Source organism: Simochromis diagramma, unplaced genomic scaffold (assembly GCF_900408965.1).
Source record: "Simochromis diagramma unplaced genomic scaffold, fSimDia1.1 OVJJ01000305.1, whole genome shotgun sequence".
NCBI classification, from domain to species: domain Eukaryota; kingdom Metazoa; phylum Chordata; class Actinopteri; order Cichliformes; family Cichlidae; genus Simochromis; species Simochromis diagramma.
The window spans coordinates 1,504,591-1,791,130 of NW_024387169.1; the positions used below are offsets into that span (position 1 = coordinate 1,504,591).

The 286,540-nt window shown below is 43.9% G+C and overlaps 9 protein-coding genes and 5 long non-coding RNA genes across 31 annotated transcripts; 5 read left to right on the plus strand and 9 right to left on the minus strand.

Annotated features, from left to right (window-relative positions):
- Positions 1 to 9,040: 9,040 nt before the first annotated feature.
- On the minus strand, positions 9,041 to 24,641 carry LOC120744539. The gene is made up of 2 exons (XR_005698385.1): positions 23,630 to 24,641; positions 9,041 to 10,567 (listed from the first exon to the last, which is right to left on the minus strand). It is a non-coding gene; the product is annotated as an uncharacterized LOC120744539 (long non-coding RNA).
- Positions 24,642 to 25,207: 566 nt separating this feature from the next.
- Positions 25,208 to 27,573, minus strand: foxa2 (forkhead box A2). The gene is made up of 2 exons (XM_040049062.1): positions 27,493 to 27,573; positions 25,208 to 26,827 (listed from the first exon to the last, which is right to left on the minus strand). Exons 1-2 carry the CDS (start codon positions 27,562 to 27,564, stop codon positions 25,658 to 25,660), a joined length of 1,242 nt encoding a protein of 413 aa, XP_039904996.1. The 5' UTR covers positions 27,565 to 27,573; the 3' UTR covers positions 25,208 to 25,657.
- Positions 27,574 to 37,344: 9,771 nt separating this feature from the next.
- Positions 37,345 to 73,641, minus strand: prkd3 (protein kinase D3). 3 transcript variants are annotated; one of them, XM_040049052.1, is made up of 19 exons: positions 72,940 to 73,641; positions 71,631 to 72,262; positions 54,637 to 54,775; positions 50,657 to 50,788; positions 49,970 to 50,127; positions 48,889 to 49,081; positions 48,727 to 48,804; positions 48,463 to 48,649; positions 47,496 to 47,619; positions 47,215 to 47,292; positions 44,386 to 44,662; positions 43,248 to 43,300; positions 42,787 to 42,859; positions 42,594 to 42,700; positions 42,323 to 42,484; positions 41,416 to 41,514; positions 41,068 to 41,335; positions 40,592 to 40,677; positions 37,345 to 40,146 (listed from the first exon to the last, which is right to left on the minus strand). In XM_040049052.1, the coding sequence occupies exons 2-19, from the start codon at positions 71,904 to 71,906 to the stop codon at positions 39,973 to 39,975; spliced, it is 2,664 nt and encodes an 887-aa protein (XP_039904986.1). In that variant the 5' UTR covers positions 71,907 to 72,262; positions 72,940 to 73,641; the 3' UTR covers positions 37,345 to 39,972. The 3 variants fall into 3 exon arrangements, with proteins under 3 accessions (XP_039904986.1, XP_039904985.1, XP_039904987.1); XM_040049051.1 differs by having other exon boundaries at positions 48,889 to 49,084; XM_040049053.1 differs by lacking the exons at positions 71,631 to 72,262; positions 72,940 to 73,641 and adding an exon at positions 71,100 to 71,586 and having other exon boundaries at positions 48,889 to 49,084.
- A 130-nt stretch (positions 73,642 to 73,771) lies between these two features.
- mocs3 (molybdenum cofactor synthesis 3) lies at positions 73,772 to 79,924 on the minus strand. The gene is made up of 13 exons (XM_040049054.1): positions 79,718 to 79,924; positions 78,486 to 78,618; positions 78,321 to 78,413; positions 77,878 to 77,998; positions 76,678 to 76,752; positions 76,384 to 76,501; positions 76,200 to 76,308; positions 76,054 to 76,116; positions 75,446 to 75,609; positions 75,220 to 75,267; positions 74,572 to 74,668; positions 74,361 to 74,468; positions 73,772 to 73,978 (listed from the first exon to the last, which is right to left on the minus strand). The coding sequence occupies exons 1-13, from the start codon at positions 79,808 to 79,810 to the stop codon at positions 73,821 to 73,823; spliced, it is 1,380 nt and encodes a 459-aa protein (XP_039904988.1). The 5' UTR covers positions 79,811 to 79,924; the 3' UTR covers positions 73,772 to 73,820.
- A 997-nt stretch (positions 79,925 to 80,921) lies between these two features.
- LOC120744562 (glutaminyl-peptide cyclotransferase) lies at positions 80,922 to 89,420 on the plus strand. Its single transcript, XM_040049056.1, has 7 exons — positions 80,922 to 81,098; positions 83,130 to 83,276; positions 83,612 to 83,893; positions 85,860 to 86,027; positions 86,621 to 86,720; positions 88,011 to 88,127; positions 88,220 to 89,420. The coding sequence occupies exons 1-7, from the start codon at positions 80,967 to 80,969 to the stop codon at positions 88,399 to 88,401; spliced, it is 1,128 nt and encodes a 375-aa protein (XP_039904990.1). The 5' UTR covers positions 80,922 to 80,966; the 3' UTR covers positions 88,402 to 89,420.
- LOC120744570 lies at positions 88,567 to 96,139 on the minus strand. The gene is made up of 3 exons (XR_005698394.1): positions 95,967 to 96,139; positions 93,032 to 93,037; positions 88,567 to 88,577 (listed from the first exon to the last, which is right to left on the minus strand). It is a non-coding gene; the product is annotated as an uncharacterized LOC120744570 (long non-coding RNA).
- On the plus strand, positions 91,348 to 134,912 carry LOC120744558 (connector enhancer of kinase suppressor of ras 3-like). The gene is made up of 25 exons (XM_040049050.1): positions 91,348 to 91,627; positions 105,660 to 105,823; positions 109,268 to 109,470; positions 110,364 to 110,451; positions 113,821 to 113,862; positions 114,679 to 114,798; positions 114,953 to 115,012; positions 115,561 to 115,629; positions 115,724 to 115,870; positions 117,172 to 117,296; positions 117,650 to 117,831; positions 117,934 to 118,020; positions 118,239 to 118,489; positions 120,601 to 120,638; positions 123,954 to 123,996; positions 128,072 to 128,125; positions 128,518 to 128,557; positions 129,009 to 129,178; positions 130,267 to 130,340; positions 130,478 to 130,549; positions 130,654 to 130,718; positions 131,977 to 132,101; positions 132,588 to 132,930; positions 133,196 to 133,386; positions 133,489 to 134,912. The coding sequence occupies exons 1-25, from the start codon at positions 91,576 to 91,578 to the stop codon at positions 133,687 to 133,689; spliced, it is 3,006 nt and encodes a 1,001-aa protein (XP_039904984.1). The 5' UTR covers positions 91,348 to 91,575; the 3' UTR covers positions 133,690 to 134,912.
- A 476-nt stretch (positions 134,913 to 135,388) lies between these two features.
- Positions 135,389 to 180,063, plus strand: scaf8 (SR-related CTD-associated factor 8). Of its 6 annotated transcripts, none has more exons than XM_040049046.1 (21): positions 135,389 to 135,607; positions 136,514 to 136,597; positions 151,044 to 151,088; positions 151,200 to 151,361; positions 151,593 to 151,749; positions 151,856 to 151,983; positions 152,085 to 152,261; positions 152,644 to 152,723; positions 152,827 to 152,938; positions 153,035 to 153,166; positions 153,326 to 153,435; positions 153,560 to 153,753; positions 153,869 to 153,969; positions 154,194 to 154,307; positions 154,468 to 154,624; positions 154,948 to 155,078; positions 155,260 to 155,422; positions 155,501 to 155,548; positions 155,663 to 155,884; positions 155,994 to 157,743; positions 178,185 to 180,063. In XM_040049046.1, the coding sequence occupies exons 1-20, from the start codon at positions 135,578 to 135,580 to the stop codon at positions 157,727 to 157,729; spliced, it is 4,083 nt and encodes a 1,360-aa protein (XP_039904980.1). In that variant the 5' UTR covers positions 135,389 to 135,577; the 3' UTR covers positions 157,730 to 157,743; positions 178,185 to 180,063. The 6 variants fall into 6 exon arrangements, with proteins under 6 accessions (XP_039904980.1, XP_039904979.1, XP_039904978.1 ...); XM_040049045.1 differs by lacking the exon at positions 178,185 to 180,063 and adding an exon at positions 158,381 to 159,135; XM_040049048.1 differs by lacking the exon at positions 178,185 to 180,063 and adding an exon at positions 140,391 to 140,484 and having other exon boundaries at positions 135,587 to 135,607; positions 155,994 to 159,135.
- A 117-nt stretch (positions 180,064 to 180,180) lies between these two features.
- tiam2a (TIAM Rac1 associated GEF 2a) lies at positions 180,181 to 241,332 on the plus strand. 7 transcript variants are annotated; one of them, XM_040049036.1, is made up of 27 exons: positions 180,185 to 180,399; positions 200,384 to 200,477; positions 201,192 to 202,373; positions 205,091 to 205,535; positions 205,803 to 205,975; positions 206,284 to 206,508; positions 209,029 to 209,214; positions 209,444 to 209,587; positions 212,257 to 212,313; positions 217,273 to 217,449; positions 217,938 to 218,042; positions 218,136 to 218,214; positions 218,300 to 218,389; positions 218,473 to 218,691; positions 220,585 to 220,679; positions 231,302 to 231,535; positions 232,046 to 232,114; positions 233,595 to 233,720; positions 234,487 to 234,595; positions 236,400 to 236,579; positions 236,768 to 236,886; positions 237,176 to 237,284; positions 237,569 to 237,627; positions 237,722 to 237,824; positions 238,053 to 238,146; positions 238,894 to 239,048; positions 239,304 to 241,332. In XM_040049036.1, the coding sequence occupies exons 3-27, from the start codon at positions 201,198 to 201,200 to the stop codon at positions 239,996 to 239,998; spliced, it is 5,223 nt and encodes a 1,740-aa protein (XP_039904970.1). In that variant the 5' UTR covers positions 180,185 to 180,399; positions 200,384 to 200,477; positions 201,192 to 201,197; the 3' UTR covers positions 239,999 to 241,332. The 7 variants fall into 7 exon arrangements, with proteins under 7 accessions (XP_039904974.1, XP_039904970.1, XP_039904971.1 ...); XM_040049037.1 differs by lacking the exon at positions 180,185 to 180,399 and adding an exon at positions 195,656 to 197,096; XM_040049038.1 differs by lacking the exon at positions 180,185 to 180,399 and adding an exon at positions 197,103 to 197,215.
- LOC120744567 lies at positions 234,469 to 242,861 on the minus strand. 2 transcript variants are annotated; one of them, XR_005698391.1, is made up of 3 exons: positions 242,812 to 242,861; positions 237,693 to 237,796; positions 234,469 to 234,585 (listed from the first exon to the last, which is right to left on the minus strand). It is a non-coding gene; the product is annotated as an uncharacterized LOC120744567 (long non-coding RNA). The 2 variants fall into 2 exon arrangements; XR_005698392.1 differs by lacking the exon at positions 242,812 to 242,861 and adding an exon at positions 238,011 to 238,128.
- Positions 242,862 to 246,319: 3,458 nt separating this feature from the next.
- Positions 246,320 to 253,051, minus strand: LOC120744566. Its single transcript, XR_005698390.1, has 4 exons — positions 252,828 to 253,051; positions 251,076 to 251,108; positions 246,867 to 247,026; positions 246,320 to 246,647 (listed from the first exon to the last, which is right to left on the minus strand). It is a non-coding gene; the product is annotated as an uncharacterized LOC120744566 (long non-coding RNA).
- A 210-nt stretch (positions 253,052 to 253,261) lies between these two features.
- On the minus strand, positions 253,262 to 257,785 carry LOC120744569. The gene is made up of 2 exons (XR_005698393.1): positions 257,204 to 257,785; positions 253,262 to 256,935 (listed from the first exon to the last, which is right to left on the minus strand). It is a non-coding gene; the product is annotated as an uncharacterized LOC120744569 (long non-coding RNA).
- A 3,919-nt stretch (positions 257,786 to 261,704) lies between these two features.
- Positions 261,705 to 285,686, minus strand: tfb1m (transcription factor B1, mitochondrial). 4 transcript variants are annotated; one of them, XM_040049060.1, is made up of 9 exons: positions 285,626 to 285,686; positions 283,551 to 283,697; positions 282,872 to 283,023; positions 282,580 to 282,688; positions 282,328 to 282,479; positions 281,892 to 282,011; positions 263,535 to 263,662; positions 262,421 to 262,668; positions 261,705 to 262,116 (listed from the first exon to the last, which is right to left on the minus strand). In XM_040049060.1, exons 2-9 carry the CDS (start codon positions 283,681 to 283,683, stop codon positions 262,109 to 262,111), a joined length of 1,050 nt encoding a protein of 349 aa, XP_039904994.1. In that variant the 5' UTR covers positions 283,684 to 283,697; positions 285,626 to 285,686; the 3' UTR covers positions 261,705 to 262,108. The 4 variants fall into 4 exon arrangements, with proteins under 4 accessions (XP_039904994.1, XP_039904991.1, XP_039904992.1 ...); XM_040049057.1 differs by having other exon boundaries at positions 261,705 to 262,668; XM_040049058.1 differs by having other exon boundaries at positions 261,705 to 262,668; positions 285,612 to 285,639.
- LOC120744564 (claudin-20) lies at positions 269,997 to 275,078 on the plus strand. Its single transcript, XM_040049061.1, is given in 4 exon segments — positions 269,997 to 270,298; positions 270,932 to 271,329; positions 271,331 to 271,705; positions 271,707 to 275,078. Coding segments are annotated over 3 exon segments (729 nt in total). The 5' UTR covers positions 269,997 to 270,298; positions 270,932 to 271,110; the 3' UTR covers positions 271,842 to 275,078.
- Positions 285,687 to 286,540: the final 854 nt, after the last annotated feature.

Genomic DNA, 286,540 nt, shown 5'->3' on the forward strand with positions numbered 1-286,540 from the left:
CCATCTGCATTCATCTGCACTGCTGATGGAAGGACAAAGACTGTATGGAAAAACTGAAATTGGATGTGAGATATTCTGGATTAACTTCAGGCAAAACAAACACACAAAATATGGTTTTAAATATTTTCCTAAACACAAGAGTTCCAGCTCTAAGAGTACAGACACAAGAAAAGTGAATGGCTGATATCAAGGTTCCCATCTGCTGTCAGATCAATATTTTGTGCAAGCCTTGTAGGCCTGTCTGTTTACCCTAGGCATCTGTGCCTAGCATACCAACCCAGCGCAATGTTTGAGCATGTGACTGTGTAATAATGGCTAGATAGAGGAACTAATAGCCACTGCAATATCTGTAGCTTGACCCAGTGTGCCTCTACCTAATTGATCTATAGATTAACATCAGACACATCAGTCAGGGGTTAACCTTTTCTGTTTCCTGCACTGTCTTTGCTGTGGATTATAAAGCATTTGGAAAGCTGACAGCGGCTTGCAGGAAGGAAGCGATCCCTCTTCTTTGTTTTAACGCATTTCAAGCAAGGGGTGAAGGGAAATGACACAAGCACTATCAGCATATTAAAAGAGATGTCAAAATACTTTTAAAAAAATTCACCCTACACTATATGTGCCACAGATGCTGTGCATACACTTTCCACATCATGCAAGTATTATATTTATAGTCAGCCACCCTTCCTTTTTGACCCACGTTTTTAAGCAATCTTCCTCTTCTGTGGCTTCGGCCACAAAGTGTCTTTTTCCCCAGTCCAGACTCACGGAGGTCAGCCTAGTTCAGTCCCAGTTGGCCCCACAGTTCCCCTGCCCTATATGTACACTTGGTCTGGCTATGTAAACTTTGACATGTGGGTGTCAATCTCTCCCATATTTACCGTGGGCTTTATCAGACCATGATTAGTTTTCCGAGCAAATTTGGAGGTAAAAAGAAAAACACCACTAGCAGTATGTAAGCCAACACTGCGTGTGCCACTGTTGGGCACTGCATATTTACAAGGGTCCAGCTTGTTTTGTTAAGGCTTTCTCTGTAGGTACATGTCAACCGAGGGCTTCTGGAAGAAGCAGGGGTTTATCAACAAGCAAGAAAGGGTGCTTTCACGCATGCCGTCCACCCCGACAGGTTCGTGTTTGTTAGCTGTGCCGTTCCCTTACTTCTACTACAAATACTTGGAGTGCCATGGATGTCAACAGCAGTATTTCTGTGAAACAATCACAATGTCATTGACGTGTTTTGCTATACCGGCTCAAACAAGTAGGCAAAAAGACTTCCCGAAGTTCATAACGCACTCAAAAAAAGGAGTTAGTTGAACATTAAAACAAGACAGATGGGATTATTTTCATTTATTGCATTAGGAAAACAATGGCACAGGACATCCTAAGATTGAACTTGATAGGATTATATTTGTGGACACTGGTCAATGACATACGAGGGCCCTAAGTGTTTGCCTCAAACAAATGGTCCCCACTAAACGTGTACTCAAGCCAGAGTAAATTTGATTGTGGCGACTGGAGAGAGGAGGGGTGATTTCGGCCATTCCTGTAAACACAGGAGAAAGAGAAACATTTGCTATGACACGGATAAAGCAAAGATGATAATAGCATGCAAATGTTGGCAGATGTAACAAAGCAGTTTGCTTTTACGGACCTTGAAGAGCCCTCATAGAATATTGACACTGACCTTAGCGCTCCTGGTAATCTGCAGTTGTGCAATTTTATTTTTTCAAATTTTCCAGACATCCAAGGCCTGGCAATGCAGAATTGTGTGAATAACCCTGACTTACAGTGCAGTAAGTTTGCAGCTTTACCTCTGATTGCACCCGTCTATGAACAGTCCTCTCTGCGCTAATCCAGAGTCGGCTCTCCATCGACACAAATCTTATCAAAAAGTATTCATGTTGAAGTTGTGCTTCCTCACTCCCAAGTTACCATCTAGTCTGGACAAATCCCACTCTGTGCTGCTCGGTGTCATGGCAACCGTGGGAACGCTTGGTCTCTGTTTAATAAACGTGGTCGGACGAGGAGTGAGGGTCCGATATTGACCACTCAAGAAAAGATTAAACGCTGGTGACATTTCCGAGGTGGAATTTGCAATTTCCACAAATATGAGGGCGTCCTCGAGCCCGGCATGACAGCACATAAAATCAATACAAATAACCTGAATCCCTAATACCTTGATCCCTGTTAGTGGAGGGATGCATTACAACTAAGACACTGGGAAGTGGGAGACACAGCTCTCCATAACCCCACCACCAGGCTCACTGCTGATTCCTATCGACTGTCTCCAGGCCAAACACAGACGCAATAACAATTAGGTGGGACACTGGGCCAATTCTCTCACTCACACACACAAACACACACTCGTACAGCACAAAAAAAGAAAAGAAATATAATAAAAATCATATCACTAATTCAAATGTTGTTTTCTGTGGGTCAGGTATATAAATATACACACGAGAGAAGGTGTTCATCCACCATTAGAAACTATTAAATGCCACACAACATGATTCACAAAGCCAACATAAACATTCCTATTGATATTCACACTGTGGAAAAGATATCTTTGGGAACACATTGGACACACCCGTTGTGAGTCATCACACCAAGAAGGATTAGCGGGCTTACCCCAGACTTAGCCGAGGGGAGATACTGAAAAGAAAACAGCTCTCCTTCTTTATATCTTCTTTTCTGTCTCCTGCAAGAGCCAAAATTGGGGGTGGGGGTTTGCTGCGCTGTACAGTAGCTACTAGGCAGGGTCTAGCTGTCACTGCAACTCTGGCGTTTTTTTATTCTCTAAGCTCTCACAGAAGGGCAGGTGAGCGGAGGCAGGTGGCTCTTTTACAGCACGGAGAGCAGTTGGCCTCTCTTCAAAGCAGGCACCCGTAAATGTCACACCACTTTGAGTGTAGGGAGAGCTCATAAACAAAAGGGATACTACAGCCAGGGAACAGGGGTAAGGAAAATTTCCCTTATCGAGAAAGTTAAGTGCCTAGCGTTGGCTTCAAACAGTTCGACGTGGGAGTCGTCTTGTGCGCTATCGATCGCCCCATCGTATGTAGAACCGTGTACATGACTAAAATATTGTTCGGCGCAGCAGAGTAGGCAATCAAGCTCAGCTGTGCCCTTCATTTCCTGCTGATTGTGGTGTGGTTTCATTACCTTTCTATGGAGGTGATAACAGTGCACCTGCTGTCTCTGCTTCCTGTGTCTGACCACAGCAAGGCAAGCCACTCCTAGTCAGCACAGTTGTCTGCCTACAGGTGGTGGTGGAGCTGCTGACCCTGCAGTGGTGCCGGATACACACAATTACCAACAGCTCTCATAATGGCCATGTTCTTTACTCAGGATTAACTGTTTCTATTCCCCTTCCAATCCAAGAATAAGGAACCGATTCCATTTACTGCCTTAAAGGGGAACTCGGCCTGTGAGAACAGTTAAGTAATGCCAGACTTCATGCTCTGGCAAATGACCCTGAAGAGTACGATGAACTCGTCTTGTTTTCTTAAGTGGTGCTCTAAATTAGTTGCCTTTTTTGCTCATTTTGCACAAAAAAATAAATATAAACTGTAAATCCTGAAATGCAATAAAGTAATTGCAGAAAAATCAAATGGATGTAAGAAGGAAAGCTAAACTCAACTGGATAGGTGGAATCTGTGAGAGTTTTAGTTTCCCAATCCGTCATGAAATTTTCCTCACATATTTAGGTGAGCTGTTTGGTGAAGGATCACCGATGGATGTGAGAATCTGAAGCCCGGCGCTAAAGCTCTCCTGTCAGGAGGCATTACTGCTCCGTGTTGTGCAGGAGGACAGTTGGAATCCTTCAACACTGATATCTTAATCTATGTCTTTCAGAAGTGCGACTCCTGATGAAGTGGTCACTAAAGTGGGAGGGAGGAGGTGCAGGGAATCCAGGTGGCCCGTGACGTTCACCGGCAGGTAAATCTGAAGGAAATGGCATGCCTTGACTCCTCGCTCCTTTTACTCCCTCCCCATTCCAGGCGAGTGTTTGCAAGAGAGGCGTTTTAAAAGCTGTGCCCCAGCTAAAGCTGCCATCATCATTACACTAAGAGGCTGAACTGTGGTGGCATAATGTGTGTGCCGAGTTACTCTGTCTGTTTGAAGGGCCCTCAGCAGAAGTGTGTCTGCTGTTGACTCTCCCCATTTAATATTGTTTGAATTTTTCATCAAGATCCCAAGCCCTGTTACAAGAGCCCTTTGTTTTCTGACTTGTTTGTACATTCTTTGTGCACGCTTGTGCGCGCACGTGAACGGTAGTGTAAGTGCATGTTTGCAGAGAGGTAACAGACAATCATTTAGCGTTAAATGTAACAAAGTTAGTGCTGCTTTGCATGCCTCTGTACGTAATCTTATGTCACCTATTTATTTTTACTGCAATATTTCCTTGATTTCAAAGTATTGTCCATCCCAGAGGTCTGTGAGGGTCTACTGAGGAATTCCAGACTCAGGACTGGACATCCAGCTGCAGACTCCCCTGTCTCCCAGTGCCTTTTGTTCTGGGGACCCCGACGTAGCCTTGAATGCAGGTCACTGCAGGTTACTGACAAAGCTTGGTGAAAGGGGCGTTTTGTGAGCATGTCTGAAAGAAGTGCATACAATTAAAAATAGCCTGCCCTCCTGTCAATGTATCGCCATTAAAAACAGCTGGGCTGGGCTTCTGCCTGCATTCAGCCACGTGAAAGTTGATTCTCTCATTGTGCGCCGATCTTGTCACAACTCCCCCTTTACTGCCACCCTTTGTTGGCTGCTTTGTGCAAGCACCATCACGGAGGCAAAGTCAGCCTCATAAAAAGAGTTCATTTTGGATTCACTGGCCTCCGATGAACAGTGGGAACTTTCTTTATTGTGCCTTCATCCATAAATCGCTGCTAACTCACTGGACCGTGTCAGTCTGTCTCAAAAGATTCTTTATGGGGCATTTCCTACTTCTTTCCCTGGATGCGTTTTGTAGGTGATCGTGAAGCTCAAGTTTCTAGGACGGTGCACGGCGGATGCTCCGTGCATTTCTTTTATTGCAATAACAGGGGAAAGAATAAAAATGCCTTTTTATTTTCGATGGCGGGAATATATTTTGATTAATCAAACTTAATTAACCTCACCTGGCTGCCAGATGATCGTGCAGACCCGTGAGAGTGTTTTCATTTTGCTGTCAGTTATGACACATTGGAGCTATCATTGGCTTTAGGATCAGTCCTCTGAGCCTACAGGTAAAAGTAAACACACAGGATCCCACCCATGGAGCAGCTGTCAGTGGCTTCAATGAATCAGCTCTACCTGTGCAACCAGGCACTCTATGGGTTAATGGAAGTGGAGGCGGACAGTCTTGTCTGTATGGCATAGCCGCCTGTGTTAGATGTGGTGCTTTCAGGAAGACCTCCTTTACCAGGCTTGTCATTTTCCACCAGCCCTTATTGTTCCACCCCCGTCTCCGTCTCCAACTCTCTCTCTCTTTTTCTTTCTCCCCTGGGCCCTCTCTTCACTCTGTCCAAGGCCTTTTCTGATGCCAAGAAAACACACACAAGCAAGCAGCAACATGCACCCTCACACTGACACACTCTCATAAAGACAGAGACAGAAGCAGTCCAAGACACAGAAGACTCACACAATCAGAAAGTCAATAAATGGCCTTCTTATCTTATCAGTACTGTCATCGCTCTATCATCCACAGCCGGTCCTTTTGTCTCATTGCCTAGTGATTCCCAAACAACGGATGCAATTTATACTTAGGTTTGAAATAAGCCAAACCTTTGAAATTTCACTAAATCAAAGATTAGTTTGCAGAAACGAAGAAAACATTTTTTTGTTTGTTTGGGTTTTTTTTTTCAAAAATGCAGAAGTCACCATTTGTAATCAAAGCAGGCGCACAAGAAGGCCTTTAAGTTGTTTATGAAAGAACAAATCTACAGGAGTGTTTACACTTATTCTAATGCGCGAGTTTTATTTTTGCTCTACGTTTAGCTGAGGGGTCACCGCAGCGGGTAGCTCTGCATATTTGATTTGGCACATCTTTACACCAGATGCCCTGTTTGATATATGTGTAGTTGTACCTTAAGCTTATAGACACAGACACCTAAATAAACCATAAAAAGGTTACTACTGTGTTTCTTTATTGATAAATTACTGAATTTTGGCCGTTCTTATTTTTAAATGTTTAATTGAAGAAGAAGAACTCCCCAAGTCCTTACAAATGATACAATATGTAAAAACATGAGTTTATTCTTTTGTGATATGCTGTGAGGCCTGTGGGTTCCCTCCACTACTAAGTCATCCCATGTGTGAGCAATATACTCATTGGTAATAATAAGACACATGTTCATTTTGCACAAATTTCTCTTATTGATATCCTCATATTTTTGCATTCATAGTTAAAGTAGATGCCATGGATTTAAAAATCCAAGCAAATTCCAGGTGTATCACCCGTATACAAACATACTGCTGTGATAACATGAGAGGCCACTGTTGGAAAAAAAACCTTAAATATTCACCCACCTCCCCATAATTAACTATTAGACATAACATTGTGTTGTTTTTGTTGATATTAAAGCAGCTCTTTTAATGGTTACATAGACGGCGTTTTAAAGATAGGCTTCACAGAAAATGTAAACTCCTCCTCTCACCCTGCTCATTTTCTCCCTCACGGCTCTCCGCCTCTCTGCTCTTTTGTTCTGTCTCTCTTTCTGCTTCGGCCTCTGCCGCCGCTGCACTGCTGATGGAAGGGATTGTCTAGTTTTATTAATATGACAGGTGAGCCTGCCCAGCTGCTACCTGAGTGCATCTGTTTGTGTGTGTGTGTGTGTGTGTGTGTGTGTGTGTGTGTGTGTGTGTGTGTGTGTGTGTGTGTGTGTGTGTGTGTGTGTGTGTGTGTGTGTGTGAGTGTGCCAAAAAGCAGCAGCTGTCTCATACACGCAATGCACTCTCATGTGAACCCTTTCACTCGGGCATTATTGTGGCATATAGATTTTTATTTTATTGCACTTTTGATTCACAACAGCCGTTTAGAGGATGGTGCAAAGAAACTCGACACAGCCGGTGAAAAGCAACGACTGGCCAGATGCTCTTCATTCTGGATCCATATTTGTGCATTATTACCCTCGTATATGAGTGCTTTGTTTACTTCCTGGGCTGCAAATCACCAGTGTAATTTCCACTTCCCCACTGAGATGGCCATAACATCCCTGTGCTTGTATATACACTTTATGATTTGACTCATATGTTGGGGTTCAATACTTTCGTATTGACTCAGGTAATTGAACACGAGGGACACGATCTGTATTCATAAAAGAAGCAGGGAGACTCGGTGAATCCGGGTTATCCGAACGGTCGTGAGAAGCTCCTGGCAGCGCGATCGACACGCTTTTTTGCTTTGAGAGAAGCGTCAGGTTGTATGTCTGCCATTGACTGCAGTTCAGGCATGACCACGGCAGGACAGAGGTCTTCCACCTGAGCAGCATTTTGTTCTGAGTCGCTCCATTACCTGAGCGAGCCTCCTTTGTCTTATAGCTCCATGTGGAAAATGAATACAAGCTGAAACGGTTCAGGTCACCAGGCATCGCGAGCATTGTTTGTATGTGTGCGTTTGGGGGGGGGGGCTAAAAGCTGAGAATGTTTTTAATTTTATCCTTTTAAATCCAACAAACACCTGCTCTGTGGTTTCTGATCCTATCAGAGATGTTTCATGAGGGTACTACCTGAAAATCATCAACCCACCAAAGATTTCTAAACTATGGTGTATTACAGTGTTTTAACAGACAGATGTCAATAGATTCCCACTCAGTAGAACAGAGCCATCACATTTATATATGTATATATTGTTTTTCTTTCTTTTTTTACTTTAAGGAGTCGGGCTGGCTGATGGGCAGCATTTGTGCCGTCGTGGCCCTGCATTGCCCTCACTGCTGTTAATTTTTAAGTACTGTGATGTCATTATTAAAGGCTGCCTTCATTTCTATGATGCTTTGTGGCCATCACATTTATTATCAGACCTAAGAAATATTTACAGAAAAGAGTTAAATATATAAAACTTAAAGAACAGACAGAAATGTTGCTATATTGCCAAAAAGTCTAATTTTTCTTCTTTTTCTGCCTATCACTAAGGCAGCAGGTAGAATTAGGAGGTCATTACTCATCAAGTACATCCTCCATAGAGTTGGATATTACGTCTTTCTAGGTGTGGGCCTGTCAAAAGGCAGGAGGTTAATGCAGTGCACTGCTGCTTAAAGCACACTTTGCTCTTTTCAAATTTAGTCATTGTGCCCGGTGAGATCAAAGCGGCCCTTTCAACATGTTGCTGTTGTCAGTGAGCTTTCATGTCTTACCTCATTACTGGAAAACTTTTCTTTGATTGAGCCGAGGTCTGAGCTGAGTTTGGCCAGACAATAGGCCTGGACGACTTTCACCATAATACAATGAGGAGGCAACAAAGATGTTGTCTCAAATCCCTCTTGAGATGCTGGGCCTCCACGCTTTACCGTGGCCAAAAAGCCGGTGAATTACAGTAAGATCCCTAAAAATAAGGATTTGTAACTCCTCTGATCAAACTCAGCTCACGACCAGTAGAGGCTAAATCCCCGCAGGGTACCAGTGTCGGAGAAGAAGATGAAACGAGCTTCTCCAAATGCATCCCCTGCCCATTTCATTTTAAACCCCTTTGTGATAATGTCTGGAAAAATGGCTTGAAGAGGTTAAATGTAACTTTTTAAATATGCAAGTTTTAGCAGGCTTAAATATCCAAAGCACTGTCGGAATAAAAATCCTTTAATAGACAATTATATTTGTAATGAAGCACGACACCTTTCCTTAAAAATATTTTATTCATGCGGTTTCTAAACAGCTCCAACATTTTTTTTTTTTACTTCTAACAAAAATGTCATAGCAGGGCACCAATATTTTTTCCAATCATTTTTTTGAGGAATAGAGCAAACAAAGCCTTGAGTGAATCCTTGAGTATACACGCCCCTCTCTGGCTCTGAGAATTGGGCTGCAAAAGTCAGAAAATACTGACAGAAGTGGCGTTTTATGGATCAGTAGAAAACTACTTTTGACCTTTTTTTTTTTTTTTTTTTTTTGCTTTACCCATTATTTCCCTCCTCACACAGACATTAGCACCACGCTTTCCTTTCTCCAATTTCTCTCGATTTCTTTCGCACCTCCTGTCTGACCTTTTTTTTTTCCTGTCTGAGCTTCTCACTTTTACAACTTAATTTCCTCTCCTGCTGATTTAAGTGTTTGTTTTAAAATATTTTTATCATCTTTCCAGTGATAACTGCTTTACGGGCTCAGGTAATTGCAGACTGTCAAACCAAAATGCCCATAAGAGACAATATAAATATTTGAGTGATTAAAAAAAAGCGTTTCCTGTGACCCGGCCTCTGCAGAAAATTGAAAATGAAATGAACTACGCCTGTTGCAAATTTTCCACTCTGATAATTTTTCCTTTCTTTGGAGGAGCCGGCCAATAAGAGCCAAGCTTTTGTTCCTGTTATCACACGCTGTTCATTTGTCTCCCGGCCGGAAAGCTGTGTTAAGATAACGCCATCCTATCATCTGATTGTCTTATCAAAGTTGAGCGACACAGCACCTCCAGACACTCTGAACAATCAGTCGAGCTGGATGAAAAGGTTAAGTTCTGTAGACACATCTTGTTAAAAAGGCCACAATACTTGGATAGAAAAGCATTTAAAAACACAACTTATTCAAGATGTTTTTTGTTGCTTTTCTCTCCCGCTTTCAGGTACCTCACCACATCAGGCTCGTGTAGGCCAATACTCAAAGCCTGTTTAATTTCTTACAGCCTCCTCTCAAGATTTCAAGTGCAAGAGTGTGCAACCCTTATGCAGCGTTTGACACCAGGGTCAGTGGAATTGCCCCACTTGAACTAAAAGACATTTAGTTTGGTTTGGAAAGTGAAAACTCGGACACCGTTAATTTGTTTGCTCTCCCACTAGTCATGACCGCAGCAAATGCCATCACCTCAAAGAAGTGGTCGGCCGTCCTCACTTTTATTTGTTTGTTTCTTTGGAGGGTGTCAGAAGTTGTGGAGCCCAGCTGTAGCAGACATTGGACTTGTGCAAGGGGGTGTGGTGACCGTCCAAAAGGAAGGCTTTGCAGGGAGAAAGCTATAGGGAGCTAGCAAACAAGCTAGCGACAGAACAGAGGGGGGTGGTGATGGTGCAGGGAGGAGTGGGGATTCATTTAGCCAGGCATAGCTGCTCTTGTTTGTGGTTGTCCCTGACAGCGTCGGCAACGCTGCTCCAAAGCACCTGTGTTTGCTCACTAGCTTTCCCCCAATCTGCTCGAAAAATGCTGTGAGCATGTCACATGGTGGCCAGATAGCCTGGGCACCATGGGAATACAAAAGCCAGGGCTTTTAGAACAGTTAATCATTAATGGAGGCCTCTCTTTTGTCCCCATTCAGTTCCACGCTGACAGAGGCTTTGATATTACATATAGCAGACAGGTCAGTCGTAGATATCGCCAAGTACATGGACAGGAAAGCGCTTTCAGGCCGCTTGATGACGGTAAGAGTTTCCTTACAAAGAAAAAGGATCTGTAAAGGACAAGGAGAACATATAAGTCAGTTTTATATAACACTGTAGGATTTTTTTTTTACTATTTAATTAACTGCACAGTAATTGTAAAGCAGCTTAGCAAATGCTATTGAGCTCAATTAGTGAGTACTGCCAACAAAAAATCAAGTAAGGGCCACAAGCTTCATGATTACGGCTCTGTCGGTGATCGTCAGGAATGCAATTAATAGAACAGGTCTTTTATAGAACTGAAGGCTGTTTTACCAACCCCACAATTAATTAACATGCCCTAATCTCAGTTTGCTCACCATCTCGAACTGTCAATGAAAAGTCCTGGGCTCATTTCATGCCTGTCAAAGTGGGCTTTAGAATAGAAGAAAAACGCAATGCGTGAACTTGCTTTCACAAAGCAAGGCCAAATTTATCTTGAGGAGAGATTAGGTCTGCACACCCACGTTCTTATAAAGCCCTAAAAGGGTCAGAGACAAACTCTTATCTTCCATTTACCTCAGCATGCCAACGGTCCTTTATTGAAAGTTAGAGCCTACCCCACCTTAACCCCCCCCCCCCCCCCCCGGTGCTAATAATACTGTATGGGACTTGGAGAGCATAGTGGGACCACAAACATTTACGGCTGAAACTGCAGCACAAGAGCAGGCAAAGTGGCCACTCAGTGCAGGATGCTTGGTGTGCCGAGAGTCAATCATTAACGTGGCACTTTTAGCGATATCTGCTCTCTCGCACAAAGTAGAAGTCAAAAGATAAATGGAGGTGGTGTTTCAGGGAATGATGTAAGGCTCCAGCGTACCAACTTGGGTTCTTTGGCAAACATAGCAGGTTTCTTTTGAGATGTTTGTGGATGGTTTTCATGCCTCTCTTAGATAATATGTTCCATAGCTGGCCACCAAAAGCGAAATGACTCAGGTTTATGTTTGTGTTAATATCACTAAAACACTTCCTGAAATCTCTAATGGAAACCTCTCAGCCTTTCCATTATCATGCAGTTTAAACTTCCCTGTTCTGTTATTAATGACCTGCCTGAAACCGTTCTCCGTCTACACAAAAACTATTTGAACTCAGGTATATGGAACTAGTATGACTGCAGCATGATGCAGAGACGCCAGCAGAAAGTAAAAACAATTCCTTTGGCATGTGTGAGCGTCACGCAGCCATAAATTGTTCCCTTCCTTGGGTGCAGCTTGACCTCACTACAGCGTGTTTATTTGCAAACCCTGGTCACCGGCGATAAGAGGTACTGATGTCCCCAAACTGTAGCTCGCAATCTCTGCTACAAACACAGTAACAACACACCCATGTTTTTAACTCATTTGCACGGCACAACACACAATAAGGAAAAACACAGAGGCGCTAATAAATCCTCTGTCTCAGCTATAAGGAAATAAATCAGGTTGACTACAGTCAAAGGATGGGCTTAACAAGTGCATGTTTCAAACAAAAGTTCCTGTTTTAGGAGGGAAGGTGCACGGCTGATAGATGGCTTGGCAAACATAGTTGACATACCTGGCCAATGCCATGGGCCGGTCAAAACCCAGGACTGAGAGGGACATTGTGCGAGTGTTTGAGTGTGTGAGCGCATCAGTGTAGCTCTTCTACAGCCTTCCCTCTGAGGCTTCCTCTCCCTCCTCTCCTCCTCTCAGGCCGTGGGGATCACTTCAGTCAGCAGAGCCCTGTTTGACAGAGACTCAGCCTCCATATAAATCCCATCCTCCTATTTATTTGATGTGCAGTTCTACTAGGACGCCTTCGATCCGTCCTCAGGGAGCCCGCATCTCAAAACACTCAAATAGTCTGGGTGCACAGATAAGCACGGGGCTGGAATTATACTCCCAAATTCCCAAATCCTTATAGAGCATTGTTTCATCGCATTTTAAAGCACTTACATAGAAAGAAAAACTGCCATATGGTATAGGATCGTGAATGACTGCAACTGCTGTTTTCTGTAATTTAGTGTGTTAGTGTGTGTGATGGGAAAATGTGAAAAAGGCCAAAAAAATAAGTAAATAAATAAAAGGAAAGGGGGGGGCAAATATTCCAAATCCTTTTTCCATGAGTGCAATTTGGAGCATTGGAAATGGGTCAGTGCAGTCTGGTGGATGAGTGGTGAACCTTTACGGGGAACACCCAGGAATGTTTAGTTAACTCACCCGTCGCATTCAAGCATGTGTGTCAAAGGTGTTTACAGGGTGCTGACATTCACACACTGGAAGAGAAGTGTTGTCAGTGAAACAGCCGTGTGTGGCTGAACTGAATCTTTAACAGAAGTAATAAAAGAGATCTGGAGGAAAAATGTTCCCAAAACAAACAGCTGCATATGAATTAAGAGAGAAAAACAATTATTTTTAATAAAATGAAATACAAATGCAAAGGAACTGCAATCGTTGGCACAGCAGCCTTTTCACCAAAAAGCCTTAAATACAAATTATTAATTTCATTAAAAAAATAATGAGATTAAATAATAAATTACATTTATATAATGTCATATTTTTATATTTATTTTTGCTCGAAATTCTATCCTGATATTTAATTCATTTATTCTTTCAGATATATTTGAATTAACGCTAAAATTCAGTAAATAAAAACTGACACAGCACTGACTCGATAAGGCAGAAGCACAAAAATGCGACCCCGTTCTCAAAGGTAAAAAATGGTCAGCGCAAAAGATTGTTTTGATCCAGCAGTCCAACATTAATCCAGCATGTAAATATCATCAGCGCGGTGTCACCGCAGCTGCTCGGTACTGGTTCACCCAGTATTGGATCGCACTGACCCCACGCTGGATACATTTTTAACTCAGTGATGCAGTGACACAACAACATATTTGAATATTTCTCGTGTCATTTTTTAATTTATAGGATAAATTAAATAATTAAATATATTTGTTTAAAATTAAAGATTTTTAGTGCAGCCAAAGATGATGAAACAATTCTCTTTTTTTTATTTATATTAATATTAGTTGTTCTATTCTACATAATCATAATTAAGCATCATCTTTTTATTCCAAAGTCATGGCATATTAATTTTAATTTTGTTTAATTTATGTTCTTATTATTTTACATTTGTCTTTTCAAAAGTGGGGGGGGGGGGGGGGGGGGTGTTTTCCATTTTCCATTTAAATTATGTTTTTGTTTGCTTTTTTTTTTTAAATATGTGTGTGGTTAAAATATGAACAAGGTATAATTACTCTAGTAGTAAATTTTATGATTAAGTAACATGTTGATCTGCTAATAAAACGAACTTGATAATATGTGGTTTAATTTCCCCTTATTTGATTCCCCGGCAATAAAACCCAATTATGCAGTCATATATGCAGCCGCTGTAACGCAAGGCAAACACAAGATATGTGAATCTAAATGTTTAGTGATTTAAAACTGTGTGATTATGAATCATATTTCCACAGTTTAAAAAAATGCTATTTATATTTTAACACCAGCTCTTTTAATTAACGTGTTGGTGAGATATGGGTTGTTAACACTTTTATTTATAACAGATAAATGGAGACTGAATGAAGAACAGAGTTTATTTTGAAAATAATAGAAAATTTACTTTTTTTTATTCTTTGTTTAATGTTTCGTATTTTTGTCTGACGTCTTTTTGAAAATACTAAATTTGGAAAAGATCTTTTACTCTGTGTTTCAAATACAAACGTCAGAGACGTGCCCATGAGCAAACACTCAGTAAGTCCTCTCTGTCTGTCCGTGTGACCACCCACCGAGTGCTTTGGGGCATGAAGCGAATGACTTTAACCGTGTCCTACCAGCTCGCCACACTGACCCACAGGTGACAAAACGGCTAACCTGTTAAAGTGCCTGTACACCCAATTACTTTAGGTCACATCGCGTCCACGTCTAGTGACTGAACCACACACGAGAAAGCTGCAGACTTCACTCAGACTGGCATTGTTTAAGGTAATTGGAGGAGTGTTGTAAGTTTCCTATGACTCACAAGGCTCTTTTCTCCACCCATGAATGCTGGAAGATTGTAGGTCGTAGTTAACTTAAAAACGAAGTCCTCTCAACTCATAAATTACACGGTAACGGACAACCTTAAGCAGTGTTGAAATGCCTCGAACAGAGCTTTATTTCAGCGTTGCTGGAGCGTGAAGCTGAGAGCACCACCCCACAAGGAGCCTGGCTCTCACAACCACAAATAAGACAGCTATTTATCTTGCCATACCTGAGGTCTGACATGCTGGCAGAACGCTGGTGGTGCACCAAAGGTGGATGTGAAAACAAGCACTTACTGTTTCTTAATGGTGTTGCTCTTTGAGGTATTGCTTCCGTAACAGGTGATACCCTTTTTATTGTTGTGAATAAAGTCAGGTCTTGAATTTAAAATTTCTGGCCTAAACAAAAGGGTTTTCCTTCCTGGGGCCTGTCTTGGCACAGCTACTGGCACTTTGAAATCTGATCTGATAGATTAAGAGCTTATCCATTAGAATAAACCATTGTGGAATCGTCGTGGGCTGGGTTTTCACTCGGCTGAAGAAAAGAACAGTTTTCATGCCATATCTTTGGGTGCAGACTGTATAGAAAGATGCACACACTTGTATAAAAGTGCCCTTACAAACACAGCCAGTGAAAAGCTTTCTTAAACGTTTCCTTCACAATGTCAAATTGTGTTGAAATTATCCTCCGTCTGACCACCCAGGGGGTCCCTGACATCACAACCTTTACAGAGGGGGAGGGGCTCAGTGTGTGTGTGTGTGTGTTTGTGTTTAGGCAAGTGTCTGCTCACATGCATGAATATGCTGCTTCATCTTATGTGTATTGATCCTCCGGTGACATCCCACTCCTGCTCTTTTCTGTTTGTTTGTTTGTTTGTGTGCGTTTCAGATTCATTTACCATTGTTACTTTATTCCCTGCAGATTCCGCGGGGAAGCACGCTACTTCCATTTCCTGCCACCCCGGCAGCATTACACGGGCCGAGTGTGTGTGAATACACATTCAGCAGAGAACTGGTCAATGTAAATGCAAACACCAACCGACACACCAAAACAAAGGAGCACAATATGCTTCTCTCTGCCAGAGCCCCTACACTTGCTCTATTTGCCCTCTTTTCTGGTTGGAGTCGCCATTAGGTCATATAATGGCAGCATCAAGTGCCCTCAGCAGCTTCCTGCCTTTGACTGGAAAATGACTTTTTGTTGGGCGCTACAAGCACGACTCCTGTCTTAGAGCTTTCCTTGCGCCATAAATCTAGATCCCCAAAAATTATTTAAACTAGGCCTCCTGCTAAAACCATCTAAGCGCCGTTATCACAGTCGGTGCTTGACTTGTGCTTCCTTCTCTAATACGAGAAGAGGGGTCACCCGTTATCCCCCTCCCACAGGCCTCAGCTGCCTTTTATGGTAAAGAGAGAGCAAATCGAGGCCAAAACGAGTACGCATGCTAAGGTGAACAGAGATACACGAGTGATACCTCATTCAATTAGACAACACCATTAAGGCAGGCAGAATGCGGACAGATAAATGACCATACAGTATGGCGTACAATGGGAATTAAAAGTATAGGGCAGCTGTGCTCTTATCTGGCTGTGGTAGAAGAAACCAGGCAACAAAGGGAGGCCTAAGACTAAGAGGCTTGATGCATGGGAAAGCCATGGGCCAGCCATTGTGGCTGCCCTTCTGCTGAGCAAATAGTCCAAACTGTTCATTCCCCATCTCCCATTCTCTCGCTGGTACATTGTTTGTGTCCTTGCATTTCATTCTGACTGGGGAAGATTGCTCTCAGGGCCAGTGAGCAAACAGTCCAGAAAAGAGCCAGCTATCTCCTGCCGTTCCCAGGAGAACTAGCATTTTTATTTCAGCTCCAAGCTGTCAAAGGATTGGAGAGTTTATGTCAGGATCCTGAATTAATTGCTTTAAGCCTTGGGGCCGACGCCGGCGTTTTTATCACCAAATGTTCGGTAAAATGTTTCCTAGCAAATTATGCGGCCCCCTCCCCACCGTTTCCTCGCTCAGTCGCCAAACATTTGGTATTGGATACATACAGGATGAGTTTCTGCAACACAAATGATGTGTTTAGTTGTTGTGACAGCACAATGGTGTGAATAGTGATGGGCTATAGCACGGCTGTCAAGGATTTGGTGGAATGAAGGCAAACAGCAAACTTTTGTGTGTGTGTGTGTGTGAGAGAGTGTGTTTTCTCCCTCTCCATGACGGTAGGTGCACGAGCCAAGCTTGGCAATAAAATTAGTAAGCTTACAGATGCCTCAATAAAACATAGCTGCTCAGACATTTGGTGGACCGAGCTTTAAAGGCTCCAAACTGTCCCATGAACTGCCAAACTGACTTCGGAACCGTCTGTCATCCTCATATCCATCCCATGATACTGCTAGCTAAATAACTGTACACTGTATATCATAGATTTGGAGGTGAAAAACTCCTATGAGTGACCACAAGCCGTATATCCAACCGAGCGGCATGTAGAAACTGCTCGTTTCAAAGAACCACTTTTTAAAATGAATTTTGCCTGCAATGAATGCATTCGTAGCTAACACTTGATACAGTTGATACATTTGGCTCCGTTCACTGTTTTAAATCTGGTGTATCTATCTCAATTATCCCAATTATTCTATGCATAATTTTTGGAATTAAAAAAAATGCTGTGGTATTTATGAACACACAATGTTGGCGTATCTGGATGTTGCATTTTCACTTTTTGGGGCCAAAAACAACACAGCAACAGGAAATCCGACACTTCCAGTCCTTGGAGTTACACACCAATAACTGAACCTGGATCCACTGTGTGCGTGTTGTTTTTCTTTTTACCGGTCGTCAGCCACTGTATTTGCGTCCAAAAAGGCATTAGTCCTTTTTCACTTTGCTGCATGATATTAAACTATTTGTATAAATAAGCCCTTTGACAAATTACCTGTCATCTATCCCTCACTGTCTACATCAAGGATTGCGTCGTCTGATCTACATGCTGAGAGGGAGCTGTTCCCAAAGAAACATTTGCATATGACGGGATCTCAGTGGGAAATTTGCATCAGCACATACATACAGCTGTCTCTGACTCAGTGACCTCAAACAGTGGTTGCTTGTAACAAGTCTGAACCCACAGCAAATTTAACTGTAACCATGGCCCTTCACAAATGCTTTACGACACCTCTTTCTGCTGAGACTCCAGCATAATAACCCGACTCTGACCAATAAATCTGCCAGTTGACTCCTTAATCTAAAAGGATATTAAGTGACAAACACCATGATGTTGCTGTCAGCATCAAGCAGGCGAGGGTTAAATAGTGTGTATCAGGGGACTACTCTGCAGTGGGGGAACATACAGGCCTCATCCTTCACAATAATCTGCTCAACAGCCCTATAGACACTTCCCAGCTTTCCTCAATCCTTCAACGGAGCATCCGTCTTTCCATTATAAATAACACAGCCATTTATATGGGATTAAATTGGGGATTAATTTGATTCAAGTCAGGGTATGGGAATTCATTAACGGGCTGACAGTGGCACTATACACGGGGAGAATTTAATTTGAATCCCCCAAGGGAAGCACTATGAGGCGCTGGAGCTGTGTTGAAATGGAGGTCTGAAAGACAAGGAGGGATATTGTTCTTTAGATTTGGACACTTGTAAGGTGGCACTTTATTGCTGTTGATGGTTTGTTATCAAATTGAGAGCAGCACTGCTGTTAGCTGAGATGGCACTGAAACAGAGAGCATGCTGGACAGCAAGAGACGGGTTTATCTGGAGGAAAGGGCTCAGATTTCACCTTGTCTGTCTGCGTGGATCAAGAGTAGTTTTTGACACTCGCTTGACCGTGAAGAAGAATATAGAGGTTTTCTCACACAGACTTGGCTCTCACTCACATGGTATTAAAATGAGCACATTATTTGAATGTCAGTGATTCTCATGAATGTTGAAATGGCATATCTATAACAGCCATTCCCGACAAGCTATGCAGTGTAAAGTAAAGGCATTAAATTCAACTCGGACGCCCATTACAGAATTCGCCCCTGCAGAACACCATCCTGGCATTCTCTAAATTGGACAAGTCCCATTGTAAGATAGCCTATCAATGTGCACATGTCTGCATAGGAGAACATATGCAGGACAAAATATTCCATAGTTTGTTATTCCGAGGACAGCGCTGGGGGCACACAGGCTTGTTTGCCTTTGCTGGGAGAGGAGATTGGATTGGGGGTTTAAATGAATCGCTGGCGCACCACGTTTATAGGTTTCATTAACTTTTAATGAGTTAGGTGTCCTTCGTTGCGATTGGCTGGCAAAGCTCTGCCTTCACTTCCTGGAACTGGAGCTCAGGGGGAAGTGAGGAGATATTGCAGCATCCTGGCTTCCATGTTATGGCCGTGCGATGGCTAAATATGCCACAGTGTGTGGAAGTGGTTCAGAAAAGGGGATGTAACATGGCACTATATGCGATACCTCCCATCAACACTGCAAGAGCTGGGTCTAAAATGGTGCATGGTCTTAAGAGGAATAAAGACTCCACACCAGATCAATCACAGCCAAGCAAGCATCCCTTTACCAATGCTGACCGACACATCGCCCATGGCGGCTTTGCCAACAAGGTTTGAGCTAAAAGATCTGCTGGGAAATGTCTGAGGAATTACCAACAAGGGCTAAAAGCACGACTGTGTGCATGTACACAAATACATCAGCAGTCAGCCTGACTGATATCTAACTTCACATTGTAAGCATCTCTAATCTTCAACCAATATGATTTTTTTCTGCCTGGATGATCACACTTCTATTATCTTATGTGGAGGGTTGCTGTTTCTTTTTTCTGTTTCTCTTTGAAAACCTAATCTTCCCCTCCGCTGCTGGGCTGAGCCTCACGTCAGCGCTCAAGAGAAACAAAAGCTTTGATGGTCATCTCAATTTTATCTCGATTCCACCGACATAAGACGGAAAGCTCCTCTTCAGAAATTTACATCATCTTCCACACTCTTGATATTTAGCGGTTCCCATACGAGAACTTGATTGGTTTGGTGAGGTGCGGACTGCTTCTCTTCCATTTTCATGATGACAGACCTGTGCTGCGATACTATTTAAGGATAAACACTGACCATCCATCCACTTCCAGCCTTATAAAAGCAGGAGGGTAGTGAGAGGCACCCCGTTCTGGACTGAATAGATTGCCTTTAGGTCACTGCATGTCCCACCAGCTGCTGCCTCACAGTGCTCAATGGGCATTGTTGACGGACCCCTCTCTCTCTCTCTCCCCTTCTCTCTGAGAACATGATGGAGTCCTGCGCTGGAATGTCACACAGTCTTGTCAAGAAAGTGCGGACACATCACAGTTAGCGTCCGCATTCTCAGCCTCCATCCCTCCCTCTCTCTTTCTGCCTCTCGCTCGCTCTCACACACCCAGCTCTTCATCATCTTCGTAACAAATCTGCGTTCATCTAGAGTCACCAAATAATATCTGCGTCTGTAACTCTGAGACTTTGCAAAAAATTAAGATGAAACATGTCAGCATTACAAATGACAATAAAGTGATTTGTAAATATAGAATAAATCTGCTTTGTCTTATCAAATAATCTGTATACGTAAAGATTTTTTAAAAAGGGGACAGAGGAAAATTAAAGCCAAATTTTAGTCAGAAATGATAAAAGTCGAGGTTTCACTTACATGCACATCTTGTAAATTTCTCATGATATTATTATATTCCAGGTCAGGAGGAGAAAAACAGGCTTTTCTATAAAATAGTTTCTGCCTGCTGTCTCATGCAGTTTGTATGAATTATCCACAACCCCCCAAATTAAATAAAGAAACATTTTTAAAAAAGCCAATTTTTTTTTTTTGCTGATATATATTTTTTAAAAATAAGGAACATTTGCAATTATTGAAACTCCATTTACTTTAACTGCACTGTTTTAATAGGAAAATTATTTATAAAAGCCAAATAGTTAATTCCTTGCTTGAAGGTCTGCCTGAGATTCATTTTATGATTTTACTTTTTAATATTTCAAGTTTGTCTTATTAAAAACAAATATGCCACAAGAAAGAACGAAGCTCAAAAGTCATTTTAGAAAGCCAAACACACAATAAAACAATGTTTTCAACAGCTGCAACGCAAACTTATGTGGAATTAAAATGTAATTTATTAATAAATCATTTGTCCCTGCAGTAATCCTGTTTTCATTTCAACCTTTTTGTGCTAGAAATCCGTAATATGTTTGCAGAAGTGCGTATTTATGTGCAAATATCCTTTTAAATACAAACGTGTGGGACAGCCTATGAAACGGCAACAGAAGGAATCCATTTTCAATTGCAAATTAGCTGGTTAACTGATAGATGTGATTTCGATACATTTTAATATTTCAAATTTCGGACACTCTAAATGTATATTTTGGTTATGAGCTCATTTTAAATTCCTGTTAAATCAAATGTTTAACAACGATAGAAAATAGCAGACGTTCAGAAATGACAATAACGCAAACCGAACCGCAGTGCCGCCTCTGGAAAAAATAAGCCGTAAAATGTTTATTCATTTATCAACATAACAGAATTTATTTTCTACAATTTATTTATTTATTCTTTTATTTAAAGTTGAATTAATATTTAAATCTTCTGGATTTATTTGCGCAAATTTGTCGAAATCACATAATAAAAAGTTATGATTACAAGTATTAATTTTCTGTAAATAGGCGCTGAGAAAACTGGAGACACGTACAGTGGCTGGCCGGACGGGACGGGGCAGCGACGCTCACACCGGGATGGGCCGCCTGCTGGGAAACCATGGGTGGCTTTAAGTTTTGACTTTGTGGTCTCTTTAATATACTGAGGGACGGCAGTTTGCCTTGCTAAGATATGGGATTAGGAGTATTTCTGGTGAAAGAGGAGTTAAGTCGGGCTAGTGTGGACGGTCCCTCCCCTGCAAAAGGCTGAGACAGAATTACAGCTTGTTGGACCGGTGTCCCGCCGTCGTCATGGAGACGGATCTACTTGGGTGTTCCAGTCCGCGGGCTGCAGCGCATGGAGAGCCTATAGGTGCGCCAGACACCTTTCTGTGTATATAACACATCTGACTATTGAAAGAACACTGCTCCAGATTTAATATAGCCTACAGACACAGGCTGATGAACTGGGCAAGAATCGAAGAGGCTGTATTAGAAGGCCGATTGGAGGATTGATTACAAAACTACCCACTCTCATACACACGCGCACACACTTCTTATTGTTCTTCCCTTCCGAGGACAGTGTTCATACGATAATTCCAATAATTTGTTGATATTATTTCCATTCTTTTATGCGTAAACCGATGGTGTAAATGGAGTCCCATCAGGCTGATATAGCCTATTCAGTTGACGCCCATGGGTGGATGCGCATATGGCTTATAGGGTACTGAGTCATTCATCGAAGACAGAGGCCCAAACTCGCCTAGGCATTAAAATACGTCGCTGTAGGGAAAATGTCTCACTTTGGAGGTCTGGTATTAGACGCTATTTAAAGTGATAAAAAGAAAAGGAGGTAAATCGTCTATTGTTGCAGTAAATATATCCTCCTCCTCCCCCCCCCCCCCCCCCCCCCCCCCCCCCCCCCCCCCCAAAAAAAGACTGAACTAAACAGCAGATGATTTTATAGTACAATGATATTTGGTCTATTGTTTCCAGCTACGCTGATTTTTTTTAAACATATATATATATATATATGATTTCCCATCGGCGACCTGCAGTGAGAGTCAGAATGCCTGCCAGAGATGAGTGCCTCTGAGAAAAAAGGGGGTCCTGTTTTCAGGCCCTAATCAAGAAATATGCAAATACGCTCACAAAAAAAGCAGAGAAATCAGGTTAGCGGGCTAAGAAGAAAAAAAAGGATCAACAGGCCGGGCCATCCTTTATTCAGTTGCTATAACAACAGATGTACTCGTCTATGATGGCGCGGCCAGGAGCTCCAGAGGTATCCTCCCCGATGGAAAAACCTGAATAAAGTTAGGAGATGCATGAGCCCCGGCACACTTTTGTCTGCCGGTACAGATTGAGGTTGGTTACCTTTGAACCGGCAAAGCTCCACAAGGCCATTCCCGGCTCAGTGCGCGCGAGAGGGGGCTTGACTGGGGTTACCGCGCCTTCTGAGGGTCGGAGGAGAGCAGCGTTGGAATATAACAGTTATATATTGGCCGAGGAACAATTTGAAGGGCTCTCCGTCTACTTCAGATTTTAAAGAACCAGTATTTTGGATGCAGTGTCTTGAACATCATCATCATTATTATTATTATTATTACATGTTTGTGTTTAATAAAACGGTAAAGATTCTAGCTTTAAAATTAAGACTTCCGGTTTTTGAATCCAGGAAAAAAGAAAAAAAAGGGGGGAAATAAGATAAAGTACGTATTATCCTAATTTTCTTAAAATATTTTATTAAACGCGTTTTATTTTCATATATTACTTTACTTTTGATTAAAACTGGTGCTGGAAAATAAAAATCGATTCAGTGTATTTATATACCGGTACCAAATAAAAGCAGTAGAGTCAGTGTTGCAGGAAAGCTCGCTTTCAGGACGTAAGAGCAGCCACACTGATACCAATCAGCCGCACACTGCAAAAAATATCTGCACTCAGTCTCACATGTCTCTGAACAAGGAAAGAGTTCCGCTGGTTTCGTGTGTTTCCTCCAGTTTAAACAGTCGCTTTTCTCTAATGTGCTACAAGTTACAATTGTGGACAGAGTTCATCTATTTGGATGATTTACTTTTGCGAAATAACCACCAATTGAGGCGAGAGAAATTATCTAATCAACTGAAAACTTTTAATTAAAAACCAAAATTACGCAGTTGAAAGAGTAAAGCCAACCTAGTGTCGTGTCCGTGGCAGTTTTTTGCAGTGCGCTAAGGTCTCTCCAACATGCAACTCAGAGACAGGGAAACTTGCAGCAATCACACAACCTGCAGATCCTCTCAGCTTTGCACCACCCTGTCGTGAAATCAAATACGTCTCGTTTCGACTGAATTTAGGAAATCAGCCTCTGCCCCCTCCACCCCATGCACCCCCGGGAACGGCTGTCAAACCGTCTATCCCTCCAAGTAAAAGGAAAAAAACGATGTAAGAAGACAGATTTATAAAAATAAAAGCTTCATACCTGCGCAAAATAGCCGCTGCTTGTTGTTGGCAGGCCACACAGGAGCCCATTGTAGAAGCTCGCCTTCTGCCTTCTGCAAAGGGCTCCAGACATCACGGCATTTATTTGAGCTCAAACTCTGTCACTGTTGACTTTAGCACAAAGCAAAGATTTCACTGCCCCGCTAGTTAAAAAAAAATGATTATTTTACAGAGATATCGATCAGTGTGCTATAAAAAATCAGCTTAGCATTATATGTCTAAAATGAATAGAACGAAATTTAATGTCTGTGTAAATTTACAGAGCTGCGGCGTCCTATTCAAAGTTTACACTTGTGCAATTTGGTTTGTGTGTGTACTCTTCCTATATGTGAGCATAGCCTACACTCTATTGTTTACTGGCTTTGTTTATTCGCAGATCACGCTGTTTAAAGTACGATCTGTAAAGAGGGCCTGGAGAATAAACGCACACTTTAGGCCCTACGTGTTCAGAAGTCGAAGGGGTGTCATTTGGTTATAAGAGGAGCAGAAATGCTCCCAAACTCCCTGGCCTTGGATTTGAGCTCAGGAGGGGACTTGGAGTCATTTGGATGACAACTAGCCTATCTTATCTAACAAGTGGGGAGGGTCCCACTACTTTAAAAATAGGCAGAAGACAATGGTCCCCCAGATTGTGGGGAGAAAAGTTAGAGCATCGCATTGAGCCGGCTCTGTTCCCAAATCAGGCCCCTTTTGCAACTATTCTGCTGCGCCACGGGAGGCTGTTTTATGTGACAATGACACTAATCTTATTCAGTGATCCAAACTTTGCACTGTGCGCGTGCGTGCGCGCGCGCCAGTGTATGTGTGTGAGAGAGAGTATGTGTATGTGTGGGAATTTAATAGCTGGCATAATGCATGCATGTAGGCTGCATATAATCTCATCAACTGCAGCTGAAGATTGCGAGATTAAATGGGAACGTGTGCATTTCTGCCTTTGGATCGACTGTGTGGGGTCAATTTTGCTAAAAAAAAAAAATTAATTAATTAATTTAAAAAAACAATTTTAATATATATATATATTTAAATTATCCTGCCGCTTTTTTTCTTTCAAACCTCCTTTTACCTCACTTTAGTTTAAAAATATTATATTATAGAATGTGGCGCACTGGCTACATCTCCTTTTTTCATATAAATATTTGAATTTGTGGTTGGGATTAATGAGCATATATGTGTGTTGTTTACATTTCCTGAATGACAAATTGGGAGCATTGTTCCCGGTTTTATCCAGCAAAGCTATTAATCCAAGCTGACTGTGCGCCTTACGTGGGTAAGAATAAATTCCAGAAATTGAATTAAATAAATAAATACATCGTGAGAAACGTATTTTATGATCCCAAAGATGGATGAATGGATTCGTTTTTGTTATGATAATATAAACCAAAATTGGACTAAATTAATGCCGCCTCAAATTGTATCTTTCTCCTGCAAATTCTCCGTTTGAAGTTCGTTTTTTGGATAAAATCTAATTTTTCCTATAATAATAATAATAATAATAACAGTAAGAATAATAATAATAATAGTAAGAATAATAATAATAATAGTAAGAATAATAGTAATAATAAATGGCCCAACACCGTGACATTCAGAAAACAAAACCAATAACACTTTAATATAGATTCTGTTCTTGTCACTACAAGAATACACATATACAAGCCATAAATAGGAATTACACAAATGATTGAACAAATCCAGCGAGGCATTTCGAGTCATTTACGAGTCCAGTTATGCGGACGCAGGCTATTTTACAGCAAGTTGTTGTTGGTTGTCTTTGGGTCCAGTCCTGAAACCAACTTCTGAGCAGATTTCCGTCACATTATCAGTGTTTTTAATCATTAATATCAGCATCCTCTCAAAATAATTAGGCTACTAACAAACTCGACAACTAAAACTGTGGGAAACGTCAAAAATATCTGAAATACATATTGTACACAAAGTCTATACTTTTTCTTTTACAAATGTACAAAGTGAATGGGAAGAAAGTCCACATTACATGAGGGAATAAAAGAGTTTATGAGGAGTTCATAATTGGTCTGGAATAGACACCTTGGTAGTAAGTTGTGTCAGGTATGGATGAAGAATCCAGACCGGCTTTCCCCGCCATGGAGCCCATGGAAAGAGGTCCCGCCATGGGGGAGCCATAGCCGGAGTAATGCATCACCTGCTCGTAAGTCTTTAAGTCCATTTTGTGATGCTGCTGCTCCGAGGACATGAGGTTATTTATGGAGAAAGGGTGGTTGAAGGAGTAGTGGTGCTCCGGCTTCAGGTGGGCTTCGTGCGCAAGAACCGAGTGATGCTGAGACATGAGGTGCTGCCCCTGCGTCACCGGGCTAGCAGCGGTGTGCTCCGGGCTCAGGGCCTGGCTCGTCTTCATGTCCGACAGGGACCTTTTGTGGTCGCTGGAGGAGGAGTTGGAGAGCGGGGACTCGTTGCCGTTGCAGCTCTCCGAGCTGCTGTTGGAGGAGCCGCCGTCCCCTGACTTGCGGCCCGGTTCCTTCATCTTCTTGTCGCACTTAAAGCGTTTCTGCCTCCTCAGGTAGCAGCCGTTTTCGAACATGTTCCCGGAGTCCGGGTGCAGAGTCCAAAACGAGCCTTTCCCCGGTTTATCCGGCGACCTGGGCACTTTGACGAAACAGTCATTGAAAGACAAAGAGTGGCGAATGGAGTTCTGCCAGCGCTGCTGGTTCTGTCGGTAAAACGGGAAGAGGTCCATTATCCACTGGTAGATCTCGGCTAGTGTCAGCATCTTGCTCGGGGACTGCTGGATGGCCATGGTGATAAGAGAAATGTAGGAGTACGGGGGTTTGGCGTGCGTGTAGCTCCTGCGGTAGGTCTTAGGGTCTCTGGACCTGTTGATGTTAGACTGTCCGTATATCGGGCTCATGGCGTTCATGTTTGAGTACGACGTGAGGGCGTTCATAGACGCGGGCTGTGCGGTCATGGGACTCATGCTGGGGCTCAGGGCTGCGCTCATTGCCGTCATCCCTGCGCCCATGCCGTTCATGGCGCCGGTTCCCGGTGACATGCCGGTCATGGAGGGGCTCATGCCCGTGTTGACGTATGACATATTCATGGAGTTGGCCGTCATGTTGGCAGTGGTGCTCATGCCGGACATGCTCATGTAGGTATTCATAGAGTTCATTCCCAGGCCCGCGTTCATGTTGCCAACCGAGGTGTAACACTGTCAGTGAGGGAAAGAGGCATTCGTGAGTTTCATCTGGCATTGCAGCGAGGAATAAAGCGGCACAGTGATTTCTAAACACGGCGAATCGTTATTATTTGAGCCTGATAAAAATCGCCTTATTCATCTCCATAAATAATACTTTATATTTTAAAGCTTCCCGGTTTCGTAAGTGTGAAGTGGCATTGTAGGCGTTTGCTCTCGCGCGAAGTATTTCCTAAAAATGAAAAACAGGGGTGCGTATATTTAACAATATATTTAACGCCAGTATTACAACAAAACATAAATAAATAAAATTGAGGTGACTATTCCTCTTAAAATGTGCAGCCTAGATGAAAATACTACTCGGTGTGCGTGTGTCCACTGAAAAATCTCCCCGAAATCAAACAGCACACGTGTTTATTGGGTGGAAACCTGACCAACAATAACCCGATATAGTAGAAACACGTAGAGACTTATGAAATTATAATCCGAGCGAAAAGTTTCTTCCCCTACATGTCAAGCAACTTTGTTAGGATAGTGCGCTGCGTGGAGATGGGGGAGGATTTGGAGGCGCCTCAAGTCAATATTTGATCACAAAGTTAATATTATCTCAGGGCTAATATTGAGTTGTATAAAATGGGATCGGCTTTAGACAGAAAAAAATATATATTTAAGGTACCCACCTCGGGCTCTCCGTAGTAGGTGCTCCAGTCGGTGTGTTCGTGTCCTTCCATTTTAACTGCTCCAAGCATCATGGAGGACTTTTACAAAGCGTCTCCCAGCAGAGGGAAAGCCGAAAGTCTCTCTAATAGCAGGTAACTGGGGACCACTGAGTGTATTTAGGTCGTCGGTCTGTCCCTTCGTCGAAGACTGGAGCATGTGTGTCTTATGGAGCCAGCCGTGAAATGCGTCTGTCAGTGACTGGAGTTCAAATGACGCTCCGTGCTGCTTGTTAACGCTGTGATATAGCTCTGTGCTCTAGGCAAGCCTCCAATCCCTACTTCTACGCCTTGGGCCCTATTTGAATAATCTCCTCGCACCTAGGCGTGAGACTCCTCGAGCATCCCCCCACCCCAATTGTACACCTGCGCTAACTGAAAAGAACAGTTTCATATGAAAAGCTTCATTATAAACTAATCTTATTGTATTTTGGTTGGGGCAGAAAAAGGGGGGGAGAACTATAAAAGGAATGTTTGGCGCTCTTCCTTGGTGCGCTTTTCATTACGCACATCCTCCAAAGTGCTTATTCCACTTCAGCTGAGCTCAAATCATAATCCATTTTATTGCGTTGCATTCAAGGAATTTATTGCCTAAGCCTACATATAAATTTTAACTATTTTACACCGAGAACACCAAAGAACACGAAAACGTTTAGAAATGAAGTAAAATCTCGTTTCAGCAAAAATCTCTACAGAGATTTAAGGCAGATTAAACCATTAACTGATACAGGATTAAATATTATTCTGCCATAGCTCTGTTGCTATATAAATCCAAGAACACATGTTTATGGCTTACATAAATGATAAGACACAGTTTTAAACCTTTCTGATGTTCACCTGAAGAGGATTTCTCTTTCAGCTTTGCTTAGTCCACAGAAAAAGCAGCGAGATCCGTGTAAATGACCGCAGCATGTTTGATATAATTGGTCATTTTAAACAATATCAAAACTTCCTACAAGCTAAAGTTTACATTTTGTCAGTACTAAAGTCCTTACCTCTTTCCCAACTAATGTAGGTGATATTTGCACAAAGGCACAGTTTAACCTGATTTCTTAACCTGGGAGAGTGAATTACTGTTTCTAAATGTTTTAATTAGTGTCGAATACGCCAGGCACAGCTTCAGAGCGCCCTCTCTCGGATGCCACCTCCGACTGGCTCTACTGTCTGTGGCACGTAAAGTCATCCTTTGAACTCAAACGCCTGTTAAAAAAGAAAGCTGGGTGTTTTTTCTTTAGGTTGACTCAAAAGAAGAGATGAAAAATAACCGAAATCAAGAAAAACACGGAAGTGATGACGTTACAGCCCACATTCTTTTATTTAAATAGGTCGTTTGAGAGTGCGCGTGGGTGTATAGGCAGACAGCTTTTTTGATTTTGCTTGTTGGGGGACCTTTAAAGCACGAAACTCCTGTTTTTCATCAGACGTGCAGGCCTGTGTGTTGAGGGCCTCTCATTTTCGCAACCCGTACAGTATTTGTATGACACAAACATCAAGGTGAGGCTGCAGAGCGATGCCAGCCACGTGTCAGTAGTTGTACATCTATTTGACTGCATATTTACGCAAGAGCATAACTATCAGTATAGAGCCCCATTAGTAAAGGCGAGTAAACCTGTCGTGTTGACGAGGGACTAACACAGTCTGCTTAACTTGGAAATGAGATCATGAGAAAAAGCTCTGTGTGTTTGAGGATTTGGGATTGCACCGGCGGAGAGGTGGAAATGGAGAAAGCTGGAGATGGTCAAATCTGCGCTCTCCCGGCTCGACTGAGTTAACAACAATAAGTTTTGTGAAATGTTATTTTTGAAAGGGACAGTCGCTGCAAAATCACAAAACGCTTCAAACAAACAGCCATGTAATATTTGTATATAATAGAGCCTTTATAAAGTGTTGAGGGCGGAAGATTAGGCGCGTTGAATATTTTCGGTGTGAGCTCATTATGGAGTAACTGGATTTCAGAGAAGACATTTTTCATAGATGTTAAAATATAATTTTTAAAGAGTTTTACAAATATTCTGACGCATTTCTGTTGCATAAATGTGCTAAAAAATCTGATCGTGAATGCTTGCATGGCCAGCAGGTATGTTTGTGTGTGTTACGCAACGATGTGGTGACGCTGAATGTGAAAAATGTTGCATATTTTCTTTTTAAAAAAGTATGAAAACGGATTCAAAAAGGACCTGGATTGGTTCTGGTACCGCTAAATCCATTATATATGAGTCAAAAATATTATTTCATGAAGTGCTTATTTTAAAATTACAGAAACAAAAAACCGTGAGCGTTTTAAAAGGGTCCTTGACCTGTGTAACATTATGTTCCTGAATGAGACATGAAGCTAAATCCATGGTTAATCATCAACTTTCCAGAGTCCTCTGACATGAGTGAAGGTCACATTTTGGAAAAACAAAAAACTCGTGCAGGGCTTTAAGCAGATGTATTTTCTATTCAGTGTATTTTGTTTTTCTTCATTATTCTTTGGTGTAGTATTTGCATCCTCACCCCAGAACAATAACTGGCCTTTTCACAAAAAAAAATGTTACCTCCTCTCCACAGCAGACACTACATATCACTCTGACTCTATCTCACACGCTGTACAACTGTAACATTTTTATTTATGACCCACTCTGACTGTGTCAGTGGAATGAGGTAGCCAAAGAAATCACACGGTAAATTTAATATATGGTGGCTGACTTCAGTTTTTAGAAACGGAACACACAAAAAAAACAAGTAAAGAAAAAGTGTCAGCAAAGTAGTGACAAAATGTGGAGAATTTCAGAAATGTGAGCTCCGAAACAAAGTTTAAATGTTCCACAGAATCAGAACAAGTTCCTCCCGTGGTAGCTTTAATTTGAATTTTAAAAGCCAGAGTAGTTAATCACTGCCTCTTTATGGTTGGTACAGAAAAGATGATTGAATCACCAAAGACTGAAAATCTTGCGTTGCGTTACACTCGGCTTAAATTCAGAAGGTTAATTACACGTGCATGTATATACTTGTAAGCTGGTCTGTTAGTGAATAAAAAATATGCCAAGTATCCATTCTTCTAGTGTAATTATGTAAAACGGGACTAAAAAAAAGGAGCAATATAAAATGAAAATCTTTATCCAAAGATTTCAGAGTCTTTGTGTTGTTTCACACTCAAATTAAAGTAATACTGTAATGCATTTTGCTTATGATTGAGGTTCAGACCATGTAAACCTTTGGGTCAAATACAGGCAGTGTGTTCCCTTCTATTTAACCTCTGGTTTATTCCATTGACACCAGCTTTAAATATGCATTTTAATAGTTCACTTCAACACACTGAGCAGGGAATCTAATGGCCTGACGGTCATTGCTGCAATATGTACAAACCACTGCCGCGTTTCTTGGCAGTTTTTCTGTTCCCAGCTGAAGCTTTCACAATCCGGCGTGCACTGAAAATGAGGCCAGGACTGCATTGACTTGTACTCATGAGATTGAGTCAGAACACAGCTCAGTGTGTTGTTATAAAATTTATATATTTCCAGTGAAAATTTACTTGAGGCACCTGAAGCAGCAGTGTAGCCCTCTTTCTCCTCCAGTTAGATTTGCCACACTCTTGATTAATTAGCCTTTAGAATGATGGGTGTTACGTTTCACACATTTAGGTGTTATTCATTTACTCGTTATGATAAGGGAATCCACTAAGTGGTGAAAATAGTAATGACTGAGTTAAAGAGGTGAAAGCAAAGCATACACGTGGCCCCAAAATGACACCAGGAAGTTTTCTTGGGTGCAGGGCAGGGGGATGGAAACGGATAGATCTCTGCTCGGTGAGAGGAAGGTGGAACATTCCTTCAAACACCCAGGAGCTGTTGGCAGTTATGTGCTAGCTTTAGGTTTCGGCTTTCAAAGTAAGGATTTCTTTCTCAACTGAAATTAAAAGCTCTGCTGAAGAATGCACCTTTTTGTGCCTTTCTACCCTCCTGAGTACACCGAGCCACACAAAACGGCACAGGGCAAGGGGTTAAGCATGTGATTCATCAAAATAAAATTAATAACAAGAGAGTCTTCCTCTTGGAAAGTGCTGGAAAAAAAATGTTTGCGGCCAACTTGCCTGTGGTGACAGTAAACATTCCAGAGCCGGGCTGGAGTTTGGACCTGCCATTATCTGCCACAGCTGTGACAACGCCTGTTGGCTGCAGGTTTGTGGCTGGCCACACTGTGTTTACCTGGAAATGAATCTGAAAAGCGGCCGGACTGGGAAGGCACACAACCTAGCTAAATAAAAACTGAGAGTGGTCATTGCAACGAGATGCAGTGGGAGGCAGTCCAAAGTTATTGCACTGGCCCCAGTGGGTCAGGGCGCAAACACAGGCGTAAACGCAGCAAGGCTATCCTCAAACACGCACCTTTTGATATTGAGAGGAATGCAGTGAGGAATGCCATTCGATATGTTTTATGTTGACTGTATCCAAGGCATTGTAGATGCAATACTTTCCTCTTGTCATGTTAAAAAAAGAACCTATGTTTACCGCCGGCCTTCATCTGTCAAACAAGGTGACAGTTTATCTATTGGACCACAGGAGTAGAATGAGGAAGATGAAATCCTGAGAGATGGAAGGATCCAATGCACTGAAATAGAATTTTGAGTGTTAATGTTGCTGCAGTTTATTCTTTTGACAGGTCTGGAAATTAATTTGACCGAGAAAAAAAGCTGCTTTATTTGTAATTAATACATGATTTGCAAAAACCTTCTAGATTATATTTGGTTTTCAGGTTGTGAGAGCAGCAAAATAATACAAACTTACTGCTGTATTAAGTGTTTTTAGTTCTTATAGCCGCACACTTAGTGGGTCATATAAGACTGAGACACACGTGGGCTTAAATTATGTTATTTAAATGAACCCAATTTAATCTCAACTGAAAGAAGTGCAGGCTGAACCCTGTAACACCAAGTATGTCTTTTCAGAGCTTTTCAGACTTCTACATCATCCGTGTGATATTTTTTTTTCCCCAACCAAAATAAATTGATCAAATTATTTTAAGTAATAAACTGACAAACAAAAAGTGCCAGATGAACAAAAATATAATATAAATTAACTCATATATGCAAATAGATATTGAATTTGTCAGAAGGTGCAATAAAAACTTAATTTTCAAAATAAATTTGAATTTTTTGGCAATTATTTAATTGCTCAGGCTTTACAGGGTTGCTGGATATAAAGCTGCAGGTTAAAGGCTAAAATACTTTTTTTGAGGGGGGGGGGGATATATACCCACACTCTGATCAGATGCCACGACTCCTTGTGCTTTCTGAACTTTCTACAAAACGTGGATGGGTTGTGTATTAGAGCCAGAAGATTTAATATCACCAAATCAGCACATTGTTATTCATTAGTGGACCAACTGCAGAGTCAATACACATTTAATCACAGACTGAAGGCAATTAGAACAGGAGGAGAGCCACTGGTGCTATGTTAATTAAAGTGCCAGGCTCCCATGGGAAGCACTGTGTCTAAATATCACTACAATCAAGCCCGTGCAAGAGCTTGCTGTTCACACGCGGCCGCCATGCTGTCAGATCCCTGTCAGTGTGGACAAGAGGGCAAACCTGGCCTCGTGATTAAAAAGTTGCGTATCAGTAATGGTCTTTTTAATCCTAAGTGCCCTCAGCGTCTCACAGGGGACAGACCTCTGGTATCGTCCTTTCCGTGACAGTTAAATGAATTCATCAACTATTTTAATCTCGCGTTGATTTGTGAATGATGTTCAAACCTGCAGCACGGCAGCTGTTGCTGGGAGACCTCTCGAGAAAACACATCTCTGAATCTGAGTGGTCCATTTCCTTTTTCCATCAATCACTCAGTCAGTCAGAGTGAGGTTCAGATCTGCTGCAGTCTTATCTGTATTCCAGGCTGATGGGGAAATTCAAGTTTGGGATTACCTCTGACTGCTGACCCGAACCCATCACAAGCAACCGGCCAGCCGAGCGCTTTCATTATCTTCACGCTCCAAGGCTCCGTACAACAAAATCTTTCTCTCGAGCAAGAAATCGTTACCAGCATATCTAAAACACTGACTGTGCACGCTTTGTTTTGCATACATGAGAAATTAAAAGCTGGCGTTAGGGGGCCGGGGGGTTATTTGTTAGAGGAGAGTCGATATCTTCAGCCTTCTTGCAGGCAGTTGTCTGCTTCCTGTATGGACTAAGGGCCCATCCATATGCAGATGGCTAATTTGTAGTGTTTACAGAGGAGCATAGAGGGGGCTGACAACTCATGAAGAGGGCTGAAAGAGCTGCCTTCGTGTCACCCCAGGAGCCTGGTGTTAAAGCCAGCTCTACCAGAGCAACAGCATAAGTGTCCAATCTGTGTTTGCTTACCCGTGGACACCGATGGCTGAGCCCTGGCCTGGGGCCAATAAATTTTGCCTTTTTTACAGGCTCTGACAGCTAACAGGCCATTGGGAACAGGGCCCCAATGACACAGCCACTCAACAGATTAGCACCTCATCAGCCTCCTGCAGCTTCGAACAAATATGGTGCCTGCCTCCTTAAGGACACAATAAGGCGGCCACATCTGAACAACCCCCCAACAAGAAAGCCCCTTCCCCTCTCCAGCCACAAAACTTCCCGGTCTGGCCACAGCTGCTTCGAGGAGGCCCTGCCCAGCCCCTGAGCCCACCCCTACCCCAATTGCTATGATGTGAGTATTTCAGGTGAGCAAATATTGCCACTTGCCTGAGAGTTCAATGACCGTTCCTTTCAGGGGGGTTGCGTATTGCGCCTGCCTGCTTTGCAACAGGGGCAGCCTACATTTTGCCTCACACAACAACCAGATCTTAGGATGGGTCAAGGGAATTCTCCAGGCACAGCTGGAGTCAGCAAATCAAACATACCTACATAGCTCATCTGCATTTTCCCAGACGAGGAAACCATTCCCGGCTTTCATTTCCTCTCCACAGCTTTTACAACAAAAGGATGACTGGATGTCCTTACAAGCCACCACACACACGGCTTTCACCTCCTTTTTTTCTCCAATATACAGTCTAAAGTGATGCCAAAGCATTTAATTAACGTATTATACAACCTTTCGGTAAATTTCAATTATTAGTCAAACGTTAAACATGCAGTTGATCTTGTGAAGCACTCCCCACCCGTGTCTCCAATACACACCGGCCTCAAGGTAAAAAGCTCTCTGCGGAGGCATTCATTTACCACCTGGGTCTTAATGTGAAAAGAAGAGGGAAGAGTGCTTTTTGGGAGTGATGCCCTTTACAGAGGACACGGGAAGAAAACCGGAGCAGCGTGGCTAACGTGTGGGTTACAGCCTCTTCCAGGCAGAGTGCACTTGACTGATAATACGACAAAGAACATAATGCAGAAACAGGAAAAGATTTCACTTTAATCAGTTTAATATTAAACACCTATCTGGATCATTTCTTTGGCATTTGTGTTTTAGATTATTTATCACAGTCAACATTTACTTAAAGTTCATTATTTGCTGGCCATGGCTGAAAAACAGCTGTGTGAGGACGAAAGGCCACCAGCTGAATGCCACACCAACAAGTCCCTCAGATAAAGGCCAAGACCACAGCTAACGAGTACAGGACCAGCCTAGGTAAAGGCTACAGGCCTGTGGCTGCAGCCAGCTGTGTATTGGATCAGAAGATGATGTGTCAATGCAGAGTGAAGACCACCTTGATCCCCGTTGGAAGTCAAACACAAGTGTGGGTAGTAGTGTCCTGGGAGGCCTTTTCTGCCATCACAGTGAAATAGAACTGGCCCAGAGAGCAAACAAGAGCCATCCCCATCTCTCCCCCCAAGCCCAGCCCGACCTCGTCCGGGTGATGGGTTTTTCTGTTGTTCTGTTTGTTTGCTTGTTTGGTCTGAAGCTCATGGATACCCAGCATGGAGCGGAGAGGAGAAGCGGAGGAACGGATGACACGGAGCAGAAGCGAGAAGAAGCGGCCGTGGATGGGGGTTGCGAGGGTGTGTGACACGCGGACCTCCCCTCGAGGTGACGAGAGACCTGCCGAGAAGCTACCAGGCAAAGCTGCTCAACAAATACACACAGACGCCAGGATCAAGGCAACAAAGACAGATCGCTGTCTCTGATCCTTCAGCAGATGTTATTTCTGTGAGGGATCTTGTAGCTCGGTCTTCATGTGTAAATTTTATATCAGCCTTTCAGATGTGTGTCATAGTCTCCAAAAGAAGCTTCTATTCAGCTGTGATGTGTGACTGATAACACTGTAGTTTTCAGTATATGCAAAGGCAAATTCTTAATGTTATAGACTGTAATACATTGATTATATATTTCTCTCATTTATAAAGAAATAATAATCTGCTGGTTCCAGGATCATCTGTTTTCAGTAATAGCCACAACCAGCCTTCCTTTCAAATTTCAGTGGATAAACCAACAGAGAGTGACACCTCCTGGCAGCAAAGAGAACAGTTTTCTCTTTGGATACAGACAAAGTAAAAATACTGACACTGCTTAAGACTATCTAACAGTCTTGTTCTTCCATTCTGATAACGTCTCATAACACCGCCCTGTATGATTAGCACTCTATACTCAGTAACGTCATCCACGTAACTTCTGTGTCCTGGAGAAAACCCATCAGAACTGTGCAACTGATGCTAAACTCATCTTACAGTTTCACAATAAATATGACAGCAAGTGTTTAAAGACACTTTATAGGCACGTCGCTCTTGAGTAAATGATTTGTTTCTGGTTTGATTTTTCCAACAAAAATTCAAAAGCACAGTGTAAAACTTTCAAAAAAATCCAGCTTCTGTAAAAAGTTTAATGTACTTTCCTTATTACACCTCTGTAAGCTACACACAGGGCCATGAATGGCTTCTACAAAATAATGAAGTTGAGCTCAGAAAAAGGAGTAACACGGTTAAATGTTAGGGTTGAAAAAGTAAAATGTGTTTAGATAAGAGCAAAGGTTTGCTGGTGCTGCATGGGGCCATGACAGGTTAAAGGAACGCATGAATGACTGAAACCTTTACACCTCTGGGCAACCAGACGAGGGAGACATTGCCTGTTTTTTGCCTGATTCTTCTTACGCTGTATCCTCTAATTTAACGAAGACGAGCTACACTTTATTATGAGGTACGGTATGCGGTCTGAAAGAGAATATATTTAAACAGTCCTGTTGTATTCGGGCCTGTTCAGCGTATCAGAGCCTCCGTGCCCCCCCCCTCAGAGGTTAACGGGGTCATAAGGACTGCAAAGGAAGTGCACATCTTGAAAGCATTCATGCTAATAGATAGAGGTGAGCAGTATCATGTATCCTTAGAGAGAGAGGAAAAAAGAGCTGCAGCAGGGATAGTTGTGATTACTTCACAGTCTATATCCAGTGAAGGAAACTTCAAACACTTTTCTAAATTATTGACAGCTGTCTGTTCCCTGTAGCAGTTTATTGTGGGCCTACCTTACAATAGGCCCATCCATTACACTGGAGCTGATACTCGAAGGGATCTGTGATAGCTTTCATCCCGAGTGTTTTCAGAGTTTTCCACAACCCCCTTCCTCACTACCGCCCTCTTTAACTATGTCATTACTCTCTTGTGGCGAGTGGCTGGCTCAGTAAACTGCTCGGTGTGGTGCAACGATCACATCCAGCTGCTGTGAACGGGATCCGACATGTGAAAGCACGACGCACGCGCACATCTTGATGAATCACACAGAAAACTACGAGCCACTGCTGCCTCTGCGCACACATCCAAAGCCCGTCTTTATCTTTTATTGCACCTGGAGCCGTGATGTCCAGACAGCAGGTATATAACATAATACACCGCTAAAGAAAGCAGTGTGAACAGAGAGGATTTCAGAAATTTACCAAATGTTTCATTTAGGTTTTTTTTATTTCATTGGTATGTACTGAAATATACAAAACACTGACACCTGCCAATCCAGCGGCAACAAAGACAGAGAAAGGAAACTGGAACATACTCCCAAACACACCGACGGAGCAAATATAAACTCGCTCCCGTGTGAAATGATCGGACAACATAATGAACGCGGAACTCCTGATATTTTGTTCTGTTTAAAAGCCAGTTTCGCCCACGTTGGTGATGAAACATTTCAGATAGCTGGGTTGAGGTCGAATAGTCGTTTTTTCAAGGAGGGTGTGATAAGTGTTGGTTGAATTCTCTGCTGAGGAAAGGTGACGTTTAGGACACACGCTGACCTTCATTTAAGAAATGTGGGGACACGGCGGCTTCCCATAATTCAAAGCGTTGCATCATTAGATCAAAAATCATCTTATGCCATAACATCCTAATATGTTTATATGTTTTGAATCTTTAAGAATATATTAAAGCTAAAGCTGAGAGGTAAAGCACTTTTTAACGTGAGTTTGAAGCGTTTGTTGAAAATAAAGAATAGACTAAAATTATTAACTGTGTATCATCAGACTGAGCTTTACTGCTTCCACAGCTGAAGACAGCTCAGGTAAACTGGAACATCTGTTTAGTTTGAAGAACAAATAAAAAGGAGAACAGGACGAGTAACCGTTCTCAACGTGACAAACGTGTTTTTCACTGCGATGTTTAACTGCGATTTTTTTAAAATATTATTCATCAAATGTGATTTCAGGAGCTGTGTTGTCAGGGGCATTTGGCCCTGGTAGGGTCTCCCAAGGCAAATAGGTTCTTGGTAAGAGCACAGATTTACATTTACCCCTATGAAACTAACATCATGGCTCAGGCCTGAGCCCATGGGGTCTGGCCGTGTACTCGCCGCCCTGTGAGCCTACCGCCCGAAGGAGGCGCCACAGGGTCGATCTCTGGTTGCTGAAACGGCAGACTGACGTGGTAGCAGCAATGATGAGGACGCTGTACCAATCTGCTGTAACGAAGAGAAATCTGAGTGTAAAAGTGAAGCTGTGATTACGTTTCCTACGCTCACCCATGGCCACGAGCTGGGTAAGAATGAGATCGCAGATGGCAGAAATGAGCGTCCTCCAAAGGGAGGCTGTACTCTCCCTGAGATGGGTGAGGAGTTTGGTCATTCAGGAGCTAGTTGGGGTGGTTTGTGCTTCTAACTAAGATGTTTTCTTAGTGCCTACTAAAAGAGGTGTTTTATGCACACTGGGGGAAATGTATCTCTCCGCTGGCTTTGGCATGTCTCAGCCCTTACAGGAGCTTGCTGGTGACAGAGAGGTCTGGGCTCTCCTTAGACTGCCCCCCACAACCCAAACTCAGAACAGGAGCAGCCAGTGGGCGGATGGATGGAAAGATTTTCTATGTTTATACAGCCAGCATGAAAGCAAAGGGTGAACTTGATCTTAATCAACATTATTCATCATCGAGTGCTAAGCAGCCTAGTGTGGACGCACCAGGTTCTCTGTGAATTCTCGTGCACACCTTTCCTTCACCTTGTGATGTTTTCTTAGAGAAACAAGAACATAGGACATGACGTTTTTGACTATTCGACCGCAACCCCGGAGAACATCAAAGAACACGTCCCAGCACTGGAGCGCTTCAACGGTCACATTCAAGAAAACAGTGAAAGTACAAAAATGTGATGCCGAACAAAAGAGTCCGTTCCTTGTTGTATTGCATTCAACTACACTTCAGGGTTACGGCCTTCACAAAAGATTCACAAAGTCAAAAAAGGAAAACAGTTGAAAGGAAACAGCGAAATGAAATGTAACATATTTGGTCAGGGTTTGTTGGTTTCTCTCTCCGAGAGCAAGCCGATAAAACTTGCACACTACTAGCTGCCATGAACAGATCACACTCTGAACACACGTAGGTTAAAAACACCTGCTGGGATCTGAGACAAAGGAGCTAATACTGCGTGACACCGTTTCTAACTTTGAATATTGACGGGAAATGTAAAAACAGTTTGCGTTCTGTAGCAGTGAATAGTGTTTTCTATTCAGTTGCTATGGAAATTGGTAATATAGTGCAAAAACCTACCACAATTACTAAAATACATTAAAAAACCCAGACAAATCTGCGTGATAGTTCCAGTTTCATGCCACAGGACAGTCTCACAAACAGTTTTAGAAATGAGAACAAACTCGTGTGTTTAATTCTCAGGCTGTAAATCCCTTGCAAAAAGTGCCCTTTAATCCCGGCGTTAGCGCTTCACGCGACTCCTCTCTTACATCACGAGCACGGCCTTCATCCAGAACTGTGCGTGTTCATAAACATTGTTCTGCTAGTCCTTAAAAAATGAACCAAGATTGAACAAATTCATGGAATGTTTTCGTATTATTATACACAAAGGAAGAGGGAGCACTCGCCTCCTGTGACAGTGTCTTAATGCGTTTCTGTGACACGCATCTCCGCCTGCTTGTAGCGGTGCTTCACACTACAACCTCTGCTGGGTTTTCCCACTTTTCCAGCCTCTCCACCCGACTGGCTTATCTCTGTTTCGAGAGTTCTGGAGGGAAAACCTGCCACTTTCAAAGCTTCATGAAAACTCTGTGAGATACATGTGGTGTAGCAAGTCTCCCGCTCCACTAGGGGTCCTCTTCCATGTCGTCCAGGTTGGGAGCCATGATAAAATGTTTAGGGTAAACAAGACTGTGCTCGTCCGCGTACTCCTCCCAGCGCGCGTCGTCGCTCTCGTGGGTGATATAGCGCTCGCCTCGCCGCGTCTCAAACTCCCTCAGGTCCAACCACGTCTGGTAGTCCTGACCAAAACAGACATGAAACTGTCAGTAAATCTGGCTCATTGTGGAAAAGCGGCCCTCACATAAACTGATTCAGAGGTAAATCTGCATTCAGCTCACAGCATTTATACACAGTTTTCACTCCCTTTACTTTTCGGGCTTCCCGGTCCAGGTCTTGGCCACGTAAGCCAAACGCTGTTATTGACACAGAGTACTGATGTGCAGGGACAGCACTGTTGTGGTTGTTTGACTTCTAGTTCACCACCAGGAAGTTTAATGGTGACATAACCACAAGTGGGCGGAACCTTTAACTCTATTCATGTTTTCCATGTTCTGACTATTAATGTTCACACAACTCATCTGTAGATTATTTTCAATGAAGGGAATTGATGACTTGACAGAATTATGACTCCGAGAATTAGCTCGAATTGCAATTTAAAGAGAGGAAAAAGCAAATGAGTCATACCTGTAACCAGGGATGGCTGAGACACTTGTCCACGCTGTACCTCTTTCTCATTTTGACTTGGAGGAGATTGTTGATCAGATCTGTGGCTGCGGAGGAATTAAGAGTACAAGAAGTGTAAGTGAACAAGATAAGTCAGATGTGGTTTTGAGTTAAAGGGAACAAGACCTGCAAAAAGATATATCTATCAATATATATATAGTCAGTGTTTTTACCGCGTAATATACTATATACAGTGAGTGGGAGGAGGTGCAACTTGGGCAGTTGGGGAGATTTGAAAGTGATTCATTTCAACCACAAACATAAAAAAGCTGATATAAAGTTCAGATGACCCAGACGTGTGGGTGGGGAGGAGCTACATGTGTGAATATCATTTAAGTTACAGGTGCAGCAGGCCGCCAACGTCTCACAGACGAGAAGGTCAGATCAGATCAAACATTTCTGAAAGCAAACAAACAAGTAGCTCTTTGTCTTCATACCCTCTGCAGAGATGTCCTTCCAGGGCGTAGGAGGGTACATGAAGGCCGCATTCTGGATCTGATCATTAATGTCCTCGTCCTCGTTAAACGGGAACGTGCCGCTCAAGCTGACGTACACGATCACTCCCACTGACCACATGTCTAAGGAGCGGTTGTAGCCTTTGCTGCGCAGCACTTCTGGAGCGAGGTAAGCCGGAGTTCCTACCACCGACCGCCGGAAGGACTTCTCCCCAATGATACGGGCAAAGCCAAAATCACACAGCTTCACCTGGAGAAGAAAAGCGGCGTGGTTAACGTACACACGCATGCGGACACACAGCTCCACACATGCAAAATATATGCTCTCACCTGAGGGAAAGGCTCTGCAGAGGCCAGGAGTACATTCTCAGGCTTCAAGTCACAGTGAACAATGTTTTTGAAGTGCAGATGTCTCAAGGCCACAAGGATCTGTTGCAAACACACAAGTCCCATAAGCACAGATTCAGCTAAAAAGATCAAAACACTGTAAAGTCTGTAAACCGTACGCTACGAACAGAGTGCTGTTTGTGTAATGTATGGAGGAGACTCTATGGTGCTGCCATGTGGAAAAATAGTAGCAATATAAACATACTAATGCCCTTAAATACTTGCATCTTTACCAGCACTGCCATATAAGGGACACATGATCTCATCTCATCATCTCATCTATATTCACAAGGCCTATTGTAAGTGAGCGCTGCACGCATGTCTGCCCGTGGCCCTGCCCCAAGACCACAGAGGGCCTGGCTCGCCAATCCTGACCCTGGCTTTAGCAGAGGCCCTCCTGGCCACATCTGAGCCAAGCCTGCCGCAGCTAATGGGGTTGTTGTTAATGGCCCCGCTCCCGTTTGGTACCCGAGATCCACGGAGCCTGCTGCTCCTCTAATCAGGCCACAGAGCCACCAGTATACTGAAGGCTGTAATCCACAGCCAGGGAGGAGGCCGTGATGCCATACAGACCAAATCCCGTAAACAATTCCCTCCAATCAGCTCACCACAAGAATAAACAGGCCCCAGAGCTGGAGCACAGACCCATTACACCCCCAAAATAGGGCACAGAGAGAGAAGGGAAGGAAGACACAGCACTAAGAGGATGAAACATGCAGCAAAGCTGCTCGATTCTCAGTGACTATCATTATCTGACTATTTCAGTGTTAGGACAGAATCTTGATTTGAGAACTGAGGGGTGAAGAAGGCCGCGTGAAAGGGCAGAGAGCCGTGTTTCAGCGGTGCAGACCTGCGTCACAAGGAACTTGGTGATTCGTTCAGGCAGTTTGCTCTTCTCGCTCGACAGGATCATCTCCAGCATGTCGCCGTGCAGCTTCTCCATGACGACAAACACCCGCTCAGGCGTCTCAAACATGCACTCCAAGTTAACGATACCCGGGTGATGCAGATTCTACAGGAAAACAGATCAAAAGCTTCAAACGAGGAATACGCTAAGAGTAAATGTAAACCAGTGACAAATGTAATGAGCGGATTTTCTCTTAACTGTTATCAGTGATTACCTGTAATATGGCGACCTCATTCCGCAGCTGACTCTCCTGCTTGGTAGGAAATTTCATCTTGTCAATAACCTTGATGGCCACATCTCTGCCGCTCTTTCTGTGTTTGCCTGTGTTTGCCAAACAGAAAAAAACATCAATTCACAGCAGAGACACTGAATATAAACTGTTCCTTTTAATTAAAGCACAAACATACCTCCATACACAATGCCAAACTGGCCCGATCCCAGCACTTCATCGGAGAATATTTGGTACACCGAGGCAATATCCTACACGGGCGTAATTTACACCGTTAATTTTCCTCTGCTTGTGGAAACATTCAAGTGAACTTTCCATGCTGCAACAGTTACATCATCTTTGGTTTTGGCAGAACTGCTGCCCTTCCAAAATGTTTTTCAGGTATTGCCAAATATGCAACTTTCACTAAATGCAGAAGTGGAACTGAGACGAAAACTCCATGACCAAAAAATGAGTCTGCAGCTTCCCCATTTCTGCAGCGTAAAAGCTTCCACTGGATGTTTCGGCGACAGGCGCACTAGGATACCGTTTCTGATCTAACCACAGCAACTATTTTAATAGCATATGAATGCATAAATTTGCGAGCTGTGCTGGGAAATTGTGCAACAGCATCTAAGAGAAAAAAGAAGCTCCACTTACCACATTCTCCTGGACCTGGCAGTTGGACACAGATATGCTAATAGACAGCTCTTCTGCAGAGGGAAACACATGATATTTCCACATTCAACAAGTAACACAACATCACTCTGCCAATGCACAAAGCAGACACTAAATTCTTAAGCAACTGTAATAAAGCTTGCTCAGATACCAGTATTTCTACTTTTCTAAAACCTGCAATCTTATCACAGCTGCACGCAATAACTCACAGCCCCACATAATGAAGCATTTTATTACACAATGAATTGGCTATAAAATTGATCTGGAAAGCTATCTGTGACTGAATGCTGAAAGTATGCAATGCATTTCAAAACTGGGGATTCAGACAGCCGCAGAAACTAATTCTGCATACTAGGCATTGGACAGAAAGCCGGAGATAAAAGCCAGCAGAAAACTTTCTGTGAGGTAATGCTCGACACAAAGATGGAATTTCACTCTTAGACAATGCTTTGATTTTTCAATTAACAGAGACAAACACATACATCACGCTGTCATCTGCAGATTAAACGTTTCATCTACTGATAGTAAAGTGCGGCTTAGTTCATTAGTAAATGAATTCACATCTATGTAGTGAGTTTGAGTTATCTTATCAGGTTGGCTTCTAGCGTCTTTTCTCAGGTTTTCTCATGTCACACTCGTTATCAGTTAACCTCAAACTGTGCACATTTCTCATTTCTCTCTTTTTTCGACGACTGGGAGATATTATCGCTGCCCTGACCATCAAAAGCTCAGTTTCCATACAGTTATGTCACTTCACTACTTACACTACTGTCATCCCCAAACAGTGACTTCACAGCCCCACTTCCTTTGGCCTACAGACCCTGAGTCAGGGCTTTCCCAGGCTAGCAAAAGTTAACCGAGGACATCAACTTTAAGGTCATCAAAGTAGTTTAAAAATCGCCTACGACGGGGCACAGAGAGAGCCTTTTTCTTTCTATATGAGCAAACAGTTCTCGTTTGTCACGGCCGCGACAGGTAACAAGCCTGCTTCATGCGCTAACCAAAGACACATGCAAGCTGATTTCATTCCTACAAACACAAGATAAAAAAACAAGTTTTTCATCCGGAGACATATCAGCAGCATTTTTAGCACAAGAAAGTTCTGATAAATTCTACTTACTGTGATCTTTGCCTTGGCCGGCAGCGCTGGCTACACTGGGCTGAGGAGTGACGGGCATCAGGGCCTGTCTGATGGCCTTCTCCCAGCCTTGAGCCACCTCCATGCCGACTCCAGAGGCGGCCAGAGCAGGGCTGTGGTAGTGACTGCTGTTGTTCTCCCCTACATAGTAGACCATGGTGGCTGTGATGATCTCAAAGCAGTGAGGGTTGCTGCCCTGAGCCAGATTGCTGTAGTCTCTGCACTGCTCTACCTGGAGGATCTCAGACAGAGGGATTTCCTGTGGAAGCAGTGAAGGAGAACTGATAAGAAAAGCAGACGAAACATAAAAGAGCACAATCTGCATTTCTCAATGAAAGCTCATGTAAGAATCAGAGTCTTCTTTTCTGTCTTTCTTAATGTTTCAGCCAGTAAACAATTTATGCAAGTCCAAAAGCACATGAACTTCTGAAGGAACCAAAACAAACAGATACACTCCCCCTCCACACAGTGCTGCACATATAAAGTTATGGGATGGAGTGGTGGAGAAATAAAAATCTCCTATAGCCGATGCTGGCTGTAAACTAGAAGAATATGAAAAAATACTTTCTTCAATCAAAAACATATCATGCTACTAAATGAGCAAATCCACAATTAAGCAATGATACACAAAAGGTAAAGACAGAGGAAGTAACACTCACACACACGCCGCACTCAGTCGTCCCCGCTCTAACTTTCTGCCTTCCTCTTCGCTTGACTTGTGAGCACAAACAGAAAGTGGAGCCGCACTACACTTTAAAAGTCCCCCCCTCGCCCGTCTAACTCACTGTCAAATCAAAGGTGGGAGGGAGGGCCGAAATTACAAATACAGACAATTTCCAACCAATGGGGGCTCAAAGAGGCGCACGCCGTCTGCTCTGCGTGGCTCACCACACAGTATCAGATGAAGTGCTTGTGGTTAGCAGGGCCTGGTCACGTGAGCGCGCTCTGCGGCGGCTCAAGCGGTTCCCTGATTACAAGGCAGGGCCAGCAAGAGGCCCCATCTGAGCACGAGGCGCTGGCGCTACCACTAGCCACCATGACAAAAGACCAAGCAACTACCGTTCCTCCGCGGGGTCGTTTGTGAGTGGGCGTGTGTGATACTGTGACAGGGAGAAGCCCCCTCACCCCATGAAAGCTTCTTCAGAGAAAGCCACAAGTACAGGGGTCTCATCTTCAAACGAGGAGCTGTTATGGCTTCCAAATGGTGAAAATGGCTGCCATGCCTGGCGAGCGAGCCACCATGCGACCACCACTAATCAGATTGGAGGTATAAAGAAAAGGGGAGTGGGGAGGACGGCGGCCACACACTGATGAGCAGCAGGCTAGAAACTGGGAGGAATGAAAGGAAAGAGCTCGAGGCAGACGGCTTTCCGGATACCAGCGGAGCTCATGGAGAAGCAGTGGTTTCGGTAGAAGACCCCCTCCCCCCAAAATACTACAGGAAATAATTTCATGTTATCTGTCCCAGATAAAAATCCTCTGCTCTGAAGCAAGAGGCAAAGACCAAACTTTGGAGCATAAAAAGGAGATTTACAGCAAGCCTTCAATTAGCCTCCTGAAGCTTTTAAACATAGCTGAGTGCCAAGTTGATAATAAAGAACCACATAAAGCTGCCCTGTAAACACACCCGAGGAGTCGGTCCCCGCTGAGGTTTCCTCTCCGAGGATTTAGTGGCCGGGGACGCAGGGTGTGACAGAATAATTGGGAGAGAAGGGGGAAGGAATACAGTTTTTCCAAAACTTGCTTCACAACAAATGCGGACGGAGAAAAAACAAAAAGAAGGCAGGCAGGACAATAAGCAGAGCTGTGAGCGAGACCACCTGTTTGAGACTCGCTCAACCGAAGTGGAAACTCTGCCGCGTCCTACTCAGCGCCCTGTTGCAACATACCTCTGACCACAATTCGAAGAGGTGTTAAAGTCTCAAAACGCACAAAGCGAGAAGAACAATAAGATAATTACACACTCCATCCTACACAGCACACACGACACACATGTGGAAGTCTTTACCTTGCAGCCTGTACTTCCCTCCCCCAGGCCTCACTGTGTAATTACTGTGCTATTAAGCCCCTGTGGCGGCGTAATGACTGACTACGGCGCTGCCACCGAGAGGGAAGTGTCACACATATTCTCCTCAACTCCATTTACACGTTTAAATCTTCACATTTCACTCAAAGCGAACACTGAGGATTAGAAAAAGAATCAAAGCCAGCATTCAACAGCTCGCAGCGTGACTTTTTAGAAATGTTTTCCCTTCCCTAAAATAAGACCTAATCAAAACTCTTTTGTGTGACAGACGCAGTCTGAATGCTGACATTTTCTTCAAAACCCCATTTAAATGTCCCATCTCTGCTGTTAGTGATACTGAGGATGATGAAACGCAGAAACTCCGAGACTGCGACCCTTTCACTTCACGCAGTGAAGAGACCAGGCGGCATTGTGAAAAACCACTGGGGGAATTTCAGTGGGACGAAGTGACCACAGGGTAGTTTACAGTTGTGAAGCGGCAGCCTTCAGCTGAGTCACGCGGCTGCCACCGGGTAGATTTTATTTACATATCACTCATAAGCATGACAGACAGCCTTTATACCTGAATATGAAAACAGATCTTTCCTAAATGACACGTTTGAATCATAAGACAGTAGAGCGGGTGGATTCTGTCTAAGCACTGTGGGGATTTTCATGATATAACTCTGCACAGACTGGACGCTGCAGCTTTTCTGATATTCTTATGAATAATAGTTCGTCCCACCAGATCGAGCTGAAGCCGTGGTTTTCCAAGAACACGGCACAAATAATAGTTTTAATCTTACTTTGTAGAACTTGGCTCCGGTGTCGTTCTGGAAGAGACTCAGGCTTTTGCTGTCCAGCCTCCAGTAATGCCTCTTCCGCTGTTAAATGGAAACCCCGAGTTAGTCCTAGTGGCAAAATATGGACCACCTACCAATATTACGGAAGTTCAAAATTTTATTTCACAAGGAAAATACCTCGTGTGCTGATTTCAGCACATGTGAACAGTTTCCCCAGCATACATTTAGGGCAGAGCCGTTTCAGGCTAAGCTCCTCTGTTGGGCTTTGGGGTTATCAGTCTTACCAGGTTGTCCCTGCTCGTGTAATGAACCATCCAGCCCTCCTTCACCACCGTGGAGCTCCGCCTCTTGGTGTGTTTGATGGACTGGACCACCCGCATCAGAGGGATGTTGGTGCTAGTGGAGGGGCTGCAAACATAAAAGGAGGTTTTTTTATTTAGTGATGATTATCACAATTACCGTAACTCTCTTAGAGTTATGATTTCATTAACGAAACACTATTCAGAGCACAGCAGGTACTTCCTGAGACATCCCTCATACGAAGTGAAGCGCTTTTTTTATGTTTTACGTAACACTCTAGGAAACATCCGACTCTGCTGCTGCAGCTGGAGAATAAACAGAGGAGTTGGAGCGTTAGACCTAGTAGTTAAAAAATAACCCCAAATTCCCCAGTTTAGATCAGAGTAGCAACCTTGAATGTTTTCCCCTCCTCTTCTTGTTTCTGATCCCTTTTTACTCAATTGTTCGATTACAGTAGAGTAGAACAAAAATACAAAAATGACATCAGAAACCAGGACTGGGTAGTTTGCATGAACTCTGACATTCATCCCACATCAGCTGATAGATTAGCCACCTGATTGGCCAATCCACCCTAGCTCTTCTTTTTAATCCCGTGTCTGACTTGTCTTCTAGGAATAATCCTTGAAGCTCTTTTCTGAACTGAGCGGTGTCTGTTCTATGTAAGGACTGCCTAGAGAACAAAGAAGTTAGTGAGGCTGATTTCTATCCCTTGAAAAAACCCACAAACTATCCTAACGGTCCCCAAACAACAACTTTACTGACATGAACTCAGGTGGCAAAACTGGTCAGCGTACAGGTGAGGTCGCCAGATGTCGTGTTTATGAAGGAAAGAGTTAAGCAGTCGTCCTTGTCCCTGGTGTCACTGGTGCCTCTTAGTCTCCATGGAACATCAAATGTAAACGACTGCAGTTTTGGGCTACAGCTGGCCTGGATTAACCAGTATGTTCATACCTAATAGTCTTGATGGGCTCTTCATCCTTCTCCCTGTCCAGCAACGGCGAGTCCATTTCAAACATCCTCTCATCCGGAGTGGATGGTTCATCTGGATCATCCATCCCTCTGCCACAATCCATGTAATTACTGTCTACCTCCATTGTATCCATGGTAGTGTCTGAGTCCGGCCCAGGGCTTGCTGGCTCTGCACAAGAACTTTTATTAGAATTACAAATATGAGAAATAAACAACTGTCAGTTTGAAAGATGATGTAGAACTTACCTCCATTGAAGTCCACCTCACCTAAACAGTCTCTTGGTACCTTTGAAGCACAGCGCTTATGGCAGTTGAATCTGCAGTCTAGGAAACAAAATGTTATGATAGTTATGGTAAAGCGCTGCTGTTCCACGTCCTCTGTAGCGGAGTCTTCATTGGTCAGCCTACCTTTACACTGCATGCCCTGGCGGAAGAGACCTTTGAGCAGACGCTTGCAGTACTGGCAGATAGTAGGACGAGTGTAGGTGTGAATGGCGAACGTGTGTGGCACCTTAACCCGTGTCTTTTCCATCTTATCCATCCAAATAGGCCGGCCGCTCCAGGACGGGATGCGCTTCCCTGCCTCCTGATGGGACCTCTGCTGCTGGGGTTGGATGGGAAAAGGGGAAGACGGGGGGTATTTGGAAGAATTAAAAACCATATGCAGGAATGAAGCGAAAGAGGAAAGATAAATAAATAAGATAAAAACAGAGGTAGAAGAGCCTCAGAGGGAGTATGTGAGTGACAGACAAAGAGAGTGAGTAATGACATGTGAGTAAAAGGCATCAAAGAAAAAAGTGAGTAGTGTCTGCGCTTCTATAGGTCCAAGCAGACGATCAGATTTGTCACTCTTGCCACACATTAGAGTTTAGTTGTGATTTTTTGGTGGATAAATGGAGCAGTCTGGAATCTGTCAGGAATGGAGTTTTCTTCACTTTTTGCCAACAAGTGAGCAGATACATAAACTTGGACTTCTATGGACTTTTAATGTCATTAGCATAATTACATTTCCTGGTGACCTTTTGGAGAGACAAAGACAAGAGGGGAATATCTCAGTGTGGGCTTATGCAAAAACTGTTTCGTAAGACCTCGCTGAGGATCTCTCCACAGAGCTCTGTGCAGCACAATTCAATTTTCTGCATCAGTGGTATTCTACAACAGGGCCCAGGAGGTTCACTCGTGGAAAAGAGCCACATTTGATAAGTTTAGAAACATTTAACAGCGGAGACAGAGCCTGTGAGCTGCATGTGGATTGCCTGCCACACATACTTGCTCCGAATATGTCTCTCTTCCTGCTTCTCCCTCATTTGTCTTCATTTTTTCCATTTAAGACAACGCTTCAGTGAGTTCATTTTACATATGGATAAAACAGTAATCCTCACATTTTCCCTTCTGTTCAGAGAATTCGCAGCTACTAAAATTCCTCTACGCTGCTCTTTCTCTATCCGAGCACCTTCATCCAGTCACACTCATAGCAATCCGAGCTTACCTCATCCAGGACAACCACTGCATTTTCAGCAGGTAAAGGTCGGGGGACAGAGAGAGATGGTCCAGGCAGTGAAACATTGGACAGTCGCCTCTTCCTCACACCACTACAGTTATTTGGGATCTTGAAGGCACAGCGCTTGTGGTAGTTTAGCCCACATCCTTAATAAAGCAAAAAAACAGATCACATTAGTTACCGAAATCATGGAAAGATGACATCATTGTAAGAAATGCAGTGAAGAAACGTCTCATTTTGCAAATCAGCCACAAGATGGTCCTGCTGATAAACAGGCTTAGTACGAGAATTTATGGCCAGGAATGTTTCACTGGTGAATAAATCTTCTCTCTTTAAACTTTATTCGCTGTCAGCGGAGAACTTGACACGAAAACACAAGAACATATTTCAAGTATGATTCAACAATGTGAAAAAATGTAAGGAAAGCGAGCGCGACATGAGTCCACTGGGATCTGAATGTCAAGCATTTCAACAGCTACTGTGCCTGCGCCACATTGTTCTTGTTTGCCTCTATATCTCCCTGATACAGTTACAAGGTCAGATATGTGGTGTGTTTTTGGATCCGTGTTTGAGTGCGGATGCAATAAAAAGGAAGGTGCAGATAAAGGCCAAGTTCTTGGGAATTTGGTCCAATTGATCCAAGTGTGAGTGCCACTGTGTGCGCGAGCGTCTAACCTTCACATTTAAGCCCCTGCCGAACGAGACCCCATAGCATCTCGCCACAGTAGTCGCAGAAGGTGGGGGCCTTGTAGGAGTGGACGTAAAGGGCATGGGGTCGGATCTGGAAATCTTCAACTGTGGCTTGAGCTAGAAACAAAAAGCAGAGGTTGTTTGAGTAAAGATAGAAAATAGAAAAGTTCACAAAGAAACTTCTAATCTAAAGAAAATCATTAAAGATGAAGAATAAATATTTTTGAATACATTTTTTAATGTAAGTAAGTAGGTGCATGTGAGCTTGCACAGGGAAGATCTACTCTACACGCTCCACTTACTGCACATAAACACGGATGCTATGTCTCACTGCTGCAGTAGAGGGCATCACATCTGCACCACACGAGCGTGATCGAGTGATAGGGCACGCCCATAAGACACCAGAGACATGCATTTTATTCCTGTTTGTTATTAAGAACCGAATATCAAATCAGCAGAGCCGTGAATATGTCTCTCTTTCTGTTTCTCTCTTATTTGTCTTCATCTTTTCCACATTTCTGTGTCAAATGAGACACAGTGAGTTTGTCGCAACAAGACTTGGCTAATCACGACTGTGAATCATCAAAGATGTGAAGATGAGTAAGATAAGGCTCATGCTGCCAAATATCCCTGAGCGTGTGACTGTGCCTCCTCTGTTCCTATGCAGTCACTTATGTGGCAGCAGTGACCAGCGAGGGGACGGTTAATATTTACTCTTGGGTTAAGCAGCAAATGTGCTAACGCCATTTCGTTGTGATTGCCGATAAAGGCATTTTCAGCTTAAAAAACAAATGTGAAACGTCCTTTGCTTAAAAGCAGCATCTGATATGAGTAAAGACGGGAGGAAACAAAAAGGCAGTTGGTTAAACGAATCCGATCTCTTAATTTGAGCAAAGAATGCAGGACAGGTCAAATGGGAAAGCAAACAATTTGATGTCACTGCTCATAATCCCTGGAATGGAAAATATTTACAGACATTTGCAGGAATATTAAAGATCTGAGACAATTCGGGGCCACTGTTGAGAACTACAGCGGCTGGTGGGGTGATGTTGGCAGTTTGGGAAGAAGAGGAGAAAGAGCTCAGCGAGGTCACATGTCGAGAGGCGCGCACAGCTTTCTCGCACAGACACATGAAAGGCAGCATTCATGAGCTTTCTGCACACGCGTCTGCAAAACAACTGGCCACTTCTTAGCAGTCACAGTGTTACGTAATGGTTATCGTGCTAATAAGTATCAAACAACTCCAAACATAAACTCGACACGTTGTTTTTCGGAGCGCTTCTCACGAGCGGCGGGGCTCGCATGAATGTGCTATCTGTTCGCTCGGAGGCACCGAGTTTCCATTCGGAGTCAAAAGTTTCCATCTCACAAAAACAAGTTAGTTATATTTATGACAAGCAGGAGGTGTTGTAAAATATCAATTTCACGCGGCCCGTGGCGGTGAATAAGGGGCTTGTGAAAGTGGGTGGGAATTTAGGAGGAGTGAGAAAGAGAACAAAGGGACACTCGGTCAGGCCAAACCTCAAACCTCATGGGCCGAGATGGCCTGCGCAGCGTCCGCTGCATAGGGCCGCCCCGCACATCAGAGCGTGTTTACACTCCGCGGGTCTACTACAATCACTTACTGCAGGAAAAACAAGCCTTTTTCTTTGAGCTCGCAGCCAAGAAAAAGCCACTTCTGCCTGCTTCTTGCAGAGAGGGAGATATTCAGACCGTCCTTCTCCCACAGCCGCGCAATCCAAAAACAAGCTCGCCGAGGAAAAACTGAATGGAGACGAGGACGAGAGAGAAACTGCGCGGTGGGAAAAGGTTGTGTTTCACACGCAAAGATCAAGCGTCCGACGTGCAAAGCGCCTCTCAAAAAGAAGGTCGCGTTCACAGATTGTGAGATGAAGCATGTGTCCATGTGTAGCAAATCTGAGATCTTCTACAGCCGTTTTCAGCAGGTATGTCTCAGGTTATAAATCGCCTGGCTCCACTGTTGGTGCTAACACCTGCAGACGGATTTGTTCAGGTAGGGGGGGGATTAGAACGAGAGAAAGCGGGGAGGGAATTGCGAGCCACAGAGACTGACACAAAAGAGAGCACAAGACAAACACAGACAGAAACAAAAAGAAGGAAGTTCTCCAGTCTTTAGTCTACATTCCTCAGCCTGAAGTATCCTCAGATCCTGAAACTATACAATCATCCCCTGACTAAATCCCTGCAAACAATACTGTCAGCCCAGGAGAGAGGGGGGAACTCGGCACAGGTGGTGTCAGGTGCTTCCCAGTGGAGGCAGATGGAGCAGCAGCACAGATTGGAGCAGAACAGATATCCTAAGCCATTTGTTGGTCTCAGCACCGCAGAGGAAGCCGGCTCATTCATCGCAGGAAATAACAAAGAAAAACCAAGCACCTGTGTAGTTTTACAAAGGTGGAAAATTATGGAAAGAAAAAACTCAAACGTCACACAGAAAGCAAGTGTTTGAGAGGACTGTCTGCTTGTATTCGTTCACTAATGACAGAAAATTGCTCAAGACTAATATTTATTTTGGGAGAGCACAGCGGACGCTCACAACAAGCATCTCAGCCCCAACGGGACCCCCGAACAAGACACAAAAGACCGTGTTTATGAAGGTGTGGCAACGACGGCTGGGCCCAAAATTAAAAAAAAATAAGCTGACTCGAATACTTGAAGCGTATTACTTTCAGACCATTGTTTAGACTTTGCAAACACGTGGTTTATACTGCTCGGAGGAGTTTTATATTCATTTTTCTCCTGTTTTGGAAGTCTAGAAGTCTAAAACAGCAGCAACGCTGTGCCAGCAAACACACTGCACTGTATCACAGTTTGTATATAAGAAAAGACTGAATAAAAACTGGGCAAATTGGAGGAAGTGCGCTGCCAGATTTAGAAGAATTTGGTTTATAGTATAATCCTCTAAATACATGAACAAGTCTGCTGCTGGGTTTATATTAGGGGAGTCACTGCAGGTAAATGGGTCACAACTTCCAACATATACCACAAGTAAAGCAGTTTATCACGTATGCTAAGACAATCATCCGTCCTATTAAAACCACTCTATACGCTGATGTCTAAGCTGCAAACAAGACACGTTTAGATATTTTCCTAAAACAGAAATATGAACACTGGATGAAGCCAAGCTCAAAAATTTTTGTTTCCTTTGCTGAATTTAAGATTTAAAAAATCTCATTTTATCGCTCATAAATAAAAAATGATATCAAAAGCCAGGAAAAATAGCTTCCACCATGTTTTTAGGAACAGAATGTTCAGTGAATCCGTCTCTGAATAAAAGCTCTACAAACCCTTCAAAATCCCGAGAATATAAACAGAAATAATGCTGCGGAGCTTGGATGGATGTGAGATATCTGCCTTGGATAATGAGCCTCTGTATTTAGAGTTATGAGCTGTAAAATTACACACATTTTTTCTTAAAAGCAGTATTTAAGGTAAAAAAAAAATGTAAGTAACAGATAGCATCATCGTATTAAGGCTAAATACGATCACTAAATATGCAAATCAGGCACAAGCTCAATAATTATACATTAATTCTGCATAGACACCGAACAGAAGAAGTGCAGTAAAATAATTATGTTTGAGGGCAGAAGTCCAATCATCGAATATCTGTGCTTTTGCATGAAAAAACTGTGTTTGCATAAAGTCATCATCAGTGGCTCAAACTGTAACACTCTTTGTCTGCAGCTACATTTAATTAAAATCAGTCCACATGTAGCTCTCACCTGAATGTGGCCGTAAGCTAAACTATCTGGATAACTAATCTGAACTGGGAAGTTTTATTTTCTACTCAGCTCAAGAATGTCTTTTTTTCCTTTACAAATATGCCAACTAACATTTCACTTAATGCTATTTTGACCTCTTAAATTAGAGGATGGAAAATGTGCATACACTGTACAAACACATTTACGGTAAGGTGAGAAATGACATCAGATTGCTTTGCATACCAGAAAGCACCACCTCAATGAGGTCTCCTTCATGGATGTCTTCAGCTGCAGTCAGCCTCTGCAGGATGTTCTCATCGTTTAAGTCGTGGCGGAACAGCAGGATCTTGTCGTACATGCCAAAGAAGCCGCACTCCGGGAACTGGAGGGAAAGGGAGATACAACAAAAAGAAATAAGCAAGTTTAATTGTAGGCATAACGAATACCGGTAAAGTTAAATGTCCCGAGACGCGATGCCCAGTACGTGGACATTTATGGTTATGCTCTGCAGTGGCTCAAATCTAATACAGAGCATTTAAAAAGGTATGGATCAGCCAGTTGTCTTGATTCTTTTTCAAGCACGCACACACACTCACATTATGTCATTTCCAGCAGCTTACATCACCGCTTGCTTGTGTGCAGTATTGTGAACCCAGTGGCTCAGGAAGAGAGCCCCTTTCCTCCCTCAGAGTAATCGACACTATATACTTGGAATAATTCAGTACAGACTAATTCACGTTTTCCCCACTGTGATCAAAACGAGTGGCTTGCATTTAAACCCGTGTGTTCTGCATTGTGCACTTTGAGTTTTCTGAGTCATCTATTAAGACGAATCGATGATGTGTCTGCTTTAGCTGTTGAAGTGTTTCCGCTGGATTTGAGCAGCTTTCTACAAAAAGATGAATCACCTTTATTCAAGCGTGTCTAAAACGCCCAACAGCAGCTATCACCGCTCACAGCGTGTTGACCAAAACAAACCTTGACAAGCTGGTCGTGAACTGCAGCTGAGTGTGCGACATAAAGTCACATGACCAGGGAAAGGGGCGGGGTAGAGGGTGGGAGAGGTAGACGGGGAGAAGGAGGAGGTAAACATCCTGAGAGGAGTTCAGAAGAATCAGCATACAGGAAGTGCAGCGCCAGTCAATACTGAGTCACTTCCTGTGGTGAGGGCAGCCCATAACCTCTTAGAAAGCCATGTTCTTGTCAGAGGGATAGGCCTATAATGAAAATATCCACTGTCCATGCGGCGAAACGGCAGAGTTTGCCCAGTGTTGTCGTGCTGTGGCGCCGCAGCACGTCTGTCGTGTTTAAAAGGAGGAAACGCCATCAAAAGGTCAAATCAAAGTGAAACTTACTGAACATCTACTTGGCAAGGATCTCTCCTCTTTGCTCAGACTTTTCAAAGCTCAAAGGAGAAATGCGCTTTGAATACCAGGAACCTGCGCAGCATAACAACACATCTGCACACCTGACACGGCGGAAAAAGTCCAGCGACCCTCAATGAATTTTCAAAGCTGTCCCTACACGGATTGGGAACTGTGACGCTGTAGTTTAACGCCAAGGCAAGAGCCCAGCCTTGATGCCAAGTAGGTTGGTACTGAAGAATCCACCAGCTGTTTCCCCCTGAACCAGGGTCACATTCAATGGGCCACACAGAACAATGCCACTGTGTCCTGGGAGTACCAGGGGTTGGTACAGTGTCTAGGCACAGGACACATAAGACACCTGGTGGCTTATAACTGCCAAGAAACACAGAGAGAGAGAGAGAGAAAGCGAGACAGATTGATGGCCTGGGGAAATCACGAGTGTATCACATGACTTGTGTCAACTAAGCCAGAAGGATGAAATGCCTAAAGGTAAAAATTTAAATTCTGCAAAGCAACCGATAACCGATGGTGCTTCAGTCAGCAGTGGAATACAGATGCATTGTAATAAAGGAGCTGGACCCCTGCCCCCAACATGCACTCGGAACTCCCGCTGTGGAGGGGAACAGTGTCCCCCGGGGAAAATTATACGGCAATGTTTTTTTCCACTGAAAGGCCCAACAATGGGGTGCTTACAAAAGCATTCATGCACTTTGAACAGGCTCATTCCAAGAAAAAATTAAATGTCTTCTAATAACAAAAATTTTCAAATATGGTAGTGTGCAAAAGTCTTGAGCCACCCCTCATTCCCTTTCATTTTCTTATGACATTGGCTGCTTTTTCACCCATTTTCAGTCCATTTTCACAGGAACGTTATGGTTTCCTTGTTAAACCACCACACAATCATTCGAGCATAAAAAGAGCACCTAAATCAAGAAATGGACTTAGTAAAGAACTAGTTTCATTTGTATTTATAGGTACGCATCATTTGTTCTCATGTCTTCATCTGAATCTATGGAAAATGATAAAGATAACACAACTTAAGTCAAACAAATAGTTTTTGGAGCTATTTGCTGAAAACCTGGAGTATCTCAGGATAGTGTGAAATGTGTCCTTAAAAACATGAAAGGAAACAACAAGTGGAGGACAAAAGATGAAACAGCAGGCTTAAAAACCTGCCTACAGCAGCTCAACAGTATCTGAAGGTCATGTGCTTATGAATAAATAAAAATAAAGCCCAGTAAAGACCAGACACGGGACTTGAGAGATGAGACTTTCATCGGAAACGACTCAGTGGAAGGGGAGGTTAGGAGAGAGCTACAACAGTCAGTTTCTGTAAAGCACGGTGGAGGCGCTGTCATGGTTTCTGGCTGCATTTCATCCCGTGGTGTTGGAGGTGGGCTTATCAGCGTAGAAAAGCACCATTAGATTTTGATCCAGCATGCAGCACCATCTGGAATCTGTCTGATCAAACTGGGAATCTTCAGAACAAAAGAAGTTGTAGCATGTGCAGCGACAGCCTGGATGTTCTCTTCCTGTTCTCCAGATGTTCCACTTTTGCACAAAATGCTTGCTGCTCACACGTTAACACTCTCGTTGGCTGACTACCTGTCAGGACAGACGCCTCCCTCCTTATTGCACACTGGGCTAATTTTCCCCATGACTCCATGAATGACAAATGTATTTCTATTTGTATCCCTACTCCTGCTCAGTCATGACGTAAACCTGTGCACTGACCTCACAACAACAACTACGTGGCAACATAATCCATATATGAAGACTATTTCAGTTATATTCAAACTGCATGAGAAGCTGATTTTGCTCAGAGTGTAAAAACAAGGCACGCGACTGTAGAACGAAACCTTTCCAGCTCGATGCCTCAGCTGACATATCTACATCCTAATCCTGTCACGCTTTCAGGTGATTAATGCTGTATGGCTCAAACCATCAGCACCAAAGGCGGGAGGAGGGGGGCATCCTTCCTGAGGCGGCTGCAGTGTCACGGTAGGGTTTTCCTCCACCCGCCTGACACGCCTGCACTTGGACACACAAACACACGCACACACAAAAGCTGAGGTTGATGCCCATATCTAGCCAGCTTGAGTCACCTCCTCTTGGCTCCTCGTGCAGCACTTTCCACTGTACAGAATGAGTCCCATTCCAGAGCATCTGCATCTGCAGGCAAGAACATAGCAGCTCCAAGGGCAGAGGACATTACTTTTTTCCATGCCCTACTAAAGTAAGAGGAAGCCTATGGTACAAGAACAATAGACTGGCAGGTTTAGGACAACGTTTTAACAGTTTGTTGTTCTGATCGCAGGCGTAGAGGGAAAGCCGAAGGCCGACCTGCAGGTGGATGGACGTATAAAGCACTGCATTTATACATTCTCTCTTTCCCGCATGCAAAAATAAACCATTCACCTCCAGCGTGTGCCTGTGCACATATACATCCTTACACACCATCACCCACACATGCTGCTGCATACATTTCCGAAGCCCGTAGTGACTAAGCGCGTCTTTTGTCATCTTCGAACGAGAGTCCATTCAGCCGAGCAGCCGCGACCACACACGTACACCAAAGACCCCGGCGAGGAGAAGCTGTGTGAGGTCCACAAGTCAGGCTGGAAAGACAAGTGGAAAGGGGCTTTGCAGTAGTAAGCTTTTGTTAAACGAACTAATCCGCCATTGATATGCTAAATCCTGCTGTAAGGAAAGAGGGTAAGAGGCAGGAGATGAAGGAAAGAGCGGGACAGATTTGAAATATGGTCCCATTTTATTAGAAGCCAAAAACAAATTATCTCAAGACAGCCAAGAAAAAATGATCTGGCTGGAAAAAGAAAAAAGGTGTAGCTTTGAGGAATATTGATGCTTATTCCTATCAGACACAAAATGATAAATGAGTGAAATGAATCACAAGTCGTAGCTCATGTATTCTGTGCGGCTGCTGTACAATTCCTGCACGAGGGCCTCAGTCACAGAGGACAATGAGTTTGTTGTGAAACAGGATGGCGTGCACCTGATTATGTGGTTAAACATTTGTGTTTCGCTGCATGTGTGGCAGAGGTGAGGGTGAAGCGGCGCTAAGAGCATCGCGCAGGCTCTGACAGATGGCCGCGTGTTCGCAGTAAGGAAAAGCATGCAGCTTGACCTCGGGCTGCCTAACACCTTTATTGGTGTGGCAGCGGGCCAGACAGACGTGGAGGACAGCGACAGTTAAACGTCCAGCTCATCATCGCACCGCCGGAGATAAAAGTTGGACGATGGAAACAATGCTGCTCGTGTGCAACACGCAGCACTGCACAAGAATGCAGAACTGCAAACCACAGTTATTTTCATCTAGTTGTCATTTTCTTGATTAATCCTTTGATGCTTTGGTTTATGAAAAGTAAGAAAAGTGTGGCTAAAGTTTGACAACGCTGACGTTAAACCGCATATTTGTCTCATCGACGCTGCAAAATGTACGGATACTCAGGAAAACTGTAGAACTGTAAAATACGGAATAGCTGACATTATAATTATTATAGCCAATTTCATTCATTCTCATTCCAGCGTTTCAGGGCACCGACACGAGAAGCTTTCTAAATACTCTTCCTGGCAAAAGGATTATAAAATGCCAAAATTTAAAAAAAGGTCCCGTTACATCTGGCATCCCATGGTCATGTGAATATTTCTGGATACTCTGACTCAAACGATTGTGCCGTTTTTCCTTATAACACTGCAAATAACTAAATCAGATATGGCCAGAAGCAGGATAGTTTAGAAAAAGCAAACAGAGCCCAGGACTTCCAGGTGTCCAGATTCTTTCTGCTTTTCTAAAAGTCAAACTTCACCTCCCTACATGAGATATGAGACTGAAGTCGGTTACTATTATTTAGCATTTCAATCAAATGGTCACCTTAAGAGAAACAAAATGCTAGAGCGCACGGAAATGTCCTTGAAATGTCCTCTGCAATGTCCTTGAGCAGATATGTACTTAAAGGCCAGGGCAGCGTTCTCCGGTGTAAATGTGTAAACTAATGGATTTTCTTATACTGAACCACAGATATGTAAAAACATTACAGAAGCAAAGGGTAAAAGATTATCTAACCTCCAACACAACCTAAAATGTTTCATCGAGATCCTTGTGAAACATTTAACCAGAGTCAGGAGGTAAAAGACTCTTGATTATTTTGCTCGAGGTGGCAAGATAAACACTGTCACAAGATCGACATGATACAAGGTGCTTTTATTCAGCAGATAAATAAATCTATTGACTGATAACCTCGTAATTATTTAACAGTGCTAAGGCACAGATCGCTGCGGCCCAGAGACACCGAACCAGAAGACACAAGACGATGTTTTCCGTTGCTCTGTATCTGAGCGAGCATCATAATGAGAGGCCAATAAGAAAAGACGGCATCTGTTCAAACTGGGTTAACAGCTACAATCGTGACTTGATTCATTCTGATGCGTTGCACATTTAAAAGGCAGCGCGCGCTGTGCCGACGAGCTCCGCAGTCTGTTGTGAAACCATTAGCTCCGCTGAGCCGTAGTGAGGATTTCACAAATAGGACAACAGTGTTTTCATGTCAAAACAATGGGGAAACCATTGTTTGACTTTGACGTGCTTTTTAACTCCCACAACAGAGGAAAATACACTTCAATACTTCAACTAGTCCAACGGCTGCATTGGAAAATCCAATTATGTGCTCACACAAATCTTGGAGGAAAGCTGTGTAATTACTTTCTTCGAGTCACATCAAACGCGATGTGGAAACTTTGTTAATTTATTAAAGTCAACAGTGGAATTGTATTTGTTTTCATTGCACATTATTAATGTAATACCAGGCAAATTTTTTCCACACAGCATGGCGCAAGTCACTCATGCACTGCAAATTACAAGAGCACTAGATGTGGGCAACGACGGCAGCCAAATAATGAATTTGTCACTTGGACGGATGCGTCAGAAGAGGGCATGTTGGAAACACTCTGGTTTTCCACTGTCTTCTGTAACATTATGTGTTTTGGCTCCTCCAGTAACAGTTTCCATTCACTTTAGCTGAATGGATTCACTTTGATGGTGAAGATGTCCTCACAGTATCAAGCTAATTAAGTAACGTGCTTCTTACCAGGTTTATGCAGCAGAGAAAGTCTATCCCACTAAATGCAGGAAGTAAGAAAAGATCTTGCGAGTCAATTCGAGCGTTCCCATAACCACCAATACATAAACAAACAAACACATGAATGAAATTCACAGGCTTAACGACACATGTTGCATTGCACCTCTGAGTGATGTCACACACAAGGAGCAAGTGCAGTGGAATGAAAACCACATGGCTGCACGAAAGGAGGCGTGACGCTTTTGATATCACGGTATTAAAGGAACAGATCGACATCCCATCCTGATACTTTCAATACCGGAATCAGGTGGAAAAATCTAGCCTGGATCTGTCCAGGCTGAGCTTCATCTCTTAAAGCTGTAACGTCACTGATTTTCAGGCAACTTCAAAATAAAGCTGGAGACTACCGAGTATAAAGTCGACCGATTTAATAAGGCAAAACATTTTCATATAGGATTATTTCTACATGTTTCAGAGACTCTGTCATCTATACAGAACCAGCATGACTCGACTGAGCTCGAATAAACGGTCCACGATGAATCAGGCGAATGCACAGAAAGTGCTTCGCTTCTGCTCTGCAGCCGGTGCATGAAACAGTCCGAGTGCATGAAACCGTCCGAGTGCATGAAACCGTCCGAGTGCATGCCTGATTTCTATAGCAAAACTGTTTGCTCCTCCGTTTGCATGCACAGGCCAAGAACAACACGCTGCAGCTGGAGGCAGAAGTAAAAGTGGGTTGGAAGGGATTTGAAAGGTACGTGCAGCTGACTGAAGAAGCACTCCCCTCAAATGGTTTACACTCAAGAAGGAATCTTTGCACATTTTTTTCAGATTAAGCAAATGGATCCCACCACTCTCCATAACATGTTCACGATGTGTTGGCGACGTCTGCTCCTTTTCTACTGCAAAAGGAAGACTTCACTGGGGGTAATCGACTGAAGCAGCCGCATGCAACGGAAAGGAAACTCACGTGGTGAATTAGCAGCAAGAGAAGCTGTGACTTTCTCACTCTAGAGGCTGACTAACGTGTTTTCTTCCATGTGGTCGCATACGGCTCATGGTTCATTCATAGCTTTTACTGCATGAGGCTGTGTCATCATGGAACACAGCAGCAAGTTCTTCATATTAATAGAAACATGCCTGATTTTGTTTAAATATATCTGACAAATTTCAGCATGCATGACACAGAAACAAAGCTCCTTCAAAGCCCTCGCAGCCCACACTTTGCACAGAAGACAGACTCACTCTGCTTCTTTGTGCGGCCGCAGTTTGACCAGCGTCTCTGGACACTAAACAGCTTTTCACCCTGTGTACTTTCACATAAATCTGCGCCTGGTTTAGCCGTAGCTGACACGCTCTGCAAGATGATGAATGCACGGGTCTGAATTGGTGCCAAACGTACAGATGCAATTAATTCACTGCTGCTTTTCTTGTTTTTGTAGGTGGAAGGCTGTGTGCGTATATCTGTGTATTTATGTGAACATGTGTGCATCTACATTTCTGGTCCGGACTAGGAGGAATTGCAAGTCTAACCACTGAGTTTAGGTCAGCTGCCTGTTCCAGACCACAGCACAGTGGAAAACTCTACACCTGTCATTCTAGACCTCTTTCAATCACCAAGAGACTCTGGGAAAGCTATACCCCTTACCCGATTTACATCAACCACAAAAGCAGAACGTCCTCCTGCTTTTATAAAACGTAGCTGTGAAGCACTCCAAAGAAAATCCTACAGTAATTTCAGCAGGCTCTTCTGGATGTGGAGGAACAATACCCTTCTATCGTTATTTGGCCTTAAGAACAAAAGCGCTGAAATGAAGTCGAGATAATGGTGGTGAGGTCACTGCTTGGTTACTAGCCACTGTATCCTCGACGAGAGCCAGGCGGCTTCCAGCCGAACAACACCGAGTTTTTTTTATACATGCATGACAGAACCTGCCTCATCCCTCTTCAGTGACGCATCTCCAACACGTGTGGGTGTGCGCCAGCAAGCATCTCTGTGTGCGGGTTTTATATGCAACAGCGCCCAGAGGCCAGGCATAGGAGAGGAAGGCTGAGTCACAGGATCTAAGGCCTCGCAGGAAGACAGCAGTGTGATCTAAGACATGCTTGGCCAGGCCCCCGCACACCACTGATGAGTTATTGCTCCGTTGCGATCCTCAGCCAGCACCTCCACCCCAAAGATATACTGCAGCACATACTCCATCTCCTCTCTGTGACCTGGAGAAGCGAGAGAGGGCCGCCAGATTCACCTCCACAAGGGGCAAATAAACAGGTGAACCTGGGGGGGATTTTTGTGAGATTGATGGCAACTGCACTTTCTCTTGTTCTGCTAGAGCAAAAGGTCAGAAGGTGTGCAATAATGGCAGGATGTAGAAACAGGCTGCTGTTGCTCAACAAAAGCATTAATAACTGCTGTGGGCTCTGCAGCAGAAAGTAGCTCAGGACTAGCTGCATAAGCTTTACTTTATTCCCGAGTAACAGTGAGGAATTGCTTTTACAGACATGCCTTTGTTTCACACAGTTTCGCGTAAATGTACCTCTGAAAAGGGAAAACTAAAGCTAAATAAGCAGTCCGGCCGAATTCCAACACTCTAGCTGTCACCTCCTTCAAAACAGCCACCGAGAGGCAATTTCTCTAAATGTTTAAACACGCAGACAAGAATAATAGCAAGTGCAGGGTAGAGAAAAGCCATTTGAACGCAGGCACACAAAGTGAACGGGCTGTGCTGCTCTGCCGACCACAGCAGATTGGAGAGCAGGAGCAGAGAGAATATGGAAACAGGGAGCGGCTCTGAGGGGAACTAACCAGCAAGCACGGCTGAAGAACGAGACAGAGTGACAAAAGGAGCCCAAATTAAGTGGCTGACTGCTCCCCTTGCATTCAGAAATGTTCAAACAAACCAAACTTTTCTTTCCCTTTTGCCTGGGGTGCTGCTTTTTCATAGATGTGCATTTCTTGAGACGCTTTCCAATTGTAAGTCGGAGAGCTTGTTGTTGTATTCTTGTTGTATCAACATGTAATTTCACTTCCTCTGCCACCTTCCTATCAGTCTGACAGATCACTCTCTGCACTGAGACAGGAAAGGCAAAGAGCGCTGAGAAAACAGCAGCGAACGAGACACTCTGTGACGTGCTCGTGCTGCAGGGATCGATAATAACGCCAAAGTGATACGACTGTACGGCCACTGCGTGTCAGTCAGTGACGTGCACACGGTTCTGATGTTAACTGCTAAGGTCACAAACAAGCAACTTTCTGCATTTTCAGTTTACGAGCTCCTCGAGTCAGGGAAGTGACATTAGTGGTTAACTGCGTCAAGCGGACAAATGTGGTGTAGCGCAGAGTCCTCGTCACTACACCGGCTTTAACTGTTTCTCTTCAGCGTTTGTCATGCTTGAAGTCCTCTAAGTATGCTGACATTGTCAGCAAGTGCAGTCAAGTTAGAAGCTGGTCAACAGAGGAAGGCCTGTTAATGAATACATGAATAGGTGAAGTAAGACATCCGTTATGCCACGGTAACAAATTTATGAATGGAAACTCGAGGAATCTCTCGGGAAGTGCTCCTAAATCACTTCATGTGGTTGGCTTTGCAAAGACAAAGTCACCAGCATGTACGAGCATTAAATAGCTCTGCGGTGCTCCTGCGTGCCACGTTAATATAATTGCGATGGAGCTCTTTGAGTCCGTATTAGCAGGGATTGGAGCGATGCCACGTTATCTCCCACCACTGGCTAAAATACGATGAAGGACGTTTGAGCAACCAAGAAGCACAGACAGCCCAAGGCGAAGCCGTGATTGGTGGCAGAAGTGGCTTCTACTGATGGTTTTGGCACAGAACATCAGCCACGCAGTGCCCACAACCCCCTCTGCACCCCAAGCAGGGACTGCCATGGGCTGTCCCAGCCTCCCCTGCCCCCTCTCCCCAGAGAAGACCACGCTTCTCCACTCTGTCATTCACTGACTTTTGCGGCCAGGCCCCGTGCTCTGCCTTGCCACTTTACATTTAAAGGAGAGCAAGGCGGTAGAAATGTGCACTGCAGATGGTAGAAATTACTTAGCTCACTTAACTTCAGAGATATTTTTTTTCCTTTTTCTTCTCTCTCTCCCTTTTCCACAAATTACTCCAAGACTGGGGAAATTGATAGATTCCTCGTGCACGTTGGCTTTTGATTTGTACATGGAAGACTTTTGTTCTTCGGCAATCCCATCCTGATATCCATTTAGCTGGCTCTATGGCTTTGGAATACGATAGCGTGCCTTCAAACGAACACCAAAATGTTGGGGAAAAGGCTAAAAGCCAAAAGTTTGCTTTACACTGGAGAGACTCGTTTTTCCTTGAGAAGAAGCTCAATGTGCTTTCCAGGAAACGTCTGGCCCTATGCAGATCACACGTGTGATGTCGAGACGTCCTCTGGGGCGAAACATGTCAGCTAGCTTCATAGGAACATTTACATGTGGCCTTATAGCGTCGAAGAAAAGCAGCGAGGGAGACGGTGGTGATTTATTTCCCATGTGTTTCGGTTAGCGCTGGTCGATGTGAACTGCAGCCTCCATTTTCCATCTGTGCACTTCTTTGATGCTGTTTTCACCTCTTATTTCCTTCCCCTTATAACCTGTTTATGTCTCCTCTGCCTTTCTGTCAATGCTTTTCTTCCAGAAGGGGTATTTATGAGTTAGTGATACAAGCAAATAAAATAAACAGGTCTTACATTTGTACTTTATTACTGTAGCTGTAATCCTAAATGTATCAAAGACAGAAAGATACAGAAAGAAAGTGTTTTTTTCTTTTCATTTGAAAGTTTTTAAATATGTAACAAACAAGGAAGTAAAAACTGCAGATTAATACGATCGTTTTGTAGCTTCTGTCTAAACCAGCAGTCCCCAACGGACCGGTTTATGTCCGAGATATTTTCACGGACCGGCGTTTAAGGTGTCGCGGAAAAATTCGACAAAGTAAAACCAGTACCAAAAAAAAAGATTTATTCATAACACGGGAAAAGACCCAGGGAAACAGAGTTCACGATAAAACTGATAAAAATGCTGAAAACCATAAATTTCACACCCGTACCGCAACTCTCGCGGCCCGGTACCAAACGACTCACGGAGTGGTACCGGGCCGTGGCCCGGGGTTGGGGACCGCTGACCTAAACAACAGAATTCCTGCTGTTGTCACCGGACCTGCAGTAAACTTCACTGGGCATGTAATGCAGCTAGGCCGGGGTCACAGGGGTCAGCCACATGCAGCTCTTTACTCATTTTCAGCATCTTTTTCAAGCAGTTATGTGAATGTGAATATAGAAATAACCAACGTTGTGGGTTTTTAAATAAAAAAACGCCTAGCTTACTTTAAAATGTTTTCACATGTGCCTTATAGTCTTTTTCATTGATGTGTTAGCTGGATAGCTTCAGTAAAAGTCATATGCACAAACACTGGTAGCGCTCTATAGTGATTCTGTTTCAGTGTTATCAGCCAACATCATCTATTTGGTGATCGATCAGTGTGACTCGAGTCACTCAGAGGCACGCCATAACTTCTCTGTTAGCAACACACGTGTTTGAAATGTTTGTCCAAACCAGCTGATCCGAGTGTAAACGAGTTAAGTGAAAAACATGCTTATGTTCCATCTGTCTGAAAGAAGAAAACTACCAGTTGGTATATCGGAATATCGGATTTTGAAATCAACAAATCAAAAATGCTTCATCGGCTGGGCTCTAAAAGCATGGCATGTTCAAAAAAGTTCTAAATAACAGTGCTGAAAGGTTTGAACTGCAAAGGTGACACACTAATTTACACGTAATCATCTGTTTCACTTTCACCGTGAGGCACAAATATATATTTTTTGGTCAAGAAAAAAAACAGCTCCTTTGGAAAAGGTGTTTTTAAAACAAAAACCACCAAAAAAACAATTATCAAAGCATGATTTATTAAAAAATTCTTAACTATTAATGGCAGTCACAGAACAAGTTCAGTATTAACAGGGGGAGCTACATAGACAGCTGTTTGTAGATCTGTGCAGTGCTGACAGGAAGTGCAAGGCAGGAACCTGTTCAGTGTTTTGTCACTGTCATGAGTGCGTCATGTTACGTTCAACAGCTCGGTTTATTGTTTGTAAAGCTCCAGCTCAGTTTGCTGACAGCAGTTTTAGTCATTATTCAAATCTTTCACTGCACAGCATTTTTAGAATGTGCCCATGCTTCCTACAGGGCCTCCTGTGCGCTCAGCACAGGACAGATTCTATATCTCGCGGAGCCCGCGGGTATTAAAATGGCTCCATTCCCAGGCCTCGCTGTCCCGTACACGTACGAATGCAGACCAACACAAATCTTCTGCACTGTTGCAACTCAGTCTAATTAATCTTGGAGGAGAATTCTGAGCTGATCTTGTTTTCTCCGCCAGCTGTTACCTTGCATCATGTAAGTGATATTACTCAAAGGTTTAGAGCGATCCAAACCCTTCTGTTTTTATAATACTTTGCTTTTTTCCTGTGTGTTGTCCAACACGGCCCATTTCTGACTCAAAAAGGTCTTTGTCTGGCTAATTACAGAGGCAGCTGCAGAGCTCTGAACCAGAGACTGGGAGTTACAGTGCTGACAAAACCAATGGGGGAACCTGCGGCTGAGGCCTTTCATTGCATTTTCAGCTGTAGTGAAAAAGCATCAACATCCTAAGGGCTAAATTAAAGTATTCATAAAGCTAACATGCTCTCTTTCCATCTCCAGTGCCAAATAAAATCAAATTTCCTTCCTCCTGCTAAACTTTATCGTCGCCTTTGATAGAGAAACTTTTAACTGATGCCAAGTTCCCCTGTAAATTCAAACATATCAAACGTGCTGCTGCCGACATTCATCAGAAAATTCAATTGTTGCACTAAATACAGTTGAACAGGAATGAAAACTAATCTGTGTTAACCGTGAAATCGGCATTACAGCGCTCCTTACAACTTGTCAAATATTCACTCCGACCACAGCAAGAATTTAGCCTCACGCGTCTGAGTTTCATAACATTCAAATCCCACCCATACCCAGGAACATCACATCATCCTCCAAAAATGCCTGGGCAAAGAAGAATGCTCTGTAGCTGACTGGCTCACCAGGCTGACCAGCTGGCTAACTGGGAGTCGTGAACTTTTGTCCCGCCGCTGCTCCCTTTGCTGGCTGCTAGAGAGGACTTGGGCGACACCAAACAGGAAGCGTTCAACAACTGGACGCTTTGGATGTTTATCTCACGCCATTCATCAAACCCCCAAAACCAGAGGAGTCGGGACCCGGCTGGTGAAACAAGGCTGTGATCAGGGAGCCATCGCGGGGTTAGATCTGGGCTTCTTCGTACCCTGACAGGGGTTGGTCTCCTCCACCCTACGGCTGGCTCCCCTCCTCCTTTCTCACAGTCTTCAAGGAGCCTGGCTTAGGGTTGATGCTCTTGTGCCAAGTGGTGACAATAAAAAAGTTACACTTTTAAGCATTCAGCAGATCGCAAGAGCAGTGACCACAAAAGCTGCTCTAAAAGACTGAACTTATCAGCGTCAGGGTGCGCAAGAATAAGGTTGACCTAACCACTATAAGTTGGTAATTACGAGCCAAACCGCTACTATCAAAATCAACTTCACATCAACACAGAGAACAGAAAGAAAATCTATTCTGTAGAAGCAGCCAAGTCGTGGTTGGTCGGGTGTTTAGCAGGAAGAAGAATGAGCCGAAGAAAAACTATACAATGCGCAGCTATTATAAAAGGTCGCACGACCCCATGTGAAACAGAGAGACTCATTCAATACTATAAGGATAGTTTACTAAATATTAACCTTTGAGGCATGATTCAGAGCCACAGCTGGACTAGAAACACAGTATATTCCAGATAAAAGTGAGCTCAAAAGGAAAACTATAGCAAAGTAAAGCACTCTGCTGATCAGAAAACAAGTTTTTCATCCTTAAGCTATGATCACAAGCTTTAAGGAGATACCAAAGGAATGTGACTGCAGATTTCACGATACCCTCCTAGAGCAACTGCAGCAGAAGAGTGTTTGTGCAGAGCGATGCGCTGCAAGCATTTTTCTATCTTAAATATTAAAGCACATAACGTACCGATTAGAGACAATATGTGTGTCTAAAGAGGCAGATCACATAAAACCTTCACAACAACCTGTAATAACAGCAATAATTCAAAAGATATTCTGTTAGTGGGACTCATTAAGTCCTGGTTTACTAATCAAGGCGGTCAGTGGGAGATAGGAGCTGGCTGTCTAAAGGGAAAAAACCCTGGCTCAGACAGCAGACAGTAGGGAGGGCATCGACTTCTTTATGCTATCTAAACAAAAGAGCTCAAGGACACCGCTGAGAAAGAAAAGTGGATCCAAGTTGCCATCCCGCCCTGCTGGCACAGCGGCCAGACCTGGATGATCAGCACAAAGGTGGACAGACTGTGCAGCCGTTTGAATACAAATGTATCGACTAACAAGACGTCAATGTTATATCCGCTGTGGTTTGTAAGCAACCAGATTCTACACTGAAAGCTCACAACAGCTGACACAGCAGAAAGGCTGACACTGAACTGCACAGATCTGAGTTGGGATAAGCATCCCTGTTTGTTGCATGGCTGAGCGGTGAGTCACTTGGTGAAGCAGGCCAGCTCTCAGCGGAGGAAACGGCACCACAGAGGGGGAATACGCTTCCATCCAAACTCCATCTCCGCGCAGATATTACAACATAAAGTCGAACGCTTTTTCCTGCCTCGGCCGCGCTGACAGACACCTGAAGTTGTGCTGACTGGAGACATCCTGGGACTGCTGTCAACGGCTAGACCGGCTAAGGTCAGAGATCCTCAGCTGGGAAAGTTGGCCGGGATGAGCGGACTCTGTATCGCTCACCGCTGTCATGCATATTCTAGAAAAGAAGGCAGGGATGGACTGAAAGCACACAAGGCCTACAGTCATATTTTCCACTGATATCAAAGCCATATGGCTGGATTTCATGAAATAGTTGAAGCAGTGCACTGCTTCTGGCAGTGTTTAATAGAAGCACTGCACACTAATGTGGATGAACAGACTGGATGTGTTCTGTGGTGATGATGTACAGTATATTATGATGAAAAGATATACAGCGTGGTCAGATGTTTATAGGCTCGCATGACTGCTGGCCATAAATTTTATAATCACCTGGCACATCTTATCAGACTGCCCGCCATCTTTGAATGAACGCATGTGATACAGAGATAAAGCCGGACCTTATCTCGGTTGGATCTCAACTCAAAATGCAGGCGCTGCACTGATTTTCTTTAAGGTGTGTTTCTAAAGCATCGTGTTTCCTCACCTTTTCCTGTTGCACATTCTGCACCAATATGTTACGAGATCCATGCAAATTTGCGCAGCGATGAGATTTTCTGCTCTGTGAACCAGAACTGTTCATAACCAGCTAGCTAGTGAGAATCAGCAGACCTCGTAAAGAACAACAACATTACCCTGCTCCTCTGGAATGTCAACTTGGACAACACGAAGCAAAGGACGCGGGCTCGGCGCACACAGCTCCCGCACCGTCTCCCATTTGTTCCACACAAATTTGCTCCTAATTCCTTTTTTTTTCCTTTTTAATTGTAATTATCATGACTTCAAAGACCAGCGCGGCTCTGACCTACATAAATGTTCAGATTCTAGTGGCTGATGAAAGTGCTTTTTTTAATCACCCTCTCTTTTTATGCACTCAATGATAATTACACACACAAATGGAGTAATCATCATTATTTGCAAGAGGTTAAACATGTGCATGCACACAGAAGCCATTTCATTATTCCAAAAGGCTTTGCATACTATTAATCCCTCACAACTGTTAAGTACAGCACCTATAAGAGCACCTATAAATGGTTAGAAACGCCACACATTTAGCAGATAGATATGAACTACGATTTTTTTCACTGTGCAAATACAGTGTTTAACTTTCCAATTTATACCAAATACTATTTTTGTCCTTTTTGTAATTATTATATGATTATGGACAAGAAAACCACTTCACATGACGGCCATAACATCTGGGGTATTGCGGCTTTGCTGTGCTTATAATATGAGGTTGTTTCAGATGAAGGAAATTAAAATGTTTAACCCTCATTCTTACTTCACACATTATAAAAAGAGCCCACACACGCACATGCAGTATGACTATAAATTTCTGACCAGTTTCACCACAAAACAACAAGAACATAGAAAGTAAGGCGAGGTAAACGCGCCACAGCACTCGTTTGTTGAAAGATGCAATCTATACTTGTGCTTAAAGCCGGTTCTTCTGCTGAGGCTGAACTCCTTCACCAATACCATGTGAAAAAAATGCTTCGAGATGCACAGCGGGCACAAAACCACTTCATATATTCGCGTGCATATGAGTTTGTACTTGCACTTGCATCATGTCCAGTGACCTTACACAGCAGCATAAATAACAGGCGCTAGTAGACCGTAACTGGAGGAGCGTCGATGCTGTTGTGTGCATGCTTCTGCAGCGTTTGACTCATTGGGAGCCACATGGCGCAGATGTCTGCTTTGGAAAACAAAACCAAAACAGATGAATATGGTAGGAGATGGCAAAACACATGCTGGTGCTTCGTCACGTTGGTCCTCTTGAGCCTCTGATATTACGGCTGCACTGTGAAAAACAAGTTCCCTGCAGATAGCGAGCTTGTTTTTGTGCAATACACTTCATTTCAGAAGAGATTAAAGAAAACAATGAAGGTGAAGCACGTCCTTTATGACAGAAAATAGACTGTTAAGTATAATAAAGAATGAATGAAGACGTCCCTACCTTCTGATCCACTATGGAGCACACCAGGTCCTTCACAGCAGACAGCGACAGGTCACTGGCCTCCAGGTTCACCGTCTCTCTGGTCAGTCCGATCTGCAGCAGGAAGGACACCCCATGGAAAGAGCTGCGGGAGTTGGTGGGGCTGGGGGCGTTGTGACTGCCGTTGGACAGCCGTGTGTAGATGGGTCCAGACGGGGTGGATGGCAAGGACGGGTGGTGCAGATGGACAGAGTGGAGGAAGGCTCGAGGTAAGGATGGGGGAGAGGAGGCAGACATTGGGTTTCTTCCAGTTGCAACGTAAACGTCTGAACAGTGGAGGAATCAGTGAGGGCTGGCAGAAAAAAGCACAGCTGGGTTTCTGTGGATGGACTCCTGGTAGGGGGAATCTTTGGTCTTCATCAGTAACAGTCAGTTTATTGTCAAAATGATACTGTCCTTTTCAAACTAACAGCCTATCCACCCGCTGGAGCTCACACGGCCCGAGCTCTGTCACCAGACTGACAGGTGATGGAGGAGAAGTGTCTGAACAATACGCAGGCCTCTGCAGTGAAATCACAGCAACACACTTCATATCCTGGAGTTTTGTTCCTTCTCCTTAGTGAAGTCAGTAATCCACTCTGACCACAGGAAGCCTGTCACCACACACGCGCACACACGCACACACACACACACACACACACTACTTTTTAACGAGAAGCATTCTCATATCTGAAAACAGTTGTGAAAAGCATTCAGGGTGTATGAATGAATCAGCTGCTGTTCTTACAGTGTAAAGACGCTGAGCTGGATTCACTAAGAGGACGTTTCATTTTACGTTTGTCACAAATCTTTATTCAGAGCTTTTTCAAATCAAATATAAAGTCATTTATTATTATCTGCAAGGTTCGGAGCAAAGCACGCCCCCAAAGTTTGGAGCTTGTCTATAATTTCAATTATTTTAAATTTTCTCGCTACATTTCTCGACTTGTGCTAACTGTGAGAAAGTTGTAAGTAGGCGACTGTACGCGAGCGCGTAAAACGCCAAAACAGCAGGCCACAAGACGCGCAAACGTCGATAAAGGGCATCACTTGTGTCTTTGTACGGATTCAAACCCCACAAACATCTGGAACCGAGGCTTCTGAACATCTGCTCCCCTCCCACTTTCGATTGGCTCGCTGGCAGAACACAACCCGAGCCGAGAATGCCAGCAAAACAAGTTATACAAGCCCCGAATCTGCGCTTTCTGAGCCTGGCCGCTGAACGCTCTCTCCCGGTACAGTCGGGTTAAAGCCAAACGTCGAGTTAAACGTTTCTTACAGGATACTTTACCTTCGCTCTCGGCGCAGGGCGCTTTTCGATCCATTGTGAGAGGGCTGAAGAAACTTTTCGACTCCATCAAGTGAGGGAAGCGCAGTCGGAACTTTATTCTTCTGCACTTTGTTACAAGTCACTCAGAAAGCACTCCGGCACAGCCCACAGCTCACACATACTAACTTTAGTTTTGCAGCGAGTCTCGCTGAGACGAGCCGCTCCGTGCATTAATTTTCTCTTATCTTTTATTCCAGATTGTAAATTCATGCGCATCTTATTATCCTTCCAGCTGTGACTACTCCCCCTGCTCGACGAGAAAAAGAGCAGGGACCGTCGCTGGGGCTTGGAGTCTTTTTATTATGTCCGCATAAATGACTTTCCATGAGTGGGGAGGAAAACTTGAACTACACACCATGTGAAGCAATGGCGCCTCCGCTCGAGCTGGAACCAGTGCGCATGTGCCTTTTCTTTTCCGTTATTTCAACTTGGTCATGCCAAAAGAAAAAAAAAGAAAAAAAAAAACTTTACTCCACATGACCCGGATCGAATTGTAATAAATGGCTCTCCCAAGTAGGAAGCAAGAGTCGCAAGGGGACACTGAAGGAGTTCATACAAGTCGAGGTTTATTACCTAAAGTGCGCCCGGCTTCAGATAAAGGGACGTTGTCTATGAATAGATTAACTTTGAAGGGCTAATATGTTATTTAACTAATACTTGGAATATTACAGAACAAATTTCAGGAAATTGTCCAACAGTTCCACTGCATTGTGAGATTTTTCATTTGAGAACATTACAAACAGCCTCTCTCTAATCAGCATGCTCAGTTTAAAGAAAGCCAAGAACAACAGAGAAACAAACAGAAAGCAGCCTTTATTAACAGTAAAAACACAATAAATGCATTAATACTGCGGAAACGTGCAGTCTATTCCCCTCGCCCAAGCCGTGAGGCCCCCACAGATGTCTTTTACAGTGACACGGTCCACTTCTGATCCACTCATCTCATCCAGAATCTGCACGGCCTTCTGAGAATCGTTACCCTGCTTGCAGATCACGTAAACTGGAGAGAGAAGTCAAGAGAGACTGGTGGACTCATTACGTTTGATTGGTTGAAACACAACATCAGGTACAAGCAGGTGAATATTTAAAAATCGAGACAGAGTAAAGTCCAGGCTAAATTTATCTCACTGATTAAAGAACGTCACCAAAATAATGTTTTGAATGTTAATTTCTGTAAAGCGGGCCAGCTGCACAGGCTGACCGTACTTGTTTTGGAAAAGGCCTCACATAGCAACCCCATTACAACCTGTTTCTAGCTGTCCAAAATAAGCCTCTGGCCCAGCAGTGTGAGACTACACAGTGGCCTCTGAATATGCACAAGTGACTGTACGTGCCCGTTCATTTCAAACAACACACCCTAAATGGTGTTTTTGCTGTGTTACCTGGCGGCTGGCAGTCACCTGCCATCTGGTGCTTCAGCTGGCTGATTCTCTCCCGGAGTAACTGGAGATGTTCCCTCTTCCTCTCCTCCAGACTTGAGAGTGGAATATCTGGCAGCAATGTAAGGCGAACAGCCACACAGACACGAGGCTCGCACGAAGAGAAAATACACGATTATGGTGCAGCCAGAACGATTTGTGTCTTAAAGGATACTGAGAGAGGAGGCTAAGTGGCATATATCCACCTCCACCAGAGGGCGTACATCCAACAGGAGATGGGGCTCTTCACTGTCCATTATCGATTTATAGTCCTGGAATCACATTAAAACAGCCCTTAATACACTTAAACTACCAGCTGCTACAATTACAGAGGTGCGGCTTCGCTTTTTGGGGAAAGGCGTGGATTTCTACGTAAGCAGGGAAACCAAAATTACTCATGTGCCTGGACTCGTAATTGTAGAGTAATATGAACGTTTTAACAGTTTTTCCTTAATTCACAGGAAGCAAAACTGTTTCTAACTGCAGCCTCTTGCACAATCTCAGCTGCACCCCAATCAATCATGATCCCCATCTCTGTGCTAAATGACTCAGTGGGTTTCAAAGCAGCAGTTCTGCAGAAACATAAACAGATGCAATCCACGCTGCTGCGCTCGGTGCCAAAGAGAACGTGTTATTCTTTCCCATAGAAAATTTACAGGCGCATTTTAAGTCATTTCCCATTTGGGGCTGGGTCAGCACCGAGATGCAATCAGTTTATGAATGCGCATGAAAACTGAGAAAATTGTGAGTAATCATATAATAAACAGCACTAAATACAGGGAGTCACGCAATGACCGAGCGCTCTGCACTATATAATCCCCACCTGCACTGTGATCCTCTGCTCTTTGGACAGCAGGTTTAGTTTGCGGCACTGAAAAGAGAATTTTCAGAGAATTAGGGATAATTATTTGCACTTTTAAAAATGTCACTTTAATATAAATCAAGTTGATTTAAGAAACACGTTTGAAACCTTCAAAAACCAGCATTCCTCCGTAAATGGGCGTGACCGCAGAAAATGAGGAACTCCGTGAGTTTCTCTTATGACCAACCTTGTCTGTGGCAGCAGATCCACAGAAAGCCTCATAGTCCACCAGCCGGGTCACGCTGGGGTTTTCTCCACATACAGCACAGCCGGCCTGCTTTGGCCGCAGCCTGATCGACCTGAACCTGGCATCTTGGGCGTCAAACATCACCAGCTGCTGGCCGCAGGAAGCTGGCACGCCCGGTCAAGGTTACTAACAAGGCTACTTACTTCTGAGAAGCACTGTGTCGCTCCATTCAGAGGTTCAGAGTCTGGCACGTCTCCCACTGGTACATTAAAAGCCATAGCAACATTCGGGGATTTTGCTGGGAATATGGTGCAACACTTTCCCAGCTGATGCATCACGGGAGGCGTTAGCATCAGTACAACAATGCAATACAGAAGGCAGGACGGGGTGCGTCTATTCTCTCCCGTGACTCTCAGTACCAGCACGAGAACATGACAATGGCAAATAAATAGTAAACTCAGAGAACGCAAACAAAAATCTCCCTTTCCCTCCTTATCATTCAGCAGCTCATTGTTAATCAATTCTGGTGACTAAGCAAAAAAGCTCAGATGCAAAGAAGCACAATAACTAAACTATATATAACAAGAAGGTGAAGAAAAAAAGGATACAGCCCTGTCCAGAGGCAATCTTGAGGACTTCCAAAGCTTGGAAGCAGCCCATTATCCCTGGAACTTCAATACGAGTGGGAAATATTATAAAGAACGATCATTTACACCGACTGTGGCCTCTGGGAAGGTGAGGGAACAAGACTCACCCACTCCTAACACTCCTCCATCAGAGCAGTTGGTCACCGTCTCTGGAGGTGGAGGCACTGGATACAGACATCTGTAACAGGGGCCTCCACGGTAGTTATACACCATCAACTGCAGACACAAAAGATACAGCAAACTGTACCCACTACACCGATGAGGAAAACGGGGGTCTGCCTTCTACCTTACCTGCCCTTCCATCCGTAAGGCGCTCGCCGACACGAGAGGTTTGCCGCTGAGCACGCAGGCGTCGTTCACCAGATAACGAGTGGGGACGTTGTCTGAGCAATCAGCCACAATGTCATATATGAGGTCAGTGAAGTCAAGGCGTCCTCGCGGTTTATCAGACACGCATTACTTACAGCTTCTTCTGAATTTCTCTTCATGTGCGCTGATAAGTAATCACAGAACGAGACTTGGCAGATAGCAGCTATGTGACATATTCATGATTTTACAAGTAGAGGTCTGTGCAATAGAGGATACTGTTGAATAAGCTGTAAAGCGTTTTCCGGCGAGAGCTGCAGGTGGTAGGGAATGCACTCCACAGTGGAATTTAACCTGCAGAGATAAATGCAGATTCAAGTAATTCCCTATAAAGTCTGCGTCCTGCATAAACAGCACATTTAATACAAACACCTTAACTGTCCTGCAGCAGCACGAGAGCCAAGAAAGCAACAAAAAAGCAACATGCGAGTCCCGACTGTGGCAGCAGACCTGTTGGAAACCTGCTCGTGCTTCCTTCCTTCTCCATCTTTGTCATCTTGACTTCCAACGCAGAGGAAAAACACTGACAAACATTACAGTCGCACATCATTTGCATCGTGCATGCAAGAAACGATCATTAAAGAGCAATTATTAACAACAAGGCTCAATAAAACTGGGGAACAAGTGCTGCACAGCATTAAATTGATGTTTCAGTTCTTTGCTAGTCAGCGAACTGACGCCCTCGTGTGGCCGTAGGTTAAAGACGTGTGCGCGAAACCACAGAAGGCCCACTGTGTGGCAAAAAGGCACAAAAAACAGCTGTCTCTAAAATAACATGTTTACAAAATATTTGTAGACTGGGGTGAAATACAAAACCAAATATAACCTGTGGTGAGACTGGAAAGCGCCGGTGTGCATTATAACGCAGCCCAATGTTTGCACAAAGCATAAAATACACTAATTATCACAGTTACTGAACATCTACTAATAATATCCAAACAGTAAGGTCTCTGTTTCCTGTTCAGGGCGGGAGGGCATTTTTAGACAGATTAGTAACAGTATACTCAAAAATTCTTTCATATTTGAAGTCCTAGATGATTTTGGTATTCTCTACACATCTGCATACCACGAATTATACGCAGTGTACACAGAGAGCAATCTGGGAAGCCGTCGCCTATCGTGTCAGACTGAGCCTGCAGGGCTGACAGCAAATGTCAAAGTAAGATGTCGTTACTGTTGTTGAATGTAGAAACTAAATGAAGAATAAGAGTTTAAACTGTGCTGGGATGAAGGACGGTGGTTTTGTGGCCACTGCACTATGTTTTAGTCCTTCATGCTTACCTGCATGCAATCAAGGCTTCCTTAAAGTGACCAGGACTAAACAGAGAAATACCCAGTCTCTGGTTTCTTGCATAGATATTAGCACTTGTTCACATGCAGACACTTGATTGCAGCAATAAAACAGTACCAAGTCTGTACCTCTGAACTGCACTGGCAGCAGAGAGCGCCTTGGCCTGGCCCTGGTTCTCCTCCCCATGAAGCACCTGTCTGTGCAGGTTACTCAGCTCCACTTCATCGTAGTCTAGCAGGCCGAGGCGACCTGGGGAGGCAAGAAGGGCTTTAAAACTCATCAAACACTGATATCAACGAGTATACTCATAAGGTGCAAACTTTTAAATTATGCATCCAAAGTTTGCCTGACACCCCACCAGAGAAAACAGGTAGTATAACTCTCTCTTATTTCAATTCACTAAATGTTAAATCTTAAATGTTATACCGTACGTTTTCTTGTCTCTTCAGCTTTAATCGTTTTACTCACCAAAAATTAACTTTTTATGGCTCAACATTATTTTAAGTAAACACCACTTTTAATGAGCTGATTACTTTGGTCGTGATGTCCTCTAATCAACAAGCGTACCTACCAACACCTGCTGCTGCAAGATACTGCGCCAGGGGGCAGCCCAGTCCTCCACAGCCCACAATCAGCACGGATGTCTTGGACAGATTCAGCTGACCTGCAGATAATCAGTCCTCACTTGGTACAATGCTCTGAACATCAGACGAGTGTAATCTGCAGCCATCCGTACCTTGCACACCAAGCTCGGGCAGGAGGAGCTGTCGACTGTACCGCATGATGTCCTCGTTGGTGAGAGCCGCTTTGTCTGTGAGCGGAGTTAGGGGCGTCACTCTCTGATGTAGCTCCACCGATGCAGCTCGGCTCTGATGTCACACCAAATACATTTGCATAGTTTTTATTCACCAAAGTCTTCCACAGTTTCCCTCTAAAATCAATCCAGATGTGTTTTTTAAGGTTTTGATATTTGAAGTATTTTGTGTTTTTCGATAAACTCTGATGTACAAATGTATCGCTGCACTCAGATTACAGCTGCACCATGTGACCACTCTCATTGAATTTTTACTTTGATTTTTCCTCATGTTAAAGAGCCAGTACTCAGACATGTTTTATGCATTTATACTAAATTACAGATCCTGGTTCACTTGAACATTTCACTCTTTTTCATGACAGCTTCCAAGCTATTCATGTTGAAAGAGATTTCAGTCTATGAAAAAAGGTCAGAAAGTGAGTTGGATGAGTTTTTAAAAAAATCCAGGAAAGTATTTGATTCATGAAGCTGGAATGTCAAAGAAATCATGTCCAAACTTTGGATCATCTGGGCGAACAGAAAATGTTCTTAAAAAATGGATGATTTTGGATTGAATGGTATTAACTCAAAACATGTGAAAACAGGAGGAAATAAAAAGGTTTGATCAGCAAAGGTCAAAGATTACCGTAAATGTTAGAAAGAGATAATAATTAATAACCGGCAGGCTAAAGTAAAGCACAAATGGGTGACATATTTAGAAGATAAGATAAACGATCAATAAACATGGTTAGATGGAGAAAACAAATTGTAGGCTCACATAAATGAATATATTAGGGATTTTTTTATTATTATTTAAAATAAGGTTTAAAAACGTCAGGTAATAATATAATAATTAGACGCCTACAATGGGGAATCTTATTTTATAAGAATTAATGCAAACTTTTCATCTTAAACTCTGAGATTGTAAGGATCAGGTGAATATGAACTCTTGTCTCAATGATGCATTTAATATTAATTATGTAGCTGGTTGCTGTGGCGACACCTTGTGATAGCCGGATAAACTCTGAGGTGTTGGAGTAACGTAACGTCCTTGCCCGATATCGTCACTAAACTAAGCTCCCATTATGCTCACGTTATAACTGCACCGTTAATGCCACACAAGAAACCAGGCACATGAAACACACCGATACACAGACGTGAATTCACTTTCGCACCTTTTCCAGTTGCGCCAGTTTGTTCTTCAGAGCTGCGATCTCCTCCTCTTTCTCCCGCAGCTGCGCCTTCAGGCCGCACACCTCCTGCGCCATGGTGCAAAAAAAAAAACCCCTACGGTTAGAAAAATGAAGCTCTAAAGCAGGAGACTCCTCTCAGACATGTTGACATGCCAAACACACGGTGCAGGCTTCCGGGTTGGTCACGTGGTAAAGACACCACGTGATAGATAACGTCTGGAGCGCCGGTCAGAAAAAAATATCAAAAAGTAGCTAAATAATAGAACATTTAAATTAGATTAAGAAATAATAATACTAATATAATATAAACAGGAAAATTCGTCAAATATTTTTGTGTTTATTTATTTTTGCCAGGGCGTATTCTTAAAAACATTATAGGTGAAAAATTATGCATTTATTTAATTAAAATAAATAGAAACCTATTGGGGGGATCCTAAGGATCTGTTAATGCAGTGAGTGCCAATTTACCGTCATGGTTTGGGTTCACGTGTCCCCTCGAAAGCGAAGGAAAAATAAAATGTAAAGTTGCTATGAGAGCTCACTATGCTAATCTTACACACCCCTATACCAGTGTGCAGTGACAAGTGGCTGATAACTCGTTTCCTATATGTCCCTGAACATACCGGGACACGGAGTTGGTTTTCACTGGGGTGCTATTGGGGGGATTATAGAGGGGCTCATAGGAAACCAGGAAATCCTATCTATAAGAGAGAAAACCCAAACACAAGCACGTGAGTTTAACGATTTTAATGCGCACAGAGCTCGTGACTCCATAAACACAGAGCAGGAGTTGCACTGGAACAATGCAGCTGCATCTCTAAATGGCAATGCTTTCATAATCCCATCAAAAAACAGAGAGCAACAAAATAATGCGTTAAAAAAGATGAAAACTAAAACATCATTAAGCATCATAAATATACTTCATTGTTATGTGTTTACGATAAATTGTGTGCATAAAACAATAAGGAGGGGGCACCAGAGTAAAGCTCCTGTTCACGTGGCTGGGCTTTGCGCTGTGACCTGCAGCTTATGAACATACAGAATGTGCGGTTTGCTGCTCAAAATGAGCACTTATCAAATGACTCTGGGGTCACTGTGTCAGGCACCCATGCGGTTCCTGGGAGTGGAAAAACACACACACACACACACACAGACGGTGACGCGCTGCGGTTTAGAGTCCTCCCTCCTGCTCTTCACATGATCTGAAAGCTTTCACAGAGGAGAGACAGGAATGTGCAAAGGAGCGACTACATCAGTGGCTGATCGAAGCCACGCTGCCTCCACAATGTCTTTATTTCACACTGTGGCTGTCTGCGTGACCCTCATCCACTACACCAACGGAATCCCATGGACAGAAGAAAAGGTAAATATATTCAAAGGATCTGCTCGCGTTCTGGGCCTGAATGCACCGTGGTACTGCCTCACAGTCATGTGTTTAAACGCTGAGAGAAATCTGCTCCAAATATGAATCCATTAAAATAAGAACTTACCACGTGCTGTGTTTACTCTGACCATCAGTAACCTGCTTTCGACACAAGCATGACTGCTTACTGTCATTATTTCCTGTCTTTGTGATGCTTTTATCGTTTAAAAGCATCTGTGCTGAATGATTTGATCGTTTTGGGACTAATAATTAACCATGTAGAAAAAAAAAATAACAGTAATTTTAGCATGTTAATGTCTTTATATTGTGATTATATTGTTTGTGGTTACCTGCACCGTTACTGCTGTTACATTACTCCATAAGAGAAAAAGAGAGGCTCTCAAGTAATCGGATACATCTTTATAATTAAGTGAAATATGTGTTCATGACATTAGAACAATCCCCTGCACTTTTAACACTGTTGTGTAATTCTCCTGAGGTACACCAGGGTATCACTGGACATAAATCTTCTTCATCTATATTCTTCTTCTCCTCTCCCCTGTGCTTGGTTGCTATGGCAGCACAGCCATCATCATTGATCCTCCAATTGTGGGTCTTGGTATTTATAGACCTTAAGTGGACCCCCTTTTAACCCTCTATGAGCTCAGTGAGCCCCAGCTCTTTGAAGGGCTGTATTCAGTCTGTGTGACCACATAATTATAGTTTTCCCTCTGCAAACACAGGCCTGCTGTATGAGTCAGCCACTATGGGCTTAAGACGTACTGGGAGCAGGTTTTGTAAGTGAATATTTGTGCCTCCGCTGAAATAAACAGACCTGGGGAACGTATCTTCTGTTGTTGTCTGCAAAGAAGAGCAAATGTTGTTGTTGGTTCTGCAGATGTAGCAGTGCCGAAGCAAAGAGTCAGTTAATCTGTCAGTTTGTTGCTTCGGCCATTTATTCCAACTCCAACAAACATAACATAAATATAAATGACTAATTCATTAAGTGAATAATGACCACATCAAATGATAATAACCTTAATATTATTCCTTTAAGCTCTGAATCTATATAAATATTTTATAACCTTGGAGTGCTGCTCGTTTCCACCACATTCCCAATTAAGTACTAGCTGAGGGCCTAATAGAAAAAATGGAGCCGCACACAGACGCGGGCTTTGATTGGTCTCTGATATTTACTCTCAGCTGTTTCCCCCCCGATTCCCTGTTTGTTACCAGGACAACAGTGTTTCTCAGCAGGTGAACTTTGTGACCAAATGAAACAGGACTGATTGGAAGATCAATGCGTTTTTTAGGCCACGACTGTGAATCAGCAGTCATTGAACTTACTCTTATAGTTTGCACAAAACAGCAAACTGGCATTTTACTAAAGAAGAGTAATTCCATGTTAACAACTATGCTTGTCTTTGCCTCCTGTCTATTCATTAGATGCTTGCTTTTTTAAAGGAGCCACTCTGTAAACTTGTGGCTCTTCTCAAAGCTCTAATTAGCTCTTGTGTCCCAACAGGCTTTTTCACAGCTTATTAAGGACACTGTCTTTTATTTAACAGCTTTACCATATGATCAAGTTACTCATAGCTCATATTCTCTTTATTTTTTCTGTTAAAAAAGTGACATTTATTCTTTCCTCCCCAAAGTTCCTGCATATATGAAACATCCAAATTCCCCATGTTTGTAATCTTAGCGCTGTTTCCTGTAACATGACAGGATGAACGTATCATTATGACACAACAGCAGTCTATGCGTCACCCGCACAGTTACTTAACTTGAATCCATCACAGGCTTCTCTGCTACTATTAAACAGCTGCTGAGGAAAAAAGTGGACCATTGCACACACTGTGTGAAAACAGATGTTTATGAATTGCTTGTTGTGTTCTATGCTCTGCAGTGATGAACAAAAACAAGCCGTAGGACTGCTGAGCAATACTTTTTTGTTGTTTTTCTGACAACCACTTACTTTAAGTATCAGTTGAATCCATTCATTTTGTCTCTTGCCTCTTTGGTCCTGTCCAGTTGTACCACACAGCTGTCACGCTAACACAGGATGAGATGCGCGCTGCCCTGTCGCACACTGATGTAGAGCAAATGTGGCAGAGGGACCTGAGACCACTGCTCGTTACCAGGTATCCAGGGTCTGCTGGCAGCCAGGCTGTGCAGGACGTAAGTTGATCTGATACCAGATCTGTGTCTTTAACTAGAGGAACAGTCATCTTTACTATCATCATGTGTTATCATGCACACGTCTGGAAAAAGGATGGCAGGAAAAATGTAAAAATAATGTTATATTTCCTCCAAAAAAACACAATGTATTACACCTGGGAGGACACTTTCCACACTTGTAGTAAATGCAATTCCACAGGTAATAATAAAATGCTGTTTAATTCTGCAAAACAGGAATCAGGTCAGTATATTCAGTGGTTTAGCTAAGTAGTAAGGAGATGATAAGATGAAGGAGAGGCTAAATTACATAAAAACCTTTGCGTGTGTGTCCGCAGCACATCAAAACAACCCTCGGTTCGCTCGGAGCACAGTGGGACGTTACAGAGGACAAGTTTGTGTCACAAACACCATATGGACCTCTGCCCTTCACCAGCCTAATTGCCACCCTGAACCCATCAGCCAAACGCCGCCTGGTCCTAGCCTGTCACTACGACTCCAAGTACTACCCACCACAATGGCACGGAAGAGAGTTCCAAGGAGCCACGGATTCTGCCGTTCCCTGTGCCATGATGTTGGAGCTGGCAAGAGCCCTGGATCTGGATCTGAAAGCTCACAAGGTATAATTCTAAGTCATGATTTACAGCTGCAGGGCACAGTAAGCTAAAATGGTACATTATACATTATTAGTAACAGGCGTTTCATTGAAACCCAAGCCTTTTGGTGCTAGTCTGTAATGTGTTTGGTGTTTTAGAGGTTGTGATCAGCACTGACTTGACTGTGGTCATGAATCACGATGAACAACACAACATCACACAACAACAACACAAATGAAAGCTGAAAGGAAACCTGGCCAGAGGTAAAACACCAAGAGCATTCAATTTTCCTACCCGCAGCACTTTGATATAATATATTTTTATCTTAAACACCCAGGCTCTGTAGTTATTAGGAAGAAAAGATTTCACACCACTGTGAAAAACAATTTAAACTACGTCCTCATATAGGAATTAAGAGACAAGTGCTCAGGCGCTGCTAATCAGTCACACTTGATTGGCTGATCATCATCAGCGTGAGGGACTCAGGTGTGCATTAATACAATGCCAGGAATGAATGACATCAGCGATGAGCTTTGAGAAGCAACTGTTGCTGCTCATCAATCTGGGAAGGGTTACAAGGTCATTTCCAAACAGTTGGAAGTCCATCATTCTCCAGAGAGAAACATCAGTGACAAGCGGAAAACATTCAAAACAGCTGCCGGTCCTCCCAGCAGGGAGCGTCCCACCGAATTCAAACCGAGGTCAGACCGTGTAATGGCCAGAGAGACCCCAGAGCTTTATCTCAGACTCTACAGGCCTCAGTTATCATGTAAAATGTTAAAGTTCAGCCAAAACTAGGGCATACATCAGGACAATGATCCCAAGAACAGCAGCAAATCTATAACAGAACGGCTGAAAACAGTCAAGGTTGTGCAACGGCCGAGTCAAAGTCCAGACCTCAGCCTGACTGAAATGCTCCGGTGGGACCATCGGTGAGTTGTGCATAAATGTCCACAGACTTCATGTTATTGTCGCCACAGGTGGTGCTATAACCTGTTTCACAGGACTTGACGTAGATGCCCATCATTGTGTGGTAATACAGCTCCCACCAGTACACCAGTGCATTTTAAACACCAGTTAGGATCTCTTGCAAAAAGTAAAATATGAGACTTTGGCTCTATGTTTTACACTTATTAAGATCAATTCACTGCTCGTATTGATCCTTACATGATGAAAATATAAGAATTTGGCCAGTGCCATCTGCTAAGAGCTTTCACAGAGTCAGGGAATAAGAGGATGCAGACGCTTTTCACAGCAGAGATATGACACGTTGAGTTAACCAGCATTGATGAAGGCTGTAATCCATTTAGGTGAGTCCAGAGCTATTGGTACTGCTCCAGCACTGCTGGCTTCCTATGCCTGATGTCAAAAAGGCATTTAAATGTTGCTCAAATGTAACCTACACATTTCAAACACTAAATATTTTTTATATTCATTTGTGAACCTGCAGGCGTCCACACTACAACTCAAGATCGGGATAAGAGCAACATTTCAAGTTACATTCTGCATGTTTTAAATTAATTAGTACATACACGTTTTAATTGTTCTGCTCAGTATTAATGCATTGGAAAAGAAAAAAACATTAGCATTCATGCAGCTAGCTCCTCTGCCCTTTTCCTGTTCCACAGCTGAGCTCAGCCTCCTGTCTGCTGGGCGGACAGTGACATCGTCTGTGACAGAGAGATCAGCCAGGGGACGTGTTTTCCACACTCAACTGTCTGTCACAGAGGTCACGGTGGAAATAGGAAGCACACTGAATTCAAATGCATTCTGTGGACGAGAGGACACATAATCAATATGAGAGCTGATAAATCGTGTGTTTAAAAAATCTGTTCTAGAAAAGAGCAATGAAGCAAAAGAATAAAATGAATATTTCCCTTGAAAAACATTTATGTTAGTTTTCTGTCAAGTATTATGAAACAACACTAGATGGCAGCAAAACTCTTGGATAAAAAGTAATTCTACTGGTTTTTGTTTTTACTCTGTTTAGAGCTTAAATTCCAACCTGACCCTGCAGTTACTCTTCTTTGATGGGGAGGAGGCTCTTTTTCAGTGGACCGCCACAGACTCCCTGTATGGCTCTCGCCACCTTGCCCAGAAGATGGAGGCCACCGCGCATCCTCCAGGAGCCGCAGACACCAACCAACTGCATGGCATTGTAAACATCACTTCTCCTAATTCTTCTCTGTCCAAATCACAGAGGATTAGGATAATCACTTAAGCACACTCAAGATCATCCTTTTGTTAGCCAACATCAATTTCAGTACAATCTGCTTAGCCCTGATCTCCTCTTACACACTCGAACAACTGAAGTGCATTTCTTAAATAGTTTTGTATTTGAAAGAATTACACAGCCACTTATTTCATCACCAGGGAGGCTCGGAGGGCTTTATATGGAGCAGAAGTTATTACATGCTCTATAAAAGTATGATGTCACTGTACCCGGTATATATGTCCGTATCCACGCTATAAAGAGATAACTGCTATCCAAAAACTGGGGAGATAAAGTTTCCCATCATTGCTGGTGTGTGAGCGTGTGTGTGCATGCGTGTAGACAGACAGAAAGACAGATTGGTGTGTTTTATGTGCAGCACCGTGGAGCACGTGATGTAATCACCTCAAAGCAGCACCGCTGAGGTGTGATTATTATGGGAATGAGCTGCTTAACGGGGAATTACCGCCGGGGTGTGTAGACAGAGTTTCTCATGAGAGATGGGCATCATTCATCCCGTCCTGTCTCTGCTCCTCCAGGATCTGTTTGTGTTGTTGGATCTGATCGGCGCTCCCAGTCCTCGCTTTGGCAACCAGTTTCCAAGCACAACAGCCTGGCTCTCCAGACTTCAGCACATCGGTGAATAATCATTCACTAATGCTTTATGTATAATATGCTGTCTTTGGTGCAGCGAGGTTGAGTGATCACCAAACATTAGCAACTACATGAGTCTTGTTAGTCATCACCATGTAGAAGCTATTCACCTTTGTAACACATTATCCTTTAATTGCAACATTTCAATGAGATTATGAATAAATTAATGTGATAACAGTCATGGGTTTGTGGCTTAAAGGGTTGTTAATGGAAACTAGTTAACCTGCATGGATCCTGTTACGGTCCTGGGCCTGGTGACCCAGTGTTTAGATTTAGAGCTTTCCGGGGTTTAGTCTTTTGTGTTTCTAGCTTCCAAAGTTCTTTGTGATTACAAGTTCTTAGGTTTTGTTTCTTTGCCTTCCACGTCTATAGTTTAGGTTTTGTTCTGTCTCCATGTTTACTCATCTGTCTTCCCTGTCAGCTGTGTCTCCTTAAGTCTGTGTCTCTGTGTGTTATATGCTCAGTTTCTAGTCTCTAGTTTTCCGTCACTATGCCTGTCCTGTGTTCCACGTTTAGTTACTCTTGTCTCCATGTTTCATGTCTGATTCCCCTTGTCAGTCATGTCTCCTTGTCACAGTGAAGGTCTCATGTTTCCTGTTTTATTTTGATAGTTCCTTGTTCTGTGTTCAGTGTATTCAGTTTTGCTCCCTCCCCGTTCGTTGTGTCTGACTAGTCCCAGCTGTGTTTCCCTCCTGTTTCCCTCATTACTCCCGTGTGTATTTAAGCCCTGTGTTTTCTTCTGTCTTTGTCATGTCATAAATCCTTTTTTCTGCGTGTTGCCGCTGTGCTCCTAGTAAATTCCTAGTTCTCTGGTTTCTGTAAATGTGTAGAATTATTTCCAGCAATAAAGCTGCCGTTTTCAGTTAACTTCCCGTGTTGTAAATCCTGTGTTTGGGTCCTACATCCTGCCACCACGCAGCCGTATCTTGACAGATACAGCCATGTTGATTGGTGCAGGGAGAGAGGAGTTAGAGACAAAATTAGAGAGACAAGGCTGAGATGGTTTGGGCATGTGCAGAGGAGAGATAAAAGACAAAGGTTGCTAAATATGGAGCAGGAGGAAAAGAGGAAGACCTGAGAGGAGGTATCGAAGGAGGAGATGCAGAGGGTTGGTGTGATAGAGGAGGAAACAGAGGCAGATGAGTAGCTGAAAGAAGAAAATACAGCAAATTGTTTATTTATTTATTTATTTTTTTACTATTAATAATTAACATGTGAGGTGTTTTCACTAACCTTTGAACTTTTTATTTTCTGCTCTGCCTTTTCTAAACTTAGAAAAGCGTCTTCACTCCATGAGCCAGCTGGTGGACCATCCTAACAGCGTGCAGTATTTCTGGCCAAATCACCACGTGGGCCATGTGCTGGATGACCATATACCTTTCCTAAACAGAGGTATGACCCTCAAGCAACACAACAACTAAATCAGCAGTTGCCCTTACTGTGTTGTTCTCTTTGGTGATCCTCATAATGTGCCTCTCTGCCAGGTGTTCGGGTCCTTCACCTTATCCCCTCCCCCTTTCCCTCTGTGTGGCACACGTTTGATGACAACGAGCAAAACCTGGACCGTTCCACTATTGAGAACCTCAATAAGATCCTGCAGGTTTTTGTTTTGGAGTACCTCAGCGCCAGACCCACCGTTCCTTCAAATCCACAGAATGCCCCCTAAAGCTCCCTGTAAACCCTTCATCCTTTGATGTCTCACTGTAGTAAAGAGCCTCAGCTGCCACTTTAAAGACACAGAGCATACGCTGCATTAACCTCTATTTATATACTGAGACGCATATGTACTGCTTAACTTAATGACTGAGATAAAAGGGTTAAATTGTGTGCATCAGACGAGTGCTTGTTGTAGAGAACATTTTCCATAGATGATCTTTAGAAATATTGATCTAACCTGCATTTTTATTTTGAAAGTTTGAAAGTTGTATGCGTGTAAAATGAAAGATGAGGCTCATCAGAGAGACTAAGGCTTCATAGCTTCTTCATTTCAAGCCCCCAGCAACAATCCGAGCACAAAGGACCATCAGTGTGTTTCTGCAACACTGCTCTCTTTGTATCAGTCAAAGGCCTTCCTTATACCGCGAGGATTCATCTCAGCGCCAACACTAACATCGAGGATCTTTACCACGCCTCAAAAAGTCGAAATAAGAGCAGCGCTGTGTTAAAAACAGTTTTCATTTTACACACTTTCTCAGTAACAATGAAGTAAATGAAGCCGCTAAGATCTAAATTGGAGATAATTTCATTATGGATTGCTTTTGGAATGCCCTCAAACACTTGCTTATAGTCATTTGATGACATTCAGAATCCCCATTCAGAATGCTGTGTGAGAAATATAGTCAGACCACCCACACAGCTGCTACCAAACATATTGAGTATATGGCGACACACATGCCACACTGTGTGAAATTTCCCCTCCTATATTAAACCTGTTCGGTGTTTAGAGAACAAACCTGTCAGTAGCAGGAAGTGTGGTTAATTTGTACTAAAACAACATCTTTAGCCTTTTATATCCTCTCATCTTAGGTGAAGTGGATGACTTCCTGTGCTGATGTTTCATGTGCCTGTCTTTGTTTATATGACGTTATTAGCTTGGTTTTAATGTAAATGCCAGAATAATATACTCTGCCAAAACTGGACTTCCTGTATTTGGAGACTGAAATAAATGTTGATTCAGAAAACAAAGGAGAGAGTTGGTTTTTTGCGGGGTTTTTAATCATTTGACAACTTTGTGTTTAAGGAGATCCAGACTACTGTATGTACTGCAGCTCCTCCTCTAAAGCATTTCTGCATTTCTGACCTGCAACAAAGAAAATTTGACTCTTCTTCCAGTCCAACATCTTTTCAAATCACTTTTTTGATTCCTCGGCTTCACCAGTCTTTCCCCTAATCCTATCGAGAGGCCATTCCCCAAATTCCACACCATCTAAATCCTCTTCAGTCCGGACCACTCGCATGTAAATCGAGGAGGTTTTTGTTTGCTGGAGGCAGAAATATTTATGATGCAGAGATGATGAAGAGGTTTAGTTATATGTGAACCAAAGAGAGGGGTTGGATTCAAACTATATTTTGGAAAGCAGCACGCCTGAACAAAGAACAGAAGACCAGGCAAATTGAGAGTTGTATAGCAGTGTATTGTGGCATCCAGTGTATGTGTGACAGCAAATTGATGAATGCCCCAGTTTAATAACAGCAGAGCTTTAATCTGAGCTGATTAGAGAGCAGAGTGTGCAGCTGCACAATAGTGGATTGATGGGTAGGGCCCGAACTCTTTCTAGGTGTGTTTGAAACGGTTAGAAAACAAAGAAGCGAGCAGTGCTGTTTTCTTTGTAAGGTCGCTCGCTGGAGTTTGACTGAGAGGTTTTATAAATTTCTAAAAAAAAAAAAAAAAATCACAAAAGGGTTACACAACTTCACAACAAAGAAGCAACACTGTACTGCAGCCACCACGATGCTGCACCTTTTTCCCCACGAAAGGTCAAATTTTATATATCCCTTGGCTCAAACTTTTAAACATACACATTCCCCATAACGTGACCTTTACGCTTTCTGTGCTGTTGTGCAGTGTCCACCTGTTGCAGCACTGTAAACCCACTGAACCAGCTGCTTTGTCCAATCCCAGTCTGCATCATGTTACCTATTATATGTCCCAGTTCTGTCATGCAAGAAAAAAAATCACAAATAAAGATTTTTAAAGGAAGACCTTCAGCACAGTCCTGATAATATTTTTCTGCATTTAAATCCCCCTTTTAAAAAGTCATTTTCTGCTCTTAAAATAATTTTTGAGAGAAAAAGAACAATATCGCAAGTAACTGATTCCCTCATCAGACCCAACGTAGCCTGCACTTCATTTTCTCTGCACTGCACAAGTGTGTCCATTCTAAATGAGCTAATGGGGAATATTAATTTATATTATTGCGTGTGCATAAAGAGATGTGTGCAGAGTGTAAGCTGCAAAGAAGCAAGACACCAGCAGAGAGCAGTGCCGAGTCATGTTCAGGTTCCAGGAAAGCACAAGCAAAGCTCTGCTGCTCCTGTTTGTCTCACGATGTTGTATTTTGACGACTGCTCATTCAAATATAAGAGAACAAATTCAGCTAGTGTCACATTAGGTCAATAGCTTAATCATATCTATGAGGCCTTTCAAGTGCTCAACACAAACGGAGGAAAATGTTCTATTTTAATTATGATTGTTCACATTGTTCTGTATTTCCCTTTTTCTCCTGAAGCAACACAACACAAACCGGTCAGCACTGTTTCACGCCTCCACTTTCAAATGAGGGCGGCGAACACACGGAAACTACCTACATCATACGGTGCGTTCAGGTACTCTCCGTAAATTCATATCACCACTCGGGCGTTCTGGTGGTTTTTGGTTAGAAAATTGTAAAATTGGTTTATTACAAGAAAGAAAGAAAGAAAAACATGATGCAATGGTAACGAAATTCATATCTCGGTATTAGTTTTTGATACGTAAGCACTATTATGAAGGCATCTGCACTATGTGAAAATATAAACTGTGATATTTGTTAAGTGTATCAGTGTTTTATTAATCACCGGGGCTCACTGGGTATTTAAGGAATAATTGTGATTTTTCCGAGTATTCCCGGCAGTACGTGAATGCAGCATTAATCCCAACCCGAGCGGTGAGGACCTGAGGGGGATTTCAGTCCAGCCTCCCGGTCGAGTGTGCGCACAGTTGTTCATTTGGTGAACACAAACAGACGCTGGGAGCGAAGCTGGAGCGAAGAATGTGACAGAAAACAGTTCTCTGAGTTCTTCATCAGCGCCGCTACATTTCGGCTCATTTCTCTCTCTCTGATTTTATTCTGAGCACACCATGGAGCCGATAACCAAGTGGACGCCGAAGCAAGTTGTCGACTGGATGAGAGGTAAGTGAGGCACTTTGAAAAGATTAGATTTTAGTCTGAAAAAAAAAAATCTCATTGACTTCATTAAAAGAGAAGCTGTTCAAAGGCTTCTGTGCCCCAGCGCGGAGTCGCTCCTCGGTTATCTGCTCTTAGTTTCGTAGAAACTGCGTGACAGCATACCTTCACTGAGGCGCATAACAATGGGACTACATTTCTTTGACTCTCACTTACACAAGAAGGACAAAGAAATGACACTTGGCTGTGTAAGCAGTCCCCTGACATGCCACTCGTACTATTGATAACACTTGATAATGAGATTTATGTTGTCACTGTGCTAACAAAGGAAATGTATTTGATTGGCTCTTAAATACACTGACTGTCCTAAGTTTGGTGTCACAAATCCCGAAGTCAGAAACAAACAGTATCCAAGTGTCTCTCATTATATTTGCTGCTGCTTTTTTATTTGTTTAAAGAAAGTGATATTGATGTGTAACAGTCACTGTACTCTGGACTTTTGGAGCTTTAAAATCTCTAAAGAAAGTCCGAATAATTTGTCTGTAAGTTTGCACTGATCTTTTTTTCTCCATTAAAAAAATAAATTCTATTTCTAATTTTCTGAGAGGAATGAGAGGTATGCTAGTGGCATAAATATTCTCTGAACCAGACTTTAAGTCACAGCATAGGTATGCATGGCGTGCGGCGCAAGAAGCTACGTAGTGGATGGAGTAGTTGCAGAGATGCCAAACTCAGAAACTGAAGTTTGTGGTCATCAGCCAGGAAAAAGAAGCGCAGGCTCTTCGTGATGGGATCAAAGCGTCTGTCTTTGTTCTGAAGGACATTTGGAAACTTTTTTTCATATACTGATTTGTAAGTTTAAGCTAACTTCTGTCTTTTTATGGAAGTGTAACAGTTAGTAGGCGGTGGTGTATTAACTGCTGAATGAGGCGTGCCTGCTAGTGCGCATCGATAGTTGGGGGTTAAAGGGGATTGTCAGGGGTTAGTTTCCATGTGTGCTGTGAAAAGAGCCTGACCGGGCATTTGTGGATGGAGGATTAGTTGTGTATATGGGCCCCACTACTGTCAGTGACCTGAAAATCTGACTCAGCAGTTGTCTCTGTAGGTTGTCTGTAGTTGTCTCTGCAAACACATCAGAAGGGAAGAACTGACTGAAATGCACTGACACGCTCAGGGAAGTGCTCCCTGCTGAAGCTAGTGCATGAAAAACGGTTGATGAAGTTTTGTTTTTATACCTGAGAGGCTTCCAGGGTCACAGCTCTGGCTTTGCTGAATCACATTTGCACAGAGGTGCTGTCATCGGTGTAGACAACAATAACTTTGCAAGCAGGTGGATCTGCATTTAAGCAGTCAGAGCTGCTAAAAAATGAAGCGCTGTGATATTGCACTTCTTCCTTTGGTCATTTAAACCTCTTCCTGGGTTGGCTGTGCTCATGCGCCAACATTTTCTTTGTTAAAGAAAAGCAAAGAGCCTTTTTAAAGGAGGGCCAAAAGCCACCACCAGTTTTCACAGAGAAGAAAAGGCCTCTTTCTGTCCTCAGTGACCGCTGCACCGTCCACAGCCATAACACAGCACGTAACCACTCGTGTTGTTTGACTGAAGGAAACCTTGTGTAATCTTTTCATATCAAAAGCCAAACGGCGTCAAACTGAAGGAAAGCGCATGCCCGGAGCGGGGTCACGGCCGCTTGTTGACCATTCGCACCAACACCGAACACGGCTGTTTGCAGAGTTGCTGTGCGCGTGACAGAAGCCAAATGAAAGTCTCGGGAAGCACTCTGTGCAGACCTTTGCTCCCGTTTGCCTCGGGCTGTTTCCCCGAGCTGGACAGGGGCTGCTCTTGTGTATTGAAGCTGTTGTTAAACACCTCCATTGTTGCAGCGGATCAAGTGGTCGCTGGTGGATGTTTATTGTCACTCTTGATCCCTTTCAATTCAAACATTGTTGTTGTTGTTTTCTATGTGTGGGGACTGGAAATGTCCTGAAGCACATTTGCTTCACCACAAGATCTCCCAGCTGGACCTGCAGTGCTCTGTGACTGGTATGCCATATGTCATGTGTGGGATTACGTCCCCCGGGGAACTGACCGCACTTTCCTGAGAACACACCATGTTTTCAGTAAATGCATTTTTAGCTCATTGTGATGATTTTGAAATTAAGGCTTAGACATGCTGCTAGTCATTTTCCAAATATAGTCTTGAATACACAACAGCAGTGTTTTAATGGTGAGGGTGGCATTCAATATATACAAACACCTGAATAGGATGTAATTCAGATTTTTCTTTTCCACCTTGCAGCTGCTGGGAGGAATCAGTGTATCTGTAAATACAGTCTTACTGTGTGGCTTTTTTGCTTTTGCAATACAGCCTAAATGTCCTGCAGCGTTTTCCATAAATGTATCCTGGCTTATCAAATTTCAAAGCTCTGTGTCTGTAAAGCAGGTTGGACATGTAAACTTCAGTGATGGACTTATTTTCACCAAGCTTTGCTCATCTACTCAATAGTAGGTAGAAGAGTAGCAGCAAGTGTGTGTTGATCCAATTTTTTTTTCCACTTCCAATCCGATCCAGAACCCAAAAATCTGATAACTAGGTTACATTAGTAAGATGTAAATCCTCACTGTGTGGAACAGACCGAGACCAATTCTTTTATGCCTCAGCTCAGCTTCCTTAACTTCATTCACCTAAATTTCATTAGTCTCATTTCAGCTCAGCGTGAGCGTCATTAGGTTGCTGTTAATTGCGTTCACGCTGGTTTGTCCTTTACATCCTCTCAGTCTGAGTGTGCATCCTTTACCTGCTCCTCACACGCACTTATCGAGTGTGGATTGGAGCAGACAGGAGACAGCTGAAGTGAAATCAAGTCCAGCAAGAGCTTCCAAAGAAGTGGCGAATCGAACACAAACAAAGCGAGACCAAGACAGTGAAAGCATCGTCGCTGTGGGAGCTTTTCAGGTGCGTCCGCTCACTTCGACCACAGTGGGTGTAGCTGCAGTGAAACACCACCAACTTAATACTTGGATATCTTATCCAAATATCAGATCAACACGTCCTTAATGACAAGCATGTGCAAGCACGGTTCTGTCTCCCACCAAAGGGCTGAGATGTCGGTTATCTTGTCAGAAAGGTGACAAACGTGCTCAATGTGCTTTTGTCTTTCACCAAATTCAAACCTGGGAAAAATAAAAGGATTGTTGAGTAGCTTCACTGACGGGTGCCTTCAGCAACCTTATCTCTGGAGAGGATAGGAAGGTGAGGGCAATGATGGTTCATGATCCTTATCTGGCTGAAACAGAGTTCCTATATGGGAGCAAGAACAGACATTGTCCAGACACCTCACCCTTATTAAGGCATCCTTTACCCCTGTTTTAGTGCCGGCTCTATCAGGAAAGTAGAGTCTATGTTTGGATAGCCACCACAAGCATCATTAATCCATTTTTAGCAAGCCTTACGCTGGAGCAACTGTGTGTATATGCATCAGGAGAACAAGTGTCAGATTAATCCAAACATATTCTGTAAGCTGCAGAAATCTGTCTGCTCCGTCTAACGACCTCACTCAGAAAAGGAAGTAACAGGATGGGATGATGTATTCAAGTGAAACTGTTTAATTCCCGTAAAGTCCAGCCTTTGTTTTTTAACACTTTCCGCATCTTTAAGTTTAACCTGTTGAGTTCTTGTGATGCGCGCATAACAATGTTTCTTTAGAAAAGAGTTTAGGGGAAGTGCTGTAAGAGGATTCCCCCTGGGGAGAGGTTACTCAAAGGCACTGCTGTGGTTTTGTTGCTGTCACGGCCTCTGTGGCCTTTTTGTCACATGAATCCCAGCCTGACAGCATCAGGAGCTCCAACATGGGGGGGACACAGTCAACGTCGGGGTTTTTCACACTCTGATTTGGTCTGAATAAAAGGCAGCTGCATAAATAAAACCTTAAAAATGACTTTCCTCCACAGCTTCACCAGCAGCCGGCACATTGTGTTTACACAGTATACTTTCTTGCGTATGGCGCTTTATAGGTCAAATGATTGTTATCAGCGCACTGATATCAGTTTGCATTTGCATGTAGAGCACATTATAACTAATTCTCACAATGTCAGCAGAGAGGAGCCCGAGTTTGATCCCACGTCCAAGCTAACCCGAAGCTACACCAGTTTGCTTTTCATTCAAATCTAAAATGTGCATTGCAAATCTCCCTGATGAGCTCAGCTTAGTCGGACCTGCAAGCCGTTTGGCCTCAGTCTGCCCTAAGAGCATTGGCCTGTGAAGTGCCATGCTTAAGTCACGGGACTGAAAGCAACAACCTGAGGTGACGCAGCAGGCCAGTGTGTATTTACGAGTCACATGTTGACCGACCTCTCATGCAGGGATGTGAAATGCTCCCGTGCACTCGCTGGTATATGTCACGATTGTTCCCGGTGATGTCTGTAAATGCTACTGGACCTGTGTGCGCTGGTGCAGGAGGGAAAAGGAAGTGTGTGCCTGGGTTGATATTGTTATCAAAGCACCGCTAATGCATTTATGCTCAAATAAACTCCGAACATGAGAGGAATGTAAGTGCTGTGATTTTTTTTTTTTTTTTTCTCTCCCTCCTGCTAAACCAAACCAGCAGCTCTGTGAATGAGCAGTCCAAACAGGTCACACATGTCCTTTGTTGCATTTGGGGCCACCAGTTGCTTTTAACGGATTTAAAAATGCCGCAGCCTGTCAGGTCGGTCCCCCTCGCTGACCAAATACACACAAAGCTCTTTCATCCTGCCACCTGCTTACACTCTAATGGAGTGTAATGTCATTATGATTATAAAGTGATCTGTAGTTTTATGAACTGTCGCCTACTTTGGGGTTTAGCCGGGCACTTGGGCGAGCGCCAGATCTGTGCATGTTCAGACTAGTCCTCCGTGGAGGCTGAATTCCTGTCTAGCTGTTCCCACAGGATAAAATTGTCATTCCTGTGGGAAATACATTCTTGTGACTAAGCTTTAATTTGCTTACTATCTTTTTTCTAATCCACTGTTGTTTATATATGCACAACAGAGGTGCTAGTATCACCACGCACATTTTTTTAGGTCTCCGTGTTTGTGTTTTCACTCGCCTGTGATGGTTTTTTTTTTTTTTTTGAATTTGTCAGCTCTCATTCACTGGTTACACAAGAGAGTGGTGATAGATGAGGCAGCATTAATGGGCCAGTCTGTGTTTTTAAAGCATTAATGAGCCCCACTATCTGCGTGGCTTCATGGGCTCTGAATGGGTGGATGAATAAAAGGTTCCTCGAAAAACACATTAAGTCTTTGTGTTTGTTTATTCGTAATTTCCAGGTCAGATTTCTATTGTTCGATTAGGAAAAGCTCATAATCAGGTGACAAACCTCTGTTTTCGTTTTATCATGGCTGAAAGTCGCCTCAGGAGTCTTCAAAACATTCCACAAACACATGCTAGTGAAGTCATACATGTTGCACCAGCTGACGAGGACCTTAGTTTCACTTGACGCTGCACATTTTCCCCGGGCTTCCCTATCCCAGAATGGGGGGGGAAAAACAACTATTTTTGTCACCCAACAGTCATCATACTTCTAACTCATCCTCTTGTGTCCAGTCCACATACTGAACTAACCATTGTTTTTTTTTTTTTTGTCTGAGACACAAACTCGGAGCGTTGTACAAAAGATTTTAGAGCAAATGTTGGTTCGACTGTTTGGACAGGGAGTGGCGGCTCCTCTTTGAGAGATTTGTGGACCCGAAGAAACAATCAGGGGAGATTCTGTTGATCCTCCCTTTTGTTTCCAGTGGTGCAGCCTACCTGGGAAAACTCTGTCACGTGACCTTCCTCTCTGTTTGTATATGACAACCTATTCCAGCTGTTTCCAGTCAACAGCACATTTATTATTTGTAGGAACAACTCTTTCTGTGAGGAAGACGCACGGCAGGTGCTGGCAAGACTAGAAACAAAGCTCACCGGTTAAGTAGCGTGTGAGTGCGTGTGTGTGTGTAAGCTATCATTTATTTCATACAGCAAGAAAACAGAATGTAGGGACAGCAAAGCCAGGACAGCACAGATCACATGCTGTGTGTTCGTGCGTCACGGGTGCCCTGTCCTGGCCTGTGGGTGACACACTGTCATTCAGTGCTATCTTTTCATTGAAGATGACTCACCCTCCCTCTCCCTCACCCCTTGCAGCAGGGAGAACAGGATCAGCTGCCCACTGCCTGTAGGCTGCCTAGTGATGTCTTGCGTTGCATAATTTGTTGAAGTTCTCCTTTCTGTCATAAAGAGAATATTAGTCACGATTAATCCTTTATTCTTAATTGATTTATGGGAAAGCCGATCGCTTCTAGTCATGCTTATGTTTCTGTTTCTATTTAAAACGTGTGCCTGCCTGTAACGTCAGACAGACAAATGATGCTCTCGGTCTTTTCGTGTCCTCTTCCCCTGACCTGGCCATGAGCCAGGTTTCTCCCTCCCTCAAAACCCTCCCAAATCTCCCACCCTCCACTGTCGCCGACCTCTTCCCACTTCCCCTGTCGCTATAGTAACCTTAACTTTATTTACAGCCTCGGCCACTCTGGTTGTGGCTGAGGGGGCTGACCACCAGCAGCACTTTGCACTGCCGCAGTAAAACGCTGTGCTGTGGAGGGTTGTGGACCTCCAGCATGTCGGGGCCAGAGATGAACCTCCTGTCGGCTTAGATCGAGTAAACGCTCAGCTTGGCTTTGCAGCAAAGTCGATCTTTTTACTGCTTTGCCCTGTGATAGATTTATGTCAATTAGCAGGTTCTTATCCAAAGATGCTTTCGTCGATCCAAATTGGGATTGGACTACATTCAACCACATGAGTCACTGGAGCAATATGAAGATATCTTTAGTTTAATTAAAGGCCTCTTTCTGTTTGTCTGTTTCAGAAAGCATTGTCATGCAACAGAACGGCACAATGGATGCAAAGTTAAATTTGTCTCTGCTAGAAAATATGCCCACAGCGTCAGGAGGACGTCTAGCACAGTATTCCCATGGCAAACTAAATCAGTGGGACTCATTTCCTCCCCCAAACATGGCTCATCTTTATTGTGGTTTCCATAGGCAGCTATTATGGTGCTGGTAAATTGGTCTGTAATCAGCATGGAGGGCCACCCTGGTCATACACCGTACATGTAATGGGAAAACACTAAACCGAGTTCCCTGTTTTTTGCCTGTGTCTTAGTGGATTTGGCTTTGAAGCCGTGTTTCAGGCCTGCTCTGGATGCAGTGTTTTAAAAGTGTTCATTTTCAGCTTCTGTCTCTGACATTTGTTCCCTCACGTTTGCCTCTTTCTCTCCATCACTGTCTCTTTGCAGAACACAAGTCTTTAATTATAGATTTTTTTCTTGGGACAGTGATGCTTAGGTTGTAACAAAGTGAGTGCTTTTGAAGTCGCGTTGACACGAAAACGGCGCTTCACGGAGTGAGCGTCCTCGTTTCTGTCTGATTGATCACCTGCTGCGATCAAAACTACAACACTCCGCTCTTAAATGATAAAATCAGCAATTGTGTTGTGACTTTAAAGCTTTGTGACTATGTTTTGATGTTTGTCAACAGGTTAAGCACAACAATATGAGCCTTGGTGGGGCCAGGAAGACGAAATATTGTGGTGGGTGGAGAGGCAGGAACAGGAGAGAGGTGGGGGCAGCTTGAGACATTTCTGAGGTCTTTGTTGCTTTCTTTAGAACGTGTTTATCCTGCGGTAACGAGCTGCAGCGTGGCCAGGCAGCCGACTGGAGAGCGATGGGTATTTATGTTGGCCTGAGAGGTTATTGCTCCAACTCCTTCGCTTACCTGCGTAAACTATTACCTCGTATCTTTTTCTCAAGAGACAAGCAGTTTATCTGCTTTTATAAGCCTGATGAACCTTCTGCCATGCACCCATATTTATTTATTGATTGATTTTGCACTCTTGTTCATTAGCATAGCTCCAAAAGAAATCACCCAGGACAGAAACACATGTAGCGGATTACTCACGGGAACAAGACGCAGATTTTGTTGCTCCAAATGGTTTTTGTTGCAAACCCAGCAAACAAACAGCAGACTGGGCCAAAACGGATCCCAGCATGAGGACAGGCAGACGGATATGAACACGTTTTCCATGTACGGTGGAGTTACAGTCGGATCGTTTCTTACAAAGCAAGAAAATATTTATGAGATTATTGGAACGACAAAAAAATGAAACTCATGCGTCTGTGGCACAGCCACACGACGTCTTTTCCACGCACACAGACCTGAGCCTTATTAGAATGATAGAAAACTCTTTCCTGATTTATCATCTACTACATTCTGTCTCATGTGTTGCATGATGAATTTAAGGTATCTGGATTGACGCAGTCCGGTGTCCTCATTCTAAACCTGTGACGTGAGCAGTTCAGTGTGCAGCCCGTTACTTCTGCAGGATAAGAAATGAGCTCTAGAACCAGCGTTTTGTTCATTAATCAATAAAAAGGTCACATAAAATGATTCCTGAACACAAATTTGATCTTCCTAGAAAGTCTCGTGACTTACAAACAACTGCAAAAGTGCATCTAGCAAACATTTGATTAGCTAACTTTTCTGACACGGGCACGATTAAAGATGTTTTGCATGCACTGAAAATTAAAACAGTGTAATACAGCTGAAACACACTGCAATAATACAGGATAGCTTATTGACTCAGAAAGTTGTTGAACACAAGAATGGAGACTTCCATGTTGCTGCCTGTCCTACATGTTCATAATAATGACTGATGGGAAAAATCCACCAATCAGTGACTGCTTACTGTCCTTTCTTAATCACTGAAATATTGCAGAGTAAATCACCAACAGATAATGAACCTGGCCATTCACAGATAGCCAGTCTATTCATCCAATTGCCTGAGCTTAATCGGAATAATCAGGATTAACTGGATAGTCCCCGTCACCTCTCAAAACTTCAGATCTAAGATGTCTAATCTAATCTAAACCCAAAAATGATGTTCAGTGCAGGTGCAGGTGTAGCTCACTCAAACTGCCCAAGAATCCCTAATATTACCTGCATATAGGCCTACTGTATGCAGCTGTTAGAGGCTCCACGTGTGGCGTTGAGTAACCGTATACAAGGAAGGAATTTTTAGGTTTAAACTCGGTGACCCAGTCAGTTTCAGAGTCTTATCCCACGCCTCTAAATTGGGCAACAAGTGTTTTTGTTGCTGCAGGTTTACAAAGACGCTCGTACTCATGCGCCCGCAGCAGTGTGCTTATCTCTTTGCCCTGTTTCTTGTTCTCTTCTGTCTTCTGATGTCATTGTGACCAGAAGTCATCACATAACAGCCCGACCAGAAATACCTCTCCAAACCTCCTCTTCTCCTCCGCCCAGACCTCCATCACCTCCAGACCTTAGTCGATATTAACTGAGCTGTCCAACATCCTCCTTCCCTTCCAGCTCATTCAACCTTAGAAATCTAAAAAGGTAGCAGTCACGTGACTCGGTCTGCTGTGCTAGAGGTGAGGATTAACTGAACCTAAGGGGGCTGGCACTCGTGCTCGCTGAATGTGCTTCAGCCACGACAGCCCCCTGAACTCTGACCCTTCAGCTCTCATCAGTCATCGTCCATCACCCGGTAAGAGACAGGGCTGCTTTTGTCTTCTGTGGAGGGGCCAGCCTCAGCTGCTTTTCTCCCTTACGAAGCACACTTGGGACATGTAGCTGCCAGTTTGTAGTTGTCTGTCTTTAAGATTAGGGTACATAAAGTGAAACACTCTGTTAGCTGGAGGAAGTGATGATAAGATTAAAGCATGGATTATACCGGCTCGTATAATCCATGCTATCAGCAGATAGGAAATCCCAGGAATAAATTAGCCTGTGAGGTTTTAACACTGAAGGAAAATGTGCATCTAATATATATTCAGATTAATATTATTATTTATATTAATATTAACATTTTGTACTGTCTGCAGAAGAAGAGACAACAGGCGCAATAGAGACGGAGATCATCATTGTGTAACTTCTATCCCCAGCTCCCAGTGTGTGTACAGGCTTTGTTGTTGTCCTGTGAAGTCATGCATTACAGGATAGCTTAGCTGTGTAGTCGAGAGGAGCTTTTTCTTTCTTTTTAATTACTGCACGGCCTGGTCCAGCCAGAGACCATTGTGCCAAAGCGCTGCAAGTTCCCACAATGGAGCTGCTCAGCAGAGAACAATGAATCAAATTCCTGACCGTTCCCCACAGGTTCAGAGGCCCGGCTGACAAATAACGACAGCGGAGTTACAGTGGCTTAGCTATTCTACACCCAGTAGCTTTCCCAGTGGCCACCCCTGTGGGGATACCGGTTTATGTATGTGTGTGTGTGTCTGTTACATGGTGCAAGTGCTCCCACTGGGAGCACAGGGAGGGGTTGAAAGATGGGGGAGGGAGATTGTTTGTTTCTTTCTGTTGGGGGAGAAAGACTGCGTGCTCTTTTACTAATGTAATCAAACCCCTGAGAACGAAAAGTTGGCAACCAAAAGCTGCACTGAAGAGCATTATGGATCTGAACTGATCAGTTTTTTTTCCTTGGGACAAAGATGTGAACTTGTTTCAGAAATCCTGTTCAATCCTGTTTGTATGTTGTTTAATGTTGAACATTAAACAACAGCAGAGTCCTGGGCTCTTTTGTGCTTTAGACAAAAAAACAGCCAATTGTTGAGATTAGGATAAGAATAAACTAACCTTTTGCAAAAGGATGTGCTCTGTTTATATTGCCAGAACTGTGTGCTTACACAGGCTTTAAGTAGGCTGCAGAGCTTAAAGGCCACTAGGCGGGTCTAGTTCCATTTATGTTGTCCAGATTGTCCAGCTCTTGTCCTGCTGTCCTGAAGGTTTATCCATTGTACTGCTAAACCTTTGCTGCTAACCTGTTTGGCACATAATCACCGTTTACCGAAACAGTGTGTGGTGGTGAGACCCCACATTGAACAGCAGGTGCCACATTAGGCACAGCCAGATCCCCTAACCTCTAACCTCTAACCCTGGCATTTGTCAGTCATCTTCTGCACTGTCAGTGATTACAGTCTGTCTTCTCCATTCTTCCTTTTTTAACTCTTTGTGACACTGGTACTCTCACACCTTTTCTCTGATTGTTCCCGGATGAACAGAATCAACTTTTTGGGATTTCCTTACCTGGATGATCGAGCCTCTGTGGGCTGGGAATGAAGCACTTATTTGCAGACTCGGGATGAAGGAGTTATTTGTGCTGTGAGATTTTGGTTCAGATTTTGAAATGTGAGAACTTTGACAAGCAAACTCAGTTTACTTTTAGAAAAGTGAGATTTATTATTTCACAGCTTAAGCTAAAAGTATTCAGAATGCTAAGTTAGCCTGCAAAATGCATTTACACTGATATGAAGTGGAAAACAGCAGATTGTCACATCTCACACTGGACAACTTTGAGCTAAAGAATGATGAAGCACGAACCAGCTGTCAAAATGCACACAGTAATTTAGACTTTTTGATGACGTAAATAGAAGGAGGTAAGTGATTGTCTGGTGTTTTGGTGCTTTGCTTCCCGGTTTACATGCACTCGCTCTGGTTTGAGGACATTTGCCAAGCGGTTCTCAGAGGCCATAAACCTCCACAGCATTTCATCCTGTGCAGGCTTTTCAAAAGCATTCACACACTCCTCCCCTCTGCTTCCCCCTTTACTCAATTCACAATAACGTGACACTCTATCTCTTTTACTGGTTTCTCTGCCCTTTAATGAAAATTGATAGTCTCGCACACACATACACGCCCTAACAGCCATTGATTGAGGCACAATAAATGTTTTATAAGCCTCACTGTTAGGAGGCTTTTTTTTAAGTGTCAGAGGGAGAAAATGTCCCCTTTCTGTATTTAGCACAAATAAAAACATTTTAAACCTAAGCCAGAACATCACGGAGTGATTTTCCTGATGCCTACAGCTCGAACTTCTAGGAAAATTCTTGCCAAAGAATGAAAGTGAAAACAAGCTAAAGGAGAGGATAGCCCCTCATCAGTTAGTCCAATCAATTAATTCCAGAGTGTTTTCTGATATCTACTCTGTGTTTTTCAAACAGTTAAGATCCTGCAATTGGAGCTCCTTCAACTCTTTTTGTAGCCTAAACCACAACTTTCCCTTGTTGGTGGAAGGACGGTGGCACCATTCCACAGGAAATGCCTTTTTAACACAGCAGGAAAGGGAGACTTTGCCCCATCCAGACCCACGTCTTTGTTTTCATCTAATCGCATTAAGTGACTGGCCCTGTGTTTGTGCTTGGCTTGTGTTCATGTCAGTGTGGGCTCAGGCCAGTGCTCAGCCCCTTTCCTACAATGCGAAGTGGATTCCCTCGCAGAACACCGGCCAGTCAAGGGTTAAGCCTAAAAATTCTCTGAAAGTCTTGCCTAAGATTAGCATGCCGAGGAATGAGAAAAATGTAATGAGCCTAACTGGACCTGACTTGTATGGAGGCTAATAGTTAACGAGTCGTGATGGATTTTCTCTGTGATTCAGTGGAGACGACTTGAGCTCTCACACATGGATTATATTTTCTGAAGGATTAAAATTGCTGTCAGAGGGAACTTTGATACCATAATGAGGTTTTAATGTGTCTGAAAGGTGCTCTTTTATAGGCATGTGAACAGAAAGATTCGCTCTAAAGTCGAATGCTACCATGAAACATGCAACAGGTGTTAAAGAGTTTGACATAACTTTAAAAAAACATCATGAGAAGTGATTATAAAAATGTCCTGAGGTCTCCTGACAGTATTTACCTCATGGGAACTCTGTGGCTGCAGAGCTCGCTGAGTCACCTGACGACAGTCGTCTGATTGGTGGCTGGAACTTTTTAAACTGAGCCCTGCCCACAACACCAAAATGGTTTAATTTCAGTCTGAGTCCATAACTCTGAAAATATGTTTTATGGCTTTTTTAAACTGTTGTGCTTGTATTCATGCTTTAATGCGTTTTAATGCAGAATGCATGCTACAAGTATTTGCATGCAATTCAGTACTGTTTGGTCAGGAGTGACTGTCACATGCACGCCTTTGTCTTTGCTTTATGCAAACTCTCGGCAACAGGTGCACGAACTGAGCCCCACAGGGACATAAACATATGAGGTGCCATTTAAAGACAAAAGCAACCACAGAATAAGCCCACAGGGCTTCACTCATACCTCTACGTTTGATAAGGACCCATCTGCAGATGTCGCACGTGGCCAGGCTAAAATTGTCAAGTCGCTTTTGAACTTGGATGCCCCACTTAAAATATATCACCTAATCATGCGCCGCACTAAGTAATGTCAGTTGTGCTTCGTGCATGTGCTGAGGTCTGAAAGAGTGGGAGAGTCTTGCAGCTGACGGGTCTTTCAGAGGGAATCGGGGCGCAGGGCCATGTAGCTGCAGCTGCCGCCTCTGTGTACGCTCTTTGATGGCGAGAGGCGATGGCGTTTACTTCCACACCCACAGCTACACACACTCACAAAATACACAAAGGCTCATTTTCTCCTCTGTTGTTTGAACTTTACTTTCTGGTCCCCTGAGGGGTGCATTGCATGCATAGGGAGGGCATGTTTTGTGCATTTGTTTATTATAATGCACAGCTTTGAAATCATATGCAGTGTGAGAGGAGGCTGTGTGAGCTGCATCCTTGTAAGTTCAGTGACTGTAGCAGTTGGTGTCACAGTCCAAGTCATTTGTTAGTGGAGTTTGGAATAGAAGCAAGGGGACACCCATGATGCGGACGCACTTATTGCAAACACCCACACCCACATAGACCTAACATGCATACACACAAATACAGCCACCCATTGTTTAACCAGTCTAACAGACTGAGAGCTCTCAACCGTTACTCTGTTTATGGTTTGTTTATCTAGCAAAGATAGCCATCCCACCTGCTCCTTATCTGGACGGTGCACACGCACACTTGGAACGTGCTAAAAAACCTGACATCACCTGATTTTTGTGGTTTTGTTTTGCATGGCGACAAAAAGGTTTGTGAATGACATCAACATACTTTGGTAAGATTATCCTCATTTGCTGGTTTTTTTTTTTTTCCCCTTTTCCTTCTTGTGTGTGTTGTAGGTTTGGATGACAGCTTGCAGCAGTACGTTAGCAACTTTGAGCGGGAGAAGATCAGTGGCGAGCAGCTGCTGAAGATCACACATCAGGACCTGGAAGAGCTCGGCGTTGCCAGGATTGGCCACCAGGAGCTGGTGCTGGAGGCTGTCGACCTGCTATGCGCTCTGGTCAGTAGATCTGTTTCTGGTTGGATCTATGTGAGGATTTTATAGGCTGTACCTCAGGGAGGCTCTGTTGGTCCCTGACCCTCCCCCCCTCGCTCTCATTCACTAAAAACTCAACTGGTAGTTTCTGGTCTGGCAGCTAAAGGAACTAGCGATGCAGAAGAGCTCATCGTTTCCCACACATCTCAGCAGGGTGTGGACGCATCGCGACACATGAAGCAGCCTGAGGACACTGGAGAAGAGCAGGTCACAGGTGTCACAGCTGTGTGGCAGTTTGTAGATGTGGGAGATAACAGAAGCTGATCCTAATGGGTAACATGTAGCTAGCAGTGGCAGTTAGATGTGTTTGACAGATAAAATAAGAAGCTCCTCCTCCTTTCTCGCTATATGTGCACCAAATACATACGTACTTAAGCTGTTTGTTCATCAGTCTCAAAGGAAATGAAAAGTTGGTTTCGTGCTTACTCCTGCAATCATCTTCACTCCTAATTCCAGGCTGAATCTCTCCCGGTTCAGTATCAAAATCCCATGTTTGGCTCCTCTTGCTCACTTTGAGTCACGCTGATCTGCTGTCCATCACCACAGATCCCAGAACAGCTTCCAGCTAAAATGTGTCTGCCTGAGACCTGCAGGCGAGTAAAGAGTGATGAAACCTTCCGCGCTCCAGCTGAAAGAGAAACAGGTTCTCCAGCAGATGGGATCGATTTGGAGTTTTATCACTTCCTGTGCCATAAAAGTCCAAGCTTGTGGTCCCCGCGTTTTGATCAGTGTCAGCATTTCTGTGCGCTCTTAAAACACTTTACATTAATCATTTGTGGCATGGTTATTTTTGCTCAAAGCTATTTAAATGTTAAATCTTTCTTCTACTGCATGAGGCGGAATGGAAAATTGTGGGTAGAATAGATTTGGAGCTGCTTTTACTTTTTTTTTTTTTTTTCTTTTTTTCTTAGCGCACAAAAGCCACATTTGAGTTCTCGTGCATTCTTAATAAAGCAAGTGTACGTGCGCTTAGCTTGGATCTTATTATCGTTCCTTAGCTTCTTTGCATTGGAATAGAGTCACATGAACTGAGCTATTAATATACACAATCTACAGGAAGGACGCTGAAGTATCTAATCTCATGTCCTACCTGTCTATTTATCAGTTTAATTGTGAGTGATATGCAAAATATGTTAATCTCTTCCCTTTGACACAGTTTTTGATAGTTTTTCCATCAATGCACGATAAGCTCCTGCCTCCTATCAGTGCTCTACCTGTAGTCACTGCACTGAACAGATGGAAGCATTCAGCACGTATTCATTGGGGTTTTTTTTTTATTGGATTTATTTATCATAAAATTTGCACCATGTGTTGCACTATCCCAGTAACCAGGCCCAGATTTGGATTCATCCCTGGAATCTTTTGCATTGACAAAGTGGAATCTCAAGTGCTTTTGCTCTAAGATTTACGGTAAAACATGCTGCCAGTTTGTGCTTTGGTAGTTGGTGCACTGTCCTTAACCTTTCACCCCTGATTGAAGCCTTGAAGTATAATGTTTTTTGTCCGTTTGGGGTTTCCCTATTAAGAAGCGGGCCTCAACCTTCCACTGGGCTCATGGGAGGAAGTGAGGCCCCCGATTCAATTAGCTTTTACTCAAGGTCACTGCTACTCACAGGAACGCAGCCCAGCAGCACCCGAAACCCCCACACACTCTCACACTTTCTCCCCCTTTTTTTTTTTTTTTTTTTTTTTTATTTACTGGGAGGTCAGACACTTCCTGTTGACGTAGAGGCCCTTTGCTGCAAGGCTTTGCTCTCGCTTTTTAAATGTTTATGCATGTGTGCACATCTTTGTCTCGTTAATAGTTACAAACCTAAATCATGATGAAAGATGAGCTAACATACAGCGCTGCAAACCTTTAGGAAGCATTCGTACTCGTCCTCCATCCGTGCAAAGGAGATCAAGACCAAACTGCTGTCTAGAGACAAAGAAAGAACACATCAATTCATTTTACTGGTCTTCTCACGAGCCTTGATGCTTTCTGCAGAGTCGGTGCTGAAACTCAACACTTCTATCATCACACAAGCATTAGCTGCAGCCATTGAACACGGCTTCATCATGGGCCACAGCGCTGCTGCAAATGTTTGTACTATTGCTTAAAGATATGTCCATTATAGTCAAGTCTGAGGGGAGGAAGCACCGTGTTGTGATAACCGTTCTTGATTTCTCCTGAGGAGCCTAAAGTCAGCGAATAACGTCTTCAAAGAGCCCCAGAAAGGCCTTACTTCAAAAATAAAATCTGCCATCTTGGTTTTTGTTTAGCTTGGTGTGGCGAAAAAGGACACTGCAAGAATGTAAATTTGACTTGAAATGTTGTGAGGATGAAAAATGGGTTGAGTGAAAACGCAGATTTTGCTCAGACGTGGTTTTTAGCTCAGCAGACATCTGTGGGCCAGTCAGAGCCGCTGCGATGGTGTGATTAGCCTGCTAATGAAAAACCCAGGAGAGGTGTTTGATCTGGAAGGAGCTCACGCCGCCTTGGTGCTAAAGTTACACCGAATGAGAATAAAACCACCAAGTGACTTTTCTCTCTTTTTTCACATATTCCTTGATCATGTTTGCATTTCCTTAATGGTGTTTCAACAAACCATTTCATGCCAAGTGTGGCATGAATAATGCTGCCTTCAGCTACTGTTTGACTAGTCTGATTATTCCAGTGTGTCCCCGGAGACTAAAACTGGTCAAATGTATGTTTTTGAGCCCATGTTGGCGCGGGGCGGTGGAATAAAAGGAGACTCTAACCACTTGCAGATCTCGTTTGTTGGTTGCCAAACACGTGCCGTGTTACTCCTTGCAAAGCATATTTAGCTCCTGGCATGTCACTCAGAGTGCAGCGTTTGCTGGCAGCGATGCAACATCCTGTAAGCTGATATTTACCAGGACAAGAGCCAGGCTGCCCTTCCACTGCGTACATATGGAAAAAACACATTATTCCAATTTTTCAGCTGCAAGAATGCAAAAGTTTAAACATTGCCGACTCTGATAAAAGGTGAATTCTGTTGCTGCCCAGTTTCCTGCAGCAGCTCACTTCACAGCTGGTTTATAGTGTACTCCCTGATCTTTGAGACCGGCATACATTCCTCTTCTAAATAAGAGGAATGTATGCAGGAAACAGCTTAGACTTAGGAATGAAAACTTCACACTGCTTGATAAGAATCAGGTGATGGCACAAGTACTCACACCCCAGAACCAATCTAGAGCTGGGTGGGAGTGATGTCTTGTTCACGATGTTCACAGACAAGTGAACTCAAAGCATATCTGTCAAATCAATGATTACAGCCTTTCAGTGGACGGGAAACGACTTGTTTTGACAGGGTGGGACCATAAGCCTCGCAGGTAGACTGTGTAGAAGGATTGATGACGAGTGTGCTCTTAAACCGTTCTGTTATGTTTAATTTGCTGTTTCAGAACTACGGAGTGGAGTCGGATAACTTGAAGAATCTGGTAGTGAGGATGAGAGCTGCCACCAACAGTCTGCACATGGCCACGGCCGACCGCAGGAAAAGCCCCGCCTACGATGGAAGCGCCTCGCGAAAGCCACCTAACGATTTTCTTACCTCCGTGGTGGAGCTGATCGGTGCTGCAAAGAGCCTCCTGGCGTGGCTCGACAGGTAACACTTTGTCACGGCCTTAATGAGAGGCGGAAGTGTCACGTTCGATCACACTAGTTTGAAATAAAGATGCAATTTGATATTCAAAAAAACGAGTCTGTTTATAATCAGACATAAGAGTTCGTTTTCAGCATTATAAAGACCTTTTGCATGTCAGCTTATCGTTATATCCAGCTGGCAGAGTGTCCTGTGCGCTCCTGTTGACCTGCTCCAAAACACATTACGCCATAAAAGCCGAGCATATTAAGCAGGTTGCCAGGATTAAGTGTTAGCTGGCTCAAATTAAGCTTCTCCTTTTTATGACAGGCTTGGCTAAAGTGGTGCATTGATGTCATTGTTTAAATGGTTGTTGTGATGCTGAAGTGCAAGCAGAGCCAAGTAAAATTTATGGTTCAGGTTTGTAGGTCATTAGGCTTCTCTGACTCTAATAATAATGTATTTGTACAGCACATTAGCTCAGCAAACAAGTCTTTGCACATTTGGTATTAGATCTGTTTCTGGTCAGACGGCAGTTTAATGATTTTGCATCAAGTTTCTTGTTTATTAACGATAAAAATATATAGAGACGTATTTCTGGCACACAAATAAAGTAATCCTTTTTTTTTTTTGTGCTACTGGCCAGTAAGTGCTATTTGTTTCAAGATTTGTAATATAGTCAGACATATTCCAAGGACTACAAACTGGTTTTTGAAGCACATGTTTCAGATAGTGAGGTGAGAAAAAGACAGAAAAGTATAAGCTGGCACCAGAGTGGTTGCATACTTGAGAAACAAGTAACAAGCCTGTCGGTGGCCAAACACAGCAATCTGAGCGAGTACAATAAACTTGAGCTCATCTCTGCAGTCCATCGCTTGTTTCCAATGTTCTCTCTTTCCTCCTTTGTCTGCTCGCAGGACGCCTCTTACAGGGATCAGTGACTTCACAGCCACCAAGAACAAGATCATTCAGCTGTGCCTGGAGCTCACCACCACAGTTCAGCAGGTCTGCATGCTAGTTAGTTCAGCAGAAACACACACACACAATAGCTTTTTTCCACTGAGCACATACCAGCTCAGGGGCACAGATGTGTAGGAGAAGAGTGTTATGGGAAATGTGGTCTGGCAGCCATGACATGAGCCTGAAGCCAGCAGTCTGAGCACATTATTGCAAATGCTGCTGTTTTTCTTGGGATCTTTTCCTCCACGTGCTGGCTAATGAGGAGACCCCCTCGGTGTGGGGACGTTTAATGGTAAACGTTGCTTTTGTGCTTCCAGTTTCATAAAACCCACTAGCGCTCTTTTAGAGGTGGCTGCCAACATTCCCCGGGCTGCTGTACTCCTTCGGGCCATGTGGTTCCTGTTTTTGCTTCTCCGAGATGCTCACAGTGGGAGACCAAACCGTCTGGAAGCATTTCCTGTGTGTAGGTTTAGTGGAAGGATTGAGGAGGTGGTCCTTCAGACTGCTGGAAAGATGGCTAACAGATAGCGCAGAGCACCGGCAACCACCCTTTTATATTTCTGCAGAGGGTTGCTCTTGAATTGCATCAGTATAGTTATTCCTGCTTCTGCCAGTTTCATGAAACCAGTAGTGGTTGCTCATGCATATGGGGAAGACTTTATTTGACTGGGTTTTCTTTCCTATCAATTCATCCGCTTGTCTTTTATCCCTCAAGGGTTATCCCGATAAGAAACTCATTTTACGCTGCCAGCGAAAGTGGCTCCTGAGAGTGCAGGTGTCATTTTTTTCAGAGGGTTATTGCATCAAAATAAATTCCTTTCCCAGAGTGCCTATTTCCTCGCCAGAGTCTGGGATTTCAGCGCCTCTGGTGATTTACTGTGGGTGTATCGGTCATGGTCATCCAGGAGGAGTGGGGATATCCATTTCTCACACTGCCATGTGAAGTGGAGAGGTTATGGTGGAGAATAAACTTCTGATAGGTGCTGAAAGGTTCTTGTAAGGCTTGAGAGATTAGCTTCCTCTCGCAGCTGGAGAGACATGCCGTTCGACTTGCTACTTTTAAGCCAGCTCGCAGCAGCTGATGAGGATGGGCGATTTCCAACTAATCCCATGATTCGAGTTTATAAAAAAGCACACAGGCTCAGAGAAATCCTCGTTTCATTTCCGATTTGTCTGAATCGTTTGGATTCCTTTAATTCTTTAGAGCAAGTGGGCTAGCATGGAAAGCACTGGTTAATAAAATGAGTTGCACAGGAGTCTGCCACGGTGATTAGTTTTATGATGGGGGAGGACGGCGTGAGGTTTACCCAGAAATCGGGGCTTTTGAGATCGCACTTTTATGTGTTCTGCCTGAATGAAGCCTGTGTTTGCACACACAATGGGACAAGGCCATAAAACACTGGATGCATCGTCCTTCTTGGCTTCTTGACCCGTCAGCGTGGAGGTCACTCTCTGTCAAAGTATGCATTTTTCATCAATCCCGCGTGTCTTTAGTTTAAGCTTCCCGCTGGATGACGAAGGAAGTTCAACTCTCTGCAAACGATAAAGTCCATCGTTGTCATCACGTGAGAAGCCCAGGTGTGACATGCTGCAGTCCGTGGCCTTGATTTCCTGCAGGTGTGAAGTCAGTCCAGGCTCGGCACCGTGCCAGCGCTCCACTCTCAGCCACCTCACTGCCCGACCATGCAAATCTTCTCTGGTGGCTGATCAAAGGCCCAGAGAGCTGCACCCAGAGTCATCTGATCCACACTGGTTGTGAGATCAAGTCCGTAATGTCAGGGATCAGTACACCCAGGGAATTGTCCTCAGCCGCAGTGCTTTCTTTCTCATCTCGCCCTCGTCTACTGTGACTACTTTGGTCCTGACAAAGATGTGGGATTACTTTGGAAGCACAAACAGTTCTCAGAAATGAGAAATAAAGCCAGGAGTCTAAGTCTATGATATTGTTTTCTCATGATCTGATACTATGGAGAAGTTCTGTAAATGTTAAAGCTTGATGGGAATCGTGCCAGCTGATAATGACATGCTGTTTTGTTTCACGACCTCTAAACGTTGAAATATGTATTTTTAGTTCATCCTTCTTGGCTCAGTTAAGAGAGCAGCGATCCAAACATGTCTGTAAAAGAAATATGCAGCTGTTTGTTTATGGAAGAGCAGCTAAATTCTTGCTGAAACCGCCATATATTTCTGGCTGGAATTAGATTGTTTGGAAACATGATTTTTTGGGGACCAATATATGTCACAGGAAATGTATTATAATTGCATTTATTCCTACCTCGTGTTTATACTGTTTTTTTGGGGGTTTTTTTTTTTTCATTTTCCTCCCCAAAGTAAGGGAAACATGGCAGCCGCATGTATAAACCTTCACCGAATGAGTTTCATCCTTCAAACAGACGGTAAAACGCAGATCGAAGGGAATATTTAGGGAGCACTGCATGCATTCTGCTTTGATGCGAAGCCATCGCTCACGGCCACAGACGGTCGCGCAAATCTCGTTAGTGCAAACAAACCAACGGTTTTGAAAACAAACGCTCCGCTTTATCCCAGTGGAATGTGCAAGCTATGGAAATATGGAAAAACATGGCTGACCCCCCTATTTGCTGTCTGTACAATGCATTTACAAAGAGCAACAGAGCTGGCTTTGTGCACATCACAACAGTTTTCCTTTATTTTCCATCCACAGGTTTGTAGCTTGTGAGCGTTTTGGGGGAACGAGCCTGACACTGATACCTTTGTGCTCTGTGGTTTTGACAGAAGCATGTCACCTGTGATTTGTTGGATGCTATCCCTCGGGGGGGTTACTCTAGACTGACCCCCCCTCTTTCCCCGCCAGCGACACAGTTGTCAGTGGGGCTGTTGCCACAGCTGTGTCCTGTCTAGCTGACACTTGGAGAGGGCCAGTGGACAGTTTCCCAGCTGACTGGGCTGACTGGGTGAAGGAGCTGCTGATAAAATCTGCAAAGATCACAGCTTTGTCTTCCGAGGACCTCCCCTCCTCCACTAGCCCACCCAGTCGCAACGAAGAAAGCGGCCGTGCGTCCAAATATTTGCTCTCTGCCAGCAGACTATTTGGAAGAGGGTTTTCTGAGCACGATGACATGTTTTCCCGACTGTTTCTCACCATGTCATCTGCACATAGTTACTGTATGACTGTTCTTATGGTATTTTCATTCCAGTATAAGTAAACTGAACCACAAAGGGTGTTATGTAATTAAAGCATCCACATAATTTAAGCAAAGCGATCATTTAAAGCTAAAAGCTGTTTATTTGTGGCTTTTTTTCATTTTTCTCAGTTCTATATGTAGGATTCTGATTATATCCCATTTACCCAAACCCTGCTTCATGCTTTTGCTTTTTCGCTCTCGAGCCATCGAATAACTTCTTCCTCTTCCCTGTTTCTATTCTCTGCAACAGGACTGCAGTGTTTATGAGATGGAAGAAAGGATCCTGGAAGTTGTGAGTACTCTGCATCTCTTGGCAAACAAAGAACTGACCTGGAAGTTCCAGTATTGTGGGGAATGGGCCTTTAAGTCTTTTTAATTGGGCATTGTGTCAGACTTGCTTTCAGCAGCAAGGTCAGATTTTTGAGTGAATAGAGCAGGCGGGTATACAAGAAGACCAGAGGAGGAGGAGGTGGGTCTAATATGGCCCTGCCATCAATCAGTGTTTCCTGTTGTTGACACTCTCCAGACTCTGTGGGCTAACACTGGGCTTCCTCTACCATCTTTCTTTGAAATTCATATTACAGACGTCTTTGTTTAAAAGCTTTTTTTCTTCACTTTTCTTTCATTGCTCCTCTTTGTCACCTGCTTTTTTTTCTATTCTTTATTTGGCACGTGTCAGATTTATTTTTATTTCTTGCCTTTATACTCCTCAAGATCAACTCTACATAAAGTATATACGATAAAACCCTCTAATGATGAGAAATTATAGTATTTGCCATTAAGCAAGAAAGGAACATAGAAGAGGTGTGTTTAAAGGACTGATTTCAGTCCTATGCGTTGAGGTCGCTCCACTTAAAAGCACACTAATGGCCCCTCGCAGAGCATTAAACCTCACAGTAATGAGGTTAATGTCAGGCACACAGGTCTTTGCATATAGTATGAATAGGAGGAATGTAACCTAACTGCCAGTTCTAACCTGTAAAACACACAATAACTTGATCTTTGGATGATTAAGTGCAGCACTTGTGATCACAGCGAGAGGTTTATTAAAGTCTTGTGCTTATTATTTTGACCACTGAGGCATTTTGTTTGGCGTTCTCTTCTGCAGTCAAAGATTTTGAACACCATCTGTGATCAGACCGTGAGAACCACCTCTGACCCCCTGATGAGCCAGTCGGCTTGTTTAGAAGAAGTTCAGTTGACCAACATCAATCCAGGCGAGGGTCTGGTGAGGAATGATTCTTGAACATTTTTTTGTTTTCCCCTTTTTTTGAACCTCGAACTTGTGGTCGGCTTCTTGGGTTGTCTGTCTGGGAATGTATCCGATGTGTGAACTGGTAATACGCTGTTATCCACCATTTTTCTTTTCTTTTTAAACCCAGGGAATGTACATCAAGTCTACTTATGATGGGTTGCATGTCATCACTGGAACCACAGAACATGTAAGTAGGACAGGAGCCAATTTTATCCAGTTTCAGTGCTGAAATTCATTCATTCGCTGCCAGTACTCTTAAACAAGCTTTTGTAAGTTTCATCCTCCTCCTCTGAGGGCACCCTGAGTAACATCATGTGAGGGAGTTCAGAGCTGCTCATGTGCAAAGGGGATAGTTTCTTTCTGCACTCCACACAAACAAGTTTTACCTTTTCACCACACTTACACACTCAGTCAGTGACTAACACACGTACATCACAGCCACCGTTGGATCCTCACGCCTCCAGTCCCCACTCCTGAATCACAACCTGAATCATCGTTTATAATGACCAGTTTATCTCGTTTGGCATCTTCGTGACATGAAAAACAATTCTGCTGATAGTCACACACACACTGAGAGGCTTTTTCTCACGATTCTGATCTTTGAGTGTTCATCTGGTGCAGAAATCAGGCACAAGTGGTACCAGAGCGCCGCCCAGTTTCCACAGCATTTTGAGAATAGTTCAATAAAAGCGATCTATCTGGTTTTGACCTTGGCTGTTTATGTATTATGTTTAGTCGCCCGCAGACCTGACGAGGAAGATCCACGCTGGGGACGAGGTGATCCAGGTTAACCATCAGACTGTGGTAAGAATCCCAGATTGTGTGGGAAGTTAAATACATACTGTAAATCTTTAATCAAAAGCACGAGCGTCATGTGCGTTCGCTTCCTGTTAACCAGGTGGGCTGGCAGCTGAAAAACCTGGTTTTTAAACTGAGGGAGGACCCTAAAGGTGTGGTTCTACTCCTGAAGAAGAGGCCCACGGGCACAACAGGTTTCACCCCCGCCCCACTGAAGAACATGCGCTGGAAGCCCCCAGTACCTCAGGTACATGCACACATGCATGCACGCTTCCTTTCATCATTGTCTCGTCTAATCATTGTCAAACAATTACCAGCTTTTTAGGGAGTTGGTTCCAAAGCAGCAAGTCCAGACAGGGCCACCCTGAAAGAGTGCTGCTGCTCAAGTGAATATAGCATTCAGCTTTTCTTGCACAACAAAAGAGGCAAACAAAGTCCCAGGATGTTATTTAGTCTATGAGATAAAGCTTCCGAGCTTTAGTGTTTCAGAATGGTTAGTTTATTAGACGGCCCAACGTCATGGTTTAAAGCAAACAACACACACACAATCATTTGTTTGTGTTAAAGAAAGCTTAAAGGGAAATGGGATAAATATCGAGCCTGTGAGGGAATGTGTGAGCTGATTCATAATCAAATGAACACATTACGCTAAATTAGGTGAGTCCCCACTGACAGAGGGGAAGGCTGCAAGCCTGTCATAAACGTAGATACCAAGACTGAAGCTCTGGCACCGCGTCATCGTGTGCGCAGCCTCTTTTATAGCCGGAGAAGACAGGATGAGATTATATCAGTTAGGAGTGGGTTTCTCAAATCAATGAAAGAGGCTCTGTGCACAAAGGTGACCAATGTCTACACATCCACCAGCATCTTCTTTTAACACGGAGTCAGGCCCATCGGAGTCAGGCCCATCGGAGTCAGGCCCATCGGAGTCAGGCCCATCGGAGTCAGGCCCATCGGAGTCAGGCCCATCGGAGTCAGGCGTCTCAGTTTATTTGCGATAGCAAGGCTCCGAAGAGCCAAACAGAGACAAATCATACGGTGTGACTCGAGAATGAATGACACTGGTTTTGTAATAGTATATAATTTGTACTATTTGAGCTATTTGGAGAAGCGCAGAGAGCAGTGTTTCACGAGATCCCCAGTCGGATGTTTAGTTTGCCATATATCACATTTACAATGCTGTATCAGCAGATGTGTAATTTTGCCCTGATGAGAATAGCAGAGTAACACTCAAGGACGATGTTGGGGAAACATAACTGTGGTAAGTGTCTCAGGCTATTTTGGACTACACTCAGAATCTTTCCATACCTCAAACAAGAAGGCCCGACATACAGGAACTTAAATGTCTCACCACATCTGGGGAACTCCTCCCGTTAGCCAGCAAGTCAGATTAAGTCTTAATTTAAGGCTGAGAAAAAAAACTATTAGCCGAAACAGTAATAAGCAGAAACACAAACTGATCTGTACATGCAGTCAGATAAGGTGGAATGAGAAGACTTTATTCTCCAGATTAGATCAGGCACTCATGCTTGTGTTGTATTCTTTCAGAATAATTCGTCCCTCGTTAGAGCCCAGTCTCCTTCCAGTTCAGCTAATGGATCAACCAAAAAGGAGAAGCCGGCTATCCTGGACTTGTACATCCCGCCTCCTCCTCTAATGCCGTACACACCGCGGTAAGCCATCCTGTTTCATGTGCACCGATTATTAATTTACTGGAAACTTCAGCTCTAAAAGTAGTAAAGTACTAAAACAAGAAGGCTGGAGGCCACCTGCTCCCCCCGCTGTGAGGGATTCAGACACCCCCAGTCAATCTTTGCTACAGCCTAACTCAGAGCTTTAAAGCTGATGAATAATGAGTGTGGTCTCGGCTCGTGATCACTTTACCTCGCACCCTCTCCTGCTGCACTTTCTCTTCTGCTGGTCTTCAGCCCACTCAGCTCCCACCCGTCCGTACACTACGACTGTTTTATCTTCCACCTCCTCATGCTGTGGAGATAAGTTAATGAACATTTGTTCCTCCGTCCAGAGAGGCGAGAACAGACGCCTTCTCCAGCATCAATAAAAGACCAAAGGGCTCTGAGTCACCGAACTCCTTCCTGGACAAGGAGAGCAGAGGACACTGCACCGATTTTGACAAGCAAAGCGCCGGCTGTCCCATCGAAGCCAAGGTGGTCCAGCCCAGAATGAGGGAGCATAAACCCTCGCGTGGTCAGTACTTTCTCATCGCAGTGGTTTAGAAATATTCCTCTGACGGAAACTCAGAAAATGTGTTTTCAGAACAATTAACAAGCATGAAACTTTTGTCTCAAGGTAAGCCCCGGCCGCTGTCCATGCCTGCAGACACCTGTCTGTCAGTGGTTGATCCTTACGCAAAGCCCTGGGCGCAGGGAAGGAAAGGTGTGTGCAACTTATCATTTAAATTTGTTGACTCACATTTGGAGGCAGCCTCAAGTGGCCACTAGTGGAACTACACTTTATCGCACATCATTATTTTTTCAGCCCATTAAGTTGCTGCTTAGTTAATTTCAATAAGAAAACAAGTCAAATATTTAAAAAAGATTTGCAAAGCATTTTTAGAGACTTTAGAATAACCTGTCATTGTGTCTTTGCTTTAGGTGAGGATCTCCTGTACAGATACCTGAGTAACGAGAGGATCCCCACCATTGCTGAGGAGGTCCCCTCGGTGTCTCCACCCTACAGGCCTGCAGGGGAACGGCATCTCATCCGAGTGGACCACATCCGGGGCAGCCGCTACTACTCCAACTCAGACCTCCACAACAGTGCCACCATCCCCTACCAGGAAGACACGAAAAAGGCTCCGGTAGCTCCCGTCTCCAAGCGCACGACGGCAGAACGCTCACTACTGGTCAGTTGGATCACGCGGCTTAAGCTATTGACTCACTGATGATGCGCTTCCTGTCCGGGGCTTCCTGTTCCTGTCTTGTCTTCCTCAGTGCCTTTGACATTTAACGTCCTCGGGCTTTCTCACACTCCTCTCTCCCATACCTCCCTGGTGTTACTACTACTACCAACTACAACTGCTACTCCTCAACCAAACCTGCTTTTGTAGTACTCACTACATTAAGTCATCGCTCCTTTAACACAACCCTCATCTCTGACACAAGCCTCAGCATCAAGAGGACACAGTTGTGTTCAGATTTAGGCTTTTTTGGGCCTCGTTTGCTGTACATGGACATCTCTGTACATATCATGTAATGTTTCGGCTAAGATGTTCTTCACGTCGCTTATTTAATACACTGAAGCTCTCGACCAGTTCAGTTCTCTGTTTATTTGCTTTTCATTTGCATAAATAAGTTATTAAAAAAGAATAAGTTAGACAAGCAGCACATGTCTGTTAGCGAGGCTGTTTTTCTTGTCATGTTGCTTTTTTTTTTCTTTTTTTAAACAAATTCATTTTTGTGATTGCTTACATTAACTTCTGCCAATGGTTGCCTCTTGTAAAGCTATGCATACGATTTTTACTGTCACTTTAGTGGAAAAATGCTGCATTGGTTGTTAAAGGTGTTTATCTTGTCACTAGCAAACATTTGTGCATGATTTAAGGCTATGCACTCAACTCAGTAAACCTTTATAACCTGTGTTTCAGCTCACTCTGCAAGCACCCATCTAAAGGGCCTCTATATACAGCTGGTTGACAGTAAACTGGTCTTTTATGCCAGTGTTTTTGAACACTGGCAGAATGACGGCATTATTTAAGAAGCCACAGGGAATGAGTGTCTGTTGTTGCTTTATCTGCCTTTTGTAAGATTTGAATAGCGATTTATTAAAAACTGAAGTTCATTTCAGTCAATTTTTGTATTGTCTTTATTTTACTGGTGCGTGTGGAGTGGCTGCTAAACGTCTCACTGTAATATGCATCTTCTCCTGCAACCCTGCTGAGCTCCGTTCAGCCTCAGTTTATACACTTTAAATGGCATGTTTGGTTGTAAAAATATATATATATTAATTTCCACGCCAGGACCAAACTGTAGAGCCAGCTGTCTTTCTAACCTGCTTTGACCTTTGAGGTGAACCTGGCCTCAGTGCAACAGGATAGCTAACGTGAAGTTACCTTTTGTTGGTGTCAGATGGCGATGGTTATGTAACCATTTCCCTCTTTGAACTTTTGATTCCAGCTGGGGAGCCATATGGTCAAAGCAGGTTTTTCCACTGGGGCATCTCTTTTCTGGCACATATGTTGCCTTTTAAACATTAAAACGGCAGGTTAGGATTACCTTACTTGATGGCTTTTGCCACTTTCATTGATTTTAAAGCGTTTTCCTGGGACTGATCATCAGCTTTCGTCGTGAAGGTGAAGCTCTGACAGCCACGAAGAACTCCCGCCTCTCTGACCTCTCTCTTTGCCCATGTTTTCACCATGCATGCATTTACTGATTGAGAGGAGCCTGTCTTCTTATCTCTCTTTCACTTCTTCCTCCTAAAATCTTGCTCTGCCCAAGCTTGCTGAGCTGTAGTCGCCTGCGGTCCTCACTAATTTGCACTTTCTGAGACGCTGTGGTCTGCCTAAGTACTACCTGCGCTCTGTTTATCCCACTGCATAAGTTTGCTAACCACTAACATTTTATGCCTACACATCACAAATGGTTACAAGGGAACGATGTGCTGAAGTATTTCTAGTTTGTGCATGTCACAAAACAAAAATAAAAATTCTGCCTTTGTTATATAATTGCATTCTTTTTATTAACTCTAAAATCACAATTACTTGTTTTTGTTCTCCGTTTGTTTTTCCTATTCTTGCCAGAATCATTTATTTTACTGCAAAGCTTACCAAGCAAATATTGTAGATTTCCTTAATCCATGCATAATTTAGTGCCCTGCAAGAACGCAGCACACAAATCTTCACAATCACTTTAAAGAAAATCATTAAAGGAATATTAATCAACATAGAGCGTCTCAACATTCAGACTGAGGCTTTGAGAACACATGCGTTAACTTAAAAATCTTTATTTATCACAGGGATCCAGCTGGCACTCTAGCAGTGACTTCCTCAACCGGTGAGTTCCCTTCCCTCTTTCTCCTACACACACACACACACACACACACACACACACACACACACACACACACACACACACACACACACACACACACACACACACACACACACACAGTCTGCTGGTCAAAGGTCTGTGACATCTTAAATAAATTAGTTGCAAAGTGAGAGTAAAATACTTCCGTTTTAGTGGAAATGATCATTTTGTGTGGCTCCCTTGTGGTGGACATGTTGTCCTGCACGATGATGCAGTGTATGTGCTGCTACAGCTGTAATAGGACTGGCTTTGCATTTCATACACCATATGTCATTCACACATTATCACAGAAGCGCTTTTATCTTCACCTTTCACATTGATGATACATCTGAGAGCAACTTGGAGCTGCGTGACCTGCTGAGGATGCTTTTTTTACCAACCTTCTGATTAGTAGATGACCTGCTCCCCTGAGCCACCTAACAATCATGTAGCAGTCACACCTGTCCAGCGTGTCCCCTTCTCTCCCCCAGTGTCAGCCGTGGCAGGCTTCAGCTACTCTTCAGCTCTGAATTGAAAAAGCGATTTAGAAATAAACGTCTGCAGAGACTCTTCCAATCACAGCCATCACAGTTTTACAGACCTTACTTCTTACATTGTTACTGTCACTTTCTTAAAGCAGTCTTGGATAAATGTTAGCCCGTGCTTTATGAAGTGCAGCCCACAATGTGGAATGGTTTGATGGGCACTTCTTACGTCCAACATTTTTCCCACCACAACAGCAAGACTCAGATCCAGAGGCTGTGTTGTGTGCAGGCAGTATACCAGTTGACTGCTCTCTAAATATTTAAAACATGTCGTAGGGCAGTGAACAAATTTCCTACATTGTCACTACTAAACTACTCTCCAAATACCCCCAAACCCTCACTTTGGGGGTCTTTTGCCCATCTTAATATTTTCCTTTTTTTGTCAGTCTCTGAAAATTCTTTTCTTTGCAAATCTTCCTGGAAGTTGTTTCTTCACTGTTGGCCTGTGAGCAGACAGTTTCCCAAATCTGAAACTTTGACACACTATTTCTGTTGCTCAGTTGTTCACTGGGCACTCTCACTTCTGTTTTGCGTACACTTTTGTGTGTTGCACAAACTGTTGCACCCTATAGAATAGCCTTAGTTTCTCAAACCATGAATCATCTGGCTATTTTAAGACAAAAAGCAAGCACACAACAGCTAATGCTCCAGATTTTCAACTAGCCAAATGAATTATTTGGAGGAGAGATGGTTACTGAAAAAGGGACCTCTTCATACTATGTCTATATATGAATATACCCCGGAATTTATTGTCATTTACAAATAAAGGCCAAATTATTAGTCTTCCAATGAAATCTAAAGTTTTCGTCTAACAGAGTAAGGGATTTTCAACACAGCATTTCTACACATACTATTTGAAGGCGTGGTACATGAGATGCCATCAACTGCTTCCTTTTAGACTATTTGTGTCTATATAGGTTTATATGTTGCAGACCAACTTCTGATTTCTACACATACTAGTTTACTTTAGAAAGCATAGGTAGCATCTTAGCATCCTGTAAAACTGACTTTTTTATTGAGCATCACAAACGAACCATCCACTGCTGAGCAATGATTATAATTATTTTCTAATTTACACACAGTATAAAAACTTCAGTAAGGATTTGATCTGTGTCATGAGAAAGCATCGTGGCAAAACCAGCGAAATCCGTTTAGTTTAGATGCTCACGAAGCAGGAAATGGATATACAAAGTTATCACAGATTTTCCGAGTGTGGACAACTGGAGTGTAAAGTATTATCAAGAGCCACAGAGTGCAGAACAAGCCTCGCAGACTTAACCAAGTCGGGAACTGTAGTCACGAGAACCCTGCAGGGAGGGTGGGGTATCAGAGAAATGCCACTTCTGCACAGGAGGCAACGTAAAGCCAGACTGAAAGTGTCTAAGTACAACCTGGAGAACGATTATGCAAACTGGCTCCCCGGTAGAGAACTACCTCCAAAGTGAAGGTTACTGCTGTGGCTGAAGGGTAGTTGGTAAAACAGAATGTTAATTACAGAGATTGATAAACGTCCTCTGCAGAGCATTAGTCATTTCTATCGATACAACGTGACTTTTTCCATTATTGAAGTTCCTTAATTAATTTAGAGCTTATAATGAAACTGAAAATGTATTTGTGGCCTATTTTTTTTTTAACATAGTTCTGTCTCAGCACCTCAGCATCCAACATGTCCCACACAGCAATGTGTCCATCCACCCCCAAGATCCCCCAGAGATCTTTAGAAATGTCACTGTTATGACGAATCCTAAATCCGCTTCCAACTATAAATAACTCCATCCCACTACCAAATATGATGACATATGAGGACTGCTGTTCCCTCTCCTCATGCGTTGCCCATAGATCTCTTCTTGTCTTGGACGCAGGGCCTGGGGAAGTGTGACTCCCCACATTAACACCCCAATAGATGACTAAACGCCTTGCACCCCACCCCCAGCCCGGTGCTTCTATTCTAAGAGCCGCACACAAGCGCACTGCATCCGGTCTATTGCACGCTTGATCAAAAACATTACTCACAATTAGGATATATAGACAGATGCTATTGTAAATCTCATAGATACGTAGTTGACTCATCGCTGGTGGCGGTTATGAACATGTGCCACTGATGCAGGGAAAGGAATTTGATTGACAGCGGATTTAATCGTGTGTCATATTAATTTTAGGCTGGTCAATCTGTAAAAACAAGAGGGGGGGTTTTCTCACGGTGAGGCGAGGAATGTAACAGTGCATCAGATTTCTTTTTGTCATCTATTAAAACTATTTTTTAAAACAATCTTTATCATCATCTTTTTTAATAATCTGAGAGGGAGGAAAACAAAAATGCAATTAAAGGGGAAGGACAGCAAGCCTTAATCCATTTCACAGCCTACAAAACACACTGGCTTAGGCCCAGCAGAGGCCAATTCAATATTGAGAACAGTCAGAACATTGGGAGCGACCTTCTTCTCCAGCATGCTCCTGTGACTGGTCTCCAAATGTATTATCAGAAGCACTCACAAATAAATCCCAACCCGTAAGTGTCTGCTTTTGCTTTGCCAAATCAGAGAGTCAGATTGGAACACAGATAAAGATAATGAGCAGTTAGCTGGGAAGCAATAAGTATGTGTTGGAAATGTTCAAAATACACTGCGGTAATGTGAGATGAATCTCTTTGGTGTATGATATAAGTCTGCTGGAAAGCACTGCTCGACATCAGTGCATGTGGTGTGTTTTCAGTTATTAATGTGTTGGCTTTCGTGTCTCTCGCTTGTTCTTACAGGTATAATCATCCACATTTACGATCGTGGTCCTTTTCTCAAGCAGTAAGTAAATAACAATCAGCTCCTCTCACTGAAAAAATGAAGTGCATGCACCTGAATGATGTGTGTTTGTGAGGAATGGCCTGGACAAAGAGGCGCTGAAAATCGAGAGCTTCAATGATTGACCTGTTACACTGCACACAAAGCTTAGTCTGCACTGCAAAGCTCTTTGTTTTTTATTAATATGGATGAATCTTTCTAAGTGTCTCAATTTTTCCTGCATCTTAAATTTGACATTTGGGATATGAAATAAAATTCAAAAAGTGTATTTTACGTAAAACTTGGTGAAGACATTTATGTTGGGGATAAATCAGATCCTTGACAGGTTAATTTTTTTATTAAACTACAAAATCCTAAATTAAAATTTGTGCTAAATCTCTAAACTAACGTGGTACAGATCATCTTTATGTGTTAGCAGTATCTCTTTGCAGAAGACTGCATCTCTTCGTTCTCTGTTGAATGTGCTGTTAGTAGAAAATTGATCGTGCACCTTCTAGCTTTAGCAATTGTGGAAATGAGATGACTGCAGGGGTTAACTGAGGACGCACACAGTGAAACCACACACCCCAGTACCACGGGTTACTGTCAATCCTCCACAGGGGTAAGATGGCTGGACACAGGGAGTAGTGGACGAATCACATTTGTGCACATTTATGCTCTGACTACAAGTTGTTGCTGCACAACCTCAGCCTTGCTGTCAGCGCTGATGCAGGCGTGGTACATGGGATGCCATCAACCGCTTCCTTTTAGACTATTTGTGTCTATATAGGTTTATATGTTGCAGACCAACTTCTGATTTAAGTTCTTTCAGTCTTGAATTCAGAGCTTTGTGCACCAAAATCAAAATTCAGGACATGATCAGCGGCAACTGCACAGTCACCAACAGCCGGCGAGGGGCATGCAGCGCCATCAAACTGAGCGAGCGAGAATCTGATATCATCTCCAACCACTGCACCCTTCCCCCTTTACACTGCGTGAGAGTCCCCTGGTAAATAATAGCCACTCTGTTTGACCCCCCCTCCCCTTTCTGTCTCAGACACAGTTTCTGGGTGGGGGTAAGTAAGTGCCATGACAATTCTCAGCACGGATCATGATGGGAGAATGAGTTGGTGTGACCAATCAGCACTCCCTTGAATCCTTTGACATGAGTCGCAGGCCAGATTATCTCACTTCCACCAACACATAGCTCCAGTAAAATGCACAGAAATGAGACGGGCGTGAATTATCATGAGCTATTAAGTTTAGTTCAGCACGTTTAATTGAAATATTAAAGGCTTCTGCGAGGTTTAGGGGCAAATCGAGGAAGTCACTTGATACAGATGAGAAAGATAGGGTGACAGCGAAGCAAAGAGGAAGTCACAAGCCTGCGCGAATGTGAGCGAGATAAAGAAGGCCTCCTCGTCACTTCACACCACTTTCTACTGTACAATGGCAAGTGGAAAGAAATACGAGGCCCCTGTCTATTTAGGCTTAGTAAAAATGGAGACTATAATAACGCAGGACTCAGGAATGTGTCTGCTGGTTTACCGCCAAACGTGGCCCAGAACATCCGAGCCTCTGCACAGATACAGCTCAGGCAGTGATGCTGTGGCTAAAAACTCGCTCCCCACTGAGGCAGCGAAGGGTGTTGATAGCCATGGAACAGCTTCCCTAAGCAACGAGTGGATGGGTGTAAACTGAACCGCTTATATTTCTCATTCTTCTTGCAGGCGGTTGTTGGTGATTTTTATCAACTTCTCTTAAAGTAATAAAATAAAAAAAAGTGCTTTGTAAGCATCAGTGCGGACTTCCTCTGCATTCGCCACATGTGAAATGCTGCTTTTCATACTCAGCGTGAGTTACTGTGAATGTCACAGCTGTTTGAAACAATGATGTGTTTTGAATTACGCAGGCAAGTCTGTGGAACAGTCCCGTCTACATTTTACGCGTCAAGTACAACAACAGCTGTAAAGACAAATGTGTGTGTTGGGTAAAAATGATGCTTTTTATGACGCTCTCACTGAGGTTCCAAGGCTGTTACACAGTTGGGATTTAGCGACACCCTGCGGTCAGGTGGGGTAACTGCGAAAACGTATGGATTTTACTGAATTTAATGAATGAATGAAAGATGCGTGGGGAAAGTGGGGGGAAACATGAAATGAGAAAAATTAGCCCTGTAGTTATATCTGAATTATTGGGGGGGGGAGTCAAAAATATTTGTCACTTTGTCAGTTTCAGTTTGGGTGGTGCCCTCTTTGGAGGGTAACGCCCAGACAGGACTTGAACTCACCTGAAACCAGCCGGCGTCTCTTTGAACGTGCTCTTTGGCTTTCTGCGTATGTTCCTGACATGTTTGGCAAAGTTTGGTCAACCTTTGAGCAAAGGTTTCGAGACAGACTTCTTTCTCTGAGGTTATGGTGGAAGGTACAGTGTTTGTTTTACTGGCAGCTCGGACTAATTCATTTGTCCGCAGGCTTCTTTGGCTTTGTTTCGCCATTAAGCTACTGGACAACAAGCAGTCAGGCTACTGCTGAACTACACTAAGTAGTTACAGTCAGAAAATCGTTATTTAACATTTAACCAAATTTGTCTTAAGCTTCGCAAAAAAGTCCTAATAGTATGAAAAGTATTTGGTTGTAAACACGTCACTTTCCCCTCTATTCTTTGTGAATGTCATTTCATTGTAAGACGCAGATTTTTTTCGCTCTTTTGAATCCATTGTAGGTATTTGTTTCAGATAGTGGTCGAGAAATTGCGTCATTCTTTTTCTCCCGAAAGCTTACTTTCAGAAGCAAAATCTTATTTTCAGGTGAAGTGTAAACTTCCTCCTTTAATGGTGATATAAAAGAGCATCTTACATATAGAGAGAATATTTCATTTTTCATCTCTTGCTGCATCTAACCTCAAAGAATAGTTGCGTAAATCTGCAGATATGTTTGTTCAGTCTGGATCTTGCCACTAAAATTACACATGGTTCTTAACATGTGCAAAAGAGAAAACTCCAAGAGGAAGTTAGTTACTAAACACAGGCAGGCAGTCACTCTCAGTCAGGTTTGGGCAGTGGTTTGTGTGGTGATAGGCATCTACCTCCTACACTCAGCCTCTCAGCTCTGACACCCGGAAAGCAAAGTGATGATACATTTGTGTTGTGCAAGGCACAAATGTACAGAAGTATTGATGAGAGCTTCTAGTGATGGTTTATTATCACTGTCAGAGGCACAGAGGATACTTAGCTGTTTGGACGAACCTTTTAAAGAACCAGGTATGAGTCTTTCTCTCTTCATTGTTCTAGCTGGGGACTTTGGCGAGCTGTGGTAAGTGGCTAAACTTGGACAGCTGCAGCAGGGCTCAGGACCCTGTGAACAACTTGCCGCCTGGTTTTGCCACCGAGTCTAAAAATGCCTGTGGGTTACACGTTTCAGAGTACTCTGAAACGTGTAACCCACAGTGTAGATTCTCATTTTCTCTAACTTCACACCCAGTGGGGCAGCACGGTGCTTAGTTTTGTCTCTGATGTTCTTTCTTTCTAACAGTTCTGGCATTTCAAAAAAAAGGAACTTAACCTAGAGGAAGTTGGTCAATAAAGGCAACTTAGATTTCACAACGTTACTGTCCATTTATGAGCTTGAACTGCAAAGTGAGAAAAATCTTTCTGATTCTTTGTTTGGGAAAAAATAGATTTTTGCACGATGTCGTTTTGCAGAAGAGTCCTTTTCATTTTGCTGTGAGACAACTTTCTGTGTGTGTCACATATTAAACAAATCTGCTGACACTGATCATTGTGACACTTGTGCTGTGACTCAGTGCTGATCATGAGCATTAACGTTTTACATTTTTAACCTTTCTCTGAGCTTCTGCTTCCACAGAACTTATGCTGTTTCTGAGCATGTTCGATTCAGTTTTTTCCATCCTCTGAAAAACAAAACAACAATAAGAAAGAGAGGAAAAAAAGCTGATTGGGAAACATTGTCTTTGCTGTACCCGTGACGCCACATCCTTTTGTCACACTGAAGAAATTTTTTTTCTCGTTTTCTGCTCATTTCTGTTTTTGTTTTTTTTTTCAACCTACACATTTTGAATAAGGTGTTTCTTTCAACAGGCTGCCTTCCCCATATCCGTGACTCCTTCAATGGCTGCCGATGACTACAACCCTGTAAGTAGCTCTTTTTTGTCTTTTTCTAACATTTACTCGCTCTCTCTTTAAAGGATTAGAAACTTCTGCTTCCCTATTTATCAGTAACTAATTTGAATGTAAGCAGTATACACCCAGAGTTTAGACACCACCAGGTGGATGTTTTGTTTGACTCACTGGGGAGCAAAGAGAGTTACAAATAAAAGGAGACCAATAAGAAACAAGTCACAGATGCTAATGGAGGTGTTAAACAGCATGTAGAAAGATAGAGAAAATGCACATGACACTCAGTGTGAAAACAGGATGTTTCAGACAGCCTCTTCTTCTCAGTTGTGTGGTCTGAAACTGCTGCTCACCCCCTTGCCTTTTTCTTTTTGACCTCCCCCAACCCCTCCTCTGCACTCCTCTCAAAGGTCTCCCTCCGACACAAATCCAAGAAGAAGAGCCGAGGAGGTGAGTCCTGCCTTATCACCTTGTCACTTATCTCAGCCTACAGCTGCAATTAGAAAGCGTAGTGGGTGGATGCGAAGCAGCGGTGCACTTGGTGTGTGCAGAGGGATTTTAGACGAGTTCAGTTACTTTCACTTCACTTCTTTTATTTCTTGGCTCTGTGTAGCCGTGCCTTTGGGTTCTTCTGAGACGCTAACTAATTTGTATATATACTGTTTTTGCTGACTGACTCATATCGGTAACGGGTAGGATGAAGGTAGAATAGCACTTTTGATTTGACTCTTCCAGGATGCTTCACGCGCTTCTTAGTTTTAGTCCATTTGGTTATCGACCAAACTCCGGGAGCTCTTTAGACTGAAATGGAAATGTTTTGGTTGTTTGTGTTTGGATGTTTAAATCTGTAACGTTCTGCTTCCTCTGATGCTGTGACTAAATGCGCTGTTGTCTGGTTAAGGCAATGGTACGATGAGCAGAAGACGGATCTCGGTCAAAGAGCTCGGCCAGCCAGACCACCAGGGCTGGCTGTACAGGAAGAAAGAAAGCAAAGGCTTTCTGGGTATGAAATGGAAGAAGTACTGGTTTGTGCTGAAGAAGACTGCTCTCTACTGGTATACCAACCAGCTGGTGAGTAAAACACTCTCTGACTAGAAGACTAATGTGGGTTTTAGACTAGCTGGTTGCTATTTAGAGATTGCACACAGCGAGTGTACAATTGCGCAATCCCCGATAACAAAAATATTTAACACAGATAAGTCTGCTTCTCTATATCAGTTGCATGCTTTTCAACTTCTTCAATTTATCTTGCAAGATTATAAGATATAATGTAATGATGAGAATTATATCAAAAGAGAGGAAAAAATAAGGAAGCTATTAAAGTTGCACCTCTTTCTTTTGGTTTTCCACCACTCTTTGGAATATTTTGTGTGTCATCCTATCTGTGTTGCCCTTTTTAAAGAGTATCTTGCATATCTTCTTTATTTTTGCTAATTTCAGGAAAAGTTACAAAGTACAACAGTGTTACACCCAAGTCATCAAAAAAACGCCTTAAAAGAATCTTAAAACTCTCCGATGATCTTTTTTTTTAATCATCATAAAATAGTTAAAAATAATCGGGGTAGTTCTTGAGAACTTGTATCAGCTGCAGATTAAGTGCTGTAATCACTCTTTACAGCAGCAGGATGGTGGCACATACACAATGTGTACTTTAGTTTTTGACTGAACATGTAATCCGGTGATTGATGTGGCTTCATGTGTTTTTATTTGCTTTTATGCTTTTTTTGTCTCACGCTAACAATAGCAAAAGATGAAACATGACTAAATTTTATTACAGCTTAAGTAACAGACCACAGAATTAACACTGGGTGAGTCACAGATGTGCGCTAGGCAGTCAGGGCTGCAGGTTAGTCATACTGGTTTCCTCCACAGCTGTCTCCTTGCCAATCTGTCACTGCAGGAACCAGCGAGCGCTGGTGACACTGCGCTTCCTGAATGTGACCGTGTCACTAATAGCCCGCTGCTACATATATGTGTAATCTAGATCTGTTTGACTTACTGGCACGATAACTTCAGTCAGACCTGCTGTACGTCACCACCACTCAGTACGAGGAAATTAAAGAAGTTGCCTGTTGCAATTCAGACACGCTCGTCCGTGTGGGGAAGTGGTTTGAAAGTTGTGTTCTAATACTCACTGTTGTTCAATCTGTGCGTTGCAGGCAGAAAAAGCTGAAGGCTACATCGACCTCACAAACTTCATGATCGACAGAGCCATCGAGTGCAAGAAGAAATAGTGAGTCCTCACAAACAGTGCTGGGTGTGATCTATGAAATCACAGTTATTATAACAGTAAAACTGTCTTTTTTTTTTTTTCTTTTTTTTTAACCCTTGAAACACTAAACTGCTGTTCGTCTGTCTTTCCCTATTCAGTGCATTCAAAGCTTGTCACCCGCAAGTTATGATGTTTTATTTTGCTGCCGAGAGCTACGAGGACATGAACTTGTGAGTCATGTAAACTAAAACAGTGTTTGGAAATGTATACATTTTATGTGCATTATAATATTTTATCAGAATTGCAATTAAGTTGGATCATTTCTTTGTTTCAGGTGGGTGAATAAGCTTGGGCTGGCCTCCATTCAGTATGAACAAACAGAAGTAAACGCTTCGGCCGGTGAGCACCTGTTTCAGTTCCCCGCCTCTGTCACTGAAGCTTTCCAACATCTCACTTTGTTTGGGTTTTAGTTTAAGAAATTTACTATTTAAGTTTTTAATCAGCAACGGAATCGTTTGTTTTTAATTGTCATATAGCTCTTCAGTACTTTCCAAGCAAACACGCCCACTTCAGCCCTGTGTGGGGTTACTATGGGCAGACCAATATGAAATGTATGGCACACCTGGGCCCCACAGTGGGGCTCGTTGTGGGCTCTGCAGTATACCCACAGTACGCCCTCATTCTGAATGTTAGTTGCCCTCTGAGACCCCACCCAGGCCCCGTACTGCAGTACCCTAGACATGCCCACATCTGCTCCATGGTACATTACCACCACCAATTGGTAAGGAGTGTGGACAAGAATGTTCATTTAAAAAAAACAAATGCTCAGTCCCAGTTCACGAGAGATCACCACGTAGTTAATTTGGCAGATTTTTACAGCAGATGCTCGTCCTGGCACAACCCTCAGGGGATCTATATCTCTCACTCTCAAACCACTTGATCCTTAGATCAGATAAAGTGTACTACACTGTAGATCCACTTGCTCTCAGAGGAGAAAAGTTAAACACTAAAATCCTATCAAACGTGTTAGTCTGTCTTATTAAACCAAATATGGCCTGTTATAGCTTTCACTCATTGACTTCTTTTGCAGTGTAACCCCAGTTTAACTTCCGTTGTACTGAGGTTTTGAACCAGCCACTTTCTCTCAGCCTCATATTTCTGACAGTGTAATAAAACATGTTCTATGGTTGTCTCTTCTCCACAATAGTCATATTTTCTTTTTTGATGCTTCCTTATCATAAATAATGTGTCAGCAAACATGCCCGTGTGGGCCCACAGTGTCTAAATGTGGAGCTGTGTGGGCAAGGTAAGCCCAAACTAATCCCACCTAGATCCTGCTGCAGTTTTGCCGTTCGGGGTCCCTGTAAGACAACTGTTGGTTGCCCACAAAGTTCCCTCTCGGGGGCCCAAAAAGAGCAAAACTGCTGTAAGCCCCACATGGGCTTACCCACAGAAAACCCATGTAAGGTCCCCAAAGGGCACAACTGCAGCAGGATCTAGGTGGGCACACCCACTTGGGGTAAGTGTGGGTTTACAGCCCCACAGTTCACAAACAACTACCCACTGTGGGGCCCCACAGGCATTTTTCCTGGGTTACATTTGTTGGTTACATGTTTGAAGTTTTTGTTTCTTGTGTGTCTCCATGTTTCATGTTCAGAGTGTTATAGTGAAGCCAGTGACCACGAAGAAGCTGAAACCACAGAGATACCCCCTCCACCGTACTCTGAACAGACCCTGCGGGACTCCTCGAATGCCTCCGGTCCGCCTGGTAGCACACATCAGGTCAGTAACGGTTCTGGCTGGACGCACATCCATCCATAAGAGCCAACATTTATCTTTTCATTTAATATAAGCTCATTTTGAATTTGATGCACATCTGCGAAGGCATCGGCAAACCTGTACAGGTTCTGGAGAAACACATGCTACCATCAAGCATGTTGCTGGATGCTTGCTTATTTCAGCAAGAAGATGCCATGCTACTTTGAGAACATTAGAATGACTCTGTACTAAGTGAGGTCACGGTAATAAACAGCCTGAATGCAGTCAATGCAGCCAAATTCAAAATGAGCATATAACTGCAGTTTAATTGTTAGTGTTCAGCAAAGATTTACATTCTGTTTAGATTAAATACACGGTCACAACTTTTGCAAAGGCAGCTGTGTCTTTAAGGGACACTACATGTTTTATTACAAGTAAATAAAACCAAGTGGAACCAAATGGGATTAATTAATAGAAAAAACTCTTAACTTAAATGTATTTGTATTTCAGGGTACCCTTCCTCCCCCTTACTCCTCTGCAGTCCCCAGCGAAGCTAACGGTTCGCTCTCCTCACCTGTCAGTACGATGACATCTCAGAGCTCCGCCTCTTCGCTCACCAAGCAAAGACAGTCCTGGTTGGACCTAGTCTCGCAGGCAGCTCCTTCTGCTGGGGAAACAGCAGTGGTGTGCTCAGCCCAGGTCCACTCGCATCAGCCTCCACAAAAGGAGACGGCAGAGGGAACAAGGCTGGAGAACTTGGCCACCCAGGACTCCTCGGGCACTGAATCTAATGAGGAAACGCCTTCAGCTGAGGGGGAAGATCAGAGGGAAGTTTTAAGGACGCAAAATAAAGGTGAATATTTAATATATGCCGTTTTTTCTCGTGGCCCACTTCCAGCTCTAAGAAGCAGAGCACGTTTCCTGTTTCTCAGAACTTTGATTAGCATCAGTGATCAACAGAATATATGACTGTTAACATTCTTATTCCTTTTCTGAGCTTTCTATCTGTAACTAATCTAATTGACTCGCCTGCATGCCATTTGAATTAATTTAGCAGGCATTTACTCAATGCAACCACTGCATGTAGGATGATGATGAAGTGTGTTGTCTTGTTGCAGGCAATCATGAGAACGGCTCCGATGAGATGGAGAAGCTGTATATTCACCTGAAGGAGGCCAGTCTGTCGCCGATAGGAGAACGTAAACCATCCACGAAAAAGGAATTTAGGACCTCCTTCGTAAGACGCTGCAAAAACCAGGCTGTCAATGACAAGCTGCACCTTATCAGGACACTCAACAGCACATTAAAGGTACATTTCTCACCTCCCTTTTTAGTTTTTTAGTTTGCGAATAGCAAAAAAAATACAGTTAAATAATTTATGCATATTCAGTTTTTCACTTTTTTTGCCCAGGCAAAAGAGGCGGACTTGCAGGCAATAGAACAGATCCTGTCTGACCCGGAGCTTACCTCAGACAAGTTCAGAGAGTGGAAGGAGGCCAACGGACCTCTGGTGCACGAGATCTGTGTCACACACATCCAGCAGGTGGCGTCAGAGGCCGCAAAGGCTGAAGCGTCAGTCATAGCCGCTCCTGTGGTAGAGACCAGTTTATAAAGACTCTTCATGACTTTTTATGGTGTTCGGACTCTGAGGACCTCACAGTCACATACATCAAATACACACACACACACACACACACACACACACACACACACACACTGCTGTTGGTTATTCACTTGAGAACTCTGTTTATGTTCAAGTTCTTTTCAACTAGTAGTTGGATGAATGAACTGTTGTTTTTAGTTCCATGTGGAGACGGTGTATGATAAGCAGCACACATTAAAATGTGAAATGTGTCGTAGTATTATTTTTATTGTTTAATTTGTAGGTTTAGCAATTTTTACAGCTGTTTGTTTTTATAATTTTATGAACCTATGTATAGACTGTATATTTGGAACGGTGGAGTGCATGGAAATAATGTCTCCGTTGTTCTCTGCATGGAAACACTTTGAATTTATCTGTAGTGAATTTTGTTGTTTTTAAACTATTCACAGTCAGTTATTGGTGCCATGCACCTTCAGTGCCTGTTACACATGTGTTACAGAAGCTTTTTCAATAATGTGTGTATGTCGTCGCCCTAGAAATACTATATTCATGCTTATTAGGAAGACTTTGCTGACTGAACACTAGGGCCTGCACTAACAGAATAAATGTTGGTCTCAAATCAGAATTTCTTCTTTTTTAATACTCAAAAGTGTCAAATTCATGTGACTGTAATGTAATTTACTGCTGAAATGTAGCGATCGCCTCGTTTTTTGTGGAAGATTTTTTTTTTTTAATCTTCTAAACCAAAACAAACTTTTTAAATTATTTCAGCTACACTGATTATTTTTTGTCATTTCTGCCCATGAACGTTGACAGTATGAGACAAAATCTTGTCTAAAATGTGACAGACTTTATAACTGATAACATCTGTGCATACAGTATATTGAAGTAAAGTGGGGATTTAGCAGTATTAAGGATAACTCTCAGGAAAACGCTCCTGGAATCATACAAACAAGTCTTAAAGACCTGGTACAAGTTAGATAAGTGGATGGTTATAAATAAATTCAGACATTATGTGACTGCACAGTAGGTTTGGACACCTCAGGCCGAACAGGATTTTAATATATGACAGGACCTACCAGAATACAGAGGCATTTTCCCCCTTATGTATCATCTGTTGTATAAGTTAAAAAAAATATGTAAATAATTGTGAAGGGATGTGTGATGTTTGTTCTTAATTCTGGAATGAATGTGTTTGTTTGTATACAGGGAAATAAAGTCAGAAAAGTGAACTTTCCCAGCCTCTTTGTATGATTCCTGTAGTGAGTGTCACCACTGATACCCATGGGTTCCACAGGTTTTATAATGTACTGCTTCAGATGCTCTTTTTAAGGGTTGTGTCACAGCTAATCATCTACCTCCATCTCACCCTATCTGCAGCATTCTGTCATACTAAACATGTCCTGCTTCATCCATATATTTTCTCTGTGGTCTTCCTCTTCTCCTCCTGCCTGGCGGCTCCATCCTCGGCATCCTTTGTTCAACTTGACCACTTTCTCTCCTCTTCAAAGCATCATCGGTTGAAACCATTTCAGCCATGCATCCCCAACTTTGTCTCCAAACCGCCCAACCTGTCCCCCTGATGCACTAACCGAATCTTCTCCACTGTGGTCAGTCACAATGAAAATCTTAACACCTCCAGTTCAGCCTCCTGTCTTTCTGTCAGTGCCACCGTCACCACACATCATATCAGGTCTCATTATACACCAACATTCCGTCTGATACGACTCGTTGACGCTAGGAGTCGCCGGTTTCTCTCCACATTCCCCGCTGAGGTTATGCGCCATATTGGCAGTCTCCTCCATCTCAGCAAGCGTCGGGCATGCACGCCTCTAACCGGTTATCGAGGAGACGTTTGTAAATATTTACTGTGGTCTGCCAGTCGAAATACAACACTATGGAGGCGGTCAAAGCCTTTAACAATGAGGTTTGTAATAGATTCTCGCTAAAAGATTTGAGTATATTGAGGATATGTTGTCTAATTCACAGTCGCGGTAGCTAGTCGGCTAACGTTAGCATCTTAGTAAAGAAGAGGGTAGTGTTTGGCAAGGCCGCTGTTTCTGCACAGCAGTGCAGCGGTAACGTAAAGTCAGTGAGTGTGTACTTCGTATAAACTGGCCACACATCATGCAAGAAGAGAGTTAATTTGTTAGTACAGCCCTAATCAGGGTTAAATTCTGTGAACAAATATAACCCAGCGGCTGCCAGTAGCGCTAAATAGCTAGCTCGCTAGCTAGCTCCAAATTAGCAAAACCGCTTGAGCTAACTAGCTGATGTGACCATGGGCAGAGTAGCGCTCATTCACCTGGGAAAGAAACAACAAATGATTGTGAATCAGTACTTTCCAAATTACAGTTAGCTTCCCGGTATATGCAACCTAAACAATGTGAAGTAGCAGCGCATATCCACACTGTTAAGTTTAGCCATAGCTATCTGAAGCCTCCAAGCGGAGACCGCAGCCGTCATTTGTCTACATAACACGAAGTCTTTGCTTTAGCATGATGATCATTGTAAATAACACCTGCATTTAATCCTAGTAAAAAATCAATCCGCTGTCCACCGCAATCGAATTGTGAGTGTTTGTTTTAATGACGATACTAACGCAAATACCTGAGTCAGAGGCAAGCCCCCGACGTCGCTTTATTGTGAACTTGGTGTCTCTCTGAGCCCCATGATAGCGAAAGCCAAGGTTCTTTAAATTGTTAATAAAAGTTTGTAGTTGGTGAAGGGGGATACTCATTTAGAAAGCTATTGGGTGGCAGTTTACGGTTCTTATAGGATCACTTCAGTATTTAAACAAGCTGTTCTCTGTCTTTTTCCTTTCATATTTCAGCTGTACTCATTGAATGAGTACAAGCCCCCCATCTCCAAGGCCAAGATGACTCAGATCACCAAGTCTGGAATAAAGGCTATAAAAGTAAGTATGCAGTGTTATAGGATGAGGCAGGTAATAGAGGAATAAAGACATGATTATTAAAGAGAACTGTTCCTTGGCTCCCAATAAATATAAACATATGCATGGTCTAGCAACCAACATTATTCTAGTTTTGTTGAGTTGCTCCTACAGTAGAATAGACCTCAAGTAATTTTTAAATCTCAATTTAGGTCACAGCCCACTAAAGTTGTATGTTAATGTTATCCAGTATGAAGATGGTAAAGAAAATGTGGGACCAAAATTGAATTTTTACTCTCAGCTCATCTTCAGTCACATTCTGATTTGGTCTTTAAATGATGCATCCAAAACAATATGTGGTTGTTGGTATTTAAAGGAATAAAGATGAAAATACAAATGTTGACTTTTACTACAATGGCAGTGCAGGTGGTTGTATGCCCTTTGGCTTAACACACATAAGACCTCCAATTCTAGACAAAGGGAAACATACATTTGTGCGTAGGAACAGCATGTGGAGTAAAATATACCAAATCAAATATGCTGTAATGACCACGTGTGAATAAGGGAGAAGCCAAAAGAAGCTGCTTTTTTTTTTTTTTTTTATAAATCTTATGCTAATCTTATGCTGTTTACTGGATAAACTACAAAGGAATGTAGGGTTATATAAACTCATCAGCAGTGTGTGCAACTCATCTGCTCTGCTGTAAAACTGTGTGGTGTTTGCATAACTTTTAATAATAGAACAGTTTAATAAAAGCCCAGGAAAGCTGAATTACCTAAGAATTAAAAAATATATGAGGTGTTGCTCTTCTGCTACCTTTTATGGTTTCTCATCAGCCTTCAGGCAATAAGCAATTTTTTTTAATTGATTTTTTTTCATGCAATAGAAATGACTTTATTGATTTATATGTGTGGGAAATATGACGATTAGAGGGGTGCAGTGAGACTGAAGTACCTCGCTAGCCAAACATCCCAGTTTAACAGGGAGTTTCAGCAAAGTCGAACACCAATCAAATCTATAGGTTTTTATCAATTTATGTAGTTTTCTTATAGTATGTTTCTAATCAGACATTTATTTGTTATGTGTTGAACATGGTAAAGTACCAGTTAACATTTTGAGTGTATGAAAAGTAACTGAACCCAGTGATGTTGAGTTATTCTGTTTTCAAAAACAGGTCATGTATCACAGCACACTGAGGTTTTTTTGCCTGCTTCAGTTAACGTCTGCATGTCAACGTTGCCTGTTACTGCACAAAGTTCATTTATGTGCTAGGCTGTTAGTAAATAACATTTTCAAGCTTGAAGAGACATTTTTCACCATCTGTATTTATAAGTCTCTTCGTTTTAGTTATAGAAGTTTTTTTAATAAAACTGACTTTTCATTGTGTAAAAGGCAAAGATGTTAGTAACAAGTATAACAGTAGCTTCATTCCTGTGCAGTGAGCCAGCGTGCACAGTGCCAGAAACTCGGGAATTAAAGTTAAATCCAGCAGTCATTATTTTTATTTATATAAGTCTGCTTTGTAACTCATCAAAGTTATTTTAACATATGCGATAACTGTTTGATTGCTGTTATTTGAAATCATGGCTGAATTCACAAACTGATAACAGATTTCTTTTATACACTGGAAATTCTACACATGTTACTGTGAATACAAAGTTTTTAAAAGGCTGCATTTGATCAGTTTTTACATATATTAACACATCAGCAGCCAACAGCAGTGCACAGCAGCTTTAGCACTTCTTGTGGTCTGGAAAATATAGATGGGATGCCTTGAGTAAATCGGTTATAATTCTAAATAAAACAGATGTTAGACATAAAACATTAAGGTAAATGTATTAGGTGCCAACAGCGTATTAAGCCACATTCAGACTACGGCAGCTTGCCACTGTGACATCATTTAAAATGAGCGTTTTAGCCTTTGTTATCTTACGGGTTTAAAACCTGAAATGATGAATGAGGAGAGCAGGACCTGACTGTGAACCTGTGAACTTTGTCATTGGCCAACAACTTGCCAATCACATGTTTAGTATACCCTGGTTGTGTCATATAATCTCCAGATTTTACTGATTGTGCTAAATATTCTGGGGCAAATTCGTCCCTTCTGCTGGCTTTGATTGATCTGTGGTCTGATGCATCACTCGGTCAAGGCTCTACAAATGCCTAATCTGACCACTGTAACAGATTTAGACTGATCCCAGTATAAACCAGTCCTATTGGAGTCTTTTGTGTATTTTACACAATTACAACAAACAGAACAATCTTCAGTCAGCAGTTTGTGTTGCGTGAGCATCAAATAAGGTGTGGACGATTTTAAAAAGAATACAGCTTCACATCATCTGCCTTATTAGTTTGGTTTTTGATCATTATTTTCCTATGATGTAGCACCATAACTGCAAATCCTCTGACTAAAAATGATACGCAACCAGTTGTTATTCTGACCTAATTATGTTCAGTGGTACACGTGTAAAAGCTGCAGTACTTGTTTTTTTTAATTTTTGTTTGCAATATTCACATCTCATAATAACAAGAGCTGAGTGTTATAATTAGGCTGAAATTAAATTTGGTAAAGATAGAGCTGGTTATTAATCTGGCTAAATTGAAGGATACATGGCAGTGAATTTGTTTTGGGAGGCGTTTCTGCCCACTGAGACTGAGCTTGAATACTTTTCCATGTGTGGGAAACAGAGTGTAATGTTGTCATGGAAATAGTGAGTTACATTGCGGGATGCAACCAAATTAGCTTTTTAAATATATCTTACTGCTGTCTGATTTTAAATCTATGGACAACTTCCTAGAATGACTTTGATGGAGGAAAAATAAAATCCTACAGTGAGTTCCGACCTTCGCTTTTATTTTGTAGTTTTTTCTGATTTTGAAAATAAAGTGCAGACACATGCGTAGCTGTATAGTTGTTAGCTGTTATAGTGTTGAAAGTAGTTGGCGCCATTTCTGTTCTTGCGTGCTGTTAAATGCTTTAAGCTCTTGTACTTGTATTTCACTTGACTATTATTAGTTTAGCTGAATTTGTAACTAGTTCTAACGTCACAAAATGAACAAATAGCAATAAAAGTCTCACCCTGCTTACTCAACAGTAACTGTGCGTCCTCATGTTGCAGGTGGACCGTTATATTTTAGTAGTTTTGCATGTTGGTTCCTGTTTACAGGTCTGTCAGTGTATCATAAACACATGATGATTCATGGGGATAAATGGGCCTTAACACATGGCATGTAGCCAATACACAGCAAAATCTGTGTGTCTTAAAAACCCCAGCAGAAAATGAGACTCTACATCTGGAGAAATTTTAGTAGTAAAAAAAATATCAGTTGAAACCCAAAGAAATGCTGCTGGTTTTTTTTATTAAATTTTATTACTTAATTTTATATATAGATGATTTATAAAAGGTGAAGGTCATTTTTACTTTTCAAAGTGGGCAAAAAAGTGTTTTCCCAGAACGGTGCTTTTTATTATGCATGCTTGGCTGGTATCCTGCACACTGTGCCTATAATTCGGGAGGTCTTTTGCATCGCTGATCATTAGTCACTAACAAATTCTCCTTAGACTTTATTGCTTAAAGTTGTTCTTATTATGAAATACTCAAGGACCAAAACACAGTTTCCTTCTTTACAAAATGACAGTTATTTTTTAGTCACTTGAATTCTGGGCCTGACACTTTGAGTTCAGGACACCAGCCTTTAACAAAAGTCCTCTCATGATATATTTCTTTGTCCTGTTTGCACTCTAAAGGAACTGCTCTTGTGGTGTTTCTATGCCTTGTGTTACCTGTGAATAACACCCGTTTCCCCTTCCCTCAGCAGCTCTCCCAGCTCCCCCAAAGCACTGAAAGTGAAGCAGGAGGATGGGGTGGAGAGAGTTACAAAGAGATAAGAGAATCCCTAACCAGCTTAGGTAGGAGTATGGGTTGTTTCACAAGGAAGATGGAAGAAGACTAAAATAATTGAACTGAATTTGTTCCCACACACCCAGAGATGCACAGCTTTTGCTGTTCTGGTTGTCTTGCGTTGGTCGATGTTGGCTTTGAACTCTTGTTTTTCAAATTGAAGTTGCAGTCTTGTTGATTTTCTTCATGAGTTATTTGAAGATATTTGTGTTTGGTGCAGTTAATTAAAGTCAGTCTTCTGTGTTGCTTCATGTTGGATGGAGCTGGAGCGGAAATGTGTTAGCTTTGGGTTTAAGATGCCATCAGTTATTTATTAAATGTTGAGTATACAGTTAACTGCATGAGTCCTTTAACATTAAATATACACGTTTAGTGCTTTTATCTCCAGCAATACTCAGATTTGCATGTCAAGACTAAGTTTTTATTAGAATCTTATATTTATTTCATTGAAGCTTGAGGTTTGTCTGGTTCACAGTTTAAAAATTGTAAATCCATGTTTTGGCAAAGCAGTCGTAATTGATGTCTTTTGTACACGCAGGAAGTTTGCCTTTTTCATGATGCCGTGTAAAATAACTGAGAAATCCAGTTGAATCTACATATTTCAGATGGTGATTTGAATGAAAGGTTGGGGCTGTTGCTTCTTGTTGAGTCGAGCTCAGATGGAGGAGAGCTTAGAGCGCTTAAACTAGATTGATGATGGTACTTCAGTGCTGGAGCTGATCCGTAGGATAGAACGGCACATGATTTTAGAAGTTTCTCTGTAACGTTGCTGATCATTTCAAAACAGCCAACATACGTTTGTATGTGATAAACAAAAATAATAAATGGAAAACGATGCATATGTGACCAGCCGGGATGGTGCAACAAAGCATCTGACATTACATCTCAGATGCTTTGTTATCATGTTACCCATTCAGCACAAATTTCTAAGAGACTGATGTCCACAGGCAGCAGTTTTTATGCTGCCATTCAAAATGAATGAAGATTCTAAAAGTAATTTTCATTCATAGCCAGATTAGAAATGGTCTTTTTAGTCACTGCCAGAGTTAGATTACTCTCTGCTATTATTTAGTGTAGATATCTGTAAGAGGAATGAACAGCAGTGCTACAGAAACTTAGCATCTTCCAACCCAGTGCACTTCAAGTGTTTTTGTACAAAGGACTTCACTGTAAAATAGAAACTTCCAGCACAGAAAACTGTTCCTGTGGACACAGCATCAAATCTTTAATTTGGTTTAATGGGCAGTACAGCCTCAGAGTAAGGTTGCATATGAAGAGCACTTAACCTTACTGGATTGTTACTATTCTCCATATACTGAAATTGGATGAATGATTAAAGACAGGATTTTAGTTTGTCTTTCAGCGTATCTTGAGTTTGGATAAGAAGAGACGGTCTTGCACTTTAAAAAAGGAAAAGTTACCTTAACTCATGATCATCAGCTGCGCTCTAAAATGTTCTCTTGAAGCAGCCTGACAGACTCACACATGTTCAGACAATTATTTTCACAGCCAAGTTATTTAAAAATTGATGAAAGCGTGGCATTAATGTAAAACCGTTAACGCCTGTAAGGTGCACAGCTACCGGCGACTTGCTACAAACCAGCGAATGCTGCGTTTTTGCCACATTCTGCATTTCGTCTGTGACTAGCAACAAGTAGGAGAGAAATACATGGTTTTGAACCAGCCGGGTTCCACTTACACAGTCTGGGTACGCTTGTAGGTTGCCTATATTTTACCCGTGTTGACCCACTTGGCATTGCCCACCAGCAGCTGTAGATGTCTCACTCTTTTCTTTGTGTTGTTTGTGTGTATCAGTCTGCCTGTACTTCCAGGAAAAGGACAGCTTTCAACACAAAAAAAATCTCTGAAACATTCCCCTTTAAACCATGCAATAAGTGATACTGATCCCCGTCTGCACAGAATCCGTTAAGACCTAAAATTACCTGTGAAGATTATTGTGAAATGAATTGGTCTCAGTGGATTAAGCGTCTGTGTGGCCCACAGGCAAGTGGTGGCTTTCTTTTGCAACATAAACTATATTTCTTTCATTCACAGTTCAGTTTGTACTAAAAGGTAGCAATACAAGAACTGTAACAGCAACCTTTAGCACTGGCTTAAACTATAAGTTGGTGCAAATTACAGTTGTCACCAAACTACCATTATTTGAACCAAAAAGACATTAAATATTAAAAGTAACCTAACCTGACAGCAGCTATAACAGTGTGTGTCAGGTAATGAATGATCAGGAATAATTAGGAACCTCTCTGCAGTCTGAGGAAACAACACACACAAGTGTTGCTATAGGGTAGTTGATTAGTTACTACAGGATACAACCGATAAAATCCATGCAAATATTTTTAGACTGACCTAAAATGACCCGATCTTAAGTCATTTTACCGCCACTGACTTCCAGCCTTGTAATTTCACTGGAGGAATTTGCTGCATTTATTTTCGAATCAGGCTTCATCTTTTAGATTTTTCGGATCCAATGACCAATTGGATCACTGCATTTCGCAACAGGTGTGCTCGTAACTCAAATCGCGCACTGTTACTGAATACACAATGAGATGGAAATGGTAAAATAGTCCTATTTAACCTCAGGCGCACGGTTAGATGCTGCTCCAGGTCAGTCGGCTCTCTCTTAAATGATTCCTCTCCATTTTCAGATAAGGTCCCAACTCAAACGATTAGTTCATTACCAGGCCTCTGGAGAACTTCAAGACATGTTGAGGAGGTAGTTTAGCCATTTAAACCAGCTGTGTTGGATCAAGGACACATCTAAAACCTGCAGCACACCGGCCCTCAAGGCCCCGATTTAAAATGCTGCTGCTGCTCCTGAGAACTGGATGCAGACAGAATCTGTTTCCTCCTTTTCTTTTTGGAAACATCAAGACCAGCTTATGATCGCTTCATGTCTACTCCTTTATTTATTTGTTTGTTTATTTTTTTAACCAATTTTAGCAAAAATCTGACCGTTCGGTGTGTATATATGTTACACGACAAGTTTGGATCTGGAAATTTCTGAATTTCGTGTTGTTGTTTTTTCACATCACGTTCGGTGTGTAACAGATTTACTCTACAGGATACTTCAGATGTATGTAGCTATGAAAGCTGTAAGATTAATTATTACACGTGAATTTGTATTGAAAACTTTTATTGGGAATAATTGGCAACTGTTTCGATGCTGTTTTTATTTTCTCCTTTTTTTAATGGATGTTTTAAACTTAAACGTGCTGCTTCGTTTATGTTTTTTGCATTTGCTGCAATATCAAACAAGAAATTTAACATCTACTCCATGAAGCTGATGCCATTAGCTGCTAGAGTCACACGCAGTGACTTGGATACTTTCTTAGAATATTTATTCTTTTTAGAATATTTGTATAATGCCAGGACAGTTTGAGAGTGGACAGGAAGGCTGGGGGAGAGACACAGTAAACAAACAGGGGCAGATTCAGACCCTTAAGCTGCACAGCTCAGTGAGCTGTACCCAGCATGGTTACTTTTATGAGAGCTAATAGAGGACCAGTTATAGAAGCTGTTCCCTTATTCAGGGGCCACCACAGCAGGTAGTTGTGCACGTCTGATTTGACAGACTTTTACACCGGATGCCCTCACTGACACAAACCTCAAAGGGATTTGTGTCGCCTAATAGGCTCGAAACAGATGTTTTCTGCACAGAAGAGAGCCTCATTGACTAAATGTGTAATAGATCCACTGATCTAGGATCAGTTATGGCTTTTAAAAACAATTCTGTTAGACAGTAAAGGAGCAGAGGAAATTTCCTTACCTTATACTTATAAATGTGGCACGATGGTCCTTTGTAACAGTGGATTCTAATGTCCCTTGCGTATCATCTCAGGTTAGTGTGGAAATTTAAAGATATTAATCTGAAAAGTCCAGAGTCCAGTTAGAAAATACTAGATATGTAACTTATTTTTAAATGGGTTTTATCTTGTTTATTTACTTAAAGTCTGTTTGAGTCTGTGACTGCTAAATACAAAGAGATGAAGTTACTCTTTATATGTTGGAAGTATTTGCAGGTTGAGAGAAAATAATTAGGCTGGTTAAGTAGTCTGACAGAAACCCTTTAAATCTGAACACATGTCACACGAATGAAGCAAAAAATTACCAAGCAAAGATTTAGTGTTTATTTTAAGAGCTACATGAAAGCATTCATCACATTCCATGTTAAATGAATTATGTTTTAAATCTTGCTGAAAACTGCGACACTTTGCATCACAGATAATATTTGAGACCCTGCAGTGGCAGAAAAGTCTGCAGAAGTTAAGGTGGTGTTTCTGTGAGGACTGCATGTAGTGGCTGCTGGTGTAATGTAATTACACATTAACAAAATAAACAAATTCAGTTTTTTTTCCCCCGCTGCTACATTTCAGTGCTGTGAAACGTTTGAGCTCAGCCTAAATGATCCTGACTGACATAGAAAATCACAAAGCTCTCTGCTGAGCCGTCGGTTCGAGAGAGACGTTTCATTCAGGAAGTATGAATTGATTATGTCCTGGTTTCTATATCTGCAGTGAAACGCCACACGTGTGCTAGCATGTGGCCGATGCTTGTTTGGTGCCTCGAGTGAAGAACGGCATCTCTGTTAAAAGTGGTGAAGATTGCAGCTTTGCTTAAATGATCCCGCTGTCGCACCACCTTATCACTTTGTCTCATGAAGAAATTTGCCCGATTAAATATAACCTAATCATTTACACTCTTCGTCATCATCATGACATCCGCAGGTTACCAAAGTTACTAATAAATGATAATACCTTTATTATAGCAGAGTTACAAAGTGCTTCACAATTATTTATCAAGCTTTACAAACATAAAACAGCTCAGGAAGAACTAGAGGTTTAAAAAAGTGAAGAAAGAACGAGGCAGGCTTTAACGTATTTCACAACCTGTTCAGCTAATATCTATCCACTTATGTCCACTAATTATGGATGGTGGTAGACTAGATTATGTGATATGTGGATAAGGTTGAACATGAATGGCAGGGATGAGCTGCACAGTGGGACGTTAACTCTCTGGCTTTTGTCTCAGTCCTTCTCACTCTCACATCATCATGTGCTGTCGAAGAAAAGCTTTAAAGTAGTTGCTGTAATATTGTGAAGATGGGTGTAGTCTGATCGCACGATGGTCTGTAATTTGCTCCTTTCAGTTTCTGTCTATTCCTTCGAGCATTTTCAAAATGTGTGTGTGGGGGGGGGTCACAGTATTATGACAGTAGTACATAATTATCTACAGTGTTTGCATAATTTCATAATCTGTTCATCAGAAACATGCACGTGTGTTTTACTTACTCAGTACTTTTGTAAATGTCTATAGAGGGACACAAACCACCATAATCACAGTGATGCTACTGTGCTGCTCATGTCTTCTGTCTAGAAGTACAAGGATGAGTGCAGTTCGGTAACAGTTGCAGGTAGTGTTGTGCATATCTTTCACACACACAGCCTGTGCAGTGTGTGATCAGTTGCCTGGAGACTGGTCCACACTGCAGCAGGTTATGTATGAGCATGTGTTTTGTTTTGTTTTTTTAATTCTTTGGTGTGAAAGTATGCGCTCAGTAGGGTTTCTGGAAAGGGTGAAGAATCTCTGTGAAGAAGACTGTCTGCTAAATGTTCACGACAGTTGTCTTTGCTTTTCATACCCAGACCCAACTTGACTCATTAGTTAAGTTGCTGCCGCTGTTGTTGTTATAGCTAAATCACAGTTTAAGGGTCACGTAGGGGAAGTGTCTGCCTTTACTGTACAAGGAAGAGACCTTAAAGGAAAGCACAGGGAGAATACAAAAGTAAAAAAAAATATATAAATACATTGTCAGCAGGCTAATGGAGTGAAGATGAAACACCCAGTTAATTTATTCACCAAGCCAAGTTTTCCTTTCTAATGGAATCTTTTAAAGGACTGTTTATGTGTCCTGGTGCCAGTATTCAGTCTTGTTTCAGTTCGTTATGTGTAATTTTCCATTCAGTCTCCCTACGGCGTCGCATCACAAATCAAGTCACATCTAAACAGTTTAAATGGTCCACTCAAGAGCCAACAATTCCTGACAGACAGAGCTGAACACAGCATCTCAGCTTATGATCCTAGTGATCACAGGGAAGAACCATCGCTAGCAGGTTGCTGGATCATTGGAGGAGCTTATTTTATGTAGGTTTTAATTCTTGTAGTAGATAATCACAAGAGACAGAACTCTGAAGGAGGAAATAGTTGGTCTTTCTGCAGGGCTGATCTAACAGTGGCATCATTTCAAACAGGGCTTGAAGCCCTCTGTTTTCCCCAGAAAGCTGGTCCTGTGTGCCCAGTGTTACAATGGCAATAGTAGTTGAGTTACCGTACTCATAGTTTTACGTGTACTTGCCGTAAGTTGTCGCTCAGTGTGCACATTTATTAATCTAAGATAAACAACAAAGGTGACATGCTTTGTTTCCAGGGTGCAGTTACTTTCATTATTTAATAGTCTGACGATTGCTTTTAAAGTAAATGAATAAAGTTACTAAAGTTTGTTTGCAAGCTTGAGTCTGTAAATGACGTACTGCAGTTCTCACTGTCACACCATGTTAAGTCTTCATACTTTACAGTTTCTGCTGTAAATTTCTTGTGTTGAAAATTTCTAGTGGACTTATTTCAGCTTCACTTTCCCTTGCATATGTATAATGTGTATATATTGAATATTGTAGTTTGCAGCTTTATGTGTTGGCAAAATTTCAAAACTACCAGCTTGTTTGTTTAGCTTTACTTGTATCATATCTAATGACTTTTTAAAAAAAAAAAATTGCTGGCAGTTTTAGAAAAAGCTCTATATGGTATGTTACCTTAGATAAGTTTAACTTTGACTGCAGCTGAACTTATGTAATTGGAATCACTCCTCCACAGTCCTCTCTGTGATAAAGAAACAGCATCAGACCAGCTCCTCTGCTGTACTTTGACTCCATCTGCTGGCTGTTTGCAGAATTGCATCATTAACTAGAAATTCTGACTTTTCTTAGCAGGCTGTGTAAATACTTGTGGTGAAGGGCTCCCTTTCATTTGCTTAACCACAACTGCATTGCTGTTGTGCAGTTGTACAAATATACAAAAGACTGAGTCAGTAGTAAATCTTTGAGCCCCAGCAAAGATCTTCCTGATGGGATTTTGTATTTTAACATGGCACTTGTGTATCTAAACTTCACAAGAAAGCTTCAAAAAATCTTCAAGTTTAATCTTTGTCAATGCACTTTCATGAGTACAATATTAGCATTAGCAGCTGTCTAGTTAAACTAGATGTCAGTGATATGAAGAGATTTTGCTGCAAATGGGTGCACAAAAGTAATGTCTACCAAAAAGTTCTGTATGAAACTAAGTCACTTTTAGTGCTGCACAGAGTTTCAAAAGTACATTTGAAGGTGCCTAACTGGCAAATATTTTTACTGTCAAAGCGCTGAAATGCTGCCTGTTTAAATGAGAAAAGCCTGTGAGGCTGTTACTTTCAAGTGTAAAATGCTCAGCCAAAAAATGTCCATTAAAGCATTTAATTTAATCATAATGATTTAAACGAACTAAAGCTAACACTGTAATACCCATCTCTCTTCTCTCAATATTAAGCCTATTTCTGACATTTCTGATTTATTTATGAAATAGTTTTTCTGTGCATGCCATAAGGTTTTTTTCCTCTGTGAGATTAAAGCACCTTTTCCATTAGTACCTACTCTGCTTAACTCGCCACAGTTTTTGGGGTTTTCCATTAGGTCATAGTACCAGGTACTAAAATAGTACTGCTCGGCCGATGTACCAAGTGATCCGATACTAAAATGTGATGTCATCAGACTGCATGCCACCGATTGGCTGGTCAGTGGTGTCACTTGATGAGTCATGAGTCTCTCGTTCCCGAAAATCAAAACCACCATTTTTGAAACAACGCTGTGGTCCCCGAGTCCGAAAAGCCACAGACCGAGGAGCGATCGACATCCACCTTTGCTGTAGCGTTCGTATCGCATACTGAATGCGTCACAGGACGCTCAGCAGCGTTGCTATGACGACGACCATTCACATTTAAGCTGTACTCTGTTATAATGGAAAAGCAGTCGATCCATGTCGAGTCGTGGCGAGTTAATCTGAGTAGGTACTTCAGGGAAAAGGGGCTTAACCCTCACAATGTCCAGGTTAATTTGGGAGGAGGCAAAGAATTTAGTGCTGGTAACGCAGGAAGACATCCCATCAACAGACCAAAACTGTTGGCCTGTATTTAGACTACAAACAAGACTGGCAAACTGTCTTTTAAAAAACATGATCTGAATCCTTTTACTGAAGCCAGGACAGGCTTGTCCTCATCCTGAGTAGTTACCAGGGTGGTTTACTGCTTACTCAGGTAAGGTCCTGTAGCTTGAGTTGTTGCTCTTTTGGTCTGAGTTTTTGGGGAATTGTATGCAAGTACATAAACATTAATGGATTTTAAACAGTTTGGCTCACAGGGGCACAAACCTGGGAAATGTCATACAAAAGCAGTAGTGGCCATACAAGTCAGGACTGTTGCTGTTCTTGTTGTTATACCTGTGCTGTATACCTGCAGGACTGGTCTGCATACATTTAATTCAAGCAGTGTGCTTTACCTTATTTAACAGAAAACTCTGGATTTTGCTGATTTTTCTGACCTGGATTTTGTATTTGGCTAAACTAAATACCACTTTAAAAAATTGTTACTTTTTTGGTCATTGTTACTTTTTTTCTTAAGAGTAAACCCAGAAATCTTTTTTGTTTGGCAAATATTTGTTTATGTGGAGTAAAAACCCCACTCTGGCCTGCATATATAACAGGAATGACCTGACACTGGCACATCTTTATAGATGTCAGCTGTGCAGGCCAAGATATCTAAGAGTTGCTAAGTGGTGTAAGTTGTACATAAGGAAGAACCTTTCAGTTTCAGAGTAGTACAAGTATTTGACATTCTGGTGTTTGGATTAGTTTAAGTAATCTAAGTTACTTCTAGCTCTTGATTTATGTTAATTTACAGAAATGTATGTGGGACTTTTGAAGTCCTAGCATAGATAATCCACTCTGCCATCCATGGGTGGCAGTGTAAACTACTATAGTGTTAAACTAAAGATGGGAGATAAATCCAAAGAAAAATCTCACTAAGCCATCAAAAGCTCTTCAGTGTATCTTGACATATATTTTCCAAAGTAGGACATCATTCTTCAGTTCATGTTGATGAAAGCGTGACCCATCGTCATCTAAGAAGAGACCCTTCAACTCAGGATCTAAATGTTCCAACGTAGGATGAGGAGGGCACTCACTAAGAACACATTTGTATACATTTATAGCTACACTTCAACTTTTTAACACACCTGTCTAGACAGTCTATATATATCTCTGCTATAAATCTGTGTTTCGCACACAGGATCTGCTTGGGCAGTCAGTCCAAGTGTTTTTATTTTTTTTTTCATGTATTTGAGACGAAGACAACAGCAGCAGAGATCGATTGCTAGTGGATAGCCCCCTGAGTCTTATTTGAAAGGTTGGGCTGTTTTTAACCCGCTACAACCGGCTTTTCCCATCCTGCGTTTCCCTACCAGTGTGTGCCTGCCCCAACACCGGCACCGCCAGAAATAAATTCAAACCTGTGGGAAACATGAGCGATATTCCTCTGTGTGGGTGTTGATGGAGTGTTTTTGCTGACGCAGTCTTATTTTGCCCTGCACTGACACTCTCCCCTGAGGAAATGTTGCTCTTCTGCTTTTTCTTGCATATCACACTAATGCACAGTCATCAAGGTCATAGAACGTGGACCTGTTTATGGTTTATGTCTGTGCTGGAAGAAGATGAACCTCTGAAATCACTGAGATGTTTGTCTTTCCAGCGTGACAAAAAAATCAGAGTCTTCCTGCTCAGTGTGTTAGTGCCTAATTGTTCCATACGGTGGACTGTGTGAAAGCATCTACATTTGTTGTTACTCTGCTCTTTTAGTCTTTAGGGTTTAATTTGTCACTTTGTCTGTATTTTAATTATAGAAGAATATCTATACTAGTAGTGCTACTAGTTGTCTAACTCCAGAGTGTCCTGCAGGCTGGTGTGATCATTACAGTGTTTAATCTGTATTCATGAGTTTGCTCACTCCCGCCCTCAGCCGTAATTTTGATCTTGTCTGCAAAGCTGTTAAATTTCATGACTTTATATCGTGCAGTAATTGCGATGTTTGTTCACAGACATGAATAATAACAGCCACACTGTTGCAGATAGTAAAATAATTGTTTTTTTTATTATTTGGCCTTTTTAGTTTTTGAATTCTTGTTTAAATCCACAAGAAAGTGATGATGCTGTCTCCATCTGTCATGTCTGTTGTATCCTCCTTTAACAGAACTAAGCTTTAAAAAAGCAATTATTTATTTATTTTCTTTTTTGTGCATGTCATTAATTTGTAAATCTGAGGAACCGGGAAATAAGACGATTTACTTAAGAGCCTCCATCCAGTCTCTTTTATTTTTTTAACCCTCAGTGCTGTTCCCCTTTTGTTACTGTGCTCTGCGATGTTGTTGCTCAAGTCACTCAAAATATTTTTTTCTCTTTGCTTTACTTTCAGTTCTACAAGCATGTTGTCCAGAGTGTAGAGAAGTTCATACAGAAGGTGAGTTAATGCTTTAATTAGAAGCATGAGCCACATCCAGGCAGGTGCAGAGATATTCGTATGTTGCTCTGCTGTTCATATATCTCAACACCAGCTGTCTTTCTTCGACAGTGCAAGCCAGAATACAAAGTCCCAGGGCTGTATGTCATCGACTCGATCGTCAGACAGTCCCGACACCAGTTTGGCACAGAGAAGGACGTATTTGCCCCGCGCTTCAGCAAGAATATCATCTCCACGTTCCAGCACCTCTATCGCTGCCCTTCAGATGATAAGGTTAGACCGTTTTTAATAGGTTTTCTGTTCCTCTCTGTGGCTTCTCATTTCTCGGTTTCCCAGGACATTATTGTGACATACAGGGCCTTCGAATGAGTGCGATCTGTTTTGTGAATGAGTACGCATGTCTCATGTGTGATCGGTCACAGAAATATTTAAAGATCATGTGTCTGAGAGAAGGTTTTTGAGTAAATAATTTGTCTTATTGTTTTTGTGTCATCCAAATTCCAGAGTAAGATTGTGAGAGTCCTGAATCTGTGGCAAAAGAATGCGGTTTTCAAGAGTGACATCATTCAGCCTCTGTTGGATATGGCAGCGGGGATTCCTCCTCCCAGTGTCACACCCGTCATGCCCAGCAGTGCTGCCCCGGTCAACAACACTACACCCGGTCAGTAGAAGCACATTAAAGTTCAGATTTGCTCTTCTAATCACTGCTACTGTGGTGTTTAACATATCTGAACACGGCAACCTCGTGATTCTCTCTGTGTATCCAGGGACCCCGGCTACACCGGCCACTCCAGCCAACATAGTGCAGGGTCTGCCTGACTGGGCTTCGCAGATTACCAACACCGACACTGTGGCTGCTGTGGCCCAGATCTTGCAGAGTCCCCAGGGACAACAGGTAAGTGAACACATCCTCCCAAAAAGTGTTTACATCAGAGCAGCATGTGTAGCTGTCGGAGTAAGAAGGTGTTTAACTTACTTTGTTGTTGCCTGTTACAGCTCCAGCAGCTGGTGCAGAGTCTGCAGATGCAGCAGCAGAAGCCCCAACCGTCCCTGCTGCAGGCCTTGGATGCTGGCCTAGTGGTGCAGTTGCAAGCTCTGACAGCTCAGCTCACTGCGGCAGCTACTGCCAACAGCCTCAACCCCCTGGAGCAGAGGGTCTCCTCTTTTAATAAGGTAATGCTGCAGTCAGCAGCTGTGAGTTTATTTTTATGCTTCTGTGGCAGCCAGAGCTGGAGGCGTTATGTTTTTGAGTTGGCTCCATGTATATATGCACATCTAAAAGCAGCACCGGTTTTATTGGAGTTTTGTTCTTTTGTATTTGCAAAAACATTTGCATTCATTGAAACAAAAAACACTTTTTTTTGTAAGAACTTGAATTCATTGGCCAGCGAGAAAGAAATGAAACTGAAATCTATAAAAGAGTTAAAACACAAAGTTAGTGGAATTTTGTATGTAAACAGTCAAAGGTCTTGTGTGCATGGATGTTGTTGAAGGCGTGCATCCTTGCTTCATTTGAATTCTCTTTATTTCTACTCACATTTTGTTTCTGTTGCAGAAACTTTTGGGTCCTTTTGACTTTGGGAACGATTCAGAGCGTAATGAAGAATCTAAAAAGGACAGCTCAACATCTCAACTGTGAGTTCAGTGTGTTTGACGTTTGTTTTAGTCCTTCATTAATAGTGACTCTGCTGCTTCCACCTGAGAGTTTGTGTCTAATCACGCTGCTGACTGCTTCCAGGCCCATGGTGTCGGAGCCCATTAACAGCTCCCTCTTCCATCAGTTGGCTGAACAACTTCAACAGCAAAACCTGGAGCAGTTTCAGAAGCAGCTGCTGGAGCATCAGCAGAAGGTAGAGCACGCACACAGAGAGCGGCCTTTTTGTTCAACATTATGTTTTTTCTGGATTTATGATTTGCTACAACTTGCATTCTGCATGTTTTTGCAGGCAATGAACATAGAAGGGCAGGACTCGATCTTTGGGCAAGAGAACTCAGTTTCGAATGCTCAGAGCAGCAGCCAGCCTCAGCTTCCAGAGCCAGAGAATAAGATCGACGACTCCATAGACAACCAGCAGCAGGTATGCCCGTGGGCCATTACTGCAACTTTACACTAACTTAGAGGTTGGTGTATGCACTTAATATTTGGAAAGAAATGCATGTCTAAAAGCAGGACTGCATTAAATGATTAGTTAGCTCTAGAGATGGGCTTTACCTGAAATTACCCATGGGTTTTCTAGGACATGGATCTAGACGAAGGCCCGGATGGGATGGAAGAGGAGATCTTTGAGGCTGAAGAGAAGAAGACCTTGAACACACGGTCTAGAACAAGGTCACGGTCACGCTCCAGGTTGGTTTGACTTTTGATACCTGGGTTTGATGTTTAAAAGGAACAAGCTCAGGGTTTAATATTAGCATGACAAAAAGTCAGTCTGGAGAGAATTCCCAAAAGGTTTGGCGTTGTCTCTCCTCAGGTCTCCAAAGAGGAGAAGGTCTAGGTCGCGCTCCGGCTCACGGAAGCGCAAGCATCGAAAACGGTCGCGGTCACGCTCTAGAGATCGCAAGAGGAAGTCCTCGCGGTCTTATTCTAGTGAGAGACGCGCCCGAGAACGAGAGAAGGAGCGGCAAAAGAAAGGACTTCCTCCCATACGGTCCAAGACTCTCAGTGGTAAGAGGAAGTCATTGTTCTGTTCTGTTAAATATTTTAAGTTTACCACCTGCAAACCTTTTTTTTCCCTGATGAGTAAAAGTCCCATTATTTTTTTCCCCATCTCGTTACCTAGTGTGCAGCACAACTCTGTGGGTGGGCCAGGTGGATAAAAAGGCCACTCAGCAAGACCTCACCAATCTGTTTGAAGAGTTTGGCCAGATTGAGTCCATCAATGTAAGCAGACCTCTCCCTCCTTTACCCTCTAATTTGGTTGCAGTGTGTAGTTTTGATCTCTTGACAAGAAACGTAATGACGGTGCCCCAGCCTGTCATTACTGTAGCTGTTTTTTAAATGCCTGTCTTACTATCTTTCTTTCACCAGACACACAAATCTGCCAGTATTCTCCGCTACGCTCTTTTGCTCTCTTTAACCTCCCCTGTCCTCGTGTCTCTCTGCAGATGATCCCTCCCAGAGGTTGTGCCTACATCTGTATGGTCCACAGGCAGGATGCATACCGTGCCCGTCAGAAGCTCAGCACCGGCACGTTTAAGATTGGCTCCAAAATCATCAAGGTCCACATTACCTATACAGTTTATTCCATTGTGTTCTTTGTTCGTTCTACACGGTGAAGCTTTAGATTTAGGTGCACATGGTTGTATATTACAAGAAGCTACTATTAAAAAACAATAATAATAATCTGTTATCTTGACCTTTTGTGCGTCTTTGATCCAGATTGCGTGGGCTCTGAATAAAGGTGTAAAGCAGGAGTACAAGCAGTTTTGGGATGTGGACCTGGGTGTCACGTACATACCTTGGGAGAAGGTAAAGCTGGATGACCTGGATGGCTTTGCCGAAGGAGGAATCATCGACCAGGAGACTGTCAATGACGGTAAGAGGAAAGAAGCCTTTCTTTGGCACAGACTCAGGCTCTGTTAATTCTGTGGCGGTGTTTGTTGAAATAAAAGCAGGACAAACATGCGAGTTTGTGCACAAATGATGAAAACAAAACAGTTATCCAGGCAGACAAATCTTGGCATTTCATCATCTAAGTGAATTTACTCTCTGCCCCATTCCCTTTATTTATCATCCACTGGAAAACTCGGTGAGGAATAAGATTGAGTTGGAAAGAAAGAACTGAACTCCTTAATCCAAACAAATAATTGAACAGTATTTGTTAACATTTTTTTTTTTTTTTTTGGTCTGTGTCTGCAGAGTGGGAAGCTGCCAAGAATACTGAACAAGCCAAGGAAGCTGCAAGTCAGCCAGTAAGCACTGAGACTACAGCAGCATCTAACACCCAAACCGAGACCTTCAACCAGCAGGTTACCATGATGCCAGTGCAGGTACAGTCTGCCTGTAAACTGTAAAAGGAGTACACCTCCGTGATTTGATTCTGATTAGTTTAGCTACACTGTTGTAAACCATTAAGAAACTTTGAGTTGCTGAAATGTGTTAAGGGATTTGTGTATCATAAAACTTGGGAGGTTACACTATTTTTCTTTTAACAGCGTTTTGTTTACACAGTCTTATATCCCTCATATTCAGCTTCCGGTTGCACAGGCAGTTCCCAGTGCGGTCGGTTTGGTGCCTCCTGCCTTCCCTGTCACCATGGGCATACCTCCGCCAGGTTATGGGCCGCCGCCACCCTTCATAAGGGCCAGCTTCAATGCCTCACAACCTCCGCCAGGTAAATGATGCACATGTTGTAAAAAGATGAGGCCAAGAAAAATTGACCAGCTTACACAAATGATTCTTTCTTGTCCAGGTTTCATGCAGGCTGCTCAGACAGCAGGGATGGCCTCAGCATCTGCCTGTGAGTATCTATATGCTTCACCTATGACCAGTACATGGATGTGAGTTTGAAAGTGGAGCTCCCTATTAGACCATCAGGTTTAAATATGTTTTTGTTTTGTTTTTTTACCTGTAGCTCTGGTTCAGCCTTCAGTGGGCTCCAGCCAAGATGCTGTCAAGGATTCACCATTCGGTGCTATGATTCCTCCAACAAGCACCATCCCGGGTAGCTTCATGCCCTCGGCTATCCCAGGAGCTGGCGTGTTCAACCCAGTGGGAGTGCAAACTCAGCAGGCCGCTAATGAGAAAACACAGTCTGCAGAGGGCATGGATGCTACTGCGGAGCTCACGCTGCAAGGTGACACATCGTTAATGTGTTTGAATAGTTTTATTTCTAGTATTCATTTTTATGTCTCCTTTTTTTTTTTTTTTTTAACAATTCTGTCTGCACTTGTGTTCATCTCCAGGCATGCAGAATGCTGTCCGCAGTGGAATGGGTCTGCTGGGCATGCACCCTACAGCTTCCCTCACCCACCCCCTGCATCAGTCTGGACTGAGTGGGCAGAGGATGCCCGGCCTGCTGCCTTTGGATGTGCGCCCCAACCTGCTCCAACCCGGAGCTGCTGCTCGCTTCCCGCTGCTCATGCAGCAGGCCCATGCCCAGCAAACCCCTGGCCTCCTAGACAGTCCAATCCAAGCTCAATCCCGCCCCAGGGCTCCCTTCCCTCAGCTGGACCCCTTCCACCGGCCCCCCAACATAACCAGTGAAAATGTATCCAAAACAGAAGATGAGTCGTCCTCTGGAGCTGACGAGGGCAAAGACCAGGACTACCGCTTTCCTCCGATGGAAAAGCAGAGCACGGGTCTGCTGCGGACCCCTCCCCCAGAGCATAGGGAGCCCCTTGCAGGATCAGGAGCAGGCGTGAGACCACCTTTGCTCCAGACCCCAGGTACTCAGCCAGCCAGATCTAGCCTCGTAGGCCGTCTGCAGGCTCTTGCAGGGTTTACACCCGATAACCGCTGGAACCAAGCCAGAGGGGACTTTGATGAACGTGATGGCATGCGAGGAGGCCCCCAGGCCCCAGGTGGTCCAAAGGGCTTCCCGGAGGCTGGTCCCACACCTGGGCAGAACTTCCCCAGCCGCTTTGATAACCGTCCCGGGACAGCAGCCAGTGTTTCTGTAAATGCTGGAGCTGTTGGGGGGCCACAGGCTTGGAACCGTAGTGGTAATGCCGCAGCTCCTTTTGAGAGCGAGCTCCATCAAGACCTAGATGAAAGAAGACGCCCATGGGACAGGCAAAGAGATAGAGATGAAAGAGATTTTGACTTCAGGAGGGAGATGAATGGTAACCGCCGCAGCCGCGAGAGGGAGCGCGAGAGAGACAGGGGCCGCGACCGCACCAGAGAACACGAACGCGAGCGAGACCACGACAAAGAGAGGGACCGCGAACGTGGAGGCTCAGCACCCCTTCTCCCTCTGCCCACACCTCTTCTACCAACTCCACCTCTCAATCCCAACCTGACACTGAACCAAGGCAAAGTGCTTGCTCCGCTTAAACTGAACCCTCAGATTCAGCCACGATTCCAGCCCCCGCTTTTGCCTCAAGCTCAGGGCAAGCTCCCTCTGCTGGGTCTCAATCAGGCAGCGCCTCAACTTCAGATCAGGTCTCCTCCTCCATCACAGAACCAAGCAGCCGTGCCCGAGCCTGAGTCAGAAATCCCAACTCCATCCGAGGCCCCCCAGGCACAGCCGACACCCTCGACGCTTTCGCACGACCCGTCATCTGACGGCGAAGGTCAGAGCACATTGACTGAGGCGCCTCCAAAGTCAGAGTCGTCGCCACAACCAGAGACTTCTCCACGCACAGATTCACCATCCCAGCCTATAGCCCAGTCCGCCTCTCAGACCACTGCTTCTTCTGACAGTGAAACCCCTAGCCATGCCTCACCACCTGCTGAGGCATCGTCCCAGGACTCATCCATGGCCTTCACACAAGCTGCCAGCCCCCCCGAAGATACGACTCACTCTGCGGAGGAGCAGAAAAGTGGACAGAAGGATGAGGAGGAGTCACAAGAGAGACCCTCCTCTCCCCAACCGCAGGGGGTCAGTGGACCTGAGCTGGACAATGATCAGAGTGAGCCCGTGGAGGATGCTGCAAGTCTGCCAGTGGTAGACACTGTCACAGACACTGAGGGGACATAATCATCACTCAGTAGGTAAAAGATCATTTTGTAAAGTTGTCTCTTCTTCTCTGTACTCATGTCAGCAAACTACCACCACCACACGGGACATGACGAATACTGACTCACACTGTCTGATAACAAATGATTTTATCCTCACAGAAACCAGTGTACTTAAATAGAAGGCTCATTAGCTGATTTATGGATAGAGACTTTTGTTTGTATTTTATTTCGTTTTTTCCTTTTTTTAAGTTGTAATGCCACACCACCCATTTTAATTATGAGCTTGGTGAATTTTATCAAATTGCCTGCCAAAATGTTTCAATTGTATATGGGGAAATTTAGCTTTGACCTTCCTATGGAAGAGAGTAAGAAATCCTGGCTGTTCGACAACGGATTGATATACTTGAAAATGGCAGCTGTTGGCCCAATTTCTGTCTCCTCTTCTTTTAAAAATGCTACTGCAAAGTTTTCAATGAATGCTTTTGTGGTGTCTTGCAATGCTTTTTTTTTTTCTTCTTTTTGTTTCTCCTGAGCAGAACAAATGGCCTCCATACATTAAAACCAGAACAGCTGCTTATAATTGGGAAAAAAAAATGAGCATTTTAAATAGAAAACATGAAAATGTTGTATCCCCAAAATAAATGTCTGTAATTTGTTTCTAATTATCCAGTGAACACAAACAGAACATTACATGCCCGGGGGAAGAAAAAGAAAAAGGAGCAGAGGGATGTTCTGATGTCGGCTGCATATTGTTTTAGTTTGAAATAAACATGCTTTGTCTGTTTAAAACATTTGCTTTAGGACTGTTTTCTGACCCAGGACCAGTGGAAAATGCTTTACAGACTTGTGCGCGCGCACACACACACACACACACTGTGTGCTGTCACTTCGGTCGATTTGATGTTCTTGTAACTCAAGTTGCTGCTATACCATCCATCCACAGAGCACTTTGTTGGATGCAACCGTGGGACTTGTAGTTTTTTTAGTCTGAGGACTTCAGCCTGTATGTTTCCCTAAGCTTTTTGCTGGGTGACTGTTGAGGATGGGATTGTGCCTTTTTGACTGGATTTGTCGTTCACGATGCTATCCAACACTACTGTGCGATGTACATCAGACTGTGCGTGCAACTCTGCTTTAGACAGCTCACTGAAAAGAACGCTCCCTGCACAGAATTGACTGACCTACAGTTTGAACGGTGGCTGCGCCGTTTGTGCAGCACCTACCTAGAGAACAATATATCCTCCATCGTTCTGTGCATGCAGGCCTGTAGCCATGTTTTAACCTTCTGTCTTCTCTTGTTCATTTCATACCTGTAGTGGTTTTCTGTTGAGACATACCTCTAGATATCCATAGTCTGCTGTTCTCTCAGACCAAATGTCTACTACAGGAGTTGTGATGTTGAATAAAAGTTCAAGGTGCATCAGACTTTCACTCCTTACTGTCATGAATTCCCATTCAGGCTGACCAGAATCATTATTTTGGGATTAATAGTCCAATTCACGGGATTGGATTGCATCTCAATAGTCTGTAACATTTCAAGCACCACCCACCCGCTCTTCATCAAACAGTAGGAACTCACCTGGGTTTGGTCACGTGACCACAACCCGTGATGGATCCAACACGTGCATGAAGCTAAGACAAATAGTTTCATGCGTGTTAGTCGTTTAAACCGAGTAAATCATATAAATTGAGTTCTTCACAGCTGTTTTTATCACAAAAATCAGTTTAGAGAACCAAAATAGCATTTTGAGACCCGACAGACTGGACAAAGGCGAATTCCACACTGCAACACAGACATCCAAGCAGACGCCACACGAGACCTGCTGCCCTTTATATTTTTTATAATTTAAAAAAATTCACACAACAAAAGGAAATTAATAAAGAAGGCCGGCTAAAATACCCCCACCCTGCTGGAGAGCTGGCTGCTGCATCTGGTCGATGTGCTTACTCAGCATCACTAGCACACAGCTCCTCTGTGCGCTCATTTATGGCCTCACTAGGGTCCGAAAAAACACGAGCTGGAGGATTCATTAAAACAATCGCCTCCATCAGCGTGTCTCCTGGCACCATCTCAGCACTTTTTATTGTTATAGAGAAATGGTGGACAAGAGCAGTGCAGTGTGCTGCTTAATGTCTCTACCTCCACTTAAGCTTTGTCTCTTAGTCCAAACAATAGTCAACAAAAATAGATTTCATGCAGTGCTGAGCATGTAGAGACCCGAGTTCTGGTAAGAATATCCAGTTGTGTGTCTATGACTCAGTCCATAAAGTTCTAGCTCCCACCTGCCTCCCAAAGCCTGGGCAGTCAGCCAGGTCCATCTTCCTGCTGACCTCCCGAAAGAAAGATTAGACAGCCTGGAACTTTCAATCAATGGCTATCTGTACTCAAACAGACACACATGTACACAACAGTTGGCTAGGTCTTCCATTCACAACAATAAAAATAAATATTCGCTGGACGTAGGTCCAGCAGCTTCAGTTACATGGCTGGGTAAAGGGCATGCCACAACTGTAGTGTGATTTATTTAGGAACTGCAGCTTTCAAATAGGTCCCGGGTATGATTTAGGATACTAGCCTGTGTGAGGTTTCCTTTCTCTGCACGCTGTCCCACCTGCCTCCGATCTGAGTCTAATGCCGTTTACTGTGCCAACCCATGCGCACTTCATACTGCATAGAAATTCTTTGCCTGACCTTTACCTTTTAGCCCAGCATGGGCACCAAAACTGTAATGGCATGGAATAATGGTACATTTCCAGTTTGTACCCTGGCAGAAGCGCTAATGTGTGGTTTTGACTGCAGGTCAGATACACAGAAGTTCCCTGCTGTGAGGAAGTTAATTAGACACAGTGCTAGCTTTTGGCTTGTAAAAGGCTTTTTACTGTGTTGTGGGAGAATCATAAACATTTCCTAGCCTAATAATGGCTAAACTTCAAGCCCTAATTTGTTCTATAAAGAGGATTTCTCAGCAATTACGCGATACACTGGAGGTCCATTTTCACAACCGCTATGGTGCTCCTGCTGCCTTAGTATTATAGCAGTGCCATTACTCCGTCTGGCCATTTGGGGTCAGTGTGGTGCTGCAGCACTTGTCAGTGCGCCGGCCTTACTGTGCTCAGTGCAGACCGGATTCTTTGAGTGTGACGGCTCAAAATCTGCAGTGCTCACCTCTCTTACCTTCTGTTCTTCACCATCTCAACAGCACCGTGGCAAAATATCTCTACATAAATCCCCCTCCTTTGAAACAACAGTAACCTTGATGTAAGGATACGGGCGAAGGAAACCACTGATCCATACGGGACCTTCATTGTGCCAGGTCCTTGAAATGAACTCATTCCATACCTTTTTGGGATCAATACAGACGTGTTGTGATAAATGGAATGAGGTCTTTTTAGTGTGAGACTTGGCTGATTTCTGCAGCTTCCCAGTTGCTGCATTCTTAATTGATTAAAGCTATTGATTAGGCCTCCTAAAGCCTCCAGACTAAAATGAGCCTTTATCTGCCATGGCCAGATACCCAGATATCATATTCACTCACTGTGCAGCCTGTGCCAGATGCAGAGAGCCAGAGCGTCTCTGCTGGTGTGACCACTCGCACAAATTCATGAGCACCAGAGATGGAGTCAGAGCAAGAGACAGAGCCATCTATCTCCCATCCACCTAGTTATGCAGGAGAGGAATCCCCTATCTCGGCTCACAGTCTGCAGCCACAGTAATTACTCAGCTCTGTGGGAGTGCGCATAACTTTTCCTCTGCTTTCAAGAAGCCACTGCCCGCCCGGCTTCCCGTTATCAGGGCCAGCAGACACTCCTAGACTGGGAGGCGTCCAAAGTTCTCCTCACCCAGGAACTTGGGCTCGCTGCAAAAGAGCAAGGTCATACAGCTGTCCCACTGCGCCACAGGAAGTGTGCGTGCAGTTAGAGCAGCACCGGAGCTGGATGTTGGTGAGGAGATTCGCTCAAGGCCACATCAGCAGTGCCGGTACTTGCAGCATACAGGTATAAGCAAAGCTCTTCAGGTTTTAGCTTTCTGTTCTTTTAAGTTCCAGCATGAATTTTAATGTGCAGAGCCACAGGGGAGGTGGGGGTTTGTGTTTTATAGCTTTTAAAGAAGGAAAAGTTGAAAGTACGACGCCGAGGCTGTGATGGAATTCATCATGAGGGAGACAAAACACGGCCTCGGGTGACTGCACGTCAGTACTTTGCAAATTGGATGAACGGTTATGTGTTCGTGCTGTTTACTCGGACACATTTGATGCTGACAGCTCTCGTCGTGATAGAAACGTCTGATGCTGTGTAATTGTACCCGTCAGCCTCACCTGGACTGAGACAGCCTGGAAATAAAAGATATTCAGTAAATTCAGATGTATCACATTTAGATAAGGCTGATGATTCCCTCTCACGGAACATTTTGTCTCATTTTTTGATGAGACCTTTTTGTGTCATTCTCTCGAGATGAACAGAAATTTGATGGCAAGCAGTCTGTTTTTTTCCCCCCAAGACTGCTGAGAGGAGGAGAGAGCGCCTGTTTGCACCAAGTCAGTGTGTATTTGCATACTGAAGAGGTGTGTGTGATGGGGGGGGTTTAAACGCTCGTCACTGAAGACCTTTCTGTACTCACATCCTGTGTGTGTGTGTGTGTGTGTGTGCGCGCGTGCGTGCTGGAGCTGTCAGTGTGACGACACGGTGCAAACACACCGGGGCAGAGACACGGGCCTCGCCATTTAGGATGCGAGCAGCTCTTACCTCCGTGCACGCTGTCAGCGGTCCTATCTTTCCTGCCCGTACCCTCACTTCAAAACACACAAATATCAGTAAACATACATGATCTGTTTACATGCACCTATCTGCTAAAAGTGGCTGCCTTGAAGCGATTACACGAGCTCTGCTGGTGCTTCTGCTTCTCGTCTTCAGCTGTCTCTGCATTTCTCGAAGGGTGAACGTGGGGTCATCGGGGCAGGGGATGTTAAAGGGCGCCACTGTTGGGAACAGAAGGAGGACTATAGGAAAATGAGAGTTGTCATGGAGGCAATTACAATCCACAAACACCTGATTCCCCCTCTCTGTTTTGTTTTTTTGTCCAACCATGGCTCACAGCAGGCACAGTGTTGTGCTGGGTGATGGGGAGCTTATTAAATCTGCTAACACAGACAAGGAATATGCATATATGTGTGCTTGGGGAGCATGCAATAGGGATGAGGCGGAAGATGCTGAGCAAGCAGGGAGCGGGCTGTTTGACAGCGCAGCACATTGTGCCTGAGAATGGGGGGAAACTGGGAGATGTGTATCAGGAAAGACAGGCAGGTACTGGATGCAGCCCCCATCACTCTGACATTAGTGGTGCACACACGAGGGTGGGCCCGTTAAAATGTCGTACGCACTCTTTAACCAAATCCCAGATCGGTTTTCTCATTATGAAGCCGCCTCTCGTTTTTCTGCACTCGTCTGCAGCGACACGAGGTGTGTGACACACACATTCGTGCAGCCTTAACACACTGCAGGCCTTCTGTATTTGTTTTACTCTCATGCGCCGGGTGTTGCCTCCATTCACGGGTCTGTCATCATTTGAGAAAGACGACCTTATAAAAGCTGCTTATTAAAGGCTGACTCAGCTTCTTCCTGCAGATGTGACACCTGCTTCTTAAACCGCCAAAACAAGCTTCATTGTTTCCGTTAAGGAGGATAGTGAGTGTGCGTCTACCTGCCCACACATGAATAAACAGTCGCTGTTTGTTCCCCACCCCGGGCCCTTTTAACCCCCACTCTTTTTAACCACCCCTCCTTGCTGTTTCCAAGCAGCAGCTAGCTGGTAATTAGCCCTGAAGGCCTCCTCATTGTCTGCCTGTTTGTTTGGTGAGAAGCAGATTCCCTCCTGAGAGTCGGAGGCGTCACTCACAAGTGTGCACAAGAGACTGAGCAGACGGTGTCAAGTATAAAAAAAGAGGAAATTCCAGACTCACCAGAATGAGGCCGGAGCGAGGGGTGATGGTGGTGGTGCGTGGCATGTGATCAAACCTGGTAATGTGTTTCATGGACAGACTGCAGCACTCGTAGATGTTAGAACGTGTAGACCTGGTGGAGAGTTTGAAGGCTGAAAGTAGCGCTAGGATCAGTATATTTCAAATTCAACATAAAGTCAAAGCTTCTGAAACAACTCTGGGATCAGGAATAGCACCTTCTTTGTCTTCTTTCCAAATCCCCCACAGAATACCACACAGTCATAAATCTATTACTTTATAATGTCAAAGTCAAAGGCCTGCTGCAGTTGTACCTTATTATTTATATTCTTTAAAATATCAAATTCTTGTATTTATTCTTGTTTTTTATCAAAGAAAGCCGACTTGTTGTACTTTTGAACATTTTTCCAGGTGTGTGAAGTATTCTAGCAATAGACCATTCATGTAGAAATCCCTACCACCTCAGCAGCAAATATCTGAATTAAAAAACAATGTATCATGGAATATGCTGCAGTCTGATTTCACAATAATAAATACAGCAAATAACATTTTCGTGAAATCGATACAAGCATTTGTGATCAGTTCTTTCGGTTTATTCAGATGTTCATTTTCTTTGTTCCTGTTCACGTACGACCAAAAAATCATCTTTTTAATTCTAAGGTTTTGTCCTTGACGACATCATAAAGCACACCTTTACTGCTTCCATGGGAGTTGCGAGGGTGCTGCATCGGTGTGAGCACCTCTGAGCTGTGTGTTAGCTCAGTGCCAAAGGAGGAAAGACATCAGCAATGATCTTAGAGGACCTTCCCATCAATTCTCAAGGCATGTGAGGCCATTTCCAAAACAATTTAAAGTTCATCATTCCACAGTGAGAAAGATTATTCACAAGTGTAAACATTCAAAAAGCTGGACAAATGCATCCCAAGAGCTTCATTTCAGACTTTACAGGCCTCAGATAGCATGTTAAAGGTTCAAGTTAATAATATGATTAAGAAAGGACTGAACATGTTTGGCTTGTTTGTAAGGGCTCCATAAAGAACACGGCAGCATGGCTTAGGTTTGCAAAATTACATCTTAAGAAACCAAAAGACCTCTGGAGCAATCTCCTTTGGACAGACGAGAGCGTAGTGGAGACGCTCGTCCATGAAGCACAAAACCAAACTCAGCACATCAGCACAAACACCTCAGACCGGCTGTCAGCACGGTGGTGGAGGGCTGATGATCTGGGCACCCAGCAGTTTGTTGGGTTGACCACAAACTCCTCTGGATACCAAAGTACTCCAGAGTCAAATGTGAAGAAATCCGTCTGACAGCTAAAGCCTTGTGGACACCGGCTCGTGGAGTGAGAACCATGACTTCAAGTTATTGCAGCTGAGAGAGATTCTGCAGGCTACAGAATCACAGGGTGGACTTTTCACTCGTTTTCTTCCCGAATAATGACACGCGGCCCACGTCACCTCTACTTGCAGCCCGGATGTTGATATGAAGAAATAGTTTTAAAAATTATTATTCGAAAAATGATTTAATTAGAAGGCAATATGACCAGCGTGTTACAGACATGGCCCTTTAAGACTGTAGCCCCATGGGCGGTGTAGTCCTCGCTGCAGGGAGAACGTGCGCCCCTCCGTGTGTGAGCGCGAGGAGTTGCTACCGAGCAGAAACGGGAGCTGGAAGCATGTAAATATAATAATAACCACTGCAGCCAAACAGCCCAGTTGGAAGTAAGCTATTAAGACTCGACTGTACACTGTGTTCGTGTTTTTCTCCAAAACAATAAAGTTCTGCTGGAGCAGCCTTTCAACGCTTCTTTCTGCCTCTCGCTAGCAAAGTTGACCCAGACAGTAAAGCGAGTTCCCGGCTACGAGCCCGACACGGAACCCGAAGTATTAGCCGGAGGTCTCCTTGCCGCGGACCTATGGAAGCCCGTTTCCGCCACTAAAAAAAAAAAAAAAAGGATCCATAACTCGAAATTATTCTCGAATTCGAGTTATTTTCTCGAAATTTCAAGTTATTTTCTCGAAATTTCGAGTTATTTTCTCGAAATTTCGACATATTAACTCAAAATTTTGAGAAAAGCAACTCGAAATTTCGAGTTAGCGCTGCCAATCAGTAATCTACGTGAATGACGTCATTTCCATGTTACCCGGAAGCTGAAGCCCTCAGCTACAAATGCTACAGCTAAGCTACCGGTATTACATCCAGTCGTGAATGCACAGATTGCTGAGTGTTTTCAGCCTGGCTTCACAAATGATGAAATCCCTGTGTTATTAGCTGAATCACATGGTGTTACTATCAGCAAACATACTTTAATTTGTTGGGATCCGTTTTTGAGTGCGCGGTCCTGCGCCATATGCTTCCGGGTAACAAGAAAGCGACCTCATTCACGTATATTTTTGATTGGCAGAGCTAACTCGAAATTTTGAGAAAAGTAACTCGAAATTTCGAGTTATTTTCTCGAAATTTCGAGAAAATAACTCGAAATTTCGAGTTATGGATACTAGCTTTTTTTTTTTTTTAGTGGCGGAAACGGGCTTCCATACGGACCTGTCCGAGGTAACAGAGTGCAAACATGTTGAGGGCTGTGTTAGTTCAGTGAGAGATTTATTTGGAAAGAAAACAATTTTCACTTGGCTCAAAAACTAATGTGTACGCTTAACGGAAGCCCGTTTCCGCCACTAAATAAAAACAAAAAAGCTTGTATCCATAACTCGAAATTTCGAGTTACTTTTCTCAAAATTTCGAGTTAGCGCTGCCAGTCAAAAATATACGTGAATGAGGTCGCTTTCTTGTTACCCGGAAGCATATGGCGCAGAGGAACGCGCACTCAAAAACGGATCCCAACAAATTGGCGCTTTCGCGAGTACGTTTGCTGATAGTAACACCATGTGATTCAGCTAATAACACAGGGGTTTCATCATTTGTGAAGCCAGGCTGAAAACTCTCAGCAATCTGTGCATTCACGACTGGATGTAATACCGGTAGCTTAGTTGTAGCATTTGTAGCTGAGGGCTTCAGCTTCCGGGTAACGAGGAAATGACGTCATTCACGTAGATTACTGATTGGCAGCGCTAACTCGAAAATTCGAGTTACTTTTCTCAAAATTTTGAGTTATGAATCCTTTTTTATAGTGGCGGAAACGGGCTTCCATACCTATGCCTGCATATTTGTTAAATACAAACAAAATTATAGCAAAAGTGCTGCCACGTGTCTGGCCAGAAAGAGCTGTTTATTTGGTAGTTCAATGAAAGGCTTCAGGTAGTCAAGAGTGAGAAAAAATTGCGTTCATGTTTGCAGTTTTTTCTTGTTAAACATTATTTGAAATTAAATAGAACAAAGAAAACACTACATTTTAGGAAATATTAGTGGGTGTTTTCTTGTGTGTTTTCTTGTACTACTTGAACACTAAAGTGGCCCTCCAGTGAGATGACAGCAGTGGCCCCAGGCTCATTTGAGTTTGAGACCCCGGGTGTAAGATGTCACGTGTTGTTGTTTATGGGATCATATTAGAAGCTAGAAGCTCCTGATGCGTTAAACCTTTGCACGTCTTTGTGTGTTGATGCACTTTTTTTGAAAAGCTAAAAAAGTTCAGATATGGGACACTTTGCGTTACCAAGAGAATTCTTCTCAGTTTAGCTCCTTAGAAGCAAATGTTTTTTTGTGTTTTTTTTTTTTTTAATTTAATTTAATTTTTTTATGGATTGTTCATACTTCTCAGTTAAACCCAAGATCAAAATGTGCGCGTTTCCTCAGGGTGTGGTGCTATTCATCCATCTACATTGGTCTGGTGAGAATTACCCAGGTTTGGAGCTACTGTGTTGCTCAAATTGCAAAAAATGCATTTGAAACACTATCTGGTTATGTCTCTCTCTACAACTCATGTGGTCATCTGTTTCCATGCAACTCACTCCCCTCCAAAGGTTGGGGTGTGGCCAGCTAACATGAGGGCGGACACCATCAGTGCTGACGTTCTGTCTCACTGTCCCACCACAAGCCTCTCATCACAGATAAATGCATGCTCCCTTTGGCATGGTGGTGCAGTTGGCAGGTGTAGTTTCATAAGGAGAAGAAACGGCTCACAACAAGATTTCTGGAAACAGATGTTATTACTTTCTTTATTCCGATATATTTTTTCATAGGCATAGTGCCACTTAGTTCCATTATATTGAAGAGGAGTCAGACATGTTTACGCCACATGTCTCTGAAACCTTTTAGATGGATAAACAGCAACTACAGAGGAAAAACATGGAAATCAGAGTTTGCCGTCAATCATTCCTTTGTTGTTGTTTTTTTGAATATGCATAAAAAAATACTGAAGAGGAAATTCTCCAATCACAGAAAAGTAGATCCTGAGTGGTTAACCCCGTGTTCAACGACTCAAACCTCCCTCCTGCCGTTTGTCCAATCTGCCGAGTTTGTGTGCGTGTGTGCGGCTCTGTCGATATCGCCCGTGATGGTTCCTATGCCGCCCTGCTGATGGGGATTAAACATTCATCATCATGTTTATTAATGACCAGCAGGCATCAGGGGTCTCCAGGCTGTCACACACATGCTGGAGACAAGCTAAAGCTCAAGATTTCTGGCACTTTCTCTCAAGAACTTGCACACAGAATAATAAACACACAGCTACCTGCAAAGGTGGCTTAAATATTCATGAACCCCTCCCTTTGTTGTTGCTTGTTTTCAAGCGTTTTTGATGGTTAGAAGTTCTCGTGTGTGCAGCTATCGATCCACTGGCCTGTTAAAGAGTTAAAGAACAGATTTTGTGTCTCTCTGGAGCGCCGGCCTCTCCCATGGGTGGAGGGAGGGACTGAGAACATCTGCGATGGCCGACCCCAGCAGAGACACACCAGTGTGTGTGTGCAGGGTTGAGAAGTCTGTTACCTATAGGAGCTTTAGAGGAAGTGCACTCCCAGTTTATTTCTTCCTTTCTCTCTCAACTGGACATGTAGTCATTTATAAGCAGGCGGCTGCGCAGGCAGAAACCAAGCTGTCATTTTTATTCAATAAAAGCAGCTGTGTGGCTGAAAATCCTTTGAGTTTATTTGCATCTCTGCATTTTAACCATTTTCATCATTCACTCTTCAACTCGGAGACTCAGAGATGTGCCCTCCTCTTAGGTCATACTCATAAAAACGACATACTTTGCACCACAGCCTCTGCAAATGAAATGATAAATGAGTGATGAGCAGAAGCGTGCTGATGCTGCACTGCTCGCAGCCTGCCATCTCACTCTCTGTGTGGTTGAGTGTCTCCCTCCATACCTTCATTATTATTGTGCTCTGCTGCCTCCCCTTATCCTTTTTTTACTCCTTTGGCCAGTCGTGTCTCATTTTACTTCTCTGCAGCTCCATCTTTGTGCTCCACTCTCCATTCTCCCCAGTGAAGCGTGTCACAGTCTGGTCAGATTTCTTGGTAACGGAGCCTCTCAGTGGGAGATGCTGCCCAGATCATAAAACTTGCTTAAAATATAGTTTGCATCGTGTGAGTGAGGCTGAAGAGCAAACTAAGGAAACTGATCTCAAACAAAGTCAGACTTTTAGTGGAAAAAATAGCAGTTGGCTGGTTTTTGGACCGGTTTAAATATAAACACAGATTTTAAAATGATCTCATATTCTTAGTACATCTGAACTGGAAAAACAGAACAGGTAGACCCATATGGAAAAGATATATATAAATCTTATAAAGTTTTTATCTGTCTTGTATGAAACTTGTATGAAAAGCATACAAGAGTGAAAACACATATAAGATCCCTTGAAAAATTATATAATGAAACTTGTATGCTTTGTATACTTACTAAAAAAATATATGAAAGTAATGAGAAAGTGGCCACTTTCATGAGTAAATCATGTATGTTTTTACTATTTCTTTTCCATATGGGGAAGGCTGGCTTTTAGAAAGAAAATGCTGGCATTAACCAAATATTTGTAGAAACAACAACAAAAACTGATATATACACACTCTGGCCACTTCATTAGGGACACCTTTCTAGTACACGCACAAACGATTCCTTAGAATTTGTTGGTTACGTCCAAGATGTGAATCTCCCGTTCCACCACATCCAAAGGGGCTCCGCTGGATTGAGATCTGGTGACTGTGGAGGCCGTTTGAGGACTCAGTGTCATTTTCAAGAAACCAGTTTGAGATTATTTGAGTTTTGTGACGTTATCTTGCTGGATACCTGGTGTGTGTCCTTTTTATGACCATACATATCAAGGGATGGACATGGCAAACTTACATACATGCTTCCCTTAGCTAGTATTACTAGAGAACACTGCATACATTTTCATTGTTATGCAAATGATATCCATCTTTATTTATCCATGAAGCCAGATGATGCAATAAAGAGATTTCCTGCTTCTAAATTCAGATCAAACTGAGGTTGTTGTTCTCGGCTCTAAAAGTCTCAGAAATACACAATCCAACCAGATGACATTACCTTTGCCTCCAAAAACTCTGCGACGGGCCTTGGAGTCATTTTTTGACCGCCTCTCAGAATGATGCTGAAAAACGACTTTGTGCATTTATCACTTTTCTCCCATATTAATGTCTCTTTATTGGCTCACTGTTAAATTCAGGTTCACATTTAAAATCCTTCTCCTCACAAGGTCAAGCCCTGTAATAATAACCATCAAGCCCCATCTTATCTTGAAGACCTCGTACCACATGACCTCATGTTTGTCTTTTTCAGACCGTCCTCTGTAAACAGAGATGGTTGTTTAGGAAAATCCCAGTAGATCAGCAGTTTGTAAAATACTCAGACCGCCTGTCTGCGCCACGTGCATTCATTCAGTCTGAACTTCAGCAGGCTGATGTGACCATGTCTACATGCCTAAATTCAATGAGTTTCTGCTACGTGATTGGCTGATCAGATGTGTAGAAATATCAATGCTATAAAAAATGTAAGATCACAATTAATACTCAAAGGCTGTCCTTTAATTTTATGATGACTGCTGTATTTGCTTTCAAAACATTGTAGTTTACTGTGTTATCTTGACTGAAGGGCTTTAATGAATATTAAGCATTAACAAAAAGTGAAATATATGAAAGCTACCTTTCAGGCTATAGCTCTAACCTCCACCAATCAGAGGAAGGCAACACTTAAAGCAAAGAAGGCACATGAATCCCTGCTTGATCGCTCTCTTAATTGCTGGAGCGTTTTAAAGACGACCGTGGCATTACAAAAACGTTACATAGTCAATATAAAGTAAAAATGTTTCCATTTGCTTTGCTTTTTCTGACTAATTTGCATTTAGTTACTATGCTATACCCTGACTACGTGAATACATGTGAAGATGTGCATCAGATTCATCTGTGGGAGTTTACAGGCTTTTGAGTCAAAACAATAAAACCTTTTCTATGTTAAAATGTCTGCTTCTTTAATCTAAAGGAGGTTTCTATTCCATTTCCAATGTTTCAGCACAGCACATGTAAAAAAACAAAATGAAAATCAGACAATAGACAAAACAGGAAGTGTCTGTGCAGCATAATGCAGTCCGGCACAACATCCAATGAGGCTTTTATGCAGCTTGAGTCACAAAGATAACTCGTGAAACGAATTTATACTCAGCAGAAAACTGAACATGGAAACGAAGACGAGAACAGGAACAAACGCGTCAGTGGGAGTCGTCAGAGGAGGGTCACCATGTTTGACAGGGTAACAGAGGGATTTGTTTCTAATGAGTAAACAGACAGCGTACACTACCGCCAACCCACACACACACACACATTCTGTGTTGTTGTCTGGGAGAAAATGAGAAACGTGAAACTTGCACTCGTCTCAAAGAGTTTCTCTGTTAGGAAGAATAAGTGTCAGTGAGGTCTGGCTGTTGGTTCGGGGGGTGGCGAAACCCTAACTGCACAGAGAAAAGAGGGGAACTGGGTATCACATGTACCGTGTAAAGGTTTTCTATCCTTATGAAGTCATATTGAGCAAGTAAGGCTGGCCAAAATAACAGAAACATTACTTATGGGAGGACTTTAGTTTCCATCATCATAATTAAAACAGTCAGAAACATCAGCAAAGTGACCTCTGAGCCAGTTAGTGTTGCATGTGTGGGCGAGCTGTGTCATGGTTTATACTTTATCAGATATGGATTCATAAATTTTCTGCCCAGCTGATACAGTATAGCTGATGTAAGCACAGTTTATATATAGCCACGCCTCGATACTTTCATTACACGTGTTTGAAGGCAGGATCGGAGTACACCGTCACAAATCGACTCAACTCTCCCAAAACCCGATTGCTGAAATGACCCTGTCACTAATGAGTACTTGCAACAAGCTAACTTGTTAAGTAGTAGTTTACCAGCTGCACTGCCATAGATCCACGTGCTTCATAATGATCTTATTTTTGATTAGTGGAGAACAAAAGCAAACCAAACTCTAGCAAAGAGAAGCTGGTTTTAATAGATTTCTAATGACGCTGCTGGACCAACGTGCAAAGAACCTTGGGAGAGAGCCCACATAAATCTGCCTTGCTTCTTCTCTCCCACGTTTCACACCGGTCCGAGTATATGAACCTAATTACACTTGAACTTAATAGTTGACAAAGCAGTAGCTTTTATCTTTCAAGGCCTCGTTGAGTTATGGGGCCACAAAGAAGTCTGTTCACATGCATGTATAATCCCAACCTTAGTGTTGCATGTGGGCAACTTCGCTAAGATGATAATGCTCTCATAAACACACCTAAAAATGATTTAAATAACTAAATATGACTGAAAACAAGAATTAAACCAAATGGTTCCCATGACCTCGTGATTCAACAGCACTAAACCTGTCTGGGGTGTCCTGCGTATTCCCTAAGACCTGGAGCGTTTCCCTCCTGCAGATATCCGCTTCGTTATCCACTTAGATGTGCTTTAGTATTTTTAACAGCACACAAGAACAAGCGGAGCCAGCTAGAAGCGTTTCTGTGGAGCATGGAGGATTTTCTCGTGCACGTCATACACACACTGTGCTCAAATCAAACATGTGAGTGTGCACACGCAACACAGCACACAGGAGAACTAATCTGATTTCACAGCCCAAATGAAAAGTGATGCACACATACACACATCCATTAGCTATTATTAGGTAAATAGGCTAATAGGTAAACACACAGAGAGCTGCTACGGAGACCACAAATGTCAGAGGGACAGCAAGAAGCGCTTGATTGTAGTGTTGAGTTCTGGGCGTGCTCACTTAGGGCAAACACCAACAGGCAGAGATGTGACTCCTTTATTGGAAGTCACACCTGGAGGCGAAAACTGCCTGCTAGTCATTTTTATCAGGTTTATTTAGCCAAATGTCAGGAAGTTAATCGATCAGATACTCTAACGACTGGCTTCTCGGTTTGTTCGCAGCTGCTAAACTAAGTGTAGAGCATGGCACTGCACGCAAACACTCTGCACCTGAACACGCTGTAGAAATGTAGTGACAAAATTACACCAGCCCCTCCTTCTCCACTGTAGCTCTGGCTGTCAGTTGTGGGTTATTTAATCTGCATGAGTGGTTTGCCTGACATTGGAAAATGATTTAAAATAGATTTATGTCATAAGATCACCTACCAAACTATTACTGCTCGTCTCTACAGTCCTTCGACGCTCCTATGACCCTAATATTAACAGCCCACGGATGAACTTTAGGTAGCTCGACGTCATTACATAATTAGCACTCACCTTTGAGAATTTCGCCTCCTTCTTCTCCCAAATGGCTCACATAACTGACCTGACATTCACATCCACAATGCTTTACAAGCTGGACACGGCCAGGTCTGCACACCGCAGCACTTGGGGAGACCTCCAGCTACAAAACAGAAACGTCCTGAGTGCTTTTTTGTTCACGAAGCTCCTGCAAGTCAGAACAGTGGTCGGCCTCACTATAAATAAACATTTCCACCTGGAAAGACTAAGAGAATAATGCTGTAAGACGTTCTAGAATGATCTTTATTATCCCGGTCTCACAGACAAACTGTACCATCTTCAGTGTAAGATTAATACTTTGATTACAGTCCCCAGTTTGATGGTGCTGATGACGCATCCCGACGGGATGAATGCTAAGAATCTTTGATGATGATAGTGTATAAAAGTGAAGGTCAACCTGATGAAACTTTAATGACAACTCAGGAGACAAAAGCTGCAGATCCTAAATATATGGAAAAATGATCCTCAGGAAACACTTTGCTCATTTTGGATCACAGTGAATACAAAACTGATTCCATTTTGGACAATTAAGAGTCCGAGTGGAGGATTATCCTGGGTGTATTTGAAGTCCTTAGCATACATGGCATAAAAGATGGATGAAGCTACCATGACTTCAGCCATTGGTCCTGTTTCCTGTAGTCCAGATAAACATTTCCACCTTCACCACCTGTTTGGCCGTGAAACCGCACATTCATTGGCTAATGACTTGTCACTTACAGTTCATTCACCACTGAACGTACCCTGGATAAATAATCCTGCTTTGTGAAACGCAGAACGAACCTGCAACCACACAAACTCACTTAGATAAAGAAGTCTTCTCTGGCACTGGATAAAAGTTACTCCATTAAAAGTTACTGATAAAGGTAACTAGTTAGCTGCACATGCTAACCATTGCAGCAGAATAAATCCAGGCCTCGAACTTGTCTGTGCACATCATTTTAAGGTAGAGAATCCAAAGTGTGACTTGTTCGTTGGAGGGATCGGCAAAAGCAAAGCAGTCTTTTCTTCTTTTAGTGAACTTTATCTTCACAGATTTCTCCTCTGAACTAACTGAAGTTTATCCCTGAATGCTCATAAGCTGAAAACAAAGACGCAAACATGCTAACGTAATCTTACAATCACAAAGGATGATCTAAATGTCTCCCTCCACAAGGCCTGTAAACAAACCAGTCCAAGTGGTTTGGAGGAAGGTATCAGCTTTCCAGGTCCTGCTTTGTCTAATAACGACATGTCAGACAGACCCCTCCCCCCGGCTGCCCTTCCCTTAGCTTTGGTGCCCTCTGTTACAGTGCATCGCACTAGTAGCTGATAATATTGTGGTAAAGACCCAGAGCACTGTATCTGTTTCCAATTAAGAGGTGAAATGAGCAGGTTTTTAACAAGGTGACTGTAACAGCGCCCAGCTTCCCTTCACATGGGTGTGAAAGTATTTGTCAGCAGGGAGTGAGGAGGTTATGGGTGTGGGAACCTTACCGTAGTGGGCACGGCGGAGGGACGGTCACAGTCCTAATGATGCAACAACAGTTTGGTTCTCATGCTTTAGATATTGCAGAAGACATCCTCAAAACACACTAATTACTTCATTTATTAGCAAAAGGCTAATTTTTTGGGTGAGATTTGCTGCGATAAAGATCCATCCTGAGACTTTCTGCTCGATGTTGTTTGCGTCTTGCTTGTTTTCAGCTCGTCTCGTTGCTCTTATTGAGTTTGAGCGAGCTGAATTTAGCCCAATACAAATCACATTACACTTCAGAGTGAATGATTGCATTTAGCTCATTGGAATCAGCCTTTACTGTTTTTTACTGAATGAAGCTTTTGATTTTTAGGCATGTTTGTTGGCTTGTAATGTGTTCGATCATTTGACTTGGTGTAAGCTTGCGATAACTCAATCAAACGTCCCTGCGTTTGCTGTGGATTCCCCTCCACTGGTCTGCAGGGCTGTGGCTGCAGGAGTGAAGAGGTTTAAAGCAGCTTAAACTGTCACGCCAGCCCAGAGCTACAGACTGTTTCCTTATTCTCTTTCACTGAGTCTATAAAAGATGAGGCTTGTCCAGTCTTGATCTGTCTCTCATAAAGTAATCTCTCCAAAGTCCCTCAATCATTTATATTCTTTGCTCTCTCGTGTGGGATATATATTCAGCCACTAACATGCTCTTAACTTTGTCAGTGTCGAGTCTGCCCCACATTCAGACAAAGAAAAGGACAGCCGTGTGTACTTTGGTGCATTTTTAGACCCGGGGCTGATGTCACGCTAACCGCGCGCCGGGTTGTCCTCCGTCAGTCATGCCCTCCATGAGCTTAGACATGGTACGGTGCCACCATGCACCAACTTTGACGTAGCTTGGACGACAAACATGTTTTTGTTTCAGGTCTGACGGTTTTCTTCCGGAGCTGCTGACTGTAAAAGCAAGCGAGAGCTGAATGTTTTGGAGCTGGTGCAGGTGGGCATGGTTACCTGAGAGGAAGTGGTAAACAGGAAAAAAGTCAGTTTAGATCAAACACAGAGGCTTAAAGGGATAAAGAAGATGTTGTATTTCACAAAGTTCTCCTTGTGCAGCACTGCAGCCTCGACGGTCAAACTATGGAGCAGCTTTCAGATGCTCATCAGGTCTGACACAGGGCCACGCATCCCGTTATACCACACGCTGGATATACTGCACATACAGTATGTTACATCAACAAGTAGTCTGACGAGGGGTTTGTGCACGTTTTACTATGACATGGCCACAACAAATCACTTCCTGTTCTACAGTTTTAAAACTCCCTATTGGCTGATTCCTTTCTTAGTGTTTTATTTTTGTTGCTGCTCATCTGATGCCATTGTGGGTATTTACCATAACTAGTCATGTGAGTTGTGATGTGCACGAATAACATCAGTTGTGAAATAGTGTCAGGAGGTTTGTTATCTTCATGCTATAATAAGCTGTAAGCTTTTGAAGCAGTTTATGGGCTTTTAAAATGACATAATGTCTTATATGTTTTCAACCTGTAGCTTTGTATTGTGTTGTTTTTTACATCGTATCATAACCAATCACAGCCGCGTGATTCTCTCATGCATTTCGTATGTGTGCAGAATCCGTAATCATTTCAATGATGACTGATGGATAACATAATGCTGTCTTAATAATCCCTGCTTCAAAGCTCTGGGAGTTGTGGATATCCTTTAACAACTTCGCTGCACTTACCTTGAAATGATTCATTTTGCAGATGGTAATGAGTGCAAGTATAGATGGATGGAGGCAGACAATCAACCACAGAAAGAAAACTATGCTTTCCCTGAGGCAGTTTTAGGGAAGTTGTATGTGATGACATTCTGCAAACTAACATGGATTAGATCCTTTTTTTAAAAACTGGGTTAACAAGAACCGTTTTATTACTTTTTGTTGTTATGCTGGCTTCAGGTGCCGACACTTAGCTCTATACTTATCTTACAGTCCCATCCTGTTTATCACACGGCCGTCTCAATCTTTTCTCACACGCAGGCAAACAAAAGAGTAATTCAGCTCATCAGTCTGTAGGAGCCTCGTGACAGTTTCTTCACCTACAACTCAAGTGATGAGCAAACACATCCAGCTCCCCTCACTGCTCGGTAATGAACGATCGTGCTGCAGACAGGCAGTCAGACAAACACATGATGCAATGTGTGGAGGACACGTCTGTCAAATATGTCGTTTCCCACACCGCTGAATCCATGCAGCTTTATATATCGTCTGATATCAGCCAAAAAACAGTATATTTATCATCTTCAGCTCTGACACATATCTTGCACATCCGCAGTTTGAAAAGCATTTTAAAAGATGCTCGACTCAAAAAAAAATAGAATTACACTAAAAGAACTGAGGGTTTAATGTAATACTAATGTAAGTGCATGTAAATCAGGGGCTTTAAATGCTGTGTCTGTCCTTTAAAGACCCTAATAACATTGCTGCAAAAGGGTGGCCGCTGTGACACACTTTGCTCGTCTAAGCCATTGATTTCTCATTAGTTAGGCCCTCAGGAGTGTACAAGCTATCACTTGGATCAGCCCTGTTGTATTCAATTAAAAGCCTTTCCAACACACCCTGGCTTTTTTCTACCTTATCTTTAAGTGCATATTTTTTCTGTTGCGTGAGCTGCTGCCATGGCCTCTTTCATTTTGGCTGCCATATTTAGAAACAAGTAAGGAGTTGTTTCAGGGTGTGGCAGTGGCGGCTCTGATTATAGCCCTCCCTTTGTCTCACATGCACCTTATGACATCTCCTTCTTTGTGTTCATGAATGCTGCGCACACAAACACCGTGTTCCCAGCACCTTCTGCCTAACCCTGCCAGCCTTTCAGACAGCTCTATGAGAAAAATGTCTTCCAGCCACAGCAAACCATTAGGGCTCACATCTCAAATCAGTTTGGTAATTACACGTGGACGCCGAACAGGCCAGCTCTCACATCTCAGCACCTCATATAGTGGTAATAATGGCCAGATCACAGCCTACAAAAGGCAGCTATGAGAAGGGTGTGAGCATCACTCATCGGGGAATCTGCAGCCCCCTCCCTGCGTCTCACGTACAGTAACACATACTCACATAGAAATGCACGAACTGTGACGATCCTATTAGAGAAGCCATAATGGCAGAACAAAGCGATGACAGTCGGAATAGCTGGACCGGGGGTGTTGAGAAGCCTCATTTAAGAGGCGAGGAAGGAGGACTGAGGTGTGGATGTGTGTCACTATGTGTGTTGTGGAAGCCCACATTTCTGGCTGAGCTCAATGCTTTTTGCTCCCTGTTGTGTTTTAAAGCAATAAACTGACAATACCAATATTTCATTTCACCGGCCCTGTCCTCACTCCTCGGTGTGTTCGCAGGAGTAGCAAAGTCAGGACCGTCGTCTTGTGCCAGGCCGACAGACAAACACAGAGGGGATGATGGGCGGCAGGATGACCGTCAGAGCCAATTACGTTTAATGAGATGTGGAGTGACCAGAGCTCCCGAACGCTGCCAGATGACACAGGGAGCTTCCGAATGTATCCAGGATTCTGCCCTGGAAACATTGTGTGCTGGGATCGGTAGCATGTCACTGGAAAGACTGATAATGGTTGCCCAGTTGATTATTGCACTACGTTTGATTACCAATAAAAAGATGTGAATCAGTTCAAACGCAACAAGTTCCATTTGTAATGATTCACATTCCCTAACAACCTAATTTGTCTCTGAAATCCTTTGACACTCCTGCAGATGCATATTAAGATATGTTGATTTCACAACAACATGCTTGGTTAACTGGAGCTAAAATCCCCAAGGCTATGTATATCCAACCAAGGGGGATGAAAGGCTGCTTGTTGTGTTGACAGATCCTGATCAGACTGTGATGAAAGGAGTAGAAATACTGTATCTGCTTCTACGACAGGCACTGTGGCCACAGCTGTAAACTGGCTGATATGGAGACTGGACAGGGCGGGCTGGGCTGGCACACCCGGCCAAAGAGCCACGTTATGAAACTCAAGCTTTGTGCCAGTTGCGAGGGAGTTTTAAGGAAGCAAGGCCGTGACGGTCATGTTATCAGTAATCTGAGACATCTCGACAAAGAAAGGTAGAAAGAAAATGGAACAAAGGACTTAAATTTAGTCCAAGAGAAAGAGCGACAGTGGCAGCTACCGCATGCTTTCTGAGTTCCTGAGGAAAACAAACCTGTTCCCTATCACACTGCCTATCAGTTCATCAGACCACGTGACAGTCAGGGTTGTCACTGTTATGTAAAAGATGCCTTGTTCACCTTTTCCAAGGCAGGACATGCTTCAGGTGAAGGACTGTCATGGAGAAAAGGCTTTAAACTCAACTACTTGCCCCAAGAAAGTTTCGTTAATGCTGGATTTAAATCTTTGCAGAATGATTGAAGAGTTCAGAGGAAAGAGTGAAATGCTCACGCCTGTTCTGACTGTGGTCATAAATGCAGATGGAAACAAATAGTTTGGTGTCAGTGACCCAATCAGTGCGATTCATATCAGGATTGCCTCCCATACCTCATCTTATATAATAACTAACTAACAACCTATAAGTTAACTTTAAAATATAGTCTACACACTTAATAGCTATTTACATTAAATCTATAATTGCATATGTTTAACTGCAGTATCATTTTCTTCACCTGAAGCCCCGACGAGCCCTCGGCCCCCCTTACATCAGCGTTATTCTCAGCTTTCTATGTGTAATTAAATACTGCATTAAGGAAGAAGATGCTTATAAACACACAGTATAAAATATGATCATTTTCACAGATTATATTCATAACATCCCCAAACTCATTTTAATGTTGGTGCCTCCCTATAATTCATGGACATATTTCAAATTAAGACGTCTCCTGAAATCTTGGTGCTGACGATGTTTCCTTCTTTTTTAAAGTCTTTTGATTGATTGATTTTTTTATCTGTGTGGTCCTTTACAGTTCTTTTACTTTCACCAACTTTCCATCAAAAGGTTTTAGCAGTCACTTCAAATCAAGCTTAGGCTCTAACCCAGGACACCCAAGAAGTTTTTTTAATTGAAGTTTATTTAACAATCAGAGAACAGCCAGGTTAAATAAAGTTCAGCGTCTTTTTCTCTTTTCAGTCTGACTACAGGAAGCTAACTGTCTTCACAGGCTGAGCTGTGCTCATGAATAAAGTGTAAAATCTGTCCTTTTGAATAAAGGGAAAGGAACACTTTTCTGATATTTTTGAGGACCCTAAAGTCCTTCTTCGTGACCCCTAAAAAGTCCACGAACCACAGTTTGAAACACCTTGGTTCGTCACACGGTTAGATTTCCTTCCACGGTACTCCATGTTGTAGTCTATTCAAGGCTCTCGGCCATCCCCCCTCTCCATGTCCGTGGGAAGGAGGAGTTTAACCCCACATTGTCTGCGAGGAGTCCGCAGTCTCTTGGCGCTCCGACCCGGGATCGTTTAGCGTGGACACGGAGGGATCGTGGAATTAGCTCCAAGAAACGCAGACTTTTTAATGCAGCGCTGGTATATTAAGAGTTTTCAGAGAGGAGGACGCAGGAGTGCTGCGGGGAATCTGTTTCACGGGTGGAAGCATTAGCCGGTAAGTTGTAGACGAACTTATTCCCAGTCACGCTGTTTTTAACAGACTGCCGTTCAGCTTAAACGCGTCTCCCACTCTGCGCGAAAAAGTTTAACAATTTAACAAAGAATTTCCAGTAAGTCGACCAGTGACTGAGGCAGCGATGTAATCCAACTGCAGCACGTCCGATTATCCAGTGATTTTAAATTTGAATGATTTCATAGAGAAATCTGTTTTATTCTGGGGGTTTCTGCCGTCGTGTAATTATTCACGTTGACAACGGTCTCCCCTTTCTTCCGTCTGTGGATCTGTCACGTATTAAAGCCTTCACTGTGGATGTTGTTGGACTTTCTTACCTGAAAAGCAGTAATCGTTATCTTTTATTGTGCGCTGTGAAGCAGAATTTGGGGTGATAAATAGGAGCACCATAAACACAAACTGTGCTTGGACACGATCTAAAAGTCCCACTAAAGGTATCTGCGTGGCTGTTTCATGTTGTAGCTGGCAGCAGTGTCACAGGCTGCTTATTGCTTTTGAACTTCTTTCTCATTTATAGGCTGGGAGATGTGGGACACACAGGATGTATACTGATGTGAATTACCTGCCACTTGCATTGTTGTTTGGGTTTGTGCTGGGGTGGAAGGGCTCTAGCCACATACAGAGGCAACAAAAGGGCCCCGGGACCCCTGGAGTGAAGGGTCAGCCCAGAGCAAACAGAGCTTTGGATTAAAGGAGGAAGGGCCCGGCATGCCTTTTGGGATGGTCATGGAAACACCCACGGGAAGGTGTCAGTCTTACTGTCCTCCTACCTTTAAATGCCACAGATGAGAATGAAACAGTGGCTAATGTTTGACTCGAACAGCCGCCCGGGTCGCTCATTTATCTGTCTGATGGCTTTGGCTGGAGTCTGTCCAGTGTTTTGCAGCAAGACAGATTGGATATGTGCTTGCACTGTAAATGTAAATCATTTACTCCGGTCATTTTTATCCAGGAATTATGCTGAGCCCAACATGCACAGGAGGAAAAACTTCAGCAAATGCCTTGTTTATTTTTCTGCAGGGGGAACATGCTGCGTGCTCGGCTTATATTTCATCAGGCCTATCAGCCCCCCTGCCTCTTTAATGGACTATCCAGAAATAGTTATTTACTTACATAATTGCGTTGATCTCATGTGTGTTCCCTGTTCTTTTTGTGCGAGATCAGTAAGAATAGGGTCAGAAGCACCATGTGCATATTTTGGCTTCTGTGGTTCACATTTTTGCGGCACAGAAGTCCTCCGCCACAAGGAACATATTGTTTTTACTATTCTGTTTTTCCCTGGATTGGAACGGGGTCTTGAACCAGAGCAAAGCTGACCGAGTGTGGCCCTTAATTTCCTTTCAGTGGAAAACATGTGATAGTTTAGCTGGTTCGTTCTGTCCTTCTGTGGCACGAGGGGCGAGTTTCATCTGGCAGGGCCGTCAAAGTTGTTTACAAGTGATAAAAGGGTGAGGCCACGCTGGCTTCTCTTTGGGTGGCACAGAGTTGCAGGCTCAGAAACAGCATGACTCTGTGACATAATTACCACTGGAACTGCAGTCAGTGCATCAACAGCTGATGCACTTTGTCAAGTAACGTTAAGAACAGCCGTCTAACTGTCGACTGCTCTCGTCTTTGCTTCTTCTTGATGCTCCATGTGAAAAGCAGCCTTGGTCAGGCACAAAAACTTGGAAGTGTTTTCCCCTGACTGCGCCTGTCATCATTAATTCTCAAAGTGTTCGCACACTGGCTGAGAAACGCCAATGTTTCATGTCTTCTCCTCTGCACATTTTTCTCCATATAAGGTGCACGGGTAACATCTGTGCTCATTGTCGCACGGGGATGAAGGCCTTTCACTGTCTCTAGGTAGAGAGGCCCTGCAGAGGGAAACCACAGGGACTCCACACGAAGGAGACAAAAGGATTTGAAAGGATCACATTTAAATGAGCAAAAACTTGATTTCTTTTCGGTTTCTCGGCACGTTCGCTTTCTTGATTCCAGTGAAATGCCATTTTGGGGCTTCTGTTCGGGCTGCACAGTCGGGCGAGCATAATGGTGGCCTGCGTGCTTCTATTTCTTGCTGCTGTGGTTGAATTTATATTTGGCTTTCAGAGTGTTTGCTGGTAGCCCGTTGCCAGCAGTGTCTGGAGTGGTTGCTATAAAAAGCAGGTGATCTAAAAGCTGCTGTTGACAGCATACTGGCCTAGACTTCTCATTTCATACGGCGCTCACCGAGAGGCTGACCAAAAGACACGTGGCTGGCTTTGACCCCTTCTTGGATTCACTCAGCTACAGGTCGAAGAGCTATCACGGACACAACACCGAGGTTATCCTTCTTGGCTTTCAGCGGACGCTTGGACAACAGTAATAACCGAACCCTGTCGCTGAAACGGCAAAAAGAAGCCGCCGAGTACTTCGAGTGCTGCATAATTCAGAGATTCTGAATTTAACTTGTTTTGCAGTGGATACTGGGCTGGTGGTCGCACACACACAAGCGTGCGTGCATCCACTTTGTGAGATTTGTTCAGTCAGCTTCACTTTGTGTATCTGCTCTAACACAGAATTTCCCGCTTTGCTGCACATACTGAACCTTCAGCCCAGCTCAGCGGAGCAGCACACTCATCCAGCTGAATCGGCCCATTCATGCTCCTCCTCACACTGGCTCCTCTCTTTGAGGAGATTCATTTAATGCATTGGGCTAAATGGAGCTTCATGCTGTCTGGGTAACCTGCTAAAGGGAGGCAGTAAGGTTTTAAATGCAGGCAGGCATGTAAACAATTGGGGTGCAGATGAAGAAGAGGATGGCGTAGCTCTTCACGTGTGATTCAGACTTTCATTAACCCCAAAGAAACAACCGTTAGGCTGTTACTACGCTTTTATTGATGGCCTTATATATCATGCAGCGATTGGTGAACACGAGGGAAAAAGCTCCCATGGCAGCAGTTGAGTAGCAGTGCATGTAATTCCTGTAAGCTTGTTAGATGGCATGCAATATTTCAGTCTGGTAATGGTGCTGTTTCAGCATTTTGAAAGCGGACCAAGTGATTTAAAGGCCTTGAATATAAAAGCGGTAGTTTGTATTATCTAAATGTGTGAACAATGAAATGAATGACAGTATGGCGGCTACAGAGACCTCAGTCGGAGGGCGTGTGATCGTCTTCGCTCAAAGCATATTCCTCCAGAGCGTAGCTCTCTGTGTAAACCCTGTTTGAGGTCTGGATTGTAAATTCAGACTGGAAGCAGTCGAGCTGCATCACGTCTCTACTGCGTACACGAGAGAAGTCTGTATTTACATGATGTTTGTGTTTAAAAGATGACGCGTGCTGGCTCATTTGTCAAGCAATCAACAGCCCAGTTTGTATGGAAATAACCCAGTCTGTCCACACACACACACACACACACACACACACTGGCTACAAGCCTGTTTATAACAATAGAAATTGTGATTGATCTGTCCTACCTCAGTCCAGTAGCCATAAGGTCCCACTTACTATCTGGGCCCTATTGGAAAGGCAAACACAGCTGGTGCTACAGGCTAAACGAGTGCCCGGCGCTGGGATGTTCAGCTGACGCTGTGCGTCTTGCATTGTCCTCCATGATGGATGGAGCAAATTCTGGGTACACATTTACAACAACGTCCCAGCTGCTCGACAGCGGGTGGATGTAAACTATTTTTGTTTTTGTTTTAAAGAAAACTAAAAAGCCCTCACCTCTTTTTAAATATTTTTTTTTATTATGAATTTGTTTTTTATAGTTAATTAAGACACCACATTTCTTGTCATACTCGTCTAACAGGTACCCAGCTGCAATGGGATCCTTTCAGAAGATGACAAATGATGAATCTGGGCGATACAAACGTCGGAAATAAAGTTAAGATGCTCATAAATCCATCATCGTGCACACATGGATGCAACTGTATCCAGTAGTCCATTCATCCCAGCCTTACCTTCAGCAGTCAAATATCAATCATCACAATTGCACAACTGCAGTCTTGCAGGATATTGATGTTGCTTCGCTTCGTTCGCTCGCTCAGAAGCTCGCTCCAGTCCATGTCCTTATCTGCACAGTTTCCTGGGCTTTGTGAAACATGCAAAGTGTTTCGAGGGTCTTTGGCAGCCGTTGCATTCATGTTATGTTGAGGAACATTTTCAGGCTCATTAGCACCCCTCTGCCCGTCCAGCCCACTCCCTGCTTTAACAGTTGGCGGTTTGATCTCTGAGATAGATAAGCTCTATTCTTTACTTCTTAGTCTCCAGCCTTTGTCACGTTGGCGTGCGGCCAGTGTAAACACAGACGGGGTCCTGATTGCTTTAGGTAACCAGCAATCCTGACGTCCACTCATGGAACACGCTCAATTAAAGATTCCTCTAAAATCCTGTTTTTTCCGAAGAGGTAAATGTTTTTAAATAACCTGTTTCCTGAGCTGATATCATCATCCAGGCTTGTTCGGCTCACGGGCCTCGTCTGTTCGAAGGAAAAGGATGTAGAAGTGAAGGGCTTCATTGTGCCACAATAAGAGCAATGAAACAGAGTGTGTAAGAACATTTTATCAGGTTAATGTGAAATTGTGGCTAAATGGTGTAAGACAGGCCTCACATCCTCAACCTAAGCCGAGCGGTAAATCAGCCAGGCTGCTGTAGGAGAGCCTGTGTGTGCTTATTTTCTATGGCACCCCTTCTCTACCTCAAACTGTAGTTTAGACACTTGGGTTTCCCTCCCAGAAACTTCCAGCTCCACTTTTCTGTGTTCGGCTAGTGCCAGGACACGATCTGAGCTGTTACGTAAGAGCCGTTTAATGCAGGGCTGGGCTTCCCTGGCTGCGAATGACAAACGTACCCACTGCCCGGCTGGCTCTCTGTGACACTCTGGCTCCACAAGAAACTGCCGGGATGGTTTTTCACACCTGATGGCTGCAGGTGCCAAACACCAAGTGGCTTTATCTACCCAGAAAGTACAGACCGTGCAGACTCCGTTAGAGGAGAAACACTTGAACCGAGGAGCAGGGCCGCTGTTCGCGTATCTTTACGTCCAACAACACAGGATATTTCCTCATGGATATTTGTGCTACCAAGCATAGTGCTTATCTCACAAATGCATCCTTGGCAAGTTGACATGCAAAAAAGACACAACATTTAGATAAAGTCAAGGTCGGTATTGGCTGTTTCTTCCATGGTTAGTCATTCAGATTACAGGGTGCGGTTTGCAGTCCAGCGTGTTGTAATATGGGACAGCTGTGCAGATTTAATACACTTCCCTCCCTCAAAGAAGTCAGAGCAGGCGACACTATACACCCTCATTCCTGCAGCTTCACTCATATCACCAAATCCATAAATCTTCCTTTAAAACTTGATGCGGCGACGGTCTGAGTCTGATGGAAGGAGGTGTGAAGGGGATACCTGAGGCTATTACAGGTATTTGACATTAAGGTGTCACTGGAGCTCCAAACCTGTCTGCTGCTCAATCCTCGTGTTATTTAAGGTGCTGGAGCAACGAAAGTGAAGCGCCGGGTTTATGGACTGTCATTGATCCTGGTGTCTCTGTTCATGCAGTACACTTTAAATTAGAAAAGACGTCAGACAGCATCAGATAAAGTTGACCCAAAAAACTCTTATCAAAAAAAAATTAATTAAACATTGTTTGGGAATATTTTTATTTAGTTTTTTACCTAGTTTAAGTGCACTGATTCCACTTTCACATACAGAAACATTAAAGCAAACCTTTGACCTCTGCAGTGAGGCAATCTTGTGGCTCTTTTATGATTTATAATGAACTCACTGGAGGATATGGAAGGGGAAAAAAGTCCTTGTGTACAAACTTCTGGAAATCCGGCAGGGCAGCCATGTTTCTTGACTCAATATTCATATGCAGCGGTCCCCACGAATCAGTTTATGCCCGACAATATTTTCATGGACCAGCCTTTAAGGTGTCGCGGATAAATACAACAAAATAAAACCAAAAAAAAGAAGATTTATTCATAACACACGGGAAAAGACCCAGAGAAACCGAGTTAACAATAAAAGCGATAAAAACCCTGAAAACCATACATTTCACACCCGAGCCTCAACTCTCGCGGCCCGGTACCAACGAGTCATGGACCGATACAGGTCCGTGACCCGGGGGTTGGGGACCGGTGTTCATATGGAGTCTTTTTGAATTGCTCTTAGTTTGGCCCCTCGCCCATGAAGCGTTTGCCTTCGGAAGACCCTACCAGGGGCAAATTGGCCTGACGATCTAGCTCTTGGATTACGTGGGCATGCAAACCCTTCCACTGTGGGACATTCATGCATGGGGAGGGTTTATGCCGCTTGGCTAGCGTGACAGAAGAGCTAGACGATTACAGTCTAGACTGATGCCCGCGACCCGGATAAGTGGCTGAAATTGGATGGATGGGTAGCTGGACCTTTATTAGTCAAAGGAGGGCTTTAAGGCAGGTTCTCGGCTTCCATGCTTCATGCTTAACCAAGTTCCTGTCTTTAAAAGGTAGAGCTCATTGACCCATCTGTCTCTTAGCTCCAGCTTGTGTTGTGACATTTGCATCAATCTTTCCATTTGTCTTGTTTCAAAAAAAGTAAATAAGCTTTAAGGTCAGCTGTTTCTTCTAAATGGGAAATCTCTTGAGTTTCTTGGTGTTTTATTTGCAGAGTTTTCAACGCCGCGGAGTGAAGGCAAACTTGAAAAGGTCATGACTCTGCCTCTGTTGAGGCCTTTTGAGTCCGGGTTAAAGACACACCGTACCATGGGCAGAGCAGGAGCATGTATGGGTTATCTCTGACAACCACTCAAACATCCCAGGTGGGTTGTCGCACTCAGCGGGACCGTTGTTGGCCTTTCTGGATGGATCTGACTGGATGTGGAGGCTATGTGTGCTGCAGTTTAGGGGAACGAGTGACTCACAGCTACAGACGATATACAATACACATCCTCTTTATGTGTGTGTGTCTTTTTGAGAATATGACTGCTGAAATATGTGAGGCCAGTGTGGTTCCCATGCTATGCAGCAGCCCTTCTGCCCAAATTCTTCTCAGCTGAATAATGAGAAGTCTGTGTTACTCTGCATAGCTCTCTCAAAGCCTCCAACATCCATGTTGATGGAGTAGCTGCGTACGAAGCGCCTGTTGGTTTTCAGCGGCTGTGAGTTTTGATCTCTATCTCACCTGCTTTCATGGTGGGAATCCTGCTGCCAGCATATCAAAGGAACATAAAAAGTCCTTTTTAAAGATTTTTCTACATCCGCCAAACAGCCTTTTATATCCTCATTGCTATTCCCCTCGCATGTGACAGGATCCGGTGTAAAGTGAATGCGTACAGAGGTGAAGTCATTCATTATAAATCATTTCCACTTTGCAGGGTGAAATCATTTATTCACAGTCTCATGAGGTTAGTGATCCAAGGAGCACACCCTGACTGGTGACTAATATGCGGCTGATGTTGTGTCACTCGGCCCAGCGACATGCAGCAGATACTGTTTGGTCTCCAGGTGACTGCGCTTCATCTCGTCTGTCATTGTAAACAGCTACTAGGAGGCTTCGTTTGCTCAGGCTTTTAGAGGGGACAGGTTTTTCAAATGTCTGTTTCTTCCTGGCAGAATAACTTCAAGAACATATCACAGTTATTACAGTAATTTTGTCTCTTTAGGCGCTTGCCCTGCTCCTCTGTAGTAATTTTGTGAGCGAGCGGTTTTGTCTCCAGCGGGAAGCCCTGCGGTCTGCTCGCGTGGAGAAATCGGCTTCACTGGAAATTTGCGGGTACCATTTTTTTTATACTAATAACGATATATTACAGCACATGGGTGCACGCTGGCATGCCCGGGCTTAAGCTAATAATAACAACATTGAGAAATGCCAGGAACTGGGTTTTCCTGACAGTTAAGATGATTGCTGCAGTTCAAGGAGCTGCGAAAGCTGTACTTACAGTCATATTTTGTTATTAGCCTCGTGCATCCCTTTTTCCTCCCCGTCTGTGTGATTCATATATGCGTTTGTACTTGATCAAATTTAGATTCCAGTAATTGGAAACATATTGTTTTTCATTGTCTTCCACACTCAATTGGCCCTTAAGTAAAACAGAATAGTAAAACAGGCCATTAGTTAGTGGGCAGTGATGATGTGTGTGTTTCTCTCTAATGGGGGTTGTCTTAAGTGTTCATGTTTAATCCCAGACGTGCCTGCTGCTTTTGCTAATTATTCTATCATACAGTGCCACGGGCTTTTCTAAGCCAACAAGTATTTTAACAAGCTGGAAGGCTGCGCTCATTTTTTCCGATCTTTTCCCAGCATCCATACCGTCACGTTTAATGTCTCGAGGTGCAGTAAGCGTTCAGCTAACCACTAACTGTACATGGAATAAAAAACATCGAAGAACTGTTGTATCGCCGTCTTGATGCTGCGTGCAGCCACGCAGCAGAGTCGCTTTGATGTAGCGTGAAGCGAAACAGCTTCACCGGGACTACAGACAAGTCGGATCAGGCCGGAGTGTTTGAAGTGCCTCTGCTGTGTGCCTTTGTGGTCATTACTGCTGCTTAAAGCGGGTTGCAGTGCATCAGTCCTGTCAGAAAAGCTCCTTTTGTTGTTGTTATCATGCATTGATGGCAGCACAGTAAGATCTGAGCAAGTCTGAAGTTTTTGGTTTTCTTTTCATGTCTCGCTCTTTTCTTTTTAGTACCTTTCTCGTGGTGGGCACGGGCAGAGCGCTCCTTTATCTCCACCAGCAATGAGAGAAACGCTTCATTGTTGGTACTTGGCTATTTGCCTCAAGGGTTAAGTATCCATCTCCATTCCCTCTGAGCCCACGCCAGCTTAGGAGGGAAAGCCTGTGAATAAATGCCACCCTTGTACTCCCATAATGGAACAGCTTGACCTTTCGTGACCTCTGCCGGTCGAAGCATCTGCCTGTCGATTTCTCCGGCCCGTCCCGCGGGACATCGCCGGGCTTTCACATCTGCCTGTGAGCGGTGATTCGATTAGTTGAGGAATTTGTTTTGCTGAATAAAAATTAAGAGCCGGACTGTAATTTTTCAAAGTCAGAAAAAGAATGGCCGCCAGCTGAAACATGCTGTAGATTTACTACATGCTGTAGTAATCGTGTGAAAGTGCTGGTTTCTTTGTGGGCATTGTGCACGACGACTGCATAATGAGCATGATCCTCATTGACATTCTTGATCCTCCCTATATGAATGGGATAATAACGAGTTTGGCAGGAGCCTTAATTTAATCATGTTGGTAAAAGCGGCGCATATGCGGCACAGCTGCTGGTGCTTAGCCGAGCCTCGCCGTGCCCTTCGCTGAGGTGGCGTTCGGTGCCCGCTTTGGCTTGTTTTGTGTTATCGGCCTTTCTGAACCACATTCCTCACTGAAAAGGCTTTGCAGAGAAGGACAAAGGAGTTAGCTTTGCGGAGATTTGCCTCTGACTTTTTCACAGCCATCGAATTGGTTCACGTGCCTGTGCATCGCCGTGACTTGTGAGACTGGTTGCACAGGTCACTCTTTTGTTGTTGCCTTTCTTTAACTTTGCAAGTTAAACACAGGTGCCGCTCGAGTGCTTTGTCCAGCACCTGTTGTGGATTATAGGTCGATAAAGGCTAATTTCTTGAGATAGTTCTGCAGTGAGATCTAATCTGGCCCTCGCCGTTTCAGCGAGCTTTGCAGAACCCGCGTCCTGATGTTGGGATTCAAAATCTGTTCCTGCTTAGAGTGAAAAGGAGGCGGAAAATTCACATGTTTGCTCGCGTGCATTAGCAGGCACATTTTCACACAGTGTTGTGCTCCAGTGAATCAGGCTAGCCCTTGACACAGTTTTGGACAGAAACTGTGTCATGCACTGGGACGAGGAGACACGCTCGCCACAGGTGGTAAACCTGTTCGTAGGTGTTGAGCTGCAGGAGCCGGCACTGTGGCCTTAAAACACACACACACACACACACACACACACACACACACACACACACACACACACACACAAAAAATCATCGTAGCTTCATGTTCTGCTTTTATTCCACCAGGTGTTGCTGTTTATTGGCTGTTTGATTTCCTTTTAATCTAAAAGTCTTTAAATGTAAACAAATAAAAATCTGACTTTGACTGCATGACTTTGCATTAAGCTCACATTGCATTCCTTCATTTGCAGATACTTAGACTTTCTCAAAGTGTAAGGAAATTCATACTGCCCCCAGTTGCATCTCCTGTAAACATGTAACATCTTACAGTCCCGGCTCGTATGCAAGAATCCATCCACCATATACAACGTGCAGCTAACAGCATTCGCCGATCGTGGAGGAAGTGGATTGCTGGCATTTTGGGCCATGCAGTCTGCAACCCCCTCAATAAAATATCTGCGTGTGTGTGTGTGCCTGGCTCCTACCAGCTGTCTCACCCATCATCAGTGCTTCCAGGATGTTTAGCAGACAGTCCAGCTCACATTTGTTTCCTCTTATCTGTGCCGTGGACAGTAACAGTTACTGTAAGTTCTCTTTAGCCTGTTTTTGGCCTCCAATAAAACTCCGTGTTCAGGTTGTTAATAACCGGACGACTCGTGCGTCTGCCTTCCCGAACATTCGACCAACTTGGCTTTGATTCATAACTTGTTTATTGTCAGCTCTGTTTGATCAGCAGAGAGTTCAACAGAGATTGTTAGCTCTCCTCTTCAGTAAAGAGTCGGTTGCTGTGAGGAGCATGATGTCAGAGGATGGTTACTTTATGCGGTAATTTACATTTCTTTGCCTGTGAGCTCTGTTTACTAAAGCCGTGCTGTGGGATATGTCCTCATTAGAGGCAGCAGACTGGTTAAGGACGTTTATATGGTGAATAATGTGATTGTGCATAAACTTGCACATGTATAGGGTCTAAATACAGCGAGACATGTCTAAACAGAGCTGATTTCACCTGATGGATGGTTTATATAGCCCTCCAGCCTGTGGTCCTGTGTTTACGGGCCTCTGATGTAGGTCCATGACACGATGCCGACATCTCCACCGCTTTATCAAACCATCTACAGCCGGCCGGCCGACTCCTCTCGGCTCGGGTAGAGGCGAGGATGTGTATTTGAAACACGCTGGCTCGGCAGCGTGACGCGAATACCAAAACCTCTCCGGTGAATCATCACTTTAAACTGAAAGAATTATGTCCCTGCAGTCGTGCATTTGTGATGTGGTCTGGATTTGCATGCTGCTGCTGCAAAGAAAGGTCGGTGCCAAAAAGCAGCGCAGGCCTGAAACTTGTTTCAAACAAGTTAATCCCCCATTCATGAGGAGAGGGATAATCCTGCTTGTTTGGAGTTTGGAGTTCACTTGTTTCCGGGAAAACAGATCAGTGCTGCCGTGTTAAGAAAGGTTTTCTACACGACCGCTAGAGTTGCACTTAATTATGTCACGTCAGCATTTTTGTGGTGAGTCAAATGAGCTGGCATCTCCGCCAGGTAAACAAACAGTCTTTCATACCTGCCACTGTGTTCAAAGAGAGTCTGTAATAAGGACATTAATTACTTCAGGTAATGACTCCCAACGGTTTACTGAGCGGCAGGTCCTTTGTTACCTATGTTAACCTTCACCGCAGTGAGCAAACCAAGCAGACGGGCCCAGGCTAGTCTAACCACCTCTGATAGACTTGGAGCATCGTCTTGGCTTTGGCTTGTCAGTGTGTCGCAGTTTAAGGCTTCAGCAGACATGACGGTGATGTATGAATGGGGGTGAGTGCTGAGCCAGCGCTCACTGTGACCGGGTTGTTGTCTGGTTTTGGTTTTTTTCACCTATTTATCAAAAGTGAGGTCAGTTTCTTGTGCTGTTGCTCAGATGGTGTCCTAACCTGTGTGACAAAAGAATAATGCTCGATAACGCGATCAGTGATTCGTGTCCCGTCTGGCCTGACTGCATCTACACTTTAGCCCTTTAATTGCCCATTAAAAGCGAGACGCTGCCAGTTAGAGCGGGAGTTCACCCTGAACATATGGCCCAGTTTGGCACAGGGAGACAAAGTTTGAATTACGATTTCTTTTTCTGCTTTTTCGAGCTTGAATCGGACACGAGCGATCCAACAGCAACAGATTTTTGAATTGGGGCTTTCCCTTATCCAAAAGTGACTGAGAGAGCCGTGAGTGGTTCTCTAAAACGAGGATGGGGGAGGCCACAGGGGTAAACTCCCTCTGGCGTCAGAGCCCCTCAAGAATGCAGAGGGGGATTAATGCATGCCTGTGGCAGTGATGGATGGGACGAGGCGCCACACGCACTCGCCCAGACATACACCCACAGAGCATCTGGATGCAGACGGTTTGGCCCTCCCCTGCAGCAGGATGTGCCAGCTTAGCAGGTGTGTGTGCGCAGCTTGTGTGTCTGCTGGAACAAGGCCAGCCGTGGTTGTTTGCCCTACTACCCCAGATAGAGCTGTAGCCACCAGCCGCATGTCATTTTGATTTGAAAGCGCAGCTTTCATCTGGCCAGCTCACCTCTGGGGCCTTTTAAACAATTCACTTTGTCCTTCTCAGATCGCAGATGAATCGATTGCCGCTCCCTCAATAGCTTCTTCTTTCCTGTTAGGTTCAGTGATTGATGCTGAATGTGCGCCGTAGTGATTTCTGCTTTCTGTGCGAGAACATCGATTACTGTACGTGCACGCGTCTCTCTTCCCCCCGATCCGCGGCGCCTCATCGTTTCCTGCGTGACCTCCAACAGCTGTGCACCTGAGTCGGTCCTGCAGCGGTCAATGATCTTTGATGGATCACCTTGGGGATCCTCAAGTGTGCCTCACATGACTGCCACAGTACACTACAGTGACCACTGCAGTGCTAATGAGCGAGTGGGTCGCAGGCTGATTGTATTAATCACTAGAGCTTATGAAACGTAGCGTGTGACGGATTATCTTGCCGTGCACAGCGGCAGTTGATTCGAGTGGAGATAATAGAGTTTGCCGGTGGGTTTAATGTCGGTGTTTTATGCAGACATTTGCACTCGGACGTACAAAGTCACTGTGAACTTTGTCTTTATTGATGATGCCTCTGCCCTTCCTGAAGGTTACCACCGAATGCTGCGATGTGATGTGTAGATATGTGTCAGCTGTTGTGCTTCTCCCGCTCTTCATGGGCAGGGCTGGCTGTTTACTCGTCCTCCCAGGAGCCTCAGGGTCTCCTATTTCGCCCTTGTTCCACATGTTTTGCATGCACTGCTGCCACTCATGCTATTACTTCCATTCACCGCCAGGCGTTTTCTCCATAACTTGAAGACAGAGAGTCTCTAATGGTGCTCTGCTGCGAGCCGATCACAAGAGAATCGAGCAGCTCGGCTGAGATGTTCTGTTGCAGCACAGATGTTGAGACGTGTGTGAGAGCATGCTGATTGCACTGGAAAATCAATCCAGCTAAATCGTGAGAATACCAATCAGCCTGAATGCCAGATACTGCAGCTCTGGAAAACGTTCAAGTGCACGCTGTGTGTGCGCATCTCGTGTCTTTTTCCTTTACAGATTCAACCCTCTGAATGACCTTCCTCTTTCCATTAAGCTGCTTAATTAGCAGAGAAGCTGATGGAAAGCTGATTTGCACCTGGAGTCTTCCAGCTGTTTGTTATCTCACACACACACACACACACACACACACACACACACACACACACACACACACACACACACACACACACACACACACACACAGTCTTCTTGATTGAGAGCCTGTAACCTATTCGTCCCTCTGCCATTCCAAGCATGCACATAAAAGTGCACATTCATGTGAACATGCGCACTCTTGTGCAACAGATGGAAGCTGACACACCCTGGAGGATGTCCTCAGCCCGTGTCCCCTCTAAAGAAAAGGCCCCAAAGATGTTTAAACAACATTTCTCACATTAGATTTTAACACCGTCAGTGTGAGCACAGAGCGCAGTCCCTGCAGTGTTGTTAGCTGAGAGCCCGAACGCACACATCCCGGTTTATTTAAAGTTGGTGCCGAACTCTCGGTGCAGAGGCCTGCTTCGTCTGACAGGAGCACAACTGTGCAGAGGAGCTGACAGCAGGGAAGCTGGCGGGAAAAACGGACATCGCAGTTTGGAACAGAGGGATGAGGAACAGATGATTAATAGTGGGAGGGATAACCTTTGAGTCTCTGAATGACACAGAAGCCGAGAGATGAGTTTGAATGCGCTTCATGATATTTTCAGACTTTTACATTTGTGGACATAAAAGATACATTTGTTTGTTTCAGTCATAGATTTGTAAAAGCAGCAGGTTTCGTGGTGAAACACAGTATTGCACAAAAGACCTGACCTTTCACCCTGGCTTAAAGTATCCCAGCTTAAGTAAATTCCCTCAGTCTACCCCACCTATGTGGGGGGATGTGTGTGAGTGCACATCCCCCAGACACACACAATAAACACACACCCGCCCTGCATCGCCCGGTCCGTCCCACTAGGCTTTATTTTGAAAGCAAATCCAGACTCTTAATATTCCAAATTGATGTTTCAATGTGAGGCTGTGTGCTAATTGCTGCTAAAATGAGCAATTAAGCTCTATTTATTTCCTCCCAGTGGATGTTTTACTCACAAACTGCTGAAGACTGCAGTCCCCAGTGAACGGGATAATCAATGGCATCAAACCATAAACGGCCTCCAGCCACGAGAGCGGCTCCAGCATGCTGTTTATGAGAGAGATGACTGATGTCTGATTTTTGTAAAGACACGATGATAAATAGCAAATCAACAAATCTGTATTTTAAAAATTGATTTTAAAGGTATTTAAAGTCAGTTTTTTTTTTTTTTTATAAGGCTCAATTTCTGCTGCAAATTCTGCTCTTTTTAATAATTTATGACACTGCTGGGATGAACTGTCCAAATGTGATATTATAGATGGGCTTTTAAGTGCATCATATGTTTATTTTTTTTTTCCCAGGGGGGGGTTTAATTGTTTAAACTTTGATTTTAAATCCGGGGTGAGGGGGTGCAGATTCTCTCACACTCTTATTATTGAGCCCGGTGCCTGAAAGGCCATCGGGGGTCCTCCGGAGCTCGTTCTCAAACTTCTGCTGACTTGTATTCCTGTCAGTTACGTCATTCCCTTGTGTTTCACGACAGCTGCGCTGCTGCACACATGAGCTGCGTTGGTGCTTTCTTGAGTTACGTCTTCATGTAGAGCAGTGTGACCTACAGTCCCCATGAACTACCTAGTTCAGCTCTTGGAGATGTGAATGGAAATCGTGCAGAGATTTGAGCACGTGTGGGGATTTAATCTGGCTGTGTTGATCGGCGCTTGTCGGAGCCTTAATTCATCGTAATTAGGGGTCAGAGCATTTGGCTGGGAGGAATTAGACCGAGCACCTGCTCTGTATGAATATGCATCACAGCGGCCCTGCCTGCCTCCTCTGTCTTTCTCGCTGCCTCGCTCTTTTCACGTCTCCCAGTCACTCCAAGTGTGTTGTTGACCAACCTTTTAGCTGCCTCCATCTATAGCCGGACAAAGGCCTTTGAGAGCAGCTCAGACTGGGCCACGAGGACCATTGTGCTGTTAACAATGTTGTTTAGCTCTGGTGAAGGCTGCTGATATTGTGTCCCGGAGCTGATGTCTGTGTGTCAAGCAGAAGCAGCCGGCTGATGGAAGCCTATCCACAGCTGCTCGTACAGCGTGCACGGACGTGACTTTGAATCGCCATTCAGACCACAATGATTTTCTGGAGGAGAATCCATCTGAACGTTCTCGTTATATGTGCTATAAGCGCTGATACGTCCCCAAGCATCCAGTAATCTTCGCTCGGTTACTCTGAAATAAAGTGAGAGAGCCGTCTGGCACACAGGGTCCAGTTCTGATGTCGTGCTGTGTTCTGGTGTGGCTTTGTTAATGGGTCCAGTTTGACTCTGACCACAGTTATGCGAACCATAGAGAAATGGAGGCATGCGTGTGTTTTTAGCCCGACGGCGGTCTCAAATTTGTCTCCGCTGGGAGACGGCTTAGTCACAACACTTTGAGAAAGTCAAATTCCCGGGAAGTTTTGTTTTTTTGTTGCATTTTAAATCAACTCCCTTCAAATTAGGACTTCCTCCCCGGCCAACAGAAACGTTCAAAAGGCTCAGGCATGTCGCTGTCCCGCTCTTTTTATATTCTTCTACACTAAACACGCACACATCTCTCTCTTGGTGGTGGCTGGCTGCCTCCTTGGCCTCCTCTTGGGGTCATTGTGGTATTTAGGGTCAGACAAGAGCTCCAGTCATTGCGCCCTCAGCAGTGCCTCCCAGGCAGCGCTGCAGCCATTACACGCCAGCTTGTCTCGGCCAATCCCCTCAGACTGCTATGGAAAACCGCCTGGGCTGCAGCGGACCCTGCATCCTGCTCCTTGCCAACGGAAAAGCTGGATGTAGGAAAAACAACACGTTGGAGTAGTGGAGCCTTTCTGCGCTGGATGAGCGTTATAAAACATCCTCGCCTCTCTTCCTGAGAGAGCTCTTCTGTCGAGGACCTTTCACTTTTTCCTCTCTGGTTTTTCCTCTTGGCGCTCCGTTACCCAGGGTTACCCTCGGAGGATTGTGATTCGCTGCTCCTCCAAAGCCGGGAGGGAGTTTCCACGTGTCCTCCAGTGTGCCTGGGTGTGTGTGTGTGTGAGTCAGATGCAGTGTGTGTGAGTGTTGCTTTAAGACTCAACGAGCCTCCCCAGAGTGAATCCAGATCAGAGAACAGCAGCTAGATTTCTCCTTTGCAAGCTCTTCAAAGAGCTTTTAGATTAAAGCCCGGGCCACGGAGGTAAGGTCTGCTCTGGACTGGAGTTTTATCTTTGTCTCCCTTTGTTTCTCCTGCTTACTGGATTATGAAGAGCCTGGAGTGGAGAGGCTGCATTGTGCTCCCCATTATCAGATGCACAGGTGTGGTTTACACTGTGTGCTTGCATGTGTGAATGCTGTTTAGTTCCCACCTGGATCTGCTAGCTTCGCTTTGTATCTCTTGTATCCGGCCTAACTCTATGTACTTGCTTCCAGCTTGCAGCCTTGTACATGAAGACACAACAAGATCGTCTCTCTCAGTTTGAGACTTTATCGCTTCTGCCGGTCGTCGCGTTTGTCTGACTCACGAGAACAACTTTGTTTGACAGACTTGTTCCTTTGTCTAAACTTTGTGTGAAGTTTCTAGATGTTTGCACGATTGTACAAAAAGTGTTTGGAAACATTTTCATTTTCTTGGCATTAGTCTGGAATGGCGGTGGCATACACGTATAAATCTTTCAGCAGGCTGCCATGACATTTTTGGTCAGCAGCCAGGCTCAGAGCTTCTAAATGTATAATGAAAAAGTCAGAAAGACACTTAACAAGCACTTTGATGGATGTTTGGTGGCTTTGGCTGGATCCACCGCACAGTATTACGGGCTTTCAGCAAGTGATTCATAGATGGACATTTCTGCTCATAAGCAAACAACCGCGGGATACTTTAAATCTGGTTCGCATGACAAAAACTCAGCAGGAGACGGCGTGGTCTTTGGCTTCAACCACCCTGTTTTCTCTTCTTCTTCACTTCCTGTTGTTGTTTTTCTTTGCCCGGAAAGAAACGACGGTGTTTTGCATGACTTTGAATTTAATTTGTGAGTCTGAGAGAGAAGCTTTACGCACGCCGTTGCTTTAAGAGCCGAGCTGTCGCAGCGCCAGAGGAAAGTGATAAGAGACTAGTCCCACGGGCTGTGATTTGACAGGAGGAAAGCGGTGCGATTGTGTTAACACTCACAACCAATAACAAATGACCTCATAGCTCCTAGTGCACAATAATTCAGAAAGAATGAAACCTTGTTGGTATCCTTTATTATATTTGAGGTTATTTTATCACTTTCACTGTGATATATTCTTTTCTTCAAACAAAACCTTGCCTGTATTTTCAGCAGGATTCCTGTGTGGTGGCAGAGTGGGTTTAAAGCTGCCCTAGCAGCAGCGTGACGTTACCGTGGGGCTTCAGGGAGTGTGTCACTGCTGTGTCTGGAGTTTTTTCCTGCTGCTCTGTTTCTATAGTTTAGATTCAAGGACACGAAGGGCCAGGTTAGGAAATCCAGACTGTGCACGTGTGGGTTTGAGTTTAGAGGTTGGAGCTTCTCTGCAAAAAATGCACGGTGGTCTTGGTGAAAGGGGAAAAAAAAAAAAAAGGCAGTTACATCCTCGACAATTCACGTACCTGCTGTGTTTACACCAAAATGAGGCGTGGCTCATTCCTCACCGTTATCCTGAATCGCAGACCCAAGACACACACGGTGCCAGACTAAACACGGAGCTTACGTAGGAGTCACCCAGGGCTGGGCTGAGAAGAATGCCAGGTCACGGGGTGTGTGCCGAGGAGCAACGGGGTGGCAATGCTCCCTTTGCCCTTGAGCAGATGGCCTGTAGGAAGCCTTTTAACGTGAACAGGGGACTGAAGGGGAAGAGGGAGGGAGAGTTCACGACCGGGTGCAGCGGTTCGCAGCTAAAAAGGAAGACTTGTCTCGTTGTTCTCCGAAAACAGTCGCACAATGCTCCAGTTCGGCGCGCAGCAGAAGGCAAACGTGTGCCTTAGTTTGTGTGTTGGCACGCCTTTGAGCCTTTCATACCCACAGCTCTGCTCTCCCCTGAATAAACTTTGCAAGAAAAGCATCAGTGGTAGCGTTTAGAAGAAAGCCGTCGTTGTGACAAGTTTGACAACCAGCTTTATGTTGATTCCCGACAGCTGCTTCCTTACTCTTTTACTCCTGAAAGAGAATAGTTTAGTTGCTCTCCATTCATGTAGAAAGCATCTGAATCAGTCTAACTCTGCTTTTTAGCTCCTTCTGCTCTGCTTGGCTCTTGAACAACAGAAGTCGGGAGGTAACGCGGGCTATCGTTGGTCAGATTACTACTGAAGACAAGGGTTTGACCATATACTCCATAAACGCTCCCAGCTTGACTTTTTCCAGGGTTCGTAAGAATAATGGCAGCAATTTTCCCAACTGTGGGATAAATAAAGCATCTCATGATATATCCGGAAATGTATTCCTGGAGAAAAGCTGCTTCAGTAACTCAGGATTATATTTCATGCTTATATTCAACATCTTCTCCTTATAACTCTTGAAATGAAGCAAATGTTTAGTTAATACCCTGATCGTGTCAGACTCGTGGTTTGAGTTCATTACCGGGCCTGCTCGTCTCCACAGCCAAGTTTCCACTCTGCTTTCTGCTGCTACTTTTCACACTCGTTCTAAACAGCTGCAGAAGAAGAGAATCATTTCCTCAAGTGGCTTTTATTTTTTTTCTTTCTATTTAAAATGTTGATGTTTCCTGGAATTCCTTTCTCCCTGCATTAAATGCGCTCTTTAACTTTAGTTCACTTACTCCGCCAACATGTCTTAATCTCACCTCGCAGTCAAGGTGCACCCAAGCAGGAGCAGATAAACTCTTAATGCTGCAGATCACTTAATCCTGAGGTGACACTTGGCAGCGAGCTTTGTTTTTACTGTAACCATACACATGCTGTACGTATGCTGCGAGGCTTAGCAGAGTTAGCACCGTTTGAAAGCCCTCTCAGACTGCATTACTGCATGCGTTTAGGCATGTTGTGTTACATACACACAAGGCAGTCACATTGCCTTCAGAGACACGTGGTGCATTCTTTCTTCTCCTTTGGATCCCGGCCCCCTGGACGAATTTGGAGATGATGGCTGAAAAAAGGAGCGAGCGAGGATTCAAAGGTTTAAAAATAAACAGACGGGTAAACTGTAGCTGGCTTTGAAATGCTTTCCCAAACCCGATCAAAGACGACGTCATTTACTCGGAGGGAGGTGGAAAAATGCATCAAATGTTTGGTTTGGACGGCTGATGATGGGGGGGGGGGGGCGCTGTAGCGTCTGTGTGGCACTGCTGGACGTGCTACCTCGTACAGGAAGGAACTTTTCTTGTACTTTGCATTTTCGAGGACACGGTCCTAAATCATTTTTACAAGATGAAAAAACAAATGTGCATGCACCAAATGCTGTCCTCTGCTCATTACACAAAGTAAATTACAGTTTTGTGGAAAGTACTAAGCCAACCTCTCCCTGTGTGTTTCAGATGAGCCAGACGACAGAGGAATGAGTTTATTTTGAGAGATGAGGCGGAGAGTGGCGCGAACATAGAAGCTCCAGTCTGAGACGAGGCTTCAGAGGTGAGTGTAAGGAGCCTTCAGACCAGGGTCAGCGTTATGCTTTAGTTCAACCCCTCAGCTTTCTGTCTTCTTTATCTGGTCAACTTTCATTTTATTTAATAGCCAGGTCACTCTTGAAAAAGAGATTTTGAACCTATTAAAGACCTGAAGTGTTGCATCCTTCCCACGCGTCATGCCGGGGTTTATTTTAGTTCCTGATCGTCTCGGTGTGCTAATTCAAAGACTTGAAGGCTGTTGGAAGTGTTTGGCCTTACTTCCACCTGTTATGCAATCACATCATGGGCGACGGCGGACACGGTAATAGTCTTACCGGCAGTGTGGAGTCTTGTCACAGCTCTCTGATGCTAATGTAAGAGAGCTGTGAAGCATCTAAAAGTTTTTAATTGTCAACATAACGACCACGACAGACTAAAGCCTGCTGGTGTCAGTTATCTGCTCCTGCAAGAATATAATAAAGTGAGAGGGAGACATCATTAAGCATCAGTGACCCGATGCAGCAGAATAAGCTATGGAAGACATCAGCGACGTATTAATCCTGCTGCTGTTGTCACTGTAGCTCAGATGACTGTGTGTACCCGTTATTGTTTATGAGTAATAAGTTAAATTTATGCCTCTGATGAATCAGCATTATGTCATACCATGTCTAATGTGTAAGAACCACGAATTTTCCAGTCGTGACATTATGGTTTTGTTTCCTTTTTTCTGTTTTTCCAGGGCAGGATGGGAAATTCAGAGAGCCAGTACAGCATTCAGGGTCCCAAAGGCACCAGCTTTATCTTCCCTGGGAAACAGAAGCCATATTCACTAAAGCTAGGCTCAGCCAAAGGTGATGCTCTGTCTCCTCATTCGTGGTGGAAAAATGCTCCGGTAGGCTCAGGGTACAAGGCCAGGTGCGTTGGCCGTGGCTGTCTGTCGCCTCCTAAAAGCCGACAGCCTTACTCTGCCCGGCTCTGTGACTACGTCTCCAAAGGAGTGAGGGGAAGCCCGGCTCAGCACCGCTGGCATCGGTCCCCTGGATGCGGCATAAGGAAGCGGCACATGTCAGACGATGATAATCCATACGGGGTCGAACTCAACGGGCACGCCCTGAACGGAGATGATGACGAGCACGAGGTTTTAGGGGAACAAAGCAGCCCGCGGGTGGTGATCAAAAAGGACGGCACGCTCAGGGTGGAGTTCACCAACACCTCGGGGAATCCTCTCCACCTGGATGAGGCCACTGGCCCGGTCCAACTCCTCAAGTTCTCCCCCAATGTGGAGTCTGCATCGACTCCCAGTCTGCCTGGGTCCAGTGGCAGCAGGCAGGATGGTCATCACAGCGCTCCGCTTCCAGCCTCTACTTCCTCCACAGCCAGAACCAGCAAAGGCAGCTCACTGAGCTCTGACGGCTCCTGGTATGACTCCCCCTGGGGGCCAGGCACAGAGCTGTGTGAGCAGGACCAGCCTTGCTCTGCCAGCAGAACGTTAGCACACTCCCCCATTCACCAAATCGTCTCCTTTGCAGAACAGTCCCCCCCTTTGTCCATCACAGATCTGTACAAAGACCCCACAATGGCTGCGACTTTCCCCACAGCCAGGGACTTGTCCTCCCAGCTACACGAGCCTCCACCGGGCCAGAGGCCACACCGAGCGTCCTTTGCGTCCGTCCTGGACGTTCCTTTGGAAGAAGAATGCCCAGAGCCCCGCCAGTACTCTTCGTACACCCTGCCCTGTCGCAGGCCCAAATCGCACACCGTCAGTGAGAACCTGGACCAGTACCGTGACCAGGGGCAACGGCAGGAACAGGTGGGGCCGGATTTCATCTTCCAGAAGAGAGACTCCATCAAAAACCGCATCAGACGCTTCAGTGACTGGACGGGCAGCCTCAGCCGCAAGAAGAGGAAGTCTCAGTCTCAGGTAAGCCTGCACAAGATGGGCTTTGGGGTTTAGTCACTACTCTTTAATGAATTACACTCTTTTATCACTCACAGGATGCATACAGAGCCATGCCTTATATTTTATAGAGATTTTATAGTTTAAAATCTTAGTGCATCTTCATAACTAGCCCGAGAAGGGAGTGGTCATCAGACAGTTTCCCTCCTGGCAAGATTTATGTGATTGCGGGCCACAGTGGTTGTCCTGGCATGGCTGGGAACCAACCACCGTCCTCTGGTCCTTTAGCAACACAACACCAGCTGTCTGAGGACAGGACGCAGCGGGGTGACACAAAATGAAATCTGTAAAGCAGCCAGGGCTGGGTCTAGTTGTTCTAGTGAGGATGGAACAAGGATGGGAGTGACTTTTAACACAATGCCGAAGCATGGACGACGCTCCGACGAAGAGGAGTGCGGGGCTGGTAATCAGATATCACGAATACTTTTACTGGGTGAGTAAATCTAAGTAGTATTATTGCACACCGACTGTTTTCTAGCAACGTGCAGGACTTTCTTTTACACATTTAGCTCGTTCGTTTACAAGTTGGATCGATTAATCGTGTTACTGAAGATGTCCGTGGGAGGTGCATTGACTTTTGAGTGGACAGCTGATCATCGTGTAAGTAAAACGATACCTGTGCTGTGAGGAGAGCAGCCTGTCAGCCCGCTGCCTGCACGTGCTCGCAGGAACCGCCTGATTTCGGTTGTACAAACATCAGGTTTTTACAAGCTTTAATTTGACCTAAAACATTTGCTTAAACTGAGCCTGAACTCTCGTCCCTCCCTTCTTTGAGGGCTTGAAAGCAATTGTTCCTGCATTAATTCGTTTAGCTTTGCCTTGTAAAAGTTTTCAGAACGCTGTTTGGGTGCTGCCAAGAGAATAGCTGTAAGCCTTTGAGAGGATCTGTAGAGTGAGACTAAATCCGAGCTGAAGATTTAACCCCACCCCTCCTCTAATCGTTAATGAGTGACTTATGTTTGTTCTGGTTGTTGTGTTCAGATTTTCGGGTCTCCCCTCACGTTCCTCGGAGAATAAATCTGCTAATAGGGATTGGTGTTCAGTCGGTTGAGTCTAGGAGCAAAACAAAGGACAGAGAAGAACAAATGAGAAGGCGTTTTCTTCTTGGAGACTGTGTAAGCTGCTTCTCGTGCTGAAACGTCTGATTATTTTCAGTGAAATATGCAAGAAGCTTTGCTGTGACGCAGTTTTCTGACCCTGTGCTTACTCGACTCGTTTTGAGTGTTTTTAAAAAAAATGCCTCCTTCTAAAGCTGCTGCTTCGCATCACGCTGCGCTAATTTCTAACCACGTGCTGGTGCAGGATCGATCTGCTCCAGTTTTGTTTCCTCGTCCAGAAGTAAAATTCAAACAAGTGGACCGAGGTCTGGTAATCAATGCTGATTACGCGTAATTGTGTGAAGCACATAAATACTTACAAAGTCTGCATTTCTGGTGCAGTTTGATATAAACTAATTGAACCAATCAGGCAAATTCACAAACAAGTCAGTGATTAATGCTCAGGGGTTTCCTTTCTCCGTAATCAACGGGGCATGCAACAAGTTCTCGTTAAAGTCATTGAGCTGTTTAAAACTGTATTTCCTCTTTCCTTTGGGAGCCGTTTTGATGCCAAACTTCAGTGTGCAATATCTCTGCGGGCTGGTCACAGTGCCTCCTTTCAGCAGGTCATCAGCTCTGGTTCCCCTGGACTCGTGGGTTTAAAGGTCACATAGCGACCCTGATGCCAAAGACCAAGAATCTGCTTGTAATGAAAAGCAGATGGAGGACGGTGAGGAGAGGCTGGATAGAGTTGGGCTAGAGGAAGCTTGCCCTCTGCACAGTGTGCATCTACAGCTACTAACTAAACAACGGTGCATTTCATGGTTGCTACAAGAGGACGAAATGGTAAACAAAGCCTGTCCTCAAGTGAGCACCGAGTTCACCGGGTTCAGTCCTGCTGTGAAACTTAAACATGAACCCTTTGCTGCCTAGTTACAGGGTGCAGGGAGGCAGAACTGCATGCTAAATATGAAGAAGGGTGAGTGTGGATGCAGCACGAAATGCGCATTAAGGACTGAGACGACGCAGACAGGTTGGAGTGAAACGCATTAATAAACAAAAGATGGAGACAGAGCTCTGTCGTGACGCCGTGCGCGTCTGCACGCTGAGAGCGCTCCGCTCTGTTGCCAGGGGCGGAATCGATGCTCCAATCTAGTGAAGTGTAGGTAGGCTGTCATTAGGCATGAAAGGGTGCAATTCCATCAAGTATTCATTTGGGGAATTGGGAAGCCACAGCAGACCTCAAATGACGTGAAATTGTCTGAGCCTGGAGGGTGCCAACCTCTCAGGTGCCATCACAGGAAATTTGTCCCACTTTTTCAGCCTAGGAAGAATTTCGAGACTGTAATGCAGACTTTGAAGTAGGTTCGAGTGGTTTGCCTCGATTTTTCAAAAGTTTCGCAGCGCCTTGGGGCTAATTGAAAGAAGCAGAGTTGATTTGTGTCCCGCTGTAAGCTCACGGGTACCTACAGAAGTCTGTACACCTGGAGGGCAAACATGCTGTGTTTTGCCTAAATGTGGGTGGGAACAATGCAGGTCAGAGCCAAGTTTGTAATCTGCAGCCAGCCCCACACTTCTGATCTTCCTCCAATTGACTTTTCTCACACTCTTCATTCACTTTCTTCACCTTTTGTGCCTCCTCAGGAACCCCGGTACAAGGACCTGAGTGATACGTTTGACAGTGGGGTGGATGGTCTGACTGCAGACACCAGCTCCCCCTCCCAGGTCTCCAGCCTCCTCTGGTTTCCCGGAGCCTCCAGGGCCCAATCTTCAGGAGCCATTCACCAAACGACCAACGATGCCCTTCGCCAGAACATCTACGAAAACTTCATGAGGGAGCTGGAGACGGGTACCGGGCAGGGAGGAGGTGAGAGAAGAGTGCCGTCCACCGGCACCGAGGAAGACGAGAGCAGCAGCGAATCTGCCGAAGGCTCGCTCGAGCAGCTCGACCTGCTGTTTGAAAAAGAGCAGGGGGTGGTTAGACGGGCCGGCTGGCTTTCCTTCAAACCCCTCGTTACCCTGCACAAGGAAAGGAAGCTGGAGCTGGTGACGCGGCGCAAGTGGAAGCAGTACTGGGTGACCTTGAAAGGTGAGCTTCGGTGTCCTGTCCTTGAAACTCAGATGAAGAATTCACAGTTTGGGTTAGTTGGAAATATCAGAAGAGAAAATAAAATATATGAAGTGAGGCATTCTTGTCATTTTTCTGATTCTGTGCAGGATTTGTGCTTTTATGTCTCAATGTCACAGCAACAACTCCCATTCTGCTGAAGTTCATTGCTTAGATTATTTTTCATGTTGAACAAGGACACAGTGTCTGCAATAATCACACGGTAAAAGCATTTCCTTCCCTTTCCAGGGTGCACATTGCTGTTCTATGAAACTTACAGTAAAGGCTCTCCGGAGCAGGAGCTGTCGCCCCGCTACGCCCTCCTGGCCGAGGACAGCATCGTCCAGGCTGTTCCTGAGCATCCCAAGAAGGAGAACGTGTTCTGCCTCAGCAACTCGTATGGAGACGTCTACCTCTTCCAGGTGAAGAGTCACCTGACTCCTGTTCTTGTGACTGAAGATTTCTCAGAAAGTCTTTGCACACACCCGCTGGTTTCTTTTTTCATATAAAATGACCTTAGAGCCCAAGTCTCATTTAAAAAGGGCTCAACTGATTTCTCATCCAGTCTCCTCTCAGGATGAAAAGAGCACATTAACCTTGATTTAAGCAGGAGTCTTTCAGCTGCCTCCTAATGATCTTTCTGAGATAAATGGTACAGTAACTTTATCGTGCATGTAATAGAAATACTGGTCAGCGGTTTGAGCTCCTCGTTTCTTTATTTCCCTTCCAGGCCAGCAACCAGACCGACCTGGAAAACTGGGTGACGGCGATCCACTCCGCAAGTGCCTCGCTGCTGGCCAAGCGCCAGGGGAAGGAGGATACGGTGCGCCTGCTGCGGAGCCAGGTCCGCGCTCTGCTGCAGAAGATCGACATGGACGGGAAGATGAAGAAGATGGCCGAGCTGCAGCTGACCGTAGTCAGCGATCCAAAGAACCGCAAAGCTATCGAAAACCAGGTGAGCAGGTGGCAATGAGGTCTGCGGGGAGACATTGGCTACGAGGGCTCGCACACTTCCTGCCGTTGAGACAAATTCTCAGAGAAAATCTGCTTCGTTCGCCGCGGTGATAAACAGATTCAGTGGCGTAACGTGTGCTCGTTTCATGTTTCAGTTTTTAAACTCATCTGCGTGTCGTTACCCTGCATAATTCATGGTGAAACCACGCGATGTGCCCTAATTCATTTTTCTGATTATTTCTTTTTTGGACTGCGGTGACGAGCCTGTGTTTCATTTTCGTCTGCGGGTGGGTGAAGTGGCCTAAATGCTTCAGTCCCAAACGTGTCGCGAGGGGCCCAGGGGAGCAGCTCTCTCCCCAAACATGTGATTGGGATTCCAGATGTTTCCCGGTAATGGGCTCTCAACATGCATTATCCTCTCCCTCCTCCTCGCAGCCGGAGGGAGAATCCGAAGCACCCAGCGCTGTTTTAGCCTACATACAGCAGATCACAAAGGGCTGGAAAAAGCTCCAAACCTGTAGCTTAGCAGGAAGAAAAACACTGTGACAGGAAATCAGTTTGTTTTGCAGCGTCAGGCTGTTGTCGTGGTTGACAGGGTGGTCAGTCCGTTTCATTTTTTGCACCACATTAGACACGAGGACCTGATAAAAGCTCACTGCAGGGTTGATCCGTGGAGATGTCACCGCCCAACTTTGTCCTCAGGTCTGTTTTCAATTAGCTGGTACACCAAGACAAGAAGACGGACATGGTTGGAGTCAATGATGGGGTCAGGACCGGACTCTGATAAAGACGCCATGAGGCTGATGATAGATTTAAGGTTCTGGGGGAGTTGTAGAGCACCAACAGGGCACTACTTTGATGTCTCTGCCTACCCCCACCTATGTCTACGGTGCCAGTAGAGCATGTTTGAAGTCTACAGACACACACACACACACACACACACACACACACACACACACACACACAGTGCAGTGAAGCAGCATTGAAGGATGTGTAGAGAGAGATCAGGCAGATGTTAAAGAGGGAAAATAAGAAAAGAGAATCTCTTAACAGAAAAGCTCTGAAATGGAAGTAAGTTGTGCACGCCGGCCAGATGTGACCAAACATGACTCGCTTTCCACTGATGTGCATTTTTTTTCCTGCGCTGACTCAAGCCTGCTAGATGCATTAAGCATTAATACAAAAATTCTATTCATCAGTAACGCGCCCCAGCATGACTCATCAAATCGAATTTTCTGCAGGACTATTTTAGGCCGTCCCGGCACGAAGACGTGGATATTTGACTGTTGACAAACCGATCCGTGGCACGTCAATCTGGAGCTCGCACAGATCTTGTCAGATGTTATACATAAAAAGGATTTTTCCAAAGCAGCGGCCCAGCAGGTTTTAAGGAAAGAGCTTATCTGATTTCGGCGGCGATGCCTCCCACCCCCTTTTAAAGTCATCTTCAAACCGCTCAGTGGGAATTAAATTACGGTACGCTGCGTTTTATACAATGACCCAAGAATAGCAGGATAAAAAAACCAACTTGTGTTCAAGTAACAGCACGAGCCGCAGCAGACAGGAAGCTGTTTGACGCATCCTTTTAAGGGATGAGTATAGCAAAGCTATCCACAGGTTTCTGGTGTGCTCGCCATAGAAATGGCACCTTCAGCCACTGTTATCTGCACAGAAGTACCCACCTTTTAGTTTAACACTGACTACCGAGTCAAAATGTTTTCCTTTGACTCGACTTTGACTTGATCTCCAGACTTTCTAAGATTCAGACAGGAACCTTTGGCTCTCAGGACGTTAGCCCAGCCGAGCTTTTCACAGAGCGGCGAGTCGGCCTCTCGGCAATTTCTGTGCAACCTTTGTGTTTAAGATGTTTGTGAAGTCACAGGGTTCATAAAACACCACCCTCGTGCCCTTTCTCAGTTTGCTCCTAATCCGAAAGAATGCCGTCAATGTGAGCGAGACCTAATGGGAGCGCGCCATAGGGTGCGTTATTGTAAATGAACTCGCAGTGCAGACGAGACCCATTAAAGTCAGTTTGTTATGGAGCGTTGTTTAACTGAGTGTTCTCATTAAAAATGGTCTCCAGCCAACAAAATAAGCACTTTCTTATAGCTTACATAGTGCAAACGGGGACATGGGGACTGTACGTGTGTGTGTGGAGGTTTAACTGGTGGTCTGTGCAACATCATCAGCCTCTCAAGTCGTCCATAAAAAACGGGCATTTGAATTTACTGCACACACACACACACACACACACACACACACTCTCGTCTGCTCCATATGCAGTCATCCTTCACTATCAAACCTCCACAGAACTTATGCCTTTACCCTCCACTAACATCTGCAAGCAATCGCAGCTCCCTGGAAAGCTCCAGACTGACCCTGGATCCCCCTCTTTCATTCCCTCCCCGCCCCTCAACTCCCTCCATTATTATTTCCCCCAGCGCTCTTCTGCTCGCTCACCTACCAAACACCAATTTCAAATTCAGATCTTGTACCAAGCGCGTCTTTCCTTTTCCCTCAGATCCAGCAGTGGGAGCAGAACCTGGAGAGATTCAACCTGGATCTCTTCAGGATGCGCTGCTACCTCGCAAGTCTGCAGGGCGGAGAGCTGCCCAACCCGAAGAGCCTGCTCGCCATCGCCAGCCGCCCCACCAAAACCACCCTGGGACGCCTGGGGATTTTCTCCGTCTCCTCCTTTCACGCACTGGTAAGGAATACATTAAGAGGTGACTCTGACGCTTCTGAATGGGACGTTTTGATTTACTTGATGTCTAGCAGTAACCTTGAAAACTCTTTATTCAGTTTAGTATATTGCAGCGTGCAAACGCTCGCTTTGTGCATCACGGGAGGAAAATGAACTTAATTAAGATGGTTTGATTAGATGGAATTTCTGTTGAGAAATATGATCGTAGTGCTGATAAAGTGTATCTGCTCAGATCTGTTCCAGAGACGAAGCCACAGTCAGGAGGCGCTCCCTGTCCCTGACTCACAGACAGCGCAAAAGAGGCCTGTTCTCCTCCCTGAAAGGCCTCGACAACCTCACGAGGAGAGGCCGTGACAAGAGACCTTCTGTCTCGCAGGTATTCACGAACACACAGACATCTGAAGATGTTTTAATAAAATTCTGTGTTTAAAGAAAGAATTAAACGGGTTAAACATTAATGCACTGATTCTTCTTTTTATCTTAAATTCACTAAAAAAAACCTCATAAACGACATGAACGTGCATGATTACAGGCAGTGTTCACGTCTACTGTACATGAGGAGAAAGAGTCCCGATGCTCCCGCCTTCAGTGCACAGTGTGCACGTTCGTTAATGGAGCAACCTGAAAGCATGCTGGCTCGTCACTCGCTCGCATGTGCAGTGCCTTTGTTAATGTGAAAGAAATAGCTAGAGACTGTTTTAGTCACGCAGCGCTCTCTGCACATTTCCCCTCCTCCCCCAGAGGAGTCTTTATTAAATGAAAAGCGCATAAGCTCACATCCCTCCTGCTTTCCTGTAAGGCTGAGCGCAAACCTCCCATCAACGTAAACACAAGGGAGCATTCCTCACCCAGGTGCATTAGGGGGGGCATCTAAATCCTCTCAGGTTAGTAATTAGACTCATGCAAGCTGGTTATTTATTGATACAGAAATGCACCGCTCTGTACCCTGCAGATACGGCCCTGGAGACGAGCCTTGGTGGTCTATTTTAAGCATCACCAAAGGAAACACTTGTGTAATTTTATGGACCCGTTCATTAGTCGAGACTCTAATAAAGCAGAGGAATGTAACTTTGTGTTTCTTTGTGCCGTAATGTCAGCGTGGCGTCCAACGTTTCCCGAGCGCGGCTCTCCGGTAGGCGAGCCCCGACTCCTGACTACGAGCAAAACGCCGCCTGTCCTGTTTCGCCTGCTCTCGTCGGGCTCATCTATCCCGCCACCTGCTCTGTGATATTTATGCTCGTGCATTTGCGCACGTCTGTCACCGGCTAGGTATGCGTGTATGTGTTATTATTTTTCTGGGGGGACTCCAGCCAGCCGGCCTAATGAGGCCCAGTTACATTTCACAGTGCAGGAGGCTGAGGTGGCGCTGCAGCACACATGAATTATTAAAAGCCATATGTGGTAGATGGCGTTCTCCACTGTTTCCTCAGCCCCGCAGACACCAGCAGATGGTTGGTGTAAAGACGCTAAATATTAAACAGCCTCCTTTTATTCCCCCCCCCAGGTTTCCTCTTGTCCACGAGCTCTTTTTTTAGTGTTTTCTGGTGTTTTCGTCTTTACTTAGAGGCTAATCATGAACAGTTAATGGCTGCTAAGCGCTCTGAGGGATTTTCTGAATGCTGGGGTTTCCTGGACATCTGCTATTTTCCTTAATCTTTTTCCCAGAGCGAGGGGGTCAGTGCGGCACGAGTTTTGGTTTTCTGTGATTCTCTGTGGGAAATTCAACTGTCGCTGTCACAAACATGACATCATCGGCTCCTTGGCTATTTCCGCAAGTTGGGCTGACGAGTGATACGTCTTCATGCGCTCCTCAGGTTCTCCCAAACGTGCCACCTCCAAGGGTTTCTCTCCATCTACCAGTTTAAAAGCACTCTCCAAGCTCCTTAATTTATTCCATCTCTTAAACCGTGCGGTTCTCTAATTTCTATCACCATTTGTTGTCCCTCTCCCCCCTCCAGCTGCCCCCATTTCTCAGAGCATAAACATCAGAGCTGGCGGTGCTTCTCCCACAGTCTCCATACTGACTCATGTGTGTTGACTAAGCCTAAATCCCATTTACCACTTTGATGGCACACTCCACAACCTTCCCCCAAAGTCATCCCCCCTGCTCTCCCCTTTTCTCTTCTCTCATCCGCCTTAGCGGAGCTCTGGATCATAAGGAGCTGGCCGCCAGTCGTTTGTGGGAAGTAGGCCAGAAAGGTCCGAGGATTTGTGGAAGAGTTGTTAAAGCTTTCTAAAATAAGCCGGCTTTTTTAGTGAAGCGGCACCATTTACAGCTATTTTCTAAACGTCCTCGTGCTGCGGAGAGACGCAGAGTCTTATTAGCAGAACAAGAGCTGGAAGTTTCTTTGTGATTGTAAAGACATTTCCTTGGTCCTGTAGACCCTCTAAGTCCGCTTGAGCTCTTTAATTTGTGAGCAAAAACAAACACCTTTGACTTCATGTTGGAGCTTTTTGGGGAGCAAAATAGTGAATTGAATTTGCCGGCTGTGCTGCTTGTCATGTCTCTGCTGACAGACTGTCAGAGCACAGCCTGATAACTGCAGTCCACTTAAACGAGGACTCGAGGCACGCCCTCATAACGGATAGCTCTGTCACGGCGTATTATAGAGTTGTTGAAACGTTCTGAGGCCGCAGGGTTAGCAACACGCCTCCCAATCACAGACAGGCAGGACGGACTCGAGGAGCCAGAGAACTTTGTGGATGTGGAGACGGATAGGTGGGAGCTGGCCCTCCCCTCTGCTTTCAGACACCCCCCTTTGATCTCTCTGCTACACAGAAACCACTCAGTGTCCACACACACATTTCCTCCACTCACTCACACACTGCACATTTCCACCAATGCACCTTCAAAGGCCACAGACCCTGTTTGGAAGCAGTATCAAAGCGCTGCACTCGCCATGCGTAGTTTTTAATTAACTGCATAAAAGCACCGTGTGTGTTTAATATGTGTGTTGCTGAGATGGCTAGGTGCTAATGGCTCATGAGTCAGTCAGCGTGGTGCCCCTCTGTCTGTACTTCTTACTGTCTGTCTCTGGGTTTCAGGTCTTTGAAAGCGATGCTGGAGGCCAATCGTGCGCCCTGCCTCCCAGGAGCACCGAGGTGAGTCACCGATTTCAGTAACTTATTTTTTAAATAATCTCCTAAAAACTCCCCCGCCATCTGTCGCGGGCATCCTGTTGCACAGTTTCATCTGTACTATTATTAGTTTAAGTTGGAAGTAGCTGCAGTTGAAACGGGTCTGCTGCTACTTTAACCTCTGCCGTCTTTCGCGGCTTTGATGGTTCGCTGTGCAAAGATATTTGAACACGCTGGGCGTGCGTACGTTGGGATCACAAGGCGCACGTGTCCGCCTGAGTATATTACACGTCCAGGATCAAAGCAGCGATTCCTTTCATGCTGATCTGCAGGTGTCTGCAAGACAAATGGAGAGCATATCTAACAGGAGGGATGGAGCCCTGTGAAAAACCGGCGTGAACAGGGGTCCAATTCACGCCATAATTGAGTTAAAGGATGGTGTCGTATGTGAATGTGTATGTGTGTGTATGGCCGAAGCGTTGGATGACTGACAAGTGTGAATTCAGGCCATCTGAGCAGCCAGACTTTAAAACGCCAGCGTTTGCTGGTTATTGAGGGCTGTAATTGTAAAATAGCAGCGCGAACTTGAGGTCCTCACCTCGCCGGGCTCCAACTTCCACACGTTTTTCTCTTTTTAATTCCCATTTCAGTTTAAAACTCCCAACATGAATATAAATAGAATCCAAATACGCCACCTATTATAATCCCATTTCTGCGTTGTTCACTTTCTATTTCATTGTTTTGTGTCTTAATTTTTTGGACTGCATGTTGTAGTTTTCAGTCAGATACAGGAGCCAGATTTTAAGCTTTTATAAGCTAGGCTAGGCTAAAGTTAGCAAGCAGCTCATTTAGACCAAAACAGACCTGAAAAATGCAGCTAAACATTCGTGGTCACTGCTTGGTGGCGTGGTGACAGTATCAGATTAGTGCAGCAGTAATGAGTCAGTCCATCCTCCTCCTGATGGCTCCAGCAAGCCAAAATATTTCCTGCCTGATGAAATGTGGCACTGACAGATGGGTATAATGGATAGCGTTAGACGGAGGACGAATGGTGTTATAAAGATCAGTGTTTCACAGGATGTAGTGATTCATAGCATTAGTCTGTGGTCAATGTGGCAAGTGTAAAACGGCCCTCATTAAGGGCCTAGAAAGGGACTCTGAGCAGGAAGCGTGTTGGGGAAACAACACTGGCTTTCATGCATGTTGCTGGAAGCTTCTCTGCTCTTTTCACTCAAAGTCTCTCAGATTTGGACGTAAATGAGGAAAGCGGCTCGTCGCAGGGATCCGTTTTGTTTTTCGGGGGGATTAAGGCTTCACGGTGTGGGAAGTTAGAAAAGAGAGAGGTTAGCGCAGCCGCTTTGATTTTTGTCAACATGCACACTTCTTCATTTCCGTCTTGATGACTTTGCACCTATTGTGCTGCTTTGGACTCAAAGCCCTCGAATTACTCTAATAAGCACTCATCCTGCACTAATCCTTTGAAGTGAAGTCAAGTGAAGGGTGTGCGTCGCTCTTGTGCTTCCTTGTGTTGCTGTGTTTGTGCGTGTCGTGTCCTCTCTGTGTGGGTCTTTTCCATCCAGCTTTTTCTGCAGGTCACGTTTAGCTGTTGCCTTCAGTTGGTGAGATAAACATCTGTATGGGCTCGAGCTGCCACTGCTGGAGTTGCCTTGGTATGGTGTGAGGTTAAAACTCGCATAGCAGAGCTTGGCTCCTTACATCCTCGGTCCAGCCTCTGCTTCCAGCAGTGGAAAACGGCACAGGGATGATTTTGTTTTGCTGTGGATTAAGACTTCTCAGCGGAGCGAGCTGATGTGTTTTGACTGCTGGAGGAAAAACTCCTTGCTACTTATTCTTATGTTACTAAAACAGCTTTGCTTTAACTTCATTTATGCATTTTCAAACTCCATCCATCCTGACGCTTTATTCGTAAATAAGGTTGGTACCTTCCTCTTGGGGAAACTCCCGAAAGCTGTTTAATCAAACCAAAGCACTTCAGCTGCTGCTTTTTGGAATAAAAAGCTTCCTTGTCCTAGTTTGGGTCACTTCTGTCTGCTAAGTGGTTCTTTATAAAGATTAGGACAGAATTATGAGCCCGCCCACCCCAGCACAGATTATTTATGTTTGCAAATAATAAAAGAATTATAATCTGATAAAAACAGAAATTATGATGGTGAATATTATTAGACCTCTGAAAAACTGACCTTTGAGCCACAGCACAAATCACGACTGACCAATGATGTGCTTTCATTTTTTATTACACACAGTGTAAACCTCAGCAAAGATGTGAGCTGAGGGAAGGAATTGTTGATGCTGAAAAATCAGGACATAAAAAGTTATCAGTGTGTTTCCAAATTTAATGTGCAAAGTAAAATAATGTAAATATCTAAAGTAAAACTGGGATGTTTGGAACAACTGTGTTTGCAACATTGTTGCTCTGTTTTACAGGAAGAAGGAAATATAACAAACGTTCATAGCGGGGCTAATATTTCAGTCCTTATTAGCAGAAAGGCTGAAGGTTGGAACAAACATTACCAGGTTAATCAGAAGCGTAAGGTTTGCCTTCCACATCAGCGTCCTCTTCACCTCGTGCTACATTTCTATGTTTCATTTTTCCTGGATGGTGCAGTCCACAAATGAATAGCAAAGAACTGACTTGGAGGCGAATATATCAGGTTGTTCTCACCTGGCTGCAGGCTGCTCCAGTGCATGCTGAAGGTCGCATCGTTATCACGCTAACAGAACCACATTATCTTCAAAAAGCACAGGAGTGATTCGTACGAGCCCCTCACACGACTGTGCCTTAAGGTGCTCGCCTGAAATATCGCGAACAGCATCGAGGAAAAGGGGCGACCTCGAAAGACTTTTGTGCTCCCTGGTCTTATGCTCTCGCCAAACCAAGAGGGAATGTTGAGTTGTTATGTTTTTGGAATTACAGCACTTATTCTTTTCATTCTCTTTGAAATGAATTTGAAAAAGACGCTTTCACATTCTTGCAACTTGACCAGAAGAGCTCAGGGCGAACGATGCAGAGCTGTGAGATGATGAAGACTCAGCTGGTCAGCTGCAGCCATGTTTCGTTTATTAGGGAGACTGAGAGGTCCGCTGGTGAAAGAGAGAGTAAAATGAAACGAGTGTTTGCCTTCTTCAGTTATAAGATTCGGGTTAAGAAACAGTCAGTAGTGTTATGAGTGTGGAAACTGGTGTCATTGCGCCGTAAAGGAGGGGACCGCTGGGTGGAGCTTTAAGGAAATAAGGAGTAATACCCTTTAAATAGACCTGATTGGCAATTTTCAGTCTTTTCCTATCTGTTTGAGGAACTACTGTAATATTTGTGTTACAATGTTGCTAAGCGGAACAGAGATGGTTATTCTTCTGCAGCAGCGGTCATCACTAAACGTTCGTTACTCCACTCTGTTCCATCTTTAGAAGTTCGGGTGGAGGACCGCTCGCTTCGAAATAATTTCCACACTGGAGGGGAAACGTTGAAGCACTGGCTCGAATGACCTGGCTGAACGCAAACATAAATAGCACGCGCACACTCGCCACAGAGGGCACTTGTTGAAGTGCAGCGCGTGTCTGGCAGCGGCTCACGGAGCGTTGGCCAGGCAACCGTCGGCCCGTTAGAACGCGCTCTGACCATGAATGAGTGTTCAGTGTTAGTCTGTCTCTGATCGGGACGACAGAGTTTTTGGTTTTGCAGTCACACCGGGACACAAACGGGACATTTATGCAACCATGTCGGCCTTTTTTTTTTCCATCCTCAGGTTGTGAGTGTGACCTGACATCTATAAAGCTGCAGACAGAAGTGGGCGTTGAAGCAGCACCTTGTGTTCCTTCATGCAGACGGAAACATTTTTAGGAGGAACACAGGTGGCTCTTTTTTTTTTTTTTTTTTTGGCTAGTCAAAAGGACATTAAGGTGGAAATGTTTGTGTGTCTGTGCGTGTGTGTGTGGAGCAAACTGATGCTCTGAATCAGAGACTGTAGCTCGTCCCTTTAGGCCTTCTGTCTGGCAGGAAAAAAAGGTCTTTTTCCTCTTGAGGTGATTCATCAGGCAGCTCGACTGGAATGGACTGAAAAGCTCACACACATGCAGAGCAGACAGAAAGCCTCAGACAGGCACACACCACGCTTTATTCTATCATGCCATAATGCATCTGAAATTGTGCTTTATATCCCAACCTATTCACTAAAGCAATTATCCCTCTTGGTCTCCTGTCTGAGTTTAACCAGCACGTTTCATATCGTCTGTGTCAGAAGTGCTGAATCACAGGCTTCTTCCACCCGCGTGTTTCACTACATTTGCTGCGACTGAGCCGTCGCTCGTGATCCAGAGCTCTGATAATTGTGGTCTCGGGCTGCACCGTGGCGTCTCCCACAGCCCCGCAGCTCCACATCGCAGCTGTGGCGTTTTTCCTCCAGAGACACCGAGTCGCGACCAAAACCCCTAAATGGCCGCCTGTGAGGCCAACCCGCCCCCGCCTTAATACCCCGCTCACTCTTAATCCCGCAAATAATGCAGCACATAATTACCTCCTGAAAGTTTGAGTGATTCCGATATAAATTGTCCCCCCCGCACTTCACCTCAGTCCAAATGACTCCTGTGGTTGTTTTAGAAGAAAAAGTCTGGGAGAACTGCGGCGATATCATCGGGACGTCTAGACCCGGCACTCGACGCTTGCCAATCCTGTACACGGTCATTATGATGACTATTATATGGAGCAACTGCCGTCTGTGATGTCAGATGAATTTCTGAAAGGCTAATTGTATGACATCTTTGCTCTGCCGTTTGATCCACAGCCAAGCATTTAGACTAATGGACCTGTATTGATTTGTGTGTTGTTGCTCAAAGTCTCCTCTCTCTCTCTCCTCTCTTTGTTTACCTCCCTCTCCCCCGTATTCTCTTTCCTCTCTGCTCCATCTAACGGTCCTCACCCACCTCTCACTGCATCCTGCCTTCATGCCCCTCTCTGCACCTACACAGAGGCTGGACGTGCTGACGAGTATATACTCCATGTCGCCCCCCGAGGGCGGTCTTTGGGACAGCGTCAGCAGTGCCGCAGATGCGCTGATGTGTGTCTACATGCCAGACGGGCTGACGGTCCAAGTTCCCATCAGAAGAGACCAGGCAGCTGCTGACCTTCTCTGTGCAGCGTGCAAGGTTGAGTTTCAAAGAAATTATGCCATTTGACAAAAATCAGACGATAATATTCCTGTGACTGTTTTAGCAAAAAACCATTTGAATGTTTCATATATGCAAAGCTTCTTAGCTCCATCGAGAACAGCCTCAGTAATGGTCAGATAATCTGGCCTCAAACAGCTGTAGCAGCAGATTTGATTGCATTATGTCCCCGAGGGTTTGAAATGACACCTATTCATTACACACTTCACACAGCCCCCCCTGAATGGCTGCAGATGCATGGGCTCTCACATGCATGGGCTCACACATGCAAAAACAACATGCATGCAATTTCTTATGCGAAACATTTTTTTTGTTTACTGCAAATTTCCCATCACTGCATGGAAAGTCTGAGTAATTTCCACCTCGGGCCACACAGCAGCTGTGTGGCGAAGTACTGGTGCGGAAATATGTGGGATGATTTTTGTGCGTGCCGTCTGCTAAGCATTTATTGGCTCCTGTGTAAACAGGTGAAACAGCTGGACCCGGGCGCGCACTGCCTCCGACTGCACAGGCGAGCGGGGCAGCACGTGGAGGTTCGATACGTGGCTCCCGGAGAGCTCCTCCGTGATGTGGTGAGAAGGGGAAACACGCATGATCCCACACGAACACTTCATTTATCCGCTCTTTCTATAATGTGTATCGATTTGTTTAATATCGCCCCGCAGGTCAATGATCAGTTGGAGGTGGTCCCGGCTAATGTGTTTACGCTGCACATGAGCAGGCAGAGCGGCAGCGGCGACTTCGGTGAGTCGGGCACGTTTGGTCGAATCGTGTTTGTAGTTTATGTCGTGATCCTTTATGTAATCCTCCGGTTGAATCCTCCTGGCAGGTTTTGCAGTAACAGGATACGCAGACAGCCAGAAGAACAGCAGGGTTTTTGTCAGCGAAGTGCTCCCTGATGGCCTGGCCTTCAATGAAGGTGCCGATCTAGAAATGACCAATAAGAGCGTCACGTTTGAGATCGGCGTGGCTTTTCTGAAACGAGTTTGCCCGTGTGAGCAGGTCTGCGTCCTGGCGATGAGATCCTGGTCCTGAATGGTCGGTGCGTCCCCGGTCTGGACCTGGCATTGGTCCAAATGCTGTTTGCTGAACAAACTGTGCACCTGAGCCTGAGGCGGGAGGGCCCCGTGCTGCCACCTGTGACCTCTGACCATCTGGCTCCTCCCACTAAACACAGCCAGGAAGTTCGAAGTAAACACCACCGAGCAAAGTCGTCCTCAGGTGCTTTAATCAGACGCAAACGTACAGTTGAACACACACACGTTCATGTAGATGGAGTCATTATCAGGCATTAGCTTTACTTACTGCAAACAGCTAACAGTAGAATAGAAAGAGACGCTGGTATTGAAACCTTATGTGACACAAATGGTGGCACAAGTTGAAAGGTGACACGTACAGTTTCACTTTCAGTTCTGAGTATGAATGTGCAAAGGTTACTTCTGCTAAAAACATTCGGTGTCATTGTGCAGAACTCAGAAACCTCAAAGTTCCAGTTTTTCTTTCCTCTTTTTCTATAGTCGCTTCTTATCTTTGTAATCTATCATCTAGGCAGCATTATTGTTGTGACATCCGAGAATCCATGCTTCTTTAGAATTTACTGTTTATTTGAACCTCAGAGTTATTAGTGGTGAGCTGTTGCTTGTTGTTACCAGTAAGCGGTGGGAGTTCTGTCACCCCCGTCACTACGTTTCCGTTTCAGCTAGCTCCACTTCCCCAAGTTAAACGAGTAGAAAGGGGGGGGGGGAGCTCTAGATGATGTTTCACAGCTCTGTGTGTTCTGGAGGAGAGGAAGGGCCGGGAGGGGCTTTTGACCGCAGAGGGCTCATTACTGCTGTGGATGTATAGAGTGCTGTCAGCCTGGTTTAGTCTCACGGTGCAAACGAGGTGTCAGAGCAGAGCAGGGCGTCCGTGTCAGCCCAGCTGATCCCCAGCTGGAAGAGAAAAATATCTGATTGTTGTTCAGCTCTTGATTTCAAGGTAAGGAACATAATAAAGAAATAGTATGGCTGATGTTATTTTGAGTCATATGTAATAAAACTGCAGTCATTGCAAGACAAAAGAAGAAGTTGTGTAGCAAAACCTCCTTTAAGACGTGCATATCATTTTGTGTCGCTTTTATTGCATTTCATTGCACAAAAACAGTCTTGAGTGTCATCTTAATGATAATAATTCATTAGCGTTTCCTCCACTGCGGCCGTAATTGAACACAAAGGGATTAATGACTTGAAGACCTCATTACTGCAAATGGTGCCATCAAAGCGCCTGCAGTTTTCCCGCTCCGTCTCTAGAGGGCACATGATCCCAGGCAGGCTGATAAGGAGGCAGGGAGGTATGTGCCCTCAGTGGGGGAATTAACACTTGTCTGACATGAATTACAAAAGGATTTCACCATGGCGTTTCTAGAAGGAAGACGTCTGTCATCTGGCGTTCATTCAGCCTGATGCAAATGTACGAGACGAGAGAAGCGACAGCAGATGATTAGATATATTTAGAAATTGCGGCCTAGCTATCAGACATTGGCTGATGATGATTGCCGGCTTAAAAAATGCCAAGTTCGGCTCAATGGGAGGCCCAGAAGTTTTCTTTTGTTTCCCGCCGACACGTTGGCCTGCCTCCCGGTCGACAATCAGAAATCTTGCATGTGCCAGCTGCTAGAGAGCATGTCCTCCAGACCTTGAATTTTAACCAGAAGGAGGCTGAAAAATTATTTTCAAAACACTGTTTATCTGTTTGTCATGCTGTAATGATGCAAATATTATTTGCAGACATTTTTCAGGCTGGATTAGCAGCAAACTTTATCTCCAGAGTTGTTGTTTTTTTTTTCCAGTCGAGCAAGGAAAGAGATAACGGAGTCTTTAATTAGGATTTCCAGGCGTGTGCTTTTTGCTTTTCTGGGTAACTGAATGCCCTTGCTGTTTTTAGTTTGGAGACATATTTAAGTTGTGTACACGACAAAGTCGCCCACAGTGGTTTCAGACCGACTCTCGTCTGCATTGTTTGTGCTTTGTGGGTTAGAAGAAGGATGCGCTTCAAGGGGCGGTATGAGCTTAAAACTCCATCAAACACAAATAGACGCATGCTGACTCTCTGTCTCTCCACAATCTCTCTTTCCAGATGTTTGTACTGCAGCTGGCGGTGGCGAATCTCTGTACGTAGGACTGGAGGATGGTCGCTCCCACTGCGCACACAGGCCTGTTCAGCACAGCAAGGTAGGAGGGGCCCGAGTGCGAAAAAAAGACGTGTAAACATCCACACTCTGTGCCTGTCTTTCCTTCCAGGTCTGTGTGAGTGAAATTGTGTGTGTTGTGTTTGTGCCCACTCTCAGCAGAAGCTGCGGGGCTGTCAGAAACCAGACTGGCACCAATCCTCAGCATTTCCATAATTAGGATACTCAATCGTAGCCACCGGTATAAACACAGCTTATTACTGTCACGCAGACGGCATGCAGACTGAGAGGGGAGGCTGTGTCACACTCCCACTGCCTCCTGCACAAACACACACTCACATGTGTGTACATGCACATGAGGACAAGCACGCCTGGGGGCAAAGCCAAATCCTCTGAAGAGAACGCTTCTCCTGTCATTCACTTAACCGTGCACATGCACCATTTTATTAAGAGCTACCCTGTTAGTTACATGCAGACTTTTCCTTCTCGTCATGCATTTGTTAGCCGTAAGAGTCCTGTTTTTGTTCTAAGCACGCTACAGTTAATGCGACACTTCCTTTCAGGCCACTTTAGAGGAATATCTCATATCTGTAAATGTGCCAAACAGTTTTCCCTTCTGAGTTATGGCAGATTGTGCGCCTATTTCTGTCCTATTGGTCGCTCAATATCTACTCAGGTTTTTCATATGTAAACCAACTTTATTGAAGTCATTAAACCGCGAGGCTGTTCCGCTGGGAATTACGCTTCAGTGATGTGATAATGTAATACGGGAAGATTTGTGTGCCGGTGTTTATTGAGGGCAGTAATGAGTGTGTGTGGTCACAGCAAAAAGCCGTGTGTTAATGATGCAGCCATGGCTGGAAGCCTAAACGTATTCGTGCATGTTCACCTCCTCTTGCATCATTCGGCTAATATTTAATGCCCTTCAAAGCTGTGTATAGTCGTCGCTGCTGCGATTGTGAGTGCATGTTTGGCAAGTTGCTCATTATGTAATGCAGACTAAATGAAAAAGGGAGCAGGCATCATTGATGGCGATACAGGCGACATGTTTGTAAAAAACGTTAATCGTAGCTGCCACGTGTTTGACCCGAGGTCAGCCGGGAGGTGGACTCTTGCTGTCGTCTCCTCTCTGTTCGTCTCTTGTTGTTTGCCCGGCGACGTGAGTCAGTCCTGTTGCTGGGATCTGCACTGCACCACTGCTGCTCAGCTCCCTGCCGTTTCTGTTTTCCCGAGGAACGAATGGAAGATGGGAAGGTGTGCGGCTGTGCGCGAGAGAGGGAGGTTTATGAGTGTGTGCGTGTCTGTGTCACTCGTGCCACTGGATGTGTGCACATTGCCACGAAAAAGGAGAAAAGGGCTCCCCCTTTGCATCGGTGGGAATCAACCACTGTGAAGGAAATTAAAAAGAAATAAAATACAGGGTGAGATATCGGTGCTGGTAAATCAGATTTTTGCTGCTGCGCACAGAAGGATTTAATCAACGCACAGCCATCAGTTTGTTCTCCAGGGCGTGCAGAAAGAAATCGAGTCACCGGGTAGAAAACCGGCCATGCATCAGCATAGAGCTGCACACGTGCATGCACACGCTGCTCGCACAGTCGATAGAGATTGATGGAAGGGAAGGACCAATTTCAAGCCTCTTGTCACACATGCGATCAGCTGCCTCAACCTGACTGACCGTTTTTGATTAATTAGTCTATTGCAGTCCAATTTGTGCTTATTACAAGTGTGAAACGCTTACCAGGCAAAGTTAACGGCTTTGTTTACCGTTGAGTTAATGATTGTGTCTATTATTTAATGAAACGTTTGGATGTAGAGCGCCATTGCAATCGGTTTAACACAGTGTTGTTGTACCATAATGAGCTGAGCCACTCAGCAGACGAAGTGAACTAAAGTGGTCTGAAAGACGTGAGCGGAGCCTCGATTGGGACTTCTCTGCTTGCGGGTCATCGCCAGATTCTCGCACATTCCGTTCAGTTTGTTCTGCTTGCAGACGATTGCAGGGGGGAGGTGGAGCCTATCCCAGCTCTCACAGGACAGGTAGTCAATCCGCCGCAGAAAACCATTGACACCTACAGTCAATAGAGAATGACCTAACCCCACTGGAGAACATCCAAACTCCACACAGAAAGGCCCCGGACTGCATGTGATGCATCGGCGCTAACCGCCGCACTGCTGCGCTAGAACATAAGCATCTATAGAATGCTGTGCAATCCCATTAGGCAGATGGAAGGATGTGGGCAGTAATCTGGTTTCACCACATGACACCAGTCCGCATGCAAGTGATTGATTGAAATCATTTAAATTCAAGTTTCCCAAGTTTGTTCTGAGGGTTTAATCGACTTCTTTCACTTATTGGGAAAACTGCGGTTAAAATAATCAATAAGGAAACGGACCAGTCAGTGCAGCTTTGAGCTCAGGTGTATTGTATATGTGTCCTTGTATATGATCGAGCCTCGGTTTGATGGTAAACTACTGCAGATGCCAATTTGCGTGACATAATAAATTCTGCGGTTTGTGTTTGATGCAATGCAAAGCAAAGCAGACGGTCATCTTTTGCATTAAACCAAAGGTTAAACAGCGGACAGACGTATTAAGCTTCTTTGCATTTGTCCAGACAAGACATTTCACTAAGAGCATTTGAATGGACTTATGAAGAGCGCTATGACTGGAGCCATGCTCTGTCTGGATGTCAGTGCAGCGAGATTTGGCTTGATTCAGGCAGTGATGTTATTAAGTTGAGTAATAAGCAGGCTCGCATCGTTTGTTCACATCTTTACTCTTCAGCTCTCTGGACTCTGGCACCTGTCTGCAGGCTGGACGAGTCTGAGGTGTTTTAATGTTTTAAAAGCCTGTGAGGAGGATGTTTCAGTTCTCCCCTCTTATCATGGATCCCAAACTTCAAAACGTTGGCACATGCCTGCAGATGTGAGGTTGTATCTTCTTCTTCACAGATGATTTTGTCTTCCTTGAAGCTACCGTCACCCCCCTCTAAACTTGAGCAGACGTGTGTGAGGGGTGGGTAGGTGTGGGTAATTTGTGGAAGTGCTTGTGTGTTATGACTAAGCCCATCAGCCGCCATCTGGCCACGAGCATGCTAATAATCTAGGCTTACTGCTGTCAGCACAGTTAATGCTAGCCTTCCCCTGCTCAGTCCACTCCACAGTAAGAACTTCCAGACGTGGAGATAAAAACTGAGTGACGGAGGAAGCAACGGGGATCCCGATGCACAATGACCCAGCATGGCCATGGCATTAGCAGAAAAGGATGAGGATCCCCGGCCATGCCTTTGCCTCACCATCTTATTTGAGCTGCTTCAGAGGGGCCGGTCGCTGGTTCAGGCCTTTGGCGCAGTCGCAGCCATGTGCTGCTGCTGGTTCTGGCCGTTTGGCTGCAAAGCTGAGGAAAAATCCCCGTTCTTAGGATCTGCGCTTCTCAGGCTGGGACGGCTCCTGAAAGACAAGCTGTCCTGCGTGGTCCAGGACCTGACCGCCTGCTTGTCCTGCCAGAGAGACTCCAAGGAAGACAAACAGCCGGTAACTGTGGGCGAATGGGCTCGTGGTTTTCTGTGTGGGGCTGGGACGGCTGATAGTACAGACTCTTCACACTTTAAGCTGCAAAGTTTCACACAACCAGCCCACATCCCTCTGTGTGCAGTAAAAATAATCTAACAAATGCAAGCATGGAGTAGTTTTACTGTCAGAGGCTCTTAGCAGTAATGAAACAACGTGTGCTTGCAGCTCGGTTTTAGGCTCGTGGTGACGGCAGGTGGAAGAAGGTGAAGAGTCATAGTGTTGGGATACACTGGGATAGTGTCTTCCCAGCATTAATGCTATGATGGGAGTGTACTTGCAGTGTACTTGTTAATAAGTAGTTGCTGTCTTTGTTGCTGTATCGTGGATCCTTTGCTTCTGATTCACACAGAGTCTATTCTGGGTCAGATGCGGTCTAGAGAACGACGTTTGCCATTACTGTGAATTATTTGTCACCGAGAGGTGTTTAACATCAGCAACAAGCATCGCCACTTAACCTTTTATTTAGTTGTGGGCATCCCTTTGAGAGGGAACAGCATAGAGTCGTGGCATTACTTTGTCTTCTGGCTTTAATGCAGTGGAGTGCATGTGAATAGCCTCGGGGGCTGAGCAGAACGGGTGTTTTAATGTGAAGCTGGCTTCATTATTAAAACACACTCCTCTCTCAAAGTCCTCGGAGACTTGGCGGAATAATATTTGTTTAGGATGAATAATAAAAGGCGTAAATGGGCTCGAGCGGAGCGCGACGGGGCCGGCCCTCCCCGCTCGTATTTCTCTCTCCTCCCCTCTGCTCTGTTTGATTTATGAGTGCGCGTCTTCTTTTATTGAGCTTTGAAAAGAAGATGGCATGGTGGCACTATAGCCCACTAACACGGCAAATGAATCACCGGCCTGCCCACCGGCCACAGGCCTCCGCTCTTTCTCGCGCGCTCTCTTTCTCGGCCTCACGGTGTCATGACAAGGCCGTTTCTTTTGAAGGATGGTTGACGCCAGCCCCGGGGACACGCCTGTTTTTCATGCCCTCCTCCTTATCTCCTCTCTCCCCGCATTTGTTTGTTTATTCCTGCAAAGATGGGGCTCCTCCGCCGGTAAAGCGCGAGGCTTCTCCTTTGATTTGAGCAACGTTTCATCTGCAAGGCAGACTGAGCTCTGTACATAATGACTCCATCGGAGCATTAAAAGGGAGATAGAGATGCTGTTTAGTGTTTATCTTGCATCCTCCCACTCTGACAGAGCTCAGCTGTGTTTTCTTTTTCTTTTGTTTTCTCCAAGTGTTTTTGCCCAGACTTGGAGAAAATAAGTGAGACTTAATTATGCAGCGGCATGCTTTACTAGCTTACTCAATATAAAAATATTGTACGTGCATGTGGATGTGCACACGAACTGAAAACACTGTCTCTTTAAGGAGACTGAGGGCGTAGACGGATGACCGCGGGGTGAGAGGAGTCTGGCACATGTGGAAGAGTCCAAATTTAAACGGAACTTAATCTCGTTTGGTGCAGTTTGTAAAGTTTAGTCCCGATATGCCAAAGCTGAGGATGCTCCTGCTCAAATCTACTGGACTTGGCAGGAAGACGTCTGTTATTATGCATTCACTGAGTCTGGTGCAAATGTATAAGACGAGGACTGAAAGCAGGTGATTAGCTGTATTCAGTGTTGGGGAGTAACGGAATACATGTACCGCCGTTACGTATTTAAAATACAAAATATGAGTAACTGTATTCCGTTACAGTTACCGTTTAAAAAGGTGGTATTCAGAATACAGTTACTTTGTTGAAATAAATGGATTACACGGCGGTACTTTCCTGTTTCATTTTGTCGCAGGTCAGGACTGTTTGGGTTTTGTTTGACAGCTACGTTCTGTTGTTCCAGGCGGCAGCGTTACGGTTGCCATGGTTACAGGGCGACGCTCTCTCTCTCTCTGCGACTGTGTGTTTCCTGGGTGAGAGAGCGCCTTTTCGTTGTTGTTGTTGTTGTTGTTGTGCTAAGCTAACAGGCAGAATGCTACAAGCATAGCTCTAAAGAATGTAGCATCATGGGCAGTGTAGTCCGTGTTGCAGGGAGAATGGACTGCCATACACGTTATGGGTCTGTGAGCGCGAGGAGGGAGAAAAAGGGGAGTGGAAAGGTACGAGTTGTCATCGAGGAAAAACGGGAGCTGGAAGCATGTAAATATAATAATAACCACTTCAGCCAAGAAGAGTGCCTGACGGAGCCCAGTTGTAAGTAAGCTATTAAGACTCGACTGTACACCGTGTTCGTGTTTTCCTCCGAAAACAATAAGTTCCGTTGGAGCAGTCTTTCAACGCCTCTCTCTGTCTCTCGCAAGAAAAGTTGACCCACACAACAAAGTAAAGCTATTTTTCGGCTACGAGCCGACAGGGACCCCGCCGTATTAGCCAGAGGTCCCTTTACTACAGTTCGGAGTCGCGGACCTTCAGTAACAGTAATAAATCACACAGGAATAGTACATTCACGTTGTTGTAAAAAGCATGATAATATATTAAGTAATCCAAAGTATTCAGAATACGTTACTGTCATTGAGTAACGTAACGGAATACGTTACAGAATACATTTTGGGGCATGTATTCTGTATTCTGTAATGGAATACATTTTAAAAGTAACCTTCCCAACACTGGCTGTATTTAGAAGCTCTGCTCTAGCTGATGATGATTGCCTGCTTAAAAAAACTGGGAAGTTTGGTGTGAAGGCTTTGCAGACAAACTTGCCCAACGGGCAACAGCCGGGGGTTAAGTTGCGAAAGAGGAAGCGCCACAGCCTTGGTTTGCATCAGGCTGCGAACTGTTGTCAGATGCCGTTCCCTTTCTCCTCCACCGCTCCCCTCCCGCTGTGCGCCGCCACCATGAGTCAAAATGAGATGTTCATGTCACGTTTACTACAAAAACATCGAGGACCTGAGAACTGATTGTGATTCCACACACCTACTGGCAGAACTTGAAACGCAGGTCTGCAGTGTTAGATGCAGTTTGGTGTCTTACACGTCTATACTGCATTTATACAGCATTTTACAACCAGGCAGGAAGCTGCAGTGCAAGTAGAAGTAAAAGAACAGTAGCAGGAAGCTATAGGACAATAACTAAACTTCCTAATTGTAATCCCTTACATTTATTTACCCGAGTGAGGCGAGAAAAATGGTTCCATTATAGTTTGTTGTTAAAACCATCCAGCATCTGTTTATTTCTGTCCACATGTAGTAGCCCGCGAGCGAGCGATGCATGTCATGTTTTATTCTTGTACGAGGCCATAGTTAACATTCCTGCACTGTTACCCCCACCGGCTCAGAGCCTCCCAGTTTTGAGTCAGCCATTCCTGTGTGTGTGGAGGTAACAAGCCAGAACAGTCTGCATTGTACTGTCGCTATTGAGAGACTGGACCCAGATACAGCCCCCAGCCTCTCAATTCAGCTCTCTGGAAATCACACCAGCGAGGTCACCTGGAGCCGAACAGGAGAGGAAGAAGCGGAGGAAGAAGAAGGAGGCATATCTGGAGGCAAACGGACAAAAGGAAGTAGGATGGATGGCAGTCTGTGGCGGTAGAGACATCGGAAGAGCAACGCTGATACGCGGCGACAGAGAGTAATAGCTCCTGGAGGAGAAATTCCCCCACAGGCCAAGTGGCCAGACCGTCCGCTACGGACTGATATGCAAAACAAGCAGGCAGCAAGCACTTTTTCTCTGCCTACGCTCACAGACCAGTGGCCACTCCGCCCCAGAGGCTGAGGTGCACTGAAGTCTGAGGGTTCTGACTTGGGCCTGATGGAGAGACGGGCAACGGCGAGCTAAAGAGAAACCACAGAAGAAGAAGGAGGAGGAAAGTTGATGAGGGTATTTGACTGATCATCAGAGGGAATTAAAAAAAGAATCGAGGCAGGTCAAGTAAACTTCAGAGCTCACTCTCTCCGAGCTGTTATGCCAACGTCCAGAGGAGGCCGGCTACGCAGGAAGAGCTGCTCGCTCGCCCGCAGGACCCAACAGCAGGCCACGGCAGCATGGAGGCTGCTCTACAGACTGCTCGTCATGGTGACTCGCAGACTGGGAGAGGTAGTGGATGTTTAAACCTTAAAATATGAGCTTCAGTAGGAGATTTTAGAGCCATCAGGATTAAACATTTAAACAGATGTAGTCTGGCTTCGCTGGAGAAGGAAGCTAGGTGTAGGTTGTGCTTGATTGTTGTGTTTTGGGATGTTTGGATTGACAGTAAAGTGTTTTTATTTGACTTGACGTTGGAATTAAAATCTCTGGCTTTGATTTCGGGGATCTAGGAAACGGACAGCTGGCAGACGAGCGGAAATAAAAAGAAATGCAGCTGGAAATGCGTCACAGACAAAATAAGAAGAATTCTTCTCCAAATTGGTTTGAGCAGAAGTCGAAACACTATCCCCGGCTGACACCTGTCAGCAAGAAAACCTGATCAGGAATTCACAGCAGCGCTGTCAGATCCACTTGTTTTCCGTGGCGCTCCCGGGCTTTTCTCCCGCCTCTGCTGGTTCACGTCCTCAGCTCTTAATTGGTTATTTGGGCTAGCTGTCAGGCTGTGTCGGTGGGATTGTTGTGAGGCGAATGCATTTCCTGAGTCATGACTGCGTGGCGTCCACCCACCAGCTTTCCTTCTCTCGTCACGCTCCGGTGCGGGCGTCCGTCATTAGCGTTGATGAAAATCTTACTAAGCGACCTGTGTGAGAGCTGAAAGTGTTTTCCCCTCCTCCCCCCACCCCACCCGGCTCCTCCATCATCTCGTTTGTGTGTGTGGGGGTGTAACAAGAATCAAGTCGGCACTTGAATGGAGGTCTCTAAAGACCTGGGCAAACCTCACCTTCGGGTGCCAGAGCTGAAATAAAACACAGTTATCTGTCTGCACAAGGATGCTCTCTTCTGTCTGGAGATACCAGCGGGCTGTTTGATGAATATGTCGTGCTGATATCCTTCAACCTTTGTGTTTCCTTCAGGCAGCCCCCCCACCGTCTGCCTCCACGGTGCATTATGGAGTTCTCCCAAAGCGTGTATCAGTGAATGAAGGCTGACTGGTGCTGTGTGTGTGGCAGCAGCATCAGTGCTGGAGGTGGATTTTATGATCTTTAAAGGGATAGCCTGTGTCAACAGCTCTACTTATGTTCCAATATCCTCGTGTTTCTTTGAATTGCTTCAGATTTGAAAGCGTTTAAATGCTAAATGACACGCGCACAGTCGCATTAAATGTTTCCTGTCACCTCAAACATGCTCAATATGACATGATGCTAGCTTTAGCTAAAGAAAAATGCTATTTGTGAGCAGCATTACTGCTGCGTTGCTGTGGGTTCTCACTGCAAACATTTATACAGGTATGTCTGCAGCATGAGTGCATCTTGTGCTCTCCACTAGGAACATTAGTCCCTACATCAGAGCACAGGGAGACTTCAAGTCCCCTCATAATTATCAGCCCACATTCAAAGACCTCCAGAGTGGAGCTACAGTGGGAGGTGGATCACTTGAAAGAGGCTTAGCCCAGACATACTTAAAGGGCATGGAGAGGAATTTTTCCCCCTTCCCTTTTTCTTCTCTCTTTTTCAGTCTTTGCACGCGCAGACGCACACGCACACACGCACACACACACACACACAGTCTTTGCTGGAGTATTGGAGGGCCGTCTCTGGAGTGACCATGTTATAATGAGCTAGCTGATGAGTCGCAAGCTTATTAATGGCAGACTTTATTATCTGCGGTCTCCCTGGGAACGGGCGGAGGTGGTGCTGGGGGGTTACGGGTCGTACCTCACACACACTGTGAGAAGATGCGTGACTCGGGTGAGCTCTCACACACTTCCTGGCAGCGTATCGGTTCTGTAGTGACAAAATGAAGGTTTTATCGATCCACGTCTGTTACTGCACAGTTTTGAGAGGGAGCTGCGACTGACTGCTTGCTTATGCAATATTTTAAATAGCAGCACATGCACGAGGAGGCAGAGAGTGCTGAGCAGCTGTTTTGTTTGGCGTCTTGGCTGTCCCGCCGTGCTGTGTTGCTGTGCAGCGGACTGGAACCTGCTATTACTGGCATTTATCAGCTCCTGCTGATTTTTTGTGACTGGCCACAGATTACAATGCTACATCATGCCATTCACTTGGAATAAGGGGGTCTGGGCATCATGAGGCCATTTTTATCACAAGCATCAAAGGTAATTGATAGCAGCAAAGCTTGCTGCAGTTGAAGTGTTTTGCTTGACACGCCTGTCAGGTAAGAAATTAGTAGGTAGGATTTTGATTACTTGAGCATAGTTTGCATGTATTGCAGTGCTTGCTAACTGCAACCCAAACATTGCAACAATGGTGTAAGTTGGAAACAACAGAGAGGTTTTTTTTCCCCTTTTGCTTCTTGTTTCCGTAGAATAGAGCAGCTCCTAATGGTTCACTTTCTGACACGACTGCTCTGAAAGTCTTACCTGCCACAGGCAAAACTTCACAGCGCGCTGCCGACGGCTGATGTTAAGTTTCCCACCCCGGGCGGTACAGTCCACTAAAATGGGATGCAAGCGATCTGCTTCTGTAGAATATTTTTGGAAATGCTGTGACGCTAAGTTCTTCATGGTGTTCCACCCATCAAAGGTGTAAGCTGGAAGAAATGACTCATTTATGTATGGAAGGTTGAGACTTCCTCTTCATCAAACACCAAATATTTCACACTAATATACGACCACTTGGGATTTCTTGCCATGTCAGACTGTCTGTAATCGACGTGACACAAAGCTGCATAACTGTCTATTATGGATTATGGAGAATAATGAAATGTGCTGTAATGCTATCTGCTGGGATATCCAGTTGCTAATTCTGTAAAGTCTTTGATGCAAAGCCAATTAGCACAGAGTACATAACTAAATCTCAGTAACACTCTTACTGTACCCAGGGGGATCGTTGACCAAGCGCAGGGTGGAGTGATCCACGTGGTTATTTTACACAGCTTTGGGGCTGCAGTCATTAGCTGTGGATGGTTAAATGAGGGATCTTTAAATGGATCCGTGAGAGTTTGTGTTCAGGCCCGTGCGTGTCATCATACAGTGCAATATCTTCTTATTTTATGCAGCTGACTATAATAATCCTGCCTAACCTACATACACCACCTTCTCTCTCTGTCGCCCCCTACAGAGCGTGGACACAGTGTGCACTCTCTACCACTCCTTCCAGGAAGGGTCAGGCTCGGGCAGCGGGGGTCTGATGGATCATGGCGGGGAACCCTCGGTGAGGCAGGGAGGGGATTTGGGCTCGAGCCCTACGGGAGACGCTGCCCTGCTCAGACCTTGCCCCAAGCATATGACGGCCACAGAGAGGTTACGCAAGGTCATCCAGGAGCTGGTGGACACGGAGAAGTCCTACGTGAAGGTGAGACCAGCAAAGACTGGGATCATGTTAGAATTTCTAATATTAAACTTCACATCATGATTTAGAAAGCTGTGCCCTTATTGTAAATTGGGTTTTTTTTTTTTTTTTTTTTTTTTTTTTTTTATGTAAGGTTACTTTAATAGATGATGAACAAGAGATCGGGAGCATAAAACAAGCATTCAGAAGAGTTTGTTAGCTGTAACTTGAGTAGTCGCTCAGCCTCTCTGGCCAGTCATTTTATAACCTTTTTTTCCCCACCTACCATTTTTCATTTAGTCTCCTCCCCCCACACGCCTCCTCTTCAGCCTGCAATTGAGGGAGAGGATTGTCTTCAAAGTGTGGCCTGATTTAGGCATCTTCACCATGCAACTAGGGGAGGGGAGGAGGTGAAAGCCCATATATCAACTTAATGAGTACAACAGTCCCCGCAAGGAGTGGGGGGGGATTAGGGGCTGTGGTGGTGATCTGATAAGAGGTTCAAAGGTTAAGTGCTGACCACTTCTGTTTCAGGACCTGACCTGTTTGTTTGAGATCTACTTGAAACCTCTACAGAACGAAACCTTCCTCACACTGGATGAGGTAGGTGGAGAATTATTTATCCTCCTATCGCACTCAACTATCCTTCTCCTATCACCCCACCCCGATCAGGTGGGGGTGATCTCTCCCCTGACCTGGTGTCCTGGCTCCCCCTTGCCGTGGCACTTATATCATACCTACTTCCTCACTCAGCCTAATCTGTTGTAGGCTTGGTTAGCATGGGGGGGTGTCTAGCCTTTGGACCCTTACTGGATACAGACACCCCAGGTGGGAATCGAACTTGTGATCCTCCGCTCCAAAGGTGTGTAGTCAAACCACTACGTTATCAAAAATGTCCGGTTATATTTTGGACCTCAGAGGGTTAATCCAACAACGACCAGGACAGAGAGCCCAGGGATCGAACCGGCGACCTTCCAGTTACAGGTGCGATTCCCAAACCCCTGAGCCACGGTCGAAACAGTGAAACTTAAATTAGACGTGTGTTTGTAGATGAACCGCACCATGTTGTGTAGCTTTCTGGATTTTAGACTTATTTATTATACAGACTATACAGTACATAAAATCAAAACTCATGTTTTATGTAACTAAAGTGTTTAATTATGTGGGCTACAGAAAGTAATTAAGTTCTAGACTATATTTATATGAAAAACATGTATACTTACTGCATTTGAATCATTGTAACCATCTGTAACCACCTGCATGTGGTTTGATTTTGCCACCCTAAGAAAACTTACGTATGCTAACTCTGTTGGACACCTAATATGTGGAGCTTTTATTATCCATCGATGAACTCTGCCGGGCCAAATCTCCCTCATAACTGCTCCAACTGCCTGGAGGACAAATTAACATTCTCGTCCGCAGACCTTCCGGCGTCTCAGAGGGCCACACCAATAAAGGGCGGCTTAAGAGCCAACCCACCTCAGCTTAATATGCCACGGCACGGCTGTCCACTGCACGTACTCTTCATTAAGGAAGGACTGTTTTTCTCCGTTTAACAACTCAACAGCATATATCGTTGCTGTAGCACGCAACTTTCCAGCTCTGTGACCTCAAACGTAGCACATCTCTCCCAAGTATTACCAAGACACACCAGCTGATGGGCCTCTAAGCATCGGGGCAAATTAAGAGGCCATTATTGGACACCGGAATGTGACCGGACACAGGACAGACAAGGGCACGTGAGCTTTTAATGAAAGGAAGTGGCGACCCTGGCTGGATGTGTCAGATAGCGCTTGTTACACAGCTGAAGTTTACTGTGTCCATTTATATGTGCTTTATTTGTGCGCGGCTGTAGCTTGTCCCTAAGTGCCTCTGTCAGAGATGGAGCCATCACAGTGGAGCTGTTATAACACTCTGGGGTGCCGTCTGCTATGAATTACAAGCTATCCTGTCTGTTTTTCCTCGTTGCCACACACTCTCTCACCCTCTGATGTTCTTTCATACATCCTCACCTGTCACCTGTGTCACTTCCTTCTCCTCCTCTTTCTAACTATTGTTCTACTTCCCTTTTGCCTCCTCAAAGATGGAGAGTCTGTTTGGCAGCCTGCCTGAGATGCTGGACTTCCAGAGGGTCTTCCTGCAGACCTTGGAGGAGAGAATTGCCTCGTCACCTGACTTTAGCACCCTGGAGACCCCCTCGCAGTTCAAGGTAAGCAGTGTTGGGAGGGTTACTTTTAAAAATGTATTCCACTACAGATTACATGCCCCAAAATGTATTTGTAACGTATTCTGAATACTTTCCATTACTTAATTTCCTGTCATTATGTGGGGTGTAGTAGAGGTGACATGGGCTGCGAGATTGAGACACAGACATTAGAGCCTCTTAATGCGCGTTTTGTTTGGGTTTCCACCAAATACCAAAAATAGGGAGGACATAGCCTAACATGAAACAGGAAACGACCACACTGTAATCCATTTATTTCAACAAAGTAACTGTATTCTGAACCTTTTTAAACGGTAACTGTAACAGAATACAGTTACTCATATTTTGTATTTTAAATGCATAACGCTGGTACGTGTATTCCGTTACTCCGTTAGGTAGAGAAACGTCACGCTGTTTGTTAAATATCTAAAGATTCAGTCCCGAATCCACACAGGCTACAGAGAAAAGAGGGATCTTTTAGGTGTTGGGTTTTAAGTAATTGAGGTGGTGCAACAGAAGCGTCATCGGCTGATTTATGGCCTCAGTGTGAGGAGGTGTGAGGTCTATCGATCGCGGCGGCGGTTCACTGGTCGGATTGTGAGCTGCTGAAAGCCAGTGTACTGAAAAGGCTGGGTGAGAGGAAGAGGACAGAGGGGGCATTTTGAAGGGAGGGCTCGGTGATTTAGTCGTGACTTCACATGTTCACACCCTCCAATCCTCTCTCGTGCTTTGTGTTCACACTGGTGTTTTTCCCCCCCCCATCTCTTCACAGAAGCTGCTGTTTTCCCTCGGGGGTTCATTCCTCTACTACGCCGATCACTTCAAGCTCTACAGCGGCTTCTGTGCCAACCACATCAAGGTCCAAAAGGTCCTAGAGAGAGGTACAACACACATCTTAATATTCTGCATAGTAACGAGAAACAGCATGCAAAAACAAACTAATCCACCTCCGCTAAATTTAGCTTCCGTGCTCCTGTGTTGCGTCAGAGGAAGCTCGGCCGCTCACGGCTGAAGGTTCGGTCTTCTCTTTTGGGAAGCAAATCAATTATGTATGAAAGTAAATGTCCCAGAGTGAGACGGTGGGTGAAAGCGAGGTGAGCGATGCCTCTCCAGTTTAGCACCAGTCCCGCTCCATCTCCAGCACCACGCACGAAGGAGCACACGGCTCTCCACCTTTCAGTTTGTGATCGACACTTTCAAAGCATTATCGCCCTTTTCTCCTCAAACAGATGATGTTTAAACAAATACATGCACATATAAATACTCTGGCTTTGGATAACCTTGTCCTCTAACAGCAGATGTGTGACCGTGACAATAACTCTCGCTTCTCCCACAGCATGTGACGCTGGAGAAATTTTAAAGTTGATTTATGCCTCCTCAGATGTTGGCCTTTCCGCCACTATTTGGGATGAATGCCCAGTAGAGAGAGGAGTGTAAGCAGATTGGCTTCTTAGCTGACGGGGGGGGGCTGTGTGGGATATTCCTCGAAGGAAGCAGCAGGGCTGATCTTTAACAGGATTAGATGGGACAAAATCACTAAAAAGTACCTTGAGGATGGTTAACCAGCAACACTTGAAAGCGTTTTAGGAACAGTCGAAATGATTTGATCTTGTAAATTATGTTAATGATATGCTTAAAAGCAGGCTATAAAAAGATGTTTTGCTGCAGAGGTAAAGCCTCCTGTTATTTTTTGAAGATGCAGATTATTTTTTTAACCAATTGTTCAGATATGTAGATGAATTAGGTAAAATTTTCCCCCCATAAGCATCTGTGATTTTGGCGTAGTGATTATTCCTGAGTGCTTCAGCATTCGGGCGGTGCCAGCTTGGCACAAAATGGTTCCAAGTGTTTGAGTAAGGGAAATAGATGCCAGATATTCACCGGGTTTGTGCACCCGCTCTTTTAGCCAAAGCTTTAAATGACGGGTTGTGCTGCTCACAATTGACGACTGCAAACTGATATTTGAGCAGGAAGCATAATATTTGCTTAGTACGGATAAAACAGCCGAGTAGAACATAAGTGACGGCGTGCGAGTTTCTAGTTGGCTCAGCAAAACCGAGAACACCCAGCGCACTCTGGTCACGAGCAGCTGATCCACAACACATCGCAGAAATCTGCGGCTGTCGTGAGTCCTTTAAGTAATTATATACTCATCTCTGTCATCTTCATCCCCCCTCCTCTTCTGCCACGCCATGGGGCCCGGGTTGCCTTAGTTTCTGTTTATTTGTCGACTCGTTAATTGCCTGCCAATTACTCTGCGAGGCGTCGACGTGGCTGCACGTCTGTGGCTGGCAGTGCTATAATTAATACTTTAATGGCCCCCCTCGGTAACGCTGTGGAAGCATAGCGCTCGGGGAAAATGTCAGCACCTTTACCGAAGGCCTGCTCTGTCTTATACCTGCCGTTTCACGTTAACCATGCGGCCCCAACTTGGTGTTTTACCAGATTTAATGTTACAGCATCAAAGATTTACACTTTGATACCACAGTGGTCGTAGCAGGTGGAGAAGCCCACACTCCCCCCTGCTGGAGACGCATTATTGCACCGCGATTCTGCACTGACCCACATTTGCTTTAGTAGGTTAGAGCTTAATAACGTAGCCACGGTCCGAAACATAGACCAGAAGCAAAAAGAACAGACTGCTTAAAAAGATCCAGATTAAGTCTGAGTGTTTCTTTCCTTTAGCCAAGACGGATCAGACCTTCAAAGAATTCCTCGATGCCAGGAACCCCACCAAGCAGCACTCTTCCACCCTGGAGTCCTACCTGATTAAACCAGTGCAGAGGGTGCTCAAGTACCCCTTGCTGCTGAGGGAGCTGGTCTCCCTTACCGACGGCGACAGCGAGGAACACTACCACCTCACCGGTAGGAAGGCTGCACGCAATCAAGCGCTGTGCTATAAACAGGCCGTGCTGACACTCGGCATTTCGGTGTCACGTTAGTCGCACGTGGAAACATTAAGTGATAACCTTTGGCATTTTTCCAGTACAGGGTGAACACAGTCACCCACAGGGTCACGACTCGGTCCTGTTAACACTCTGTTGTGTCTGCAGAGGCCCTGAAAGCCATGGAGAAGGTGGCCAGCCACATCAACGAGATGCAGAAGATCTACGAGGATTACGGCTCCGTGTTCGATCAGCTTGTTGCCGAGCAGACTGGCCACGATAAAGAGGTGAATTAGTGTATTTTTGGTGGGGTTTCCATCAGTACATCAGAGCGCAGCAGTTTAGGTGATGCGCGCCTCTAGGGTCTGAATACATTTACAAATTGATGGAATATTTACTCAAAGCCAAATCATGTTTTCTATGTTCACGTATGCTTTCAGTGTTTTTAAATTTGCCTGAGCTTTGAGCCTGTGCACAAACCCGAGTGTGCAGTGTAACTCCATTCACAGACACGCTTAGTCTGAGCCTGCCTCGACTCTCTCTTAAACTGTCTGCCGTCCCTTGCGCCTCTCTCAGGTCACAGAGATCTCTATGGGAGAGTTTCTCATGCATTCCTCTGTGGTCTGGCTCAACCCTCATCCGTCGCTGGGCCGCATGAGAAAAGACCCCGAAATGACAGTTTTCGGTGAGTCGCTCCTTTTTATTTTTCAGTTTCCTTTAATTGTCACTCGTGGATGTTTGCAGTAGAGGAAGTGAATCGATATAAACCAGCTGTATTGGGTTTGCTGCACAGAATAGTGTGCAGAACAGAATTTTAATATCCATAGCTGTAACGCTGATATATGCTTTAAGGCTTCAAGCTGGCATTTAAAATGCTTCTGTGGTTGCGCTCCCTCAGTCGGCTTTCCCCAAGAGGCATGCACAGTCAAATCCAAGACGCTCATGTGTTCTCTCGCGCTCTCTCACCAGTGTTCAAGAAAGCAGTGATATTGGTCTGCAGGGAAAACAACAAGCTGAAGAAAAAAATGGTATGTTTGTGTCACGTTCCCACATCGAGTGCGTTTGGTGGGAAACGTTACATTTCCTCTCTTACCCCATTCTGCTTTTTTCTTGTAATGCCAGGCCAACCCTCGTTCGGCGCTCTCTCACGGAGATTCGGACCCCTTCAAGTTCCGCTGGCTCATCCCGCTCTCGGCTCTGCAGGTCAGATTGGGAAATACTGCAGGTAAGAGGCCGACACGCTGCCAAATTATCCCCAACAAATCACTCACAAAGTACATCCACTAAATCTCTCTCCTTTCATATTTCCCTCAGCCCATTCGCATTACCCACATGCCCACACATCTTCTGGCGTTTCTATTCAGCTTCCACCCCTCTTATCTCCCTCTGAAACCATAAACCATACACACACCGCATGATTAAAGGCCTCTCATTTATTTCCCGGCTCTTCTAGGAACAGGTACGCAGAGCAGCTGTATCTGGGAGCTGATTCACTCCAGGTCTGAAGTGGAGGGGAGACCAGAGACCGTCTTCCAGCTGTGCAGCAGGTCAGAGATTCAACTTTTAGGTGAAATCACAGCTGAATTGAGATTTCTAAAAACGCACCGATTTTAAGTTAATGCTACACTGGGAGCGAGTGCGGAGATCTGGGAGCATCGTGACATGGTGCGAAAACGAAGTCAGACAGCAAAAGAAATATGAGCAGTAAAATATTTTGACAGGTCGTCAACACAAAGGAAAACTCTGCAGACTAGTTTAGTCAATACAAACTGTCATGATGTTTGCAATGGGCAGTTTGTAGATCACTTTGAACGTCGGCCTCTTGTCCAAAGATGTTTGGATAACCTCTGGTTTTTAGGAGCCGTCACATTAATAATGACCCAGAATTCTTAAAGAATATAGTCTATCCACTGGAAATGGTTAATTAAGTTTTCTATTAATAGAACATTTTATCCATAATGTTAGATAATCAAATAAAGCTACTTCTTCTCTGCCCCCCCCCAAAAAGACCTATTAGGCTGTTTGCTTTCCTCCCATGCCCCCGTCTGCTGTTATTCTAGCATTTCATACAAACAGTCTACATGGGAACTGTAGCGAGAGAGCCTGTGACTAAATCAGTGATTCTCATTACATACTATGAAATCGGGATCAGTCCTAATAAATTACATCAGTAATTTCGCCGGGGACACAACGAACCCTTAGCAAATCTTCTTAATCTATATTTAGCTTGTGAAATCAAACTGAGCATGCCCCGTTCTCACGTTACTGCGATACCTCTGGTTTCTTCTCCTCAGTGTGCCTGAGAGCAAGGTCAGCATCATCAAGGTGATCCGCTCCATCCTCAGGGAGAACGTGAGGAGGAACATGAAGGGCGAGGGCACGCTGGAGAGGAGCTGTAAGGAGCACCTGGCTCCTCTGCGGAGCACCCTGCCTTCCTCCGCCAGGCTAGGTGGGTTTCTGAAGCGTTCTTATGGAGATCTTTCATCCAGTTTAGGTTGTATGAAACACTCCACACTCATTTTTAGTACCAGGCACGTCTTCCTGGGAAGGTTTCCTGTAAAAACATCTCTTTATAAAAATAATTCTTGTCGACTGGAATTTGAAGTCATTTGGCCGCCTAACGCTCGGCTGGCACTCGGCTGCTTATGCTGCAAGTGTTCAGCTCAGATAACAGTGGAATTTCCATCTCCACCTTTGTTTCTAGGTTCCTCTAGAGCTTCCTGGTTGTGCAAGCAGCCGCCTGCAGAGCTCTCCACCCAGGGCGAGGCTCCGAAGCTCGGGCCAGACTCTGACGAGGGAAGCCTGAGCAGTGGAACCTACAGTTTGTCCGGGGCTCCTCCAGCCCGCGTGTCCTCCGACTCACCCATCTTTCCAGTCCAGCAGAACTGGTCTCAGACACACGGCTCCAACTCTCAACCCCGCTCCACCTCTGTGAAAGAGTCTGACATTTTGAGCGACGAGGACGACGACGGCTTTAGCGAGGGGGGGACGAGAAGGGACAGCAGCTCCCCAACTAGTGCAATTGAAGCTCAGTTTCTCCAACTTAAACTGTCGGAGGATTCTGCGTCAGAAGGTGCACCGGCCCCCCGCGTTCAGCCCGAGGGTGTTGGCGACACCCCGGAGATGCAACCCAAATTAGTGCGAGGCCACTTCACCGCCGTTAAGAGGAAACCGTGCAGTTTCAGGAGGAGCCCGAGAGCCCTGTTGAAGATGAAGGAGCAGAGCAGGTCACTGGACAGCCAGACGGATGCAGCGCTGCCGTGTGGAGCCGTGGACCTCAACACGTTGCTGGAGAGAGAGTTCAGCGTTCAGAGTCTGACCTCGGTAGTGAACGAAGACTGCTTCTACAACCCAGCTGAGAGCGGTGCCACCGGCGCCTCGTCTCAGGTGTCAGCATAGATGGGGCAGACGTATACAGTACCTGGGCTACGTTAGTGGCCACCGAGGCAATGATTGCGAAGCTGTGCATGAACTTCAATACCTTTAAGTCCTCACACTCGCCCACACAAGGTTAGATGCAAACGACGTGTTCTGATGGCAGCTCGTCGGCTGGGACTGCGGCTTTCTTCCCCTAGAGAGGCAAAGCGCAGTGATTTCTGTCCCAGTGATGACTACAATGAATCTGCCAAGCACTGATGTGTGTCTGCATCGTCCTCAGCTCTCTGGGCTCTGCCTCCTCCCCACAAACCATCAGTGCGATGCTTTCCATTCAAGTTTGCCCCGCAGCTGCTGCTGATTGGCAGTTTTTATTGGGTTCTTGACCTTTTTCACGAAGAATGTCCTCGTCTGTCACTCCCAAACGTTGAGAGGCGGTGAAATCCACAGGACGCTGAGTTGAGTTTCTCAGGCAGACACTGGTGATTCGGCAAAGCTTGCCAGGCAACAGGCTTTTGTATCGATTCTGTGAAACCAAAAGAAAACGATTAATACACCGAACGCTGTACGAATTTCACTTTAGTATAAATATGAAAGGAGGCACTGAAGAAGAAAAAGGTGATCACAGACGCACCCAAAGAGCTGCAATGGTCAAGTGAGACTTCCTGAGAACAGGAGGCATCGGCTCAGGAAGGAGGCCGACTACAACTACGCCTTTTTTTGCTGTATTTCGTGCACTAAGAGTACACTGTTTGCCTACATATTTGAAATATCTGTACAGGTTGTATTGTTATTACTGCTGTTTTTAATTTATTTCTGGGTTTCATTATGTTTATTTTAACCTCTTTGGGTTAAGGCTTGAACTCGAGGCTACAGATTCGGTCGACTCTTAAATGAGAGAGAACAGTTTGAGAGTTAATCACTTCATTTTTAAATGCAGCTACTGGATTTGGTTGTGTTTCGCTCAAGATTGTAATTTCATGCATTGGGATGTACATGTTTTTACTCAGACGACTGATTTAAACTGCAATAATGTTTAAAACCCGATGATTTTAATGTTTATGTATCCTGTATATATAATCTTTTCTATCTTTGATACGTTTATGTATACTCATACATACTTGACACTGTACAGAAACGAAACAGGATCTTGCAGTAACACAGTTGATATTTTTGTAAAGAGCGTTTGCCATTACATTAAGTACACGTTTGTACTAAAGAAAGAAAAAAGGCAAACCACTACATGCTTTACCCTTTCAGCTGAACTCTACCATGCCTTTAATGCTAGCATACCAATGAATGTGAATGCTCCATTCTGATGGAACTGTTTTATAAATAAAAAAGTATATCTGTGAAAACCATTTCCAGCCTGCCCTTCAAAGGTGTCACTTCAGTTTTGCATATCCTTTATGTTTCATTGACAGGTAAGCGTCTCATCTTCGGCTCAGTCCCAGGGCTGGGCTTGATGGACGGTCCCCGATTAGCTGTCATATGATCCTGACGTTGGAAGCATACGGTGTCTCCTCAGAATACATAATTACTTGACAGAAGTGGGCCACGGCTACACGAAGAAAGACTTGGCAAAAGGCTTCACGCACACCGACAATTAATCTCCGTGATGGGAAAATATTTGTTTGCTCATTATTTAGCATCACCGAAAGCCCAATTCATTCGTCTTGTTAATTTCCCCCACGTAGCCCTAAATGCATAGCTCGACAGATCCTTCATTTTTGAGACATTTGCTGACATTTTGCCAAACAAGAGGAGAATATGGAATTAAATCCAGCAGCTTAAAGCGGACGGAAAGCCTGCTGTGTAACAGCCACCGAGCCTCTAAGTGATAATGATGTGAAAATATTTCACACTAAAGGTGTTAAACTCTGAACCGACTTAAAATACAAAACTCTAGCTGGAGTTGGCCGATATTAGACACAATAAAAGGTTATTGGTCACACCAGAACAGGTCCAGCAAGAAAATATGAGGTGAAGCAATCTGACATTTCCTCCTTAAAAATTCCATACTGTTGCTTTAACAGCACCAGGGGGGAAAAGGACGCTGCAAGACTCTTCTAGCACTTTGGCCATTGCAGAGTTTCACTGAGAGTTTTTAATGATACAGCGCACAGCCGATCATTCAAGTAACTGTGCACGGACAACGGTGCTAGAGTAACAGGAAGCCTGCTGTGCTCTTTTATTACCTAAGAGTTACTGGAATTTACAGTTGGTGACAAATCACCAGGGCATGAATACGTCATGAGGCTGGTTCAGTGGCTGATGGAGCAACAAGGATAAAAGGTGTACGGTTCTGGTTGGGCGTGATTTAGGAGAGGCTCTTAAACGGCTTAGAAAGCGTGCTTAAAAATGACTGTGGACCAAAATAACGTCATGAATGACTAATGTCAAATATCCTGCAGAGACCTCCTTAATAATGAGGTAAGAAGACTGTACTCCAACAATGGTAGAAATATTGTGACGTTATGTTAAACTACACTACAGTCAGTTAATTAAATACATTTCTTTTTGAATTACTTAAGTAAAATGGCCAAATAGACAGCATTTAAAGTGGCCCCGCCTCAAGCTGCTGTAATTTGAAGTTATTAATGCATCTGTTGTAACACTGATAGCAGAACATGACTCTGCTCTAATATTTCACTCTTAACACCAGGGCCGTGCAGAGAGGTTTAAAGGGGCGGGTGCTCAAAGTTAAAAAGGGGCACATTGAACCAGGCTGAATAACAACAACACACATTCATCAAGAATCTAATATGGGATCGCATCATACTATATCACTGTTGTGAGGTGGCGACAAGGCAAAGCAAACGTAGCCTATGTTTTACCTGATGGGTACAATGTTGCTGTTGAGGGGTTTCTGCTGCTCCTGCTGCTGATGGTGCTGGAGGGCAGGGTTGTGCTGGAGGGCAGGGTTGTGCTGATCTGAGACTGTAGACATTAAAAAGTCCATAGGAGAGATGGTAGCTGATTAAACAAGTGTCATGCGATAATAACAAAATGCAAAGATTGGTGACAGCGCTTGGAACCATAAGGCAACAAAAAACTGTGAGAAATAAATTAGGCTCTGCCTGTGAATCACTCTTTGCTTCTCTTCTTGCTTCCATCCCATCATTTCATATATCACTCTCCACTTGCTGTCTATCTGAGAACAAGGCACAACTTGTTATTGCAATAAACTATAATCTAATTATCCACACCTAACAACTCTTGCACTTAATCTAAAATAAAATGATGACAGAAAAATGTTATAGCCCTGCCTTTAGTAGCCTCACACAGCTCCTACTGTTTCCTCCTCATGTCCTTACCAGCCATGTCTGCACAATGTTATATCACAAGTAATATTTAAAAAAAAAAAAATCCATGTACATAAAACACACACATGCACGCACACACAGTGACATTTTAGACCTTCTTCAGAATACTGTATATACTATGGGCATCATGGTGCTGATCCAGAATCCTTACATTATTATTTATTACTAGAGCTACAATAATAAAGCAATGAGGAGGGGGAAGTAATAAATATGAAATAATGTCATTATGATGATTCCATTTGTTTCACTATCCACTCTGTGCAGGGGCAAAGCTTATTACATTTTTAAACAGATACAATAATTTTACTGCTGTAAAATCCAAATTTTGTCTTATTTAAAATATAAATCTGATATAATCTGCTTCTTAATGCATGTTCTTTAAAATACAGCGTGTGTTTTAAAACATTATAATAATGCATAATTACAGAGGACTCGAGTGGACTCGAGTCACATGACTTGGACTCGAGTCAGACTCGAGTCATTAATTTTATGACTTTAGACTTGACTTGAAAAAATGTTCTAAGACTTGTGACTTGACTTGGACTTTTACACCAATGACCTGGGACTTGAATTGGACTTGAACCGGTTTACTTGAAAAGACTTTTGATATTTTACCCCAAATATAAAATTTAACATGCATATTATATAGAGATTGAAAATGTGACGTCATTCAGGGGTAAAACCGCAACGGATTCTGGGAACTCGTGGCAAGAGGTACTAGCGCACGCAGGCTTTCAATTGAAATCAGTCACACACCGATAAAAAGAAACACAAAAATGGCAAGAAGCTGTTGTATTATTAACTGCAATAGCCGGTCGCATGACAGCCACGGGAAGCCGACGGGTAAAGAGATCGGTTGTTATCGGATTACGTCGTTGAAGAGAAATTGTTCGAGCCATGTTTCCGAAGTAACAAAGAGCCGACTGGATTGCAGCCATTCAAAGACCAAATATAACGTCCCAGAACACTCCAGCTCACAGGTTAGTCTGCTCAAGCATTTACACGAAGGTCAGTGTTTTTTAGTAGTTAACACATCATTTTCATAACATAATTGGTGATATAGGTTACAAGCAAGTCTGGCGCTGAACAGAAATTGTCGCGCTATGCTCCTTTGTTTATTGTGCATAAATAGTGAATTGTCCTGACACAATATTGCGTTTCGCTTCTGTTATTATGGTACATTGACAAAAACATATACTTTTATTCACAGGATAAAACAGTTTTTTTGTATCACTAATTGCCCAGTACGATTACAGCAAACAATATTATTGTCACTGCTACATTTCTGTAATGAACCAGAAATTATTTCCACTACTAATTAATTACCGTTGAGCTTAAAGGCCCTATTAATAAACGGTTAAGGAATGTGTATTTATGAAGACAATTTGTGAGACTGGTAAACTTATGATACGTACGATGGTCTTTCGTTCTACACCCCAGCCAACATTTATATGTGGGGCCCATATGGTTTGGAAATGGGCTGAAAAATGGGCCCCATATAGGATTGTCCGCGGGTTCCGTAATGGCCCCATATTAAATGCCCATATAGGTGTTATGTTAGGAAAATCTGGGAACTAAATGGGCCCCAACTGGGAAAAGTACACAGAAACCCACCTGGGCCCCATCTTTCAAGTTTTTGTGGGTACCATGTGGGCACCACATAGGCTAAAAAGTGGGTTTTAAGTGGGATTGTCCGCGGGTTCCATAATGGCCCCATTTTATAAGCCCATCTCGGTGTTATACTGGTAAAATCTGGGAACTAAATGTGCCCCAACTGGGCAAAGTACACAGAAACCCACCTGGGCCCCATCTTTCAAGTTTTTTGTGGGTACCATGTGGGCACCACATAGGCTAAAAAGTGGGTTTTAAGTGGGATTGTCCGCGGGTTCCATAATGGCCCCATTTTATAAGCCCATCTCGGTGTTATACTGGTAAAATCTGGGAACTAGATGGACCCCAACTGGGCAAAGTACACAGAAACCCACCTGGGCCCCATCTTTCAAGTTTTTTGTGGGTACCATGTGGGCACCACATAGGCTAAAAAGTGGGTTTTAAGTGGGATTGTCCGCGGGTTCCATAATGGCCCCATTTAATAAGCCCATCTCGGTGTTATATTGGTAAAATCTGGGAACTAGATGGACCCCAACTGGGCAAAGTACACAGAAACCCACCTAGGCCCCATCTTTCAAGTTTTTGTGGGTACCATGTGGGCACCACATAGGCTAAAAAGTGGGTTTTAAGTGGGATTGTCCGCGGGTTCCGTAATGGCCCCATTTTATAAGCCCATCTCGGTGTTATATAGGTAAAATCTGGGAACTAAATGGGCCCCAACTAGGCAAAGTACACAGAAACCCACCCGGGCCCCACCTTTCAAGTTGTTTTGTGGGTACCATGTGAGTACCACATAGGCTAAAAAGTGGGTTTTAAGTGGGATTGTCCGCGGGTTCCATAATGGCCCCATTTTGTAAGCCCATCTCGGTGTTATATTGGTAAAATCTGGGAACTAAATGGACCCCAACTGGGCAAAGTACACAGAAACCCACCCAGGCCCCACCTTTCAAGTTGTTTTGTGGGTACCATGTGAGTACCACATAGGCTAAAAAGTGGGTTTTAAGTGGGATTGTCCGCGGGTTCCATAATGGCCCCATTTTATAAGCCCATCTCGGTGTTATATAGGTAAAATCTGGGAACTAAATGGACCCCAACTGGGCAAAGTACACTGAAACCCACCTAGGCCCCATTTTTCAAGTTCTTAGTGGGTACAACATGAGGAAAACATGAGCTAAAAAGTTGGAATGGCATTAGCAGTGGGTTCTCTATTTGCATCTTATTTCTAGTTTGAATTGACTAAGTTCTGGCACTGAGTGGGCCCCATGTAGTAAAACAGTCACAAAATCAATTTTTCAGACGGCTAATACGGGTTCTGTGACACAAAGACACCAAATATATTAAAGCTGACCGCAAACAAAATGTAGTTTGTAAATAAAACCATTTCAAAAATCACGAGGGTACACAAAACAACATTTTTCACATTTATTTTGTCCAACAACTGTGATTTTACGTAACTGTATTCCAAAGTGCGTAAACGTTTAAAAACTAGAAATGTCAAACTACAGCAAAATTCCTTAGATATTTGGAACTGTAGCAACATGGGGAAAAAGTCAGATGGAAAACTCAAAAGCTTATCTTGAATCAGCAGGGTTTGTTTTTTTACAGAGCCGTAAGTCTATTTTGTACCCTTGCAGCCCTCGGTCCTCCTCTGTCTTTAGCTCCACTGAACCACTTGGACAGAGCCTTCTCTGCTTCTTGCAAGTTGACTTTTGATGTTAAATAATTCTTCAGTGCCTCTGCAAATGAAGAAGAAGAAAAACGGGCAAGCCAAAGTAAAGTTAATCTTAGCTTACTTCATTTGGTGATGATTTGCAAAGAACAATGTTTATTTCACTTTATTGCCTCAAAAAATATATACAAATTGCATGATAACCAATCTCAGTTACACTTTCAAACACTTTATTAAAAAAGTTTAGTTTTATAAAGTTCAAATGTCTCAAGTGAAACTAACTTACCATACACAACATTAAAAAGACGCAAATCTCTGAACTTTTTTTCCCCATGTCGGCCAAGCATGTTGTACTCCACAGCCAGCTCAGGTGATATGAGGAATTTCATCATCCTTCTTGTAGCATCGTCTACACTTGTTTCCCCTGTATCTGCTACCATGGCAACCTGAGGGGAACATACAAAAAGGACAGATTAGATACTGGCATCTGGTTAGGATGCCTCCCTGGTGAGGTGTTTTGGGCACGTCCCACCAGGAAGAGACCCAGAACACCCAGGACATGCTGGAGGGACTATGTTTTTCGGCTGGCCTGGGAATGCCTTGGGATTCCCCCGGAAGAGCTGGGCCAAGTGCCTGGAGAGAGCGAAGTCTGGGCCTCTCTACTTAGTACCGGATTGGGTCGAGGGGCAGCAGCCTAAGCTTAAGATAATGGACCGGAATGGAGGATAAATGGACGCTTTACATATTACTTAATGTTTACTGTGTGGTGATAAAAAAAAAAAAATGGTAGTAAACACAAGCTAAACTAAAAAAAATTAATTGCGCTTCCTTAACCCTTTATCCCCAATAATGTTACGCAGGATAACTGGTAGGTCTGGTAGGTTTTTTCCTCTACTGTATACTATATGAATGTAATCAAGGATTAATAACAGAAAGAAAAAAGAAATTGAAATTTTGCCATTTTTACTAAAGGCAATCAAAATGTACATGAATAAAATATTTAAATTAGTCAATTCAAATTAATAACTCTAAAACACTGAACAAAATTAAGTATTTGACCCTGTGGTTTATTTTCGGACATCTCTTTTCTTCTAAAAGTCCAGGCGTGTTGGGCCCCTGGCAGAGCTCAGGTTTGACGAGACAGGTTTGGAAAAACCTGTCGCTGGCGACTTTTTGGGGGCTAAAGGGTTAAAATAAATAGGAATTGGCCAAAATTTGTATAAACTATGAAATAGCAGAACAAAAGTAAAAAAAAAATCTTTATCAGTTATCAGAATCAAATATTTGATTAGGATAAAAAATGTAACTTTCTGGAAGGTTTCTCCTTACATCTGTCATAAAAGTAACAACATCTCAGAAAAGAAACATGATAGCAACAGAAAAATATGATAGCAGTGTGATGTGATGGTCCCTGGCCAGATTTTTACACATATTATAAGCCCTGTGACACAAAAACCACAGAACTCTGACACGCACAGACTGTTTTCCTTCGTGCTAATGAAGAAAAATGCTGGTCTGGTATGTAAAAGGGAATTTATTCTTCCAGGACCTGAAGCTCCGTAATGCAGCCCTCCAACAGCCAAACCTATCTGTTCTCTGATTGTCTTGATGCATGCTCAATCATCCAGGTAAGTAAATCTCCAAAAGTTGATTCTGTTCATCTGGACGTAGCGCTTGCAGCATTTTCTCCCACTGAAAATGCTACGTCCAGATGAACAGAATCAACTTCTGGAGATGTTCTCTGATTGGATTGTTTAATTGGTGATTGACATGAAATTGACCAATCAGCTGAAAGGAAGAAAAATAGGGTCAAAATTTGGATGTGTAAGTATAAATCCACACACAGCCAGGAAAGCCGAGCGCAGAGTTGTTTGTAGCACCAATTCAGCCAGAGTGGAGCCAGATGGATTTTCCATCCATCCACACTGTAAAGTCTATAGACCAGCAAGTGATAAATTAACAGTGTTGTTGGTATTTTCTAAAACAGTTGTATGCAATAGGAATTGCTGTTTATAGTCCTCCTGTATATCTGCATGTTCCCTCCCAATTAAAACCTGTGATAATGGAGATTCAAATTCATGTCATACCTATACCAACAGTTATCAAGTATCCAGATCGACCTTTACTGATGTGCTCTGTCAGTGCGCCCCAGGGCAGCTGTGGCTACAATGTAGCTTGCCATCGCCAGTGGGTGATTGTGTGTGTGAATGGGTGAATGACTGAATGTAGTGTGAAGCGCTTTGGGGTCCTTAGGGACTAGAAAAGCGCTATACAAATGCAGGCCATTTACCATTTAAAGGAAAATTGTTATTTCCATGTATTTTCCTGTTCTGCCTTCAACTTTGAGGACTTCCCCCCACATTTCTAATTGTGACAGTGCACCTACAACAAAAAAAATCTGCTGTGATTTACATTTGTTGAAAGAGCAATTTTGTAAAATAGTCTATTTTTGTATGCACAGTTTACAAATCTGTCCTGTACAGCATGGACTGATTGCATGCTAAAAAGTTGTTGCTTAAAAATAAAACAATAAATTTTTAATTAATAACATCAGCAGAAAGCCTTGTTATTAATTAGATGTACAATTTCTATAGAATACGAAACAACTCAGTTCATTTTTGATCATATCAATACCAGCATATTACACAACTAGTGATGGGATTTTCGTCTCTTTTTAGAAAGCCGGCTCTTTCGGCTCCCAACCGGCTCTTCAGGTTGTTTTGTTGCTTTAATTAATTTATTATTAACAACAATATAAAATTATGAACAAAAGGAATTACTAATGTAAAAAAAGAAACGTGGTTTTATTTATATATGTTTATATATAAATATATATGGTGGCCCCTAGAGACAAAGCATGTACAAACTCCAAAACCCATTTCTAGCGTCAACTGAACTTCCAAAACAGAGCTATCTAGATCACTTAATTTACACAATTGAAATCATATGTGTATTTTTTGTGTATTTATACACAAGCACTCATATATATTCATAAAAAATTCCAAAAACTGTTCATTTACCTGTTACTACCACACACCAAATCCGGTCGTTGGTACTTCCTGGCTTGTGTAGCCACTAGGTAACAAAATCTCAACACTGTGCCTAGCATCCTGGAGCACTTCTGTTGTGTTTTGTACATGTTTTGGAGTTTGTACGTGCTATGGAGTTTTTACGTGTTTTGGGGTTTGTACGTGCTTTGTCTCTAGCAGCCACCGTAAATATACTTTTATTTATTCTCTCCACATAAAATGTAATAAATAAATCATATAATACAAAAAAAACAACTATTTACATTTCAACTTTTAACTATTTAAATTTTCAGCTTTTTCCTTTTAAACAAATTTAAAGTGAAACAACACAAAACACTGCAAACCACAACACAATTAAATATAAATTATAATATGAAAACAAACAGAAGATGCACATTCTCTGTCATATGGGCCTGCATGAATAAACTTTCTGAATCCTTTATCATCCGCAATTGAAAATAGTTGTGGATGATTACTATACCTTTCTAATGTGACGTTGTTGTCCCTGGCTCTCTTTCTCTCTCTCTCCCTCCTGCTCTGTTCCTGTGCTACTGCGTGTGTAACAACCGCCCCTCCCCCCTCTTCCCAGCGCAAAGCACAAGGCTCGCGTGCAGAGTGAAGCGGAAAAAAAGTGCGAGAGAGAGAGGGTGAGAGAGAGAAAAAAAACACGCTTGTGTCGTTCACTTCAAAGAGCCGTTTCGTTTTGACCAACACATCACTAACAACCATGATGAAAAACGCTCATCTGCTTCCATCACCATCAGCTGATTAACATTGAGCTGCTGCAGTCAACACCATCAAACTAATTTAGTGTTTAATGTTATGTTATTGAATGCTTTTATTTTTAAATCTTTACCAGCGCTTAAAGACTGTAGATGTTCACACCTGGTGTTAGAAAACCGAGCTCACTGCAGTATTTTTTTTTATAACAGGAAATTTAAATTTTTATTGGTTACCGTGTTTATTACCACTTTTATCAGTAATGTACTTCCTATAAAATATGGATTTGATAAGTTACCGGTTTATTGAAATCAGCTAGTGAACACATCGATCACTTTATTGAACTACACGCCTTACACTCTTGTGAGCTCTGGTTACTAACAGCAGGTGTGAATGTTTGGAGTCCAAAACGCAGATAAAGATTAGAATAACAAGGCAATGTAAAATCAGTTTAATGCAGTTGACAGTAGCAGCTCAGATGGAAATCAGCCAATTGTGAGGAGAGCAGAGGACCAAAACTGTCAGAGTTGTGGGACAAGTGAAGAGAACACTGTTGGCATTATTGTTAGCATAAAAGATGAAAATTAAATAAATGTTAAATTTTAAAATAGATCATTGCCTCCTGTGCCTAAATAAATATATATACTTAATACCAGTAAAAAAAAAAAGGATGCCCCAAAGACCATCACTTTTCAAAAATAATAATAATAATAATAAGTAATACAAATAATATGAAAGTTACTTACATGTCAAAGATGGTGCTTGTGATCTTGAAGAATCTAAACGTGATAAGGAAATGAAAGAAAGTGCATGAGAAAATACAAACATTTTTGTTTTTTCCCAGGATAATTCAATATAAAAGATTCTCTTACTAATGCACAAAATGAACAGTGTAATTAAAAGTTTGAAAGGCACTGCATGTGTTTATATGATAAACTGACTAATTCAAGCAGCAAACACTAGCAGTGCAAAAATGTATCTAACTAGCTGACAGACTTTAAAGTCACAGGAAGATATATCAAAATGGTGACTTATGCCAGAACAAATGACTTGACAGACATAAATCCTAAATTCCTTTAAGTAAAAAAGGAATTACTTTTTTATAAGTGGTCCCTAGTGGTTTTCAAATTATTACATGGCTTGTTAATTTTTTATTAAATTATTAAGAAGCCAGATGAGTTCAAAACATTTACAAATTACTATAAAGCACTATCCAAACTTCAAATCAAGTGGCAAAATCTCCAAATTAAAAGTACTCGCAAACTATAAAAATTTGATTATACTTAAAAATATGCAAAAACTAATTTAGTGGAATTTTTACCTGCTCAAGAATACATTGAACATGCAATATTTAATTGAAAAGAACAAAATTTGTGTACTTTTAGAAAGGATTATTAAATATTTGGGGATACTAGCCATAAAGAGGGTCTCGTACATTTACGGGCATCTAATTTCCTGGATTTAATGGTTTAAAAGTTTAATAGGTCTTTGAAGTTGATAATAAAATTGAGTCCATTATTAGCAAAAAGAAAAAAAAAAGAGCAAAAAAATGCTTAATATATAATAATTGTTTTAAACTTAAGCTTTGTAATTGTAGCAGATTTCATTATGTCTGTAATTTTTTATTTAGCCCCACAGTAGTAAAAGCCATAAATGGGAGTTAGATTTATTACTAGTATTTTACACAGCATTCAGCTATAATAACATGTTCTGCATTTTCCTACTTCACCATCTGATCTGAACAGCTACACTCTCTTAATTAATTAATGACCTAACATTTCTCAGTAACCAATAACTAGATGGAACAGCACAGTATCTAAGAGAGTGATCAGACAGTGTTTGAGCTAAAGAATCTGTGTGTTTCTTTTGGGGGCTTTTTACACACTGATCCACCACCGTTTTCCTATAGTACAATGCATATCTGGTAACATTACCGTATTCAGATCAGAAAACCGTTTCAGCTGCAGGCATCTACTCCTGTAATTTAAACAATCACCTTGCTACACTGCACATGAATATTACGTAACATGGTATGACTAGCTCATGTTCAGACATTTAAGATACTGTTCAGCCATTTTGTTTACTGGGTAGTGCATAATGGCCGAGTTAGCTGAGCAGGAATCCACTAAAGCCAAAAAAATAATATAAATTTTTTAAATTAATTACAAAAACCTTATAGGAAAACCCAAGAAACAGTTGCAGAAGCACAGAAAAAAAACTGCCGTGTACGTTATAGTGTGTAAATTCAAAAACTGTATAGAGAGAATGGTGCAATGAAAACAGAATAAGATAAGATGAACTTTATTGAGTAGAATATAGGCAGTAAGAGTTTTGTAATTAACTTTAAATTATGTTTGCCAAAGACAATGCAGTAAATTAACCCAGTTCTACCTGCTAGCTAAAGATGTTATGCTTCTCCCCCTTATACCGTTTAGGACGACTATAGAAAGTTACTAAAATAACCATTGATGAAAACGTATCAAACTTTAAGTATTTACCTTTGTCATAGTTTTCGATTCTTTGGTATCCTTTTGTCCTCCACGTTCTCAAACACCAGGGAGAGAAAAGGCGCAACAGACGAAAGACCGCGAAGACTAGACGCTAGGCGGTGCAATCTGCTCCTCCCTCTTTTTAAACGAGCCAATAGGAGCTGCTCACATTAAAAACAACTTTATTTAAAAAGTCGTTTTACACCTGATACAAAAATTTTAAAAGTCAAACAATGCACAAGTTTAAAAGAACAATTTTATTTTTTAAAAGTTTTTTAAGCATAGGGATGGTTAATATGTTTAAAAAATTCATATATAATATTTATCAAAAATTGTCACCCAAATCAACATCATAATAAAAATATAATTAATAAAAATCTAATAATGATAAGAAGAAGAATAACAGTTTACCTAAAAGCTCTTCTAACATTAGACTGGTTTTGAAAAGTTTCAATAGTGTCAATACACCATAAGGACAAGGGAGTTTCACAGTTGAAGTGTGACTGCTTGAAAGACCCCATTCCCTCTCCTTTCCACTAGTTCAAAGAAAATATAAATTATTTCTGGTTATATAATTTGAGGGCACAAGTTTGAAGAGTAACATTTTAACAGATCGGTAATATACTTCAGGAGCTTTACTGGATCTGATTAACCAAAACTTCCATCTTCCATGTAGCTAACTGTCTTTTCTCTAATACGGTAGAGTGTGTCTGATCTACTAAAAATCCTCAACTGCATGTTTGCTCAAGTAAATAGTCTTAATTGTTTGAACAACCAGTAATCCTTAATTTGCAAATGCCAAATCTGGATTTTGTCTGTGTAATTCACTTTTATCTTAGGTTTTTTATTTGTATTTTTTGCTTTTCTTTTTTTCTACTCTTGTGTCCGTTTTAATCACTTATTATTGCTGCTGTGACAAGTGAATTTACCTAAGAAGAATCATGAAGTCCTTATTTTATCTTATCTGAGCCTCACCATGCAGCCTACCATGCAGAGTTCACATTAAGTACATAAAATGAAATCTAAAATTAAAAAGTAACCAGTTTCAAACCAGTTATTTGGAATAGTGTGCAGAGTGTTTTGAGTAACATTGAATGTTCAAAAACACCAAAGTTCCTATAGTCTCACTTGACAGTTGGGTTGTAGTGTCTGATAACACATAACATCTTGAGGTCTCAATGTGGACTTTGAGTACATTTGCTAGCCAAGGCTAAATACTGAGAGGGTCAAAAATGAAGGGTCAAGAACATCTGACTGTACGTAAGGGTAGCAAAAGTGATAGACTGAGGTTGTGCCAAATATGTTAAAGTTAGGGTGATTTCTTAGAGAATGGTACCACATGGGTGCCGTCTGCAGGTTATAAAAGAGAGTTATGTTCATACTTTCTTTTGAGATTATTTTTACAATTTGACTTTCAGAACTCCCTGGGTTGTGCGCAATCTGTGATGGGCTTGTTTGGAATAAATCCTCCTTTATTCAGATAACACTTTCTCAGGCTCTTCACAGAAGAAGAATCCTCACATAAGCATGTGCTACCATTTTGAACCAATGTACACATTTACCATCACTAACCCAACTAGGACCTACATTGGATGCCCACCCATATGGATTTGATGTTAGAAACCCAAGTGGGTCCCATATATACTAAACAATCTTGAGCCCATGTAAAATATATGCCCATATTAATTTAACACAACCCATTTGGGGCCCACATAGACATGTTTTCAGGGTCTGACTTGCATTTGCCCATGTGTGACCCATATAGTTTGGCCAGGTAGGCCCCACCTGTGTCATCAGTACTAAAAAATATATACTGATTACCTAACTTTGCCCCACCTGGGGCACACAGCAAACGCTTTTCTTTAAATGACTGTGTTTGCCCATGTCTAACCCAGGTGAAAAACCCAAGTGGGTCCTACGTGTGTTTCCCATTTTGAAACAAGTGAAGTGTTTCCCATGTTTGACCCAGCCAGGACCTACTATATGTTTCCACTCGGTTTTGCCCATATGGCTTTAATGTGAGAAACCTAAGTGGGTCCCATATATACTAAACAATCTTGAGCCCACATAAAATATATGCCCATATTAACTTAACATAACCCATATGGGGCCCACATAGACATGTTTTCAGGGTCTGACTTGCATTTGCCCATGTGTGACCCATATAGTTTGGCCAGGTAGGCCCCACCTGTGTCATCAGTACTAAAAAATATATACTGATTACCTAACTTTGCCCCACCTGGGGCACACAGCAAACGCTTTTCTTTAAATGACTGTGTTTGCCCATGTCTAACCCAGGTGAAAAACCCAAGTGGGTCCTACGTGTGTTTCCCATTTTGAAACAAGTGAAGTGTTTCCCATGTTTGACCCAGCCAGGACCTACTATATGTTTCCACTCGGTTTTGCCCATATGGCTTTAATGTGAGAAACCTAAGTGGGTCCCATATATACTAAACAATCTTGAGCCCACATAAAATATATGCCCATATTAACTTAACATAACCCATATGGGGCCCACATAGACATGTTTTCAGGGTCTGACTTGCATTTGCCCATGTGCGACCCATATAGTTTGACCAGTTGGGCCCCACGTGTGTCATCAGTGCTAAAAAATATATTGACTACCTCACCTTTGCCCCACCTGGGGCCCACATAGACATGTTTTCAGGGTCTGACTTGCATTTGCCCATGTGTGACCCATATAGTTTGACCAGTTGGGCCCCACCTGTGTCATCAGTACTAAAAACATATATTGATTACCTAACTTTGCCCCACCTGGGGCACACAACAACACCTTTTCTTTAAATGACCATGTTAGCACATATCTAACCCATGTGAAAAACCCAAGTGGGTCCTACATGTGTTTCCCATTTTGGACCAATTGAAGTGTTTCCCATGTTTGACCCAGCCAGGACCTACTATATGTTTCCACTTGGTTTTGCCAATATGGCTTTAATGTGAGAAACCTAAGTGGGTCCCATATATACTAAACAATCTTGAGCCCATGTAAAATATATGCCCATATTAACTTAACATAACCCATATGGGGCCCACATAGACATGTTTTCAGGGTCTGACTTGCATTTGCCCATGTGTGACCCATATAGTTTGGCCAGGTAGGCCCCACCTGTGTCATCAGTACTAAAAAATATATACTGATTACCTAACTTTGCCCCACCTGGGGCACACAGCAAATGCTTTTCTTTAAATGACTGTGTTTGCCCATGTCTAACCCAGGTGAAAAACCCAAGTGGGTCCTACGTGTGTTTCCCATTTTGAAACAAGTGAAGTGTTTCCCATGTTTGACCCAGCCAGGACCTACTATATGTTTCCACTTGGTTTTGCCCATATGGCTTTCATGTGAGAAACCCAAGTGGGTCCCATATATACTAAACAATCTTGAGCCCACATAAAATATATGCCCATATTAACTTAACATAACCCATATGGGGCCCACATAGACATGTTTTCAGGGTCTGACTTGCATTTGCCCATGTGCGACCCATATAGTTTGACCAGTTGGGCCCCACGTGTGTCATCAGTGCTAAAAAATATATTGACTACCTCACCTTTGCCCCACCTGGGGCCCACATAGACATGTTTTCAGGGTCTGACTTGCATTTGCCCATGTGTGACCCATATAGTTTGACCAGTTGGGCCCCACCTGTGTCATCAGTACTAAAAACATATATTGATTACCTAACTTTGCCCCACCTGGGGCACACAACAACACCTTTTCTTTAAATGACCATGTTAGCACATATCTAACCCATGTGAAAAACCCAAGTGGGTCCTACATGTGTTTCCCATTTTGGACCAATTGAAGTGTTTCCCATGTTTGACCCAGCCAGGACCTACTATATGTTTCCACTTGGTTTTGCCAATATGGCTTTAATGTGAGAAACCTAAGTGGGTCCCATATATACTAAACAATCTTGAGCCCATGTAAAATATATGCCCATATTAACTTAACATAACCCATATGGGGCCCACATAGACATGTTTTCAGGGTCTGACTTGCATTTGCCCATGTGTGACCCATATAGTTTGGCCAGGTAGGCCCCACCTGTGTCATCAGTACTAAAAAATATATACTGATTACCTAACTTTGCCCCACCTGGGGCACACAGCAAATGCTTTTCTTTAAATGACTGTGTTTGCCCATGTCTAACCCAGGTGAAAAACCCAAGTGGGTCCTACGTGTGTTTCCCATTTTGAAACAAGTGAAGTGTTTCCCATGTTTGACCCAGCCAGGACCTACTATATGTTTCCACTTGGTTTTGCCCATATGGCTTTCATGTGAGAAACCCAAGTGGGTCCCATATATACTAAACAATCTTGAGCCCACATAAAATATATGCCCATATTAACTTAACATAACCCACCTGGGGCCCACATAGACATGTTTTCAGGGTCTGACTTGCATTTGCCCATGTGTGACCCATATAGTTTGACCAGGTGGGCCCCACCTATGTCATCAGTGCTAAAAAAATATATTGATTACCTAACTTTGCCCCACCTGGGGCCCACATAGACATGTTTCAGGGTCTGACTTGCATTTGCCCATGTGCGACCCATTTAGTTTGACCAGGTGGGGCCCACCTGTGTCATCGATACTAAAACATATATTGATTACCTAACTTTGCCCCACCTGGGGCACACAACAACAGCCTATCCTTAAATGACTGTGTTTGCCCATGTCTATCCCAGGTGGAAAACCCAAGTGGGTCCTACATGTGTTTCCCATTTTGGACCAAGTTAAGTGTTTCCCATGTTTGACCCAGCTAGGACCTACTAAAAGTGCTCACTTGGGATGGCCCATATGGGTTTAATGTGAAGAACCCAAGTAGGCCCCATACAAAAAGCCCAGTTTGAGCCCATGCCCACATGGTACCCATCCAGCCCGAGCAAAAACCAGGTGGGGCCCATATATACATGTTGGCTGGGACGGTGCATTTCAAGGTCCTGCACCCATCCGTCGGTAAACTGTACCTGGGCTTGTTGCAGTGACCTGAAGTTACTAAACTTCATGAGTGTATGCACTCACTCCAAGAACCGTATGATTATAAATATGCATATAAATATGCTACAATGAGATAGCTGACTTCATCTAACTAGCAAATGTTGTCCAGGCTACGTTGGTGATGCAGTTTTTTTTTTAATATGTATGATATTTTTGTCATGCGATTTTAAAGCCGGCCCTACAACCGCATCCAAGAATAACATGCAGCTTATCTCAGAACTGTCGGTGAAAATTATTCTTGGAGCTAGGTTTAATTGAGCTGCATTTTAAAGAGGTGCAATTTCACAATTTGTGTATATTTTCTAAGTTCACTATTTTGTCATGTGTTGAGAAAAACACAGATTTAAAAATTACATGGTCTAATATTTACATTTAGCACATAACTGCAACATGCTTTTTTCGTTTTGTTTTTTTTTAAAGACACGAAAGGACTTGAAATTCAAAATTTCAGACTTGTGACTTTACTCGGACTTTTACACCAGTGACTTGAGACTCGACTCTGACTTGCCTGACATTACTTGAGACTTGAGGATAAAGACTTGAGACTTACTTGAGACTTGCAAAACAATGACTTGGTCCCACCTCTGCATAATTATGTGGACATGCATATTAGATTGTTTTTTAGTGAAATATAATCCCTCCAGAAAGGCAGGAAAAGCCCTGTAACTTACTTTAAAACTAAATATGTTCCCTAAAACGGTGACAGAGCTACAGACCCATGACAGCCTTACCCAGTGAGCTAGCAGCTATGACCAGCACTACCTGTGCAGTTAATAACAGGTCAGTTAATGTTTGTTGTTGCACACACAGCACGCTCATTTCTTTCAGTTCGTCAGTTGCCACAAGACAGCTTACCAACGTGTACATAATAAGCCAATACTCCTGTGTGCTATACACTACAGTGTACGCTGTACACCTACTTACTGGTTTTGTCGCATCAGTCTGTGTCTCTGAGTTAACTTGTGTTTCTCCTACAGCTCCGGACCGCAAAAAATGCGCGTGCTCTTTGTGAGCTCGTTCCCGGCTCGTAACCAGCGCGTTCTGCCGTCAAGGGCGATCATTGGTTAATAGTGATCATGTGACTGATGCAAGCCAGATCCTTTTATTTAGCAAAACTGTGACTAATAGTTAAATATTATTGTTGAGGGGCACAGACAGGACTCCCCACGCACGCACACACACATAAAAAAATTAATAAATAATTTTTCTTTTTTTTTTTTTAAAGTTGCCTCAACAAAAGGGCACTTTGGGCACACATCAGGAAAGGGGCGGGTGCTCAAGCCCCTCCAGCCCCCCCCCCTTCTGCACGTGCCTGCTTAACACTTCTGCACCTTTACTGAAGTGAAAAATTTCAAACGCAGGACTTTGTCAATAGTGTCATTACTACTTTAATGTACATTACTATCAGTGGAAAATAGACTCACACTCCAGTTAGCCTCTGTACATCAGTGTAACCCCAGTGCAGACTTTCTGCTTTAAAGTCAAGGAGTTCAACACAAATACTGCATGCTACAAATACTACACCTGGTGAGAGCAGTTCATTTGTTATTTCATGACAAAAGAAGATAAAAGATCTGCAGCTGACTGGTGCTAAACTTTTTTTAAGCAGCTTTCATTGGAGCTCTCAAAATGACATCACTAAGCTGAAGAGAAAACTAAATCTTAGAAACAATGACTGCGACACCAAAAGAGCACAGAGAGCACAGTAGGGAGCTAAAGTGCATGATGACAGAATTATTTCCATGATTAATAAGAACAACTTTACAACATCTAACCAAGACAAAAACACTCTGCAGGAAGCGTATTGAGTCTACAAGAGGAACTTGCTGCACAACTGACCAGACAGAGCTTCACAGTGCACGTGCATAATGAGCCAAAGAAAACCACAAAAGCAACTCAAGATTTTCTCAATACTTAGGCTGTATCTCAATTCAGGGTCTGCAGCCTTAAAGTACGCAGCCTCAACGATCCTCAAGGGCCGCGTACTCAAAGACCGCTAAGGCCGGAAGTGCGAGGCTTGTGTAATGGGACGGTCTAGCCTCCGTTGCGCTGATACTGTTGTTTGTCAATAAAGTTTAAAAAAAAAAAAAAGCCTCCGTTGCGCTGCCCAGGTTGCCTAGCAACCATGATACTAACCACTGGAAACGTGTCATAGCTTTGTTTGACAGAAACGAAGGAAAAAATCTTTTGTTCATTTGTTTGTTTCTACATGAGCTTTGATCATTCTCTGTAGGATTAAGCTCAGCTATTGAACGGCGTATATTTTAAAGTAAAGGCTTTAAAACCAAGTTAGTACAAACGTCACTAATGTCACATAACTTTGCCGACATGTGGCCAACAGTAATGTTTTAATGTTCTTCATTATTAAACATTTGCACATAAATAAGTGACATAATATTCAGTACTTAAAGTGTACTCTTCGGCCGCCCCTCATCCGCCGTTTTTTTCTGCAAATTTATCCACACCCATCGCCGCGCTATGCATTCTGGGATATGTTGGGCCACGAAGTCTACACTGACACAGCCTTAAAATTCAGGGAAATGAAGGACGCATTTGAGGGCCGCATTTCGAGCAGCCTTTGAATTGGGCAGCCTTCGGCGCGCCGCTGTGACGTAATCGGCCTTGAAATGCGTACTTTAAGGCTGCAGACCCTGAATTGGGATACAGCCATAGAAATGAGATATTCTTCAGCATCACCTGATCTCAACCCACAAACAAGCACCTGAAGGCGACTGCAGCAATGGCCTGCAGGACATCTCCAGAAGGAAAAGCAACTGAACTTCAGGCAGGAATTACTTAGTATTAAAAACAATCCTTATATTTAGAATTATTACAATAATCCTGTTTGTCAAATAAGTTTTGAGCCTCTGGAAAAACAGAAAAGCATGCAATTCATGCAAAATGTTTGTTAGACCTGTTGAATTAAAGCTGAAAGTCTGAACTTCAATCACACTGTGATGATGTAACAGTAACAGCACTACAGACACTGTCCAAAAACAAAACCATCGAGTTTATGATCATAACTCATACAGGTGCCCAACACGAGCTCAGCCAGCCCCACATTTAAAAATGAATAATATACAAATTTTAAGAACTTTGATAAACTGGATGCAGAAATTACATAATTTCTTTTTAGATAAATATTTATCTACTTTTACTGTAGCATGATGTTGCAGTACTAAGTTTACTGCAGCCATGCTGACGCTGTGTACTAATTAAAGACCAAATGAAACTAAATTTTTGATCCAAAAATATAACAGGTGACTTTCCTGACCAGCTCATCAAGTTTTCACTCACCTGTAGCTGCGGGATGACGGTCTTCACACAGCTGTGGTGGACACGGTGCCTGATTGGCCGCTTCTGTACATTATTCAGAGTATAATTGACTTTGAGATATGATGCGTACACTAATGCTCAAAGGTATCAGACAAACCAAACAAATGCCTCTACGACCGCAGCCTTGCATCTCGTTAGTGGCTAATTATCTTCCTCCTCTGCGTGATGCAATTCCTCACCCTTCTGTCCTCCTCCACACGCCGTCATCTACCAAAATAAAAGCTTATCATAAGAGCAGTTTATTTTGGGGTGACTGAGCAGACTGAACGGCGCGCATCACATCACTCCTGCACGTCATGCGGATTGTTGATTGTGGCTGTCGATTATCACCCACCTATCATCAGAACTGAGTGAATTCTAACTCTGGCAACTCAGCCCTAGCACGCCATCTGCCATACTGGCAGGAAGCAGCGCTGCCATGTTCTGCTGGTGACAGTCTGCTCATAGAGGAATATTTAAAACTACAATGCTTTCACCGAGAAACACTGCACACGCTGCTATTTATTCATACTTCTGATTAAACAAACAACAGTCACTTGTAAGATTTTATTATTTTGCCTCATTTTGCAGTTATACTACAAACACATCTTACCCAAACATTAGCCCACAGAACGCAACACAAAAAGTTTTGAACAAAAAATATTTTAATTGCAGCCATCTTTCTTTTGCATGACGAGTCTCTCTCGAGCTGACAAATTCACAGCACTCTTTGTCCCTTAAAGCGCCGTCTCCCCAGAGACTGAGCAATACACACTGGAAGGAATAAAAGTGGCCTGAATATGGAGCTGCCATGTTCTCCTTGTCTAAATCACCCTGAAAACACTCTGTTTCTTTCAGTCCCACAGGATGAGGTGTTATGTGAGATGGATAAGAAGTAAGAACTGGGACATAAAGAGATGCTTTCTCTTAAAAAGCTTCTGTGGGGAACGAACTAGCCGCCTTTCTTCATCCTCCCTAAAACACATGACTTGCTGGTAGCTGTTGGATCCCAGGAAATGGTTAAGGGGCTGAGCCAAAGCCTGTGTGGATCCTGTGTGTGAGTCCCAGCATTTCCTGTATACCAAATTGCCGTGTGTGTGCAGGGGAAATGCTTTAAAAATGCATGGTTATGCCAGGTGGAAATGTCACAGCTAAGAGCAGACTGTTGTCTCCCTGTGCTAACAGAAGCTATTAGTCCCCTTCTCTTGGTGTCCATGCTTTTTATTTTTTCAGCGGCTTTGCAGAGGACTCTCTGCCACGCTGCTCGGTGCGTCCGTAAGTGTAGGCGATGATGCCGTGTTGCTTTTTCTGGCAACGTGCTTCAGCCTGAGCTCCTCTCTGAACTCGTAGGTGAGAAGAGCGGGCTCGTGAGCGCAGAGACGAGCGTAGGCATCCGCTAACGCCCTGAACTGGGTTATGGTGAGTTCTGTGGGGCGCAGGATGGGGTCCACGTCGGCCTTCTGCATCATCTCCTGTGTCAGCTCAACACGACGCGCCTCAGGGAACAACTTCCTGCGGGGAAAAAGCGACAACACGAGAGTACAGATTCCTGCGCTTAGTCTGCTTTGATATCTTAACGATCATGCAAGTTTAATGGCATCAGAAAGTTCAAACAGAAAGAAATTATCCCTCAGCAATTATTTCAGATCGGTGAAGTTAATTGAAATCACACAAAGTCCTCATGAATTGTTAATTTACTCCACAGCCACACTGCATAGTCCAGGGCTGCCATTAAACTCACACAAAGTTTCTAAATCAGAAACAGAGCAGCTGTGATTTCAATTGCTAATTTTTATTTATTTTGCCGTCTCCCACCCTGAAAGCTGTCCCTGCCTCAGATGTTCCTGCGGACTCGTTCGCTGCAGGTTAGCGAGCGACAGCCAGCTCCACACAATCTGCAGATGCTTTTTAGGTGCTCGAGTGCTGGTGCCGCCTCCCCAGTTTGGTGCTGCTGCCACCGACCCACGGCAGTTACATAAAATATGCTTCCTCGTTTTCCTATGCTACCTCAGTGACTCATAATTGCTGCTCTCTTTCAAACAGCCAGCGCTCTTTTGTTATCCGGGCCTACATACACTTCCCTAACAGGCACGGGGGCGATGGGCACACGCATGTGGGTGTCTGGCTTTGTTACTAGCTGCTCTGAAGTTACTCGAATGTTCAGATTTGGTTAGAGAAACACTCAAAAGCTGTCTGAATGGTGAATATAAAAAAAATATAAAGCCACTCTAATTAACGATGAGATGAAGACGTTGCCGTCAGACATGAAAAATGTAGAGAGAGAATAACTGATGTGAATGACGCATGGATTAAAAAGTAAAAAGAGGGAAAGAGTGGATCGAGGCCCTACAAGCTTCATTAGGTTAATGTGTACTTACTCGACTCCTTTATGGCAGTGCTTCCTACGGAATTGGAAAACGTTCCTGACGACTTTCTCCACCAGCTGAAAGGGCTGCTGGATCTGGGGCTGAACCAAGGGGGTGAAGTGAACTACTCCCACGTCAACCTACAGCGAGAGGAAATCCAGACAGGGGGGGGGTTAGCACAGACCTTAAAACTAGACTGCAGAGAGTGTGCTCATGGGAATGTGGTGAAAGAAAGTGGCAAAAAAAGAGCAGTCAGGTGTGATCAGAAGGGGAATGTCAAGTGTGCCAAAAAAAAAACAAGCTTTCCTGACAAATGGCACGAGAGATACAAAGCTGGACAAAGAGAGCGAAAGAGGGAAAGGGCTCAACACGCCGGGATAAAAGAAGGAGGGAAGGGAGAAAATAAGATGACGCAGCACGGCTGGTTGGCGAGCTAGTTCCAGTTGCCACAGTAACACCTGTGCAATGGACCATAGAAACTGAGTCTCTGTTGTTGCATCACCACCGAGTTCCTTAATACCTGCAAGCCTGACTCACCGTAGAGCGCATCTCTTTATCCCACTATCTGCCTCTAACATTTCCGCTGAGGACCGACCATATATAGATGCAGCGATGCAGGCAGCCATGGATGATTCAGCGGGAACTAAATCGCATATACCTGCTTTCAGCTCACTTAAGAAAGTCCCAGAAAAGTACTCCAGGGTTCAGTGGAGCCCAGGCAGGTGGAGATATTTTGGAAATGTTTTTGTTTTTGAAGGTCACATTTGGACAAATGGTCCCACGAGCGTTTCAGGAGAAACTACAGCAACAGTTTAAAACCTTAGAAGCCAATCAGGTTAAATCAACACCAGCCCCATAGTCCCTAATAAACGAATAAGGCCATGTGTTACACCGTAATACATCTGACTATTAATTTATTTTTGTTACTTGTAGCAAAATATCTGAAAACCACAAACATAATAAATAATATCTATAAAATCCATAAATCTGGAACCTCCCAGCACACCGCAGATGCAGGAGAAAGCAGGACCAGCTATACTGGAGGTGATCCAGAGCTGCCCACGGAGAGACCAGGGACGCACTTTTTTATTTTCACGTCAGCTGAAGTCTTTACAGTGTTACCACAAACCCCCTTTAGGTACCCCCCGTTCGGGAACCTGAAGCGAACCCCAGTTAAGGACTGGTGGTGGGACTCTCGGCTCCAGTTCCACTCTGGCAGCCTCCTCCTGATCCTTCCTGTGTCAGCTCTAAGCTAACATGACACACTGATGAAGTAATCGCGTCAGAGCCAGCAGAGTGCATCTTTCTCACTCTCAGATCTTTTACTTTCAAGCACCTATACGTACACACGTTCTATTCTAGCACTTCACTTGTTCTCCTGTAAAGCATCCTCTAACTCTCTTTATCTCCTCAATGTCATGATGAGATCAAAAGAACCAAAATACATTAAAAAGACTATTTCTGAATCTCCAGATCTTTGCTTTAGCAGCGCAAAGAAGGACATCGTTGTTCAAGCACATTTCACATGATGCTGCCAGTTCTGTAAGTTATAGTTAAAGGAGATACTGCACAATCAGGGTGATACTGCACTGCGTGGGGACCTAAAGCTCAGGCAGACCACGGGCAGCAGAGCACAACAGCTGCCTGTCAGTCTTTCCATAGTCGGTAATAGCCTTACTTCCCTCAGGAGGGAGCACTGAGTGGGACTGCTCGAGCACATCGAAAAGGGGAGCTACATAGACACACATCCAGAGTGCCATTTTTAATAATAACACATTTCGTAGTCCTTAAGTGCTTTTATCTGTAATTTCACATGACTTTTTATTCAGGTATACGCTGGGAGGAACCGCAGAGATGGCAAAAGCTGCAAAAGGAGCAAAGTGTGCTGGTGCATGACTGGCAATGTTAATTTAAAGATTCGAGGCAATACAAACATGTGAACCACACATCCCCTAAGGATAAGCGCCCCCTTCTCACGCTTAACGGGGGTAAAATAAAATGACATCTAATTCAACTCCGTTCAAAGTCTTCCTGTGGTGACGACGTGCCCCGCGGAGCTCCTCGTGCACCCGTGCGGCTTGTGTCTCTGGATTGTGTGATTCACTCTCCTTCTCAGCTGCTTCGTGCTGTCCGGGAGTCGCGGCTGGTGTTGATAATTAGGGGAAGAAAGCTAAAGTGGTCCAAGGGTACCAAAGGATTTTAATTAAGCCGTTTAGAGTTGTTTTTTTTCTTTAAAAACAGATGTAGCGTTCAGGAGCGCTTGTAAACCACAGCTCTCTCTCATATCAGATCTATAGATCCCTGTGTAGTCCAGAGATGCCTGGTTGCTGCTGAGCATCCTGCCAAAGAGGCTTTTAATGGGACAGCAGCAGTGGAGACTCTTTGTCTCACCAGCCCTGAAGGCTGTGCGCTATAACAGTACGGGAATGCTTCAAACTGGATGCAGCATAAGGAGCAGGGACAAAGGATGTCGTGGGTATAAACAATTAATCTTCTTCAAAATGAGTTTATCATTTACACAGAGAATATTTTACAATCAAAGGCCACGAGCCGTCCCGGGCACCCAGCGGCGGGGCTGCGGTATTTTGTCTGCGTCATGAAAGGCGCCGTCTCCACCTGTCGTGTTGACAGAAATTCAGTCAGGACTTTGTATCTGGAATTTGGAAAAACACTTGTATGGGTGCTTTGGTGACGCTAGATCAGACCACCATCTGCTAGGAAGAAGCAATAAAAAGGAATGTCTTTAATTTCACTCTCTGCTGGAATAATTAGGCCATTTATATTCCGCACTTCATGATTTAAGAGAGGAGCAAGGGAAAAGTCGATACTGGGACTATACAGGCAGCAGCATTTCAGCCATCAGCTTGTCCAAGTCACTTTGCCCGTTTGATTTATGTGTGGCCTTGCTACATGACTTCACTAGGTAGCACCACTGTAATATATCCCACTCCCTGCCATTAATCCCTCCCCTCGATAACCCCAACATGCAAGGAAACGCCATCTTAAATCACGTGCCGTCACCTGGCTCCTGTGCCGAGGCGCTGTGAACATGCCTTCAATGCTCTCTGTGAAGCTCCTGCAAGGCCTCGCAGATCCCAGACTTACCGACCCCCTCTGAGCCCATTATCCCTCACCCTGTGCTGTACAAAGGTAGCAGTGGGGATCACCTGTGCTGAGCACACAGGCTGGCCAGACTGTGGGAGTCATTTTTTTTAGGAGAAGAAGAAAAATAAACAAGCGACTCATTAGCCCAATTTGAGCTGTTATGTAAGGATCTAGAGTCCAGCTCATGAACATTTCTCTCGCTCTGACTCACTTAATTCAGATAACTTGATTACATTTGGGAAACAATGACTTCAAACATTTACAACAACTCTGAACCTGCTTCTTATTCCAATTATGGCAATCCAAATAATCAGATTAATCAACAATGGCGCCTTTTATGAAGCGTACAGCGATTCAGTTCGAGCGTTCTGAACAGTCACGTCTGCTTTCGTCCTCAACTTCAGACCTTTTTCTGACCCAATAATCAGACATCTGCATGAAAAGATTTGCACTTTACTATATTTCATGTGTTTGACCTTCCAAAAGCAGCACTATTACTCTTTACAGCTTCCTTCTCTTGCTCTCCTTTCCCCCCCCATTTCCATCTCCGATGTGTCTTTCTTGGTGACTTTACCCAATTGCGTGTGAGCAGTAATTTGTCATGTCCCTCTAAGCGTAACCAAGATGAGATGGCAAGGGCCCTCGGGCTCTAGCCACTACACTACCTGAACCTCTGACACTTACATAATGGCAGGTTTGGAGAAAGAGCTGGGGGATGGAAGAAAGCTATATACAGCCAGGGAATACACGAGACAAAAGCTCACGGAGATCCTGCAACCGAAGAGGGAAGAGCTGCATTAATCATGACAATACCTTGGGAAGACAACCTCCATTACATCAGAGGAGGCAGACAGCCTCTCGGAGAGGAGAAGGCAGCAGTCAATGCCACTGAATATACCAGGCTGATATTGCTTGAGGGGTTTAAGAAGGAAGGGCTTAGGGCTTCCTGTGCAGGCAGCCCAGCATACTTCCCATGAAATTGGCCCTTGGCATGCACACAGGACATTCGAGACACTCCAGCCTAGCCTCTGACAAGATCAGCTCCTTGGAGAGAAACTTTCGTCATAGAAAAGCTTGAACTTTGCCCAAAAATGTGAAATTTACTGTGCCAGTAAATGATGATAGCATGAGAAAAGAAGTTCTGACGGGACACTAAAAGCCTCACACACGTCAGTCCAGGCTCGGCCACTTGCTTCACGGTGTAGCCCGAAGAGAGTCTTTAATATGCTGGTAATTTTACAAAATGTCAGAAGTGTTTTGTCTGAGACGGGTTTGCACATATTATGTAGGGTGAAACTAGACTTGGGCCCTGCTCTGCAACAAGATTGCAGTGACAGCAACATCACAGCTATCGCAAGACACCTTGCATCGGAACTGTGAACAAATCGCTGTTGCAAGGCGATGAGCCTGAAAACCAATTACGCAAGAGCGGACATAAAACGGGGAAAAAACGTAAAGTGAACGATAAAAGCACCTCGCGCGGGCAAAAAGGAGCACGGCTGGGCCGGCAGCGCCTCACAGCTACGCTGCAGAAACGCTGGAGAGCTCTGCTGTAAGGTGATAAAATAAAAAGGGACCACGCTTATAATAGCCCACAAAATCTTCACACATCACAGCGTCACATCTGCACCCCTTACATCCATTCCCTCTATAATGCATTTATTTATTTATCTTGCTTCTAAGCGAATAACAGCAGCATCAGCACTTAAGATCTCATCAGTTACCAGGAGACAGGTCACACACACCATACTGCAGTGTGCCTGTAGAAAACTGGAAAATCTCTCATCTCGCTGCAGGTGCGTCCCACAAGGAATTCTGAGAATGTAGCGCCAAAGGTCGACACCGGCATCACCACACTGGAGCTAATGTTGTGTGCACCATCCCCACATCTCATTTTAAGACAAGGGTCTCTGAGGGGTAGTTTACAGGAAAAACAGTGGAGGCTGGGTAGAAATAAACAACCGGATCAATAGCTAAACAAATCAATTGCTACCAAACCATCTCCACGTAATGACCACCGTCTCCAATACCTGACCTGTACTGCAGTTGGGAGACTGGCAAAACTATTTCCCACAGCCGGACGTTTTTGTGCCTTTGCAGCAAAATAAGAGCAACGCACATCTGCATTTACAAGGATATCAGGATATCGGCTCTATTAAACCCTGCCTGATTTTCTTCCTCTCTTGCTCTTTTGTCCTCTTTGTCATTCATGAATCAAGGCCGTTCTAGCCACTCCCCCTGTTGTTCTATGTCCTCTACAGGGAAGGGAGGAAAGACGGGCAAAGACAGGGGAGCAGCTGTGAATTTTAGCATCCTGCTGACTGATGCTGATGAAGATGATGCTCTGGGGAGGGTCAGTTTTGGCATGGCGGGATACACATGCTCCTCTGGCCTCTGGACCTAGAAAAACAAAGCCTCACAATACCAAAGCCTGACCAGCTCATCTGGCCACAATCATAGCAGCTATTTCTTCTGCCTTAATTAGAGTACCCTTCCCCATGGTACCGTCAGGCTATGATTGGAAATCTTATCTAGCCCTCTCAGCCATTACTTAGGCATACATTTTAACAACAGCAGCACTGAATTATGATTAACTAGGAAGCTCAGTGCAACAATGGGATGAATATCATTTTATTTTGTTAGTTAGCAGCATTTTTCCCCATCATGGGGGGGATTTTTGGTATCTTTTAAAAAATGCTTTAGAAACGAGCCACAATTTTTTTGTAACTGGTCTTTTTTTTGGTCTTTAAATTAATCCTGCACGACACAAAAATATGCTTATTATACAGCCAGAAACAACGGGAAATGTACAGGTTTCTGTCAAACAAGGCGCTTTTAAAGCCCCGGGCAGTCTATACTGCATAGCACAAGGATTTTTCTCCCTGTTATTGTTTCATAAACTCTTTATATGCCAATATGACCCTTTTGTAAAATAAAAAACAAATAGCACTCTGTAACAACATGCACTACTGTAATCAGTTCTCAAATATTAACACAAAAACAAATTCACAAAAATAATGTATAAATAAATAACCAGATAAAATCTGATGTTTGGACAGTTTTATTTCACTGAAGCTCTCTCTAGGGGACAAAAGTCATTTTTTGTATATAAACCTAAGACATAAAACCTATAACTTATAACTTAAATAACCTATAACTTAAATATATATGACTAGTCACGTAATTGTTTAGTGAAATTAATGATAAAATAGTGAAAATGACGCGAAATCAGTAATTAAAGGAGTTCGGTTCGAGTGAAACGGCAGAAGTAGTTCCGGTCCTGTTCTGGCTGCTCGGAGGTGGAGGAGGTGTCGGTAATACATTAGCGGCGCGGAGCTGTGAGGTTTGAGCCCTCTTTGAAGTTGGGAGGCAGAGACCGCTCTGCTCCAGCGCGCGAGCCCACGCACGCGCAGACACACAAACCGGCAAGGAGCGACTCACAAAGAGAGAGAGCGCGCGCGCGAGAGAGAGAGCGAGAGCGAGAGAGCTCCGGTTATTCCTCCGGGCTCCGGCCGAGCCTGTGTGGTCTCTCCGCTCTGTTGCTAAGGAAATGGATGGCTCGAACGGCTCCGCGGTCCGGGATGAATCGTGCTCCTCGCCCCCTCAGAAGCCTGCCGTGTTTACCGGAATCACTGCGAACACCGTGACGCGCCAGCTCTGCACCAGCCGGGGTAAGAGATCATTCCCACAGCGCTGCTTTCTTTCAGACTGGACCGGGAAACAAAACGGAAACAAGTGGCCCGCGTTTACTGTTCATTACAAGCTGGAACGAGCCGTGAATGAGAAAAACCGTTATGTCAGGAGGTCCGACTAAAAAAATGTGAAGAAAAAAAAAATAGTAATATAGGGGAAAAAAAAGCTTCATTTTCAAAGTTTATTTCTGCGACTGAGTAAATAATAACTCGTGTTCCAGCTTTAGATGGGGCTGTGCAAGTCTTTAAAGGCTAGTCTCAGTTTGTTCGGTAAACAGCGCTGAAATCAAAGTGGTAGAAAATACAGTCGACTGCGTGAGTGGAGTGAAGGCACTGCAGCTCAGAGTCCACATACTGTGACTACTGAGCATGGCAAATACCTCAAACACAAACTCATCTTCCTCACAGACAGTGGCTCTGTAAAAGCAGAGGAGTAGAGCACACATGCACAACGACCGGCGGTGTTTTGCTTACCTACAGTGAGCCTGAGCCAGCTCTTAGCGCCAGTGCTTGATGCTGTCCTTTGTTTCCAGCCAAAAAAAAGAAAAAAAAGTCTGCGCTTGTGTGAGGTGAATGAGATGTGAATTTCTCATTTCCGTCTCTCTCCTCCAGCCCAGTGGAGCTGCAGCTGAGGAGCCGGGGAACTGGGGGATTCTGACTGGCAGCTGGTGCACCACCAAAGGAGGGGAGGGAGGCGGCGGGGGTCCACGAGCAGCGGTGCCGGAGCGGGGTGAATGCTGCCCGGAGAGGACAACGGCTGAGGCGGCAGCGGCGTCGACTTGAAAAGCAGCATGGCATCCACGGGCATGCAGATATTTGGATTCGTCCTAGCTCTGCTGGGCATCATGGGCGCCATGGTGGCCACTCTGCTGCCTAACTGGAAGGTGAGCGCAGATGTGGGCTCCAACATCATCACAGCTATCTCCCAGATGCAGGGACTGTGGATGGACTGCACATGGTACAGCACAGGCATGTTTAGTTGCACACTTAAGTATTCAGTGCTTTCACTACCCTGCATACTTGCAGACTGCTCGCACCACTATGGTGCTGTGCTGCGTACTGGCTGCCATGGGCCTTTGCCTCGCCTCCCTGGGACTAAAATGCACGCGCTGGGGAGGTGGACGGCGCTCCAAGCGACACGCCGCCATCGCCAGCGGCGGCTGCTTCGTCGCTGCAGGCTTTCTGTGTCTGGTGCCTGCGTCTTGGTTTACCAACGAGGTCATCACCAACTTCCTGGATTCCAGCGTTCCCGAGAGCAATAAGTTTGAGCCTGGAGGTGCCGTGTACGTTGCCTTTGTTTCCGCAGGTTTCCTCTTTGTGGGGGGGTCCATTTTCTGTATGTCCTGCTCGGGAAAGAGACACGGACCCCAGGATCTGGTCCTGCTGCCCCCCCCCTGACAAATTGCTTCTCCAGCAGCAGCAACAACAGCTGCTCCAGCAGCAGCAGGAGCTCCAGCACCAGTACTGCTCTCTCTCCCCATTAGACAATAAGACGGGCTACAGCCTGCAGGACTACGTGTAATAACGCAGTGCTGTGCACGCCAAAGGGAGACGAGCCCGAGGGGAAACATCACGGCTACGCACTAGGATCTACTCAAGGATGGAGTTGGAGGAAAAAAAAAAAAAAAAAAAAAAAGAGAGGAGAGCAACAACTTTGAAATCACATTTTTCCTTCTGCTCCATCTTCTTTTTTCTGTTTTGCAAGCACAAGCAGTGGAGGTATTCCCTGAGCAGCGCCTTGGAACAAACGGCGTGAATGTGCAAGGAGCCAGGATACCAGGATAAGGTGCTGCAGAACTGACGGAAGCTGCCAACCAAACGCAGACATCCTTCATCAGTAAATCACACAGAGTTCCCTGCGGAATGAATTAAGCAAATAAGGAAGCCTTGAGTGGAGTTTTTTTTTTCCTCGCCAAAGGTTTAAATTGAAGGAAAAAAAACATACGATTATTTAGCTGCTATTTACAATCGTTCAGTCCTTCCTCTCATTTGATAAAACAGGCAATATAAAGCCCAAGAGCAGTAGGTGGAAACCCTCACATAGCAAGCCATTGTAGTTTATCCTATGCTTGTCCACTAGAATGCAACATGGAATTGACTAATGAAATAAATGGGCATATTTTTGTTAGCTACTAGAATGACGTTGATATTTTGCCTCTAAAGCATGCTGTGTGGAGCCTGTGTACAAATACAGCGGAATGCCTGGTAGAAGACTGAGACATAGCCACACAATGCCTGTGCCTGAAAAGCTGTAGAAACATTACCCTGCTGTAACTGTTCAAAGAGGACTGTCAGGAGGAGTAGATGTGGGCTGCTGGGCTGGATTTAAGAGAGAAAATGCAGGCAAACAGATGCCTGCGTCTCTCTCTGCAGGTGGAAATATGAGAGAGATGGAGAGAAATTGAACAGAGCGTGATCCAATACTTCAGCAGCAGAGTGGACCATCTCATATTTCCATCCAAACAAAAACAGTCTGCCTGTAAGTAGCAGCTACCCATCTCGATCCATCCCAGACGATCACGCCCACACATTTACACATGCGCTTGTGCGTCTTCTCGTATGCAGTAAACACTCCGACACGCCGGCTTTTTGCATGTGCTTTTCTCTCCTGTCATCCACCTCCACACTGCCATGGAAACCGAATTCAAGCATTGTCTGGGGGTATGTGCGTGTCAATCAGTCAAGTTGTTTTAATTTGGGTGGGCGGGTGGGTAGGGGGCATCTTTTTCTCTTGCCATGGCATGCCATAAGCTTTCATCAGAGCCTCTGCTCACACTACTTTCACTAATCCCCTTTATTAACCAGTGACATGAAGCAGAAGCCCTGGTCGGGGGGGGGGGGGGGCTGGAAAATGGCTATTCTTTGTAACACACCCCTATATGGTGTCTATGCCGTGCAGGCGGTCTCACATGGATGAACAGATGTTTAATGGTGCAGTGGCACAGAGGAAAAAACAAAGCAGATAAGAGGAGGATTCCTGAGTCACAGCCAACTGGGTAGTCGTGTGGCAAGAGGCTAAAAATGATTTGAGTCATTCTCCATATGCGACTTGTTTTTCAAGTACGTCAGCAATGCGCATACACTACCAGCCTGCACCTGCAGAAGGGTCTCAGTGTCTTAAATTTCATCCACCAGACTGTCCTCGTTTACCTACCAGTCGCCCTCGTCTTTTTTTACTCCATCTCCCCGTCCTGCTTGTGTCAGGATATGATTCCTGACAAGAGAACACTGATGCATGTTGAAAGCATGTCCTTCTGAGACGCACACACACACGCACTCGTGTCAGTTTTGCAGCTACGCTTTCACAGTTACCGTGCGCTCTATTTTCTGAGGTAAGAAGATGGGAGGAATATTGTTTTTGTGCTTGAGACGGGCCTTGGCAGTGATGTATAGAACTGCACATTCTCTCCTTCTCTCTCATAAGAATGCAGCTTCCTGGGGGAGAGCAGATGGCTAAGCCCAGCTCGCCACCTGCAGGCTGCTGCCGGCACACCACGGGATTCGCTGTGGGAGCTGCCGGTGGCCCCGCAGGGTTGGTTTTTTTTGCCCCGCCCCGGTTTAGCCCTCTTGCCCAGCTCAGACTGCTCCCAAAGGAACTGGCCTCCTGACAACGACTCACTGCCCAGGCACCATTACCAATGCAATAAACAAAGTAAAGAATGTGCCAAGTCATCAAGTAATACTGACACGTTATGTGTTTTGAGAATGTGCCAAATGGTCTCATGATGACACGTTTTAATAATATCTGAAGTTCTTTTTGTTTATTTTTTTAACGACTTGTTTGTACATGAATTATACATTAGCAAATGTTTTACGGATTTGTGATTCGTCCGAATCAGCTGGATGCTTGTGTACAGTCCGGTGCGGCTTTCGAGGGTTATTTTAAATCCTCTTTATTCCTCATTTCCCAAAGCACAGCGAGACGAAACAGGAGGAAGACGAGTGAAAAGTAAATAACGCTTGTTTCAGGAATTCCCAGTTTACTGCAGGTCTGTGACAACTGTACACAAGCGTCTAGATTTTTAATACGTTTAGGTTTCCTACTGAAGGATTGGGAGTCCTTCACACTGGTTCAGTATAAGATACACCACGCTCATATCATATCTTCTTTATAAGAAGACTAGTCAGTGCACCTTTACGTTATTTGACAGCAGTTCGGTTCAAATGGCTGAGCATTCAACCTCTCTGGACCAGGACAAGTACATCACACAACTGGCACTCTGGAAAAAAAGGGAAAGTCTTTCGGTCTGATATGATTATGCAGGGAAAAAAATTAGCTAAAAATTTCTCTTTTTTGTGGCTGTGCAGCTTGATCATCAGCACGCGATTTCATTAGCTTATAAATGGCCAGAGTGCAAAGTGACTAGGTCCTAAAAAGAGTTAAGCTCTGTACCAAGACGTTGATTTATGGTTTTGATAACTGCAGCTTATTTTTGTGGATGCTTTAGCACTTCTTACTTTGCCAGAGCATATTTGTGATGATAAACAGTTCACAAGTTCTGATACAGTTGTCTCAATGTGCTTGTGCAAGTAGTTCTATTTTTTACCAATAAAACTATTTTGTGAAAGCAGCGCGCCTGCTGGATGTTGTGTGCTTTTATGTGTGTGGCTGATGGGGACGGCGATAGCATTCATCTTCCTGCCAAATGTACAGATTGCTGGATGGAACAGGCTGCGCAGCGTGCAGGAGGGAAGGCAGGCTGCTCGTATGCAGCACCCACCAGTACAGCAGCGCGTCCAACAACAAGAATAAAAAAAATAAAAAGGATTCTCTGAAAATGGCTCTTAAAGAAAGCGTTTTATAAAGCTGCTCCCAATCTCCTCCAGTTATTTCTTAGTGATAACATAAGCGAATACACGAAGGAAGCAATAACGACACTTCTGGGAGTTGAAGGGAACACGACTTATCCGAGTTGGCTGGTTTTATCTGGCACAAAGCGACGAGTTTAACGACATGTAAACTCTTCTGCCAACTGGTGGAAAGAAGAACATTTTTTGCCGCCTCTCTTTTTGGTATTTTATCACATTTTTGCTAGAAAAAAAAAAGGATCCTTAGATCAACTGATCAATCAGATTAACTGAAAATGGACTAGTTTACTCCTCCGCTGCAGACCACACTTCTTTGTCCCAGTTCTTTAATAATTAATCAGTGCTATGAAATGGTATTTACCGTTTCTCATTTCTTAATTTGTTGCAGATTTGTCACATTTACACGTTTCAGATCAAACAAATGTTAAAAACGTAATTTCCCTTTAACCTAATAACTGGTTGTGCCACCTTTAATGATAACCAGCAACGAGCCTTTCACATGACTGTGGAGGAATTCGCAGAATTGTTTGCATTCAGCCACACTGGAGGGTTTTCCGGCATGAACTTCACGTTTCAGGCCACGCCAAAGCGTCTTAACTGCATTTGAACCCAGACTGTGATTATTTCACTCCAAAACGTTCATTTTGTTGTTTCTGAGCCATTCGAATGTGAGTCAGACTGAGAGAAGTGAGGCCTGCAGTTTTTTAAGTGTTGTTTGGGGTTGTTCTCTGCCATCCTGGACGGGGCGTCGATGCGCTCGTTCAGTAACTTTGGTAGGCCGGTCACTCCTGGGAAGGTTCAGCTCTGTTCCAAGGTTTGTGGATAACATGTGGATAATCCCTCTCACTGTGGTTCACTGGCATCTCAAAGCTTTAGAAATGGATCTTTAACCCTTTCCAGACAGAGATGGCAGTGACCTCGTCTCTCACTTGTTTCTCTTTTAGCCTGATTCACTTCACAGGTTCTATTTGATGTTATTCAACAGGTTTGGCTATAATCAGGCCTGAAACTGAAGCTTTCTGTGGTTAATTCATGATTTAACAAGGTACCGTAGCAGCTAGGTTTGGATAGCTTTTCCCCTTCATACAACAAACAAACTCTGTGATCTTTGTCTAATATTAAAATGTGTTTGATGAAGTCTGCAAAGAAACTAAGAAATCGCACAGAGTTCACTCTTCATGGCACTGTATTCATTTATACAGTGCCATTTATTTATAATATTAATAGTAATAATTGAAAAATTTGTAAGAAGCTTATTTACACTAAAGCCAAAATTGTTCCACACATGCAAACTGTTGCTGTGAAAATGTCTCAGACTTGATGGGAGTTTGGTTCAGATCACAATCCTGCACAGCACGTTCCCTCACGTTCACGCTGGTGTCATATTTAGCCTATACACTTCAGATGGGGTGGTTATTAAATTAGAATCCGGGCTCTCATTACAGCTGATTGGAGTCTCATCAACAGAGGGTGAGTGAGAATATGCTTTCCTGAAACAAACATGGATTATTAAAGCCTCTCTCTCTCCCCGTCTCATTCTTTCCCTGCGTTTGGTTATGCAATACGAGTGCAGATCAAATAACTACTCCTCTCGTGGGGGAACGCTAATAAGATCTGCTCTTCTGTGTATTTAACCTACATTTTTCATCAAAGGCTTTCACCCCGAGTTGCTGCTATGACAGATCTGGAGTGTGAGCTTTAAATGAGGGGAGGTGAGCACTTGTCAGTTGCAGGCAGGGGTTAATCACACGCTTTTCTTTCAACTCCGAGCTCACATTTTTTTGTTGACCTTCCTGGTCAGCAAAATGTCTTTCCAGAGATCACCAAACAGGAAACAAAAGGAGGAGGAGGCGTGGATGGTAATAAGATGAACAAAAGACTCTGTGCACGTTAGGGAAATGCCATCGCTCACATCCACATTGCTTAAAATTGCACCAACGTGTCACAACCCTTAAAGTGCTGCTCTCTGATTTGGACAGCAGTTATGCTCATGAAGGTTCATACTGGAAATATAAAGCGCTCATCAGCACTGAGGGAGGATGACCTTCCTTTGTCGCTCTCCTCCAGTCCCTGCGCACATGCGAGGCCGGGGAATAACGGCAACGACCTTGGCTGCTCGGTAAATTGCTGACAGAGGCAGTAAAAGCTATGAAGATGACAAAAGGGAAGCTTGTAGGAAAACAATACACTGTGACAGTTCAAAGGAGGCCCTTTAATATTTTAGCTTTGGAGCGCGCAGACCGACGCGTGCCCGGGAGGATTCGGTAAGCTGAAGGTGAGGGAGGCTAAACGCTTCAAGGATGCTGAAGGTTTTTGTATTTTTAGATAATCTATATTTCTTCTGACTAAAATGACGATTACTGTAGACAGGCAACAAGGAAAGAAAGAAAGAGAAGTAAGATACGGTGCTGTTCATGTTCAGATCAATGCAAAGGAGGACTAATCACATCACCAGTGAAACTAGTTAATATGGCCAGTAAATCTTTACCTGGAACTTTAAAATTGGGATCCATCCCACACCTTCAGTCGCCATAAAAAGCCTTAAAGTAAGTCACAAACCGCTGCGTGCGATGTTGAAATTGGACACTCAAGTAAGCCTTCAGCTTAATAGCTTATAGATTGATGCCTCCCATCGCGGTGAGGCTTTTCCCCCATGATAAATGTATTGTAATTCGATTTTTCTCATTTGTAGCTGAACTTTCTTTCCTTGGAGGATAGCCGGGTTTTTAAAACACCCGCACCCCCTCCGATGCGTGCTCACTAACCAAACAGAGCTGAATTTGCTAAACTCGGCACAGTTACTTGTTAGGAGGAGGCAGTGGCTCTCTGGAGATGTTCTTAAGCTAGCTCTGCCAACCTTGGCGTTTTCTTTAAGGTGAGCGGAAATGAAGGAAGAGGAGAAGGAAGAAGCAGGGGAGTATTTTTAGATTTCTTTACCTTGGGTCCGTGATGTATTGAGACCAAGCCTTCGGGCATTTTCTGGGCTGGCACGAGTCATTGAAATAACTTTCCCTGATACTCTTGATACCGCGTTTGACCCCGTTTACGGGATAGGAATAGGCTTAGATGAATTGTGAGAGTGGAGGATGTGTGGCGGGAGGTGAGAAAGCAGCACAGCCCCTCTGAGGAGATTCACTCTTGCTGTAGAGACGGGCAGCGAGGCCACATTACATCACAGAGAAGATATTCATCACCACGGTGGTCCGAGCTGGGTCATGCTCCCCAGTGAAACATCTGTTTCAATTCAAAGGATAAAATTAATTCAACAGATGAGGAAAAAATCTCCAAAACTCGGAGCTGTGGGGGAGTACATGTACAGTACCTTTAATTCAAGTCCAATCGCTCTCCGACTGCTGCCAGCTACAACCAAAGTTCAATGCAGCATTAACAAATTTAATTTAGCCTCTGCTCATCTGCTCTTGGTGGACTATTGTGTACAAGGCGAACATCTGTAGGGCGCTCCTCCTGTGAGGCTCGGTTAGTTGGTGGGTGACGGCCATTACTCAGAGCAGGGCTGATGACCGGCCCAGACAACCATCTGTTTGGAGGTACGCCTCGCTCTCCTCTCAGATCCATCTCTGTCATGAATCTGTCTTCTGGTGCTCTCTGGGCTTTGTTTCATTTAACAAATCTCATATTCAGACGATAATCTGCTCTCCAACCCTGCTTCCATTTATTCTGGTTTTCATCACCATTATTTCCTTGCATTTTTGCGTCATCACCCACCCTTATTCCCTTATTTCTCAGCTCATTTTCTTTTATTCATTCCATTTCCTCTTATGCCCTACCCCATGCCTCAATTTCATTCTCACCTTATTCAGCAAATACCCGAGTTGTTAGCACAACGCGGAGCCCTCGAGGAGCTCTACAGAGGGCACAGCAGGTTGTTTGCGACGGAGCAGCTACTGCACGACTTACAGACCCGCCTGCGATGGAAAGAGGTTGATTTTAATCACATTGTACCCAGATGGGGGAGAGGAAAGGGGAAGAGAGATGAGCGAGTCAACGTGTACTCTTTTCTCTTTTCAAATCAGCTCCTTTCCACGTAAGGAGGCAGTGAGGATGCAGATGCTTGATGTCAGCGTGCACTCAGAAACCCCTTGACCCCTGACCAGAATATGAATTAGAGATGTGTATGAAGGCAAAAGCAAAAACAGAAAGGCAGCTCCTATTTCGGTTTTCTCAGGGAGCCTTCAGATACGCGAATAGCTGTGAACCCCAGAAGCGATGCAAGCATCACTCAGTCTGTCCATCTATGTGAGAATTAACAGGAGGAGAGCGACTAATAAGGAAGAGGAGGCAGGTGTGATCTGCAGTGGGACGGACCTAGGGCACCCTGAGCCTGGGGGAACACCGTCAAAGCAGCCAATCGCCACTCTTGAAACCCTTCAAGGACAATCTCAGTCACTCAATGTGACACAGCGGAGGCGACAGGGACAAGACTGGCAAATTAAGCAGCGGGGATAAGAGCCTATCTGCCCACCCCACGTCAATACGGGCCCCCGCAGCCGCTGATGTAAAATGGATTCAACATTTCCTTTCTCATTATCCCATCAGCCTGCAACACTCGGCCTCCTCTACGTTCAAATCAGCCGGCCAATCAACCCACACTCCCCTCCCCCCTTCGCCTTGAAGTGATGCTATTTTCTCATCGTGGTTATTTGGAAAGGTTCGCTGCTTTTTCAGCGGCTCTTTGGGACTCGCTTTGTTTGATCTCACAGTATTAAACCACTTCACATGTTTTGTTTTTTTTACACTTCACTAATTGCCATGTGTGCACAGCACCTGCTACCGTGTAGTTTTTCTTTTACTGTCCTGTACAAAGCATTAGCATCGCTGCAGAATAATCCCAACAATGATTGGCACACACGTTTGCAAAAAGGCTCACGCAAAGTGAAGAAAGCAAGAAAGATACAGAGACACAGAGACAGACCTTTGGTACTTGGCAGTCTAACAGCACCAGTATAATTAGTTCCTCTCTACAAAGGGGGGTATTTAGCCATCGCCATCTTCATAAGGAGCACTGTGAGCAGTGTACAGTACTAACACTCTGCACAGCAACCATAACAATTTATGCACGCAGCATTTTTCTTTCTGTATATTCAACATCTACAATATCTCGGTTACTTCTTCTGTTTAGCAGGAAATCTGTCAATATTCCCGTGTGTGACAACCTCAGTCGGTCCGGCTCCTCTCAGCCTCTGATGCCCTGTAAACCATGGAAGGACATTTTTACTCTTCATGCTTTTCTGCGTAATTACTCTGGTGTGCACCAGTAAACAAAGCAGAGCCACTGAGCTTTTTATGAATTATACTACATGACATACTACTACGACAGACTTCATCTACTCTGCGTGCTCTTGTTCCTGGTCTTTTATAGGACACCAGCAGCAGGAGGGCTGCTCATCAAACAGCCATCATCTCTCCTAATGACACCAATTCGACCAAGAGCCCATTAAAACATTTAGTAGGAATAGATGGCCCGTGTAGGCATGTGGGAGGCGCGGATTCATCTGCACGCATGTGTAGCATGAAGCTTCCCCTGTTCAAATGTATTCATACCATATGAGCATATTACATCAAAAGATAAAGCCTGCTAAAGCCCATTAAGCTCCACTTTGACATACACACAAAAATAAAATGCTCTAGAGAAACAAATGCACAGAAAGGCAGCTGAGTGCGATGAAATAATCATTGGAATCCATCTCTTCTAAGAGAATGAGCAATCAGCACTGGTCCCATTCACTCGGCTGCATTTTACTCCACACGGGAGATTAAATATTTACTGTCAGTGGGTCTCCTAAAGAGCCAGGACATCTTCGAGGGACCAGCAGTCTATCTCTGACATCCACCTAACACCTATCCTTTAATTCTGGGAAAGAAAAAAAAATGGCTTCATTTGTACAAAAGATGCAAGCGAGCTCTTGAGTTTTCTAAAACACTTGAATGTGTGCGATTTAAAATAATTAGCCAGCATTGATCCTTTTTTTAATGCATCACCTCTGGTCCTACGTTAAACACTGAAGCTGAAGACGAAACGCGCGATCTTGCTTTCGGCCCCGATGCTCGCACACGGGTGGAAAGATGCAGAAAGAGAAACTGGGCCTAAAAAAGAACAAGGCCCTCATTACAAGGCACAGTGTGATCGTGCCACATCTCAAATACCCACCAGGCATCATTACAAGCTAAAAAAGGGTCCAAAGACAGAAGTGAGACAACACTGATTCAACACAGTCTTAATGAAGCCTTAAAGCAAGAAGAAAGAGTGGAGGGATGAGCCAGGGTGACATGATGAGGGTCTGACCGGAGCGTGGCACCGTGAGGTCCCGCTGACGTCATGAAAGCTGGAACGTCACTTGTTCACTGATATTGAAGATTAATATCAACATTATTATTATATACTTTACTGTTTCTCTCATTTTGTTCTGAAAGAAGAAATCTTTTCCCAGCATCACCCCCGAGGGTGTGCATGCGGGGATCTGAATGCTCGCTATAGCTTTTCCCAATAAACCGTAACTATCAGCACAAACTTCAACAGCACCTTGAAACAAACCGAAAATATTCCACTACAGTTTGAAGCAGAGCCTAATCCGAGCGGCTGGTACAGAAACTGGACGAGGAACAAAGTCAAGAATCAGATGCCATGTGCTTTGCCAAACGCCTACCCAAAACCTTTTTCTCCAGCTCTAAAGTAATTAAACTTCAGCAGCACACTGATGAGGTTTTTTCAGTGTCACAAAGTCAAATATTAGTTAAACACTACCTCTGGTTTGGGGACGAAGGCCCGTCCGGGGATGGTGAAGCAGTTGTGGACAGTGCAGAGATACTGAGCCATGATGGAAAGACGACTCCTCTGTTTGCTGCCTGTGCTGGCCGTCAACCTCTGGATGGAAAGAACAAGTTACTGAAGCATATTAAACATGTCCTAAAGATGATTTTTGCATCACAGACAGAGAAGAATTAAGCAAACATCAATAAAGCCTGTTGGCCTGAATCATGAAAGGCCCATCCCAAATCTATTCATCTCAGCTGCAAAAGTATTTTTAATTATGAATCAAGGAATCAATATTAAATCACAACAATAAAATAAGAATGAAATGAATAAAAATGTCTACAGAGTAACGATTGCTCAGGAAATCTGCAAACACGGGTGTTTGACTTTATTCAGGGTCTATGTGGGTCATGTGGAGTTCACCCACCTCTGCCACCTCTTTCTGGAAAGTGAGCGTGAGTCGGGTGCGTCCAAACGTGAAGGGCCCCGTTCTGTTCGCTACGTTTTCCAGCCACTTGATGATCAGCGGGGTTGAGACGCTGAATGGGAGATTCCCTATGATGTGAAGGTTTGGAGGGTCTGTGAAGACACACACACACACACACACACACACGTTTTAGTCACACGTATTTCCCTCAGTTTGATTGCCGTAACAGCTTACGTACGCTCATCCTCTTACCTCCCTCCCATGGCTTAGAGATATTTGTTGGGAATCCTCGATCCAGTCTGTAGGTGAGTATGTCACCGTGGACGATCCTCAGCCTGCCCGGTGCTGCCTCAGACAACAGCTGTGCAAATGGAAAAAATAAACAGGTAACAATCATTTTAAAAAGAATAAAAGGACTCATCAGTCACTCTGCAAGCGGCCACAGCTGCAAAGAGAGGGAGCCGGCTCCTGCAGGTGAGGACGTTTGAGCCGTTTGTGCCGAGTGACCCCGTTCAGCCAGCCTGGATCCGGCCGTTCTGCTCACCTTCAGTCCGGGGATGAAGCGTGTGTCTTTCTCCACAACAAGCAGGTCTGCGGCCCCAGCATTGAGGATGGAACGGGTGAGGCCTCCGGGACCCGGCCCCACCTCACACACGTGGGCATCTCTCAAGCTGCCCGCCTGGTGCACTATTTTGTCTGAGAATACAGAGAGGGAGCACTCAATATTCATTTATAGTAATTTCCTGGGATACATTCTCAATTCGTGCAGCCTATAAATTATAAGATGTTCTTCAATCAAATGTTTTCATCAGAGAGTCGGGCGTCCAAATTGAGATTAATAGAGTGTGATGCTGCAATATCTGCTCTCCTCTGTGTGATGAAGATGAAAAGCATTAATCTAACAGTCACCTTGTCCAAGGACGAGAGAGCAGATCAAAGCTGCACTGCATCGCTGATAATTGTGTTAAGGCTCAGCTCTCAAGGGCTACAGCAACTGAGCTGGTCCATTCGCATTAGCAGGAGATCTACATAACCTCACCTACAAAGAAAGCCTGTCGGTTTCGATGCCTTCAAACAAGGTGGTGCAGCACCGTGCAATCAAGTGCATGTAACACGCTACTGTACCCTGAGAAGGACCTCAAGGGTCTTGGTACACTGCAGACGGGGCAAAAGAAGAAGGAGGAATGAATGAAAGAAAGAAAATAAAATGCTGGACGACTAACCTGTGAGCCTCAGGTCCAGCAGGAAGTTCTGGGACAGCTGTTTCTCTGCTCGCAGGTTGTACAGCTTTATGAGCTCACCTACAGTCGGCAGGGGAGGCAGGCGGAAGGACGCCAGCTTCCCCGAGGCAGCCATCACTGGGGAGAAGGCTGTGAGAAACAAAGGCAGAAAGCTGTGAGACTAACTGTGACTGATGAGCCTCCTCAGCAAAGAAAAACACAATTTCACAGTATTAATAAGAAATTCCTTTGTTACAGCAGCTACAATAAAAACACAAAAACAAACAAAACAACCGACTAGCGGAACAACAAGTGGAATGGTGAATAACTCAATAAAATATGATAAAACTAATATATTAATAGGGTCAAGACCAATCTGGACAAATAAAATAAGAACTAAACGTAAAAAAAGCAACAAATTAAAACAAGTGAAAATAAACACAGCAAAAAATAAATAAAAATTTTTTTAATGCTTCCCTACAACACCACAGGGAATTTTAAATCAAACAATCAAGATGTGATTGACCTGCACACTTTTAGCTTTAGTTTAAATGTTCAAGAATTACAGAAATCTTTATACACAGTCTCAGCTCAACTGAACCATGGACTTATAAACTGCTTCATGACCAGGTGAGACCTGTTTCTTTACAGTTTGGTGGCATGTTTAGCAGATAAAAGACCAGGAGTCCTAGTACTGAACTTGTATTTGGTACTTTTTCCACTGGAACTCTGAATATGAAGTCCAAAAAGATGTTGATACAAGTGAAGGAGGCAAAAAAAACCCACATAAACCTATCACAGAACAAAAAAATAAAATAAAAAGCAACAAAACTAAAAAAAATTAATGCACTGACCAGCTCAGCCAGACCTAAAGGACCTCCTTAGCTACAGCCAACTGGGGGGAGACACAGACAACAGATTCGACTTTTTCAAAAAAAAAAAAAAAAAAAAAAAAATCTAAAAGAAAACTCTTTGGACAGATGATACAAAGACTGAATTTTACTAGAATGATGGAGAAGGAAAGAGCAGCTTATACTACATCAACTGTCAGACACGGGAGATGAGCATATATGACAGGTTACTGTTCTGTGATGATCTGACTGCTGACAGAAGCAGCAGAATGAACTGTGCAGTGTTCAAGGCTATACTCTCTGCTCAGATTCAGACAGGTGCTGCAGAGCGGATCAGACAGAGCTCCACAGTACAGGTGGATAATAGCCCAAAGCAAACTGCAAAGTTTCTCAAGGCAAAGAAATGGGGTATTCTACAATCAGCAAGCCAGTCACTTGAGCTCAGCCCAGGAGAGCAGCTTATCAGTCACTGAATACAAAACTAAAAGGCAGAGCGGCTCACAGACAGGCAGCAGCTGAAGGCAGCTGCACTAAAGGCCTGCAGAGCATCTCAAGCAGGAAACAGCACCTAGTGATGTCCATGATGTCTAGCCTCCAGCACTTTGAACTACTAATATTCACCCTTAACCTTTTTTAGTTTGTCCATTTACTTTAGATCCTCTGAAAATGAGGGACTATGTATAAAACGTCCTTGAATTAAAGCTGAAATCCTGCACTTCAACCACACCGTGATATTATAATTCTTAAAATCCACTGTGCTGGTGGAACAAAGACAAAACTACAGAAACTCTCCAAAAACCTGTGGGAGCAGGTGCACATCAAGTTTTTTTCTCCGTGTCTTGTGCGCCTCCTTGTGGCCTTTGAGCAGAAAACTAAATGAAAACACCCGCACACAGTTATGTGCCGTTCTCCACGTTATGAAAACACGTTCACTGTGACGGCCAATGTCACGTAAATCCACGACTTAGGAGGAGAAACTGGAGCTGAAAACCTGGACTAATGAACTCTACTCTGAAGCTGACAGCTGACTCTGCTGTGACACTCTTAACACAGGAGCTAACATTTGCAGCTAATGTTAGCTTGCTGTCTAAAATACAGCTCGCAGTGCTCGTGGGAAAGCCGCCAATTTACACGAAACACGTGACCGTTTTCCCCAAAAATCGAGATAAAAATGACAATGATACACAACGAGTACACGAGACTGATAACACACAGGAGTTTACCCACGTTTGTCACCGGCGGTGCTCTCTTCCTTGAATTTCCTTATTCGTCATCGTATTGACGACCAGATATCCAATAAACTTCGTCGAACACCGGTATCACCCAATCAAATTAAAGTAGGCGGGGCTCCACTGTGCCCTTGGCAGGGCGGCTGGTGTTGATGAATGACGCCTCTTCGCCAGAAGAGGGAGACATTTCAGCGCACACAGTGGCACCTGGTGGTTCATGTAGTCCTAATTTTACACCATTTCTTCTCTTAATAAGATCTGACAGAGAAACTACAACCCTAAAAATCCAAATGTAGCTTTTAAAAAAGCAAAAGATGGGAGAGTCATTCTTAACTTGTTGAATCCTTTCCACCGATGGGCAGGCTATATGCTTCTATTAGAGCTCTGTAGGATATTTATTCATTGTCTGAGTATTTTGTGACACTGAGTGATGCCCAGCTGTTGTCTGGAATGAACCCTGTGGCCCTGCAGTCTCCCTCCTCTGTTCATGAGACACGCTGGCTCATGGGCATCTGAGCCTCATATGGAAATACCCTTCCCCTCCAGAAAGTCTGGCACATGACTGGCAGTCCTGACTCCTGCTGGGGCTGACCTTGAGAGAGAAAACCAGCGGCGATGTTGGTGGGTGAGAGTCATGCTGCGTTTGCTGCTATGGAAACTACTTTAAACTGGATTGTGCCAGAAAATATCAATCACTTTTTTTAATCGTTTGTGTGAGCTGGACTCAAACTTTATTGAATATTGTTACAGTCTGGGAGCAGGAGGGTGTGTGAGAGAGAATCACCTCCTCAATGCAGCTCTATAGTGTGTGATCAGGAAACACAGGAAATGAAACATAAGTAATTAACATTTCTGAGCGGGTAACTCATCACCAGAATGGGAACACGAGAAGAAAAACAAAGGCAGAAATACT

Excerpts from the sequence above, each read along its gene's own strand:
- LOC120744562 (XM_040049056.1), top strand. The coding sequence starts at position 80,967 with ATGTGCAAAGGAGCGACTACATCAGTGGCTGATCGAAGCCACGCTGCC. Across the intron at positions 81,099-83,129 it reads TCCCATGGACAGAAGAAAAG|TTGTACCACACAGCTGTCAC; the intron begins GTAAATATATTC and ends GGTCCTGTCCAG. Across the intron at positions 86,028-86,620 it reads CCAACCAACTGCATGGCATT|GATCTGTTTGTGTTGTTGGA; the intron begins GTAAACATCACT and ends CTGCTCCTCCAG.
- foxa2 (XM_040049062.1), bottom strand. The coding sequence starts at position 27,564 with ATGATGCTTGGAGCAGTTAAAATGGAAGGACACGAACACACCGACTGG. Across the intron at positions 26,828-27,492 it reads CCTACTACGGAGAGCCCGAG|TGTTACACCTCGGTTGGCAA; the intron begins GTGGGTACCTTA and ends CCTCACTGACAG.
- scaf8 (XM_040049046.1), top strand. The coding sequence starts at position 135,578 with ATGGAGGCGGTCAAAGCCTTTAACAATGAG. Across the intron at positions 154,308-154,467 it reads TTGGCTCCAAAATCATCAAG|ATTGCGTGGGCTCTGAATAA; the intron begins GTCCACATTACC and ends TCTTTGATCCAG. Across the intron at positions 155,549-155,662 it reads GATGGCCTCAGCATCTGCCT|CTCTGGTTCAGCCTTCAGTG; the intron begins GTGAGTATCTAT and ends TTTTACCTGTAG.
- LOC120744558 (XM_040049050.1), top strand. The coding sequence starts at position 91,576 with ATGGAGCCGATAACCAAGTGGACGCCGAAGCAAGTTGTCGACTGGATG. Across the intron at positions 115,871-117,171 it reads GGAAGCCCCCAGTACCTCAG|AATAATTCGTCCCTCGTTAG; the intron begins GTACATGCACAC and ends GTATTCTTTCAG. Across the intron at positions 130,719-131,976 it reads AGAAGTAAACGCTTCGGCCG|AGTGTTATAGTGAAGCCAGT; the intron begins GTGAGCACCTGT and ends TTTCATGTTCAG.
- tiam2a (XM_040049040.1), top strand. The coding sequence starts at position 201,198 with ATGGGAAATTCAGAGAGCCAGTACAGCATTCAGGGTCCCAAAGGCACC. Across the intron at positions 209,215-209,443 it reads TCTCCTCCTTTCACGCACTG|ATCTGTTCCAGAGACGAAGC; the intron begins GTAAGGAATACA and ends GTATCTGCTCAG. Across the intron at positions 217,450-217,937 it reads TTCTCTGTGCAGCGTGCAAG|GTGAAACAGCTGGACCCGGG; the intron begins GTTGAGTTTCAA and ends CTGTGTAAACAG.
- mocs3 (XM_040049054.1), bottom strand. The coding sequence starts at position 79,810 with ATGGCGCAGGAGGTGTGCGGCCTGAAGGCGCAGCTGCGGGAGAAAGAG. Across the intron at positions 76,502-76,677 it reads GCTTTACAGCTTATTCAACA|ATATGACATTGTGGCTGATT; the intron begins GTATCCTCTATT and ends CACTGACCTCAT. Across the intron at positions 76,117-76,199 it reads TGGAGGAGTGTTAGGAGTGG|TTCCAGGGATAATGGGCTGC; the intron begins GTGAGTCTTGTT and ends CTCGTATTGAAG.
- tfb1m (XM_040049057.1), bottom strand. The coding sequence starts at position 283,683 with ATGGCTGCCTCGGGGAAGCTGGCGTCCTTCCGCCTGCCTCCCCTGCCG. Across the intron at positions 283,024-283,550 it reads GCTGGACCTGAGGCTCACAG|ACAAAATAGTGCACCAGGCG; the intron begins GTTAGTCGTCCA and ends CTGTATTCTCAG. Across the intron at positions 282,480-282,579 it reads CTCTAAGCCATGGGAGGGAG|ACCCTCCAAACCTTCACATC; the intron begins GTAAGAGGATGA and ends GTGTCTTCACAG.
- prkd3 (XM_040049051.1), bottom strand. The coding sequence starts at position 71,906 with ATGTCTGCCTCCTCTCCCCCATCCTTACCTCGAGCCTTCCTCCACTCT. Across the intron at positions 48,805-48,888 it reads CCAGGGCATGCAGTGTAAAG|ACTGCAGATTCAACTGCCAT; the intron begins GTAGGCTGACCA and ends TTTGTTTCCTAG. Across the intron at positions 44,663-47,214 it reads CCGGAGCCAAGTTCTACAAA|GAAATCCCTCTGTCTGAGAT; the intron begins GTAAGATTAAAA and ends CTGCTTCCACAG.